Source organism: Dermacentor albipictus, chromosome 8 (genome assembly GCF_038994185.2).
Source record: "Dermacentor albipictus isolate Rhodes 1998 colony chromosome 8, USDA_Dalb.pri_finalv2, whole genome shotgun sequence".
Taxonomy (NCBI): domain Eukaryota; kingdom Metazoa; phylum Arthropoda; class Arachnida; order Ixodida; family Ixodidae; genus Dermacentor; species Dermacentor albipictus.
Window position 1 is genome coordinate 22,779,033 of NC_091828.1, and position 288,358 is coordinate 23,067,390.

Below are 288,358 nucleotides of genomic sequence, written 5' to 3' on the forward strand. Positions count from 1 at the left end.
CGGCCATGTCTGTGCGGATACTGCCCAGTTGTTTTTTGACTCTATCCGTCAAATGACCGCGGAAGCTATCCAAGACGAGCAGCGATCGTTTGGCCAACATCGCGCCTGGGCGATTCTGCCAAACGCTCTTGATCCAATCGAGGACGAGCTCATCATCCATCCAGCCCTTTTCTTGGGCTCGAACTACAATTCCCTTGGGGAAAGCCTCATTCGGAATCCTCTTCCTTTTCAAAATCACATACGGGGGCAGCTTCCGCCCGTCTGCAGTGACGCACAGCATAACTGTGCACCGTTGGCGCTCCGCGCCAGTTGTCCGCACAGAAACGCTCTTCTTTCCTTTAAGCTCAACTGTGCAGTTCTCAGGACAGTCGAACCACACGGGGGTCTGGTCGGCGTTTGCTATTTCCGACAACATGTAGTTGTGCTCATGGCGCATCCCGATCACGTACCTTTGAAAGTTCAGCACCTTGTCGGTGTAGTCGGGGGGCAGCCTCTGGCACAGCGTGGTCCTTCGCCGAAAGGATAGGCCCTTCCTCTTTAAAAATCTCCGCAACCAGCCGACGCTACCTTTGAACTCCTCGCGGGGTATGCTTCTCGCACGCGCCAAAGCTTGCGTCTTCACGCGCAGCATGTCCGTCGTCAGCGCATATCCATTGTTCCGCACTTCCATTGCGTAGCGGAACAGCTCTTCTTCGAGCTCAGGATATTTGCATGGCTTGCCTCGAAAAGCACGCCTTTTGGAGCTGGTGGTCTTCAACGCATCCTTCTGGTTGCACCACCTTCGGACGCACTTCTCGTCCACGTCAAATTTTCTACCCGCCGCACGCTTGCCATGGTCGAGGGCAAACTCCACTACCTTCAATTTAAAGCCTGCCGTGTAGCTATTGATATGTTTGCCCATCGTGCTAGAATGGCAACGCTCGATGGCAATTCGTGAAAAATAAAGCAGAGCACACACGAGAGCCGCAACAACAGCGTGCGCCCACGCCAACAACGCTGCTACAACTCGCGTGCCTTCGACAGTCGCAAAACAAAGCCGGGGTGGCCAGCATGGTGGCCAGGGCTGATGATACCGATGACGATATGGATTGCGGAAGCTCGCGGCAGAAAGAAAATATGATGATGATGATGATGACCCGCGACATCGGCGCCATCCGTGGGCGGCATCTGGAAGCTTCCGTGCGCGCGCATTTTGAAGGCTAATCACACGTGGGTCGTGGAAAGTTCGGGGTGCGGCCCTTACACGGATATTTTTTTTTTAAATATTTGCTTCGGGAAGTTGGGGGTGCGGCCCATACACGGGTGCGGCCCTTACACGCGTTCATACGGTATATCGCAACGCTTTATTTTGAATACTTTATAATCTCTGTGAGAGACCTTTCTGGTGCGGGTTCCACACTATGCCACCATGCTCAAGCATTGGCCTTACTAAAGTTTTATATGCTGTTAGTTTCAAATAGGATGGTTAATTCTCTTCGCAAGAAACCGAGTGTTCGGAAGGCCTTTGCACATGTATTCATACAATACATATGTAAATAGCCTTCCTAAGTACAAACTTCACGGCGCGTGGTTCATATTGGAAAATTGAAAGAAAATCGTCAGGAAAGTATAGTTGAGTGTTTACACTTTTCCAAATTTACAAATAGACTGAGAAAAATAGCGTATAATGATTCCTGCAATTTACATGAATACGTACGTGGTACGGCGAAACGCGGCTCGAGATGAAATTTACTGTGGTGTTGTGGGGCGGCTCATAAAAGTTGTTTCGCCATAGTACTCGATAAAGTGCCCTGTCTCGCCCCTGTTAGTGAGGCGACTGTGCATGCAGTCACAAGTTGCGAGAACCACCAATCGGAATAACCTCGCAGAACTAGAAGTGCGACGGCAACATCGTTTTGCGCCGCACTTCTACGTCGCAGTCGTAGAAGTGTGGCGTGGCCATTTTGAAACGTGGTCATTTCGAAATCTTGAAACACGTATGAAGAGTTCTATGAAGACCATTGCCTCCGACATTCAAATGTAAACATGTGCCGTAAAGTTTGTAACTAAAAAGGCAATTACTGTAATCAGTTTACGTTTATGAATTCATTTGTTTGATTTTTATTGCAAATGATGTTGGCCTGGGCATATTAATCTGTAGTGGCGTAATTCTAGCGTATTTTCGGAACATAAAATAGAAGGTTTGGAAGTAGTAAGAACGCTGTGTACGTTAATCACTACAAATAAATAACTTAAATAACTTGTTTCTAAAATGCGTGTCTGTGTAGTACAGCAAAATGAAACTTCTGAATACTGAATAACATGTAAATGGTGTTTCACTCTTTCAAGCACTCTCTGCGCATAGCCACTCTGTCAGGCGTCCTAGAGATGTATAAAATATTTGTGGCTCCAAGAACGAAGAAGCGCCATGCCGAATGCGCAGCACAAGCGCGCAGGACCAGCGCTCGACCTGTTTGTTTTGTGCAAACTTCCGTCCTGTCTTTTTCAGCGCTGTGACTATGTCTCATAGTACCAGTACCAAACTCGCCCACTTTGCAGGAATATTAGGGACAGCGTGTTTGTGAGCTGCTCTCTATAATGAGATTTCTTACAAGCCACACCAATTGAACCACAGATATCTGGGAAGTAGCGGCGGTGACAGCAAGTTTAGCCGCGAGCCAATAGGTGCTGGGATAGTAAAATCGAACCACGTGATCAAGAGTAGCTGGTAGCTAGACAACCTTAGTTCTTTTACACTTCATACCACACCCCAATAATAGCAGGAGAAAGATTTATTTATATAAAGGCAGAGGGTGGTCGGTCCGAGCTTGTGATTTCTAGCCTGCCACACTGCACATGGGGAAGAGGAAAATGAAAACGAAAGAGGACTGGAACATAATGATGACGAGAACTTCGTTACGATGATGCTGGACGTCAACAGAGCAGCATACTAAATTATGCAGACTTGTGCTGTGACTTGTAGTATTTGCAGCATGGCCTGCGCTGTGCTTGTATACATATCGGGTTGCGCCAAGCATTCAAACAAGCATTCTCCCAGAATGACTGCCTTAGAAAAAAGAATTCAATTTGAGGGGCGTGGTTGCGACGTAGAAGCGACGGTTAACATAATAGATCCCAAAAGAAAAGGAAGCAAATGACTATAACTCGGCCAACTTGCTTTAGCGAGTTATTTCCTGGTTGACTGTTATGCAGTTGAGTCAAGGTCGCATCTTTTATCTAACCTAGCTCACATTTATTCGTTCCGTCGCATGAATAGCTTGGGTGCGGTAATTTAACATTTCAGCAATGAAAGTAAGAAAAGTGAGTCAATAGCTGTCGTGAAACAAATAAAATGATTTCGTCAAATGCTCACCAGCCCATCAACACATCACTTACGAAGTATACGGACATATAACGTCCGCACAACGTTGAAACAACGCTGACAGGCCACATTTTTCTATTAGCATGCTTGTCAATGCTCGTTTTCATACTTACTTTTGTATGTATATTTTTCATTCTTATTTGTGCTTGTTTAGCATGCCTACCCTGACAATTACTATTATTACTGTTTCTTTCTGTACCCTACTCCTGTAATAACCCTGTTCAAAGGGTTGACAGTATGTTGAAATAAATAAAATAAATAAAATAAATAAATAAATAAATATAATGGACGAACGTTCAAAATAGACGTTAAATGCTTACCAGAGTGCCATCGCAGACCTGTAGAGATGTTCCGAGGCACTGTAAGGGAGTAATAAATATTACCCAGGCTTGAACCACAATACAGGGGACACCTGTCATGTTTACATACCGGGTGTCCTAGATAATGTTTGCCAACCTGTTAAGTGACTGTTAGCGTATATCATTATTGTACCCACAATTTTAGATCCCTGGTCATCTTCCGCCATAAGGATAATACCTGTGTGCTAAAGAGGTGCCAAATTAAGCAACACTTTTGTTTTCAATTCATAATCGTGGTTGTCGATAGGAAAGCTATTACCGCACGACACTTCTCGCACTTTTTGTGTGACAGCTAAAGCGCGGCAAAAATAGTTGCGCGGTGCTGAGAGTGGCCAAAAATGACGTAATGACGATAATGACTGCTTCACGGCATGATAAATACTTTGTCATTGAAAGTAAAGGCACTACCTAAAAAAGAGACATTCTTAATTATTATTTTCTAAATACCCAACTAAAGAGTGCACAGAATATTCTGATTCCGGAAGAGGACTTATGGGCGATTACCGTTGCTCTGGAAATTGTGCATTGTACCAGGTTTGTTAGGAGCTTGGCTAGCGTTAACTAAGGCACCCTGTAAAATCACATGTTTATTCTTGTAGGGTAACACGAAGTTGCGCTTTTGTCGATGCATCGCGGATCAGCTTCATTCATTCATTCATTACTATATAAGGTAGAAGCAAATATTACGAAGACTAGGTATTGAAACAAGAAGCGCGAGGGACGATATGGGCAAAGAGCAGTTTAGTCGAAAAGGCGGTTTCCACTTCTGCTGCTGCTTGCGACGGCGAATAGTTGACGCGAAAGAAACGGAGAAGTAAGGAACATATGGTGCCTTTTGAGCATCTCTTCAATGTACCAGGCGTTTAAGAGAATTGATAGAATATATGGGTCTCACGTTGCGGAAGCCATCCTTTTCGACATTAGATTGTGAGTACCGCTTCCAACAGTAAATTCTTTATAATCAATTACTAACATCTAACACTGAGTGGGAAGCTTTTAAGACATTAATTTTGAGGCGAATACTGCAAAATGCGAAAGTGAATGCAGTAAGCACTCAGCGAAAGTTCACACAGCAGGAGTCCTGAGATTAGCATCAGTAACGAAGGAGTCCTGAGATTAGCATCAGTAACGAAATAATTCTAGCCAACTTTGTAAGGAACTATGTAGGTGCTCGATGTGATTTAGTCCTCATTTGCATAGCAGGTTGTGTGGTAAAATGATGTATTGAGTATGAATACATTTCTCTGCAAGAGTGCCAAAGTACATCAAAGGACTGGTCACAGCAACAGTAGTCAAACTACCGCGGTGTAGGACCTTATCCATGATATAAGGGTTTCAAGCTAACGTTCGCCAAACTGTTAAAGATAAAAGCACAATGCAACTTAAGATATTAAAACCTACGGTGTCCGGTTGTCAGACCTCTTGCCACCGTACACCGTAGGCTTGATAATTTACCTTGCACCATGTCTTTTTTAACAGTTTGGCTAATGTTAGCTGGGTCACATGTTATATGATATTAGGTCCTATAAAACAATACATACAATAAATACATAATCAATTATAAACACTAATCTGTGGACGTCTGCCACTGCATTTGTGGGTCTACACCAACACACATACAAAGCACCTTGGTCACACTGTTTTAAGAAAAAAAAAAGGAATCTACTTCAGTGGATGCTCTGAGGTTACGAAGCATAGACACTGGGTACATACCTGTTCGAAGTGGATAAGACTGGGTAAGCTGCCATCAATGCAGTCACCTGTAAAGAAACGAGATATATAGTTTAGTTTTCTTTAATTAGTGGAGCCATGTTAGTTCAAAGCAAAAGGCGAAAACAAAGGACCAGAATAAAGTTTATTTCTGTGTCACGCTTTTCTTTGGACTGTAGTGCTTCAAAGATAATACCGATGCTAAGCTAAATACATCAAATCTAGGTTTTTGGATATTAATCTGCTGCAAATTAAGGCACAATCAAACTCTTAATGCAGCCCCCTCATGACTGGACCACTCGGGCTGGCCCATGCATGATGGCCGCATTACTGTCCGGAGGTGCCAAAAAAGTTGTGTTTATTCTATTCTTGTTTACTGATTTGTTCATAGATAACATAGCATATGCCTTTAGACGTCAAAGCAGGGTTGACAAAAAACTAACGTATGTCCATGGGGCTTCCGTGAAAATTACGTGTAGTGCGTAAGCGTTGTGATGCTTTGCGTGAAATGTAAAGGCCCCACAAGGCCGCAACTAAGGCTTCAGGGGGAGCCACACAGCAATGAAGTAGTAGTGAAGTTTTGATTATGTTCTGCCTTTGCTTTTACATTCTCAGACACCGCATAAGGAGTTTATGTTCCTTTACGCATTAGTGAAAATTAGAAAAAAAAAGAAAAAAAGTTACAGTGACGTTTCACTTCGTCAACGCGGGTGACGGGCAAGCGTATGGGTGCTATGCCCCACATGACTCTATCGGCCCTTTGGGAGAACATGTGATTGATGGCACTGGAGGATCGGGGCCCATATTCAGAAAAAGCGCATAAGCTAGAAGCTGGAATTCTTTCTAAGAAAAAATTCGAGCCAATCCTGATGCTGGACGTATTATTAGAGAAGGCGACTGGCCTGTGGCAAAGAGCACTTGCGAACGAAAGTCTTCTTGAATTCGGCCTCTATTTATTGTCGCACTCATGGTTCGAATGTTCAAAGATCAAAGGTCAAGCCTCGTTAAACGCATTAAAAAAACAATGAATATAAGGAACAGTTTTCAAAAAAGAGCGTACGTACAACAATGCGCAAGGTAAATACAAAAGAAAAAGGAGTAGCGCAGTCGGTAAGGATAATATTACTACTACTATTACTACTACTACTACTACTACTACTACTACTACTACTACTACTACTACTACTACTACTACTACTACTACTACTGCTACTACTACCACCATTAGTAATAATAATCAATTCATCCATCCATTATTTATCGGGTCCAGGACCAACCCTAAGGGCTGAGTGCCGGCGCATGCACACATTCAAATAAAAAATAAACAAAAACTGCGGTGAATAAGATAACGTCAAAACTTGTATACCGAGGCAGGCCTCTTGCTTGTTTGCTTCTTTTTCAGTGGAGGAAGGCGAAATATCGGGGTAAATAGCAGCTCTTTGTTCAGCTGTGCGGAAATACAGGCGCATCAGGCTGCGTTGTAACAGGAGTAGAAGAAGTAGTAATAATTTTACATGACTTCTTGGTTTTCCCAATACCGCCAAATTAGTAGCCTCTTTTTCAAAGTGGCTTTTTGAAGTGATCGTCATCATCGTAAGCCACACAACTACAATGTTCTTTTTCACCAGAGTCATAATCTCCTGTGGGAGATACCTAAATGATGCGTAAGCATTTGCTACTAATCACCTGCTATGTCGTTATCGTATGCCGCTGTGCTTGGTGTAATTGCGAGAAACACCGCGGAAGCATCGTGAAAATAAGAATTGCCGTTGCAACACCACAGCGTAATTGAGACCAGCATGAGACGACGAAGGAGAGGCGAGTAGTAGCAATGTTAATTCATGTTATAGGATGGAAGCGGTTGTGTAATGTGGCTGCTTCGTGGAAGATGAGTAGTGGCGGACGCGTGCTTTATGTAGTACGTGACGTAACTGAACAGTGTCTCGTTTGGCAGACCTCGTAAGTAGACCTTCTGAAAGACCATACTCAGGCACTTAGCCTTCTTTAGAATGAGGAATGAGTTTAGAACCTTGAAAAAAGAAATAGAAGACCATGATATTCCATCTGTGATATTGCTCTACCCACTCTGCCGGTAAAAAGAGGAGGACTTCTCTGGCTCTGGAGGGGAAGCTTTAGCTCGGGGGCTCCTATATAAATATATGGGAAAGGGGAAATCATTTTTCTCGGTGACCATGGCACCAAATTCGATGAGGTTTGTTGCATTTAAAAGAACAAGTTGAAATCTAGTGACTGGAGGATGCCGATTTTCTATTAAGGCGGTTGATGTTTTTATGTAAATTTTCAGACATTGCAAATTTTCAGCAAGCGAACCTATTAAGTCTAGAACGTGGGGACTCGTCCATAATATAACGCTATCGCAATTCAGTAAATTGCATCTAATAGCACATGTAAAAGGGATACATTTGATGCATTATACATGGTTCTCAAGTATACCACTAATATGTGAGTAACATTTTTGCAATACTGTCATTGCAATTTTTGCAATACTGTCACCATGCATAATGTCTCATTCGGTCGCATTTGGTCAGTCATTTATACCTCACACCGCGAAAGAATGGAATAATGTGCCATCGCACATTGTCACCGAAATAAATGCCTTGAAATTTACAGACGCTCTGCGCAGTACCGTGCATACCTAATATATTGCGTTTGACTCTCTGATTTGTAAACATATCTTTTTTTTATTAATGCGCCGTTAACCAAAGCTTCCACGGCAGTGTCATAGTTTATACAACATTTAGAGTTGCTGTATTGATAAATATCAGTATTTTTTGTGTTTGTACGTTGATGCACTGTAATTAACTTTGTCCCAGTTTTGTTTTTCCATTCTCTTTACATTTACGCACTGTTCACATCACCGATGTAACATTTACCCTATGTAATACCCTCCCTAGAGGGCCTTCATGGTTATTGTGAAATAAATAAATAAATAAGCATTCTAACCAATTCACGTAAGGTATAAATTAACATATCATATTTGTCCGCTTTGGGTGTTCTGATAGATGTAATTTACTGAACGGCGACATCTGTTTTTTTTATGCAGAGGTATACATTTGTAAACTTCGGACTTCATTATGTAAAACACACAATTACATTAAAAAATTCGGCGGCGATAAATTGAAATCCCGTTGCAATTGAGGGCCGTAGAAACGTCCGAGACGGCCGTAGTCAGAGAATTCAAGCAACACGCGTAATTTGAAGAATGGCCCCTTACTCTTGCATGCCACGATGCCTGCAGGTATGAGAAGCCCCAGGAGAAGCAGAATGGCGGGCATCACAGATGAGGTCGTCGTTAGGCCGGATAGCCCGTCCGGATATGCAACAATATATGTACGGTGGTGTCAATGGTGGGCCATCGGCCTCTATCTACTCAATTTATACTCCAACTCTGCTTACAATATTCTGAAACCTTACTGAAAAGAAGGCAAACAGTAATAAAAAAACGACATGGAGCTCGGATTTCGCATTGGCGCGCATGCCGTGATATCACGGCTGTTTTGACCCTGACTTTCTATATCACGACACATCGAAGTATTGCTCGCCATGCATATAGATATATTGAACGTCTATATATTTGAATTCAACGCTCAGACTGCTGTCGTTGAAGCAATAACGCCTGTACGAAACGACACCATTCAGGAGAGTTGCAATGAAAACAACAAGATCCTTGATTTCCGAGGGCGCCACGTGCTTATCTATGGCCTTTTTGTTCCTCAATAAGCAGATTCGTGTTTCCAAGCTTTCTGGGGCCGTACATAAGAGCTATTGCCACAGAATAGCTCTATTCATAACACAAAGGAATTATGCTTTTGCTCGTGTGTTTGTGTGTATGAAGGACAAAAACATCCGTTCATCATTTTTTTTTTGCGTTCCCCTTAGCTGAACAGATCCACTGGAAAAGGCCGGAAGTTACAGCCGCGTAAAGCGCTTGATGTATATAAATGCTGAGAGGCGTCCCTGCAGAATCTTTGCATATGCAAGAACGAAAAAAAAAATCGATGTGAAAGCTGTGATGACAACACAAAACATGAGCTATCTGTTTTGTTCATAATGCAGCAGCGTCAGAGATTCAACGGTGACCTCGAGGCGTGTCAAAATGTGTAATGACCATGAATTTCACACGTGGTGCTATGCTTCATCTTGTTTTTCGTGCCTTTTGTAAGAATAACGGCCATATTTTTGATCACAGTTAATGACGCAAAAGCTATTTGCGCGGACTGTAAGAGAGGTGGAAAATCGTTAGTTCAAATGAAATAAAAGCCTGTCGTCTTACGAGCAACTTTTCTTGCCAGAAACTTGCAAATGGAATGGTCGCTTCCTTAGTTTTCTTAAAGGTCGCGGAGCAAGCGGGTATTGCACTCGCCCTGGTTGACAGGCGCAGGCCTTTTATATATAGTGATACAAAGTCGGCCGTTAGGGCCTTTGAGAAGGGTTCGGTGGCTAAGGTTGCTTTTAAAATTATGCATACCTATGAGATCTCTCAACACTACTTACGTTGGTTCCCTGCTCACCTTGGGATAATTGAGGGAGCCCCTCCGAATCTCAATGAATCCGCTCATGAGGCCGCGCGAGATCTTAGCCTCCGCTCTTACCCGAGCCACAGAGTGGCGGTACTCCCCGAGAACAGAGACTCCCCTTCCACATACAATGAGATCACAAGGTATTACCTTCTTAGGGTTTTGAGTTTAGGTTTAGGGTTTAGGGTTTGCCGCATCCTAAACTAAACAGGGCTCAGGCACTTAAATTACGCTTACTGCAGACTGGCACTTATCCTTGCCCACGGAAGCTCAACATGGTTTGTCCTGAGATGTATACAGAGCGTTATTGCCCGGATTGTGGTGCTTTAGCCAAGCTCGAACACATGATCTGGTCTTGCGAAAGAATTGACAACGCGTCCAGGTGGGAGGCTGCACTTCGCAGCCCGGACCTGGATGAACAATTCTAGGCTGTCCAGCAGGCTCACGACGTAGCCGCTTCCGGTCCCGACGTGGGAGCGGCCCGCTTAGTGGTTGATTATCACTACTTGCAGCACCAAATAAAGTTTTCCATCCACCCATCCATTCTTAATCCAGTAACATATAACGTTTAGGCAGACATAATATGCACGAAAGGTTGCGCTCCTTAAGTTAAACTCCAATACCCCGTTAAAAAAAAAAAACACACACACTTTTTTTTTACTGCGACAAATAATTTATTCCGAGAGTTTGTAGGGTCTCTGCATAAAACTTGCGTCCGTCCGCGCTTTAGAGCTGCTTCGCACACACTTGTGACACGACGTATCAACTGTTATTTAGTACCAGATAACGTAGCTCTATGTAAGTTTTTCTGCGAAAAACTTCTTAAAGAGGCCCTGTGCCCCAAATTATGAAATTTTGTTGTTAATCTACGTTAGCTTAGAATACACTGCTGAACATTTGTAGTGAAGAAAATAGAAAAAAAAGTATAGCAAGTCTTTTTACATATACTTTGCTTCTGATTTCTTCCATTAGCTTGATCGTCTGTTGTTTTACCAGGATAATATTTTTTATTGTTTTCCCAGTTTCTCTTTCCGAAAAAAATCCACGCTTTATTTCATTGGGGCAGTAACCTTTACTCCGCTCATGACTGCTGCTTTCATACAGTACGACAGAGTTCAATGCTGGAAGGCGGTTGTAACTAATCATACATGTACAGATATGAGAACATGTAAGATAAGACATCTGGCGCCCGGGACACTTGGCACTACCCGACACATCCAGCTATCCGCTCTGAAAGTTTATACAGCTGTGTTATAAGGACAACCGTCGGGAGGATCGCAGGTGCAAAGGGAATGCGCCCGGTCGCGATCGGCCGAGAGGGAGAGAGAAGCCGTTCCAAGTCGGGAGGAGCTCAGGCGCTCTTAGAAGATGGAACACCCGGTGCCAAGCCGACAGTTGGGACCGCCTGGGCGGATAAAGTCAAAGGTATGGTGAGAATCGTTGGTGGCGCCACTACGCCAGCGGTGACTGAAAGCAATGATGCCAGAATAGAACAGTTGATTAGGGAGGTAAAACTCTTTGCGTAAAGCTAATGCAGAGCTGACCAAACAGGTAGCAGAACTGAAAAAGAAGGCACAGCCGAGCCCTGCCAGCGTAGCAGTAGCCAGACCAGTAGGTCAAAGCAACAAACCAAGCGAGGGAGATAACTCCCCCGCCCCGAAAAAAAAGAGCAGTGAGCCCTGAAACTGACTCGGTTTTCTCAGTCCTCAGCGAGCTGAAAGAGGTAATCAAAGAAATTAGAGAAATGGCGGAAAGGACTAACTTTAAAGTGGATAAACTATGGAAATGGAGGTTAACGGCCGAACAGCGATTCAAGAAACTCGAAACGAAATGCGACGACGACGAATTCTTGCCGTCAGAATCAGAAAGCGTAAAAATCGCTCTCCGGAACGTCAGGGGGGCGCTCCAAAGAGATCGATCGCGGGTAACAGCAAAATTAACCCATTCAATAATTATGGATAGCGCCCACAGTTTTAGTGTGTGGCAGTGGAATTGTCGCGGATTCCACAACAAAAAGGCATCGCTGCGCCAATTAATTAAATCGATGGGGGTCAAACCAAAAGTAATTATGCTGCAGGAAGCTTTAGCGGACGAAGTAAAGCTAACCGGGTACAAATCGGTATGTAGAGAAAAAGATTCCGGAAGGGGATTGGCCACCCTCGTTGACAAAAAGCTACCCTTTATCGAACACGATATCCATCTCGGATTGAGTAAAATCGAGTATATCCTAGTAGAAGTCGTACTCAAAAGGCACAAGGGCAGGGCGCAGAGTATCTTCTGCCTGAACATTTATAGCAGTCTCACCTACAAGAAACAAAGCTTTAGGGCACTTTTCAACAAGGCACTCGCAGTCGCAAAGAGCTCTCCGCTCATCATCGGAGGGGACTTTAATGCCCCCTACCAAGCGTGGGGATACGCTTGGAATATAAAGAAAGGTGAGGGGTTATGGAACCTTGCCATGGACCTGGGACTGTGCCTGATCACAGATCCGACTTTCCCCACCCGCTGTGGAACGTCCACGTGCAGGGACTCTACGCCCGACCTAACTTTTGTCAACAACTCGAAACAAGCTAGTTGGGAAAACTCGGGCACCGATCTAGGCAGCGACCACTATATCATACACATAGGTATAGGTATGCCGAAACAAGAGACTAGAACCTTTCGGTGCACGGACTGGGACCTTTTTAGGAAAGTTAGAGTGAAGAGACTAGAATCGGAACCGATAAAAGCGTGCAGACAGTCCTTCCAGACCTGGATCAACCAGCTCGAAGAGGACCTCAGGGAGGCCACTAAAGAAATTAAGACCGAAGAAAACATAGAGAGCATAGACAGTAGGGTCGCGCATCTGATCGAGGTCAAACAATCCATTCTGCAAAGATAGAAAACGCAAAGACTGAACCGAAAGCTCAGGAAAACGATAGCGTTGCTAAACAGACAGATCGAGGAGCATTCGAGAACGCTCGTGAAACAGCAGTGGGACGAAGTTTGCCACTTGGCAGACGGCAGAATCAAACATGGATGCAGTTGGAACATCCTCAAACATCGAGAGCGAGAACGAGAGCGACACTAAGTCAAACAAGAGAACAGCAATTACAAAACTGGTACATCAAATCAGCCAGTGCACGACTCAGGAGGTAGTCATGAGACAGCTCGCGGACAAATATCTCCCGCTCGAACAACCGGGCGATAGCGACGAACGCGTGGAGTACATGGGAGGACCGTGCGAGGAAACGGACCGCGATTTCACCAAGGGTGAGGTACAGGCCGCCCTCCATGGTCTCTCTAGTAGATCGGCAGCTGGACCCGACGGTATTACCAATAAACTCTTAATGAATCTAGACGATGAGTCGATCACTTTCCTGACGGATCATGTCACCGAGTTGTGGAGAAAGGGAGACTATCCGGAGGAATGGAAGATAGCTAACACCATCCTCATACCAAAACCGGGCAAACCACTCCATCTGGATAACCTACGTCCAATATCGCTTACATCGTCCATAGGTAAAGCTATGGAACACGTTATTCTTAACAGACTCACTAGATACGTCGAGCAAAATGACATACTCCCGTATAACATGATCGGTTTCCGCCCGGGACTATCGACTCAGGACGCCATGCTCCTGATCAAATACCAGCTCATACACGTTAGCCCGGTGCACGCGAGAGCGATTCTGGGACTAGACGTCGAAAAAGCTTTTGATCGCATAGAGCACAAGGCCATCCTCGAGGTCCTGTCCGAGCTGGGGTTGGGCGAGAGGCTATACAGTGTAGTCAAGGCGTTTCTGGGCGGTAGGCAAGCGAGCCTCACGCTAGGTGAACTAAAATCGAGGGTGATGAACCTGGGAAACAGGGGCACCCCGCAAGGGGCCGTACTTTCGCCCATGCTATTTAATCTAGCAATGACCACAGTCGCGAGGAAACTGGAGAGTATAGAAGGTATACACTTTACAATATACGCCGATGATATAACCATATGGAGCGCCAACGGTAACGTAGGCCAAACGGAGACCAGACTGCAAGAGAGCATACACGCCGTGGAAAGCACGCTAGGCGAGATGGGACTCAACTGTTCGGCGGCAAAATCGGAGCTTTTGGTCCTAAAACATCGACGCAGGGGTCGAAGACGCAGGGGCTACGTCCCCGGGGAGGAACCCAAGATTATGTTACGCTGTCACGACGGATCCGCGATCAGGCAGGTGGAAAAAATTAAAGTTTTAAGCTTCCACATAGCAGCGGGAGGTACCAACCTGAATGCCATTCAGCACATTTCAAACAAGACGGACCAAGTCATCAGATTAATAAGGAGAATCAGCAACAGACACAGAGGCCTGGGTGAGGACAGCGGTCTAAGGCTAGTGCACGCCTTCGCTCTATGTCACTTCACCTACGTGGCAGGTCTATTTAAATGGTCGCAGGCCGAGCTGAACAAGCTAAACACTCTGATCAGAAAGTTAGTGAAGGCTACCCTGGGTATACCCATCAGCACCTCGAACGTGAAGCTCATGAACCTAGGCGTGCACAATACGATAGAAGAGATGGCGGAAGCGCAACAGATGGCGCAGCAGGAAAGACTGGCGCAAACGCGAGCGGGCAGGCTTATACTCAAAGCGTTAGGGACAGACCCAAATAGATCAATGAACCCGAAGGAATCCGAGGCAGAATTGAGCGCTAAACTTAGAGACGCGATCAGAACCACCCCCCTCCCGAGAAATATGCACCCGGAACACAATGTTTGCAGGAGAAAAGCTAGAGCGAAAGCTTTGTTGAAAGAAATTGAACAGCTAGGACAACAGGCGGCCCTTGTAGATGCTGCCTGGGTCAAAGGCAAAGAGGCCTACACCGCCGTGGTGGTCGACAGCCGGGGCGAGGTACGGGACGCCATCACCATCTTCACAAAGGATTCCACGGTGGCGGAGCAAGCCGCGATTGCTCTAGCCATCAGGAACCGTAAACGGTCTTTCATCTACAGCGATTCCAAAGCAGCAATTCAGAGCTTTGACAAAGGCTATGTAGCTGGGACTGCGGCTAAAATTATCGACAAGGTCGAAACTATCAAAACTGAAATCCGATGGTTTCCTGCACATATGGGACAAGTGGACGAGACTCGGCCCAACCTCAACGAGGTGACGAACGACCTGGCACGAGGACTTGCTTGCCGTGCCGGTCAGAACCTAGCCGACGCCCACTACCATTCCGGGGAGCATAAAGATCAGTTACTAACTTACAGCGACATCACGAAATATTACTACTTGGGGCGTAGGCAATTCCCTCTGCCACACGTAAAATTTAACAGGGCTCAGGCAGTGACGCTACGTTTACTGCAAACCGGGACGTACCCCACTCCATATTTCATACATAAAATTCACCCAGAAAGTGAAATTAGGAAAGAATGTAACGTGTGCGATGGCATCATTGACATCAGACACATGCTGGCGGGCTTTCCCGCGACTCTCGCCGACCCCGAAGAAAAATGGCTTTACTGGCACAAGTTGATAACAAGCTCCTCATATCAAGATCAGCTAGGGGCTGTCCAGAGGGTCCACGATGACGCCATAAGGCTCGGCCTGGCGGTGCCGACGTGGACGCGGCCCGCCTCGGTCTGAAAAGACCGGGCTTCAGGACACTAATAAAGTTTTGTGAATGAATGAATGAATAAGGAAAACCAGAAACATGCTGGTGCCTTGTGTCCACAAATGATATGTTTAGCCGAGCCCACTCAATCACGCGGAAGCCTGCTTCCATCGATACCACTGCTCGCGCACCGTGAGCGTGCTGGGCGTGTCCTCGTCGTTATTCGTGACCGGACCATTAGGGGAAGCCGTGACCTGGACGAATGGCGAAGAACGGGTGGCGGTGGGGTGAAGCACACGTGGCGAATAGAACTGGCCTGGTCGGGAGGCAATGTGACATCGCAAGTAGCTAAAAGGGTCGGAGTATAAGCAGGCAAGCTTCAGACGGTCGACGGAGAGCGTATGTTCCCGGTCGTTGATGACCAATAGAAAGTGTTTAGGTGCACGTTTGAGTACTTTGAACGGGCCATCATACAAGGGTCGACAGGGAGGACGCACAGTGTTGTGCCGCGTAAGACGTGCGTGCAGTTCTCAAGGCCAGGGTTGTTTACACGCCGGGAGCAATGTCGTTGTTGGAAGGGGGGGGGGGCGACAGTACGCATAGTGCTGCGTAGACAGTTGGCGTGATTGGAAACGTCAGCAGGTAGGGTGGGCGATTCGTCTAAGAATTCGCCAGGGACTCCCGGAGCGGTACCAAACGTAAGCTCGGCGGAGCTGGTGGAAGAGTCACTGTGAAGAGAAGAGTGGTGCGGATGCCAAACATACCGAAAGGAAGGCGCTCGATCCATGATGAAGGGAAAGTCGACGCCATGAGTGAAGCTTTCAGTTGGTGGTGAAAACTTTCTATGATACCATTGGATATCGGGTGGTAAGAGAGTAGTCTTGATGTAATGAAAGCTGAGTACACGAGATAGATTGGCGAATAATATTGAGTGGAATTAGCGACCACGGTCGGTCGTAATGGTTGAAGAGATACAGTAGCGGCTAATCAAGAGTGTTACGAGTGCTCGAGCTATCGAGTCCGCCGCTATGTCCAAGAGGGGCGCCGTTTCAGGCGATCTAGTGAACCTGTCAGTGCAGGTTAACAGGTAGCGATGGTTCCCGCTGTGAGGATGGGGTGAACAATATTGACATGCAGATTACTGAGGCGGGCGTTTGGGGACAGGAATGTGCCAAGAAGAGTCGCACTGTGGCGATGCACTTTAGACTGTTTGCAGTTGAGGCACGCGCTTGACCAACGACGAACGTCTACGTTGATATTGCACTACAGATGACGCGAAGTCCCAAGTCACTGCGTTGCACGAATGTCAGGGTGAGCCAAAGAATGGGGGGCATCAGAGAAGGCCCGGCGGTATGGGAGAGGTAAGAAAGGACGAGAATGTCCGGTGGACTTATCTCACACGAAGGAGACGTTGCAGTGTGGTAGCAAGATATCTTGGAACACCAGAGAGGTACCACTCGTGCGAAGCCGCTGGAGCTCGGCGTCGACACTCTGGGCGGTAGCCATGGCCATGAAGTCGATGACCAGTCGGCCATGGTCCGTTACGTGGATGGTGGCTTGAGAAAGCGCGTCGGCAACGGCGCTGGATTTTGTACTGACGTGACGAATGTCGCTGGTGTATTCAGAAATGTTGGCGAGCTGTCTGATTTCGAGGGCGCGTAGGAGATGCTGCTGGACGCTAGTGTGGAAGTCAGTGGTTTATTGTCGGTGAGGACATGGAAGCAGCGTCCCTCGAGAAAATGTCGAACGTGCTTCACAGCCAAATAGATGGCGGGAAGCTCTCAGCCAAACGTGTTGTAGTGGCGCTCAGGGGGCGCAAGGTTCTTAGAAAAGAAAGCAATGGGCTGGCAAGCACCAGCAACGAAATGCTGCAAGATTGCGCCGACAGCAGTGTCCGATGCGTCAACCATGACAGATGTTGGGGCTTCGCCTTTGGAGTGGAGAAAGCAGCAGCATATTCGCGCAGCGAGGAATGAAGGGGCGGTAATTGTTGTTAAGGCCAAGAAATTCGCTTAGTCGCCTGGTGGTGGATGGCTTAGCAAACTCACGGATGGCTGTGACGGCGGTTGGGAGTGGACGAATGCTATGTGCGTTGACGCGATGACCGAGGGAATGCAACTCCGAAACGCCGAACTCGCTCTTCGGACCGTTAAGGAGAGTACCAAACTTGCTTAGTCTTGCGAACACTTGGCGTATATGGAGTTTATGAGCTTCTGCGGTGGTGTTGTAGACGCGGAGGTCGTCAAGGTAGGCAAAAAAGCACGTCAAGCCACGTAATACCTGGTCAGTGAAACACTGAAAAGCCTGCGCCACATTACGAAGACCGAAAGACATGCGTAGATATTCGAACAGGCCGAAGGGTGTTATAATGGCAGTCTTTGGAATATCTGAGGGTTCCACAGGAATATTGTGGTATGCTTTCGCCAGGTCAACCTTGCTTCAAATGGTGCAGCCGTGCAGGGCCGACGTAAAATCCTTAATGTGGAGTATTAGGTGCTGGTCCGGGATAGTGGCCTTATTGAGAGCATGGTAATCGTCTCAGGGGCACCAGTCATGGGTCTTCTTAGGCACCATATCGAGTGCCGAGGCCCAAGGACTGGAGCAGGGACGAATGAAGAGAAGGTCAAGCATCTGTTCAAACTTCTTTTTTGCTAGAGCTAGATGATCCGGCGCGAGGCGACGAGTCCGAACGAACACGGGAGAGCCATTCGGGACGATGTGCCACGCTGTGAGCGAAGGGGGAGTGAAAGGAGGGAGGTCGGGAGACGTCCGGAAACTCGGCAAGGACGGCAGACCAAGCCTCGGGAACAGCCATGTGAGCCCGGAGAAGGCGGAGCGGTGGAGTGCGACAGGAAATGCCTTGGACGAGTAAGCTCGTCTCGGAACCCAAGCCGCTAGTCAACAACGAGCCTATAGTGCCAAAGAAAGTCACCTGCAAAGATGGGTTGGCGCATGGCCGCGATGACAAAGGTCAAGCCAAGATCCAGTGCTTTAATGCAGGCAGGCCGCCAAATTTACTTAGCCATTCCGCTGGGCACCACGTGTCCACTTCCACCGACGAAATGCTGTTTCAGGCATTTGGATGAGAACAGCATTTAGTCAAAATTCGATTTATCCGAGAAAGAGTTCTCAAACGCGCCCGTGCGAGTTGTGTAAATAAAAACGCGGAAACTAAAACAGATAGGAACATAACTCACCGAGTGAAGGGGAAAAAAAAGAAAGGAATACCATATGATCGATGCTACAGACTTTTGATATGACACCGTGCCTGCAATATCTAAAAGCCCAAAGAGCGGGGTTGGCGCTACAGCTCCAACGATGCGACTAACGGAATGGCGAAGTAAATTCGGAGGCCTGCCGGCATTGAAGCGCTAGGCCGACGCCGCAGACAGCAAGGAGATAAAGCAAGTAGCGGAGCCGGACCGTCAACGACCCCGGTGATGTGACGAAAGGTGGGGGGGGGGCAACATCGACGACAGAGACGCTCTTTTGCTGCCACTTTCGGGTTCAAGGAGGCTGACAACGGGAACTAATTGTTCGCGTAGCTCCTACCTGAGCTCCGCTACTCAAATTTAGATTGTTGGGATAGGTGATGTCGAGGCCGGGCCCAAATGTACTTATTTGTTATAGCCACCTATTGTCGATAATTAGAAAGGTAACTACCCTAACTTTGCTAATTACGCGCGTAAGTACGGAAATCGATCTGTGGCTAGATGCTTCCAATCCGTACACTCGAATGGTATACCTAATGTTACCGTTATTTATATATTTCTCATTTAAAAAATTTGGTGCAACTAAAGAAAGCACCCTTACATGACCGTCCATTCACGTTATCAGCCTTGGTGAACAAGGAAGGCCACTGGAGTTATTGTCTCACATCGGGACTTGTCTTTGCCAGGGACATAGTTTTAACAAGTACCACGATCAAATTGTTGGTTCCAACGACATTCCTTGCTTGACGACTCTAGGTGTCATTAAACCTCAGCCTTGTTGTGACTTTCCACCTTGTTTGTATATTAGTTCAGATTTCACTATTTCCTTGTTCTCTTAATAGGGGGCTAAATAGAATACATTGTATGGATTTGAACAATTTCCTGGACTGTGCTGGGCATATATGCATACAGTGAACATTTATTGGTGCAGTTTCTAGGTAGCGCCTCACAAAATACCTTAACTCACTGGTTAAAATGAGTACTTTTGATAAACACTTTTTGTAATCAGTATACTGGACGGTTGGTATTTCTATATTTGTGGACTTGTGCAAGAGAGCCGCTTATGACGGCGTCAGTGGATTCCATTATAATCTGCCTGAAGTAAAAGAAGACAGACATCTCATGCGGCTGAACTATGGTGTTTTGTACAGCAAATGGGTCTGAAAATGTAATAAGGTGTCCCTTGGGAAAGCGCGATGTTGCAATTGTTCTTGGTCACTGCGGAAAATGTGCGTCCGCTTTTCACCCCAATAATTTTTTACGTATCGAGCTTTTCCGGACATCTGGGTTTACTTGAATTAGGAAGGAACAGCTCAAACTAAGATGATCACGACAGGGAGAACGACACAAGACCAACGCCATAACGATAAGCTGTCACATAAAAAATGGCCCTGTGTTTTCGAAACATGGTTCAGGACAACATTCATTTGGGCTAGATGGTGCGTACTTGAATTAGGAAGGAACAGCACCAACTAAGACGATCACGCGAGGGAGAACGGCACAGGACAAGCGCCAACTAAGACGATCACGAGAGGGAGAACGACACAGGAGAAGCGCCGACTAAGATGGTCCCGAGAGGGAGAAGGACACAGGACAATTAAGCGCCATAAAGATAAGCTGTCACATAAAAAATGGCCCTGTGTTTTCGAAACATGGTTCAGGACAACATTCATTTGGGCTAGATGGTGCGTACTTGAATTAGGAAGGAACAGCGCCAACTAAGACGATCGCGCGAGGGAGAACGGCACAGGAGAAGCGCCAACTAAGATGGTCACGAGAGGGAGAACGACACAGGAGAAGCGCCGACTAAGATGGTCACGAGAGGGAGAAGGACACAGGACAATTAAGCGCCATAAAGATAAGCTGTCACATAAAAAAGGGCCCTGTGTTTTCGAAACATGGTTCAGGACAACATTCATTTGGGCTAGATGGTGCGTACTTGAATTAGGAAGGAACAGCGCCAACTAAGACGATCGCGCGAGGGAGAACGGCACAGGAGAAGCGCCAACTAAGATGGTCACGAGAGGGAGAAGGACACAGGACAATTAAGCGCCATAAAGATAAGTTGTCACATAAAAAAGGGCCCTGTGTTTTCGAAACATGGTTCAGGACAACAGTCATCTGGTGTAGATGGTGCATACTTGAATTAGGAAGGAACAGCGCCAACTAAGACGATCACGAGAGGGAGAACGACACAGGACAAGCGCCATAAAGATAAGCTGTCACATAAAAAAAGGGCCCTGTGTTTTCGAAAGATGGTTCAGGACAACATTCATTTGGTGTAGAGGGTGCATACTTGAATTAGGAAGGAACAGCGCCAACTAAGACGATCACGAGAGGGAGAACGACACAGGACAAGCGCCATAAAGATAAGCTGTTACATAAAAAAGGGCTCTGTGTTTTCGAAAGATGGTTCAGGACAACATTCATTTGGTGTAGATGGTGCATACTTGAATTAGGAAGGAACAGCGCTAACTAAGACGATCACGAGAGGGAGAACGACACAGGACAAGCGCCAACTAAGACGATCACGAGAGGGAGAACGACACAGGACAAGCGCCATAAAGATAAGTTGTCACATAAAAAAGGGCCCTGTGTTTTCGAAAGATGGTTCAGGACAACATTCATTTGGTGTAGATGGTGCATACTTGAATTAGGAAGGAACAGCGCTAACTAAGACGATCACGAGAGGGAGAACGACACAGGACAAGCGCCAACTAAGACGATCACGAGAGGGAGAACGACACAGGACAAGCGCCACAAAGATAAGCTGTCACATGAAAAAGGGCCCTGTGTTTTCGAAAGATGGTTCAGGACAACATTCATTTGGTGTAGATGGTGCATACTTGAATTAGGAAGGAACAGCGCTAACTAAGACGATCACGAGAGGGAGAACGACACAGGACAAGCGCCAACTAAGACGATCACGAGAGGGAGAACGACACAGGACAAGCGCCACAAAGATAAGCTGTCACATTAAAAAGGGCCCTGTGTTTTCGAAAGATGGTTCAGGACAACATTCATTTAGTGTAGATGGTGCATACTTGAATTAGGAAGGAACAGCGCCAACTAAGACGATCGCGAGAGGGAGAGCGACACAGGAGAAGCGCCGACTAAGATGGTCACGAGAGGGAGAAGGACACAGGACAATTAAGCGCCATAAAGATAAGTTGTCACATAAAAAAGGGCCCTGTGTTTTCGAAACATGGTTCAGGACAACATTCATCTGGTGTAGATGGTGCATACTTGAATTAGGAAGGAACAGCGCCAACTAAGACGATCGCGAGAGGGAGAGCGACACAGGAGAAGCGCCGACTAAGATGGTCACGAGAGGGAGAAGGACACAGGACAATTAAGCGCCATAAAGATAAGCTGTCACATAAAAAAGGGCCCTGTGTTTTCGAAACATGGTTCAGGACAACATTCATTTGGGCTAGATGGTGCGTACTTGAATTAGGAAGGAACAGCGCCAACTAAGACGATCGCGCGAGGGAGAACGGCACAGGAGAAGCGCCAACTAAGATGGTCACGAGAGGGAGAAGGACACAGGACAATTAAGCGCCATAAAGATAAGCTGTCACATAAAAAAGGGCCCTGTGTTTTCGAAACATGGTTCAGGACAACATTCATCTGGTGTAGATGGTGCATACTTGAATTAGGAAGGAACAGCGCCAACTAAGACGATCGCGAGAGGGAGAGCGACACAGGAGAAGCGCCGACTAAGATGGTCACGAGAGGGAGAAGGACACAGGACAATTAAGCGCCATAAAGATAAGCTGTCACATAAAAAAGGGCCCTGTGTTTTCGAAACATGGTTCAGGACAACATTCATCTGGTGTAGATGGTGCATACTTGAATTAGGAAGGAACAGCGCCAACTAAGACGATCACGAGAGGGAGAACGACACAGGACAAGCGCCATAAAGATAAGCTGTTACATAAAAAAGGGCTCTGTGTTTTCGAAAGATGGTTCAGGACAACATTCATTTGGTGTAGATGGTGCATACTTGAATTAGGAAGGAACAGCGCTAACTAAGACGATCACGAGAGGGAGAACGACACAGGACAAGCGCCAACTAAGACGATCACGAGAGGGAGAACGACACAGGACAAGCGCCACAAAGATAAGCTGTCACATTAAAAAGGGCCCTGTGTTTTCGAAAGATGGTTCAGGACAACATTCATTTAGTGTAGATGGTGCATACTTGAATTAGGAAGGAACAGCGCCAACTAAGACGATCACGAGAGGGAGAACGACACAGGACAAGCGCCATAAAGATAAGTTGTCACATAAAAAAGGGGCCCTGTGTTTTCGAAAGATGGTTCAGGACAACATTCATTTGGTGTAGATGATGCATACTTGAATTAGGAAGGAACAGCGCCAACTAAGACGATCACGAGAGGGAGAACGACACAGGACAAGCGCCAACTAAGACGATCACGAGAGGGAGAACGACACAGGACAAGCGCCACAAAGATAAGCTGTCACATTAAAAAGGGCCCTGTGTTTTCGAAAGATGGTTCAGGACAACATTCATTTAGTGTAGATGGTGCATACTTGAATTAGGAAGGAACAGCGCCAACTAAGACGATCACGAGAGGGAGAACGACACAGGACAAGCGCCATAAAGATAAGTTGTCACATAAAAAAGGGGCCCTGTGTTTTCGAAAGATGGTTCAGGACAACATTCATTTGGTGTAGATGATGCATACTTGAATTAGGAAGGAACAGCGCCAACTAAGACGATCACGAGAGGGAGAACGACACAGGACAAGCGCCACAAAGATAAGCGGTCACATTAAAAAGGGTCCTGTGTTTTCGAAAGATGGTTCAAGACAACATTCATTTAGTGTAGATGGTGCATACTTGAATTAGGAAGGAACAGCGCCAACTAAGACGATCACGAGAGGGAGAACGACGCAGGAAAAGCGCCCTAAAGATAAGCTGTCACATAAAAAAAGGGCCCTGTGTTTTCGAAAGATGGTTCAGGACAACATTCATTTGGGTTAGAGGGTGCATACTTGAATTAGGAAGGAACAGCGCCAACTAAGACGATTTCGAGAGGGAGAACGACACAGGACAAGCGCCGTAAAGATAAGCTGTCACATAAAAAAGGGCCCTGTGTTTTCGAAACGTGGTTCAGGACAACATTCATTTGGTGTAGATGGTGCATACTTGAATTAGGAAGGAACAGCGCCAACTAAGACGATCATGAGAGGGAGAACGACGCAGGAGAAGCGCCAACTAAGACGATCGCGAGAGGGAGAAGGACACAGGACAAGCGCCATAAAGATAAGCTGTCACATAAAAAAGGGCCCTGTGCTTTCGAAACATGGTTCAGGACAACATTCATGTGGTGTAGATGGTGCATACTTGAATTAGGAAGGAACAGCGCGAACTAAGACGATCACGCGAGGGAGAACGACACAGGACAAGCGCCAACTAAGATGATCACAAGAGGGAGAACGACACAGGACATCGATAGCGCTTGTCCCGCGTCGTTCTACCTCTCGTGATCGTCTTAGGTGGCGCTATTTCTTCCTAGTTATAGTATGCATCATCTAGCCCAAATGAATCTTGTCCTGAATCAGGGTTTAGTTCGCGGGAGTGCCACCACGTGACGTAGTGACATTAAACTTTTCAAATTTCCTGCGGGGACGTGGTGTTGACGTGATCGAAAAGAAAAATGAATCTTATCCCTGCGTGCTGAACTTCACCACAAAGCTCGTCCCTCCGGCGTTAGTGTTCTTGATAAAGCGTAGCCGCTCGTCGTCTGGAAATGACTTATCATCCTAAGATAGTCACGAGCTGCGAAGACTGATTCTGGGCTTTTGATGCGGTTCTTTTCTTTTCCTTTCTTCTTTTTGATGCTACGGATTAAACAAGCAAAGGTAACCGTCAGAAGCACTCCATGGCAGGCTTTCTGCAGTTGGCACACAAACGTCCGAACATCGCACAGCGTCTACGAGAGACCCCGTCGTGGACGGCTTTTGGTTTTGACCTGTCGATTTCGTTAAGGTGGTCCCCAATTACTTCCCTAGCGACTTTGCTATCCGCACTCATGGGCTGCCGTAGCAGGTGCAAATCGAGATGTGCTTAAGTATTAAGACATATACATGGATATGTCGATTTTGCACCTTAACGCAAAAGTCACGCCATGACAATTGAGCATGCTATCTCTGTGTCGTCGTCCATTGCTCTGGCCGAAGCTGCTCGCAATATTACGTCACATTTAGTGGCCACCAGGCCAGGTACACCCTTGGCTGTCCATCGACAAAACAAAGCGTCAAAGAAAAAATATATGCGTAAAACTTTATATGTAAACAGGAATTACTATAAAAACAGGAATGAACTCTAAATATCAGAGGGCCGCAGGGCTTTACCTATCGTTAGTGCGAAGTGCCGTCGCAAAATAAGATGAATGGACGAGGGCTGACCAATTTATCACTGTCGGTGAGAACGCCGTCGTAGCCCATAACATCCAGCAAGGTTAATGGACAAGCATCAATTCAGAAATGTCCGTGACATAATCTCACACGGCAAAGCCTTACAAGGATTGCGTGACGATGCAACACGTGACTTTGAAGAGCACTTGCTTAACGCACCTGCACAACAGCGCCTATCGTCCTATTGAAGGTACCAATAATTGAGTTATTAATTCGACGAAGAAAAACAATGCAAAATACACATTGGCAACTCACAGCTCGCCTCTCTCACTTGAGGCGAAGTGGCAGCGGGCATTCAGAGCACGGCGCAGCACGGAGAGCAGCCGACAATAAAAAGAAATTAAATCTGCGTTAACTTTGTGTTATGAAGCCGAAGAAGCTGCCAGGCGCGTTATGAGGCCAGAAACCTTGAAATATATCTCCCGTTGTATTAGCGTAAATACGGTAACATAATATCGCGATTTAAGCAAGACCCCCAGTTGCGCAAATGCATTTTTGGAAATACGTGCAGCAGATAGGAAATATTCATTGCAGTTTCTCCACATGACCACAACCGCACTTCGTGCTGAACTCCTGAACAACGTGAGTTCGACCGCCTTCGTCCCTCTTCCGCCTGAACCTTTCACTTTCGTCAGTTTGCGATCGTCTTTCCCTGTACCTGATACTGATTATGGCGTCACACCTGTTCCTGATGTGCTTTGTATACCCAATATCACTGTGCCCCACTCCTTGTAAACGTTGGGACTACCGGACATACCTCCCCATCGTCAACTCTGGCCTGGCAAATCAAGTTCTGCCCCAAGACATATCGGTTGTCATGCTTCGTGCTATACCAGGTGATCATGTCACCACTTTTTCAGAAGTCTGCTCTGATTCTTCAGCATGTCCACAGGATGCAATTTGCGTTGACGCCACAGTTAGTCCCATAATTGCTGCGGACCTATTAGCTGAAGCAGCTGCAGTTCTATGCCGCCTTTTTGTTTTGCGACATGTTCGACTTTAATAATTGAAAATTGCGCCAGACTTCACTTGTTAAGCATCACACAAATTCTGCTGATGCTTGTGCCATTCATCACCGGCCACATCGGGTTTATGCATCAGAGCGTAAGTTATTCAAGATCAACTGAAGAAGACGCTAGCTAAAGGCATTGTCAAACTCTCGTTGAGCCGTTGAGCCGTTGTTGTGCTTGTTAAAAAGGAACATGGCACCTGGAAGTTTCGCGCAGGTTATCATCTAGAAAGAATTATCAGAAAGGGCATCTGCCTCTTGTCTCGCATCGATGACACCCTTGATTGTTTCCACGATGCAAACTACTTTACATCAATTGACCTTCGGACTGATCATTCGCGAATTTCTGTCGATAAAAGGGACCCAGAGAAAACCGCGCTTGTCGCCCCTGATAGTCTATATAAATTGGAAGTTATGCCCTTAGGTCTATGCAACGCCCCAGCAACGTTTCAACGCATGATGGACTATCTGCTTCAAGTGTTCAAATTGTCAACATACCTTTGCGACCTAGACGACCAGCGGCCGCATTTCGATGGGGGGCGAAACGCGGAAACACCCGTGTACTTAGATTTAGGTGCACGTTAAAGTACCACAGGAGGCCCAAATTTCCAGAGGCTCACACTAGAGCATGCCTCATAATCAGATCGTGGTTTCGGCACATAAAACCCCATAATTGAATTTGGTTTACCTACACGACGTTCTTTTATTTTACCCTACCTTTGAGATGCACCTTGGACGCTTATCGGCTATTCAAGTATTCCGGACGGCTGGGCACCAACTGAATTAATTGAAGTGTCACTTCGGTCACCGGCAGATTACTGTGCTGGGCCACCTCGTTGTCGCTTCCGGTATGACGCCAGACACGGAGCAAATTTCCTTTATCGGAGTCTGTCAAAGACGCCAGTAGTTTTGTAGGACTATGTTCCTGCTTCCGACAGTTCGTGGAAAATCTCGGAACGATTGCCTCACCACTTACTGATCTGAACGATGGTGTGCCGTTTACGCGGGGTCTCGCTCGAGCTGCCGCTTTTTCCCACCTCACCACCATTGTCACCACGCCACCTATACTTGCCCGCTTTGACCCGTCTTGTTCTACATAGGTCTTTAACGATGCCACTGGTCACGGAATTCGAGTCGTCTTAGCACAACGCCAGCGGTGACAAGAACGTGTTATCACCTACGCTAGCCGCCTCCTCACAGCAGCGGAGCGCAACTATTTGATCACAGAACATGCATGCCTGGTTCTTGTCTGGGCGGTTTCCAAATTCCGTCCGTTTTTGTATGGCACGCACTTCTCTGTAATCACAGACCATCATGCGCTCTGCTGGCTTTCGTCACTCAAGGATCCTACGGGCCGGCTTGGTCGTTGGGCTCTGCGGCTACAAGAATATTCCGATTTAGTAGTGTACAAGTCGGGCCGATTACATCAAGACGCGGACTGTTTACCACACTATCCAGTGGACGAACAACACGCCGTCCCTGAAACGGATGCCGACGCTTGCGTTTTCGCCGTTTGTCAACTACTCCACGTCGCCGACGAGCACCGCCGTGATGCCACCGTGCGCGCCATCATTGATCGCTTTGAATCTTCACCTTCTGATTCGTCCTTTCACTTGTTTGTTCTTCGGGATGGCGCATTATGCCGCTGCAACGTTCGCCCCAGCGGTCCTGCCCTACTCCTCGTCTTTTATAAGCACCTGCGGTCGGCTGTTTTCACGAACTCCACGACTTACAAAACGTCGGTCACTTCGGCATCTCCCGCACTTAGGACCGGGTTGGCCGACTGTTCTTATGGCCAGGCTTTGCTAGCTCCGTCCGTAAATACGTTGCGGCGTGTGAGAAATGCCAGCCCCGCAAAACACCGTGATGCTCGCTGCCGGGTGCTTTCGACCGCTCGACGTCCCCTTGAAGCCGTGCTTTCGCGTTGGCTTGGACTTGCTTGGCCCTTTCCCGCTATCAACGTCTGTCAATATTGCGTCGCTGTGGCCACAGATAACGCCAAGCGCTACGCAATCACCAGAGAGCTTACAACCAGGTACGCCACAGATGTAGCCAATTTTCTTTTACACGACGTGCTTTTACATCATGGGGCTCCACAACAACTCCTCACTGACCGTGACCAGCGATTCCTGTCAAAAGTCATCGTCGACATCCTGTAGTCCTGCTCAGCCATGCACAAGCTGGCTACATATTACCATCGACAAACTAATGTTCTCACGGAGCGTCCGAGTCCAACCCTGAAAGACATGCTTGCAAAGTATGTTTCATCCGACCATACTGTTTGGGACCTTACTGTGCATCTGTAACATTTGCGTATATTTGTTTTCATTTTGCCATGACACGGCCGGTTATTCCCCGTTCTTTCTGTTGTTCGGCCAAGAACCAACAGTACCACTGGACACATCCCTTCCATTCGCCGCAGCAGGGGCCAGCGAATACGCACTTGACGGGATCACCAGGGCAGCCCCATGGAGCATGCGAAATTGCCCGCGCTCGCTTCCTGACCTCCCGAGAGAACCAACGGCGCTTGTACGATCGCCAACACAGAGACGGTAACTTTTCAACGGGATCTCTGGTACTGCTGTGGTCCTCGACTGGTCACGTTGGGCAGTCAGAAAAACTCCTGCGTAGGTACACAGTCCTATACCGAGTGCTCCATGCCGTAACTCCAGTGACGTATGAAATTGGCCCACTCAATGCCAGTGGCTCATGTGCCCCGCATTCCGCTGACGTTGTGCATATCGCACGCCTGAAAATTTATATTCCTTCTGTTAACACCGATACTTAGACGCACTGGGACGGTGCTTCTGCCACCAGGGATAATATTACATGCATACTGCTTGTTTCTTTTGGACAATGCGTGTGGGCGTCTAGACGAAGAAGACGAACTGCTCCTGCATCTCGAGCTATCATCTTAACTGGCCGGCACCGCATTTATTTTGTAAGAATGTATTGTAAATAGCCTTTATCGTTTAATTCCGTTTTGCGTAACAATATAGACCTCGTCATGCCGACACGGTCATTCTGTCATGGTTGCCGAATCATCGATGCCATCGTCATTATTTCAGCGTCGTTATCGCGTTCTTGTCACGCCGTCTTCATAACACTGTCTTCATCATCTAGTCGTTGTCAATACAGCGTCGTTATCCCATTGTCATCATGCCATCATCTTTATGCTGTAGTTGTCATTGCATCATTTTCGTGTAATTGCCACCACGTAGTTTTTGGACGCTCGTCGTCACCACACCGTTGCAGTCGATATAGCGTTGTTAGCCCATCGTTGTTATGCCATCTTCATTGCTTCAGTGTTAGCATGAAATCGTCATTTCATCGTCTTCACATAATCGTCATCATATTGTGTACACGTCGCCAGCGTCATGCTGTCATCGTGCTTCCAAAGGCGCGATTCCTCCTGCTCACATTTCGCGTGCCCCTGAATTGGTGTTTATGTTTCGGCGTAGGTTGTGAGCCCCGGTATAGTAAAAAAAATAAACATTTGTATCACAATAAAGTGGTGACTTTTGTAGTGGATAAACAACGTACGTGATTAAAAGCTGTATATGATTCACAGTATGCGCATCGCCGTTAGCTGCAAAGCTTTTCATTTGACGCATTTTTGACTAAACTGGAAGAATGCAATCATTATACCAATCTAGAAAAAAGAGACGTTATTGATTTCAAAAATTATAGGCCCATTAACTTATTCGCACTATTATATTAAATATTCACCAATATAATCTCCAATAGAATAGGAGCAACACTGGACTTTAGTCAACCAAATGAACAGGCAGGTTTCAGGAAGGGATACTCTACAAATGATCACATCCATGTCATAAATCAGGTACTCGAGAAACACGCAGAGTACAATCGGCCTCTATATATGGCTTTCATATACTACGAAAAGGCATTTGATTTAGTAGAGACACCAGCAGTCGTAGAGGCATTACTTAATCAAGGAGTACAGACCGCTTACGTAAATATCCTGAAAAATTTCTACAGATATTCTTCAGCTACCTTAATTCTCCGCAAGTAGGAAGATACCTATATGAAGAAGAGGGTCAGGCAAGGAGACATAATCTCTCCAATGCTATTCACGGCGGGCTTGGAAGAAGTATTCAAGCTTTTAAACTGGGAAGGCTTTGGAGCAAGGATCGACGGCGAATACCTCAGCAATCTTCGGTTTGCCGATGACATTGTTCTATTCAGCAGCAATGCAGACGAGTTACAACAAGTGATTGTGGACCTTAACAGAGAGAATGCAAAAGTGGGATTGAAGATTAATATGCAGATGACAAAGATAATGATGTATAACTGGGCAAGAGAACAAGGGCTCATCACTTGTCAGCCTCTAGAAGCCCCTAGAGTCTGCGAAAAAGTACGTTTACCTAGTCCATTTATTCACAGAGAACCCTGATCATGAGAAGGAAATTCATAGAAGAATAAAAATGGTTCGATCGCATACGGCAAACATTGTCAGCTCCTGCACTGGAAGCTTACCATTATCATTGAGAAGGAAGGTGTATAATCAGTACATTTTACCGGTTCTGACATATGGGGCAGTGACTTGGAGATTGACACAGAAGCTTGAGAACAAGTTAACGACAGCGCAAAGAGCGATGGAACGAATAATGCTAGGCATAACCTTGAGATACAAAAAGAGAGTGGTTTCGATAAGAGAGAAAACGGGTATAGCCGATATTCTAATTGACAATAAGAGAAAAAACGGGCGCTGGGCACGTCATGTAATGCGCAGGTTACATAACCGTTGGACCATTAGGGTTACAGAATGTATACCAAGATAAGGGAAGCGCAGTAGAGGACTGCAGAAGCCGTCCTCTACTGCGGTGGTGCGATGAACTTAGGAAATTCGCGCGTGCTAGTTGGAATCGGTTGGCGCAGAGAAGGGGCACAGCTACTCTTTAGGACAAGGGTAAATGGAGATAGCAGGGACAGGCCTTTGTTTTGCAGGGGACATAAAATAGGCTGAAGATGATGATAAAAGCTTCCCTTCACATTGATCCTAACATGTACGTCGGATATGCATATGCTTTTGTACTGTCTCGACGTTCGTAACCTTCATTTACCGCAAAAAAATGAGATGTCGAAATGGAGATGTCAGTAATCCTTTGACCCCGACACGTTGTCATTGTTGTCATTGAAACAGTACGGCCGGAACGGAAGGCAACATAGAGGGGAGTTGCGAAATGGACATGAAAATCAATAACTGCCCAAGGTGCCGCACGCTCAATGGTGACTTCTATTCCTCAATAAGTGCACTCGTTTCAGAGTTCCACGTACACTGCGGGAAAGCGCGTGTGAGTTATTGTGATCGCGTTGAAAGCGATCACAGCGTCGAAAGAATATATATATATATATATATATATATATATATATATATATATATATATATATATATATATATATATATATATATATATATATATATATATATATATATATATATATATATATTTATATATATATATATATTATTCGCGTGTTTTTCCACACGAAGTGTAAACTGCGATGCCTTTCTTTTTTTACTTTGCGCACATTTGTTTTTCATTTCTAAATAGGTCAGCCTGAGGGAACCGGAAGTTGCAGCTGCGAGAAGCGCTCACTGAGCCTGAAAGCTGGGACGCGTCCTCGCACAACTGACCTTCATTGATACACTGAGGAAAAAAGACACGCACACACAACAAGGAACGCCAAGGCTTTAATGCCAACGGCGAAAAAAGGCGACCTAGCCCTTGTAATGCCGTTATTACAGCAAGCTTATTGACTTATTGACTACAATGTAGCTTTAAAGTCTCAACACGAGTCTCGCACACAAAACAGCCTGTAATTCTGATGTCGATAGTGTTGCAGATTTTCTGTAGGCTTTTGTGTCATATGTTCTCCAATAATTCACGTAAACAAATTCTGTGGGCTGCAACAATGGCTCGCTTGCGCTTATTGAAGGTTATTCGGTGCTCGGCCGAGCACCTAGTATCGATTTACAAACAACTGTTGTCAGCAAAGCATTTATTCCTCAAAAAAAAAAAATGTAAGAGTTAGCTTTAGCGAAATGTATACGCCGTTCAGGCTCGATTTTAGTTTTTTTTGTATTATAAAACAATTAGGAAGGCCAAAAGGGTTTCAGCAGTCTGTCAGATCTTTCGTTGGCGTAGCGGGGCATGTAAATATTGCGCCATTTATGAACTGTTCTTTTTGTATAAATTATAGATGTGTTAGGCAACATTTACTGCGACATAAGTCGTCCTGACATCGTTTTAGAAGATACACAGTAGTCGTCAGGCTACTGTCATCAGCATCCGTCGTCGTCGTTACTGTCCGTGTTGTTGCAGTGTCGTCGCCATGACACCGTTACCGCCACTGTCATGTTTGCTTCCTTGCATTGAGTTGAGGCAGCTTGCACGAGAACGAATCAGTATTTTTATAAACATTGCGGTGCCCTTAGGTGTCGGCGGAAAAATGCTTTCGCTGTGAGAGTGCTCAGAACAGAAGGAATCGATGAAGCCGGCTCATTAGGACAACTGCAGTAGCTGTGCAACTGGCATGGAAATTATGTTTTTTTTTCACGCAAATATCATTTCACCACGATGATAATGAGGATGGTGTCCCTTCTAAACCGGGTCGCAACAAATAGTCATCTAGCCAGTTTCAGCTAATTAAGTAATCCAGAAATATGTATCAGTCTATCATTTTCTCTGTCTCTTTGATATTTTCCTTCTTCCTTAAATTGTATAATTATCTACCTCCTTCGGAAAGAAACCACGTTTTTTTTGGCAAGGCATTTTGAACCTCAGCTTAGTGCCTTAAAAAATTACCATTTGCTCTTCACTTTCGGGTTAAGCCTGTAAAGCTGCCTTTCATTGTAATGCAGTGCCGCAGATTTCTTTGGTCCGCAAGAAAATGCGTCGGATGTGAAATGTCGAAGCTTCGGTAGCAAAGCTCTTCGACAAAGTTGACAAATAAGCTCCGTGCACGCAGGTAATGAGAAATGTAGCTGCTCTGTTCGCGTTGCATTACCGCCTCTAGTGTGGGAACTCAAAGGATGTAACCCAGGTCGGCTCATGTGTGTCCCCTGAAAACTGAGTGCAAATGTGTCCCGCGAGCCGAATGTAGGGACTTCGCCTCGTGCGCTGCTTCTTGCGTTCGCGGCAGCACCATATACAGTTTTCAGTAAACATCTTCGACAGAAATCTGTCTGGCTGGGTCGGAAACATTAGAAGCAATAACTGCTCCAGCCAAAGTTAATGAGTTGCCGACGTTTCAGAGCCCGCTGGTTCCCTTCTTCAGGGGGTGACTGAAGTGGCCGGAGAAACGGCGTCCTTTAAATTTCTGTCTTCTTTGTTTTGTTGTAGACAGGAATTTAAAGGACACTGTTTCTTCGGTCAGTTCAATCAACCTCCTCCTCCCCCCTTCCCCGAAGAAGGGTCCGAGCCTGTCGCGAAACGTCGGAAACTTCTTAACCTTGGCTGGAGCAGTATTCACTTTCAATATATAGTTGCGTCGCTGCGTTGCTGCGTTGCTTATAGCTCGCATTGCTTTTGTGTTTGCAACTTGATTAGTTCATTGCTTACAGATTACCCGGCTGCAGAGACAGCGCTATATCTTCAGGAACATGGCAAAGGGCGCGGCTTGGTCTTCTAGTGGGGCATTTCAATATGAGACCTGAAAACGAAGAAACAAGATAATTAAACCACCCAATTTGTGGCCGATTCGTAGCCACGTGACGCCACCCAGTAGTGTACGTCGAACATTTGCTTAACCGAGGAAGATGCCATCATGAGCAACGAGAGCTTTTTGTGCTTGCATATTTCGTTAAATTGGTAGAGGATCAAGCTGGTATGCTGAAGTACCCTCGTTCGAACCTCGGTGCCAGACGCGCTTCTTTTTTTCTTCTTTTACTAGTGAAGAAGCGCCTACTCGGTGAGAACATGAGCAGCGACCGACTGACTCTACAGATCCGATGCAATGCAACCACAAGATGTTTATCAAAGGAACGTTCCCTAAAAAAAAGACAAAGAAGGAAGGCAATCATTGCGATTGTAGGCCGAACAGCGATTTCTTCACGACAAATTGTGAAAAACAATTTATATACAGTGTAGACTCTTTATAGTTTAAATCACTCTATCAGCACATAAAGGTCCTTGTCCGTGAATGTGCTATTTGCCGTCAAAAGGTTGTGCATTGGAAACGAAACGAAGTACAAATTCTGAGAACCCGGTGCCTCTCGACAAAATGTCACCATGTGCGGAGTTCCTGGCCATAGAGGCACTGAAGGCGCCATGTTTGCCGACAAACTGGCTACATCTGTAGGATGAAAAGCTAGCAACTTGTCCATCGCTGTCTCTGCCGGCGTAGATCTGAAACCGTTCCTACGCAAAAAAACTGAAGTACTATTAGCAACGCTTGTGAGAAGCGAAATCCTCCAACAAGCTCCACCTAATCAAGTCATAATAAGGAACTTAGCCACTAATATAAAAACACGACGAACTGAGGTAATCTTCTGTCGACTTCAAATAGGTCACACTTATGGAACACACCCTTATCTATTGGCCAGTGGTCATCCTCCTGTCTGCGGGAAATGTGGCGGGACTCTGACCTATCTGTACGTTTCGCTTGAATGTCTCAAAGTAGAAAATTCAAGAAAAAAGTACTTTCCCCAAGCATACAGAGAGTGCATTCCATTACATCTGTCATGGTTTCTCGGCAAAGACCCGCTATTTGAGGTGAGTGAGTGAGTGAGTGAAACAACTTTATTTTGTCCACTAGAGACGTAAGCAAACGCCACGCCACCTGGCTAGGCCCATTCGGGGACCATCAAGTGGAACCTGACGGCCCTGTCGCGAGCCCTCTGGACTGCCAGGGTTTGAGAGGTCTGATCCTGGGCCCTAATCAGCTTCTTCATTTCCTCTTGAGTGAAAGGAGGACCGGCAGAGGCGCAGCCCCACAGGACATGTTCGAAGTCCGCATAGTCACCACACAGAGGGCAATCCGGGCTTGGGAACCGGTCGGGGTACATTGTGTGTAGCGCTGCGGAGCTCGGGTAAGTGCTTGTTTGCAGTAGTCTGAGAGTGACTGCCTGGGCCCTGCACAGCGAGGAGTGCGGCGAAGGTAGGACTCTTCTTGACAGATAATTGTATTTGCAGATTTCGTTGTACGAGCGGAGAGGCTCGGGTCGCCCAGGAGAGGACGCGTTGCCCAGCGCACGGTCAGTCAAACCTCGTGCAACCGAGTGCGCCTCCTCGTTGGGGTTGATCAAGGCACCCTCAATGGTCCCAAGGTGCGCAGGGAACCAGGCCAAAGAGTGATGTTTCATGTCTTTGGCACTTTGGATGATACGTAGGGCCTGGGGAGCCACCATTCCCATCTGAAAGGCCCTGACAGCGGCCTTAGAATCCGAATAAATCGTGTCATGTACACTGTCCGTCAATGCAAGAGCAATAGCAACTTGCTCTGCAACGCTGGAATTAGAAGTGCAGACGGTAGCGCAGCTAAGGATTTTAGCATCACAGTCGATGACCACTGAGGAGAAGGCCTCTTCTTGAACGTAGGAAGCAGCGTCTACGAAGCATGTTCGGTCCTTGTTCAAGCGGGCACTGGCGAGCAGAGCTTTCCCCTGGCTCGCCTTCGTCCTTCGTTGTAGGTGGGATGCATATTTCGTGGCACCCGGTGTATGTAAATTTTGGACCTTACGTCGCTGGGCAGCTTCACAGCGTCGAGACTGACGACCATGGGGTTACGTCCCAGCTTGCCAAGTATGGCTCGGCCCGCTGGGGTACCGGAGAGTCTGACAAACTGGGAAAATTCTTGGGCTTCAACGATTTCTTCGAACGTGTCGTGAATTCCCAAATTGAGGTCTTTTGTGTGCGTTCACATGGGAAGGCCGACGGCAAGCTTGAAGACTCTTCTGATTAAGGCGTTGATCTTGTTGCGCTCCGATACGAGCCAATTGTGCATAGCCCCTGAATAAGCGAGGTGGCAGAGCACGAAGGCGTGGATAATCCGGATCAGATTGTCTTCCTTGATTCCGCAGTACCTATTGGCGATTCTTCGGATCAGGCCGAGGGCGCTTTCGGTCTTGGAACAAATGCGTTTGAGGGCGGCTCCATTGGCCCCGTTTGACTCGATAAACATTCCTAGGACCCTGATAGTGTCTACCCGCGGTACTGGGGAGCCCTTACCGGTGAATAATGTAATGTGGCTCTCTGCTGCTGACTTCCAGGATCGGTGTGAACCGCCTCTGGGCCTCTTCTTGTAGAGCAAGAGCTCGGATTTAGCGGGCGAGCACCTTAGCCCGGTGGGGATTAGATACCGCTCCGTGACATCGATGGCCTCTTGCAAAGCACCCTCGACCTGCCCTTCACATCCACTGGAGCACCAGATGGTGATGTCATCCGCGTAGATCGTGTGGTTAATGTTGGGGATTTTGTTCAAGGCCCTCGACAGGTTGATCAGGGAGATGTTGAACAGCGTCGGGGAGATCACCGCCCCCTGAGGTGTTCCCTTTGGACCAAGCTGGATTTCGTGGGTCAAAAACTCGTCAATCTTCAGTCTAGTGGACCTTGAGAAAAGGAAAGATCGCACGAAATTGTACGCCCGTTTGCCGACGTTACACTCTGTTAGGCTCTTGAGAATAAAGGTGTGCGATATGTTGTCAAAAGCCTTTTCCAGATCCAAGCCGAGAATTGCCTTAGTGTCGGCGGAGGTAGAGTCAATGATTTGGTGCTTGATCAGTCTCATGGCGTCCTGACTCGAAAGCCCCGACCGAAAGCCAATCATGTTGTGTGTATAGCATTCGTTAGACTCGAGATGGTCAGTGAGATGGTCAGTGAGGACAGTCAGTCAGTGATGGCGTGCTCACGACGTCAGGGAGATGGGCCTTAGATTGTCGATGCTCGGCGCTTTACCTGGCTTCGGTATGAGTACTGTGTAGGCTGTTTTCCAGCTCTTGGGAATGAGGCCGCTGCACCAGATATCATACATCTTGCGCGTAAGAAACTCGATTGAGGCGTCGTCGAGATGCTTGAGCATTTTGTTGGTGATCCCGTCGGACCCAGGGGCAGATCTGCCGTTGAGGGATGCGAGAACTCGCTTGACCTCAGCCACGGTGAAATCCTCGTCCATAGATGGTACGTCACGCCCTTCGTACTCGGGAAACTGGGGGGGCACCGGATCGTCCGTGGCCGCCAGGTACTTGTCTATGAGCTGCTCCATGACCGCCTCATCTGGAGTCGAGTCGGTGGCCAAATGGACAGCTTTCGCCAAAGCTCTCTTCTGGTTGGGCTTGGTGTCGCCATCGTGCAGTAGGTGCTTAAGGAGACCCCAGCTTTTACCGTTCTTGAGCTGGCCCTCCACCGAGTCGCACAGCTCGTCCCATTGCTGCTTGCATAGCACCTTGCAATGAGCCTCTATCATCTTGTTTATATCGGAGATTTTCTTGCGTAGTCTTCTGTGATGGCGCTGAGTCTTCCATCTCGCGAGCAGTGCCTGCTTGGCTTCCAAAAGATGCGCCAGCCTACTGTCCATCCTATCCACCTCCAGATCGGTTGTCACCTCCTTGGTGGCTCTAGCCGCATCCTTCTTTATCTCGTCGCACCAAGAGTCTAGGTCCATATCATCGTTAAGGACGCGCTCGGAGCGGTTGGCTCGGAACAAGTCCCAGTCAGTGAACCTAAAGGTCCTCGTTTTGTTGCGGGCAGTCTTGATCACAGCTTCGATGATGCAATGATCGCTACCGAGGTCCATGGCTGTGTTGGTCCACTTGACGTTTTCCAGGTTCTTGACAAAGGTAAGATCCGGAGTCGTATCTCGGCATACCGAGTTCCCTCTCCTGGTTGGAAAGTCTTTATCGGTTATCAGCGTAAGATATTCCTCCGCTGCCGCATCCCATATGTCTCTACCCTTCTTCGTATTGGTACAATAGCCCCACGCCTGATGCTGGGCATTAAAATCCCCCATGACGATTAGAGGCTGACAGCCAGCCAAATGCACGGCCTTCTTGAGAATACCACTAGGCCTGGCTCTGTAAACGCTGGGTCTGCTGTAAACATTCAGTATGAAGATACTGTTTCTTCTTAAGCGCTGCGTAGGGGGGTCGACAAGGAGTTCGGCCATGACGTACTCGATCCCATTGTCCGCGGGACCAAGGTCTCGCTGAAGGCACGTGAACTTTTTACTGACCAGGATAGCGACGCCCCTTCCTCCTTCAGTGGAAGCCACCGTAAGGAAACCGGGGAGCTTGATAGGTGATGATGTGATCGTTTCTTGCAAGGCGATTACTTGGGGTTTGTCCTTTACGCTTTTTAGGTATTGTCGCAGGGTCGCCCGTTTGCTGGCGAACCCTGCGCAATTCCACTGCCACATTGTTATGACGTTAGTTACGTTATCTATGTTTGGGCTTTTGAATGAATTGCGGAAGTGCCGCATTCATAATGGCACCCTCCGTCGGTGAGGCAATGACGCTGGGCAACGTTGGGACTTGTGCTGTAGATGTGCTTGGCAAAGATCCGTGGCTGGTTCCCTCCAGCCTAAGTATTCTAGTGCTGAGGGCGACCAGGCCCAGCTGAGGGTGCGCGATCATTTCTTGTACGTGTGAGAGACCTGTCTGTATGTTGGAGATGGCGTTCTTGAGGTCAGACAGGAGTTCTACCATCTCGTGTCTCCTTGAGTCATCCAGGGCACGCCGCTTCACTGCAACCGTCTTGGGAGGGGCCTCCACTGTGTCCATGGCCGAAGAGCGTGCGGCAGGCTGAGAAGCTGGCTGTGTGAGCGCCAATCTTCGTATTTCCGCCATCTCGGCGGCTAGCCGACTGATTTCCTGCTTGAACAGAGCGTTTTCCTTTCTAAGACTATCATTGGCACGCCTAAGCTCTTCGAGCTCATTCGTGAGACGCAGGTCGTGCGAGTCTTGGGAGTTGGACGCCTGCGTTTGGTTGCCACGGGCCCTATCGGCCCACGTTAGAGAGGACTTGCCTTTACCGCCGTTGGGGGTCTTCGAACGTGAGCTGTTGGAGGAGTCGCTCCCAGTACGGGACTTGGAGCAGCTTCTGGAGCTGGAGCGCGCTGTGGAGCGCGCTGGAGAAGGCGATGTAAGTCGCGATCTCGAGGTAGAGCGACTTCTGGAGCCCCGTCGGCTTGTAGAGCGGCTTCTCGAGCGCAAGCGTCTTCTGCCCCTACGGTTGGTGCTGGATGGTGCAGTTGGTGCTGTTGGTGCTGGCGTGGGGAGCTGCTCTTGCTGCCTGGCACGCTCGAAGCGTCGTCAGCGAACAATGTATGGCGTCATGAATCTGCGCGTGCACTCTTTACCGGCTGTAAGGTGCGGACCACCGCAGATCTTGCATTTTGGGGTGCATTGATGCTGCTCATTGGGATTTGGCAGGCCGCATCCCCGACAGATGACGTCGCTCGGTGTTGGACATACATCGGCGCGATGCCCGAGTCTTCCGCAGGAGTGGCATACGTCCACTTGCTTTCGATATAGGGAACATTTCATCAGGAGCGTTCCGTACCTGACAAAATTCGGTACCCGCTGCCCGTCAAAGGCGATGATGATGGTCCCAGTCTGAGCAATTCTCTTGGCTGCTAGTGCAAGAGGGTTGTTCGGGTTAACAATATTGCCATCCACCGTCGCTGGGTCGTCTTGCAACGGTATGCCACGTATGACCCCCTTGCACGTGAAGTGCGGGGCTGTCTCGTACGCGCAGATTTCGTGAATCTTGCCCGTGATTCGGATTTGCTTGATGCGGGCATATCGATCGGCATTCTCCCGTCTGGGAGTGCTGGCCACCATGATGTTTTGCTGTAAGTTCGGGCACAGAGTGTCTTGTGTGAGCTCGTGCTGGCTGATGCCGGAGGCTGCAAGTATTGCGTCAGCCACCGTGGCCGCTCCAATTTTGGAAATATTCAGCCCACCTCTTGGTCTAATAACGATCTTCGTGTCTTCTTTGGGAAGAATAGGCATTCGGCTCGCCCTAATGATCTTGGTCTTCAGCGCTGTGCCGCTAGACTTGTAGCTATGGGGAGCCAAAGGCGTTGCCATGGCGTTCGGGTTAGCTTCCCGCGATTTGGCGCCAGCTCTTCTAGCACCTGCGGTTTGCCATCCCTGCTCTTGAGTGACTTCCTCCGGAAGAATATTTTCTCCCTGTACTTGGTATTCCATGATGGTAGCGGACGAGTGGCACTGAGCCACCCTGGAGGCCAAGGCGTGGTCTCCGAAGTGCTCGTCAGACGCCGCCGACGGATGCACAGGAATGTCCGTAAAATGGTGAAAAGTCACTCACTGTGGCAAAAAGGGTATCCACGTGGTCCTTACAACTTCACGGAAAAGATGTGCACAAATAAACATTGGCTCGCGACGATTAAATACAAGAAAAGCTGGGAAAATGCGGGAACTGAAGAACGCTTCTTGACTCGCCGCCTTCTTCTTCTTCTTCCTCTCCCGCTATTTGAGGTGAAATAAGTTTGCCGTCATTTAAATAAGGTTCATGTACTATATGTTATACACTTGAGCGATCCGTAGCACGGCGTCCCGATTGAGGCTGATGTCTCAGCAGTAGTATCAATAAACGAGGTTTTGAGAGCGCAGCCCTTCAGCGGCCGTTCCTGCGTTGAGCGTCGGCGAGCCTCGTTGGCGTAAATGAGCGAACAGGCTGCTCAGCGGGGAGTGAAAGAGGACGATAACGAAGACAACGCGACGAGGAAAGTGGAAGAGGAGGCTCTAGTGTAAGCATGAGGCGGAAAGCGCAAGAAATAGTGTTGCGAAAGGGTGAGGAGAAAAGCAGAAGACTGTGATAACTAGCAGAGTGCCAAAAAGAGTGAAGAGGAAGCCACCTTGAAGGACCACCAGATGGCGCTCACGTCCGCGCATCTTCGTTCGAACCTCGGTGCCAGACGCGCTTCTTGTTTTCTTCTTTTACTAGTGAATATGGAAGAAAGTACTAGGAAAATGGAAGGACTTCTTCTTTTACTAGGAATATGGAAGAAAGTATATGGCCTGGGAGAGTGTTCAGGTATCTGTACAGGAAAAACATTGATTCACAGTGGAGGAAAACAACTAGGAAGCTTACCAGCAAGTATGCGGCCTGTAGGTTGGACAACACAACAACAAAGGTCAAGCGCAAAGTCAGAGAAGCTGAATTAATCTCATGAGTGGCGGCAATGGAAAATAAACCTGCCATGAGTAACTACTTAAGAGGAAAAAAACTAATTCGGGAAAGAAACCATTTATGATAACTCAAAGGGAAGCTCATTACTTTTCGAAGCGCGATCAGGATCAGGATGCCTTAGAACACGCACCTATAAAGCGAGATATAAGAAGGAAGAAGAAGCATGTGCTCGCTGTGGCAAAGCTAGGGAAACTACGGAGCATGTTTTAATAGAATGTGAAGACGTCTACCCAGCGGTCGATTTAGGCACCACAGGCCTCCTTGAAGCCCTTGGGTTCAGAGGGAGCAGTGGTAAAGCAAGCACGTCCGCAATTGACATTTGTAAGAGGCGAGTGGAGGATTGGTGGAAGAAAAGTAGGGAAACGACAAAAGACGGAGACGTACAAAAGCACAGTTCGCAATAGGGGATCAGAAAATTTGGGCGTGGTAGTTCATAGTGTTTTTTTTGTGTCTTTTTTCATTGTTTACCCTAGGTAGAATATTAGGCAGTATAGTAGCAAAAGCTTGGTGGCGCAACCCACCGCCCCGTTCCGAAGGGGACGCTCATAACATCCATCCATCCATCCTTCTGAGGTTTGTATTTTGTTGCGAATGGACGTGCTTTTCGCGGCTCCGTGGCGGCGACGAAATCATAAGTTTTTCTGCATGCTTTGAGCTTGCTTCTGTTTTTATTTGCTGATTTTTTGCCTTTAAGTAGTAATTGGGTGGTTTTCTTTTTACTTCCTTTTTGTCTCTCGTATTTCGGGTGCGCGGGTGTGCTTCGTGTACATTTGTTTTGCAGCATGGCTAGAGAGTCCTTTCGTGCCACGTGCTCCCACACGTGCAGCCGGGTGGGACGTTGAGTGCTTTAGTCTTTAAATGGTAGCTTGGAAGTGGCAAGACAAATAGCTATTAGTGGTTTTACTGTGCGTTTTACCTCCCGGGACCCGCTGCGGCACCAATGCCCGCTGCCGACGCTGGTTCCTGCCTACCGACAGTTCCTGCTGCTGCTGGGACCAAAGGGTCTGGCGCGTCTGCACCCAGCGTCGCTGGCACGGTCGTCTTCAAGCCGGCATCCGCGGCAGCTTCGTTTCACCGAACATCTCGCCTCGCCATCGCGCAAGCGCTCTCCGCGTTACCTGGAGTCAAGGAGGTGCGCGTGAATACGAAAAAGAACATTGTGGCGGCTGACGCCGCAACACCCGCGCGGCTACAGTTCCTGCTTGCTACGACCGAGCTGGCCGGGCTCGCTGTCACCGCTCGTCTTCCTGCAGACCGTTCCCAGAGCACGGGCACGGTACATGGCGTCGATGGTGACTTCTCCGACGAGGCACTGTTGGCGGCAGTGACCTCAGTCGTGCCGGTGACTGCGGTCAAGCGGAGCGGTCGCACCCTGACCCTGCGCTTTGCCGCCCCGAGCCCACCGGCCCGCATCCTCCTGTTCCGGTTGCCTTTTGATGTGCGGCCGTCGCGGCCTCGGCCCTTGCAGTGCCGGCGGTGTGGGCGCTACGGCCACGCGACGGCGACGTGCAAATGGCCGGAGCGGTGCCTGCGCTGTGGCGGTCAGCATGCGAGGATTACCAGTGCACAGCCAAGCCAAAGTGCTTCCACTGTGGAGGGGCACACGCTGCCGACGCCCCTACATGCAAGCTGTGGCAGGCTGAGAGGCGCATAGCCACGATAAAGGCTACAGCGCCGACCCACATGCCTCATCGGGAAGCTCGAGCAATGTGTGCCTCCGCCAAGACACAAGCCTCTCCCATCGCTTCGGGAGTCCATGCACTGGAGACGGCGGCGCGCCCCAGCTATGCAGCTGTGGCCACCGGCTCCGCCAAAAGCACCTCGTCGAAAGGAACCCGGCGAGGTCACGAGAAGTTGGGGCGCAAGACGGCCCTGGCAAATGCAGCAGGCGCACCCCCAGCCGCAACTGACATGGTGCCGTCCAGTCACACTTCTGAGCAGCAGTCGGAGGCCACCAGCCTGAGGCTCCTACTGCGGGCCGTTGCTGACCTACTGCCAGCCGACAACAAGTTACGCTCAATCTGCCTCCAGGCAGGTGGGCTGCCTCCTCAGCAGGGCCATCATGGCTAACGCCCCAGCTGGGAACCACCGCCGCAGGCCGAGCGTGCTTCAGTGGAACGCGCACTCGTTGCGGCGGCGACAAGCCGACCTCTCCTTGCACCTCCTGCAGAGCGACTACGACGTACTTGCTTTGCAGGAGGTGTACGCGACTGCAGATGATTTGCGTCTACCTGGCTACGTAGGCTACAGCAGCCGCACTTCGTGCACGCTGCAACCCTGTACGGCGACCCCATGTCTCAACAAAGAACATCCACAGGGACCTCCCCGCTGTGCGGTGTACGTGCGGGCGGGTGTACTGCAAGCTGAGGTCGATGTGGCGGATCTGACTGGAGGACCACTCGAATGCTGTGCTGTTCGTGTGCGTCTTGGAGACGTTGACACCACTGTGGCCAGCGTGTATATCCGACCGTGCCGGCCCTGGGATCCCTCGTGCCTCCTGCAGCTAGCCCGTCGTCTCGGCAGAGAGTTCGTTCTCTGCGGAGACATCAATGCTCACCACACCATCTGGGGCAGTCGCCGCTGCTGCGGGCGAGGTAGCAGAGTTGTGGACGTTGTTAATCAGCTGGGTCTGAAGGTTCTAAACACCGGGGCTCCCACTTTCATCCGGCGCACATCCCGTGCCATCAGCATGGCAATTGACGTGAGCCTGGCCACTGAGGGCTGCCGATACACTTGGACACCGCAACCGGACACCTGGGGCTCCGACCACTTCCCTATCGTGCTGGCCCCGTTCAGGGGCAAGACACCCAGGATGCGCGTGTACGCCACTGTCGATTGGAGTGCTTTCCGTAAGCTGTGCCAGCAGGACACCAGTACCGCGGACTTCCTGCAGCTCGTTGCGGAGAGTGGCCGGGCAGCCACAGTCTGGTCCACTGCGCAGGAGGGCCAACCAGCACCAGACATTCGGCACCTCCAGCTACGAGCTGCCAGGCGCAGGGCTGAACGTAGAGCACTGCGAACCAATCAGGCGGAGCACTGGACGGAACATCGTCGCATCGACGCCGCCTGCAGACGACACTCCCGGCAACGCAGGCGCCAAAGCTGGCAGGGCATCTGTGCCACGATCATCAGGGCGCCGGATGGAGCTCGTGCCTGGCGCCTGCTGAGGGCCTTGCTGATAGGACCTCGTGTACAACGACAGGTGCTGTCAGCAGCCATTTCCCTGGGCATCTCCGCATCTACTCTGGCGGAGTTACTAGCCGACCCGTTTACCGCCCGGCCCCTGGTACAGCGGGTCCTGCCTCCGCCAGAAACTGGGCCTCGGCACCTTCCCCCCACCTGTCACCATCCGGAATGGGTGCTCGAGCAGATTAATGCTCTTTGCTGCGAGCCCATCCGGGTGCACGAGCTGAAGGCTGCCCTAGGGCAAAGCAAGCGACGGAGCGCTCCAGGAGCGGATGGAATCACGTTCCAGATGCTTCGGAACCTGCAAGATGCAGAGCAAGACCGTCTCCTGGAGAACTTCAACACCATTTGGAGCACTGGGGCTCTCCCAGACAGTTGGCTCACCGCGGTGGTGGCACCAGTCCTTAAGCCACGGAAACCTGCGGCGGCACCCTCCTCGTACAGGCCGGTGTCCCTCACCTCTGCCGCCTGTAAGGTGATGGAGAGGATTGTCCTGGCACGCATGGAGTGGATCGCCGCGCAGGTGCACTACTTCCCGGAGCAGCAGACCGGCTTCAGGCGCCACCGCTGCACTGCCGACTCCATCGCCGATGTCGTGGCCACCCTGGAGGATGCAAAGAACAGTGGTGACGTGGCTCTTCTCGTGCTGCTTGACGTGCAGAGCGCCTTTGACAGCCTGCCCCACGAAGTCATCGAGGGCTCTTTAGATAACCTCGGCATCACTGGCAGCCTCAGGCGCTTTGTCTCTGCTTTTCTTGCGGGAAGAACGTTCCGAGTACGAGTGGGCCAGGCGCTCAGCACCCCTCGAGTCATCACCACCGGCGTGCCGCAGGGATCTGTGCATAGCCCGTTTCTGTTCAATGCAGCCCTGGCAGGTCTGCCAGCCGCTCTACCGGCAGACACCCGGCACCACACGCGATGCTCCATCTACGCTGATGATGTGGCGCTCTGGGTCCGGGGACCAAGGCGGTGCCTTCCGGCCGTCCGGAGATCACTGCAGGGGGCCCTGGACGCAGTGACGACATTCCTCGGGAGCATCGGCTTAACCGTCTCTCCTGCAAAGACAGAGGCCCTACTGATACACCCGAGGGCTGCCTCCCGCCTCAGCGTCCACCAGTTGAGAATCGGCACCAACCCCCTTCCGTGGAAGCAGACAGTGACGTACCTTGGCCTCACCATAGACCACCGGCTGACGTGGATCCCGGCAACTAAAGCCCTCAGCGCCAAGGTGCGCCGTGTTCATGCAGCCGTGGGCCGACTCCTTCAACGAGGCCGAGGATGCTCCACGAAGTGGGCCCTGCGCCTGAACAAGGCTGCAGCAACATCGTCCTTGTTGTACGCCCTGCCGCTGGTTTCCCTGACGCATGCCAGGAAAGCACAACTAGAGGTTCTGCACAGGACGGCCATCAGAAATGTCCTGGGGCTTCCAAGGCACTCCAAGATCGCCGCAACACTGGCTGAGGCCGGCGAATGGCCACTGTCATTGCTCATGTTGCAACGGGGACTGGGGCATATTGACAGGCTACATCGCGCACCAGACGGCCAGGCTCTTCTAGACCGGCTCCGGAGCCTGCCGGCTTCACGTATGGGCAACCTGTGTCGCCTCTATGAGGAGACAGTTCCTCAACTACCTGTGGCAGTGGCTCTTCCTCCTCCCCATCACGGACCTCCGGATGTGCACCTCTCCCTCAGGGGGTTAGCCAAGCGGAGAGCACCAGCCGCAGCCCTGCAGCAGGCGGCAGCCTGCAAGCTCCAGGAGGAGTTGGAAGGACACCTGCTGGTGTTCACGGATGGTTCAGTCCTCCCCAGCGGGTCGGCTGCAGCGGCATGCACAGTTCCAACTCTCGCCGGTCACAGGCAGTGTAGGCTCCCGTTTGCAGCAAGCTCTACTGCAGCTGAGCTCGCGGGGCTGCACCTGGCTGCCGACCTCCTTGCTGAGCACCTTCCCCAGCAGCCGGTGGCGGTGGTGTGCGACTCCAAGCCAGCGCTCCAGGCCCTCGTCAACCCTCGGCGGGCAGGACTTACAGTGGTGCTGCTGCTTGCCAAGTTAACGGCTCTAGCCACCGCCGGACTCCCAATATCCTTCCACTGGCTGCCCTCACATGTCGGGGTAGCCGGTAACGAGGAGGCAGATACCTACGCCAAAGCTGCCCATCATGATGTAGTCCCTGTCACCAGAGCGGTAGCGGCTTCGGACTACACAAGACATCGGCTACGGTGCCTGCTCACCTGCATTCACCCGGACCCCCGAGTGGCTAGTGGCAAAGCCCCCAAGCCACTTCCAGAGAACGGCCTCTCCAGAAGAGACCGTTCCACACTCCTGCGCTTGCGGACTGACTGCACCTGGACTGCGGCCCGGCTGTACGCCAAGGGCAGCGCCACGTCGCCTGCCTGCAAGAGGTGCGGGGACCCCGAGACTCTGGAGCACCTTCTCTGTGCTTGCCCATCCTTGGCGCAGGAACGCTCCACAGTGATCAACACCTATAGACGCCACGGCCTTCCAGCGGCCACAGAGACTGACCTGCTGTTCCCAGTGTGTCCACAGCTCCCTGCGCTGCGAAGCCTGCTGGAGTTTATAAGTTCCACGGGAATAGACACCCTATAAGCGCCCGCTACAACGCTGGCAACTTTACTGAGGACTGCCACCTGTCGCGTATAGTGGAGTCTATTAGGCCACATCCTCCCTCTTTCTCTATCCTCTTTCACTACCCATTCCCTCTCCCCTGATGACGCTTCGCCGTGCTCCCTGACGGGTTGCAGAACCAAGCGTCCTTCCTTTCCCTAGTTCACTATCATCGTGTTTTGGTAGGAAAGTTAGAGCGTGGCCGCGTTGCTGAGCGCGTGCAGGAGCGTGTCATACCTTCGGTCTCCGCGGCATTGATTGTTTTGGAAACAGCGGTGAGAGTAGCGTTGCGACATTTCGAGGATTTGAATCCTGTGCGTATCGGTCTTCGCTAAAAGGCACATGCTCTGAATTGATATAGTGTTATAGTATTTGCATAACTAGTAGCATTATTATAGTATTGTAGTATTTGCAAAAAGCCATGCAATACATAGCAAGAAAGACGGGTAAAACAATCAGTGCGCGGGGTGTCCCTCAAGGCAGATGAGGAGACGGATGAAAATGAAGAGGGCATCGAATCAACTGGCACACAATGTGATGTCGATACTACGCTGCAGAAAATGGAGGCTTTCTAGGAAGAGTTTCTCAAACAGGTGCAAAAGCTCAAAAATGAGCTAAACAGGGAGCGTGATGCACGGAAGGTAGTTGAAAAGAGACTTGAATCAGCCGAGGAAAAGCTGAACAGGCCCGCCATTGTGAAGGAGAATGTGCGTGCCAGTAGAACGCAGATCCCCGACGCGACAAGCGAGGGGGGGTCAGCGAAATACGTGGAATGCTTGCAGGGTGATGAAGGGTTCACTGGAAAGAGGGGCACCTACCTTGAGGCCGCCACGCGGAAAAAGCAGGAGCCCAGGGGAGAATGCCCCTTGTCGAGTCCGAATCACGGGAAAAAGGACAAAGGGAAGCAGGGCGAGGTAGGAGAGAGTGAAAGAGTGATTATCGCTGGCGACTCAAACCTGGCTCGGTGCTCAAAAGCAATTCTGGAGAAGGTCAAAGGCGACAAAAGAGTGGCGGTAGAGACATTTCCAGGGCGGACACTGGGCTCTGTCATGGAGCAAACAAAATAAAAGCTGGCGGAAAATGCCCACGTGCGCAACCTGGTCATAGTAGCAGGTGGGCTAAATGACGTCCTAAAGAGGAAAGGGCCAGGACTAGCCCAGCGCTTGGCGAAGGGAGTGGACCACTTGCGCGAGCTATCCCCTCAGGTGCGTGGTGTGCACGGTGCCGGAGGTACCTGCACGTGACAGTCACGTACAAAAAGCCGTAGTGGCGGCTAATGAGGCAATATGGAAAATGAGCCGAGAGAAAGGCTTCGAGGCTGTTGAAGTAAACAGAGAAGTGAGAAGTTGTGGTGTTTTTAAACGAGACGGGGTCCACTTCAATTACAGGCTGGCACGAGAAGTGGGCTGGTGACTTGGTGCTCGCGCTGTTGCTTCTTTAGGGGGCCCGCGGGCGCTCAGGAAGTCAGAGTAGATAGTAATGAAGAAGGTCCCCTAGGGGAACACCAGAAGAGCATCACCGTCGATAACAGAAAAAGGGCTCGCCATGCAATAGGCTACATAAACATGCAGGGCGGCAGAAGAAAGGAAAAGTGGGCAGAGATTGAGGAGAAGTTACATAGAAAAAGAAATAGGGTGTATGCGGTTACAGAAATGAACCTTAGAGACTCAGAAGAGCCGCCAGTTATTGAGAATTATGTTTGGGAAGGGTGCAACAGAACTAAGTCGGAAAGAAAGGGAGGGGGAGTCGGAATACTCATCCATCAGGGAGCCAAATGGAAAACAGTAAATTCAAAATGTCAAGAGCATCTTTGGTTATCAGCTACAATGAGTGTGAAAGAAACCTGGCCGGGCGTTACGTATTGGTTTACCGGAAAAATTTGCACACACAAGAATAAAGAGTTAGTGGAATGCATAAGCGCTGATATTAAGGGTTTCGGGAATGGTGCTGAAATTGTCCTATTAGGTGACATGAATGCCCACATACAGGATTTAGATGGCTATACCAACCACAACGGAAACTCCATGCTAGACCTTTGTGAGCAACATAACCTCGTTATCGTGAATACAGGGCCTAAGTGTGAAGGGCAGATCACGTGGGCAGGGGGAAACCGGCATTCAACCATTGATTACTGTCTGATGACAGAAGGAATTCATGATAAGTTGAAAGAAATGGTTGACGAGGAAGGGCACAGCAGCATAGGGAGTGACCATAAACGCATTATTTTAAAAATGGGATATGTAGTTGGGAAACAGAGCAAGAAGATTAAAATGGCCAGTGCAAATTCGAACGCTGAACAAATAGCAAATATAGTCACTAGAGTTGACGAACAACTTGGCAAATGGCCAAGAGTGGGAATATCGCGAGTTTCTAAGTGTAATAACGATAGAAATACGGAAAGAGAAACATGTTGTTGGAAAGGAAAAAAGAAACCGAAAAGCTGGTGGAACAAGGAGATACGAGAAGCGATCGCCGCACGACAGAAAGCATCTCGAGAGCACAGGCAAGCAAAGAAGGCGCAGCTGCCGCAGGATGAAGTAACAATTAAATGGGAAATATACCGAGAGAAAAAGTTTATGGGCCAAATACTGGTGCAAGCAAAATTAAAACGTGAAAGTGAACGTTGGTTGTCAGAAATACGTGAGAAAAAGAAGGCCGCCCCTAGTATATTTTGGAACCGCATAACATTATTGGGCAGGAAGTGAACAACAATACAACATATCCTAGACGAAGATGAAAACAGAGTGGAAGGAGAAGCGACAATAAATTACATCCGAAAAGTAACAGCCGAATCTTTCCAAGGCAATGACGAGAGTGTATTTGAAGAAAAGAGCATGAAAGAGACCCAAGTGGAAAAGGAGCTGGTGCTGACAAATTCAAACTGGAAGAAAGCAGAAGAAAAAATTCCTAAGCGCATAGCCACATGGGTAGACAAGGTTCCCGTTAGGCTGATAAATGAACTAGGACCAAAAGATAAGGAAGCCCTGGTGAAAGCAGTGGGAAAAAACATTAAAAGATAGATGAATACCAGGCAGTTGGCGAGAAAGTAGAATGAATTTGATTCATAAGGGTAAGGGGGAGAAAGACAGATTTCACTCGTAAAGACCGTTGACCATTACATCGCTAATATACAGGCTAGCAATGCAGGTAATGAAATTAAAGCTTCAAGCATGGGCAGAGAATAAAGGCATTTTGGGAGAGCTTCAGAATGACTTCAGAATAGGTAGGCGTTTGGATGATAACTTGTTTGTTCTTTCTCAGTGTATTGAAATATCAAAAGCAGACCGTTGTATGTGGCCGTTTTAGACATTACCGGAGCCTACGACAACGCAGACCGCAACATTTTGCGGGATATTCTGGAAGGGTAAGGCTTAGGTAACGATTGTCTGCAGCTTTTGAGAGAGATTAGGCAAGAAAATACCGTTTGCGTTGAATGGGAAGGGATGAGAAGCGAGGATAAAGTTCATTTCAAGAAGGGACTGAAGCAGGGGTGCCCTTTATCCCCGCTGCTGTTTATGATGTAGATGGTGAGGATGTAGAGGGGGCTAGAAGGAAGTAATATCGGGTTTTGTCAATCATACAAACAGGCGGGTACAGTAGCAGAGCAGCAACTCCCAGCTTTATTTTATGCGTACGACATTGTGTTGCTAGCTAATAAGCAAAGTGATTTGCAACGTCTGGCTATTTATTATCTGTGGACATTAAGGCAACAATTTAGGTTTGAAATTTAGTGTTAGAAAATCAGGTGAAATCAGGCCTGCATTCATTAGCAAGAAGATTCAAGAGTGGGTAGAGAACCGTGGCATCACACTACGGCATTGTGCGCCCTATCACCCGCAGGGAAATGGTATGGTGGAGAGGGTGATACGCGATTTGAAACAATTCACGTCGATGTATTCAAATTTTACCAGCGGCTGGAAATGTTGCCCAGAATCGGCTGTGGCTCATCATAACAGGACTCAGAAAGCAGTCTTGGGTGCAGTCCGTACTTTGCTACCTATGGTGAGGTTCCAAAGTAAGCCCAGCCAAAGCGCTTGGAATTGCAGACAGGCTAATGATAATTGCCGTTGAAAAACATCTGAGGAGCGATAGAGATATAGAAAAGTCATGAAGTTTCATTTTGAGAAGCGGCGCCAAAGCCATACACCAGATGTTGGAGTACACGACCTTGTGCTTGTTCGAAAAGGACTACCGGCCAGTGAAGCAAAAATTCTTGGACCTTTTCAAGTAGTGACGTTATCGGTGGAACAAGGTGTACTCAGTACTGTGGGGTGCATAAATAATGGACAGGTGGAGTTTGCGGCCATAATGAACATTCTTAGTTATCACCGCAGGAAGAGTGACGCAGAAAAGAGGGGAAATGTAAGCTAGCCGACGAAGAAGCCAGAAAGGTGATTCCGAAGGCGATGAAGTGGGGGGTGGGTTTGAACTGAAATAAACAGTGATGGCTGGCTTGTCGGTCTAGTTATCTGTACTGTTACTATTACTCTATGTTTAGAAAGCACAAGCGTAGGCCTTTCAACGTGAAATTTAGTAAGTGGTTGTATTGCCTGAGTGCAGTATAATTTTTAACTTTAATAATTATTTCAAAACTGAAACATTCCGGATTTCATGTACTGTTTTAAATACAAGGTATCGCTGGACGTTAGGCAGGAAGATTTCATAAAAACGGCTTAAAGGAGTCAGAAGCCATGAAATAAAGAGAATACAAAAGCTACACTTCATTGCATGCAAAAAATGTTCATTCTAATTGCGTATGCAAGCCAGTTTTATCCCTACTAACCTCAGAGTTAGGCGTTTCTCTGTAATAAAATGACACATTGAAACAACTATGGGCGGGCATGACCCATTACATATTCTTTACTTTAGACCGGCACATTATTTGCACATTCACAATCGGTGCAAACCGTATTACGCTCACATGCATTACGTCCGGTAATCTTCAACCAGTGCCTCCATCGAGTGAGGAGGGAAGCGCTGCGGACACCTTTACGAAGATGTGCCAGTTTTCTAATCGGGTAAAGCTTCAAGTTCCGTCACCGTCGGTTGATGAGTCACAAGTGCAAGCAGTGACACTGTATGGCGTTGTATGAGTGCGGAATCACGGGGCATTTTGGACCCTCTTGAGTCACCGGTGCTTGAAGAGGTGCTATAGGTTCAAGGGGCTCCCGAGGCACACAACAGCAGGCCACAGTCACAAGCATCGCGCGCTTCTGCAGGCAATCTTCAGCAGGTAGAGCTAAGAACGTTGGGAAGCCCTGCTTCTGAAGCGACGTAATCATGCAGCGAGGGGGGAGGAAAGAGAAAGGTGAGGGTCAGGTCATATTAGAGGAATTAGGCAATATTTAAAGCGGAGTCGAACGATTAAAACCAGAGGACGACCTCGAGGTTTAGCTGTCCCTCTGCTCAAACACACGAGAGTTCAGTGAGCAATGGCATCTTGATATGAAAATTAAAGTGATGCAAGCAGTGAAAGAATTCAAAGATTAGTGTTTTTTAATGTATGCCCTTTGTTTAATAAAGGCAAGAGAAAATAAAATAAAGAAAATCATTGAGGATGTAGGCTTATGCCTCAAGAGCGAAGGACAAAGACAGCTGAACTGAATCGACGCCGGAATAAAAACGCGTGGCTTCGCGTGCGAAAACCAGGCACCGTCTTTATTTTCTTCTCATGCGGGGCGCGCGCTATCCGAATTCTAGTTGGCATGCAAGGGAGGGCACTACAGGGCCCCCCGCCTAGACTGGAAGTCGAAACTGGACTGAGGGGCGGTTATGGCACTCTAGCACGAGGTCAGGCGGCGAAGCGAGACTTTCAATCGCGGTGTCCACGTAAGCCAGCTTAAAGGGACACTAAAGGTTACCAGAAACTCAAGTTAAAGTGGTAGAGCAATGTTCTAGAACGTCTAAGGCGTCAATTTAATCGCGAACAGAGCTTTAGTAACCGAGAAATTGAGGTAAATGCATGACACGAATTGAGACCACCCAGCGACATTCCGGTACTAGCCCGATGACGAAAGGACTTCTCATAATATGTGTTACTAATATTCAACTACTCGTATTAAAAATATCATTTCATTCGATTATAAGACGGGAAAAAATGCTGCTTGTCTACGTCTATTCGATTCTAAGAAAAAATAACATTTTGACATTACCCTTCAGAATATCGGTGTTCGAAAGGTTTCGTTTTCGCTCGACTCTGCGCGCTCGACTCTGCGCTGCGCACGCTTTAGAGTTTCAGTACTTTCGTTATCGCGTCGTGCTGTGAGGGTTTTGCTGGCTCGCGAAACTTTCATTTGGAACAAGCAGCGAGAATGCCACGTCCATGTGATGTCGTGGGAAGCCCTCGTTGCTTTCCCGCTCCGGAGAGCCGGTGTCGAGGCCGCCGCCGTCGTACGCAACGACGCCGGCAGTGCGAGCCCTCAGCAGCAGGTCGCGCTCGTCGGTGCTCAAATCGCTGAAGTTGAGCCCACCATCGCGAGCCAATCTGTCGGTGTCAGGGTCCATTGCGACGAGCGTCGAAGTTTGCGCCATAGAATGAAGTACCAGCTTATGGGCGTCTTGCGCTGGAGCTTGAGGTATAGTAGCGGCGCCTGGTGGCGGTGCGGGAAACGACATCTGGGTCGGCTGTGGCGAAGCACGTTTCTAGGCAGAGTTTTGCGTCGATTCGCACTTTTTTATGCCCTGCTGCGAGTGCGAAAAGGCTCGTCACTTCTCACAGACCACGCCGACCACGTTGCGAGCTCGCCGCAGCCTATAGTTTAACGAAAACGGACTCTCCGTGTGCCGTGGGACATAATGTGGGACGTGATTCGTTTCTCCTTCCGCTAGCCACCATACTCCCGCTTTCGCTCTGCTGTCGGCTCTGTCTTGGCTCTGTTTCTGGCCGCGCGTTTGCGTTTTGCTCAGAAAAGCCGTAGCGCCGTCTGCGGACGCCGTTCTACTCACCGAGGGTGCAACGTCACTATGAGACCATGATGTCAGTACTCCTCGATCGGAGGGCGGGCGATTTGAACTGCGCTAGAGGTACGCGGACGCTTCAGAACGCATTTTCTCTTAAAATAAGTCTCTCCTTGGCACCAAACAAGCGTTTCGAGGTTTCTGTGATGGTATTTCAACAGTCCGCGTGGACTTAATGGTAACCTTTGGTGTCCCTTTAAGGCAGTCTAAGATGACTGTCTTTTCACAGCCGTTCTGTATCAGAGTGGCGGTTTTCAGAGTGTGCTGGAGGATGCGCAATGGCGCGTCGTAGGCCGGGGTGAGTGGTGGTCAGACAGCGACGCGGCGCACTAAAACGTGTATTGAAGTGGCCAGGTGGGGGGTGCAAGAAAATTGTATTGCGGCGGGCAGGATGGGGGGGGGGGAGGCGAGAGTCTTTATTGCAGTCCAGGAGGCATTGTAGGAATGCTTGTGGCTGTGCTGGTAGCTGTGTTGATGTAAAGGAGTCTCCGGGGAGACGCAGATAACTACCATACACAAGCTGCTCTGCTGCTGAGGGCTTTAGGTTTGCGTGGAGGACGGCCCGTAAACCCAGGATCGAGCACAAGGGGCAAGGCGTCAACCCAGGTGGCATAATTGAGGCGGGTAGCCAGGGCTGCCTTCAGTTGTCGGTGAAAGTTTTCGACTGTGTCATTGGCACACGGGTGGCATGCAGTGGTACGGGAAACGTGTGAAAACGTGTACGTGTGAAACAGTCGACCATGGTGAGTATATAAGCATAACCTCGACACACAGGTAGAGGGCCCACGATGTCTAGATGAACATGGCCGAAACGACGGCCGGGTGAAAGGAAGGCTTGGAGAGCCATCTTGGCCTGACGGGATGCCTTTTATGACTGGCAGGGCCGACCCGTACGCGTCCAAGCACGCACATCATCGTTAATTATGGGTCAGACATAGGGCTGGGTGAGAAGGCGCTGAGTATCTCGAATACCTGTGTGACATATGTCGTGTAGAGAGTGGAAAATGGGGCTATTTAGTGAAGCCAGAACAAAAGAGCGTGGGAGACCTGCTGGGACATCGCACCACAAGGAGTCAGGCGAGCATTAATGGGGCACAAGCCGTAGTCGGAAAGAACGGGGTTCTCCCGAAAAGCGGTGAGCTCTCTGTCATTCTGTTGTGCGGAAGAGAATGCAGATGAGTCGACAGTTGGAAACGGAGAGTCAACCGCAGCTAAACGAGAAAGGGCATCAGCGGCGGAGTTCACGGCACTTTTCACGCGTGGAGGATATCTGTTATAAATACCCAAATGTAACCGAGATGACGGAGTTCGCAGGAGACGTACTTCGATGAATTCGTGCGGACAACTTACGCCAGTGGGTTATGATTGGCCAGCACGTAAAACTGACATGCTTCCAGAAAATGCCAAAAGTGTTGTATCGCACTGTGGATGGCTAGTAGTTCTCGGCCGAAGGCGCTGTAGCGGGTCTCAGCGGGAAGTAGCTTCCGGGAGTAAAAAGACAATGCTCTCCACTCGGAGTTAATGCAATGCTGTAAGACGGCACCGACGGCTACGCTGGCGGCATCCACCATCAACCGAGTTGGAGCGTTGCTGCGCCGACGTATAAGATGCACGTTGTTCGAAACTGCTTGCTTGGCAGAAGTAAAGGTGCCCTTGCTTCTGATGACCAAGAAATGGCGGAGGACGGGCCGGCGGTTGATATAATGAGGTCGATGAGTGGACGAAGCAGCTCTGCTCAGTGCGGTATAACGCGCCTGCAAAGATTAACAAGCCCCAGGAACTGGCGTAGCTGTTGCAATGTTGAAAGCTGCGGGTAATCTTGGATGGTCTTGACGGGGTACGGGAGAGGGCGTATACCCTCGTATGATATGTGATGGCCCAAAAGCTCGGGCTCAGATGCGCCGAAAACACACTTGGAGGTCTTCATAACCAGGCCGTACTGCTGTAGGCGCTAGAAGAAAGCACGTGGATGGTGCTTATGATAATCAAGCACAGTGTTTGCGATGAGGACACCATGAAGGTACGCGAACACATTAGGAAGGCTTCGCGTGACTCCAGCGATGAACAGTTGGAAGGCTTGACCCGAAGTGCGGAATCCAAAAGGCATACTCACGTAGGCAAACAAACCAAAGCGCGTCGTGATGGTGGTCTTGGTTATGTCGGCGGGTTATATGGGAATTTGGTGGTACGCCTTAACAAGGTAGCAAAATGGACCTGGTTAAGCAGGCACATAGAGGCGTTCTTGTTGCAGGGTTTTTCCAAATGTGGAGTTCTTGAAAACACCATAATCGCTATGACGGCCTTCTACTCCATTATCTATCAAGATGTAGTTGTAGCTGCCGTCCACAAATGCCATCAGTACCACTGAAAAAGTGCCCTGAAAATTGGCGTTTAAGAATTACACTGGAGGCACAAGTGTACCTATCGTAATTGAAGGGTGACAGGCAGCTAATATGGAAAGTGAAAGAGCATATGTATAGTTAGGTGTTTTCACTACATTGGTTTATGCACCAACATTACATGGGATAAGAATAACTGAGGGGCAACAGTTGTATTGCAATATTGTGAGCTCTGGCGACATCCATCGTCGGCAGTGAAAGCAAACTGTAGAGTACACAAACACAAAATTGCCTGCATTTGTTTATATAAATATGTAAAACAGCAAAATAATATGTGTAATACCCTTTTGATAAATGCAACTTTTCAATAAATAAAACTAGAAAGAAATAAGTTTGGCATCAAGTATGTGGTAGCAACTGGAAATCCAACCACACTTGCATGTTATTTCAGTGATGTTAGCACACCTTATACATGCACAAATTTACTTTGTAGTTGTAGTGCAAGCTGCCGGAATTCCGAGAAGCATCTATGGCAAAGTGTTTTCTGTAAAATGCTCCCAAACAGTTTGGGAACTGCCACTGTGCGGCGAATCCATCAGCAATCTGCACCCACTCCGACTTATTTCGTATCTGGAAATACCCCAAGCAACAAGTACTGCTCCTGTGATTTCTTAATACAAGTGATCGAAAGGAACAGTGGAAATGCAGTTCTGATTGTGCAAAATCATGCGCATTTTTTAGGTACGCCATTTTTTAAAATAGAGCCATATAATTCACAATGAAGTTATTGCTATCAGGGGAGTGTCCAGACTGGCTGCCTTCAGATAATGAGTAATTTGTAAAGGTTGACGAATATTCGAAGTTTCAAATTCGATACAAATTGCACACCAACCATTCGTGTTTGAAGAGTATTTTGTAAGTGTATTTTGAAATATGAAAACTAAATAAATATTTCGCAAAAACGAAGTCTTACAGTTTCGTTACTATTTTTCATCTGCTGTCATTTAGTCTTTCTTTACAGCCTATTCAAGTATCAGTTTTATCTTTTACACGTGTATAAGTCATGTTTTATAACGGACCCTATTACATATGTCTACAGCACAGAAGTACTTCAGCAACTTCTTTTTTCTACAACTGTTGATATTTTTTAGGCAACCATTTCTTTAGCGTTTATGCAAACCTAGTCACACAGGAGCCATTATTTCTTGGAAGTCTTGTTTCCAATCAAGCCATAAAGACGTTCAGATGCTGTGTACAGTTTTCTTAATGAGAATTGTTTTTGAAATTGATCGTAAGTAACTCTGGCAGTCGTGTTTGTTTGACTAGTCAGTACGAGTGTGGTGCCTAATTATACAAAAATAAATATTATCGTTAGAAATACATGAGTCTGCATTTGACTATTTGATATTCAATTCGCATTCGACAAAGTTCATATTAACCTACTGCTAATAATTTGGGCAAGTAATATGTGTAATTAAGAGTTACGATTATAACTTTTTTGATGTTATGGAAATAAAGTAGAAATTTATGAAAACTGATGAAATAAGCGCCAGGTTTACATGCATAGCAGTACCTTAACATGTGCGTCAGAAATGTCCCGCATAGTTGTGTGACATTACCTTCACATACCTTTCTTTCTTCCTTGCCCAGATGGCTTGAAAGACCACTTGAGTGCAGAGTCTAGCCGTCTCGATCCCCTCACGGTAAGCCAAAGGCAAAGTCTTCTATGTCTTGCCGGGATGCCAAGTAGTTGGAATGCAAGTTAAAAAAGAAGATTGGGAGCGAGTTCTGAATTGTTTGCCCATCATTAAGATGACAGCACTTTCTTGACAATGATTTCCATGCTTATGGGGGCACATTTTGGGTGACATACGATCAAAATTAGATTTGTGTAGGTTAGCTACCACCTTTGTTTAATACTACATGCGCAAGCATTCTTCAGTGCATGTTTTATAAGTTGCGCAAGGTCAAAAAGTGCTGATGTAGCTTTTGTGTGGTGCCACTCGTTGGCAAAGTTTTTCGATTAAGTTAGGCCTAACTCCTACACTGGTGATGCACTAAGTGCAAACTTTCAGTCTCAGGGACATTTTTTTAAAAATATTTTTTCATGCGCATTGTCAGTTCGTTCGTTACTATTTCTCTTGTTTTCTATCAGCATTTTGTAGCACATTCTTTACATTCTTATGGATTTTATTTTATTGTATATTATGAACCAGATTATGTAATTGTATTTTTTTTCACGCGCCTTGTCAGATGGCTCGTTCTTTCTTTTGTTTTGCTTCAGTGTTTCGTGAGCCCCTCCCGGCTCTGGCTGTCAAAAGGAGACTGGAGCTATTATGTGAATAAATAAAGCAAAATAACTTATACCCAAAATGACAAAGAAATGGGGTTTATGCCTCACATTCTGTATTCCTTCAATCGCACATTATTTCTTTACGGGGCAACTAGCCTTTTCAAACGTCAGTGCTATAGCAACTAGTTCTGCAGGCTGCAGGGTTCTGGAATGCGGTGTTGCCATGTGAAGTCCTCTGCTACAAACTCAAGAGCTTGCCAAAGAGCTTCAGCGTCACGTGAAAGAGCTTCTCGAAAAATCCTTGGTCACCCTGCAGACGCATTCGTTGCATCTGTAAAAAATGGTGCATAATTTATACCTGATAGAAGGACCGTGCCCTACCCACATAGACGCGCAGTTATCACGAGCTGTACGCTTTTCACTGACACACACTCATAGCCACTAGCCATGATTCACTTTACTCCCTGCATTAATTCTATGCTTCAGTAGAAACAGTGTGTCGGCAAAACAGGAAACCCAGTGATTCTTAGATAAAAATAAAATCGTACGGCCAAGAAATTTTGTAGGTCACGAAACAGTCGCACGGAATTTTAACCTGCCAGGTGTTAATTTTATTGCGTTAAACTTCATAATCTGAAGTCACACTTCCGAGAAACAGAAAATATAGGGAGTCATATCTCATCAACAAATTTAATATTTGACAACCCATACGTATAACGTTTCAAAAAGTGCTCTTGAATCCATGTGCTATACTAATGGTGCAAATTTAACTAGCACTCCTTAAATTTTTTCTGGGCTGCACAAATACCGAATAGTAGATTTACAATCGAATATCAAATCAAATGAAGAAAAAGAAAAGGTGGATATCGAATAAAATATCGAATAGCAGAAAATTCATTACAAAACGTAATCTTTACAAATTTTGTGCAACGAAAGTGCGCGCAGCACAAGCTCTCTATATACTGTATGGTCTACTCTTTAAGAAGTGAGCTCCAAATTATTATTTCGGCACTGATTACACCTCAGTTCTATATATGAAGGTCTGGAAAATAATCCTTGTATTGATAGATTGTCTGTTGAGTAGAATGGAGTGCGTCTCCTTTGAACCGTAAGAATTAGTGATGATATCTTGTACTGCATACGCCTATACGGATTAGACGGATGGCTGCTGAAACGGCGTGAGGTATCGTCACTGAGTACCTAATATACAATCTGCGTGACTCTGGCGGCCACTAAGCCCGATCTTCGCTCTTGCTTTCGAGCTTTCCGAAATACGTCCCGCTCTTGCCGTTCTCTCTGTTCGCGCACGTCACGCTATCGTTTCGACAGGTGCTGTCAACCTGGACGAACCTTCTACCGATGACGCGGTGCCGTTCTGAAAATTGGGGTGGTCGGGCGATGTGTGTGCGTGCCCCGCATTACTATTTTAACCCTTTCACTTATGTATCCTATGAGCGCACTTAAAAACTCTCATAAGGAAAGTAATTGCTATTCTGACGGAGGCAAGCACCCATGTCAAAATATTGGCTCCTTCTTGTACCACTGTAGATCATCGAAAGGAAAGGAGTTACTCGCAGCCGCATAGTAAAGACGTTCTTCTTTACGTCGCTCAAAGACGGCCCGGACCCACCAACATCACTGCAGAGGCATTCTGCGCTTCCGCCTCCGCCTCCTTTTCAAGAACAGCAGCAGCAAAAGCTTCTGTGCAAAAAGCAAAAGCTTCATTCTCATGTGGTACGTTGCGGGCAGAGAACGCTGAAGCTCGCGAAGCAAGCGGATAAGCAAAATCTCGACAGCAATGTCGTGCCTAGTCGCGCGCAACAGATGTCAACGGCTGTCGTGGGCAAGCAGCCGCTATCGCGCTTGCGGATAGACCAGTGGTGGTGTTGATCGTCGACGTAGGTTTACTTACCGTAACGATGTGTAGATCCGAAGAGCGTGCATTTCTCAACTTAAAAACGATGGCTAGCATTGATAAATTAAATACAAAATGCTGGCCATTATGACATTAAGTATGAACTTTTCACAAGCCCAAACGTTTCCGCCGTCGCTGGTCTGTCCGCCATGTGCTACGCACAGTGAAGCGTGCACGTGTGCGCGAATTGTGTGGCTGGCCACCCTTCATCACCCGCGTAAGCACTCGGGGACGCGTACGCTTACGCGTACGTTGTTACGCGTAGTTTTATTTGGAGTTAATATCTATCTAAAACGTGGAGATTAGCTCCACGACTGTAGTGGGAGTAATCAATATGAATAAATCTGACTGCAAGGTTTTGAATACACTCGATTGAGGAAGACAGGTTAGATAGGTGCGTATTGGTGCGTATTGGTGCGATAGGTGCGTGCGAAGGTGCGTATTCTAGCTTGGGTCATAGTGTTGTTTAGTCTGCTAGTGGTCTTCCAGAAGGAACTGCGAGTCTCAGAGAGTGACGTAAGTAACCCAGAACGCAGTTAGCTTCATTACTTATTTTGTTTATGTGCTCCGACCAACATAGATCATGCAGTAAGGTGGTGCTTACATGTTGAATAGAATAGGCTGGGGAAATGCTGTTATTAACCAGTTGTTAATAAAGTATTTGGAAGGAGGGCAGAACTCGATGAAGAGATGTCGATGAAGAGAGACCACAGATGTTTTGTTAGTAGTAAGAGCGAATCACAACGTAATACACCATTTTTCTATTACGTATAACTCTTGCTAAAAAGTAATAACATCGGAGGTGTTAATATTAGGTCAGTAGATAACGATATCGTTCGCGAACGGACGTATGCAGAAGCAAATCCTGGCCTGGATATCATTTATGCATGTTCAAATTGAAAACATAAGTGGGCCAAGGGCCTGGTAGGAACAGGGTAAGTACGATAGAGTGAGTTGCTTGCTAACACAAATTGCTGGCGGTTATGTTAAGAAGGTGCATATCCAGTAATAAGGGTGTGGATCAGGACTTAAGCACGGAAGCTGTAATAGGAGCCGCTTAAGAAGTATTTTAGCTTAAAGCTTTCATGAAATCTAAAAACAGCGCCTCTGTATAGAGGGCGTTTCACGTAGCCTTGAACCAAGGATTAAAAAAAAAACTGGTTCGCCAGAGCTGAATGAAAGCAACGACATACGGTCTGCCGTCATGCGGCGCTCTTAAGAGCATTTATTTATTCCACCTAATTAACTATTTAAGTAAGACAAACTATGCGAAATTTCTAAAATCCACTTGAGGATCAAGTGCGTTTCTTCGCGTTGTAGAGGGGATTCAGAAACGATCGATCCAATTTGGTGCAACGTGCAGGCTGCGCGACGATCTTTTTCGGCGTTTAAAGAAAGACCGCGAATTATGGGGAGCTGAAAATGAATAGAGAGGGCCGGGATGTTAGGGAAAGAGGGAAGTGGGAGGGGAAGGAAATCCGCATTGAGCTCGCGCACGTACACGGAGGGCCTGAGCGAGTCAGAGACGTTCACATAGACCAGTCGCCCTCAAGACCGACAGAGGTGCCTTCGTAGCTTTGTGGCCCCACGAGCGATGGGGATGTTCTTCAAGTAGCACCTGCACAGACAACGGCCGATCGTCCAGTCGTCGCAGGGTGATGTTTCTCTTTCCGACTGAAATCGATGATTCTGGCACAATCAGTGTTCGGTGTTCTCTTCCACGCCGCAGACGTGGCACGCAGCACTGTCGGTCACTCCAATCAAAGTAGTGCCCGCCTTCGTGAAGCCACTCCCTGCCACAGCCGCGAAATATGAAATAAAACCACGGGACTGCACTCATGCGCTATCGCACTGCAGCGCTCTCGACCACGAAAGAACCGTGCGCGTGCACCGTGGCGAAGTGAGTCAGCATCCTTGGCGGAGGCACACGCAGAGCCACGGCCGCCATTCCTGATGAGCGACAGGCTCGATGCGCGGCTGACAGCGCTGCAATGCGATAGCGCACGAGTGCAGTCACGTGATTTTATTTAATATTTCACGGGCTTTATGCAAACGCCCACGAAAATTGCCACACAGCAGGTACGTTGCCACAAAAACTTGGATCGGTCGTTTCTGAACCCTATCTACGACACAACGAAACGCACTTGGTCCTAAATTGAATATTAAAGAGTTTGCATAATTTATGATATTTCATTGAAGCGAAATATAGAAAAATATATATACTCGCAGGAGCGCCACGTGACGAAAAACCATATGCCGTTGGTATCATTCAGCTTCGGCTAACCAATTTCTTTAAATCCTTGGTTGAAGTTACGTGAAACACGCTCTATAGGTATCGTGGCCCTATTTTCGAAGAGTTGGGGGAACGCTGCGTTCTGTCTTAAGTGTGCGCTTGCGCACTTGTTAGTGGTTGCATGAAATGGTTTGAAATGCTCGTGTACTGCGTACCCAATTCTCGCGCTGAGTGCAGCCAGGTTTACATCAGCAGAACTAGTAACTTTGACAGGCGACATAGCAGAAAGCCTCAACTCGGGGGCTCTTTACAAATACATGAGAAGGAAAAAATCCCTTTTCTTGGTAACAATTGAACTCAAACGGCTGAAGCTCCTTGCAAAATAAAGAAGCTAAAGTATAGTGCGTGCAGCAGTAATTGTCCTCATTTAGGCCATACATTCGTTTACAAAACTGTTGAAAATTTCTAAATTGAAAAAAAAGGAAGCTACAGTCCCCAGGCACTGAGAGAATCCGTATAATCGAAGAACGTTGTTCTTCGTTCACAGCGATATGCAAGCACAAGGCCTAGTCTGACATTTTCAGAAGTAACGCGTGAATCAAGATAAACTTGTGTCGCACATATATGTGCGATCCACGCATGAAGACGAAGGAATGACGATGATGTGATGAAGACACTTGAAAGACGACAGGTGAGTGGCCATGGCTGCATGACGGCGACTGTATGATGACGATGGATTGACGAAGAAAAAAATGAGAGGATTGAATGACGACTACATTTTTTACGAAGAGGTCATCAACGTTTAGTATTTTATTTGGTTGGCGATAGGCGTTTCTGCACAGCTGAACCGCAATTATCCCCGACCAGAGGAGGTATCGTCAATCCATAATTTCCCATAATTGCATTCGCATTCTGATCGACGTTTCACTGTATTCTGTTGTATCTGCGTGATTCGACCCTGCAAGAACCCATACAAGCTTGCAGTATCGTAAATGAATAGAGTCTAAATTAAATGAGACCAACTACATTGGCGACCGTAAAGGCTCTTTCACTGAGCACACGTTCTGCAATTCATAACAGCCGAGCTTTTTGAAAAAAAAAGAAAGAGTGCTTATATCTGGTAAAAGAAAATTTAGATTGATTATTTAGAGATGGAAAACATGGTATGCATAAGAGAAATATAATGAATACAAACAGTCTTATAGTGGTCAACTATGGGGCATTAACGGGGCATAAAATTTACGCAACTATGAGCGAACATTGGAAGTAGGTTTTTCGTGATACTTAGGTTCTCGTACATTTGTTCACTATGGGCGAGTGTGCACTCATAAAATATGATACGCTTAGTAAGTTACTTCTAGGTAAACTTCTCCTAAATAAGCTAAATAAATAAATAAATAAATAAATAAATAAATAAATAAATAAATAAATAAATAAGCTTAGTCTAGTTGCTTCTAAAGGTTGTCACTACTACGTGGCAATATTTTTCGTTTCCGACCATCTGGCCAACGTATAAACAATCGGAAGGTTCCCAGGTGCAACCCTTCATGCCTCTTTTTGGAAAGCTCTTTTTGGCCTGAACAAATGGGACGATTGCAAACTCAATTCAGATGTCTGCAAACGTCGGCCTAACACGACGAAGAACGTTCATCAAGCTCAAGCATAGACATGAATACAATGTGAGAAATTGATGACGCAGGAAAGCATCGAACGTATTTTTTTTGTATTCGTTCCCGATAGCAGTCCTAGGATTTGGCTTTGAGCGTTGCGGTCACGCAAGCCTTCTGATCTCCTACAAAGGTCCCTGAGCAGCTAGCAATCGTACATCGTGGCAGGACTTAGTCGACTTCTCGTACCGCAAGTTTATTTAAAAAAAAATATTTGAGAAAATGGCCATCTACCCGGAGCCACCAATAAGAGATCTAAACTTACTCTATGCGATAGCAGATGCAAGACGACAGAAGGGAGTGCATATTTACTTTGACGTAAGTATTTGTCACTAACCTTTTCCGCTGCCTTCGCAAGTAAGGTTCTTGCCTTTCTGTGAATAATTTTTTCCCTCACTCTTAAGCAAGTAAGTCGACCTCGTAACAGGAAGCTTTACTTAAAATGACATATTGTTTATTATTGAATATAGAACACCGTATAGTACTAAGATATTGAGAAGAGAGATTAAGGTTTCTGGCTAGGCGCTCACTAACTGGCCAACTTGCAGGTACGTGGACTATATTGCCGTCAATGAATGGTAAAAATAAGTAAGGGGTAGGCGATGGCTGGCAGGGTTAGTTGATGTGAAATAAATAAAGGAGATTGGAAGGCATGAAGCAAAACGAGAGCTAGCTCCGGAGACCTTGTGGCCCTGCTTGACCGATGGAGCTCCCCTGCTGTCACACGGTGAGGCACCACAGAAGACGTGAGGGGCCGGGTGATTCCGGCGCCGTCCAAGAATGTCATCTTACCCGCCGTGGTTGCTCAGTGGCTATGGTGTTAGGCTGCTGAGCACGAGGTCGCGGGATCGAATCCCGGCCACGGCGGCCGCATTTCGATGGGGGCGAAATGCGAAAACACCCATGTACTTAGATTTAGGTGCACGTTAAAGAACCCCAGGTGGTCGAAATTTCCGAAGTCCTCCGCTACCGTGTGCCTCATATTCATAAAGCGGTTTTGGCACGTAAGATCCCATAATTTAATTTTAAGAATGTCATCAGACTTTCATGGGCGCAGGCCTGGCATTTGGCTGTGCCTGGTGGAAAGAGGATGGCTGCTGTTGCGCCAGCACCAGACTGCAGAAAGGGTCGTCAGCACCTGCGTGCATCACGCGCTATTGTGTGTGTACCTGAGGAAGAGATGATAACAGTGTGTCCCGCTCCTCGTCGCATTGGGGATGCTCGCCTTTGAAGACAACGTCGTCTTTGCGGCGGCGACGAGTCGTCCTCCACGCGCAAACCGTGCGATGCAATAGTAGCGTGTTGCAGGACGGCCGCACGAGCCGACGAGCGGCGGCGGCGGCGGCGGCGGGAGGCCAGCCGCAATGCGACCGCCTGCGTGTGCTGAGTCAGCCTCTTAGTTGGCCGGGCAGCCACAGGAAACGCACGCTGGCGCAGTCCACTTTGACATAGGACATATTCTAAAGCGAATGCTTTACGGGCCAAGAAGAGCGAGTTGCGCCGTGCGTGACAGTTTGACCTTGAAGTGACCGCAGCCGCCGCTGCATGGACCGCCGCCTCGCCAGCTGTGACCACGTGAGTCACCGATCGCATAAAAGGCAGACGGCGCCGCTCTCTCTGCCGCCTCCCAGTTTCTCGGGATAGCAGTGCTTCAGTTCAGCCGTTGTGCGAAGGAAGGAGGAAGCGAGGACGCTGGTCCATCTGTGTCACAGCTGTTTGCGTGGTCCCAGTGACGAAAGGGGCAAGCTGGTCGGACCATCCTGCAGATGTCGCTCGGCTAGTTAATGAGTTTAAGGGACCCTGAAACGCTTTTGACGATTTTCTACAAACGTACTGAGTCGTTAGAGTAGGTCCTTCTGATCATTAATTGACATATCGAAGTGCTCTGCGTAAAGCGTGTAATTTATTATAAGGTTTTAAAAATGCACATCGCTGCCGATCGCAGCGCACTGCTCGGCGGAATTTTAGGCCGCCCCTACCCATATGACCGAAATCACCCATATGACGTCAGTGGGGCGAGCTATCCGATTGGCTGACCAGGGCGCGTGATCGATAATGTTTCCAACTTTATGGTAAACAAATGATCTTCGTAATAGTTAGAATGCTAGTTAATTTCTTTTTATAAAAAGAAAGTAGCATAAAGAGAATGCACAAGAACAATTTTTCAGTACACTTGGGCACTTCCGGCACACAGCAAGTGTCGTCTACTTGTGTTACAACGTACTCCATTTTGACCAGAGCTCCGCGGTCAGAGTTGGTCTCAGTCTTTTCGCGAGCACTATGATTCGACTTTGTTGCCTTGTGGACTGCAAACGTAGCGACTGGCAATATGTCAAGCTGCGACATCGTGTCCCTCTGCAAGGCAGCGTACGGACTAACTAGCTGCTGCGCATCGGACTGCCGCTATACGATCGGCGCCAGGATTTGCGCGTTTGTGGCCGTCACTTTACACCGGAAGATTACTAACGCAATAGCGTTTCGCGAGTCCCGTATTAGGGCAAACATAAGCGCAAGGGGACAGGGTCTCGCCGCTTGACTGTGCCGTAACGGGATGAGCCGAGATGAAGGGCAAATGTGAATGGTCTGCACGGTGCAGCCACCTGGTGGCATAGAGCTCAACCATACACAGTAGCAGCATCCAAGCGTATTCTTCTTTGCTGCTGCTGCGTATTTTTCGCAGGAGTGTAATCATCAGCACGTTGTTTTTATAAATGTTTAAAATGTTTTAAACTTGGCTAGAGCAATATTAGCGCTTTGTTTGGCTGGTTAAGCGCTGCGCCAACAAGTGTCTGGACCGATCAGGCCGCTCACGTACGTCTACGCCAAAGTTCCTTCATCAGCTTGAGTTTATGCCTCCAGTCATTTGCCGAAACGACCAGCATGCCTGTGGTTAACGGAATACCAGACACGTTCCGCGCTACGACAGAATGCTCGCAACGCACGCTGCCTCGATAGCTCTCGCTTGGGGTCGACAGCCAAGCGGCTAGCGGAGAGGTTTCGCGTGGGCGGGCTCCAAAACAACCGGAAGTGGACGATGTGACGCTGCATCGTGACGCGGGACCAGTGAAGGCGGAGCTTAGCCCCGCTCGCTCGGCGAACGAGTTGAGGAGGAAAAGCGTGGCTGGGGAGGAGGGTAACTTCTAATCGCTTGTACCTCCGTTAATACGTAACGCTTCACTTAAATTGTGGGTCGAATGTTCTACTTAAGCTGTACCCTACGCGTCTACAAAATTTGTCCGAACCGTTTCAGGGGCCCTTTAAAGCGCAAAGCGAGTACGAGCGCGCAAAGCGGCCTCGGCGAGCTAAGCGTCGGGAGAAGGCTGCAGGGAGACGATAGCGACGAGATCATATCGTGAATAAACGACGCAAACAATGCAAAAGTTGTGTTTGTCTATTTGAGCCTCGCCCGGCTTAGCAACACAGCAAAGGCCGATGGCTAAAGGAGAAAAATTTAATTAAACTAATAGAGGCGTACATATTCAGCCGGGTGAGCTATGTAACGCCATATCTCGATTTGAAAGTGGTGGAAAGAGAAAAAATTTATTCTATAATGAGAAAATGCGTAAAACGAGCGCTGGGACTGCCCATGTGTACATCAACAGAGACACTGATGGCTCTAGGAGTGCACAACACATGGGTAGAACAGGCGGAAGCGGTGCGAACCTCTCAAATTGAGAGACTTAGCACCACGAGGATAGGAAGTTGGAATAAATCCGGACAGAGGCCCTACCCAAAAGATGGAAGTAGATTGGGAAGTTAGAAAAAAATCTGACTATCCCCCCCCCCCCACCAAAAACATGCACCCGGAACATAGCAAAGACAGGAGGCATAAACGAGGCATAAACCAAGCACTAAAAATTAGATTCGGTAATATCTCGGAACATGAGGTGGCCTACGTAGACATGGCGGGATGTAGCGGCAGTTTTACGGTTTCAACGGCCGTCAGCGGCCGGGGTATTCCCGTGGCCGCTGTCACTCTGCGCGGACGCAACATAGAAGGTGCCGAGGAAATTGCGATCATATTAGCTTGCGCTGGAACGGACGCAAAATTTGTGATCAGTGACAGCAAAACTGCCAAACAAAATTTTAGCAAGGGATGGATCTCGCCCTTAGCGGCCAGAATCCTAGGCCAGAGAAAGCTAGATAGAACAATTCAAATAATTTGGACTCCGGCGCACGAAGCCGTCCCCTGCAAAGAGGTGGCCCACGAGCTGGCTCGAGATCTCTACCGCCGAGCCGCTACGGGGCCCCTCGATGACCGAGGGAGCGGAGAGCGCATGCTAAAATATGGAGAGATCACGCAGCATTATAGATTGGCTCGTAGACTGGTATCCCCGCTAGACCCAAAATTAAACAACAGACAAGCAGTCGCGTGGAGACGACTACAAACTTATAAATATCCGCACCCTGTTATGGCGAACCACATGTTTCCCGAGGCCAGGAGCGATAGATGTAATCTTTGTGGGGCGAGAGGGACCCTCGAGCACATAATATGGGAATGTCCGTACTCTCCCGGGGGAACGCACAAAATAGGTAGTAGAGACACCTGGGAGACCCTGCTGCGCAGCTCGGACTCTGAGCTCCAGCTCCGGCTCGTCCAACTGGCTGAAGAGGCTGCTGGGACCCAAGACCTCCCAGCCTGTATCTGAGGCGGCGGCACTTGCCCCTGACCTGCGTGTCGGGGGGTGGGTAGATCACCTGATCCGTTGGACATATAAGTTTATTCTATCTATCTGCCTATTCCTTCGACTTTTTCACTGCTGTTGCTGCTGCGGTCGTTGTCTTGTGCACCGGGTCAAAAGGTGGTTGAAAGCACCCAGCAGAAGTGTGGGAGAAGAGATGGGCGATGTAAAAGAGCGGGGTCGACCTCTTGGGAGAAGCGTGGTCAGAATGCCTTCTCCCCGCAAAAGCACTGCAGAAACTGCAGCGTTTGCCTCTGTGTTGGCGCTCAACAGTCCGGAGAGGGAGTAGAGAGAGGAGGCAGGGAATGGGTTAAACCCGATGCCCTGCTCATGCAGTCACAGGCTCAGTCTCAGTCTATGTCACGAAACGAGTGAAGAAGAGCTTCTGTTGCCAGCTCGCCTTCATGGTGGGGGACAGGGGCAATGCGACGTCACAAAGCATGTGTCGTTTGGGGTCCATTCAGAAAAGAACAGGCTACTATTGTATGTGGCAACAGTTGGTGACTAAGTGGCTAATGTAAATTCAAGGTAACGTACAGTATGTTCCCGCAATTTCTGAAAAAAAATAGCAGGCAGTGTTGCCCGAAGTGCGAAGTAGTGATTCGACATTTAGCGTAGCGCTTCAACTTTTCGGACGGTGTTCGTACTACATGCGAGTCCGACGAACGTGGACGCAACATATGCGGGTGCGCCAACATTTCGGGCATCTTTAAAAGCTTTAACAACGGGATGTGGGGTTGGTAGTGTCATCCAACAGGTGCCACTACCCTGCACGTAATAAACCGCGACTGTAATATTACTTTCAGGTGCGGGCGCCTTGATATGAGCCGCCGCTGTTTTGTTACCGGCGTGGTAAGTGACGCGCCAAGTGACGTCAGCAGGGGCTCTACAAAAAGCGAGCACCTGCGTGAGTGCAGCTAGACAGCATTCTATAGCTGCCGCCCAATAAAGTACTACGCAGCCTTCTTATCGATTCTTGCTTTCTTGAACCCGCGAACATCACAACTGACGACGAGGGTGGCGGAAGCAAGGTAATACACAGGAAAAGCGCTGAAGCTGAGCAACCAAGCACCGAGGCAACGCTCTGAGGACTGCTGGACGCATACGCACCTACGACACAAGGCGACACTTCCGAGATGGCAGCCTCCAGTCAGATTGGTAAAGTAGAAGCCTTCGATGAAACTGTGACTGACTGGCTATCTTACGAAGAACGCCTGATTTCCTTTTTTATGGTGAACAAAGTTCCCGAAGACCTCAAGGTGCATGCTTTGCTAAGCATTATCGGGCCGAAGTCGTACAGCCTCTTGAAGTCTCTGGCCGCACGAGATAAGCCGTCGCAAAAGACGTTCAACGAACTAACAGAACTGCTTCGCAATCACTTCACTCCGAGAATGTCTGCGATTTGAGAGCGAGCAAAATTTCACAGAAGATGTCAGCTTCAACATGAAGGGATCGTCAAGTATGTAGTCGAGCTGAGGAAACTCGGCCAAACCTGTGAATTCGGCACCTTTTTGGATGAATCGGTCCGAGACAGGTTTGTGTGGGGTTTATTCCGCACCCACATACAGTGATACTTATTTGCAGAAGATAAAACGCTGACTTTCCAAAAGGCCGTTGAGCGCGCAGTGGCTCTGGAAGAAGCCAAGAAAAACGTTGAGGAAGCAAACGCGAAAGAAGCTGCCGATGAATTGCACAAAATGGGCACCGAAGACGAAAAGGAAGGGACTTTTCGAATGTTATTGCTGTGGCTACGACAAGCTTTCTTCGCGCACTTGTCCGCGTATCGCCGATAACTGCACGAACTACGGCAAAAAGGGACACATTAAGCGTGCCTGTCGTGGTCCAAAACAGAAGCTGGCAAGTTCCGGAAAAAGTGGGCACGCACTCTTCAAAGCGACGACACAGGCAACGTCCAGATGCTATCTCAAAGAACCCGGTGTCCCATCTCCGTCGAAGTCGAAATTCAGGGTGTACACTTGCGCATGGAGTTAGACACAGGGGCTACAGTGTCTGTGATATCGCGGCAACAGTTCAAGAAGCTTAGACCGCCTTCGAAGCTGGAAGCAACATCACTGCGACTGAAAACGTACACAGGAGAAGTTGTCGAACCCTGCGGCCTCTTCAACGCAGCCGGACGATACAAGGAACAAGTCGGTGACCTTCCGTTGTGACTACGGCGGACCATAGAGAGAGAGAATAAACATTTTTATTCGGTGAATTAAGCTTTGGAGAGGCGTCCTCATTCCAGAATGCCTTGAGCTCGGGCCGCGTCCTGGACCCTCGCAATCAGCCGTTGCTGATCCTCGAGGTCGGAGCTGGCCACGGCTCTCTCCCAAAGCTCGTTAGTGGGGTAAGGGTTCGGAGGATTTAATGGTGCCGCTCTGCAACCCCCTACTATGTGCCTGAGGGACCCGGGCTCTGCGCAGAAGCGGCATTGCGGAGAGAATTTTGTAGGGTCTACGAGGTGATTTCTTTTTGGGTGCGGGAATGTATTAACCTGTAGAGCTCGGAGGAATCGCTCCTGCTCTCTAGGCAGTGACTTGTGTGGGGGTGCATATGTTCTGCGGGTTAGCTTGTAGTGTTGTGTGATGTCTTGGTAAGAGACTACAGGGTGCATGCGCTCGGGTTCAGATTCCTCGGCGTCGGATCGGTGGGTCAGATCTCGAGCCACGTGGTTGGTGACCTCGTTGCCAGGAATGCCTTGATGAGCTGGCGCCCAGATGATCATGACTGATCTCGTTGGCGGCTTTTGATTGATGATCCGGAGCGTAGTTGTATGAATTCTGCCGCTAGCAAAGCTGCGGCACGCCTGTTGGGAGTCGGTCACTATGACTTCAACCTCTGTTTGGGAGAGCGCGAGGGCTATGGCCGCTTCCTCGGCTTGGAGGGGATTGTTTCGTGTGAGCGGAATGCTGCTCCGATGTTCTGTGTTGACGACTAAGGTGGCTGTTGTGGCTGCGCGTCTGGAGTAAGAAGCCACGTCCGTGTAGGCTGTAGAGGGTAAAGTCTCGTATCGCTTGTGTATGGCCAGGGCGTGGGCCTCCCTTCGCTCTGCGTGGTGCACTGGGTGCATATTACGAGGTAGAGGACGTACGCTGATGTTTCTCCGGATGACATGGGGTAAGCTCACAGTCTGAGGCGGCGGATGGCTCAGAGGGGCAGAGAGCCGCATGCGTAAGAGAATGGACCTCCCTGCTTCCGTAACCGCCAGCCTTGTTCGCTGACTGGATAAATGTGCCTCGATCAGCTCCTCGGCCGTGTTGTGTACACCTAGTCGTAGTAGGCGTTCTGTGGACGTACTGGTTGGCAGGCCCATCGCCTGCTTACATGCCTTTCTGATCATTGTGTTGATTTTCTTCAGTTCCGTCTCGTTGAGTAGTGCGTATGGAATAGCGTAAGTTATTCGAGACACGACGAAGGCTTGGACAAGCCGAAGCGTGTCCGCCTCCCCCATGCCTCTTGTCTTGGTTGTTATTCGCCGGATCATGTGCGTAACTTGGGCTGTTGTATTCTTAAGCTTTTGAATTAATATTGTGTTGGTGCGATCCGACCGGAAAACCATTCCCAATATCTTTACGCTCTGAGACGGAACGATGGTGTGTCCCTCGAGTTGTATGTTGATAGTGGGCGACTCAGATGTGTGCTTCTTTCGCGGTGAGACCAGGGGTAGCTCCGACTTTTGGGGGGCGCAGCTGAGCCCGCATGACTTAGCATAGTCACTAACCACGTCTGCAGCTTCCTGCAAGCGGTTCTCCATTTCCCCGATGGACCCTGTGGACGACCAGATGGTAATTTCGTCGGCATATAGGCCATGCCGGATCCCTGGGATGTTATCGAGGAGCGGCGGTAAGCGTATTCGGGCGATATTGAAAAGGAGAGGGGATAACACTGCGCCCTGTGGTGTGCCGCGCCCGCCCAGTAGGAAGGGGTTTGTGGCTTTGTCCCAGACCTTTAGGATGGCTTTTCTATCTGAGAGGAAACCTCTGATATAGGAGTACGTCCTGGCTCCACAGCCCAGCGCGTTGAGCCTATGTAAGATTGCTGTGTGCTTGACGTTATCGAACGCCCCTTTAAGATCTAAGGCGAGGATAGCCGTGGGGGAGTTGCGTGTCGCTGGTACAATCATCTCGTCTTTCAGCTGAAGTAGGATGTCTTGAGTTGAGAGGTGTGGACGGAATCCTATCATCGTTGTTGGAAGTTTCCCCGAATCCTCCAGGAATGGTTGTAGCCGGTTGAGAACGATGTGCTCTAGGAGCTTTCCTACACACGAAGTGAGGGAGATCGGTCGTAGGTTCTCAATGGCTGGTGGCTTGCCTGGCTTCGGTATCAGACGAACCTCGGCTATTTTCCAGTCCTCGGGAAGGTTTCCTTTTCTCCATACTTCGTTAAGATGAGCGGTAAGCTCTACTAGCGAGGGGCTGTCAAGATTTACAAGTGCCTTATTGGTAATTTGGTCCATTCCCGGGGCTGTGTGGCGTCTCAAGCCCATTATCGCCGCTGTTACTTCATGTGGATGAATTTCCTCATCTAGGAGCTCGTTAGGGGTGCCGGTGTAGGGTGGCAGAGGCTCTGATGTCTGTGTAGGGAAGTACTGGGCTTTGGGAGTCGAAAGGAGGTCCGCCTCGTTTCCAGGAAATTGGTGAATTACTCGGCCCATATTGTGGTGGGATTCCGTTTTGCTGCTGGCCGGGTTGAGTAAATACCTCAATAACTTCCACGTCTTGGAAGTACTCAGTCTTCCTCTCAAGCTGTCGCAGAGGGATAGCCAATTCTCTCGGCATAGCGTGGTAGCGTATTCCGCAGCCTCTTGTGTGAGTAGTGCTATTCGCCTCTTGAGCTTGCGATTTAATCTTTGCCTTTTCCAACACTTCAGCAGGCTACGCCGGGCTTCCCACATGTGGAGCAAGCGAGCGTCGACGCTTGGAGTGGTGGTGGATGTTTCAAGCATTTTGGTGTGCGCCTTCACATCCTGGTGAAGCTGAGTGATCCAGTCCTTAATTGACTGAAGCTGTTGGCTCTGTTCGTTCGCAGCTCTTTCTTCTCTTATATCGCGCAGCTTGGTCCAATCCGTGAGGCGAGCCGTGCCTATCCTGGCTTTGTATTCGAGCCCATGCAGAGTGGTGGCTAGCAGCGCGTGGTCGCTGCCTACGTACTCCTCCAGATTGGTCCAGCAAGCTTGGGGGATACTTCTGGTGAGGGTCAAGTCGGGGTTCGTGTCTCTTTGAACACTTGTGCCGAGCCTCGTACTATTCCTTGGATCGTTGACGAGCGTGAGATCCATGTCCTCAATAACTTTGTGAAGCATGTTTCCCCTGGGGTTGGTGTACGTATAATCCCAGAGGGGGTGCGCTGCATTAAAGTCGCCCACAATTAGAAGCGGATGGTTGCCTGCTGCGTGCGTGGCTTGCTCCAAAACCAGTTTGAGGACCGATGGCGCGCTTTTCGGCCGGCAGTAGACGTTTAGAACAAACATGGGACCCTTTTTCTTTGTTGCCTGTGGAATAATTTCGAGCAGAATGGCAAGCGGTTCGGATTGCTGGAGATGGTGTTGAACGGCCACTAGCTTTTTACTGACCAGGGTGTGAAGGCTGCTCCCTGTATCGGTGCCATAAGTGACGTATCCGGGTAGGCGGACGTGTGTGTTCGTTTCTTGCAGTGCGATGATTTCAGGTGGTCTTGTTGATGTAGCGATGTATTGTATCAGTGATCCATACTTGTTCTTGTAGCCCCGGCAATTCCACTGCCACACCGTGGTTTCGCCTGGGGAGCCCCCCGCTTACTGCATATATGTTGAAGCGGAGCCATCTTGATATCAAGGGGTGGTGATGCGTGCACAAGATGGGGTTCTGGGGAGCCCAGAGAATCTGGCAATTCTGGTAGGTTCTGATTAGCTGTTTTCTTGGGGCGCCGGCTTTGACGAGCTTCCAGTGCTAGTATGCGTTCCTCTAGTCTCATGATGCGTTCCGCCAACTGAGTGTTAGAGTGTTGTTGTTGAGTTGCAAATTGTTGTTGTTGTGCCGCTGACTTTAGTATAGCTGTGAGTTGTTGCTGCATAGTAGCTTGTAGGGATGTCTGAAGGCTCTGAATAGCTTTTGGTACTACCTCTTCTACCTTCTGGAGAGTGGCATATTGGACGGGTATGACTCCCTGCGGTGCAGTGGGCTGCGCGGTTGCTCGTTGCGGTGTCGGATTTGAAGTGACTGTGTGAGCTGGCTGCTCTTCCCGTTTCCGCTTCTCCGGGGGTGGGGTTGAAGTGTTTTGTGTAGGGGTAGTGCTATTTCTTCCAAGCAATTCATCTTTAAGTGCTACGAATTCTGCGTGTACGCTAGTGATTTCTGATTTCAGTTTTGCGTTTACTTCGGTGAGACGCTTAATCTGGGCATGTGCCTGTGCCAGCTTTGTGTGAACAGGGAGGGGACGAGCTTTGGGCGAAACAACCTGTGCCCAGCTCACCTGCCGCGTGACCTGCGCTGCCCGCTTGCTTCCCCTCCTGCCGCTTGCGGAACGACCACGGCCCGAGGTCCTGCCATGGGATGGCGTCTGTCGTCGCGATGAGGTCCTTCGCCTGGAACCGGAACCGGAACGCGGCCTGGAACTGCTCCTCCCCTGGACAGCTCCGCGTCGTTTCGGGGACCGCGACTTGCGGGATGCTGAGTGCTCGGCACGTGGCCTCGGAGATGAGGAGCCTGCTCTCGGGGTCTCCTGCGGTTTCCGGCGGTTGACGGGCGGCAGAAACCTGTTGGGGAAGGTTTTCGCTGCTGTCTGGTGATTCCCGCCGCACAGAGAGCACCGAGGGTGGCACTCGTGCTGCTCCGTTGCTACCGAAGTGCCGCACTCTCTGCACTTGGGTTTGGGGGAGCCGCAGGCAGACATCCTCTCTGTGGCCTGTCTCGTTGCACGTTCGGCAATGTGGCACGGTTCTCTTGTAGAGGTAGCACCGCAGAAGAAGGCCGCAAAATTCGATGTAATATGGTACTGTTTTTCCCAAGAATGTGATCACCATGGTGGTTGTGTTTCCCAGTCTTCTACATGTCAGCGCCTCGTATCCGGGAGATTCAATGCGTTTAAGTAACATTTCGGGCGTGGTGTCGTGATCGGTGTTGTATATTACCCCTTTGCAAGAGTTATCGGGGGAAATTCCGTATGATGCAATATCATATGTTGTTGCATCAATTGTGATTTTTTGCATCTTGCTTAGTGTTGAGGCCGTAGCTTCTGAGGCAGTGCTCAGAACAAGGATGTTTTGGTCTTCGTCGATGCCTATTTTGAATCCGGTGGAGCCGATATATAGCTTTTCCTCATTTGTGATGGCGTCTACTAACTTCCAAGGGATCACCTTGTTGAGCTGCAAGCCGTTCCGTGGACGAACCGCCAACTTGTAATCATCGGCAGGAAGGGGGGGTTGTCGGGGCTTGCGCATCGCCAGTCGGCTGTGGCGGAGAACGGGCTTCGATGGCGTTCGGGAAAGTTGGGGCGTGGTCGAGCGTGTCTGCAGCCGACGGCGACGGGCACGACTGGTAACATTGATCCAAAGCTCACTGTCTTCTTCGTTCTCCTCAGCAGCCCGAAGAAGTCCTTGGTATTCGCGAATTTCCATGTCCTCGTCCTCCGGGGCCCCGGTAGACGACTGGTGGGCTTTGTCGGCGTCGGCATTGAGCAGCGCGTTCGCCATCTGCAGCGGTGTGGCGGCCGAAGCCTTTGCTAGGCCTCGCCACTAGCTAAGTGGGTTTAGCGGGGCGGCCCCGCTGCGAAACTTGATGTGGTCGTAAAATGCAAAATATAGCACTTACACCATCAAGTTTGGTGTTGACGTGCTCTGGCTGACTTCAAGCACACGATGATTACGTAGAATCTGGATGCGGAGGTGATTTCGCCGAAAATGTAGCTTCTGTGCGGAGCAGATGTAGAGCCCATCCGACCCGTCGCCACACGTCGTCGTCTTCCCCACGGCGGACCAGCTCTACTAGGACGCGAGTGGCTCGAAACTTTTCGCTTGGATGGGGACGAAATATGCAGTTTGCACAAGCTGTGCAACGATTCGCACCCTGACGCAAGCCAAGAGGACCACGGCACATGACTGAGAGCACTCCTCGAGAAATACAGCACCATTTTTGACGACACCCTTGGCAAGATAGAAGGTGAGCAAGCTACCTTGTTAAGGAAAACCATCCGAAGTTCCTCAAAGCTCGAAACTTGCCCTACGTGTTACGTTTAGCAGTGGAGGAAGGGCTACAAAAGCTACAGCAAATGGGCATCATTACGCAAGTTTCCACTAGCGAGTTTGCAACGCCGATTGTACCGGTTCTTAAAAAGGACGGTACAATACGTGTGTGCGGAGATTATAGGACAACGTTGAACCCTGTTCTAGACACAGAGCAGTACCCTCTACCTAGGCTGGATGAGATACTAGCTGCGCTTGCGGGAGGGTGGTACTTTTCGAAGCTGGATTTAAATAGGGCATACGAACAGGCGGAAATTTCGGAAGACTCTGAGGAAGAGATCACCATTCTTAAACAAATGGTGAGAGACAACTCCACCACAAAGAGGCCGCTATGAAAGTGCGGCGAAGGTGACGTCACTGTCGAAGGACTTCACGACTGAAAATATCAACTTTTCAAGAAAAATCACCTCGTCAAGCAGCACCATCAATGGATATTTTCAGCACCCCAAACACCAGTGTTGGAAGGGAGAAAACTGCCAGGTCTCTCTCTAAAAAGGAATGGCCGCCACTTCCACATACTTGACCGGCAGAAGAGCCGCAGAAGAAGCCGCCCCCAGTGCACCAAGATGCTGTACCCGAGGGGTCGCGGAAAACAGGTGAGCAAGTGATGGCTCTTATTAGGCCTTTAATGAATGCCATTCGCGTGTTGCTAAACAACATGCACACACCATCTGCCAGAAGTGCGCTTGAAGTACTTGACGCTGTGAGTCTGGTACTGGCAACCCTTGAGTAGATCATGGCTCCCCAGCCACTGTATATTAGGGATGAGGTCCGACAAGCAGCTACTTTTCAGTAGAGTGCCAGCGGAGTAAGAGCACGTATTCCGCATTCCCGTCGCTTCGTGTATGCCAATATGTTTCCCATTATTGTCATTTGTGAACCGAACTTATCGAACACGATCAGGCTTTCTGGATATCAATCGTTTATGTCGTCAACTGTTGATGAAAACAGTAACGTTTTGGATTTTATTCCCCGTGACCTCACCTACATTAATCAGTCTGTGCCATCTAATGACGATAATCAATATATATGCCTAGAAGTAAGGAAAAAGAATTTTACCTTTACTTTTGTGGGCGCCTACCTATCTCCGTCAAGTCGATTTGGTCACAAAAGACTACAGGACATCCTATCCTCAGCTCCCAATCCCTGGATCATTATTGGAGATTTCAACGCCCATCATACACTCTGGGGAAGTTCTAAAATCAACGCGAGAGGCAGAGCTCTGGTATCTTTCGCCTCCAGTAATGAACTTTGCCTGCTGAATGATGGAAGGCCTACGTTTCTACTTTGCTCCACATACAGCAGCTGTCTTGTCTTGGCTTTAGTCTCATGAAGATTTGTCAGACGCGCTGGCTGGTTTGCGGACATAGAGATGCACGGAAGCGACCATATCCCCCCATATGTCAAGATCAGAGGATTGTCCCCTTCCAAAATACGAGATACGATCCGAAAAGTGGACTGGTCTAAATGTCAGTCTATGATGGAAGAGCACTGCGACGCCAAACCATGTTTCGACTTGGAAGAGGCAATCAAGAGCGCGGTCCAAGACACTATGCGCACTCTCACCTGCTCTTCGAAACTGACGGAATTTGATGTGGAACTAGAACGACTTCGAGCAATCCGACGACGTGCTGAACGAAGATACTGACGTATGAAGACAATGACTGATTTACGGATCGCCCGACGCACGCAAAAGAAGATCCAGCGCCGGATAGACAAGCTTGAATCGCAACGTTGGACTGCCTTCTGTGAGTCGCCAGATCCACGCAAGCCTTTATCGCAACTATAGAGAACGGTGCACGATCTCCGGACACTAGCCGTACAGCGGTTCCCATTCATGGCTCTTGCCCTCTCTCAAAAGAGATCGGATATTGACGTGGCAGAGGATTTCTGCGCCAGATTATTCGGCCAACTCACAGCTCCCAACATTCCAACGCCTTTGTGTAGTTGTCCGCCACCACGTGATCGCCACATAGAGCTACCATTCTCAATCGACAAACTTAACGCAGCATTAGCTTTGTGTGGCCTTATCTCAATGCGAGGACCTGATGGAATTTCCTACCGATCTCTGTGTCACCTGGGTGAGCGAGAGAGAGGTGCTCTCCTTGAGCGGTGCAGTGAATCTTGGAGAGATGGTGCGGTACGGACAAGCTGGAAGACAAGTCACATTATTCCACTGCTGAAGCCTGGCAAGTCGCTGTTGGAACTGTCGTCATATCGCCCGATCGCTTTGGCAAGCTGTCTGGGCAAAGTAATGGAGAGGATGGTCCTAAGACGCCAGGGGGGTACTTGGGGTACCACGACACCTACCCGGATGGCATGCCGGGCTTTCGACGTGGGCAATCATCGATCGATAACGTCGTCGACCTGGGGCGCTATAACGTCAGCCCTCCGCCATTGGTCAAACTTTTTTGGACCACCCCCATTTCACCTGTCTGTTACAGACGTCACTAAAACAGGGATAGCTCCCCATCTGATATAACGCGTGCACACGGATTATGCATGATTTGACCGAACAAAAGAAAAATAGTTACTTCTGATTCGACGCCTCTTCGCCATTAACCCTCGGCTTTTGGTTAAAAGTTTTCGGACTGCGTTCACTTCACCTGCCTCTCAGGCGACGTCACAAAACCGCAAAGACTCATCGCGTCAAAGTGACGTGTACGCGATAAAGGTGCAATAATATGCCGAGCAAAGCTAAATTTTCTTCTAAATAGCCGCAGGTTACCCCGTTCCGAAAGGAATAAAAGGTGGCTGCCGCCGATCGCTCAGACACTGGCTACTCACACCTGCCAAAGACCATGAGTTTATTTGCTTATAACAAAACTTTCAGCGTATACACGTATAACGTAATCGAGCCCTCTCACCACGTATACGACATCACTCTGTCAACTCTTCTTTGCTGGGGATCCGATTTAACGGCATTTATAATGGTACGTTACATACTTCCGCGATTGTCGACGAGCCACCGCAAGCTAAGTAAGGGAAAGCGGACCAATCGCAGATGCCGGCACCACCCTATTCGTTCGGTTATCGATTTTCATTGCAGTGGCTCGGTCCTATCGAATCCCTCTCCAGTTGAGCGTGCTCCTCACCTGTTGTGAGCCAATTAGATAAGACAAACCGCTCAGTGTAAGCAATGCTATTCGTTTTTCAAGCAAACAAGTTACCTCCTATGAACAAGGAGAGCGTTTAATTGGTCTGTTCAGAAGGTGACCGCCCGATGATTGCGTCGGCGGTTACGCAACTTTGACGTCAGGAGGTTGGAATAAAAAAATATTGGAATAGTTTTACATTATAGGGCCCCTGGTCACCTACATTCAGCATGAGAAATGCCGTAAGATTCTCTGCGCCTCCTTGTTCCTAGACGTTAAAGGGGCGTATGACAACGTTACGCATGAAGCCATCCTCTCTGCTCTCGCAAAGAAAGGAGTGGGTAATCGGATGTTTCAATGGATACGGAGCTATCTCTCCACGTGATCCTTTGTTGTAAGAACCGAGCAAGGTCATACTTCTCTACAATATAGCTACCATGGCGTCCCCCAAGGGCGGTGTATTTAATCTAACCCTAATTGCTCTACTTTAGCACATGCCAAGCACAGTCAGGTTATCAATGTACGCGGATGACATCTGCGTATGGAAGTCTGCAGTATCACGCTTACAGTTGCGAGAGAGAATTCAGAGAGCCGCCACCCAAACTGCTATTTACCTCCGTAATCGAGGTCTGGAAATTTCCTCCGAGAAATACGCACTAGTGCCATTTACGCGCCAACCCATGACAAACTACAGCGTAATGATAAATGGCCAAATAATACTACATATTCGATTGTTCAAGTCTCTAGGGGTCATAATCGACAGGGACTTGTCATGGAGCCCTCACGTATCATACGTGAAAAAACGGTTGACAGGAATCTGCCACGTGTTCACGTTTTTCACTGGCAAGACTTGGGGAATGTCGGCAAGTGCCATGTTACAACTGTACAGGGTGCTTTTTCTAAGCTTTCTGCGATACAGCTTGCCAGCAATAACGAACACAGGTAAAACGAATCTACGCACAATACAAAGTGCTCAGGCTCAAGCGCTCCGGATCTGTCTAGGCCTGCCGCGGAGTGTATCAACAGTGACTGTGATAGCAAACGCTAGAGACAACCTTGTCAAGACACACATTGAAATTTAAGTGCTCAGGACACATAAGGCACCTAGCCAGGACTCCTCGTCACCACTTAGCCTCTCTACCAGCGGACAGACCACGCACATCTTTCAGCCGAACGATAACCGCATATGATGAATCATGGCCAGTTTGTTTTACTCTGGCTGCGAGACCTTCGATTCCTCCATGGTGTCTCGCTCAGCCAAAAATGAACCTCACAATACCTGGCATCGCGAAAATGTTCAGAGCAGCATCAGAGCTTAACCCCACCCACTTTGGTGGTACCTAACAGAACACTCGAGCTGTGTTGAGCGTGCGCGAGCGTGTCACAGTTTGAACGAAACCGCAAGCTTAAGAAAATAAGAACATTCAGCCCTGCCAAAGTGGACGACCAGCGGAGCTGTGAACATCGTGGTAAGAAATGTTCGCTATTACCGATGTTTCACCTTAAAAACACAGTCGGTCACACACGCGACAACTGAAGGCGAGCGTTTTGTCCACGAAGTCTCTACGAAATCGCACATCCGTACCTCTGTATTAGCCTCCCGATCGTGATACTTTCGTCATGCGCCGCATTAATGTCTTCGCAATCTGGGGGGCTTTCCGCTCGAAGCCGCCGCTTACGGGCAGCCTCCTCGGTGCGCTCCTTCGTGCCACCCGACGCTCCCGCTCACGTCTGCGGTGCCGCAGTTGGGCCTTGTGAGCAGCTTGTTCTTTAGCAGTACGCATTACACGCGGCCACTCCTATACCAGCGCATGCAACATATTGCTACGGAACAGTTGCCACAGTGTGGCTGCACTGAGGAGCAAGAAGATGACGTGTGTGCCGGCTTGATATAGCGTCGCCATTTTGGCCTCCCTTAGCTTCCTTGTATATAAATTGTAAATAGCATTCAGCTTCAGCTACACGTAGCATTAATTTGGTGGAGGTGGACGTTCCCTGTACCTGTCATGGAGCTTCGCAGTGGTCGCAACGGCGACAGTGCAACTTCGGCTCCTGCTGGCGGCACTTCATCTACGGAAGCGTCTCCGCCTGCAGCCCCGACCTACGTGACCATTCCCCCACCTCGGGATCCTGGTGTTTTCAACGGAGTCGGCAGTCCTGATGTTGACGACTGGCTTCGCTTATACGACCGTGTCAGCACCAGTCACAGGTGGGATCCGACTATTATGTTTGCCAACGTTCTTTTCTACCTCGACGGAGCTCCACTGGCGTGGTTCCAGACTCACGAAGAGGAGATCTCGAGCTGGGATCTCTTCAAAGACAAGCTCCGCGACCTTTTTGGCAATCCGTTTGGTCGACAGGTCAATGCCATTAAAGCCCTTGCCACACGTGTACAGACGTCGACCGAGTCCTACGTGTCGTACATTCTCGACGTCTTGGCCTTTTGTGCCAAGGCTGACCCGAACATGTCTGAGGACGATAAGGTTAACCACGTCCTCAAAGGCATTGCAGACGACGCCTTCAATTTACTGGTGTTTACAAACGTCACCAGCATCGATACCATCCTCAAGGAGTGCCGCCGTCTGGAGCATGCTAAAAGCCGCCGGGTATCCCAGCACATCACGCGACTTCCCAACACAGCCGCTACGTCATCCTGTGATGACCTCTTCCACCAGCCGTCGCGATGTGACAACTTGACCCGCATCATTCGTCGTGAGGTCGAAGCGGCACAACCGGCGGCCCCTTCATTCCCGTTACCCGATCATTCTCCGGTGACAATCTCCTTGATCCAGGCCGTCGTCCGTCAAGAGTTGTCCAACGTCGGCCTGCAATCCATTCGTTCCGTACGCTCGGAACCTTTGCTTCCACGCACGTCCCCACCGCGCTCTTCTTACTCCTCTTATGGACAGCGCAACCCCTCCGAATGGCGAACCGTGGTCGACAAGCCGATCTGTTTTAACTGCCGACGCATTGGACATGTCGCTCGCCACTGCCGCAGCCGCTAGACTTCTCCGACGTGCTATTCTCCTGATCACCACCCTCGTCCCTCTAGCGCGTCCTTTTCCTTCACTCCTGCTATGCCCGCCCAATCTTCTGACCCTGCGGCATCTTGGACACGACCCTGCTACTCCCGCTCGCCTTTTCCCTCCCACCGCCAATCTCGCTCGCCCCCGTCACGCCGTGCTCCTTCTCCGACCTACTCGCCGTACCCCGACCGGAAAACTAGACAGTGCAGCTTCTGGAGGTGAAGCTGCATTGACGACATTGGCACGAAATCCTCGCTTCACCTTACCCACGAACAAGAATCTTTTGGACGTTCTCGTCGACAATGCTCCTGTGTGCGCGTTGATTGACACCGGGGCGCTTGTGTCCATTATGAGTGCTTCCCTTCGCCCTCGGCTCAAGAAAGTCCTGACGCCTGCTCCGATCCGAGTTGTACAAGTCGCCGACGGAGGGACTGTCGCTATTGTTGGAATGTGTTCTGCCCGACTCACCATTGCTGAGAGACACACCGCCATTCTCTTCACCGTCATCGAGCATTGCCCTCACGAAATCATTCTCGGTCTGGATTTTCTTGCCATTCATTCTGCCCTCATTGACTGTTCGGCCGGCTCACTTCGCCTTCACTTGCCTCTTCTTGCCGACCCTGTGGACCCGCCTCCAAGCCATTTGAGCTGCATGGATTTCATTCGCCTACCGCCTCACTCTGTGACACAGGTAACAATATTAACTGCCTATTCCATTCGTTTCGCAGGGCAGAAATGCAGCAGATGGCTTCTTCGGAACCACCTGTCACACCAAATGATCAATGTGCGCTAAGGCCATTAGCGCTCCCTCGGCGCAGCAAATCCGAGCAGCTAGCTTAATCAGGAGCTTGGGTAGCTGTGAAAACCGCATTACGTGCACGCTTCGCGACATCTCAAACGTTACCAATCACCATCAAATCGCTCTCGAACCACAGTCTGTCGCACGCCGCACAAATAAATCAGAAACGCTTGTCCAGAAAGTCCCTCTGAAATTTCGCACACTCACCCATGTGCTCGTCCAATTTACTTGCATGATACCTGCGCCATTTCGCCATATTCGCTGCTTCGTGGCACGAGTCTTTCTGCCAAGCCCGCCGCTTACAGAACCTAGGTGGCGGGCAGGATCCTCGCTGCTACTCACGACCCGTTTTCTAGCTTTCCTCTTGCTCAGCCAAATGTCAGAACATGGCTTACCGGTTTGCTCCGCCTCCTCATTGAGGGCGGCGTTATCTAGTATTGGGAGATTTCACAGCTTTGCACTTCGTACGCCAATCGTTAGCACTTGCCTTACTAATTCGCTTTGCCTCCTCATGGAGGATTCGGGAGTTCTGAGGCACGGACATAGAAAAATGTATGGGAGGGTAGACATAAACAGCTCCGCTGTTAAAAATGAATTTGGTGTTTTATTTGCCATAACCACGATCTGATTATGAGGCATGCCGTAGTGCGCCGAGACTCAGGAAAAACTTTATCCTCCTGGGGTTCCTTAACGTGCGCGGCACACCACCGTTTCGGCATTTCAGCCACACTGAAACGCAGCCGGCGTTTAATCCCGCGATCGCGCGGCTTACAGGGCAACGCCGAACCCGCTAAGCAACCACGGCGGGTACATGGCAAGTTTGAAACATACACGAGGTATAGAAAGCCCACCCTTATGAGTGCGCAATGTCATTCGCCAGGCATGTATGCACAGCTGTGAAGACGTCAGAATCAACACAACCTAAGTATGCCTTCGCATACTTGTAGAGCTGGGCAGGTAGATTCCGACCTCATTTTTATGGAAGGAGAAAATTAGAAACGCAATAATAAATAAACATTTTTTTGCCTTCTCGCTTTATGCAACAAGGGCTTAAGTAATCGTAAATTTTGGTACATTGCTAAATTGTATAAAATAAATTCTGCGTGTTAAAGGCACCATTTCATTATGAGGCACGTAGTAATCAGGGACTCCGGATGAATTTTCACCACGCGGGGTTCTTCAACGGACATGAAATGCACGGTACACGGATATTTTTACATTTCGCCCAATCGTAATGTGGCCATCGTGGCGGGCATTTGATCCTGTGCTCCTGGGCTTACAGCGCAACGCCATAGCCACTACGCCGCCACTGTGGGTGATACTTTGCTTAAAATATGACACGGTGGCGTCGTAGTGAATGCTACGTTTTAGTGGTGCTATACTTGAGATAGAATAATGCGCACATTTATGGTTTTTAAATATTTACGTGATAATAATGCTTGCGTACATTCTTTTGACCAGGAGCCATCATCAAAGAAGCTCTCATTCTCTACTCCAATACAGAAATGCAACTGCGGCCCCTACATGTACATCACGTTTGTTCTTCGAGCTCTTAAAGATAACCCACGGTAAGCTAAAGTATCACCTCAGCAAAAATGAAATAATGCAAAGCAGCTAAAGTATCACCTCAGCAAAAATGAAACAATGCAAAGCAGTAAATACCAAAGGAGTCTAACTGTGATGTTTTTGTTTGACTTATAGGGATTTCGAAACATTGGTAGTATTTGTAAGAGAAATAATGAACGGCCACACTGTGCATCTCACTCGCATATGCTTTGCTCCAAGTTTCTCCAACAATTTCGCTTAGTACATTTGAAGAGTAGGTGCTTTTAACAGTCTCGTTTTTCGCCGCAGTAGCCTGACCAGGTTAAATGGATTGTTGGTTCATTTCTAGAGGGTATACATTACTTTGTCACTTGTGTAAACCACAGGGATAAAAAAACACGAGCAGTTGCAGTTTCAACCGAAAAGTGAACCATCGATTGTCATAGAAAATTAGTGAATATGAATTCGAAGGAAAGATGGTTATTTTATCGGCTGCATCGGCTTGCTAACTAAATTAAGCAACACGTTGCCATGCATGCACAAGCAAACATGCACATATCGTACTCGATGACCGCGCACACTCGCTGTCAAAACGATTGATTAAGAAAGCGTGGCAACAGCAGCGATCGAATCGACCTTCGTACTGCCTCTCGCTTCAACGCGATCTAAGCAGCAAGGACATAGCGCCTACAAACCTATCAGCACTCAAGGCGCTCTGTCCCCATCGCCGATCCCTTTCTAGATAGAGCCCGTGCGGCTGCCACCGGAGTAGAACGCCCCCTTCTCTCTCCTTTCCCCCTAGTACTTGCGGGCGACGGAAGACGGCGCGCTTGCTCCCCGCTTTTACCGCTTTTCTCTCTAGCACGCGGGAGATTGAGCGACCACAGTCTGCTCGCACGATTTGACTCGCCCGCACCGAAAACGGCGATCGTCTTTGGACTTTATATGGAACATCAGGGCGACGCCGATGGCCGCGGCACGACGAAGCAGGAATGCACCTGGAGTATTCATTCAATTGCTATCGCAATGAAAAGGCATTGGTGCATTGCGCAGCGCTTTTCCTTAATTCACGTAACGTCAAACTACCATCGAAGCCTGTAATATCCCCAACTTCGTATCAGAGCCTGATATCAGCACTTTAACAATGCAGATGAGGATCAAACTATGAGTGGGAAACGTTTAGTAACCGCAGCGCCTGCTTAAGAGGCTATTATAAGTTGTGCACTATTAAAGTTTGTTTACAGCCAAGTAAACGTAGTTCCTACAGCAGGAAGAGAAATGTTCCAACGATACCATAATTTAATCTCCCGAGAGGGTCAACAACACACTATGAGATGTCTCACCGCTTATTATAGGAAAGCTAAAGGTGTTTTTTTTTAAATCACCATGAAATAGGTGCTAATCGCGTAACCTTGGAGTTCACCGGACAAAATTTGTGCGCATATAGCAATCAAAGCTGATATCCGACATAAAGGTGTGGCGAACTTCTCTTCTTCTCGTGCTTCGCTGGTTTTGGACATGACCTAATAGTGGGGTACGGCTTAAGAGATGAGGAAAAGGAGTTAGAAACGAGGTAACAGTTCAGAGTCGACCGCTGGGGTCACGCCCCTTACAGTTGATGCCGGAATTACTGGCGCTGTAGCCATAGTGCTGGCCGTTGTAAATTTGCTTGACGCTGCTGCGCCTGTGGTCAGGGTCACTCTAACGGTGATTGTGTGGCCCAAGATGAGAAGTGTTGCCTTTGTGGTGGAGCGCATCCTGCAGTGTATTCAAACTGCCCACCTTGAGTGCAACAAACACAGGTGTTGGAAATAATCGACAAGAGGAGGTGTTCTAGGAGAGAAGGTAATGTCACTCTTAAGGAGAGGGCTCACGGGTACGCTGGCGTAACAGCACGTCAGACTTCTTTCGCAGACGCAGCTATTGCGCAGGCAATTGACGCTGCAGCTGAAGAAGCAACCGCAAACGTAATGGAGCGCTTAGTATTCAGCACATCAGACTGCAAAGCTCGAGTGGTCAGCACGCGGATCGCTAACCTCCTACAACTAACATCTGCAGTGCCACTCAATAGAGAACTGAAAAATAAAAATGCTGCTGGCGCGTTCTCCTAGGAAAACAGCAACGAGACATCCGAGTCTTCGTGGAATCCTGGCCAACAGCATGCACTGGACTTCCACGTCTCCGTAGATGCTTAACTCGACGCGCGGGCTCAGCAACGGAGCAGGTACCCGCTGAACTGAGCATCGTCGATGTCCCCTCACAAAAAGTCCAGAAAGCCGCCCTCCAAAAGGTTCTCAAGGAGAACCCTTGGAGGAGGTAGTCGCTACTGAAATATTATCCTCGAAATAGGATCCTTGAGAGTATTGCCGCGATGGAACGGTCGATATTTGCTGCTTGAACAGATCTACATTGTCTTAACGTCGATTAAACTCTAATGTAATATTATTCCAAGAAACGCGGCTCACCCAAGACAGAAATTTCCTTTTCGAAAATTATCGTTCGTTCCGATTAGATCGACCTTCGGGAGAGGGTGGATTACTCACAGTGATGTCATCCAAAATTTGTCATAAGGCAAAGGCAGCCTTACATCTCCTGTCGCCCGAGTTTGAAATTGTAGGGTTAAATATAAGACTTTCGACCTGTAGGAGATCTTTTTTTATAGCCAATACCCATTAGCCAAAGCCAGTGCCATAAACTGGCGCTCTTTGGCCACACCTGGCCCTTGCGTCATTAAACATCAAACATCAATCATCAATGCCATAATTACTACTTGTGGAAAGGACATTTTGCTAGCGGAAAATCTAACCGCCATCATGTTAGACGGGGCCTAAAAACAGACTAGAGTGGCACTCGGTTGTGGGAATTGTCCCACGGCAACAATCTTAGTTGTGCAAATTCAGGATGAACTACTTTTGCCAGAGGTCGGGCTACTTCTTTCAGAATGTTGATTATGCCGCAAATAGAGACCCCATACCAGTCATTTTTAAAGTTATACTTCCAGTAACCTGCTTAGCTTTTGAAAATTTCTTGCGGTCCTCATTCGCTTCTCTCACTGATACTAGTCTGAAATCGAAAACATTTAGCATTTATTTTGTTTTAAGGGATTCTGAGGAAAAATCTGCTTTTGTGGTACAATCAGCCGCATCGAATTCTTCTTGGTTGAATGATGATTGTTTCAGTGAGTACAGGCGAAGAAAGGCAGTTTGAAGAAAGCGTTGCATAGTCAAAGCCCTCAAAACAAGCGAAACATTCCTCAAAACAGACACATTGGCTAGCATATAAACACGCAGCAATTTCATATATTGAAGCACTAAGGTCAGCCAAATTTTCATTCCTTAATTGTACACTTCCAAATTTATTGAAGACTAATCCAAAGCGCTTCTGGGAAGCCATACGAGGAAACAACCATAAAACATGAATATCATTGCTAACAACTTCTGGGGACCCAGTACCTGACCTATTGTGTTCTACTGTGCTTAACAATACTTTCACTCAGTCATTCTCATCACCTCAGACCCCTGATTCGATGCCCGAGATAAAATCAACTAACTACCATTTCATGGATCCCATCGTTTTCGACTCAACTGGTATCAAAGCCCTAATACAAAACTTAAAACCTAAAGCATCATGTGGGGTAGATTAAATTAACACTATATTCTTACAAAACACAGCGGAATACTGTTCAATCCTACTAGAATGGATTTACTCACAATCTTACAACTCTGGCACCTTACCGTATGATTGGAAAATTGGCAAAGTAATCCCCATTCACAAAACTGGACCAACCCATGATCCACAGAACTATAGACCTATTCCACTTACATCTGTACCATGCAAAGTTATGGAGCATATAATATACACGCATCTGGTTAATTTTCTTGAAAATAGCAACTTGTTCACAGTTATGCAGCATGAATTCCGTAAAAACGTCTCCTGTGACACTCAGCTTATCCTCTTCACTAATGCCCTACATGCCAATTTAGATTCTGGTTTTTTAACAGACTGTATATTTCTCGACTTCTTTAAAGCGTTTGACAAAGTGAACCATGCATTGCTTCTTCATAAATTAGGCATTCTAAACATAGACCCCTCCGTAATTAATTGGATTCGCCCATTTCTGACATCACGTGTTCAATTTGTAAGCACTAATGACGCTAACTCACCTTTAGCCCCAGTTGACTCCGGCGTCCCGCAAGGGTCTGTGCTCGGTCCTTTATTATTCCTAATTTATATTAATGACTTGCCCACTCACGTTTCCTTGAACATTTGTCTATTTGCGGATGACTGCGTCTTGTATCGTAAAATAACTAATTCTTCAGATATTCTACTAATTCAGGAGGATCTCAATAACATAAATGAGTGGTGTCGTACGTGGCGCATGGAATTAAACATTAGAAAGTGTAAGACTATGAGCATTTCTCGTACTAACGTCATCTGCCCCACCTATACGCTAAATAACATCCCACTAGAATGTGTAACGTCATATCGATACTTGGGGCTTCACATTTCCAGCAATCTATCCTGGAAAACTCACATTGATGACATAACATCTAAGGCCACTCGTACACTGGGATACTTTCGTCGAAAATTTTCTCAAGCACCATCATCACAAACTCTTATTGTACACAACTTACATTCGTCCACAACTAGAGTACGCATCATCAGTATGGGACCGTGGTCATGACACCCTCATACAGTCTCTAGAGGCAATACAGAATCGATCAGCCCGTTTCATTCTCACCAACTACCAAAGAACTGCGAGTGTCACTAACATGAAAGCTCTCCTTCACCTCCCGCTGTTATCAAACCATAGAAAACTATCTCGCATATGTCTTTTCTATAAAATATACTACTACAACACATATTTACGTTCTATTTTTGTCCAACCACCATCATACATTTAATCTCCCATAGACCACCGCCAAAAGGTAAACATTGCGCACTGCAACACCGTCGGCTTTTCATATTCATTTCTTCCCCAAACGAGCAAAGATTGGAATAACTTACCCGCATTACTTACAAGCATAATTGACACAAATAACTTTAAAAGCACACTTCAAAGCTTCATGTTATAAATTAATGTTGCGTTTGCTTGTTCTGTATAATAACTGTTTTTATGCCATTGTTGTACATTATGGCTTGTATTTTTATATCGTATGTTCTTTCCTTTCTTTATTTTATTACGCCATGTATTTTTACATGGCGCAACAAGTTTCTTTTTACCATTCTTATTTTGTATACGATGTTTTTTGCCATGTTGTTTGCCTTCCTTCCTTATTTTGTGATTTGCCTCTGTATTTACTTTGCACCTCCCCTCTGCAATGTACAACGGTTCCTTGAGGGTATGATAAATAAATAAATAAATAAATAAATAAATAAATAAATAAATAAATAAATAAATTGTATGTTGATACTTTTAGACGCACTGTGTTGAAGGCAAAGGATGAGTATGAAATTACGCACTTCGAATTTATTTCTATGTCAAATACTAAACACGCACTGTATAGCTCTCTGCGCGCCAACAATGTGATTTCGTGCTTGATAAATGCTGACTCCACGGTTTTGTCTCACGAAGAAATAAATGACTCATTGTAGGTAATTACTAGAGGGTAAGAACGTCGCTTTTCTTCCCAACTTCCATTAGCTGCACTGATATCACCAACTGAGAAAGATTTCACGGAAATCTCGAAGTCTGAATTGCCAGCGCTCGTATTCACAAAAACTCGTTACGCTAACAGCGTCCATGCCAGCCGGTAGTGGTGTAGGACCTATAATTAACGAAGGCAATCAACCAATAAAAATTATTTACGAGTGAAAAGCTTTGTGAAATTGGCCGCAGATGTTTTACTAAGCTTTCCATGAGCGGCTCCTGGCACTGATGGAATCACTTCGTCCATGGTAAATATTTCATATGAATAATCAGAAGATTATTTATTAGACATTATCAATTATTCCGTCAGAAGGGCATGACTTACATCGGAATGAAAAATTACCAAGGCCTGAAAATCTAGGTGACGCATATGTGCTAGGCAATATTAGGCCCATAGCGTTAACTACACATTTCGTAAAATGGTTAGAAAGAGTTATACATATCCGTATGATAAATTTTCTTTATGAGCGATCAATCCTGAGTCCGAAATAAATTGGTTTCAGATCACACTGCTCTACATGGCAGGTTTATATTGACCTTGAACGCCGTATGCAATTGGCACGGCGCCAAAGGGAGTATGCAGCATTACTCACTCTAGATATCTGAAAAGCATTTGATATTGCTGAGCATGTGATATTGCCCGATACAGCATTTTTTTCCTCCCCCGTGAGCCGAACAACTTGCCTACAGCACCATTTGGGCAGGCAATAATCCGCAATGAACTCGCCAATCTTCGAGTTTATTCTCTGTGTGCCGTTACCGCTTCACAGGTCTCATGCTCCAAGTCCATCGACTGGTCCGTGGTATCTTGCATGCGAACGAAATCGAGCCGAGGTCGAACTGCAGACGATCGGCCAGTCTGTTTTGCCTGCCGGCGTATCACTCACGTTGCTCACCGTTCTAAGAATTGTACTGCAACCACCATTCACCAGTAATTATCGCCCCGAACAGAGCGAGCGTCACTACGAGCCTCCATTGGCACCGCAATAGCCAAACATTGGCGCTCGTGCTCCTTGGAACAGTCCCTCGCCGTCATTCTAACGTCACTAGACCCGTTCGTCAGCCAGCTCATCGACCATCGTTCCTATCGCCGCAGGCTCATCGTCCACCGCTCCCAATGCAACCCCAACCACCATCTCCGGAAAACTAGGCGATGCAGCTCCGGGAGGTGAAGCTGCATTGACGACTCGACCGCAAAACCCTCTGATCACTTTGCCGACCAAGCAGAACTTGATGGACCCTTCAGTCGATGGCGTCAGTGTCGCAGCACTCGTTGACACTGGCGCGCGCATATCCGTGATGACTGCCGAATTGCGCCGACGCCTGAACCGAGTTCTTACACCCGGTGCGTCACGCACCCTCCGGGTCGCCGACGGGGGACCGCCTACGATGCTTGGCATGTGCATTGCACGCATTGGCATAGCGGGGCGCCTAACGACTGTTTCATTTGTGTTTTGGAACAATGACCTCACGACGTTATACAAGCCTTAGACTGTTTATCGTCCCATTCAGCCCTCTTTGATTGCGCGTCTAGAGTCACTCAGCTTGAACGGCCCCACGGCTGCTATAGTCCACCAGTCACAAAACCAGGCTTATGCTTTCCCGAAGATATCTGTCTGTCGCCTCAAGCCACTCTACTGTCGTTCCCATATGTTCCTGATGGCGTCTATTTACCTTGTCCCATCGCTGACATGCTGCTTGAAAGAAATTTGGCCGCTCCCCATTCCGGGCTCATTATTACAGGCAATAAGACTTCGCTCCCACTCATTAATTTTAACTGCTCCTCTCAAATCCTTCCCACAGGCATGTCATTGGGTGACATATTGCCTGTGAACAATTTAGAGATATCGGCTCTTGGCGCCAACATTCCAGCGCCCTCTACAGGAACCTCCGATTCACCCACTCTCACAGACGAACTTAGCAATATGATTGCACCTGATCTTCTTCCGGCCCAAGCTGCTCACCGCCGCAATCTCTTGGAAATTGCCGCGACAATTTTTACCTTGACGGCCGCTCTTTAGCTCCGACGTAGGGGGCCACACATCGTATTTAGACCGGAGACGCCAATCCAATACGCCGCCGGTCGTAGCGTGTTTCACATGCCGAACGAAAAGCGATACAAGGAGAAGTCGATAGGATGTTGAATAAAGGCGTCATCGAGCCACCTTGCCCTCTGTGGGCGTCCCCTGTTGTCCTTGTCAAGAAGAAGGACGACAATTGGCGCTTTTGTGTGGGTTACAGACACCTCAACAAGATCACACGCAAGGATGTCTACCCCTTGCCGCGTATTGAAAACGCCTTGGACTGCTTGCACGGAGTGAAGCACTTTTCATCGATAGAACCCCAATAAGGCGATTGCCAAACCTCGGTAAATGGCACTGACCATGAGAAAACTGCCTTCGTAACACCTGACGGCCTCCACCAATTCAAGGTTATGTCGTTCGGCCTTAGCAATGCCCCGGCAACCTTCGAAAGAATGATGAACGCCTTACTTCGCGGCTATAAATAGTCCACACGCCTGTGTTATCTAGACGATGTCTTAGGCCTTTCACAAACTTCCACGAATCATCTAACGCGTCTATTGCCTATTCTTGATGTTTTCTGAAGCGCTGACCTACAGCTGAACTCATCCAAGTGCAATTTTGGCCGTCGTCAAATTACCGTTCTTGACCATGTCGTCAGTACCGCTGGCGTTCTGCCCGACCCTGACAAGATTTGTGCTGTCCAGTACTTTTCTGTTCCGTCTTTTGCCGCAGATGTAAGGATATTTGTTGGGCTATGCTCGTATTTTTTTTCGTTTTATCAAGAATTTCGCCGAAGCCGCTCGCTCACTAACCGATTTACGAAGGAGGTTGCTTTCGCATGGGGCCTTGCTCAAACCAAATCCTTCTCCGCCTTCGTACGCTTCCTCACGGCTCCCCTATTGCTGGCTCATTATGATTTATCTGCCGCCACTGAACTTCACATGGATGCCAGTGGCCATGGAATTGTAGCTGTACTTGTTCAATGGCAGCATAACGCAGAGAGCGTAATTTTATACGGCAGCCGGCTCCTGTCATCCGCTGAGAGGAGAGAGAGAGAGAGAGAGAGAGAGAGAGAGAAAGGAAGCACAGCAAAGGCAGGGAAGTCAACCAGAAGAGCACCCAGTTTGCTACCCTACACTGGGGGTGGGGGAATTGTTCAGTTACCGAACGGGAATGCCTCCGTTAGCTTGAGCAGTTGCCAAATTCCGCCCCTGCTTGTACGGCCGCACGTTTTCAGTCGTAGAAGTCAGGCCGTTTGCACAACGAGGTCGACTGCCTCTCCCTTCATCCTGTCTACCGGCCTGAATACTATGCGAAAGACAATGACTCTTGCCTACTGACCATATTTGATCTTCACAATATCCGCACTGAACAATGGCGTGATGACTGCTTACGTGTTGTCATCGATAGCCTCAATGCTGGACATTTGGGGCCTACACTGTGCATGTTCGTGCTCTGCGACGACGTTCTCTACCGTCGTAGCTTACGCCTTGAAGGACCGCAGTTTTTACTCGTTGTACCACGCCATTTCCGGACATCAGTTGTTGAGCAGTTGCATGACGCCCTTAGGTCAGGCCACCTCGGCGTTTGGCGTACTTACGACCGCGTATGGTGCCGTTTCTACTGGCCAAGCCTATACCGCTCTGTGCATAGCTACCCTACGGCCTGTGTCCTCTGTGAGCGCTGCAAAAATCCTGCTGTGCTGCCCACTGGATGCCTTCACCCGATCGATGTATCCACAGAGCCATGTTTCGGCGTTGGTCTCAATTTTCTCGCCCCTTCTCCGACGTGGAAACCTGGCAATAAATGGGTCGCTGCCACGACTGACTACGCGACACTGTACGCAATCACTTGAGCTTTGCGCACAAGGTGTGAAACTGAGGTGGCCGATTTCCTTTACATGACATCATCCTCCATCCCGGCGCACCCGGAAGCCCCTCACTGATCGCGGCTGCATCTTCTCGTCCCTAGTAGTCGATCTACTTCGCTCCTGTTCTACCGAGCGCAAGCTTTTCATCACCTGCCACCCGCAGACAAGCGGACTGACGGAGCGGCTGAATCACACGTTGACAGAACTGCTGTCTACGTATGCTTCTAACGGCCACAGTGGTTGGGACAGCACGCTAGGCTTCGTGACCTTAGCCTGTAATTCGTCCCGTCACGGGACCACTGGCTTTTCACCCTTTTACCTTCCGTTCGCCTGCCACCCTCTGCCCTTTGACACACTGCTTCGCTCCTCTGGGAACACTCAAATTGAATATGCTCAAGACGTCTTCGCCCGGGCTCGCGCGGCACGCCAGATTGCTGGCTCCTGGCTCACAGTGTCTCAGGCTGCGCAGATCCGGTACGGCCGCCAGCATCGGGGCATTCTAATTTCTCCTGACTCCATTGTCCTCCTATGGACACCATGTCGCCACGTCGGTTTGTCTGAAAAGCTGTTGCCGAGCTACGCAGGGCGCTACACGATATTGCATCAGCTTGGCGATGTGAATCACGAGATCGCTCCACTGTACTCGCGTGTCCCCACGGGTGTTGTAAACGTGTCCCGGATGAAGCCTTACTTTGCCGCGAGTTCAGCCCCCTTACCTTTAGCGCCGAGATGGCGCCTTTAGAGGCCGGGGTTATGTTATGGAGCAACCAAGAGTGGCACCAGCCAGTAGACGATTTGACGTGTAGAGATGTAATCTGCCTCAACAGCTATCTTGTTAACGCATTGTTTTCTCTCTTGTAAATATTGCAAATACATCTTTATTTGTGAGTTCTGCAACGTGACGATAAAATTGCGAAGTTATAAAAAAAGCCAGTTTTCAGGTATCTTACCGAATGACTTTTCAAATTAAAGAAACAGAGCGTCCATGGATGTGTTAGTATCTATGTAAAAACTAATGTTAACGAAAAGGGCAAGTTGTGTATCAGATGAAAGCTACGCTGATTGGGACGAAAAAATTAGGTAAGAGCTTTATGATGTGTCCATAGAGAATGTGTTCAGTAGACGTAGTAGTTCTGCGGAAACCCGCAAGGTGGAGTATCGTTCAGTAGAGTTGGAACAGACACTTATAAGAAAGATAGGCCAATAGTTTTTGGTGAAGACAAATTTATCTGTTTTCATAATTTGAATAACCTTGCCCACTTTCCGGTCACATGGAGCGATGCCAGTAGACAGCGATTGCCGGCAGTTACGTGAAAGAACGGCATTGGTTACATTCTTGATCCTTTTCTAATATTTTAGTGTTGAGGCTACCTATGCGAGTTGGCGACATTACCTTTAGTGTGTCGATTCAACCGGTGGTGCCAACAGACGTTTCTAGGCAACTGATTGGGACCGTCTAGGGCGAATCATTATCATGTTCCTCGGTAAGCACAGAGCAGCAGAGTTCACTACATGCGAAGCGTCCTGTTATAGGATGGGTCGATTATACTCGTCACAGAGTAAGAACCTTGTGGAAGCGTTTGGGTTGACATTTTTCCAAAATTGCTTAGGGTTAGTACTGGCATGTTGGGTGACGCTGAAGTAGAGAAGTGGCACTTGGCTCTTGTAGCAAGCGAATAAAACAGTTTTCGCTGTCATGGTAGATATCCCAAGCAAGTGGTGTATTCGACAATTTCGCATACCGAAAATGTCGTTCGCATTTGATTTTTCAGACGATTTAGTGTTAGCTTTAACCAAAGGCATTGCGATCGCTCTGTTACCGCATAACAGGAGCGTAAGTTTGGATCAAGTTATGCCTTTGGTTTTTAAAGAGGCGCCCTTTAAATTTTAACAATGAATTTTGAATAGTCAAGGCGGAATCAGTCCTGAAAAACCTAAGTTATTCGTTATTATAGGGGCGTAGTTGTCGTTATCGTAAAGAGTAAATTTCTTTGGCCTTTTTCATTTTCGTATGTGAAAAATTAATGTTTTATTTATTAAAATATCAATGCTTAAACGTGTCAGATATGAGATCGATAAGACACTCTGTAATATAGATGTTAGTAAGAGGCTGAGGATATTTAATGAACGATCCGTTATAACAACCCGAATGTTAGACAGGCGAAATCAGTTTCCTTCTCCTATGAGGGTATGGTTAATAGGCAGTCGAACTAAGCTATTCCAGAATGGTTAAAGTGTACGAGGAGCACAATTGGAGCGTTCGGATGCGAGCTGGAGATCGAATTTGAAGTAGCGTGAAATCCAGTGAGAAATGATGAGTCAGCCTCTAGGGAGCGGTAGCCCACACGAACAACAGCAAGGGGTCAAGTGCATTACACGATACAGCTAGTCGTTGCAATGCCGGAGGAATATTTATGATTCTGTATTGTAATTTGGGGTGAGCTCCTCCAAACTAATGGAAACCTTCCTTTCGTAAACAGCGCCACAACATGGGCACTGCGCGAAGAGCAGTTCTAGACACGTAGAAAAAGGCGGTGGGCAAAACACTTCGCCCCCGCCATGGCTACCATGTTATCTGCTGTGATGAACTCGTCCGAGTAAATGAGCATGCTGCCGGAAGCTGCCCGTCAGTGGTACGTCGAAAAGCTTCTCGGCCTGCGTGGAACAGTGCGATGGTCCTTTCTTCATAGATTGCTCGAAAAACAAACAAAAGTGTTGGGTGAACGTGCGATTTGGTGACATGTGTTTACCGCGTGAACACGCCTGGATCATAATCTGCCCTATGTAACAGCGCGAAACATAAGGAAGTGACGATGATAGAGACCGAGTGAAGAGAGCTTCCAGCTAGCCCAGGAAAGAGTCATAATTACTGTAGCAGTGACATTGTAGCACTCACTTAAGCTTACGATGGATCAAACACCGTGGACGAGCGTCACATAGCTTAGTGCAACCCTATCACGGCGCACAGAAGGCGAAGCAGATAGGCTGTTGGTGGCACAATTTGTAGCGGCTAAGCCCCGTCTTGACCATCCAGAGAATTGGGTCCCTCGTTTGAACCCAGATTAACAATGAACGGACATGTGCCGATATTTGTTAGAGCACACCTAACATGAGGGCGAAGCTGATCGACATTTACTATCGCCAACAAGAAGCTCGAACTCAATTGAAAAAAAAAAAACCGGATGGAGGAAAATATCGTTAAGAAATATCTCTGTAGCAGTGCTCTATCTATATATTGCTAAACCTCCTATATGGATACAACAATCAAACACCGGCCCTCAGTCCCCAGCAGCTGCGAAAGAAGTTAGCACGGACAACATGGCCACAATTAGTACATGACCAGAGTAGTTCGAGAAGTATGGGAGAGGCCTTTGCCCTGCAGTGGGCGTAGCCAGGCTGCTGCTGCTGCTGATGATGATGATGAAGCCGATGATGATGATGATGATCGAAAGTACTCGTGTGACAGGAACAACAACCGATCTTGCTGTAGGTTTAAATATCTATTCGGTACCGTAGCAAGCCGTTTTTCTAGTATTAGATGCTAATCTAACAGAACGCGTCAAGCAGAGAGCTGCCTATAGGCTATGGACTGTTTTTATAACGTAAAAGCGACCGCATATGTCCGACGGTTTCTGTTGGAGCGTTGCTCTTAGGCGCCCGTTACTACGGCGAGCGTCGGTGGCGGAAGCGGCGTAAGCGAGCGAACGAGCACAGTGAAAGATGAAAGAGCGAACGTGGAGCGTTAGATAAAGAACGCGAGCTGCGAATGGCGGAGATCAGTAAGAGCGGCCGCGTCAGTGATGTGCACGCGGGAAACTGATGTCATGTGACCCGACCGAAAGCTCGTTTCGTACTATCAACTGTTCGCGTAAAGGAGGCTTAAAAATAAGTGCTGGAGCGCAGGTCCGGCCTCCGAAACTCTGCTGTTTATGTGACACAGGTAATTGGCGCCATCCATCAGGAGGGCGAGAAAGCAACTTCTATTACGACTTCTATTGCACGGCCTCTTAGATAGGTGCGCGCTGCGTACACCGATGCAGCAGGCTGTGCCCTTTCGCGCTTCCTCTGAACTCCTCGCTCCTTGCCCTTCCAGGTAACTCCCTCACTTTCCACTGTCCTCGCGCGCGCCCGCCGGCCCGGCGCCAGTTTGCCCGCTGCATGAAGTTTTATGTTTCGTTATCTACTGTAGGCTGCAGAGGTGGCGTAGAGGTAGAGCATCCACCTCGCGTGCAAGAGGACCGTGGCTCGAATCCGGGTGCCGCGCTATTTTCCACCGGATCAAAAAAAAAAAAATCCGCGTGATGATAAAAATGCACAAACAGGCCTTGAGTGCGGCCAGATCCCGGTGACCAAATGCGGTAACGCACTCCCTCACCAGAGCAGGATTGGCCACCCTGGTGTAGTACTTGGCCACAACAACATCCCATATGAACACAACAATCAAACCCCGGCATCTCAGTCCCCAGCAGCTGCGAAGCAACTGACCACGGCGGCGGTCAGACCTGCAACGCAGCGGAGGATGCTAAGAATCCCTGGATCCGTACAGGCCGTCATTCGAGTATGAACCTGGCAACGTTTAACGCTAGAACGTTATCTAGTGAGGTGAGTCTAGCAGTGCTATTGGAGGAATTACAGGGCAGTAAATGGGATATAATAGGGCTCAGTGAAGTCAGGAGGCCAAAAGAAGCATATACAATAATAAAAAGCTGACACGTCCTGTGCTACCGGGGTTTAGCGGAGAGACGAGAACTAGGAGTCTGGTTAGTAAGAATATATCTGGTAACATACAGGAATTCTATAGCATTACCAAGAGGGTGGCAGGTATTGTGAAACCTAATAAGAGGTAAAAATGAAGGTTGTACAGGTCTACGCCCCTACGTCTAGTCATGATGACGAGGAAGTCGAAAGCTTCTATGAAGACGTGGAATCGGCGATGGGTAAGGTCAAAACGAAATACAGTGTACTGATGGGCGACTTCAATGCCAAGGTAGGCAAGAAGCAGGCTGGAGACTGTGGGGATGCACGACTCCCGCGCGTCCCCTGATGTTTTTCCCGCACGGCGCGTCTCCTGTAATCCGGCTTGGCCACGTGGCCTGGCGGTCGGAGTGGTTGAGGCGCAGTACGAGAGAGGGTGCGAGTGTTGCGCTGCTAACGCCGCCGACAGGTGAGGTTACTTGGGCGCCGAGAGACAAGGCGCTTGCTCTTTCCCGGCGGATCGGCGAACAGCTTGGACGTCCCGCGCGTGCGTCGACCCATGCTTCAGCGAGACCGTCTCGCGTGGCCGCCTTGGAACGCGCCACCGTACGCGTGACAGTACGTGCGAACGACCAGGCGTTGGGATCCAGCATGGGGCGAACATATTCGCTTGCTATGCGGTCGCGGTGAGTCGGACTTCTAGATTTGTCGCGCGCCCATCGGCATGTTTTGTGTATAGCAACTCGGCTAGCAGGCATTGATTTATGAAAGGTGCAAAAAATGCCCTTGTGATTGTTTGCCCTACTGTGTTGTCGTTCCTTTGTACCAAGAGTACTGGAGGGGAACCCCACATCTGGCACCCAACATGGGGCGAACCCCACAAGACAAGGCAGTGGGGGAATATGGCAGAGGCACTAGGATTAACAGGGGAGAGTTGTTAGTAGACTTTGCAGAAGAGAATAAGATACGGATAATGAATACCTTCTTTCGCAAGCGGCATAGCCGAAAGTGGACATGGAGGAGCCCGAATGACGAGACTAGAAATGAAATAGACCTTATACTCTGCGCTAACCCTGGCATCATACAAGATGTGGACGTGCTCGGCAAGGTGCGCTGCAGTGACCATAGGTGGTGGTGGTGGTAAAAACTTTAATTCGTCAACAGAAAATGATTTATGAGATTAGATGTGGGAAGTCATGATGGCTTCGTGAAGTGGCCGTCAGACCGTGTCTTACGGCGACTTCTAAAGCCCAGGTCACGGCCTGCAGTTGAACCGCGGGTTCCGAGCTGGTCACCGCAGCCTCCCACTGCTCTCGGTTGGATAGCTGCCATACGGCTCTAGGTTTGAGCTCAGGGCATCCGTGCAAGATGTGTGCTAAATCGGCCTTGTCGGCCTTGCATAGCGTACATTTGGGGGAGTTTGTCCCTGGGTAGACTATGGATATTTTGTACGGGTTGGGGAAGGTGTGTGTTTGGAGTTTCCTCCGCGTCGCCTGCTGGTTTTTGGTTAAGGAATTGTCAGGGGCTGGGTATTCGAGTCTTTCGTTTTTATAGTATTGCGTAATTTCATGGTAGGTTATCATGCGCTCTTTTGCTCCGCGCAGGATCGGTTGGCTCACTGCCCGGTTGACGAGGCCTCGGGCGAAATTGTGAGCCGCTTTGTTCCCGGGATGGGACGAGTGCGCAGGGATCCAGATGATTTTGATCTGGCGGGGTGTGAAATCTACTTTCTTTAGAATTTGTAGCGCCGGTTCGTGGGTTCTGCCTTTGGCAAAATTACGCACTGCCGTCTTCGAGTCGCAGAAAATTATTTAGGCTGCGGTATTTGTGATAGGATGGTTAGAACTCGAATTAGCCTAGACTTCAGGAGGGAGTGGAAAAAACTGGTACATAAGAAGCCGATCAATGAGTTAGCGGTAAGAGGGAAAATAGAGGAACTCCGGATCAAGCTACAGAACAGGTACTCGGTTTTAACAAAGGAAGAGGACCTTAGTGTTGATGCAATGAACGACAATCTTATGGTCATCAGTAAGGAGTCTGCAATAAAATTGGGTGGCAACTTTGATAGACAGGATACCAGTAAGCTATCGCAGGAGACGAAAGATCTGATCAAGAAAAGCCAATGTATGAAAGCCTCTAACCCTACAGCTAGAAAAGAACTTGCAGAACTTTTCAAGTTAATCAACAAGCGTAGGACAGCTGACATAAGAAAGTATATTATGGATAGAATTGAACATGCTCTCCGGAACCGAGGAAGCCTAAAAGCAGTGAAGAAGAAACTAGGAATTGGCAAGAATCAGATGTATGCGTTAAGAGACAAACCCGGCTATATCATTACTAATATAGATGAGATAGTTCAAGTGGCTGAGGAGTTCTATAGAGATTTATACAGTACCAGTGGCACCCACGACGATAATGGAAGAGAGAATAGTCTAGAGGAATTCGAAATCCCACAGGTAACGCCGGAAGAAGTAAAGAAAGGCTTGGGAGCTATGCAAGAGGGGAAGGCAGCTGGGGAGGATCAGGTAACAGCAGATTTGTTGAAGGATTGTGGGCAGATTATTCTAGAGAAACTGGCCACCCTGTATACGCAATGCCTCATGACCTTGAGCCTACCGGAATCTTGAAAGAACGCTAACATAATCCTAATCCATAGGAAAGGGGATGCCAAAGACTTGAAAAATTATAGACCGATCCGCTTACTAAGGTAATTGCAAATAGAATCAGGAGCACCTTAGACTTCCGTCAACCAAAGGACCAGGCAGGATTCTGTAAAGTCTACTCAACAATAGACCAAATTCACACTGTCAATCAGGTGATAGAGAAATGTGCGGAACATAACGAACCCTTATATATAGCTTTCATTGATTACGAGAAAGCGTTTGATTCAGTCGAAACCTCAGCAGTCATGGAGACATTGCGGAATAAGAATGAATAAATCGAATTTATTGATAGAAAAGACAGAGAGGTCGACCTGAGCTAGTGCGTTCTAGTCTGCTACTCTGCACTGGGGAAGAGGGAAGGGGAGTGAAAGTATTGGGACGGATGATGATGATAAGAGAAGTGGTCAGTGTTTATGTACATGCGACAGTTGTCTCGCTAGAGCCGCTCGTCGAGCTTGGTGTCCTGCAGAAACTTCAACAATACTTTTGTTGCACGCACTGAAATTGCAGTGTCAGACCATGGGCCGAGGATAGCTTCCTCCGACAGTAGTTGTCTGCCAAGGCTGGCTAGGAAACTGTCTAACGTCCCTCGCTTCGTGTTGTACGTGTTGCAGTGTTTCGGGCATCTGGCAGTGTTCACAATCAGGGCTATTCGATTGGCCGATAAGGTGTGCGTAGCGACGGGTGAAAGCAACGCCGAGCCGAATCCTGTGTAGCAATGATGTTTTGCTCCGTGTAAGCTTGGGGGGCAAACAGAATTTACCGTCTGGGTCAATCATATGTAGACGTCTGTGAATATTGTCATTGTGGGCTCTGTAAACCTTTGTAAGGTCCTGCATGAGCGCCTTGATCATGGAGTTGGTGTCAGGTAGCGAGTAGGCAATCCTTACTTCATCAGAGGAAGAGGAGGCCAATTTTACCTCACTGTCAGCGAGTTCATTGCCAAAAACACCGCAATGGCTAGGCACCCATTGAAAGGTGATCACGGAGCCACTTTACTCGGCACTGTGATGAAGTTCGACAATTTTCAGCACGAGCAGATAGTATGGTCCTTTCTTTATAAATTATTTTAGCGCTTGTAGCGCTGATTTGGCATCGCACAATATCGTCCATTTATGAGGTGTCAGCGTTCTCATAAAATAGACAGCCTCCCGTATTCCCGCAAGTTCCGCAGCCGCAGATGTCGATTTGTGGTCTAATCGAAATCGTCGAGTAATTCCAATTTGTGGGATGACAAATGCGGCCGTTGTGGCAGATGGCGGGACTGAACCATAGGTATATACTTGTACAGTCCCACTATATAATGTAAATATATGGGACAGGGTGAGCCTCACAAGTGGTCTTGGCAATGTCCATGGAGGTGTCGCGGGGATGTCAGTGGCCTGGAATCTTACAGGTGTAATGCTTGCGTGACAGGCAATAGCTTTAGAAAAAACAGAGTCAAGGTTGGTGCTTGGAAGTGCTGACAGTCGATGGTGTGGGTGCCTGGTTAGCAGGCGAAAATATGTTCGCACAGGTTCACAAGACCTGTATATGTTGATTGTACAAGCCCATGCTTCCGCTATTGTGCCCTTAGTTGACGCGCAGCGTGGCAAGCCAAGACATATCCGTAGTGCTTGTGCCTGAAGGCTCTCCAGCATGCGTATACAAGATGAGATACAAGATGATACAAGGACTGAGGAGAGGCAACTAGGGAGATCATTAATATAAATTAGGAAAATTAGAGGACCTAATATGGACCTCTGTGGTACATCAATGTTAGTAGTAGCTTCTTTAGAGTAGTAGCCAGAAATGTAAACGACTTGTTTTCTTTCTTGTAAGTAGCTGCTGATTAGAAGTAGAAGTGGACCAGGAATTCCGATGACCTCAAGTTTAGCACAAAGAAATGTATGATTCATTGAAAAAATGGAAGAACACAAATGGGTCTATGATTCTTTGTTAGCGTGCGATCACCTTTTTTTTAAAACGGGAATGACCCGACCGCGCTAAAGTTGACGTGGAAAAACACCGGTTTTAAAAATCAGGTTAATGATAGCTGAGAGGACGTTAGCGATATGTTGCGCGATCATATTAATGTAGCAGGCGTTACTATTATCTAGGCCAGCACTAGTTGCTTTAAAGGTTTCAATTACTAAAATACTTCGTCAAATGTTGTTGGAAAAAGGAAAAATGAATGAGGTAAGCGTTTAGAGGACATGTTACAGCATGATGCGTTATCAGAAGTGTTATTGAAGAAAGCATCACAAAAGGCATTTGCAATATCAAGCGGATTAAGATATACCATGCCATTGTGAATGATTCTCGAAATAACGATCTGAGAGTTATGGTTTAAAAAGGTGTTATTTCCCAGTTTCTTTAGCGTTAGTACCACATTCTATCATTTTTTGTTCTTTATAATTTCTCTTCGCACTTCTCAACTGTGCAGAAAGTGAGTTAGAAAATTTTTTGTAACGGGCGAGTAAATTAGTACTGAAAGGTTGCTTCTTGGTTTTCTTATAAAAATTTTCACGTGACCGCATTGCTTTCAGAAGGCTATCTGTAAGCCACGGATTTTCTATCGATGATGCCTTTTTTTCTGCATTTTATGAGAGTGGCAGCTGAAACGCGATGAAAGCGTCGTTAAAAACTGCGAAAAAGTTTTTGAGGTTCATTAGATGATACAACTTCCGACCAGTCAGTTTTAGTTACGCTAGCAAGAAACATCTCTTTGTCAAGTATAACTCTGTAAAACTACGTGTTAGATAAGGCTGAGTGATTGCACAGGCGTAGAACGATAGGATAGTGATCGGCAATATCGGTGGTAGTAATGCCAGCCTCAGGTGGATCTGTTAAGTTCAATAATGCGTCGTCAATGAAGGTGCCATCGGCAATGTTAGGACAACGAGTAGGGAGAGAAACATTCTTATCCACATAGACATGTGGCTTTCTGGCTGAATGTTGGAAGCTGTGCGGCTGGAAGCCAAAGTTTCACGACACTTAAGTTTCTGAGGAAAGCAAACGACAGGACCAAGCGAGAAATCGTGAAATCTTTTTTTATTAAAGATCGTCAGCAAACCATCCATATTTTTGAATGACGATGAGATTGAGTTTCTTGAATGTTTTGTTTAGGTCTGAAGTGATTCACACCCTTTTAAAGGTGTCTTTTTTTTCAATACAGAAGCCTGCTCAAACCAAATGTATGGACGCCTTGTTCTGGGGGAATTTTCCTTGTTTTCATTATCATGTTTTTCGGCACAGTGACTTTACCTTAGCCCTAAGTATTGAGATAAGTGGCGATAGTTAACTATGTTCGATGAACATATCTTGTTCTTGCTGCTTCTATGGAGTTAGTAATGTGTTTTTGAACGTTTTCGGTATCTTGTTTTTGGTTGATCATGTGAGACCGTATCTGTGCTAACTGCGGTGCTACATGGCAAGCCTTTTGCGAAAAAGTAGGCCGGCTTCAGTGCAAATAAATCCAGTTGTTAGTCAGCGCTTGTGATGTGGTTTGTCGCGCTGCGCCTTTTGAATTATTTTGTTTACAACACTTGACTATGGAATGTAGCGATGAGGGGGTCTCCTGTTGAGAACTGGGTTGCGACGCTCAGGCAGTGAAGACACCTGGCTACCCTGCAGAGCTGGAACCCTGGCCTGACGAATCGGGGGCTGGTTGGCTGGAGGCTGCGGCTAAGGCTCCAGGAAAGGTGCTAGATGCACTGTAGTTAACTTATGGTGGTAAACGCACGATGTAGTTCTAGTGACGAACGCAATGAAACACACCTCGAGGAGTAACGACACTTAGTTTATACGAAACTGGACCCGTCAGCGTGAGTACAGTAGCAGAGAACCATTTGCCAACCGACCTAAAGTTCCGGACCTTAACACAGCGTGCAACACTAAAGTACTTCTGAATTTGTCGTCTCGGGCACCAACGTAGAGTTTGTGTGAATTGCCTCATGGAGACATTTGTTTTAAGTGAGGGCAGCATCAGAACGAGGCGTGTGAGCAAACGTCTTCAGAGGAACATGGCCGCTGGAACTTCGCCTGTAGTTGCGTGCGGAAGATTGCGATAAGCTAACAGCAAGTCTACGAGTGCGGAGGGTAGTGATGGAAAAATTCTCGCGTAACGTTATCTTCACCAACTGCACGAAGAGTTCTGCTCCACTGCTACTGCTAGGATGATATGGTGCGCTGCGCACGTGACGTATATCAATGCTCCACATGTCGCTAGCAAAAGTATTGGACGTACACTGAGGGCCATTATCTGATGTGAGGGTCGCTGGACAACTAAAACGGCAAAACAAACTGTACCAGCAGTCGATTGTTTTCTCAGCTGAAGCGCCTTTCATCACGAAGACCTCCGGTCGCTAGGAGTGCGCGTCTATAATAGCATGACACCCTTTAACGGACCTGCGAAGGCCACGGGAACTAGTTCCCAAGGACGGGCCGACTAAGCCCATGGGCGCAGCGGAGCGGGGCAAGACAAGTTATCGTGCGGCTGACAGGATTGACAGGTGCTTACTTGATGCTGAATGTCGCTGTCTATGGTTGGCCACCACACGTAACTTCTAGCCAACTTCTTGGTCCGCACGATTCCAGGGTGCTCCTGATGCAGCTGCTCTAGGCTGAACGACCGGAAGCGCTCGGGAATGACCACGCGGGTATCGCAAGCACCACGCATCTTTGCTGCCAAGAAAGTTCACAGCGTCTGCTGAAAAACGCTTTTAGTTCACTATTTGGTGCGTGATTAGGCCATCCCATCAGCCCGTAGCACGAGACAGCTTTCAGCAATGGGTCGCGGCTTGCTTCTTTAGCAATTTCTCGGCAATATACAGGCACCGTACTGAAGCATAGAACACAAAATCTGCCTTCCTGCGCTTCACGGAAAGCGGGAAGTGGGAGACGGGAAAGGCAGTCGGACTCTTCATGTTGGGACGACGACTTGAACTTCAGAGTAATATTGTACGCAGACAACAGAACTGCCCAACGCTGCAATCTCGTGGCGGCTGTTGTAGAAATGCATTCTTTTGTCGCAAAATTGTGTGCAGGGCTTTGTGGTCACTTACTAGCACAAAGTTACGCCCATGAAGGTAAAAGTGAAACTTTTCCACTTCAAAAATGAACGCTAGTGCTTCCTTCTCAATTCGGCTGCACCCAACTTCTGCCTTGCATAAAGTTCTGGATGTATACGCAATTGGTGTACTTACATTTAGGTGCTTGCTAAAGAACCCCAGGTGGTCAAAATTTCCCAAGTCCCCCGCTATGGCGTGCCTCCTAATTAGATCGTGGTTTTGGCACGTAAGACCCCATAATTTATTTATGTAATTTTAATAAGCACTTGGGTAGCTCTGACCGTTTGAATTGGTGCGGCTGAGCACCGCACCAATTCCTTTCTCTGAAGCGTCGCAAGACAACTGTAGCGGCAGTCTGTGGTCGTATTGGGTCAATACAAGAGGCGCAGACAGCATGCCTTTCACACGAATGAAGGCACCTTCGCACTCGTTGTTCCCGGACCACTGGACGTCGCAGCGCAAAATCCTATTGAGGGGCGAAACCACACTAGCGAAATTAGGAATGAATTTTCCGTAGTTGTTAGGTAGCGCCAGCAAGGACCTGAGTTGCTGCTTGTCCTTTTGGCCTATGCGCCTTCTGAATCACTTCGACCTTACCCGGGACTGGACGAACGCCATCGGCGCTTCCGATGTGACCCGAGTACTGTAGGCACTCCTTGAAAAATTCGCACTTGGCCTGTTTAATCTCGACGCCTCTTTCTGATAAGCGCTTCAGCACAGCTCCAAGATTGCACACGTCTCCTTGTCGGTCTTTCCTCTTACTATGATGTCATCGATGTAACATGCGACGCCTTCGAGTCCTTTTAGTAAGTTATCCATTATTCTCTGAAACACTGCTGGAGCTTGGCTATGCCAAATGAAAGCTGATTGATGGCGTGTAGCCCTTTGTGAGTGTTCTACGTTAGGTAGCTTTTTGAAGACTCGTCCATCTCTACTTGCTGGTACGCTCGGTTGAGGTCCAACTTCGAGAACCTTTACTCTATTGCTAGGCTAGCGAAAAACTCGTCCGCTCGAAGTAGAGGTTAGTATTCAATCTCTCAAATAATAGTGTTGAAGGTGACATTGTAATCTCCGCACCTGATAAAGCCGTCGCTCTTAATCACTGAAGCAACAGGCGTCGCAAACTTGCTGCTTGTCACAGGGAAAATAATGCCAAGCTTTCTTAACTTAAGAAGTTCGTACTCAACGCGAATGGTACAGGTCTAGCTTCGAAAAATCTAGACTGTTGGTTGCCTTTGAAATAAAGAGTTGCCTGCTCATCATTGATTCGATCTAGCTCGTCACTGAAGAGGCGCACATGCTTCTGCAGCTGTGACGAAAGTTTTGTTGGCACTTCTTCCAATGCAGGCAGCATTGGCCCAAAGGTGTTCAATTCCCGTATGCGGCCTTAGTCCAGCTGGATGTTCTGTAACCATTCTCGTCCTAGGAGTGCATATCCACCTTGTGGAACGATGTAGAGCGCCAGCAACTGCTTCTGAGCGTTGGTCACGGCAGTGACGTGAAGCACGCGTATCGGCTTTGTGGATTCACCGGTGTACTTCCGCAATCGAAGCCTGGTATGTTCCGGCTCTAGGTCCGGAAAAAAGGCGTCAGGAAAGACTCTGAGATAACAGACACTGCGGCCCCAGTGTCCAGTTCCATCGCCAGCAGCACCCTCTCAACAAGAGCAGTCACAATAATGAAGGTTACATTGGAGTCGGACTCAGAAGCACTGAACGGAAAGTCATCCCCAGTTTCGACAGACCTGAACATTAGCTTTTTCGTTTGGTGCCTTGTCTTAACCTTACAAGCGCGCTCAATTTGACCTTTCCGCTGGCATTTGTAACAGGTAGCTTTTGCATGCGGACACTTCGTGGCTCCGTGTTTCAACGACCCGCATCGATAAGATTCGAAGGACTTTGCTTTCGACTTATCTCGACAGCTTTCTGGAAAATTACAGCTTTAGCTTCGGTGAACAAAAGTCGCTAAATATCGACGCGCTGAATGCCAGAAACAAACGGGTCATGCAAAGTTTGATCCAAGAATTCACCGAAGTCGCTTGATCGAGCAAGACATCGTATCTTGGCCACGAACTCTTGTATGGTCTGTTTTTTTTCTGTGACCTGCGATGAAACTTGGCCCTTTCACCGATAACGGACGGTTCTAGAGACAAGTGGTTACGAAGTGGCTAAGGGGTCAGCGTTTCGAACGGCTTGCTTGAAGGCCTTTGGGGAACGGTCAAGGATTTCAGAAGTGCGGAAGTCTTTGGCCCAATTAGGCTTACAAACACATCAACCTTTAGTTCTTTCGCTACCTTATTCGCACGGAAATAAGACAATAATCGCTCTTAGTATGAACGCCAGTCGCTTATAGACTCATAAATATATTCAACTGGCCTAAATGGCTAAGGTGTGATGACGGCATCGGCGCGGTTCTTGCTCTAGGTGCCAAAGGACTTCAGGAGGTCTTATCCCGGGGTACCGTCGGCATCCTTATCGCAATTTATGTCATGTTCACGGCAAGGCAACCGTGCTGACAGAATGTAATCGTTTATTCCATAATTGCGCGAACATAAGTAAGCCCGGTGGCTTGCACGAAGCGCTTTATTCAGAGCCACCTTATCTGCAAGGACAAGCATGACAGGGGAGGGTGCGAGAGCAAGAGCGCGGTTATCGCCGTGCTAGGGCATGATATGCAACACAGTGCCATCAAATGTCAGCGAAACAATCTAAACGCCTATTGACGTTAGCTTTTCAATACACTGTTTGTTTAGCTCGGCTCTCTTCGCTCCAGTCAAGGAATCAATTAAAAAATACCCAACTGACAATTTCAGTGGCAAGTTCAAGTAAACGAGCATATAGACACACGCATTCTTGCTGCCAGGCAGACTGTCATGCTGCATTCCTGTCCCAAAGTCCACATATCCTAACACTTTGTCGCCCACAAGCTCAACATGTTTCCTTATTGGGATGTCATCGACAATCAAAGTACAGTACAGTGTCTTCATGCGGTATTGGACAAGCTTTTTCAAGAAAGACAGTGACCCAACTGTGAAGCCAGGATTCCCGTTGATGTAACTGTACCATTCCGGTATAGTGTGTTCTGCTGGCAGTGCTCCATTAAACTTCGAGCTAACACACTCATCAGCTCACTGACTACATAAGTGCAGCATTACCGCAAAAGCACGCAGCTCGGGTTGGTACGTGCCTCTCTGGTCTTGAGGGGTTGCTTTATATCGGGGCAAATGGCTGCAGTGAACGCCTCTATGTCCTCCTCAGACATCAGACAACCTCCTTTAATCAAGACAACACAGCAACCGATGAAAAATGTCGTCTGTTTAATTTAATCGAATAGCAAACGGTGCGTTCTTTTCCTTTTCACGCTTCGCACCGGCGATATCAACTAGCACAAGAATGTGTGCTCACCCGCTTTTGCAGGTGCTTTGGAAATGCGTTAAACTCGCTCATTCAACTTCTTGGTCGCAGCCGAATCGTCTGCCCGGTCGGGTCGAAACAATCTGGCATGAAGTGCCTCGAACATATGTAATCCCCGTCTTTTGGCTTCCAGCATCCCCGCCGAACAGCCTGCTCCCACGTGCTTCACACATTCGGGCCCTTAGGAAACCTGTATGGAAGCAAACAACGACCGTCAGATATAAATTTCGAGACAGATTGCGTGGCGTCAGCATGCATTGAGACAGATAAAGTTTTCGTGAAGCTTAAAATGTGCTACTTACAAGGGAAACTTAATCCCAGAGTACTATTTCAATTGATTTGTGTAGCCGTACGCCACGCACGAAGTAACCATTGCAACTTCCGGAGCCTACCACGCTGACTGCGCACTTCGGCTGACGTGGAAGAAATCGAACTTTCTCCCTATAGCAAGATGGCGGCGCGCGGCTTCAGCTTATGGGCGTCCCCTCTGCACCAGCAAGTTTTATTTAAACCTCCTTGGCTCCCGTCAACGCTCGCTCGCGATTGTTTGGTTAGCTAGGTTTGGCCTTGTTCGAGCTTGTTTCGATTGTCATGGCTTGCGAGAGTTTTGTAATCTGATTGTAGGCGCGACGGGAATTGTGTAGTACTTTCTGGATGCCACGCGGCACCAGAGATTACACTGGAACCTTCGACGACTCATGTGTAAAGGCCGACGAGCCTTACATGAAGATAACATTTTCTACGATCGCCGACTCCGGTACATGTCTTTCTCAAATGCTTTGTCTCAATAGACCGCGAAATGAAAATACCTAAATAGCTGCGCTAAAATTTCGCATTCAGGATGTATAACTGTTGGTAAATTTTAACAGCGCAGCTGTTCTCAGTTGAGCCTTCGCCGTCCGGCATCCTGTGCCACGCAGGGGGTCAAGTTAAAGGGACACTAAGTCGAAGTAGACTGTTTATATTGTCACGTGGTGGTGACGTTGAAGAACACAGTAGCAATACTGTGAAGGACAAAACTAACTTTTATTTGGCGAACATGTCCCCATGAATGCAGGCTAAACTTATAGCACTACGATAGCGGCGAACGTGGCGATCGTGGAAAATCTCATCAGCAGGTCCAGCGAGTCGGCTTTTATACAGTAGTCATCGAATGTTCCAGACTAATCGTTGGAACCTGCGTGCCTTCCACATATTTCTACACCATTCGCGTCACGCGATGATATCAGGTAACACAAGTTTCGGCGGCAACAGGCTGCGGATAGAAGCATCGATAACTTTCCAGAAACTTCGGATACATGCAGGCGCATCTCGCGCTGTGCGATAACATTTGTTAGGCGGTGAAACGTGGTCGCCCGATCAATGTAAGTACACGTGTCAATACCCCCTCTTAAAAAGCATAGACGCGATGCTGCAAACAGACGAAAGTAATAAAGAAAAGCACTCGTAGCAAAGAAAACAACAAAATAAGGAAGTTCGTCAGCGTCCGTGAAAGGGTTTAAGGCGCACCACGTGGACCACTTCAGATCGTGCGCGGCGCCACTGTGAATGCGAAATGCCGTCTGGCGCGACCTCATAGTCCAGTGCGCCAATACGTCGCATGACCTTGTAGGGTCCGAAATAGCGTCGCAATAGCTTCTCACTCAGTCCTCGATGGCGTATCGGTGTCCATACCCAAACACGGTTGCCGGGCTGGTACTCGACGAAGCGTCGTCGGAGGTTGTAGCGTCGGCTGTCGCTAGGCTGCTTGTTCTTGATCCGTAGGCGGCCGAGTTGTCGGGCTTTTTCGGCGCGCTGGAGAAAGGTCATGACGTCAAGATTCTCTTCGTCGGTGACGAGCGGCAGCATGGCATCGAGCGTCGTCATCGGGTTCCTGCCGTAAACCAGCTTAAACGGCGTGACCTGTGGTATTTCTTACATCGCCGTGTTGTAAGCGAATGTTACGTACGGCAGGACCGCGTCCCACGTCTTGTGCTAGACGTCGACGTATATTGCTAGCATGTCGGCGAGGGCCTTGTTCAGGCGTTCCGTGAGACCATTCGTCTGCGGGTGGTAGGCAGTTGTCCTCCTGTGGCTTGTATGGCTGTACTGCAGAATTGCTTGGGTGAGCTCTGCTGTAAACGCTGTTCCTCTGTCGGCGATGAGGACTTCTGGGGCACCATGTCGCAGCAGAATCAGCAAAATTTCTCGACGAAAAATTTCGCCACTTCGGCTGCGCTGCCTTTCGGTAGAGCTTTAGTTTCAGCGAAGCGGGTGAGATAGTAGGTCGCCACGACGATCCACTTTTTTCCGGATGTTTACGTCGGAAACGGCACCAACAAATCCATTCCAATCTGCTGGAATGGTAGACGAGGAGGTTCGATCGGCTGTAGTACTCCTGCTGGCCTTGTCGGTGGTGTCTTGCGTCGCTGACAGTCTCGGCATGTCTTGACGTAACGGGCGACGTCGGCGGTCAGACGCGGCCAGTAATACCTTTCCTGTATCCTCGACAGCGTCCGGGAGAACCTGAGGTGTTCAGCGGTTGGATCGTCGTGTAGAGTGTGCAGTACTTCTGGACGCAGCGCTGACGGTACAACAAGAAGGTAGCTGGCGCGGACTGGTGAGAAGTTCTTCACGAGCAGGTTGTTTTGTAGCGTTAACGAAGACAACCCGAGCTTAAATGCCCTACGGACAACGTCGGTGTTCCTTTCCAAGTACTCGACGAGGCCTTTTAGCTCCGGGTCTGCTCGCTGCTGTTTAGTGGTCTTCCGCGCTTATTATTCCAAGGAAGGCGTCGTCGTCCTCGACGTCTTGCGGCGAGGATCGATGGGGGCGCGTGATAAGCAGTCAGTGTCAAAGTGTTTTCTTCCGGACTTGTATATTACGGTGACGTCAGATTCTTGCAGTCTGAGGCTCCACCGCACCAGCCGTCCTGAAGGGTGATATAAGTTAGCTAGCCAACACAACGCCTGATGGTCGCTGACGACTTTGAATGACCTGCCATAGAGGTAAGGGCGGAATTTTGCTGTAGCCCAAATGATGGCGAGACATTCCTTTTCAGTCGTAGAATATTTGCCTTCCGCTTTTGACAGCGCCCGGCTAGCATAAGATATCACCCGTTCAAGTCCGTGTTTCCTCTGGACTAGGACGGCACCGAGGCCTAGGCTACTGGCGTCAGTGTCGATTTCAGTATCGGTGTCCTCGTCGAAGTGTGCAAGTACCAGCGATGACTGCATGCGTCGTTTGAGTTCTTGAAATGCGTCGGCCTGCGGCGTTTCCCACTTGAACTCGACATCACATTTCGTTAGATGTGTTAGCGGCTCCGCGATGCGTGAAAAGTCCTTGACGAAGCGCCTATAGTAGGCACACATGCCAAGGAATCTGCGCACTGCCTTCTTGTCGATTGGCTGCGGGAACTTTGCGATGGCAGCTGTCTTCTCGGGGTCGGGGCGTACTCCAGATTTGCTGATGACGTGACCAAGGAAAAGAAGCTCATTGTAAGCGAAGCGACACTTTTCCGGTTTCAGAGTGAGCCCTGATGACTTGATGGCCTCTCATACTGTCGCAAGCCGCTTAAGGTGATCATCGAAATTTCCAGCGAAGACGACGACGTCATCCAAGTAAACAAGACAGGTCTGCCACTTCCATCCTGCTAAAACCGTGTCCTTCACGCGCTGGAACGTCGCAGGCGCCGAGCACAGTCCAAATGGCATAACCTTGTACTCATAGAGGCCGTATGGCGTTATGAAGGCGGTCTTTTCACGATCCCTTTCGTGGACTTCTATTTGCCAGTAGCCAGACTTGAGGTCCACCGAGGAGAAGTATTTACCATTGCAGAGCCGATCCAATGCGTCATCTATCCGTGGGAGGGTGTATACGTTTTTCTTCGTGATTTTGTTCAATCGACGATAATCGACGCAGAAACTAGAATTCCGTCCCTTTTCTTCACTAAAACAACTGGAGACGCCCACGGGCTTTACGACGGCTGGGCCGCTATTTTGAAGCGACGCCTTATGCCTTATTCTATGCTATTCTTATCATCGACCACACACGGCCGCCTGATCCCGTTGATAATGTGGGCAGACCGTCGCTCTGACCACTGGCCAAACACGAAAAGCTTGACAAAGCATCGCTACAAAATACCGGCCCTGGATGATGTCGTCGCGCAGCATTTCGTCGACTTGTATAGCTTCGCATTTTGGCGTCGAAACTCGGTAAGGAGCCTGGCGGAGTGGTAGAGCGCACTCTTCGGTTATTATGCGATTCTTTGCGACTGGTGTTTGTCGAATCCTCGATGACGTCGAAAAGCAGTCTTTGTATCGTCGAAGCAGACTTCTGAGCTGTTGCTGCTTAATCACGGGGAGACTTGGATTTATGTCGAAGTCTGGCTCGGGAACTACGGTCGTCGGGGTAGATGCAACAGAATCCGAGAGGACAAACGCATCGCTGGTTTCCTGAATTTCCTCGATGTATGCGATAATCGTGCTTTTGTTGATGCGCTTGAACTACTGGCTGAAGTTTGTCAGCAACACTTGCGTGTTTCTTCCGTGCAGTCGAGCGATCCCTCTTGCGACGCAAATTTCACGGTCGAGCAGTAGGCGTTGATCGCCTTTGATGACGCCTTCTACGTCAGCGGGTGTTTCGGTGCCGACCGAAATAACAATGTTGGAGCGAGGCGGGATGCTCACTTGATCTTCGAGCACACTCAAGGCGTGGTGACTACGAAGTATCTCCGGCGGTATTGCTTGATCTTCCGACAGCGTTACTGACCAAGTTCAGGTCGATGATTGCGCCGTGTTGGTTCAGGAAGTCCACGCCGAGAATGACGTCTCGTGAACACTGTTGCAGGATAACGAAGGTGGCAGGGTAAGTCCGGTCATGAATGGTAATTCTTGCCGTGCAGGTTCCACCCGGCGTGATGAGGTGTCCTCCTGCGGTCCGAATTAACGGGCCTTCCCATGCAGTCTTAACTTTCTTCAATTGGGCTGCGATGGGTCCGCTCATGACGGAGTAATCGGCTCCTGTGTCGACTAAGGCGGTGACTGCGTGGCCGTTGAGAAGCACGTCGAGGTCGGTGGTTCTTTGTCTGGCGTTGCAGTTAGGTCTCGGCATCGGATCACGGCTGTGTCGCGTTGAGCTGTGGTTGGTATCGGACGTCATCAGGTCGTCTTTAGTCGTCGTATTCTTTGCTTCCAGACATCGTCGGGACGGTGGCGCGTCGTTACGTCGTCGAGGTAGTTTGTTCGGTGTCTTCGTCGGCGGCGGAGGATCTTCGTCAGTTCGACGAGCAGCAACCGCACCTCCATCGGTTGCTGATTTAGTTTTCCGGATGCGGGCTTGCTGACCGGCCACAGGCTGGGCCAGTGTATGGTCGGCACTGCGGTGACAGGTAGCGGCCTGGTGACGGCGAACGGCACGGTTGGCGAGGGCTCCACTGAGTAGCGGCGAGGTAGTCGGCGATGTCACGAGGGCGTTCACCTTGCGTCGGGCGTTGTGCGTTGACGGTGAAGCCTCGCAATCCCAGGTCGCGGTATGGGCATCGGCGGTACAGATGACCGGCTTCGCCGCAGTGGTAGCAGAGCGGGCGGTGGTCAGAGGTGCGCCAAATGTCTGTCATCCTCGGGTAGCTGCGCTTGGCGACGGGTGGGCGTGCTGGCGCGGTCGCGGAGGGCGGCCTTGACGGCGTGCGACGGCGGCGTAAGTCATTGCTTCTGGCTGGGGCTGCGGTAATTGTGGTTGCACCTCAGGAACTCCAAGCGATCGGTGCACCCATTCTTTCACCATGTCGGCGATCGAGGCCACTTGAGGCTGCGACGATGGCAAGACCTTGCGCAGTTCTTCGCCCGCAATGGCCCTGATGGTCTCGCACAGATCCTCCGTGACCAGTGATCGATTTCCGGCGTAGCTTGTTGGCTTGGCGCATTGGTGGAATTCCCGGTTCCGCAATTTCAGTGTCTTCTCGATGCTTGTCGCCTCACGAAGAAACTCGTCGATAGTGTTCGGTGGGCTTCTTACCATTCCAGCGAAAAGGTCCTCCTTTTCACCACGCATCAGTAGACGGACTTACTTCTCCTCGGACATTTCTGGGTCGGCGTGGTGGAACAGACGGCTCATTTCCTCAGTGAAGTTCGCGATCGTCTCATTCGGCAGTTGCGCTCTGGTCTCCAGTAGAGCTTGGGCTCGCTCAATTCGCACTACGCTTGTAAATGTTGGCAGGAAGCCGCTTCGGAAGAGGTCGCACGTCGTAAAGGTGGCTTCTCGGTTCTCGAACCACGTCCTGGCGGCGTCCTCCAATGCGAAATAGACATGTCGTAGTTTGTCGTTGCTTGCCCAGCTGGTAAATGTAGCGAGCGACCCTCTCAGACGTTTCCAGCCAGCTTTCCCGGTCCTCAAATGTGGAACCGCGGAACGTCGGTGGGTCTCTGGGCTGCTGCAGCACGATGGGGGACGCTGGGGCTGCCATTTGGGTTGCCTTGGTCAAAATCTTCTTGGTCTTCTCCGGTAGAAGTCCGTGCTCCGGGGGCAGCTGTTGAAGATGGCGGCTGGCTCGATGGTCCAGGACTACGTTGTTGTTATCTTTGCGATCCGGGCTTGGATCACGACTTGTCGGGGGCGTCCGGTACATGAACAAAAAGCACCTCCACCAGATGCCACGTGGTGGTGACGTTGAAGAACACAGTAGCAATAGTGTGAAGGGCAAAACTAACTTTTATTGTGCGAACGTGTGCCCACAAAAACAGGCTACACTCATAGCACAACGATAGCGGCGAACATGGTCGGCGATCGTCGAAAATGTCATCAGCGGGTCCAGCGAGTCGGCTTTTATACAGTAGTCATCGAATGTTACAGAATAATCGTTGGAAACCGCGTGCCTTCCACAAAGTTCTACACCATTCGCGTCACGCGATGAAATCAGATAACACAAGGTTCGGCGACAACAGACAGCGGATAGAAGCATAGATAACTATCCAGAAACTTCGGATACATGCAGGCGCGTCCCGCGCTGTGCGATAAGATTTGTTAGGCGGCGAAACGTGGTCGTCCGATAAATATAAGTACACGTGTCAATATACCATTCCAGAAACCTCGCAATATTTGCTTCGTGCGAAGAAAACGCTCAGTTTACGAGAGAATTGCATCTGAAGAATCCAAACACTTTTTTGAAAATTTAATGTCCCGCCACCCAACCGGAGGAGTGGTGACGTTGAGTGCGCCATCGCCACGGTTTGCTGCCGTCGGTCAGTAAAATGGCGCCCGATAGACGACGGTACCGATCCAAGACCGATACGGGTACCGATCCAAAGTGGATTCGCCGCTGCAGCTGCATTTTGGTCAAGGGGCGTAGGCCGTTCGGGCATCCCGTGACATCACATGGAAGGTGAATTCTCAGCTACTTGCAATTTGTGATGGTTTCACGATGCAGCAAAACCAGCGCAACACTAAGCGATAACTAAACTACTGAAACGCGAAAGCGTGGGCGGCGCGGAGTAGAGCAATAACGAGACCTGTTGACCGCCCGCAGCGTTGTCAAGGGCTATTTGAGTGAGATCCATTTTTATAAAAATGAAATAGAACTGCACAACTAGCATTTTATTTCGCCTTATAATGCAATACAGGGATGTTTTTTTGCAACGAGTGCTTGAGTACTAGTGACAGAATTTACCTGAGGAGGCCTTTCGTCATCGGGCAAGTACTTGAATGTCGCTGGGGAGTCTCTAATGATTTCCTGTAATTACCCAAATTTCTCGTTTAATAGGGCTCTGTTCGCGATAATATTGACGCCTTAGAGATTACCGAGGAGTAATGTATCAATTTAACTTTAACAACTATTTGCATTTGGCGTGACTTTAATGGCACGAACCCACTATGGTTGAGCGGGAGGGAGAGGGCTATATGGGCAGGTGTTTCGCCGGCGGGCGCACTTTTGCCCCATAGATTGCGTTCGACGCGAGTGGCAGCGGGAGATTGCACCAGAGCGGCAGCGCCGATGTCACGCGAACGCGCAGCTTCGAAAGCGAGAAGCGCAAGCAAAGCGCCAGCGGAGGGAAGCTGCTACCACCGACGATCGAGAACGGGATGCGCAAGCCAAGTGCCGGTGGAGGCAAGCCAGCCCCTACTTTCAAGAGAGGGAAACTCAAGCCAAGCTCCGGCAGAGGCAAGCTAAACCCCAATTTTGAGAGTAGGAGACGGAGCAGAGACGTCCAAGCAGACAGAGTCCTCCCACGGAGGGGGCCTATGGACGGTTCAAGAGAGAATTCCTCGACCGTGAGTGCGGTCACAGCTGCAAGGTAAGTGAGAGACAGTGGTTTGATCGCAACCTCACGCAACTGCAGGGTGTGCTCAACCCGGAACCGGAGCTTGAATCTAACAAAGCGACAACGAGACAAAAGGCTTTCATGAAAATCACGCTCAACACGACTTCACACTTTAGAAAAAGACAACCCCGTTCGCTGTTTTGACAGCTTTCATTGAGTGAACGCTTGTGCTTTTGTCTCCGCTTTTTCGCTTTGTTTCCCTGCGTTTCTGGGAACTGCCGCTCCGTCCTTGCGGCAATGGATGAAGAAATTTCCGAGGACTTTCCTGGCGTGCAGCCGTCAGGTCGGCTAGCGTCCAGGAAACGTGGAAGTACGTCAAGCGACACAGACAGCGAGGCCACTGAGATATTTTCGGACAGCTACGACTCGTCGGACGATGACTCCCAGGTCGTGATGAGTAGATCAGCGAAAAGAAGACTACTGCAGGCATATTCGTCGCCAAGTGCTTATACCGTGAAGAGTGCACCGCTGCGCTGGCCGCACACTGTGCTCTTTATGCCCGTGGACCCGGTGACCAATTTGCGGCTCCTCAACAGGCAGGTCCTCTCTTCCTTACTCGAGAGAATCGCACCAAACGAGATTAAAGACGTGCGAATAAACTCGCGGAAAAATGTCCTGGCAGTTGATGTGCTACATTACAGTGCCCTACAACACCTACGTAATATAACTGATATCAACAAGGTAAAGGTGCGATCAATGATCCCTACAGGCGGCGATGGTACTGCGGGCGTCATTTATGACGTCGACGTTGCCATTCCTAATGACGACTTGCGAACGCTGATAAAGCCAACGACAGAAGGCAATTTCATTACAAGGATTTCCAGATTGGGAAACACACGCTGTGTGAAGATTTTGTTTGAAGGAGATAGCCTTCCTTCCCACGTCAAAGTAGGACATGTCCGCCATCCAGTACGACCATTCGTACCGAAGCCCCTCCAGTGTTTCAAGTGTTGCAAGAATGGCCACGTGAAGGATGTCTGCGTGAACAGCGTAGTGTGCCCGCGGTGCTCCGAGTCCCATTCAGAAGACGCCTGCAGCGCATATGTTCTAAAGTGCCCTAACTGCAGTAGTCCTCACAAGGCCTCATAAAAGGATTGCCCGCGGATGCGGAAGGAATTCACGATTCTAAAACGCATGGTGCGCGACAATTCAACGCACCGAGAGGCTGCTACCGCTGTTCGGCCACGTCGGCATCGACACCGAAAACGTTCAAGAAATTCAGCAACTGCAGATTGGTCCACGCCAGCTACAGTCAGAAGGGCTGCCGCATCTCCACACTGCGCCACCAAGACAGATGCAAGGAAAGCGAACAAAGAGGAGAGGCTCGCCCGTCCTGAAGAATGGCCTGAGCTACCGAGGGCACAACTCCCTGCTAAGTTACCTCAAAACGCACCGACTTCAACGGCTTCTGCAACTGTTGAAGCGACGCTAGCTGATGATCTCCAGGTCATCAACATTCTGCGGTCGCTCATGAGTGCCATTCGCGTTATACTTATCAACATGAAGTCTTCGTCTGCGCAAAGCGCACTACAGGTGCTGGACACTTTGAGTCCAGTACTTGCAGCTCTTGGTTAAAATCATGGCTCTCCAGAACCCGTCGTTTCGTGATGAAGTCCGAAACGCGTCGATATTTCAGTGGAACGCCAGAGGACTGAAGTCACGCATGTCGGACTTTCGACAGTTTGTGTTCACTAATAAGTTCCCAGTCATCGTCATCTGCGAGCCCCTATCAAATAACATCAGACTGTCCGGGTATGAATGTTTCATGTCCGCCACCCATGGAGAATGCAGCAAGGTCATCGTATTCATGCGACGTGATCTTACGTATGTCCATCACCCCGTGTCGCCTGACAAAGAAAACCGATACGTCTGTCTGACAGTGAAGAAAGGCAAGCTCACTTTCACATTAATTGGAGCCTACATATCGCCCTCAAGTCGGTTGGACTGCGAGAGATTACGGCGAATCACCACAGTGACTCCGCAGCCTTTGGTGATTACTGGAGATTTTAATGCCCACCACCATCTCTGGGGAAGTTCTAAGATAAACTCGAGAGGCAGAAGATTAGTGTCATTTGCCTCCTAACAAGAACTGTGCTTGTTAAATGATGGAAGCCCCACCTTTCTACGTGGAACTGCCTACTGTAGCTGCCTGGACCTGACCTTTGTTTCACACTCCTTCACTAGAAAGGTCAGGTGGTTTCCGGATATTGAAACGCGGGGAAGTGACCACCTACCCACTTATCTTAGGGTTGAAGGGTTGACGGACTCCAGGTTAGCCGCTGTCACACAATGTATCGACTGGCCAATGTTCAAGTCAATTGTCGAAGACGGCTGTCGTGATGACTTGTCCACTAGCCTAGAGGACATCATAAAAGGTGCCCTAGAGGCTGCGAAACATTCGATTCTGAGAACGTCTACACGCACCGAATACGACATTGAGTTAGATAAGCTTCGTGCAATTCGTCGTCGTGCAGAGCGAAGATACAGGCGCACGAAGTCTGTACATGATTTGAGGTTGGCCAGAAGAACTCAAAAGAAAATTCAGCGTCGCACGGACAAACTTGCACCACAAAGATGGAAATCATTCTGCGAATCTTTGGATCCACGAAAACCATTGTCTCACATATAGAGAACTGTCCGTGGTCTCCGTGGAACCCCTCAACAGCGCCACCCTTTTAACTCTTTGGTCCTTCACTAACAATGCAGCGAGATTGACGTAGCGGAAGCTTTCTGCAGGAGGATTGCTGGCGAAACTAGTTGCGCTGGAACATCGGCGCTCCGCCACTCACCGATTTCACGCGACTCCCGCATGGATAGTCCTTTCTCCATGGACGAGCTCGAAGCTGCACTGGCCTTGTGCAAGCGTTCATCTTCACCAGGACCCGACGGTATAAACTACCGTGCCCTGTGTAATCTTGGCGATGAGGCTCGAAAAGTGCTCCTGCTCCTGTTCAACAGCTCCTGGCAGACAGGTACGGTTCCCCAAGAATGGAAGACCAGTCGCCTAATTCCACTGCTCAAGCCTGGCAAGTCGCCTGTAGACATTACATCATACCGACCCATTGCGCTTGCCAGTTGCATAGGAAAACTAATGGAGAGGATCGTTCTAGCACGGCTAGAATGGTACCTCGAACTTTACCAGGTATATCCAGATGCAGTGGCCGGTTTCAGGCGTGGCCGTTCTTCCATAGACAACGTTATCGACTTGGTGACGTACGTCGAGCACCAGAAGTCCTGCAAAAAATTATCTGCTTCCCTTTTTCTGGATGTTAAAGGAGCGTACGATAACGTAACGCACGAAGCGATTTTCAACGCGTTAGAGGCAGTAGGACTTGGCGGCAAAGTATATTTTTGGATAAGTAGCTATCTAAATAAGAGATCCTTTCTCGTACTTACCGAGAATGGCCCGACCTCCCAGCATTACAGTAACCGTGGGGTGCCTCTGGGCGGAGTACTCAGCCCAACGCTCTTCAGTCTAACACTCATTGGACTCACCGGCATCCTGCCAGGCACCGTTAGGCTCTCCATCTATGCCGACGACATTTGCATTTGGACGTCGGCTGTGACGTGACTGCAGCTTCGCGCACGGCTTCAAAAGTAAGCTACTTTAACATCATCCTACCTTCGAGAACAAGGACTTCGTATATCATACGAGAAGTGCGCAGCGGTGGCATTTACCAGGAAATCAATGTCTCCATATGTGATATCCGTCGACAGACACACGATCTCGTACAGCACGAGTCATAGATTTTTGGGGGTGGTCCTTGACAAAAATCTCTCCTGGACCCCTCATGTGAATTATGTGAAAAAACGCCTGACAGGAATTTGCCATATGTTTAAGTTCCTTGCAGGAAAGACCTGGGGAGTGCCAATACACTCTATGCTGCAACTGTACAGGGTCCTCTTTATTGAATTACTGTGGTACAGCCTACCTGTCATGTCCAACACCTGCAGAACTAACCTGAACATAATCCAAAGCATCCAAGCCCAAGCACTCAAGATATGTCTCGGTCTACCGCGGAGTGCGTCAACGACTGAAGTTATTGCAGTCGCTCAAGATTTCTCTATTAGAACGCACATTAGCATTGAAACAATGCGTGTGCACATAAGACACTTCGCCCGGACCCCTACCCACCACCTAGCAAGTATCCCAGTAGATAGGGCCAACACGACATTCAGTGCGACTGCCTTGGCGCACCGTGCCTCTTTCAGGTCAGGTTACACACCTGCGGCAAGGCCTTCTATTCCTCCATGGTGTATGCGCCGTACTCAAGTGAACCTTACAGTCCCAGGACTTCAGAAAAAATCAGACTTGCCATCATCAGCGCATAGGCAACTAACTTTACTTCTCTTGTACGAGAAATACAGCGACTGCACACACGTCTACACTGATGGATCAACTACATCAACCAGCTCCGGCGGCGCTGTAGTTACACAAGCAATGAGAATAACCAAGCGGTTCAGGACTTACCATGTCACTACGTCTACAGCTGCAGAGCTCGCGGCTCTCCGCGACGCGCTTCAAGTGATAAATACTGAAAGTCCTAGAAAATGGGCCGTCTTCTGCGATTCAAGGCCGGCCTTGCAATGTGTGCATTCGTTTCTCCGACATAGAACTCACGATCAGATCACGTGCGAAATCGCGGAACTTGTCCATCACTTAAGAAAAAAAGGCCATGATATCTCTTTTCAGTGGATACCAGGTCATTGCGGCATCTTTGGTAATGATGACGCCGATAAGGCAGCTCGGACGTCAAACCAAGAAGACCGCTGCGTCCCCATTCCGCTCTCAAGGACCGACGCCGCGAGACAACTTGGCATTCTGGCAAGCACTATCTCCTTAGCAGAGTGGAATACCGTACCTACAAGGCGCACAAGACTGCACCGACTAAATCCATCACTTCAACTCAGACCTCCAGCCAGTGTGCACCGCCGTGAAGCGTCTCTTCTGTGTCGGTTATGGCTTGGAGTGGCCTTCACGAATGCCTACTCAGCACTAATTGGATGGCTGATAGTCCTGCATGAGATTTTTGCGCATGCGAGGAGAACATTGACCACATATTGTGCCATTGTCCTCAATTTCAAGTACAAAGACAGTATTTGTCCGACACATTGAGGAAACTAGACGATCGTCCTCTGAGTTAACAGACAATATTAGAGCACCGTCCCGACCGATCATCGGCTCAGAAGGCAGTGAAGGCACTTTTGTGTTTTCTCAGAACTTCTGGTTTGCTCGAACGACTTTAACTGAAGTGCTGTCCGTACACGTACCTGAACCTTCTCTCTCCCTTCTTTCTTTTCCCCTTCTCCCTTCCCCCAGTGTAGGGTAGCCAACCAGACTATTGACTGGTTAACATCCCTGCCTTCCTGTATACTTCTTTCTCTCTCTCTTCATTGAGTGAAATATGCTTTACTTTTTGTCCGCGGTATGAATTCACATCGAACACAATATCAGCAGGACACTGCCCAGGAAGCAGCAGCTTAGTTTGAACTTTCATGAAGAGCGCAAGGTAATTGCGCAGATTCTGTCAGCGTCTAACGGTTGTCATTTGTCGCTGCCAGAACCCAACCTCGGCGGCACTTCTCGTCTCGCGAAAAGCCGATGTTACCGCCAATATTCGTGCCATTTATGCATCCGAACACACAGCTCACCTGCATGAGGAATAGGCTCGGCACACGCTAGTAAAACCCACACCAAAAAAAGAAAGAATGCTGGCGATGCTCGAAATGTGAGCGCCTCCCAAGGTGCGTGCAGCGTACTTTTTCCCACTAAATAGTCTTGCGTGACTAATTCGTCGTGACGCAGGCCGGTCACCAGTGACACTTAGCTGCCGCTGCAACTTCACACTAGTTTTTAGCTCCAGTGGCGTCGGCCGTGTAGCTGACCCTTCATTGACCTGGTCGGTGTGCACGCCAGCGTTCCCGCGAAATGTCCGTGACTCTCCGACAGGACGCGAAGGCCAGTTGAATATCCTTGTCAGCGACACAAGGGAGGAGATAGCGCAGCTTCATCCCCAGGCCTGGTTCGTCGCTTCAGTGAGAGAACGGCGGCGGCTTTTTTTCTGGAATTGGCCTATTTCGCCGATCTCCTTTACAGTTACAGCACTCCAAAAACTTATTCCCCACACATAGGAGTATTAGTCACACAACCGCGTCGCAAAAATCTCGAATGCTGTACTTGCGAACTGGGACATCTACGTGCAAAAATACGACGTGTAATTCCAAGCGAGCTGAACGTAGACAGGGAAAAATAACTTGATAGTCACGGCCCTGCGCACGATTTCCTGACTAGAAAAAGCCGCTGGCACTGCACCGCTAGCGCTGTGCATATTCTCAGGCATACCGGTGCTGTTTCAAGAGAGAAAAATACAGCGATTGAAGACCGATGTCGCCTGCCAACCCGCTATTTATAAACCAGCACCATTCTGAAAGAACTATTATTTGGTACTCAGAATAGGAAAGAGGATAAAAAAACAGCTTCTCACAATTTTAGAACTGGCCGTGCCACCTACGCATAAATTGTGTTTTTTGTTCGACCGGAAGGGGAGTGTACCGCACGCAGTTGCAAATGTAAACAGCGAAAAGCTGGACAAAAAATACGTAGACGGAACTCACTTGGCGGAATCCAGGTGGAGCAAAGTTTAGTAACGAGCCTACTAAGGTGCCATAAATTTGCTGATTTCATTCTTAATCTTTGTCGCAGAGTAAACTGGCACATGCATGTGCTCTCGAAATGGTCACCGACAAATAAATTTAGAGACAAGCGTCTAACGAACGTTGGTGTCATGTCTATTGCTCAATTATCAATATTCATCTTTTCCGTCGTGGTGACTCTCAGCGGCTTTGCCGTTTTGCTGCTGTGCTGAAGGTCATGAATTTGATTAGTGAGCCCTACTGGCGCATATCACTGGTGGCCCTATGGAAAAACTCTGGTATACATGGATTTATGCGCATTTTGATGAATCTGAAGAGGTAAAAAGTAGTCCTCAGCTCTGCAGTACCGCTTCCCTCATATTTCATCAATACTTTTGCGATGGCAAGGATCGCAAATCTCTCAGTCATTGCTTTTAAGAAAACAACATATCAGGGTGCAGAGAAAGAATAACTGAGGGTCATGCGGGTGTACTCTCGTCTAATTCGACTAGAAAAATTGGGTACCCAGTAAGTGTGCTAACATACGCATGAATCACTTGTTTTTCGAGCCTTTTATTGCAGCTTTCACAGCACTTTACCATTTATGTTGCAGGTACATCGTTGGAATAAAAGATGATAAGGGCACCAAAGCAATGGAAGCAGGAGTCTCAGGAACGCCCCTCTGTTTCAAGGCACGCACAAAAGACGGTACTTGGAAGGACGATAATTGTTCCCAGCAAACGTTTGTTGCGAAAAAGGACGACTTTCTTACCACCAAATTTCTTATCTTAAGTTACAGAACCTTCGGAAGAAGCATTAATCAAATTGGGGTACGTGAGCCTCCTTATATTTAGCCCTTTCTGAAGGAACTAATATAATCAGTCCCAACTATATCGCGCTTGCTGAGATCATTCGCCTGCATATTTCTTGCCTTGGAGTATGACCGTACAGAAATGTGAGGAAAGGGTAATCACACATAGTAATTCCCCGTCGCATGTTATGCATCTGTGCCACGACGAGAACGTAGTGCTTTTCTATTATTGCTCAACTGCGTAAAATTCCAAGCAACCGCGTGGCGATTCACTTCGCAAAGGGCAAACATAAGCTGCGCACAAGAACTGCTAGAGCGAACTCCTGATCACTCACATAGCGTAGGAATCAAAGAATGGATTTGTCTAGCCTTCGTGCTTCTGGCTTAAAACCTTAGTGTGACTACAATAGGCATGATCTTTACAGATATTCAAGCTAATTAGTTTTTTTCACGCTGGCATCATCCTAAAAATTGTGAAATTCATAACAAAATAAGTCGTTCAAAATTATAAACTTGCCAAGTAACAAAGCACCCAAAGCCAGAAACACGAGGGTTACGCAAATACAGGTGATAACCATCATTCCCATGCTGGATAAATGGCGATGCTTGCAGCTGCCGTAGAAATTATCGCTTCACGGTTCCATCTTTTTTTGTCGCTTTTGCCAGCGTTGTCAGTGCTCGCGAGGCGTTCAGTCACGTGCCAGTTCGGCTCCTTTTGGCCGGGCCTCGCATGCGTCAACGAAGGACGCAGAGTTTCGGTCTTTCGCACCATGACACTTCTGTTGCGGACTCTTCCCGAGTGCGAGTGCCGCTTACCTCGCAGCAGGGCACAATGGCTTCGTGAACCAGCTTTCATGACGAATGAAATATTCTGCTCTGCTAGGGCATATTTACCTTTTATTTAATAAATACTCTCTTAGTTCGCAAAACTTACTGCTGAGTAAAACGCTGAATTTAAAGTCGTGTGCGCTGTGTCCGGAATAATTGAGCTGTTTCGTCAATTCCCTGCACGCTAAGCTTTTGTTGCTCTGTAAGACGGCGTAATGAATGGAAGTGTTACCTTGGCTATCTGCCTGCTCGCACGAAATCTGTTCGGCATGCTAGCGTCGCACGGCAGGGCACTCAAACGCTTATCCCAAGCTTCCTCTGAGTGGGGACCACGATGAAGACTCGCGGTTTTTCAACCGAAGGTTAGCGACATCAGAAAGATAAAAAAATAACGTTGTAAATTTTTGCGGCGTCGTCCCTTTTGTTGTAAGCTCTAACACCTTCGACTGAAAATAGCCAGTCAACAATGTAACTGTCATCTGTACGAGTGCAAACCGATGAGCCTCGCCAGTGAGGCACCCAATCTCAAATCAGACATTGATGGAGGTGCGCTTGCGACCTCGGGTGTAGCGGTCCCTTGTATGCGGGTTAGAATTTCTGCGATGGATAGTGTACCCCCCATCTCTTCGAACTGTAAGCAGGTTTTCACGCCTTTCAGTGAGTGGTTTTCTCAGATGTGGCGAACCCCCTAGCGCCAGTTTTCTTTTTTTCTCGGATATTATGAAACGAACGCTACGGTTTACTTTCGGTTGTGCGGAAATGAAATAAATGACACCGATAATGACAAATGCTCTTCCGGTCTAGTCCTCAGGTTGGTATCGGTCAAAATGAACGTGCAAAGAAATATGGCGGTGCAAAAACGCTTAGCATACTGATAGGTTAGTGACGCTAGAAGCGCCAATGCACTTGTCATTATTTGAAAAGCTCACGCAATTTACGGTATGCTCGTCTGTGTATCTACCCACTTTCACGAGAACTTGGGCCGCTTGGTGATCCGTGGTCCAATGTGCAGAGCGTGGGGCTGCTGTGTTCAGGCAGTTCGAGCCAACCGTTGGAAGGAGTCGGCTTACTGGATATGTGCCGATCCTTAACCTACGCGATCGACGCCCCCTTGGATAACTGGGTATGCGCCACTGGGTATGTTTAGTTCTTCGTTGAACCTCTCTGCCGCCAACTTGGGACATGTGCTAGGTGCATGCCTCGCAGGGGAGCAGCTAGATGATGCACCGTGTCCAGAGCCACAGAGGAGCCCGGCGGCAGTACAGGCCACATTCGTGACGCGTTCCGCTGGTGGCAATGCGGCGTCGCTGCATTGCTTCAATGCTAATCGCCTTATGCCGACGACAGTCATACGGCATCCGCCCTGGTAACTTAGCGGCTACGGCGTGTCATTGCTAAGCACTAGGTGACGGGATCAAATCCGAGCCGCAGAGGCCACATTCCGGTGGGGGCGAAATGCAAGAAAGCCATTGTGCCGTGGATTCAGCGCACGTAAAAGAACCCCAGGTGGTCAAAGTTATTCTGGAGCCCGCCATTGAGTGTGTCTGATCAGTTTGTAGTGGTTTTGGCACGTAAATCCCCAGAACGTACCTTTTTTCTAGCAGGCATGCTGAGGCGGTTCCCGCCGAAATTTCTTTAAGGAATCCCTAGAGCGATATATGAGAGGAACGTACTCTATCCTAGGTTGCGCGTCAGTCTCTTCTGTAGAACGCTGGCAACTGTGCTGTTGTTGGCGCTTCGGTTCTTCATCCGGCTGCTAATTTTGTTTGTTTCTTTGCCGCACCTGGGGTTTCCTTTCTTGGTCGGCACTGTTGCGCTTTCTTGGAGGAGGAAGAGAGACGGCCTTCTGGAGCAGACGAAAACCTGAATATCTACAGATAGCGTAAAATAGTCTACATGTAGCGGTAAGAGCGCACCACGCCGACTGGGCGGAGGGCGGCGAATCTCTCTTGTCACAATGGGCAGGTTGTCCTTTTAATGCCCTTGCCGACTGATCGTTGGGAGGACGAGGCAGGGCATGTGTCGACGTCACCCGCGTCGAATTCCTCTTCGTCACGGGAGGAGTCTGATTGCTCGTGCTGCATGCCATCTTCGCCTGAATGGGTGAACAGTTCAACAGACGGCTCTAACTGTGGCAGAGATGCCATTGATTCCCTCGAGGAGGAAAACCGTCAGGGGAAGTTTGAAGCGCGCCACAAGGGAAACCGGCCCAGAAGAACGTAGGAGAAGCGCCCTCGATGGCAGGCATGCAGTTTGGCACAAGACGTTGTCTGTTACTTTTTACCGCGCTTGGTGCGCCCGTTTGTGCTCTGCGATACGATGCGGAACTCGGTGCCACTATGCAAAGAGGAACTGCGGAAGCCTGTGAGTGAATACACTGCGTTCACTTCATCCGAAGCAACCTGTTTCGAGCAGCGACGGGGACACGCATGTGTTTTTCTAAGTGGCTTTTCCCACTCTGCTCAGGAATAAAAATGTTAAGCCGTTCCAAAACAAGTTGGTTTGTTGGATGCCTTTTAAAAAGGTGCCACGTTATCTGAGATAATGTAAGAGCTGTCGACTTTAACACATTTCTGTATGCTGATTTATTAGGGAATTTCTCTCGCATATCTGTAAACGTCGCAGTGGAACAACTATAGCCACTCAGATGCATTGAAAAAAAAACTATTTCGGCGAGTTTGTGGCATCTATATTTTAGTGCACTCATGTACAAGTACTAGCCATCTATCACTAAGCGTAGACACGTGAGCGATGACATGGCGCGCTTATGAGAAAGCTCGAGCTCGTGCCGCGAAGTACAGAGACGGTGTACAGACCGGGATTGGCTTTGATTTTTACCAGGTTCATCGAGCTTAGCACTTCAGTGGCATTCTATGTGCAATTAGTTGTGCGAACGGGCTTATGCAAAGATACCGCATCCATGTGTTTCCTTTCTTTCTTTTTCTGCTTTTGCTATATTATATATCTTATTGATTCGTGGAGGGTGTTGAACATGTTGATTCATACCGAGAGCAAATGCCAAATTGAACGATTTATAGCGTGTTCAGGAGCCTTTATTTTATTTGATCACCCTTTTGTGTATTTCGTATAATTGTGCGGATGTATAGACGAGCATGACACACATCGTCCAAGGTAGGGTCGTGTCTACTTAATATCAGAATCAGAATCAGAATCTGATACTGATAATGATTCTGATACTTAATATCATCCAAGTATGAATGGCACAAAGCAGTACGTCAGGGAAGGATTAGGTGCAAAACAGCGGATGGTGAACTCGAGATAAGCAAGTAAACGTAGCTTGCAATTAATTCGCAGTAGTGTATCATGCGGTATGTTTCAGCTCAACTCATTCAGATATATGTACGCATTTATGAGCTACAATGAGGCTGGTGACGTTCAAAATTAATTATTTCGTTTTTTGCAAGAAGCAGATAAGCTGCGGCTTTCTTCTATGCTTCAGACAGACATTGTTATAACCTACCTACACGATTTGCGTTTAGATGGACCGGTATGTGTAGCGCATACCTGCATGTCACACTGTGTTGTCCACAAAATGAACTGAACTGGAGATAATCATCATGTATGTGCGCATTAAGACAACTACTCAGGTTGCGACATTGTATATAATCATTCATTTACAGATAGAGCTCGTCATGATCATATTTTAGGCCACACTGTACGTTCAGAAGCTATATGTTCGAGAGGTTTAGGTCTGATAAACGATGCCTCTATGCGGCGTATATTGCAAAATCGCATTTCTGGCATACGGCTAGTAAATGAATAACAGCCGCGTGATTAGTTGTCGTGTTTTTTTTGAATTTGTGGTCAATATGCCATCCGTGTTGGGTGCTGGGAAAGTGTTGGAGGGAAGCGGCATGCCTGCGAGCATATATAAAACGCCGTATAGTCATCGAAACGAGATTGCTATTGAGAAGGCGTACCGATGGGCGCCGTGGCCACTATTTGTCGACAAGGTGCCGATGGTCCCCACGAGAGGTAGTTGGACTTGGCAGCATGCACTTGACGCGCCCGAGCAGCGTGGTTGAAAACATACAGGGTCTAGACCATACTGATATTTAATACGAAGGGTTAATCACAACAGACATTTACTATGAGATGGAAGTATACACAAGTATGAAAACGGGTTGTAGTGCATACGGCACGCGTTACCGAACCGTTATTGGGAGTTTACCACTGTCGTTGGAAAGCAAAGTGCACAATCATTGCATTCTACCGGTGCTAACATATGGGGAAGAAACTTGGAAGTTCACAAGGGCACGCGAGAGCAATTGAGCAGCCGCGAAACTAGTGTTGCAACGAATGATGCTGGACGCAGCGTTATGAGACAGTAAGAGAGCGGTACGCATCGTCGACAAAACGGGGGGTAGCCTATATTTTAGTCAGTGGCGTAGCTAGGTCGTCTCGCACCCGGGGCCCATAGGTCTTCTGTCAGCTCCCCCCCACCCCCCTCCTCTGCTGGATGTAGTCAGGAAGGCAAGGATATGGAAAATTTTCGGGGAGGAGGGGAGGGGTAGTGTTTCAGCACCAGCACAGCCGCGTTGGTTACCGCGCATGTCTTCCGCACGTGCCTACATGTGCGGGAGACATGAGCGCATGTCTTGGATACCGCGCATGTCCCACAGATAGCGAATGTAGCAGGTATACACGTTGTTTTATTTTCTGCACCGAATAGCGCAGGGTGCTGTACTGATAACTTGTGATAAGCGCATTCGCACATCTGCTGTCGGACTGGAAGGCTTGGAAGCCAATACAGATGCGGCATTGTGGAAAATATGGCTCACAAGTTTCAAAAATTTGTTATTAAAGATTTAATTCGTAATCTTAGAGGCAATATTGCATTTGCAATATTGATGCCCGAGAGTCATACGTTGGCCAAAAGAAACTTCGCAGAATTCGTTGTAGGTACTACGGCGTGCAGTGTTTTGGGCTGTGCGCAGTCCCAAACCCAAACGAAAATTAAATAGCGTGTCAGTGACGCTGATCTCACCATTCTATTAGAACAACGGCCCCTGCTTCCCTGTTGTGCGGGCGTCAATGCTATCACAATTACGAGTTATCTTCAGTCTTATCCACAGAGCCTTTTTTATTTGCTATTTTTGTCGAACGTGATTATATGAGCTGCGGTACCACCACAGTGTTGGGAACGGAATAAAGCACGCTACGTGCCGATTCCTGGCATCACCTTGCAGAAAACGAGAAGGCCACCATGAAGGCCGTGCCAGCGAAAGCTTGCGCTATTGTTCGTCTGTACTCGCAAGGGAGAGGATAGAGAGATCGACGTCACTGCCGCACTATTTCATATTTGTTTCGGCAATGCCATACTGGGCCGCCCGCAGTGCCAAAGTACTACAGGCTCTAGCAGCCATGACGATTTTGTTTAAAAAACTTTTTGTTGAGTTACAAATATACGTTTGGGTCCTCAATTCCCAAATTGCAACGTTTCTTCTATAATTGCTATTTAATCAAGGATTTAAGATATCCTATTTTAAGGTAGCGCGGAGTGACTAGAAGAAGGACCGAAGAGCCACATTGCTAGACTGTATATGTTTAGCGAGGCCCGCTCCGAGCACGAGCGCGTCGCACATGAAATGTTCCGCGAAGGCGAGTTGTTTAGCGACCAGTTAGCGAATACATTTTTTTAGCACGCACATTCGTGCAATTATTACGTAAGGTGTTGGTAAAGCTTCAGCTGACAATTCTGCGGCACTAAACACGTCTGGTACATCGGGTATACATGAGCTCGGCCTGCCGGTCACCGAAGCATTCTTTACAATTTACGTCCGGTCAAGTAGGCGGAAAGAGGGGGGGTCTTCAGACATACGTGACATCCCCCCCTCTCCCAACTGGCACCCGGGGCCCATAGCCACTCGCCACCTCCCCCCCCCTTTTACTACGCTACTGATTATAGTTGACGTTAAGTGAAAAGAGTGGAGTTGGGCAGGCAATGCTATGTGTAGGGCACATAACCGGTGGACCATTAGAGTTACAGAATGGGTGCCAATGGACGAGATGCGCAGTCGAAGACGGTGCCAAACTGAGTGGGTGCTAGAATGAGGAAATTTTCAGGCGCAAGTTGGAATCAGCTAGCGCATGACAGGGCTGATTGGAGATAGCCTTTTTTTATTAATTTGAACTGAAAGGCGATGTTGGCAGCCTTATTGACGTCTGCTTACTCCTTAACGCAGGGCAAGCAAAACATAAGCGCAACAAAGTGATACGCATTGGCGGTAGTAAAAATGTATCCAGTTTTGTAAGGTTCTACCCACAGGTGAATGTAAGGACAAAGGGAGACATACACAGTTCCGTAAACGACTGAAGGTGCGCAAACGAGTCTCAAAACACGCGCATAAGGTCAGTTAATATCCACACAAGACAAATAAAATGGATAAAAATGCCAGGCGTGAGCTGCAATGCCAGACATACAGCATAATTTACAATTTCTGGTATTCTGTGAATATTTAATGGTGGGGTCAACCACGACACATCCGGTAAGAACCTAATATATTTGCTCTTTACTGAAATTTTTAGCACGTAGAACTGCTTTTCTCTGTAGCCTTATTGTTCGATATGGTCCAAGTACACATGTATCACTTTTCAGATGGAAAGTTTCGCGGTCAAAAAATAATATGCATTCGGTTGGTATTGGCCTCGCGATAACGTGTTGTGAGCACTGGAGCAGATGGTACTGTACGTCTTCGTCAACATGAAGCAATGCGGACACACAGCGCGTCGAACCCCGTGTAAAAAGCGATGCGTGAACGCAGTCTGGAGTCACAGACGCTGCAATTATTTTACCAAGTTTCTATTGTTGCTTAGCTTTGGCGGGATGGATGATTTAATGCTAGAATCTGTATAGAATAACTCGAAGCACTTTGATTTCTGATCAAACCAGGTGTTTGTGCTGAGTCGACCAGAGGACAATTTAACTATTATTATGAGGGAGATTTATTTATTTATTTATATACTGAACATACCTTACAGGCCCCTTTACAGGGCATTGAGTAAGGGGGGTAATAAAGAAAGTACAAAGTAACTTGTCGGTGTACAACGTACGGCTCAAATTTGCAGGTTAACATAAAGGAGAGAGAGAGAGAGAAACTTTATTGTAATTCTAAAGATTTGAAGGAGGGGTGGTCGGAGCCTCTCAGTCCAGGGCCCCACTGGCCTCTGCCGCCTGCCTGACCTGGCTAATTAAGGACTTTTGTCCTGCCAGATCGGAGCGGGCGAGCTGTGCCTCCCACTGCTCCATTGTCCCACTGGTGTTTGGCCTATGAGGGTGCTTAGTGCACTTCCAGGTTATGTGCATTAGGGTAGGTATGCCACCGCACCAAGGACAGTTGGCCCTATAACGAGTGGGATACATGGCGTTTAGCAATTTTAAATGGGGGAACACCCCGGTCTGTATTTTACGCCAATCGGCGGCCTCTTCCCCGTTAAGTTGTGGGTGAGGCGGCGGGTATAAGAAAAAGCAGAGGAATTGATGATAATGTGGTATGGCGGCAAGTACAAGGTCGGGCGGGAAAAAGGATAACACGAAGAGAGAAAAAAAAATATTGGCTAGCATTATACATATGGAAAAACTGGATACAAGAACTATAAAGTGTACCGATAACAATGACAACAGTAACAAGAAAAGAAACTACAACCAAAGATATACTGACAAATATGCGGAATCTAGGCGCATGAGCAGTTGGCAGGGTTTAAAATACGCACAATGGTAGGGCATGATAAAAACGCAGGAACTAATGGCGTGCACAGTAAAAACATTTATCAATATAAGGAATGCAGTCGGACACAAAGTGGGATACTGAAGAAAAAAAAAACACGTGCAGTGGTACATAAAAATGACGGATGTCTTTGGTCTTAAAGCTGTCAAAATAACAAATAAATAAATACATGGGTAGTATACAGAACATGGCACCGGAAGTAAAATAAAACTGGGAATACTAGTGACAAGTTTTTGTGGCGAAAAGAAAGAGTGCAGGAGTGCATTTTCATTTTCGTAGCGCCTCTTTTGCAACAGTGTTCCGCTGCAGTGCTTCATGGACTATTTCAGTGTGCTTCAATCCACTCATATGTTACAATGTCATTTCCTGCACTTGCGTTTGTGCGTTTCTTGATGTTTTCATATGCTAAATGTGCATTAGCCCCTAACCTCCTGTGGACAAGCATAGTCGCCATGAAATTAGCCCCAACGTAACCAATGACGACCGTAATCGTGATAAACAAACTTTTCTCGTTCAGGGGACCTATGGCGACTATACTCCTCCTATTGCATCTAGTTGCGATTCCTGACACTAGATGGACACATTTGTCCACGATGTGCCATTTGTGTCGCCTTTCAGTACATTGCCTTTTCTGACAACCCCGCATAAAGCATGGCTATGGCTGCCTCCTCGAAGCGAGGCAATGAAACCGCGCGTAAAGAAAGAGTTTTGACGACTCCTCATTAGACCACAGCTTTGCAGAGTTTTGCTCGGAAACGGGAATCATTGTGCTTTTATTTGAGGAGTCTAATGTCGACCATTTTATGGATGGCCCGGATGACCTTGGGACTGCCCGTGAGTCTACCATACGAAGGCGGCCTGCTAACTACGTTAGGTGCTACGTAAAAGCAGCCACTATTCTTGTGTGTGTTGTTGCAACGTTTTTCTTCGTATTCTCTTTTTTCATAGTGTATCGTGCTCTGCGAAATGCTTTTCTGCAAGACACTAGAGTCATGCAGTAAATACATTTTCAACCTATCTTTAATTTGCGAAACAAAGGATTCCCGATGAATTGAAGTAATGGCGCTGTTTTATTCAGAAAGCTCTAAAAACTGAGCGAGGAAACATTCCTGGTGAATTTAGTAGAATCTTCTTCTGTCGCGGCAGAGAAAGGGTTAAATGCATAATGTGCCGCATGCGTAACGGAGGATTAGGAACCGCCAAATATAACCAATTTCTCTGCATATCCACAGACACTATGAAGCGCAAGGCAGAAAGGCTTGCATATAGTTCAGTGACTGCACAATATAAAACACGGGATAATCTAAACTTTTGTTGCAGCTTCAGGTCCCTTAAAATGAATACATATGTCGACGAATTATTTTTACACAAAGCGTCCGTGTACACACGGATATACTGTGAATATAAGTCGTTAATTTGGAATGGTCTAAGTGGTTGTGCAGCTGTCATGAACAAATCTGTCTTGCGTATGATGCCATTGACTGATAATTCTATGTTGGGCGTTGACAGCATCCAAGAGGAATAACCGAGATCCATTCTGCATATTTGACAATTCAGTAATTATGTTTTATCATCTTGAATGATGGATTTCACCTGCGTTCATTTTCTGAAGAGCCCTCTTTAGAATAGAATACGCGTGTCTGCATGTTTCGACCGCTTGCATGACTCAGCGATAATAAGAGGACACGAGCGTGCTGGGTGACACAAAGACGCACTCTAACCCTTCTTGAGAATAAATGTTCCAATCTTTGACCCGAATTTCGCGATAGACCATGGCGAATGAGCCCCGAACAAGCAACTTCTGTTTATGAGTCCATTGTGAAGTTTAGATAGCGATGAGGCTGATACTCCTCATGCTATCCTTTCTAGTCGGCGGAGGGCGTTCATTATATCGCTGCACAATTTACTTCCTTTCAAGCGTGCCGCTATGGCGAGACCTATGACAATGGGTAACGCGAGGAAATGATTCTGCTTCGCAGTCATCGAAGCATTTTCTTCTATACTAAACTGTAAATTATTTAGCTGCTCTCTCGCTAAAGGCAGTACCGCTGTCGTATGGTAAGATAGTCACATGCCCCCTTTTTAAGTAGTTGTGAATAACAATGAGACATTTCTATGACGTCGATTGTAGCGGATGTACACATGAACCAGAAGCCCACATGCGGACGTCATCTGTGTAAAATGAATAATGCACACCAACCGGAAGCTTTTGTGGTGAAGCTGCCATTACACAGTTGAAGAGAAAGGGGGTAAGTATACTGCCCCGCGGAACGCCTTGTGTGGCGGTGCGATATTTAATCGGCCCTTCTTTTGTTCGCCTAAAATTTTGCTGTCTCTTAAGAACTGTGAAATCTATCGCAGAGATTGTGCTGATAGAACAAGCTCTAACATGCTAAAAAGCACATGTATATGACTAATAGTGTGAAATGCTCACTTAATGTCTAGAAAGACCGTGGTTATCATATTTCCACAGGTACATTCATCTTCAATATTTGTGGCAAGGTCCACCACGGCATCAATAGCAGATCTGCGTTTTCTAAAGCTTCATATAACCAGATGGCGCCTTTATGTATTCACACAACCGCCGATGTCGTCAGTCCGCTATCTTCTCCGTTACCTCACAAAAGGAGCTTGTGAGGCTTACGTGCCGGAAGGGGTCGAGACAAAGTTTGGTCTTACAAGGTTTAAGGAAGAGGATTACATGTGCGACTTTCCACGAATCAGGAAGAGTTGTCGTTATCAAGAGGTCGTTAAAAAGTTCTAGGAGTGCTATTCTACAAGCAGGCCCGAGGTTCTTTACCATCATATACGTAACGCCATCTGCTCCGGTAGCTGTCCTTTTACGGCATGATGCATTTGCACATTTCAACTCATATAAGGCAAGCGTACATTCTAGTGGAGGCTGTTCTCACAAAAAAAAAAAAAAACATGCACGAACTTTCCGATTTACGAGGGCTACACTACTAACAAATTTACAACATGTAATTGATAACCAAGGTCCAGTTATTTGCTGACAAAATTCACGAGCGATCATTACTTGCGATACGCTGCGAGCTATAACAAGGACAATAAGAGGATGGCTTCAAGATACTCGGCCACTCGGACGGTGGGCTACCGAACATGTTCGTGGAACTAGTGGGACAGGAGACAACAATGCGCGGAATTCCCGGCAGTATTCCCTAGATAGTTTCTGCAGATGCGAGCTTGAATGCACTGTTGGTGCATTTTCGTGTGCCTCCAGTCCTCTGGATCGGTCGCATGCATGCTCGTCTTCTCATAGCCCTTGGGCATTCACCGTCCGCTACAGAAACATTTTGAACGGGTACCTGCTTTGTGCAAATGTTTGAATTGCCACTCAATATCCCTGCAAAACTATTTCTGCACAACTGTAAGTATACCTATGTCGCCTACCCTGCTAGTTGTGCAGTGACAGAAATCCTGCCACTTGGAATTTTTTTAGTAAAGCCTGTCTCTTGTGCTCTTCAGTGGCTCGGCGCTTTATCAGAACCGAGCGGTGGTCGCAGTCTTGCATTTATATATCTGTTACCCGTGCGCAAGCCCCAAACAGGTGAACAGAGTCGATAGTGATATCCATAAATGTATAACAACGACAACCATGCAGAAATATCTGAGAAATAATTTATAGGTGTCACAGTCAGAATGCATTTCTGAGCAGTAACATGACATCTTCTTGAGCAACGCTATGTTCACAGCCCCAGATGACGTTACGTGTATTGAGATCACCGCAAACCACTGCATTAGAATTCACGATGCCGAATATATTCACTAAACTTTCTGCTATGATTGTACTAGATGTTTTAAAATAAATACTGATTACTGTGAGACAGGTCTGTCCAGATACTTTACAGGCGTCGAACTCTGGGGCGTCCGAGTTGCTTGACCGCATCAAATGCGATGGGATGCTTCTTCTCACACATGACATTGCTCCAATATTTCCAGCCGGGCACGAAAAATTCTACATTCAATAATTAGAAAGACGAAAGTTATCTCGCACTCCGGCTTTTTGTCTAACTTATAAAGGAAAATTTTGTTGCGCAATTATTATGCGAAAATCAGCCGACATATTGCGGATGTTATTATCACTCCACCCGAATATGACTACAAATATGCAGCGCCTATCCTTAGCAAGCATACCGTAAGCCAATTGCATTTTGTTGAAGCGCCAGCGGCTACACACATAGCAGCGCCTTTACCTTTGGAAGGTTGTTTGCCTGTGGAAAAGGAGCCGCAATTGCACCTAGAGCTGTGAAGAGCATCACAAGCTTTCACTCGCCCCCATATCATATCATGAAATCAAAAGGAAATTTTATTACACAGTTATATGAAAAGTGCATACAAAGATTTTTGGTCCCATAGCCTAAAGCGGCTAATGATGGGTACAATACAAAAAAGTGTACTGCAATATTTAGCCGTCCTATACAAACAAAATAGTGAAAGCACCGTACATAAGCGGTAAATACTATATATAATCACAGAACTGCGCTAAAAACGAACAAAAGAAAACAAAGAAAACTCAAGAACGTGCTTGGTGAGATAACAAGTGGCATTTGCAGTAATGTCAAAATTTTTTGCGAGTTTTGTTTCAAGAGGCAAATGATTCTACAGCTTAACAGCAGAGAATTGAATTAATCTTTCGCCGTACACATTCAAACAAAGAGGGAGATTAAGATTACCGTCGTGAGCATGCCATGTGTTTAACGATAGAAACGTGAAAATGGTGCGCGGAAGAGGTGTGTTTGTGTTTATTATTTTATTTACTAAGCAGGAAATCTTGTAGTCCCGTATGTCAGTAAATGGCGGTATACGCAGCCTCTGAAATAGAGGATTAGAAGGATGACGCACCGAGGAGAAAGTAATCGCACGAACAGCTCGTTTTTGTAATCGGAATAACGGAGTAAGGTATGTTATGTACGTTTAGCGCCACGACTAGCAACAATTGCTAAGGTGGCAGTGAAATAGGCTAAAATATAATGTTCGTAGCAATGTCGAATAAAAGTGTTGACGTGCTCGTATCAGAGTGTAACAGTTGAATGACAAATATTTTCAAACGGTAATGATTTGATCTCTCCAGGTAAGTTTACGGACAAATATAATGCCTAGATATTTATTAGTCGGAACACATTCAATGGTTCGATTGTTTAATGATACTCCAATTGAAACGTAGTTCAGAGTTCTCATTCGGGGATGGAAAATAACGTATTTTGTTTTATCGGCATTTAGTTTGAGTTGATTTTCACGAAACCACATTGAAATAGCTTGTAGCTCGTTGGGTACAGTATATTGCAAGGTATCAATTGAACTACCTGTGAATAAAATTACAGTATTGTCCGCATACATTTTTGCTTTAGATAGATAGTAGATAGTACTTTTATTCATATCAATTCTCGTTCACAAAAATCAGGCCTACCAAAGCCTCACCGAGAGCTTGAATGACAGATGATCGATGACAGATGATTGTAGAATCCGCGGGAAATCATTAACGTATAGAGCGAATAAAAGGGGACCCAATACGGATCCTTGCCCCGCAGGGGCGTCTGAGCAAGCAGGCATTTGGTGTGTTGCGACACCACGTACCCGAGCACACGAGGGTTGGACCCTGCCGCGTGTAGCCGTGCGCGGCTCAGCCGTGTCTGGGGAAAAGGGAATCCTGGTGGTTGAGCCGATGCTGCGTGTTTGGACCTTTAAGGCCCCCCGGCGGAGGCAACACACCTCTTCGGCCTCGGCTTCACATAGACGGCACCTCCAGACTGACCCACCTGGAGGAAATCGGCAGTCGCTTTTTCCTGTCCTCCTCTCCAATCCTCGTCTTTCGCTCCCGCTTTTCCATCTTTCCTGTCTTCTTTTCACTTCTAATTACTTCCGTATTTCCTGGCGGCAAGGTTTAACCCTGTGTAATATATCCTGTCTTGGGTATATATATATATTAGGTTATAGCGGCGATGCATGGCTGGCGTCTGCAGGTATTATTCCCAACCTAGTAGCGTCCCCTAGTTGGGCTCGGTGGTGGGTGGCTACCATCGCCGCCGAATTTTCCAGTGTTTACATGCCTACACTGTACAAACAAACCGAACATGATTAAACCGCTTGTCCTGCGATATGAGGAATATGTAAGGGATTATGAAATTCCTTGCGAAGCCCTCCAGGTTGCCAGAAAGCCACAGCGTTTGCCCCCATGGTACGATTTTGAACCGCCATGTGACTGGACATTGAATCATTTAAAGAAGAAAGACACCCCACGCGAACACATTCCACAAGAAGTTCGTGCAGTTCAGGACAAATATCAAAATAACATGCAATATTACACTGATGGCTCTGAAACGAAAGAACACGTGGGTGTGGGGGTCATAACGGAAAATTGGAAAAAAAGTATTCGATTGCCACAACACGCCTCTATTTTCACGGCCGAAGTTTTGGCTATATGGGTTGGTGTTAAAAAGATTATCGCTGATAAACACAAACATGCAGTCATATACACAGATTCTTTAAGCACACTGAAGGCTCTACATCTGAAATCTGAGTGTGAATCCCTGATAGAAGACATTTTAAACATGTTGGTGCTTAACGAATACGGGAGGTCAATTCGTTTCTGCTGGGTCCGAAGCCATGTTGGGATACCAGGTAACGAAGCAGTTGATAGATGTGTATTGATGGCAGCGCACAAAGATATTACAAACACGACACTCCCATATAATGATAGCATCCGTGCAATTAGAAAAGCCTTCATGGTAAAATGGCAACGCGAATGGGACCGTTGTGCCGACAACAAGCTACACCTCGCGAAACCCATAGTTGGCGAGTGGAAGTCATGTTATCATCAGGAGCGGTTCATCGAAGTAGTTTTATGCCGACTACGCATTGGGCACACACACCTCACACATAATTACTTACTTACGAAAGAAGACACACCAACATGCGAGAAATGTCAACAGCCACTAACAGTTATGCACATATTACTCACATGTACGCAGACTCAAACACACAGACGAACATTTTTGCACAAATTATATCAACTACACATACCTTTACACCCTGCTCTAGTTTTAGGTGATGATCCGCTAGTCCCATTGTGTGACGTCCGTAAATTTCTACACGACATTGGATTTTTACATAAAATATACATTACTAACACAGCCTTTTCCTTCACAAAAGGGATTTTAAAACACCTCGTGTTTGCTGCAGCATAGCCTTAGCTGCTTTTGCGCCATTAAACCACATTTAACTAACTAACTGATACGGATCCTTGCGGCACACCGCATGTGACATTCCTAGATTCGGATAGAAAACCATCAATTAGTACTTTCTGCCTTCGCGATGCGAGATAACTGTAAAGGAAGTCATGAGCGCCATCGATAATACCATAGTACTTTAGCTTTTTCAGTAGTCCCGAGTGACAAATGGTATCAAACGCCTTTTTTACGTCAATAGAAATTCCAATAACACTGTTTTTATAGTTGAGGGCAGAGATGAGTATTTGAGATAAAGTAAGCACAGCTGTTGATGTGGATTTCCCTGGGACGAAACCACGCTGTTCCGGGCAAATTATGTTATTCTTGCTAAGGAAGTCCTTCAGCTGTTGAGCGATTAATTTTAGAGCGCAGCTCTTTGGCGTCCGTTCCTGGGTTTCACGTCGTCGTCGGCGTCGGCGTTGTCGTCGGCGTTGTCGTCAGCCTCGTAACCAGCTCGCCGACGAATCTGCTCCGCCACCGCGCATGCGCGCTGTCGGCTCTCCGGGCGAGGGAGGATGATGGAAGGGAGGAGGAGAGATTGTGGAGGAGGGCTGGCTACACAAATGGCTCTTTGGCGTCCGTTCCTGGGTTTCGCGTCGTCGTCGGCGTTGTCGTCGGCCTCGTAACCAGCTCGCCGACGAATCTGCTCCGCCGCCGCGCATGCGCGCTGTCGGCTCTCCGGGCGAGGGAGGATGATGGAAGGGAGGAGGAGAGACTGTGGAGGAGGGCTGGTTACACAAATGGCTCTTTGGCGTCCGTTCCTGGGTTTCGCGTCGGCGCTGTCGTCGGCCTCGTAACCAGCTCCGCCCCCCTTTCATCCCCCCAGCGCTAGCAGCGACCGACTGATACCGCTTTCGTGAGTCCGCTACCGCACTCACGAAAGACGTCGTGCACTTCCTGCAACTCGCATTAACCGTCCATCGATCCACACCGATGTTAGTAGTGGGGGACTTTAATGTTGACATAAAGACAAACAGCAATTTCGTAACACTTATGCGGGAGAATATCCCGTTCCTCTCGCTCGTAACGCGTCCCACGGCTGTGACAACCTCGCGAGGCACTTGTATAGATCTCGTCTTTGAGAATCAAGCATTGGTGTACCAAGTCGAACATATATCAGTCTATTTCTCCGACCACAAAGCTTCCTTCATGACTGTCAAGAACTGTTAGTGGAGTCTTTGTTAAAGGAATACGTGTGAAAAATAAAAAAAATTCTGTGATAGCGCATACATGTGTTGCTCAATTTCTTTGCCTCAATCTATCGAAAAGGTGAAACAGCTTATTTGCTGCGCTCAAATTTCGCATTAGGAAGTAACGTAATCGTCGGTAATTTTTTCTACGATATTGTTCACTATACTCCATATGGATATCGGTCTGTAGCTGCTGGGAATATTATGGTTGCCCGTTTTGTATATCGGTACAATTATGGCCATTTTTAATGCATCTGGATAGGAATTCGCATTTAATGAATGGTTAAATAAATGACAAAGTGGAGCACTTAAAATATCTGGATTGTCTTTCAGTACCCTAGCTTGTATGCCATCAATTCCTGTGGCTTTGTTCAACTGTAGATTTTTTTATAGCAGACGTCACCAGCTCTTCTGTTATGGCCTGAGAGCGAATTCTGTTTGCACTTTTTTCAACATAAGTAGTGGGCCGTGCAGTACTAAATTGTTTCGTGATGTTTTCGCCAACCGTGACTAAGTAATCATTAAAATAATTTGCAAGGCTAGTTCTGACGTTGTCAGGGAGAATTTTCTTTTTGTTATCGAGCCCTGTCACTTCTCTATTTGCCATGCTTGTTTTGTATCGCAACGGGCAACGAGGCGTGCATAATATGCCCTTTTGTATTTACGCATTAGCCCAACTGACCAATTTCTGAAGTACTTAAACTGAGCCTTGTAATGTTCATTTGTTTTGTTTAACTTCAGCTTGAGTAATCTTTTGTCTTCAGTAGAGCTAGAATAGGCTGTGTTATCCAAGGACATATGGCGTGATCATACCTACGTCGTGCGCATGTATACGATGACTGCTTTACTGCATTCGTGATACTGCAAATAATATTATCGCATTCTTCTTGCACATCATCGTTATACAGCATTTCGAGCATTGTGTGTTGCAAGAGGGTGCGTACTTGCGAATAATTAACACGTGTGCGGTCTCTCGGGAGCAACTTTTCCGCTTTACGAGTATGATGTCTGTACGATTGTGACATGAAAATAAAGGTGGGGTGGTCGCAAATAGCGTTTCCGCAGATTGTTGAGTGCTCGAGAAATTATTTAGACGCTGGAAACTGAGCTCGTTCCTGATAAACATGGCTACTCCACCTTCAGGTGTCGCATGCGCTCTCGGCTGTGACAACATCACATATCCAGGTATATTTATGTACTTATCTTCCTTTAGCCAAGTTTCTGTTATTGCGATTATATCTTATCGAAATGAATGTTGTGACAAATAGATTAGTAGCTGGTCGACATTTTTCTTTATGTTGTGGATATTGCAATGGAACATTGATATGTCTTTATGTTTGTGCGACGCCCTTTCAACTTCTGTGTTAATAATAATCTAAATCGGTTACTATACTCTATCGTGGTCCTCTGCGCATGTCACGTGCAGAACTCTCAAATTTTCTGTCTTGCGCATTAACAGTTTGTCGTCTGACATCCAGGCGAACTTCCAAAAGTCTCGAAGGCTGTTCCCACCAAAAAAACGCGCAATTGCGATAGGAGCGGGTACGGCAAAAACTAAAATAAGCCACTGCGTAACAGAATCCGACGGCTCGGACACGGAAACGTCACGGGCTTAAAATAAGAGTGGGCAACATGGCTAATCACGCTAAGAAATCGCAACGAATACAAAATTCAGACCAATTAGAGATATGGCAATGGAACTGCCGCTCCTTCTCCAGGAAAGCGGCAGTGTTCCACCAGTTTATCAAAAACTCCGGAATCGCTCCGGACGTGATATGTCTGCAGGAGGTCGGGGCCAAGCCGGCCAAATTGCAGGGATACTACACTCTGAGCGATCCTCAAAATTCGAAGGTCGCCACGCTGGTGAGCAAGTCGATAAACGCTCAATTATTAACACTTCCGCCAACTGAGGGAGAGACTAATTCCATAGTTATCAGTGTGATGCCAAAGAAACGAAGTAAGGCACACACACTAATCACAAATCTGTACAGTCCTCCCAAAAGAAAAGGGAACGACCTACCCCACATTCTCTCAGCAACAAAAGATTTAGCGGGCACCAGGGATAAGGCGGTGATAGTGGGTGACTTTAATGCACCCCACATACTATGGGGATACGCGAAAACGTCGCCCAAAGGGTTCCTACTCGAACGCACCGCAACGGCCTTGGGCTTACGGGCAATCAATCAGATCGGCAAACCGACGCGCACGGGTAACAGCGTCAGTAGAGACACGGCGCCCGACCGTGCCTTTACAATAAACATCAGAGACGCACAATGGGTTTCCTTTGATGAAAATTTGGGAAGCGATCACGACATAATCCGAGTAGCGCTCTCCACGCCCAACATACGGAGAACAATAGGAAAGACTAAATTAACTGACTGGCCTCGTTATAGAAAACTCCAGAGAGCTCTGGAGGAGTCGGATACAGCCCCGACCAACATGCGAGAATGGACCGAATTCCTTCGACGAGCACACGGGGACACCACTAAAGCCATTGAGCGTACAGCGGAGGTGCCGGTGATAGACTCTCACCTGGTCAGCCTATGGGAAGAGAGGCGGAAACTGGCCAAGAGGTGGAAAAGGCAACGTGTAAACAAACACCTGAGACAACGCATCGCTCTCTTGGCAGAGCAAGCCCAAGGCCATGTCAACGAGCTCGCTAAAAACGAGTGGGCGACGTTCTGTGGAACCCTGTCAGGAACTCTGGGAACGAGCAGTACGTGGCGAATACTACGAAGCATGCTAGACCCGATGAGCACGCGTACTGAGAACAACAAGAAGCTCCAAATTATAGCAGACAACTTCGAGGGTACAGACCAAGATCTCGTTCATGCGCTTCAGAAAAAGTACATAGGACCCTCACCTGCTACGGCATCGTCGTCCGCGAGGAGACAATACGCGGGGGAGGCGAACCCTAAATTAGACGAAGATATAACGTACGCGGAAGTGTATGAGGCGGCACAATCCGCAGTTAAAAACTCGGCACCGGGCCCAGACTCGATCACAAATGCAATGATTCGAAACATGGATTCGGTAGCCCTAGCGAAAATCACAAAGGTATTTAATAGCGAGTGCTGGGCCAAGGGAGACTTGCCCCAAGAGTGGAAATTGGCTAAAATAATCATGATCCCCAAACCAAAAAAGAATCCCTCGATTGATACACTACGGCCGGTGTCGCTCACGTCCTGCCTAGGTAAGCTCTATAAAAGGGTTATCCATAGCAGATTGCAGCGATACCTGGAAGAGTGGAGCTGGTTCCCGGACTCCATGATAGGATTTCGCACGGGTTTATCTTGCCAGGACGCGTTCCTCCTACTTAGAGATGAAATTCTAACTAATATACCGTACGGCGACGAGAGACTAGTCCTAGCATTAGACCTTAAAGGAGCATTTGACAACGTCTCTCACGCCGCAATATTGGAAGAACTCGAACTCGCGGGTGGTGGTGAGCGCACATACAATTACTTAAGAGCGTTTCTTTCCAACCGCGAGGCGAGTATCAGTATTGGCCAAATCACTTCGGATTTATTTAAAATGCCTGACAAAGGAACACCTCAAGGAGCTATATTATCTCCTCTTCTCTTCAACATTGCGATGTGTCGACTCGCGCGCGATCTGGATCGGATACCCGACCTAGGTTACACGCTCTACGCAGACGACATCGCGCTGTGGACGAGCAGAGGTTCACTAGGGGATAAGGAATATACGCTCCAAAGTGCAGTATTAGCGGTGGAGAAATTTTCTAGATGGAATGGCCTGAAGTGCGCACCCGAAAAATCTGAGGTTATCCGGATACACGCGAAAGGCTACAAATCCAGAGGATCGATTAACATCGTGGTTGAGGGCCAATCAGTCCGAGAGGTACCCACGATGCGAGTCCTGGGTTTGTGGCTTCAGAGCGACGGGAGAGCACTACAGACACTCAAGACCCTCAAATCCACAGCCAACAACATAGCCCAAATGATACGTCGCGTGACGTATCGAAAAGCGGGAATGCGAGAAGACGATACCCTAAGGCTCGTACAGGCCTTAGTGGTTAGTCGAATAACCTATGGCTTACCGTACCAAATCCTGAACAGGGAGGAGGAAAAGCAGGCTGACACAATAATTCGAACCGCTTTCAAAGCTGCTCTGGGCCTGCCTAAATGTACTTGAACGGAGCGCATGTTAGCTTTGGCAGTGCACAATACTTTCGACGAACTGAGGCAAGCCACCCTGATGCGACAGAGGGAGCGCCTCAGCTTCACAAAAACTGGTAGGGCAATATTGGCTAGACTCAATATCCCAGCATACCCCATTTATCTCACAGAGCAGGCCGTACCTCTCCCTCCTTCGATGAGATCCAAAATTACAGTAGCCCCAATTCCAAAGAATATGCATCCAGAGTACAACAAAGAAAGGCGCAAAGCACGCGCACAACACATTCAATCAGCCTACTCTAACAACCATAGGTACAACACGTACTACACGGACGCAGCTCTGTATGCAGACACGACCGGGCAGCGCTACCAAAGGAGGTACGCCCTGGCAGTCGGGAACGCTGTCAGCCAACAGCAAATTACCGCGTCGGCCACGGCGGGATCCCCAGCCTCGGCTGAAATATTAGCAGTGGCGATCGCACTCGCTCACGCGGAGCGTTCGCAAAGGGACTCGGTCGTGGTCACGGACTCCCAGGAGACATGTCGCATGTTTCTCAAGGGGCACGTGACTGCGGCTAGCCTCGCGATAATCCCGAAATCCTTCAACAACCATCATCGCCTACTCTGGTGCCCGGGCCACGCGGGGGTACAGGGGAACGAAAAGGCTAACGCGTTAGCTCGAGGGTTCACTAACCGAGCGACGGCGTCCTCTTCTAACCCCAACCACCCGCACTACCCATCACAAAATTCCACCAATTTAAATGCCAAAGACATCCTTGCTCATCAGCGTGGAGTCCGAAGAAAATACCCGCCGCCTCACCCACAACTTAACGGGGAAGAGGCCGCCGATTGGCGTAAAATACAGACCGGGGTGTTCCCCCATTTAAAATTGCTAAACGCCATGTATCCCACTCGTTATAGGGCCAACTGTCCTTGGTGCGGTGGCATACCTACCCTCATGCACATAACCTGGAAGTGCACTAAACACCCTCATAGGCCAAACACCAGTAGGACAATGGAGCAGTGGGAGGTACAGCTCGCCCGCTCCGATCTGGCAGGACAAAAGTCCTTAATTAGCCAGGTCAGGCAGGCGGCAGAGGCCAGTGGGGCCCTGGACTGAGAGGCTCCGACCACCCCTCCTACAAATCTTTAGAATCACATTAAAGTTTCTTTCTCTCTCTCCAATTTTTTTCTCGTTTTGCATGCAATGCTTTTGCCAAAAGCATCTTATTTGCTGGACAAAGGTGTTCATTCACGAGCACTGGCGAACTATCCTTGAATCCGAAGGTGGACGTGTTCAGCCTCTGCTTTTCTGCCGCTCTCAGAACCCGGTCCTTAACTTTGCGAGAGTACAATTTTGATATGATGTTGGGTTTCTCTTTGTCCTTCGACAGGACTTGATGAATTACTTCGATGTCAGACTCGGCAATCTCAGAGCCAATGCAAGTCGAAATTGCTTTCATTGTCGATGTTAGATCCTCCTCTCGGGCTAGAGGTATTTCTTTTATTTCCAAGTTGCTGTTATGACTGTATTGCTGCATGTCAGTTAACTCTTTCTTAATGTCTCCGAGTTACTTTATAAGACGCAAGTTGTTTTTTACTTTCCTATTGTAATCCTTAACTTTGGTTATTTCGCTCTTTAGTGTTTGCATTTCTGATCGAAATGACTCAAAGCTTTCATTGATGATGTTCATTGCTTGTTTTACAGGGTTCTACTCAGTTCCTATCAAGCTCAATAGGTCATGTTTCATTTCATAATATTTCTCATCAAGTCTACTAGTCAAGTTTGCCAAAGGCTCGGTATGTTCGTTAACGGTTGTAGGAGCCTTTTTACTCATATCGCGCACATAGTAGGGAGCAGTCCGGCAGCCTAAGTAATGATTACTTAAGTAACGATATGAATAGAACAGACCTGCACAAAATAAGTATTTCGTTACAGGCCTTTCGTTTGTTGTGGCTGCCTGGACTGCTCATGTGTGATGCCGCTCTCAGTCAAGGAATCATTTAAGTATCCGGCTTGTGACGTCAGAGCTCATGAGGATGCGCAGAAGCATTTATTGGTCCGGTGGGTTCTTTCCAATGGTCAGTTGCATAGTCCCCCTGTCGCTGCGTGACCTGGCAGAGTGACTAGGCGTAGGCGCTCGACGTAAAACGGTGATGGGAGCTCCAGCTGGTGACGTCAGGGTTCATGAGGATGCGCAGAAGCATTTGTTGGTCCGGCGGGTTCTTTCCAATGGAGTTGGATGGTCCCCCTGTCGCTGCGTGACCTGGCAGTGTGACTAGGCGTAGGCGTTCAACGTAAAATGGCGACGGGTGCTCTGCACAAAATAAGTACTTCGTTAAAGGCCGTTCGTTTGTTGTGACTGCCTGGACTGCTCCTGTGTCATACAATCATACAATGAGCTACCTTGTGTCATCGCACTTTGACTGTATGCATAATGTCACGGTGAAATTCGCCTTTAGCGTCTACAAATTTCTATCGCAATAAAATGAAAAATGATCATGCGGCTGTTAATCCTTTACTAGTAGTACCACAGATGTAGAATTTCAATATACTGTACTCAACGATTGAAACGCGATATTCAGACAGCACGGCCGCCGTCGCAGTTTGCGCCACCAGTGATTGCTGGGTGATCGCTGAGGAGGCCGAATGCAGTTACAACGCATCACATCACTGTGAGCAGCACCTACCGCTGGTGCAGGAAAGTACCGGCCACCATGTTGTCCGAGCACGGCGTTTCAATCGCTGAGCACTGTACGTCGCACGAACACGTTTTTTATCAGTGTTAAAACTCCCAAATCGTTGAGATCTTCTGAGCGCACTGTTTGGTCTAAAAGCAATCATGACGAACTAGCTCTGTGTGCGACGGATTATATCTAATATCTGCTATCTACATAAAACCTTCTTTCTATGTTTGTAGAATGGGGGAAGCAAACGCTTCCTACGTTTCTTTCACTACCTGAGTAACATGAGGTTTGTGTCCTTTGCAGTACGAGCAAAATGGCATAGAAATGGAATGGTATTCAACAATTACCAGCACGGGCGCAGAATTCCGCAGTGTGTACTGCAGCAAGGATCTGTTTGAGAACGTCGAGCTCAGAGAGATTCATTTCGCGTATAAAGGAATAACGGAAGCCCTTGACCTGAGTAGTGATTGGGTAAGTGCATTGCATACGCAGATTCACCTTGTAGCTTGTGCGATGAATTGCTGAAAGTTGAACTTACCGCGGGCAACAATTTACGTTCGAGCATTTTACAGTTCCCCTACAAAAAAGGACGACTAAGCGTGTAGAAGAAAACGCATATGGAAGGTCTCATCTCACAGTCACTTGCAGCCGTAATGCGATTAGCGTTAGAGCAATGCAGCGACACAATGTACTTCTGAAGTTATCCTAATTTACATCTTGCAGTGGCGATTCAGAGATTTCCATTGCTTCGGCTCTATGCGACATACTCCGGTCTCGTCCTACTTTGCTATGACACTCACTTGACAAGGTTGCTCATGAGCCTGGAAGCATGACCACGACTGTTTCGCGCTGACGCAGGGATGACAAGGGAATGGCGAAGAAGGAATGACATCAGAGGAACGACAAAGGCTGCATGACGACAATGACACGACGATTCTTACATAATGACAATCGTATGACGTTTGCGGCTTGACGAGGACATAAGAGCAATGAGATGACGTTGACAGTATGACAACCACAGGTTCACGACGCTGGAATGAAGGTGATGGCACGACCACTAAGTATCATCATAACCACCATAATAAGTACGACCATCTTAAGTACGATTGAATGACGACAGCGTGATTACAATAGCATGACGAAGAAGGAATGATTTCGATGGATCGATGGATGTGGTTTGACTACGAAGGCATCAGGACAACGCGATGACGTTAATAAAGTGGCCATGACAACAAAACATCAGTGTGACAATGATGACATGCCGACAATGATATGATGACGACTTTCAGATGACGACGGCGGGACAATGATGGCACGATGAGAGTATGTTGTCGATGTTAAAACGGCGTGAATGAAGTAACCGGGACGCCATGAGGACGACTGTACGACAGCAAATGCATGACGACTGTACGACGACGAGGCAATGACGACAATCGCATGAGACGATACATGGGCCCTCGCAGGAAATAGTGTACGACGAGAGCGGCGTGATGATTACTGTATAACGAAGACTGCATGACGACGATGACCTGGCGACGACCGCATGACGAGATTCGGATATCGAACGCTGCAGTAGCGACAATGACACTACCACGATGGCATGGCGGCGACAGTACAATGGATGCTAATACGAAATGTATGACGACGATGAGCTAACGAGAATGCCGGGACACTGGGATGACGACGAGTGTGGCGGGAATGCACGACGAAGGCTGTATGACAAGGGCTGTATGAAGACGACAGCATGACGAAATCAGAATGGAGCTGGAGTAACGACAATGGTATGACCCTGACGGCCTGACGACGGCCACACCACAACGAACGCCTAATGGGGAATGTACGAGGACGACGCAATGATGATGATGGCCTGAAAACCGTGGCGTGACTACGTTTGAATGAGGACAACCTAATTACGACAGTATGACGACGAAGGATTGATGTCGAAGGGACGATGAAAGTGGTCGGACAAGGATGGCATGGCGACAATAGTGTCACGTGGTCGTGACGTCAAGGAACACAGTAGCAATACTGTGAAGGACAAAACTGACTTTTATTGGGTGAACCTGTGCCCGCAAAACAGGCTACACTTACAGCACAACGATAGCGGCGAACACGCTCGGCGATCGTCGAAAATCTGATCAGCGGGTCAAGCGCGTCGGCTTTTATAGAGCAGTCGTCGAATGTTCCAGACTAATCGTTCGCACCCGCGTGCCTTCCACAAAGTTCTACACCATTCGCGTCAGGTGACGAAATCAGATAACATAAGGTTCGGCGACAACAGACATCGGATAGAAGCATCGATAACTTTCCAGAAACTTCGGATACATGCAGGCGCTTCCCACGCTGTGCGATTAGATTTGTTAGGCGGCGAAACGTGGTTGCCCGATAAAGATAAGTACACGTGTCAATACCCCCCTCTTAAAAAGCATCGACCCGATGCTGCAAACAAACCAACGTAATAAATAAGCACTCGTTGCAAGGAAAAAAAATAAGGAAAGTTCGTTAGCGTCCGTAAAACGGTTTAAGGTGCACTACGTGGACCACTTCAGGTCGTGCGCGACGTCGCTGTGAATGCGAAATGCCGTCTGGCACGACCTCATAGTCCAGTGCGCCAATACGTTGGATGACCTTGTAGCGTCCGAAATAGCGTCGCAATAGTTTCTCACTCACTCCTCGTCGGCGTATCGGGGTCCATACCCAAACACGGTCGCCGGGCTAGTACTCGACGAAGCGTCGTCAGACGTTGTAGTGTCGGCTGTCGGTCCTCTGCTGGTTCTTGATTCGCAGGCGGGCGAGCTGTCGGGCTTCTTCGGCGCGCTGGAGATAGGTAGCGACGTCAAGATTCCCTTCGTCAGTTACATGCGGCAGCATGGCGTCGGGCATCGTCGTCGGGTTCCTGCCGTAAACCAACTTGAATGGCGTGATCTGGGTTGTTTCTTGCACCGCCGTGTTGTAAGCGAATGTTACGTACGGCAGGACGGCATCCCAGGTCTTGTGTTCGACGTCGACGTACATTGCTAGCATGTCGGCGAGGGACTTATCCAGCCGCTCTGTAAGACCGTTCGTCTGTTGGTGGTAGGCAGTTGTCCTCCTGTGCCTTGTGTGACTGTATTGCAGAACGGCCTGGGTGAGCTCCGCTGTAAAGGCCGTTCCTCTGTCGGTGATGAGGACTTCTGGGGCGCCATGTCGCAGTAGGATGTTTTCGACAAAGAATTTCGCTACTTCGGCGGCGCTACCTTTCGGCAGTGTTTTAGTTTCAGCGAAGCGGGTGAGGTAGTCCGTCGCCAAGACGATCCACTTATTTCCGGTTGTTGACGCCGGAAAGGGTTCCAACAAGTCCATCGCGATCTGCTGGAATGGTCGGCAAGGAGGCTCGATTGGGTGTAGTAATCCGGCTGGCCTTGTCTGCGGTGTCTTGCGTCGCTGACAGTCTCGGCATGTTCTGACATAACGGGCGACGTCGGCGGTCAGGCGCGGCCAATAATACCTTTCCTGTATCCTCGACAGCGTCCGGGAGAATCTGAGGTGCCCAGTGGTTGGATCGTCGTGTAGGGCATGCAATACTTCTGGACGCAGTCCTGACGGGGCAAGAAGGTAGTTGGCGCGCACTGGTGACAAGCTCTTCTTTACGAGTAGGTTATTTGGAAGCGAGAACGAAGATAATCCTCGCTTAAATGCTCTAGGGAACACGTCGGTGTGCCCTTCCAAATACTCGATGAGGTTTTTCAACTCCGGGTCTGCTCGGTGCTGTTCAGCGATGTCTTCTGCGCTTAAAATGCATAGGAAGGCGTGGTCATCTTCGTCATCTTGCGGCGGCGAGTCAATGGGGGCGTGTGATAGGCAATGGGCATCAGAGTGTTTTCGTCCGGACATATTCATATCATATTCATATCATATTCTTGATATCATATCATTGATATCATATCATATCATATTCATATCATATTCAAGAATATCATATTCTTGCAGTCTTAGGCTCCACCGCACCAGCGGTCCTGAAGAATCCTTTAAATTCGCTAGCCAACACAAAGCGTGATGGTCGCTGACGACTTTGAATGGCCTGCCATATAGGTACGGGCGATATTTCGCTGTAGCCCAAACGATGGCGAGGCATTCCTTTTCGGCTGTAGAATAATTGCCTTCCGCTTTTGACAAAGACCGGCTAGCGTAAGCTATCACGTGTTCATGACCATCTTTTCTCTGGACTAGCACGGCACCGAGGCCTAGGCTACTGGCGTCAGTGTGGATTTCGGTATCGGCGTGCTCGTCGAAGTGCGCAAGTACGGGCGGCGACTGCATGCGTCGTTTGAGTTCTTGAAATGCGTCGGCCTGCGGCGTTTCCCACTTGAACTCGACAGCACATTTAGTTAGCTGTGTCAGCGGCCCAGCGATACGTGAAAAGTCCTTGACAAATCACCTGTATTAGGCACACATGCCAAGAAATCTACGCACTGCCTTCTTGTCGATGGGCTGCGGGAACTTTGCAATGGCAGCTGTCTTCTGTGGGTCGGGGCGAACTCCAGACTTGAGGATGACGTGGCCTAGGAACAGAAGCTCATCGTAAGCGAAGCGGCACTTTTCTGGCTTCAGAGTGAGCCCTGATGGCATGATGGCCTCTAGTACTGTCGCAAGCCGCCTAAGGTGATCGTCGAAATTTTCGGCGAAGACGACAACGTCATCCAAGTAAACAAGACAGGTCTGCCACTTCAATCCTGCTAACACCGTGTCCATGACGCGCTGGAATGTTGCAGGCGCCGAGCAGAGTCCGAATGGCATGACCTTGACCTCGTAGAGGCCGTCTGGCGTGATGAAGGCGGTCTTTTCGCGATCTCTCTCGTTGACTTCTATTTGCCAGTAGCCAGACTTGAGATCCATCGACGAGGAGTGTTTTGCGTTGCAGAGCCGATCTAATGCGTCGTCTATCCGTGGTAGGGGGTATACATCCTTCTTTGTGATTTTGTTCAGTCGATGATAATCGACGCAGAAACGTAAGGTGCCGTCTTTTTTCTTCACCAAGACAACAAGGGATACCCAAGGGCTTTTCGACGGCTGGATGATGTCGTCGCGCAGCATTTCGTCGACTTGTTGTCTTATAGCTTCACGTTCTTGTGGTGAAACTCGGTAAAGGCTCAACCAGACGTACGCGTTCCAATGCGCCCGCACGCGCTGCACCACGCCTGGGCGCGTACGGCGTCAGGCGCGGAGGCTGTTTCGCGTGTAGGCGCGCGGCGGCGTCGAGACCTACAACCGCTAGGTTTTTCGCGCCCGCGCCGGAAGCTGCCGCTCGCGTCAGTAGCATGACGCACCTCACATGACCACGGCAAGCCAACGTCACTTCTGGAACGACTCATCGCGCGACGTTCAGGCAAGCCCGGGTAGGGTGGCTAGAATGGGAGGTGTCAGCATCGGCTGGGCTGCGCCGCGCATGGCGGTGCGGCATTTTGTCATGACAGCGACAGGTGGCGCGCTCGTCGTCTCCGAGATGCCTAGCGTGATGTGTTTGAGCAATCTCTCCGGCTCCACGCGCGCGTCGTGAAGTCTGTGGTGAAGTTAGCTTCGCCTTCCCCGCTTTTATTGTGTTTTCTTGCAATATGTAACACACATGCTTAACGTGTCCGTTAAGCGAAGGCTAGACTGCCTTGAACATGGCAAGCTAGCAACACTGCGCCGCCGCGGCGAGACGCGCGGCAACTCGTGCATCGTTTGGGTGCGCGCCCTTTTCCTCCGTCGGGCGCGACGCGACGTCGAGTCAGTGCGGCGTGTGCGGACGCATTGGAACGCGTACGTCTGGTTGAGCCTTAACGGCTCTGGCGGAGTGGTCGAGCGCTCTCCTCAGTTATTATGCGATACTTGGCGACTGGTGTTTGTCGAATCCTCGATGACGTCGAAAAGCAGCCTTTGTATCGTTGGAGCAGACTTTTGAGCTGCTGCTGCGTAATCACGGAGAGACTTGGATTAATGTCGTAGTCTGGTTCGGGAACCATGGTCGTCGGGGTAGATACGGCGGAATTCGAGAGGACAAACGCATTACTGGTTTCCAGAATTTCCTCGATGTACGCGATCGTCGTGCCCTTGTTGATGTGCTTTAACTCCTGGCATAAGTTTGTCAGCAACACTTCAGTTTTCCCTCCATGCAGTCGAGCGATCCCTCTTGCGACGCAAATTTCACGGTCTAGAAGTAGACGTTGGTCATCCTCGATGACGCCTTCTACGTCGGCAGGCGTTTTGGTGCCTACGGATATGACAATGCTAGAGCGAGGCGGGATGCTGAATTGACTTTCGAGCACACTTAAGGCATGGTGACTACTAGAGCTCTCCGGCGGTATCGCTCGATCTTCCGACAGCGTTATGGGCTTCGACTTTAGGTCAATGATTGCGCCGTGTTGGTTCAGGAAGTCCATGCCGAGAATGACGTCTCGCGAACACTGTTGGAGGATAACGAAGGTGGCAGGGTAAGTCCGGTCATGAACGGTAATTCTTGCCGTGCAGATTCCAGTTGGCGTAATGAGGTGTCCTCCAGCGGTCCGAATTTGGGGACCCTACCATGCAGTCTTAGCCTTCTTCAACTGGGTGGCGATGTGTCCACTCATTACGGAGTAATCAGCCCCTGTGTCGACTAAGGCAGTGACTGCATGGCCCTCGAGAAGCACGTCGAGGTCGGTGCTTCTTTGTCTGGCGTTGCAGTTCGGTCTTGGCGTCCGATCACGGCTGCGTCGTGTTGAACTGAAGCTGGAACGTCGCGTCGTAAGTCGTCTTTCGTCGGTGTAGTCTTGGCTTCCCGACTTCTTCTGGACGGCGGCGTGTCGGCATTAGGTCGTCGAGGTGGTTTCTTCGTCGTATTCGTCAGCAGCGGAGGATCTTCGTCAGTTCGACGAACAGCAACCGCACCTCCATCGGTTGCTGCTTTTAGTTTTCCGGATATGGGCTCGCAGAGCGGCCCCGGGCTGGGCCGGTGTATGGTCGGCGCTGCGGCGACAGGTAGCGTCCTGGTGACGTCGAACGAGACGGTCGTCGAGGGCTCCATTGAGTAGCGGCGAGGTAGTCGGCGATGTCGCGTGGGCGCTCTCCAAGCTGTGGACGCGGTGCGTTGACGGCGAACCCTCTCAGTCCCTGTCGCGGTATGAGCATCGGCCATACACATGGCCGGCTTCTCCGCAGTGATAGCAGAGCGGGCGGTGGTCGGGAGCTCGCCAAATATCTGTCTTTCTCGGGTAGCTCCGCTTGGCGACGGGTGGGCGTTGTAGGGGTTGGAGGACGGACGTCGGGACGGAAACCCAGACTTGGGAGTATTTATTCTACATTATGTACAGAGAGGTGAGCGACAAGTAGCAGTTGTACAGTCATTACGGGCCGGCAGCAACTCGGATGCTGCGGCCCGCGGCAAGAAGTTCGAGAGAGGTGAATCAGGGAATCAGGGGATGTCCTGGTCTCTCTGGAAGGCTTCTTATAAACCCTTCGAGCACTGTAAGTCACGTCATGTTTGACCAATGGGAGAGTCCGCTCCGATGACGCCACTTTCAGCTAATGGTAGGCGCCCGTGTCGCGGTGTCACACCTGGCGGCTCTCTGCGGTCTTGCCTCGCAGACTGGCAATGCACTTCTAACGAGGAGAAGGGGAGGGCTGCTCATGCTCCATTGTCCGAGGCCCACCTGCTAATCCCGGCGGCGCACGAACTTGTTGGCACGTGAACTTGTTGCCTTAAACTTGTTTGCTCGGCCGCTCCTCTGGAATGTGCTTTCCTGCTTCGGCATTCCTCAATTAGCTGTGCTGCGACTCGAAGTGGTTTGGGGAACTCGAAGTAATCGCAGGAAACAGCTCCATATCTAACAGCTCGTCCTCGCCCCGGTTGTTCTGAATGGCCGGTGAACTCAATTCGATGGCCATGAGGAACGCTGAAAGAAGCTGCAGGGTACTGGGGTCGAGCCTCGTTTGACAACCCTCGGGATCCTGGGCCCTGGAGAACATACGTCAAACAAACCAAACAACACAGCGCTGCACCACGCGTAAGCGCAGGCTCTTCACCCCTGACTCGCCAGGCTATTACTGAGTCAAAATCAACCCTGATCTTTTAGTTCCCCAATTTAGACAAAGCAGTTCCAACCACCCTTCCAAACAGCTATGCATTTCTCCTCGATTGCCGACAAGACCAGAGTACTATTGTTGCAAAACAAAAGGGTCGTTGACGATGCAAACAACAAATGAAAACAGCCGAACATAACTTAAGTGGCCTAACTACACGAACAGCATGTTTCCAATCTATCGCAGTGGCGTACTTATCGCAGGTATTGGTGCCACTGAACAATCTGGTCAACCTCACAAGCACGTAATCACAAGCGCGCTAGTCTTGTGGTCACTAAACAAAACGCGTACTTGCGTTGTAGGCAAACTTTTCATTTACGCTTACTCACGTTTCTTCCCTGAAAGTCCTACAGGACACGTGACATAAACGAACAATTAAACTTGCGGGACTTACACACTCCGCAGAACTCTTAAAATAATGCGTCTTTTAATAATTCGTTCCACGCGTACTTAACAGAGAAGTCAGAATACGGCTGCCCTCCACACACACTAGCAACCCAGTCATAAAGTCTGCTTCCTTCCGTCCACACAGGACACGCGCTAATGGAACTAAGAACGCTTCTCCGTGCAAATCATGCACTCACTGAAAATTTACGCGCTTAACCTTAGAAAATTCAACACTTAAAAAGAAAGAAGGTTAAATAACACACGCGCTTTACCATAGGCCTTTCGACGATAACCTTGACCTTCAGGTTACTCATACACACACACACAAAAAAAAACCTAACTACTTATTAATGAGCATCTCGCGAAACTACATGTTTACTTAAAACGCATATTTCAAATCTCGAGCTTCTCAAACGAAAACACAAACAAAGCTCATACCTTTACATATGGAAAGAAAACCTAGTCTCAAATCGCGAAATTTTCCGATGCTCAATAATAAAACAAAACAACACGTTTTTTTTTTGCTACGGAAGCTCTCTTGGCCTTCCGTTCCAAACGCTTATGTCTGACTCATACTCTGAGCCGTCCTCGGGGTGGGCGCGGCTTGAAAGCTACTCTGGCTGCCGAGAAACAACAAAAGGGCTGATTTACTATCAGCTCCCCCAAGACGTTACGGTCTCCTGCCAATTTGCGTCCTGGCGCCCCGCTTTCAACACAAACTCGATTGACCGCGTCGCTACTCCCCACCTGGTCTCGTCCTGCCACCTTGCGTTTCTTCGAACTGCACGCTGAGCTGTGAAAAGAACTACGGAACGACGAGGAGTCTAACTGCCTCGTGCCCTTTGTCCGCGTCCGTGCAGAACATGCTTCGCGGTCCCCTTTCGACCGGTGGCTCGAACGTTCTGGATGCGTCAACATCGTCCTTGACGACCGCACCTTTTTCCTCGCGCCTCGCCCTTTTGGGTTTCTCGCCATCTTTGGCGGTGCTACATTTGTTACCGTCTTTCGGTCTCTACCGCGCTTCTTTTTACGGCGCTTTCTCTTTGCACTCGCTTTCATGTCGCCCTCTCGTGCCTCGTGCTGGCCGGTACACATTTCGTCGGCCCGGATCGGTCTCTTACCCGCACAGTCTGAGTGATTCTCACTTAAATCAACACTCTCTCTGCCTCGACTGGCGGACAGCTCAACCGACTCTGGAACAATGCAGCAGGCTTTACTCGAGTTAGACAACCCGCACTCTTGCGAACTGCCCTCTACTACATTGCCCAGCTCACTCTGTGCATCGGCACACAGCCCGTCGGTATCGATCGCTGTCTCACGCGCACAGTCCGAATGATTAATAACTGAATCATCCCTATCTAGGCTATCTGGACTCGCGGAGAGCCGCACCGATCCCTGAACAATGCAGTTGTTCTCTCGTGAGCTACGGAGCTCGCCATCCCGAGAACTATTCTCAACTGCATCGTCCAGCTCGCACTTCACTTCTGCACGCACATCTGGCTCTACATGGGTGCTCGCTTCTGTCGGGTCAGAAGTACCCTTTCCTTCGCTAGCAACCTCGCTAACATTAACAGCGACGCACACACGTGGTAACTGTGCCAATTTGTTCGCAGCTGGCCTAGCTGTCTCTACAGTCATCTGTTGGCACAGCACCTCGTCGCTCTCCTTGCGGCCTTTAACGGCCTCTGTTGCCACTAAGGCATCGTTAGCAGCTAGCCTTTTCCCTTCACTTATGAATCGGCAGCCAATCTCACAGGCACTACTCTTCTCGTCGGCTTTTGGCGAAAGTCCGCTAGACACTTCCTCATTCTTTCGCTCTGTACCACCTACAGAATTCTCAGACAGCCGTTGTCTCTGTGCCAATAACTGATCACAATACTGTATCTCTTTGATCAGTGCTGCCTTCTCTCTCTCATACTTTTCCTCTCGCTGAAGCTTACGTTGATTCTCACGTTCGCGTGCCTTCTCACGTTCGTGACGCTGACACCTAAGAGTAAGTTCTTGAAGCTCATGCTTCCGTTCCTTCTCGCGTTGTTCACGCTTACTCTCACTCTTAAGTTCACGACGCTCCCGCAAACGTACACGACGCACACGCTCCCGTGGCTCCTGTATCACCTCCCAAGCAAGCTTAATGCTTTCATCATCATTGCCACTATCGTTAATCGCCTTTATGATAGCTGGCGTTTCCATCCGTTCGTCCGCCTCAACTCCCAAATCGTCGCACACCAACAACAAGTCTAACCTCGTCAACCTTCTAAGATCCATGGCAGCTGCCCCGACAGGTGGTTAAAACTGTTTTCCTTAATTAATTTGTGCAAACACACAATGCAACGAACTCCCGATTCCCAGAACTATCAAAATGAACACACAACAGTTGAGTCTGGCGAATCATAAGGAAAAAACCACGCGCTCACTTACGGTTGCAGCACCCTGCCATCCGGTTCATTTGTCCGCTGTTCCCGGTTCCTCCGGACTCCCTGGGTCGAAGGCTCGCTCCTTCTTCGCTACTCCCAGTTTCTTCGGACGTCTTTCGACGAAGGCTCTCTTCTTCGCTCTTTCCGGTTCCTTATGATCTCTCTCGACGAAGGTTGATCCGTAGCGCTGCCACCAGCTGATGCATTCGGAGGCGATCCTACCGCTGCCAACCAGATGTAGGGGTTGGAGGACGGACGTCGGGACGGAAACCCAGACTTGGGAGTATTTATTCTACATTATGTACAGAGAGGTGAGCGACAAGTAACAGTTGTACAGTCATTACGGGCCGGCAGCAACTCGGACGCTGCGGCCCGCGGCATGAAGTTCGAGAGAGGTGAATCAGGGAATCAGGGGATGTCCTGGTCTCTCTGGAAGGCTTCTTATAAACCCTTCGAGCACTGTAAGTCACGTCATGTTTGACCAATGGGAGAGTCCGCTCCGATGACGCCACTTTCAGCCAATGGAAGGCGCCCGTGTCGCGGTGTCACACCTGGCGGCTCTCTGCGGTCTTGCCTCGCAGACTGGCAATGCACTTCTAACGAGGAGAAGGGGAGGGCTGCTCATGCTCCATTGTCCGAGGCCCACCTGCTAATCCCGGCGGCGCACGAACTTGTTGGCCCGTGAACTTGTTGCCTTAAACTTGTTTGCTCGGCCGCTCCTCTGGAATGTGCTTTCCTGCTTCGGCATTCCTCAATTAGCTGTGCTGCGACTCGAAGTGGTTTGGGGAACTCGAAGTAATCGCAGGAAACAGCTCCATATCTAACAGCGTGCTGGCGGCGGCGGCGGTGGTCGACGGAATTGCGGCGTTGTAGGGCCCTGGCGTGATCGCGGAGGGGGACCTTGACGGCGTACGACAGCGGCGTAGGTCAGCGCTTCGTGCTGGGGTTGCGGTAATTGAGGCTGCACCTCCGGAACTCCAAGCGACGGCTGAACCTCATCTTTGATGTTGTCAGCGATCGAGGCCACTTGAGGCTGCGACGACGGGAACATCTTCCGAAGCTCCTCTCGTACGACTGCCCTGATAGCCTCGGGCAGGTCGTCGGAGGCCAGTGATTGAACTCCGGCATAGTTTTTAGAGTTGGTGCGGCGGTCGAATTGCCGGTTTCGCATCTCGAGTGTCTTCTCGATGCTAGTGGCCTCGCGAAGAAACTTGTGGACGGTCTTCGGTTGGTTTCGTACCATACCGGCGAAAAGTTCCTCCTCTACACCACGCATTAGTAGCCGGACTTTCTTTTCCTCCGACATTTCCGGGCCTGCGTGGCGGAACAGGCGGCTCATTTCTTCTGTAAAAATCGCAGTGGTCTCGTTAGGCAGCTGCACTCGGGTTGCTAGTAGTGCTTGGGCTCGTTCTCAGCGTACGACGCTTGTGAATGTCTGCAGGAAGCCGCTTCGGAAAAGGTCCCAGGTCGTTAAGGTGGTTTCTCTGTTCTCGAACCACGTCCTGGCAGCGTCTTCCAATGCGAAGAAGACATGTCGCAGTTTGTCGTCGCTGTTCCAGCTGTTAAACGCAGCGGCCCTCTCGTACATCTCGAGCCAGGTTTCCGGGTTCTCGAATGTTAACCGCGGAACGTGGGGGGCTCCCTGGGCTGCTGCAGCACGACGGGGGATGCTGGGGCTGCCATTGGGGTGGTCTTGGTGGCAATCTTCCTGCTCGTCTCAGGTCCGTGCTCTGGGGCAGTCCTTGCAGTCGGCGGCTAGCACGCTGGTCTTGGGCGTCGTTGGTTTTGTCCTCGGGAATCGGGCTTGGATCGCGGCTTTGCGGGAGCGTTCGGTACATGAACGCACAAGCACCTCCACCAGATGTCACGTGGTCGTGACGTCAAGGAACACAGTAGCAATACTGTGAACGACAAAACTAACTTTTATTGGGCGAACCTGTGCCCACAAAACAGGCTACACTTATAGCACAAAGATAGCGGCGAACACGCTCGGCGATCGTCGAAAATCTGATCAGCGAGTCAAGCGCGTCGGCTTTTATAGAGCAGTCGTCGAATGTTCCAGACTAATCGTTCGCACCCGCGCGCCTTCCACAAAGTTCTACACCATTCGCGTCAGGTGACGAAATCAGATAACATAAGGTTCGGCGACAACAGACATCGGATAGAAGCATCGATAACTTTCCAGAAACTTCGGATACATGCAGGTGCGTCCCACGCTGTGCGATTACATTTGTTAGGCGGCGAAACGTGGTTGCCAGATAAAGAAAAGTACACGTGTCAATAGTGTGACCTGCGTGACCACAATGGCGTGGCTACGACGGCATGATAAGAGCAGGATGGCGACAGCGTAATAACCATGATAGTGTCATGATGACGGTATGACAACGAATGCCTGACATGAAGACCATGGGGTGACAACGCCATGATGACACTCGGATGAGAGAGTGTACGACCAGAATGGCATGATGATGACTTCACATCCAGGCCCCTTTCCCCCTCTAGTGCTAGCTCCGATCGCGGGGAAAAACATAATTTCACCGATTTTACAGTTGGGGCATCTAAGCTTGCGCGTAAAATTCGAGGACACCTAAGCACTTCTCATGACTTGTGGATGCGAGAGCATTAACGCCCAGTTGAACATCGCTCAGCGGTCCTCCGAGTTATGAACTTCTCGCGGGCAAGAGAGTGCGCTGAGGCGCTTGGCGCATTTTAATATGACCTTTTAGAAAACGCACTTAGAGCTGTGAATGCGAAAGCATTAACGCTCAGTTGAACGCCGCTGAGCTGCCCTCAAATTATGAACTCCTCACGGGGAGGAGAGTGCGTTGAGATGCTTGGCGCGTCTTAATTTGGCCTTTTCGAAGAATGTGACAATGTGAAGAGTGTTAGAACGCATGTGACATGTTGCACAGGCAAGGAACGCGCGAATAACACAGGTTTATAAGAGCAAGCACGAAGGAGACGGGTCGTCGTGGGAATGTCCTCCACCCTCATGCAACACCTGGTCCGCCATAGCAGCAGTAGGTTTCCCTTTCGCACATTCAGCTCCATCGAGGCGCAGCTCGTGGCGTTGCAACTAGTGGAAATGCACGTTTAGGTGCCGATTCGCTGCTACAGGTAACTAACGCCGACTTTTTCGCTCAATGGGCCATTTGACGCTTTTCTATCAATAATCCGTGACATATAACAGGGCATGTTGTGTGCAGTGAAAGATGATATAGTAAAAGAAGCAGAAGAACTCTAGACTTACTTGTGCACTACCTGAGCAGCCACGCAACCTCCATTAAAATAGTCATGATCAGGGTACTGCTTTTATAACCACCCATTAAATTCGAAGGGCCCTGCAAGATATGTGCTGGGGAAAGCGGTAGAAGAAGTTGGAATAGCAATTAATTTATTCATGTGTGGAGGAGATCTTACGCGTCAAAAAGCTTGCGGCCCTTTATACCCAATGTTTCATACCTTCAACTGCTCCAAACAACTAGTACTGTACCAGTATTGTTGCAAAGAGGGAGCGCAGAAGCGTTGCGGAAGAAAGGAGACATGGACAGGAAAGACGCTCACTTGCAATTGTACAGTGCTGTGGAAGAGAACATTATATTAATCTATAAACAGGAAGGCATTAAAGGATCAAATTATAGGCCCATTAGCTTGCTTTCAGCATTGTATCAAATATTCATGAACATGATTTCTACTAGTATAAGGGCAGCACTTCACTTCCATCAATCCAAGAGGAATGACTGGTTTCAGGAAGAGATATTCCGCAATGACATATGTCCACGTCATCAATCATGTAACTGAGAAATCTGCTGAGTATAACGGATTTCTCTATATAGCTTTATAGATTATGAAGAAGCATTTCATTCAGTAGAGATACAAGCAGTCATGGAGGCAGTGCGTATGCAAGGAGTACGGAAGGCATACATGAAGATCTTGCGAAATATTTACAAAGATTGAACAGTCACCTTGTTCCTCCACAGAAAGAAATGTGACAGAATGCTTGTCAATATAGGGGTCAGGGAAGATGACACAATCTCTACAAAGCTATCCTCTGCATGCTTAGAAGGAATATTGAAGCTATTGGATTTGGAAGGCTTAGGAGTGAAGATTAACGGCAGATATCTATACAACGTGCAGTACGGAAGTGGCATTCTTCTTTTCATTAACATATCAATTGAATCGTTTGCAATGGCCATGGCGTCCTGAGAGGAAATGAAACGCAGTCAAACACAGAAGAAATTCACTTCCCTAATCAACGAAACCGAGAAAACGGGAGATTTAAACACACAGTAACCAATTTATCAGCGAGGTAGCTCACGAGCAATGCTGACAAAAGGTCACAAATTCATTGTTGCCACAGTCCCACCCCTCCCCAAAAAGATCGCCGCCCTTGAGAGCGGCATCCAGCAACTAGACCTCAAAGTGCGGGAACAGGTCAGACTGAAAGTAGTCGGCATAATAAGGTTCAGTAACAACCATAGAGGAGAACGCAACTTACCTTCCGACGAAATAAGAGCAGTGAGAACACTGAAAGAAGATACAAGCATTGTAATCCTACCGGAGGACAAGGGGAACTCAGCCATTGTTTTGAACACAAAGGACTATACGAGGAAAAGGCGTCCGTCCTGCTTGACAGCCAAGATTACGAGCAACTAAAGAAGGAGCTCACTACGACAACCCAATCGGTGCTGAATAAGACGCTGATTGAAATATTCCGCAGCCATACAAATTGTTGAAATCTCTACCTAAAATTAATGTGTAGGAACGGATCCGCCCCAGCTTTCTACGGCTTGCCAAAACTCCATATACCCGGAATCCCCTTATGACCAATCGTAGACTTTTCGTGTTCTCCACTACGATCACTATCCACTTATTTGCATCAGATCATATCACCACTCACTGGAAGGACAGCATCCCACGTGCGCGGCTCCGAGAATTTCATCAAACTCACATCAAAAGTACGTATCGAAGATGATGAATGTCTGGTCTCTTTTGATGTAAACTCTCTGTTCATTAGAGTACCCATTAAGTTGGCTATTTCCGCAACTAGGGATGCCCTGGAATGCGACGATATGCTCAGCGAGAGAACCCCTTTCAGTGTAGACGAGATCTGCCGCCTTCTCGGACTGTGCCTGTCCGATACCTATTTCACCTTCCGAAGCAGCTACTACAAACAGGTTAAAGAAACTCCTATGGGGGCCTCAATTTCCGTTGCCATGGCTAACTTGACTATGGAGAGCATCTAGGAGAGAGCTCTAAGTACTTTCTCCCCGAAATCAAAAGTCTTCCTCAGGCACGTGGATGATTCCTTCAGCATCGTGAAGACGGGGCAAGCTGAAAGCCTGCAGAAACAATTAAACTCCATAGACCAGGATACACAGTTCACATATGAGCGCGAACAGAACGGATCGCTTCCATTCTTAGATGTACAAGTTGCACGAACAGACGGCATTCTAAAATTTTCAGTCTACCAAAAACTAACCCACACAGGCCGCTACCTTCATTTCCAATCCGACCATTCGGCAGACTGCAACGCGTCTGTTGTAGATTTTTTATTCAAACGAGCCGAAACTCATTCCTCATCGGGATCGGATCCAAAGAAAGAAAAGAGAACGGTTCTCAATGAACTTAAGAAAAATGGCTACACAGATGACTTCATTCAAAGAACAACCAGACAAAAAAAGAATAAACAAACTGCGGGACCTCCAGCCGTTGACTTCCCCCCAACCCCAGAAGCGAGTGTCCATCCCGTACGTCAGAGGTACCAGCGAAGCGCTCAGCCGAATATTACAAAAAGAAGACCTCAAAGTTGCGCACAAACCGATAAACACTCTCTATATCCTCCCCCCTAAACCAAAAGATCGTTCACAAAAAGAAAAAGCTCGAGGCGTCGTCTACGAAATCAGATGTGCTGACTGTCCAGCGTCGTACATCGGGGAAAACAAATATGTAAAAGAAAGGATCAGGCAACACGAGAACAACATCAGAACTTTCAACCGTATTCGCAGCGCCGTCGCTGAACACTCTGAAGACGCCGACCACTAAATTGCTTTCCAGGTAACTGAAATCCTTCAAACAGAGACGAACTCGCGGAATAGACTACTACTGGAGTCATGGCACATTCAGAACACAAGGTGTAACATAAACCGCGTGAAAGGCAACCTACCCTCGGTGTGCGTCCATGACCTTGACGACATCACGAAAAGAAGAAGAGGACGGACAGCCAGGTAGACAGACTCCCGCTCGGTTCACCGACGCAAAAATGTCAGCGCGAGCCTGTAACCTCCCCACCCCCCGTCTTCCATCAAGGGCACTCTTGCTGGCCAAGCGTCCCCAGCACCAGTCATCACAGCCCAACGGCAGCCATCAATCCCCCTTTCTTGTTTCCCCCCACCTTCCCGTCTGTGAAATGTCTCCCCACCTTCCGTGCTCTCCCTTCCTTTCTTTACAAAAGACCCTTTAAAAGCTGCACACCGCCACTCACCCCCCCCCCCTCCCGAAGAACAACCCCCCGAAGAAGGAGCCGAATGGGCTCCGAAACGTCGGGCTAATAAAATTCAGTTATTTGGCTGGAGTCCGTCTGAAAGTCCTAATCAATTTCACAACCCGACAGGCAATTTTGTCGAAATGTTTAGCTCCAGAGGATAAACTGCAACAAATGACTGGGGACCTTAACAAAGAAAGTCTATGAAAACGGTTGAAGATTATTACGCAGAAGACACAGGTAGTGTTCACTAGCTTGAAAAGAGAACAGGACTTCAGAATCGTCAGTGAGCCTCTGGAAATTGTGCAGGAGCATGCTTATCTAGCTCAATTGCTAACAGGGGACCCTAATTATGGGAAGGTGAATTCACAGAATAATAGGTAAGCAAGGAGTCAGTACGCAAGTCATTACTAAATCCTGGATGGGTGCTTACGACACGCTTTGAAAAAAGAAAATTGTCAAATTATTGTGTACGACCGGTGCTCACATATGGGGCATAAATTTCGACGTTAACTAAGAATCTCGCGAACAAGTTAAGGACCATGCAAAGTGTGATCGGACGAAAAATATAGGAACTTTGCCCCGAAGACGAAGTAAAAAAATTAAATTATGCGGTTTTACCTGCCAAAATCACGATCTGATTATGAAGCACGCCGTAGTGAGGGACTCCGGAAATTTGGACCATTTGGGTTTCTTTAACGTGCATCTAAATCAAACTACACAAGTTTTTTAGCATTTCGCACCCACGCAATTGCGGCCGCCGTGGCCGAGATTCGGTCCCACGACCTCGTGCTTAGCAGCCCAACACCGTAGCTACTAAGCAGCCAAAGCTGGTACAAAAGGCGAAGCACCGATTGTGATAGCAAATTAGTAGAGAGCACACGAAATAAGAACATAATAGAACCTCCTTTTAATGAAAAAGAATATAACCAAATGATACATACAATGGAGATAATAAAATTCCTCTTCAAACTACCGTAGACTTCCATTTATTTAAAACCCCGTTTCAACGATGTGAAATTGTCTTGCCAATATACATAGATAACTAGATTCGTTTCCAAAGCCAAAAATACCTCAGCGTTGCGCGCCAAGCACATCGCTTTTCGAGGCGTTCGGCACTCGTTCGCTGCAGCAGTTCAAAACTCTCGCTTAACCGCGTCGAATGTCCGGTCTAGGTCCTCCCTACCGCAAGGAATCAGCAATAGGTATGACAACATTACAATAACTCAACAAGAGGTATGAGGGTTGTTCAGCAGGTGGCTTATGTCGACGCCGCCGAATACTCGACCGACACGGGCATGGCACTTGCCATGGTCGCGGCCTCGAATCTAGGCACCACAATAACCAGCTCCTTATGCAGCATTCATCATGAAGAAGGCGAAGACACTCCTATGCCTCTCGCCTATGTATAGACTACTGCACAATGCATCGTTAGGTTCCGAGACGGTCCTACGTAACTACACTAGAGGACTCATCTCGTCCCAAGCGCACCACATCCTCATCGGCACACGCCGCTCCTGTCGCCGCAACGTCCAGGTGAACTGGGCCGCGAGCCACGCAGCTCTTACCGGAAAGGAAGCCGCATCCGACGACGCCCGAACAAGCGTCAACTTGTCGCGTCCCCCATCTTCCAGCCAGCCGTCTTTCGGACTTCTCACCATCCGCAAGCCCCCGATAACGAGGCCGTAGCCTCCTGGCGTAAACACGCGCGCGATTGAATTATCACCTATGGCGAGATCCTCACGTACTACCGTAAACCCCATCTCAAGTGCGCCCCCCCGACAAGTCCTTCAATAAGCACGGACCGACCACGTGACGGCTCCTACAGAGGTCCAGCTTTTCTACACCACTTCTTTACCATCACATCTACATCGATGGCATCAGACACCGTAGCCTAAGTCATGCTACGCACCACGAGCAGATCTGGATCACATTTTCTGGGCATGCCCCGCAGCACCACACACCATCAAACACAGTACCAATCCTACATTCAGAATCACCAAGCCCGAGCAGCGCGAGGCCATGGTGCTCATTGAATGTCCAGAGGACCAACCAGTGGTAGTCCGAATGCCCGGCAACGCAGCCAGGAATCAAGATATGGTGGCCGCCTGACGATCGGGGGCTCCACTAGGACTAGTCTCCCGGCGCCCCGCCTCCCTTGACCGCAGTAAGGACTTTCAATAACCTTTTTCTCTCCCCAACGCGGAGAGGTGCGCTCAAGTGGCAGAAGCAGCGGCTTACTATCGTAATGCCGACCTATCATACAACTGACCTCTCTCTTTTAGGCATTCGTGGCTGTGCAAGCCACCTCAAGCTGCGCGGCTACGCGCGGCTGAGTGAGTGATTAGTGCATTCACTTCTACTGCGCGAGCGCCTGCTCGGCGTGCCGCGCAACTGGCGGTGGCCTTCGTTGTCTCCCCGGCGCATTCTGGAGCAACGCCCAAGCCTGCACGAGCCGCGCCATGCTATGCGCGGCGGGGTGAAAGATAGTGCATTTGTTCTTCCCTCCTCCGGCGTTATATTTATTACTGCGAATACGGCAATTATGTCTGTGTGTCTGTCAATTATAGACAGGCGAAATAACGGATATACCGAAGTATTTTCGGCTGTCACTGAAACTTCGTCATAAATAGATTTGTGTGTAGTAGCTTTATCGACCGTATGAACGCCTAAACATTGACTTACTAACTAAACTACGAAGCTTGGTGTGGCGCGCAGACAGGCAAACATATCCGCATCTCACTCGTCGAGTGCGGACGCTTGTTGTCAAAACGCTGGCGGGAGCAAGAACGGCAGCATAAGCGAGCGAATTGACCTGCGAGCTGCCTCTCGCTTCAACGCGAACTAAGTGGCGAGAAGAAAGCGCAGACGAAGCTGTCAGCCCTCGGTGCACCTAGACACTGTACTCATCGCAGATCACTTTCAAGACAGGGGCCGCGGGGCTGACGCTGTGCGCTTCGCATATCACCTTTAAGATAGACCCGGCGCAGCTGGGCTCACTGACGCCATACGCAGCCATATACGCAGCCGCCGGTGTAGAACGGCTCCCGAGCCTCTTCCCCCCCCTCCCCCCCCAGTGCCTTGTGCGCCTCCCTTACGCTCGAGGGATCCAGCCACCATACTCGGGTCAGCCTCATACGCTGTCACGCGCACTTACAGCACGGCCACGGTGTTTTCGCACTCGTACTTTATACAGAACGCCCCACCGACGGCGCCGCCGGAAATGTGCCTGGAGTGTTTGCATAACTATTGCAACGAAATGTTAAGCATTTGGACAGCTGAGGGACTGGTCAATAATGAACCAATTATAAATAAATACAAACAAAACCAAAGCTGTGCTCTTTAGGCCCAAAAATAAGCCAGTGAATTCAAATATTAACATTATGTACGGGGAAAAAACGATACAAATGGTTACTAGTATGAGAACTCTCGGCGTAACGTTTTCGAGTAATATGCTCTGGGACGAACACATTGACGCAGTCACAATCCAGTTATCTAGGGTCATTGGCATGACGTGGAAATGTAAATCACTATTGCCGTTTAAAGTTAAACTTCTCATTTATAACTCGGTTTTTTATTCGTACCTCTATTATTGCTTATTGGTATGGGGTACAACTACCTTTGTTAATTTGCATAAACTACTTTTCTTGCAAAAGAAGTTTGTTCGGCTACTCTTTAATGTCCCCTATAACTCCCATACTATAAACTTATTTCAGGAAGCCAACATAATTTCTGTGTTAAAGTTATACCAGTACAAGTTAACAACTGCATTTAGGCGCGAAGTAAAACTGAACTGCTCCTTTCTACGAGAACTTTCTAACCTTGAACTTAATGACAAATTTTATGTTACCCGTCATAAAGAGATATGGCGGGTGGTTACACCCAGAACAAATTATCTAAGGGAGAAGCTGTCACACACAATGCCAATGCTTCTAAATAAATATAATAATCTAGGCGTTGATATCACCCAAATAACGGCCCATCAACTGAGAGACTTGTATATGCATGATTTTTAAATTACTGGTTGAGTGTACATCCTCTCGGCTAGTATGTATATAAAGTGTGTATATATGCTTCCGTATATGTGTGTGTGTGTGTAGGTATGCATACGAGTGTGTATGCATATACGGGTATATGAATGCATGTATTTGTGTATATATATATGTGTGTATATAATGTTCAGCGGCGTATTCTTGTCTCATTTGTATTCACCACAAGAACCACACAAGCTACCCTAAGTATTTTTGGTTTAGTCACCAGTGGCTCTGTATGGATATAGGTGTGCATGTGTAAATGCGAGTATGTGGGTTGATGAGAGTATATACGAGTATGTGTATATATATGTATGTATACATATGTGTATGTGTTTATATGTATGTATGATGCATATGTGCTTGCATGTATGCTGTTGCCGAATATTCTCTAGAGGGGGCTGCGGGCCTCGTCAAGCTGCCTACTGGAGCAGCTTTTACTTGCAGCCTCCTCCATCAAGTAGATGGAAATAAAGCTATTCTATTCTATTCTATTCTATAACGTTAGGAGATCGGAAAAGTGCAGAGGGGATCAGAAAGCAAACATGGATATTGGTGATTTCAGCGAACATTGAGAAAAAGAAATAGAGTTGGGCAGGCCATGTAATGCGTACGGTAGATAACCAGTGGACTATGAAAGGTAGAAAAAATTGGAGGACGCTTAAGCTTCGCCTTCAAGAGTGGAACGCGACAGCGTTCCCGTCGACCCGCCAGGGGGTGTAAGACAATGCGCTACGGCGCAGAGACTACGCGCCCCGCATCGGACGCGGTGAGCGTCGAGCAACGCAGCGTTCGGCGCGGCAACGAAATGTGCGCCTGAGCAAGCGATGAACACCTGAGCCTTAGAAATAGCTCGTTTCTGAGGCAACAACGCATTCACTAGACGCGCTTTTGTACCGCTTTGAAGCATCGAACTCGTGGCTCAGTGGTAGCGCCTCCGTCTCACACTCCGGAGACCCTGGTTCGATTCCCACCCAGCCGATGTTGTAAGTTGTTTTTTATTCATGAAGTGCCTGCTTGGATTTATCGCTCACGGCCAACGCCGCCGACACCGACGCCGACGACACCGGCTTTTCTGCGACACGAGCTCCTTAACGCTATCGCGTTAAAATGTAAGTCTAGAAAAGGGGAATGCCATCGAGGACGGCAGAAATTTAGGTTGGGTGATGAAATAGGAAAATTTAGTGGCGTAACGGCATCAGCTAGTGCAAGACAAGGGTAATTGGAGATCGCTGGGAAAGGCCTTCGCACTGCAGTGGACATTAATATACGCTCATAATGATGATGATAATTAGTTCGTAAACTTCGCCGTCTGTTGACTAGTTCAATTTTTTTAAAACATATGTGGAGAAGACGAAGCACCACTCTTCATAAAATCCATTGTCCTTGCGAAAAGTTCAAATCGTCATCGGTTACGCACGAAGACACTTAATGTTTAAGTCTGCGAAGTAGAGGTGTGGAACTGTGTCCCACTACACCAACATCTACACGAATGAGGTGGTTGGACGACGCCCACGGTGATATTACTTGCAACAAAACCTAGAATAACTTAGGGAATGTGATTTGTTGCTACATTGCTCAAATATTAACCGCATTACCTTGACAATCGTCACGAGATGAGGTGTGCCGTATTTTTCCTTCCGCCAGGGGGCAGTTTCTTCGGCAGGAAACAATGTACGGCTTGCACAAATAGCGAGTTGCTTTTTGGAGTCAGAGTTTTGCAGAAGAATTACCGCGCCGATTCCAAGCCCATAGCACCAATGTGTAGTATAGTGTAGGTGGTTGGATCACAGTGACGCACACAGGTCCTGATGTGTGACAATCGTTAAGGTCTTCGAATGCGGCTTCACATTTGCCTGACCAGGCAAGAAGCTTACCTGAGGGGAGAAGCTTGGGAACATGAGTGGCTATGGTAACCAAGTTACGGGAAAACCGACAAAGTTAGGACAGTAATGGAAGAAAGCTCTAAAGGTATTTGAGAATGGTAGACTCGAAAAACTGAAGCACAGCAACACCTTTGTCAGGACCCAGCCCACTGCCATTTTTACTGCGATGCTGGCCGAGCATTTTAGCGGTTTTCCTGGCAAATTAGCGCTTCGTAATATTAAACTAGTGGCCAGTGTTACAATGGAAGCTGGGAACCTCGTCTAAACGCTCAGGGTGTGCAGAAAAAACTTGGACGAGGCTTAATCTTGGCCCTTCAGAGTGGAGCGCGATAGCTTTCAAAGATCCCTGACTGCTTCTCACGCTTTCCGGCAACTTCAGCTTATGTAACGGTAATGTTCACTGAGAAGCGCTGGCGGCGAACGCTATTTATTCATAAGAACCATACAGGCCCTATGGCTGGGCATAAAGCAAGGGGGGCATTTCAAACGGTAAAGGCATAGAAGGTACAGGTTCCCAACAGGAACAGTGCTATAAAAAGATTGTCGTATTATGCAATATTCAAGGCACAGGGAATACAAAGCAAAATCTGCAGGCACAAGAGCACTTGTTCCCATTACCAGAGCAAAAGGAATAGTGTTAATGAAAAGAATGTACAACACGGCAAAAATGCGCAATAATTTACGCTAGACTGGGGATTCGTGAACTGTATTAAATGGGTAAAGCGTGAGTAACTGATAGCGGAACGGGTCGGAGCTAGACATGTAGGTTATCTTATCATTCCTGAGACAAATGGCATGAAGTAGTGCAGATGAATGAAATGTTTTTGTTTTACCGTATCTGTGCATGAAACCGAACTGATTATGTAGTCGGGGTCAAAAAGAGTGGTGTACTTGTAGTTGCAACCGGGTTCATTTATTATCGTAAATATATTTGTGGAATAAACATAGAAGATCGATGTTGCGGCGACTGTCTAATGATGGCAGTTGAAGGTCTACTTTAATTTGTGTAATGCTTGATCGGGCAGCTCTGTTTTTTTTTTTTTTGAAAGCATACTTAGCGCCAGCGAACAAGGACAGAAGGGAGACGACACTACAATGCGCTAACTTCAACAACTTGATATTCAGGAAACACTCCGCTATTTATTCCAGTGGCGCTATTTACAGTGGCGCCACCTCATTCAAATATTAACCCTCCAAAAAAGCCGTCTCCTTATCTAACAAGTGAACGAAGGGGCGCTAACACACGCGTCACTATTCCGACAGATAGCCTAAGCCTCAATGATATTTCGCACATCTTTATCGTTGTGCTTCGCAAGAACCCGGCAGTATCCATACACCGGCGCACAGCCGCATTCCTGACAGTGAGTTGACAGATGACCGTATTGCTTATTTCTTACGTTTAGACTATGTTCTGGCAACCGGTCTTTAAGACACCTTCCTGTTTGTGCAATGTATTTTTACCCACATGACAGCGGGAGCTCATAAACAACAGCTTCTACGCAACCTACTGGTGCTTTACTGTGTTTAGTAGAGCATCCGACAGCTGCCCTACGGTACGGGTCCGTTAATCGACATATTTTCGCGAGTTTTTCTAGCGCTGACAAGACTACTTTTGTGTCCACCCGGCCAGCCATGTTCTGAAGACCATGTGCCGTTCCATGCAGGTAGGGCACTACCGCTACCTTCCGTCTGCTTTCCGTCCGTTAGTTTGCAGCGTGCCGAGTTGTGCTGTTGGATCCGCACCTTTTGAGCAGCCCCTCTGCGACCGAAACCTATACTGACTCCGGAAAAACTGCTGCTGCTGCTGGTCCATAAGACTCGTATTGATATTATGGTGGCAAAATGTTTTAATGCATTTCCAAATCACAAGTTGGCAACGCTCCTCTTGACGAGCTTCGAGTGGGCGGACCGATACGACAACAGTTGCTTATTATCTATACGCTTATACTCTTAACAAGTGCGCCATTCCATGAACTCCAGCTGAATATCTAAGAAACGCAGTACGTTATCAGTCGGCTTTGCAAGCGTGACAGTAAGTGAACTAAGGCCTGCGTAAAAAAACTTCGTAAAGCCTGCCTATTGTAGAACGTGCGTCTGGTTCGAAGAAGACTGGATTGTCATCAACGTAACTGACAACTTTAACCACACTGTGCTACGACAAGCTACGCTACAGGTTTTTGTTATGGTGAGCTATAAAAATCTCGCGTAGTGTATGCGCAAAACGTGAATCAATGCAGACTCCCTGCTTTTGAATGAATGTATCATCATTCCATGCTGCGTACGTCGAGTGAAGGTAGCCACTAAGCATATCTAAAAAGCCCTAAACATATAAACCGGCTGAATTTTGAAATGAAACCACGCCGTACTCGTCTATGCACTCTTCTATGCATGGTATTAGTCTATTTTGAGGCAAGGAGTAGTACAAGTCCTTTATGTCAAAGGAGAAAGCTGATAAGCTTTTGTCAGAACTTTCTTTCAGGAGATCCATGATTTCTGCAGAGCTTATAACAAAAAATGTGTCGTCAATATTAACAATTCAGAGTTTTTCTTGCAAAAAAAGAGCAAGCTTTTTTTTGCCATGACACAGTTTCTGAAACTATTACCCTTAATGGGCAATCGGGCTTGTGCGTCTTCGCACTAAACATGATTCGAAGGTAACCAGACTTCGCGCTGTCAATTTTACGAAGCGATTGAATACGGTCTGCCTTCTTGCGAATACGCTTTGTTTCTAGCTTGATCTTTCTAATAGATACATTACAACACTGGTCGAACACAGAGGCAATCGCAGTGCAGGCTTTTCTATTTTCCGAGTTTCGGGCGGACACAAAAGTGGTCGTTTCAGTGCCAGAAAAACTATCGAAAATATGTCGATTAACGGACCCGTCCCGTAAGCCAACTGTCAGATGCGCTACGAATCATCGCAAAAAACCAGTGGGTTCCATAGAAGCTGTTGTTTATAAACTCCCGCTGTCCTGTGTAAAAAAATGCACCGGACAGACAGCAAGGTGTCTTAATGACCAGTTACGACAACATCGTCTAAACTTAAGAAATAAGCAACATGGTCATCTGTCAACTCATTGTCAGTAATGCAGCTGTACTGGTGTATGGATCCTGCCAGATTCTTGCGAAGCACGAAGACAAAGATGTGCGAGAGTTTACTGAGGCGCAAGCTATCTGTCGGAATAGTGATACGTGTGTTAGTGCCTCTTCGGTCGACTTGTTAGATAACAAGACGGCTTTTTCGGGTGATTAAGATTTGGATGAGGTGGCACCACTGTGCATGGGTTAAATAAGTTGGCATTTCCTGAAAATCAAGTTGAAGTTAGCGCATTGCGGTGTCGTCTCTGTTCTGTCCTTGTTCGTTGGCGCTAAATATGCTTTCGAACTCAGTTTACCAACATGCCCAACAAATGACAATAGCTGCCCCTCTTTTTCGGACAGACACTAGTTTGTTGATATGGAAGAATATATGTCCTGATGATATCATCTCTTACTTGACATAGCGGTGGCTATAAATGAACACGTGTTCTTTCTGCAACGCCGGAAATGCTCCTCGTCGTTATTGCGCATCAAGAGAAAGGAAACGCGCCGCCCTGAATGGCTAAGTTCAAGGGGACAGCTTGTTTTAATACTTTTAACGATCCTCTACAACCAGCTAATTGACATCTTGACAATGAGAGGAATAATTATGGATAGTTACTTGTATTTGAACAATTAACTCTGAGGGACTAAACATTACTAGCGGTTGCTCCAATACACATTAAACAACATGCACTTGCCCTTTTTCAAGTGGACTGGTACATGTTGATTTTCTTGTGGAAAATTTGGTGCATGATTGCTGGGGAAACCTGTATATGGCGTTTTTCAGCTTTAATAGGAGAATATGTCTGTGACAAGACAAAAATATTACAGCTGTAGTGAATTTAGGTGTGACATAATTTACCTGATACAAAAGTAAATTGCGTGCAAATGTGGAGTATGCAACTGTCACGAGGCTATGCGGTATGGCGCCGTAGTTACAGGAGTATTGAATATGACTAAATGTCTGCATGTAGTGGTTGATCCCAAACACAGTTGTGCTTGACCTCGCGGGGCCAAGCTATAAAGTATACCGTTGTTGAGTGCTTGAGTCACCCTTGTCGTGCTGACCAGGTTCCATCGTGACGAGACAAAGAAAGCTTTGCATGTAGGTTTCACTAGGCTTTTGAACAAATGTGGTCAATATGTCAAAAAAGTCGCGCGCGATGTTCTGAAACTGCCTTGTAAATCATTGTTAGCAAATAAAACTGCTAATATAAGATTGCACTACTCTTCAATATCAGACTGGGCATGGTAGCGCTGCTGGCACGATGAGCTCAAACCCGTTTGTTTTTGCCATACAGATCGCCGCCCTACTGCTCACACCAGCCGGGTACGAAGGAAAAGGCCGGGGTGTGAAAACAAACTCGACCTATCTTCCAGGGTATCTTGGATCCCAAGTGCCTACCGCGCCATTCTATTGGGATAAGCCCGATCTACAGCACCATTACAGTGCAACAACAACGCTGGATGACGTCACGGACTTCAGCGCCACCACAGCGAGGCTATGGGCACCATCGACCATAAAAGGAGGCGACAGACTGCGACGGACCACTGGGCATGGTAGCGCTGCTGGCACGATGAGCTCAAACCCGTTTGTTTTTGCCATACAGATCGCCGCCCTACTGCTCACGCCAGCCGGGTACGAAGGAAAAGGCCGGGATGTGAAAAGAAACTCGACCTATCTTCCAGGGTATCTTGGATCCCAAGTGCCTACCGCGCCATTCTCTTGGGATAAGCCCGATCTACAGCACCATTACAGTGCAACAACAACGCTGGATGACGTCACGGACTTCAGCGCCACCACATCGAGGCTATGGGCACCACCGACCATAAAAGGAGGCGACAGACTGCGACGGACCACTGGGCATGGTAGCGCTGCTGGCACGATGAGCTCAAACCTGTTTGTTTTTGCCATACAGGTGAGCAAACGTTTTGGGAAATGCCTAAAATCCAATGAATTGTGCCTAATTGTGCTGCCATGCCCAAGGCTGCTTTCAAATTTATGTGACTTTTGCGTGCATGTTTCTAAATTACTGCTTATAGCAGGGGATGTGGAAAGTAACCCTGGGCCTGATTATGATCAATTTTCCAAGCAGATAAAACAAATTTCAGACGACATTCGTGTTATTAAGGAAGAACGTCTAACATCCATCGACTTAAAACATGACAGCCTAAGCAATCTCGATAGCAAGGTTTCTACATGCATTGAACAAATTAATAGCCTCCAGAAAGCACTAATATCGCTTGAACTAAAAGTGGACGATCTTGAAAATCGCTCAAGAAGATCAAATCTAATTGTTTACGGTCTTCCCGAGGAAGCTAAGGAAAACGAAGGCTCACTTGAACACAAAGTGCACGAAAAAATTCTTAAAAGTGTCCTCGAAGTCGAGAATGTAACGATTGAAAGGATTCACAGATTGGGCAGCCAGCAGCTAAAAAAACCAGACCGGTTATCTTGAAGCTCCTGGACTACCGCGACAAAACACAAATCCTAAGCAACTGTTATAGGCTCAAGGGGAGCAGTTTTTCAATCTGCGAAGATTTTTCGTGGCGTGTAAGAAACATCCGGAAGAAACTGTGGAACTACGCGAAAGCTAGAAAAGAATCTGGGGACAAGGTATCGCTGTCCTACAACAAACTGCGTATCAATGATGTCCTCTACCGATGGGATGACGAAACAAATGATGTGGCCCTAATCCAAACGCATTCAGCTATCTCGAGCAAAAAAAAAAAAAAACAGGAAGCAGAAAGGCAAACAACGCGCACTCGGCGCAACGCGCCACGTCAGAAATAACTTTCTGCAATATTAATGCGCGTAGCATACTAAAGAAAACTGACTTCCTTGAGGCATTACTTCTTGGTATCGAACCAGATTTTGTTGCTCTAACTGAGACTTGGCTAACAATCGATATCAGGGATGCTGAAATCACACCACCAAACTACGTAATCGTACGGAAAGACCGATTAACACGTGGTGGCGGCGTCGCCTTATTGATTAAAAAGGACATCCCTTATATCGTATTACCTGATGTCACAGGAGTGGAAGGAATTTTTTGTAAACTAATATTTTCTACATGCAATATTGTCGTCGGCTGTATTTATCGTAGTCCCTCATGTGAGGTTGAAGTGATGGAAAGACTGTGTTTGTATGCGCAAAATAACGCTTTGGGGGCCAGACTAATACTTCTAGGGGATTTTAACTTGCCTGATGTGAACTGGCAAACATTTGAACACCACTCACCAAGTGCTGATATGCTTTTCGAACTTATGCTTTCGCTGAATCTGAACCAAATCGTAACAGAGCCCACACGTGTTCAAGGAACCACTTCCAACACACTTGATTTAGTTTTTTTGAGCCATCATTTTCCTTTAGAGCAAACGCACCTTGAACTCATTAATGGCATGTCTGATCATAAGATTACTTTATGTGCTGTACCAGCTCATAATACATTTTCTTCCCAACCACGCACCACTTACCCGGACTTCAGTAGAGCAGACGATACGAGTATTATTGACTACTTATCTAGCGAATTTACCGCCTTTGAAGAACTTTCAATACGTTCCACTACAAACATCGAAACATTGTGGCATGGTTTCAAAAAAATTATGTTTCATTGTATTTCTAAGTATGTACCTTCTAAAGTTAAAAAAACGAGAAAGCACAATCCCTGGATCTCACGTGACATCATTCATGCCAAACGTAAAGTCAAACGTCTGAAAAAATCAATGAAAGTAGCACCTAAACCTTCATCTCGAAGTAATCTTACTCTGGCTATCCAAGACATGAAATCTAAAATAAAGACAGCGAAGTCAAACTTTACACAAACACACTTCAAGGATTTCTAAGAAATTCACCAAGCAAATTCTGGAACTACCTTAATCCTAAGGCATCAAGTGATCCCCAAGTGTCGTCCGAAACTAGCAAACAAAGCGCTAATTCACTAAATAACTACTTTTCTTCTATCTTCACATCTGACGATGGGAAACTACCCCAAATTGACATCACCGGTAAGAGCACACTAAGCCCCCTCACCGTCACGGAGGCCGGAGTACTGAACCTTCTCCTAAACCTGGACACAAAAAAAGGGCCAGGCCCGGATAAAATACCCAACGCTTTCTTGAAAAGGTACGCAGAATGGATGACGAAGTACCTTTGTATAATATTTAACAAATCATTATCATCATCTGTTCTTCCACAGGATTGGAAATCCGCAAAAGTTGTCCCAATACATAAGTCAGGCTGCAAAGACGACCCGTCCAACTTTCGGACGATTTCGCTTACGAGTACCGTGTGCAAACTTCTAGAACACATCATACTAAAACATATAACCATTTTCTTAGACAAGGAGAGTATAATATCACCATATCAACATGGCTTTCGCAGAGGCCTTTCTACAATCACTCAACTACTGGAACTAACCCACGACATATCATTTAATATCGACCAACACAAACAAACAGACCCCATCCTACTCGATTTCTCGAAAGCGTTTGATCGGGTATCACACAAAAAGCTCATAAGGAAACTTCAGGCTACATTAGGTACAGGCCCCATAACTGACTGGATTTGCGACTATCTTACTAACCGTACCCAGTTTGTGGAAGTGAATGGACAGATTTCCCAGACAGCCCGGGTAACATCGGGAGTCCCCCAAGGAAGCGTTCTGGCTCCCGTTTTATTTCTAATTTTATGCGAAGCATATTACGAGAGCTCAACCCAGCTCCTCAGGCGCGGCGGTGTCGCCTTCAATACCACTTGACACCCTGACGTCACGACAGAGGAGAAGTGGCTTTGGCTCAACTCTTGCAAGATGGGCTGGGTGGGAATCAAACCAGGGTCTCCGGAGTGTGAGACGGAGACGCTACCACTGAGCCACGAGTACGATGCTTGAAAGCGGTACAAAAGCGCCTCTAATGAATGCGGTGTTGCCTTAGAAGATACCAAGCTGCGGTGGTGACGCCGCACCCTGCCGCGCTCAACGCCGCATGGAAGATGCCTTACACCGTAGAAGGCTCCGATATCACCGCCGCGGAGTTATCCGACGGCACATGGACGGCGTTCGAGATGCAACGCCGCTACCGACGCCCATCTCCGCCTGAACAACAACCTGCCGGAGCCCAGACGCAGGCCACGACGCTGTCTGCCCCGAATGCGCGGCAACGCGGCCGCCCTCCACCGCCGACCAGAAAGCGCCCGCTTCCCCGCCTGCCCTCGGACGACCTCAAGATAGTCCTTCGCCCGCAGGGCACACTCAACCTCCACACCGTTGGCCCCGCCCGGCTGGCTGTTGCCATTTACGCAGCAGCCAACGTCGACCAGCGCCTGGCAGTTACTGCCGACCAGGTTAGAATGCACCCCACTAACAACACAGTGACAGTGAGCACGCCTGACAGTGCTCGTGCAGTGTCTTACGCCAAGGTCCGCGCCATCACCATCGACACCACAGAAGTCCCTGTTGCCGCCTACGCCCCAGCCCCAGACAACTCCGTGCGAGGGATTCTGTACCGGGCTTACAGCTATGAAAGCGACGCCGAAATCTTCGCCGAGCTTCGGGCTCGCAATCCCGACATCCCTATCGTTGCTGCGCGGCGTATGGGCCAGACACGACACTTTGTCGTCACGTTTGCCAACACCAAGCTGCCCCGATACATGCAGTATTTGGGCTTCACTTTCGAGGTCTTCCCTTACAAGGGGCGCCCGGAGGCTTGTTTCAACTGTCGCAAGCTAGGTCACAGAACAGATGTGTGCCCACAACCGTGCCAACCCATTTGCCGCCGCTGCGGTGTGGCCCACGAACCTCAACCAGTCGGCCAACCACCCACTTGTCAAGCCACGTGCATCGTATGCAAAGGCCCACATCCCACCGGCAGTAGAAGCTGTAAATACCGTTTCGTGCCAACCAGCCGAGCTAAATCTTCCAAATCCTCCACGGACACTGAAACTGACCCCGGCACCTTGTCACGTGGCCATCAGTCTCGCTCTCGGAGCCGCGACCGCCAACAACGACCCCCAGGAAATGACGCTTTCCCACCACTGCGAAGCAGCGGCTCCAGTCACAACAGCCCTAGCCGCTCCCCATCGCGCTCTCGGGACTCCCGGGCAACCTCCCAGGTCGGGCCGGATACCAAGTCCACCAAACAGGTCGCGTGGAAGAGCCCTCCACCAGCCACAAGCCAACTGCCCGACCCCCAGGTAAGGGAACTGGCAGAAATGGTTAAGCAACTACAGCTACAGTTAGCACAGGCAAATGCTAAAATTCATAGCCTTGAGTCTGCACAGGCGCACCCACAACCGCGGCCGCAGCAGGTGGCTCGCGCTCCCACCTCCGACTCCACCAATGACCCCAACATGGACACCGACCAGCCCAAGTGCAATAAGCGCAAGGCACCTCCCCCCTCCTCTACCTCTGACCTTGACGCAAAATTCGAAACTTTTGACGCCCGCTTATCTAAAATAGAGGACGTCCTAAAACGGCTGACCCCCACTATCGACCAGCTCATTGAAGGCTGCACTAAAATGGCAACCAATATTCACACCCTAACCGCACGCCTCGACCACCTCGCGGGCCCTCCGCAAACTGACGCCCTCACGACATCAAAGCCCACTCAGTGGCCTGGTGCGCTTCCCTCTACCGAGAGTGCAGCCGCGCGTGCGTCTGCTGGCGGTATTATCAAAACCGACGTAGCGTATCCGCAGCGTCCCGAACCCTACAGGAAACGCGATGGCTAGCGCGTCCATCACAGTATGGCAGTGGAACTGCAGGGGCTTCAAGGAAAAGCGGAGAGCCTTGGAGTATACCCTGCAGGCCCAGCCATTTACACCCCACATTATAGCCCTCCAGGAAACATACACCGACACAAAACTCGCCAGCTATACTGCTTACAACCAATCGGTGGCGCCGGATCTCCGCCCGAGCACCGCCATCCTTGTACACCGCAACCTCACCGCCAATCAACTCGATCTTGACTACCCCGAAGTCCCACACACTTTCGTGCAGGTCCTTCCAAACAGCCGAACCGAATCCCCACTCAACATCTTAAACGTGTACAGCCCCCCAAGTGACAAGAGCACTAATGTAGCCACTCTCCTCCGCAAGGCGTGTGCGATCGCGCGGAACGAGATGCTACTTATAGTGGGTGACTTTAACGCACCACACGCCGAGTGGGGCTACCCCAGCAGAGCCTGCGGTCGTAAAGGAGCCAAGGTTTGGGACACTGCCCAGACACTGGCTCTGACGCTCCTCCTCGACCCCGAACGGCCCACCCGTTTCGGTAACAGCATCACAAAAGACAGCTGCCCCGACCTCACTTTCGCCCGCAACATCCCAGATGCGCGCTGGGACAATCTCGGTATGAACATAGGTAGCGATCACTATGTTCTCAGCACTACGTTCACAGCCACACACAGCAAGCGCCCTCGCCGCACATTCAAACACACCAACTGGGACGCTTTCCGGTACGTACGAACTCAGCGTCCGCAAAGCCCCATAGACGACCTCAACACATGGACAGATACTATGCTCCGCGACGCAGCCAACGCCACCTCCACAGTCACCCAGGAGGAGGGTGGCCCCACCCCAGATGCTAAACTCATGCATATGTGGGAAGCCCAGCGCAGCCTCCACGCTCGCTGGCTCCGACGCAAACACAACCGCCCTCTCAAGCTTCGCCTCGCTCGCCTAGAACGAGAGATCGAAGCCTACTCCACCAAACTTAGTCAGGAACAGTGGTATCAGACTTGCGACCGACTCGATGGGCAGTTGGGATGCAAGAACACATGGTTTCTGCTCAAGCACTTGCTTGATCCGACCCACACCAAGTCAGCATCACAAAAGAATCTCAACCGCGTCGTACACGCGTTTCCAGGCACGAACCAGGAACTCCTCGCTACCTTGAAAGACAAATACATAAACACCTCCGCCGACATTCCCACCCCCTTAAATTACAAAGGCTCCCAGAACCCAGACATGGACAGAGACATCATGGCGTCGGAAGTCCGCGCCGCTCTCAACCGCATCAAGACCACCGCGGCCGCCGGCGATGACCATATTACCAACAAAATGCTCCGCAACCTGGACGACCAGTCGGTCGCAGCACTTGCGGACCTTTTCAACCACCACTGGCATGAAGGTCGCCTTCCAGACTCCTGGAAGCATGCCAAGGTAATCTTCATACCCAAACCAGGCAAACCACTCGATATGGGCAACCTGCGGCCCATCTCGCTCACGTCTTGCCTGGGGAAGGTTATGGAGCACGTAGTTCTGAACAGACTCCACACTCACGCAGACAAGGAGAATCTCCTCCCCCCCCCACGATGTTTGGGTTCCGGGCTGGACTCTCTGCCCAAGACATCATGTGGCAGATACAACACGACATACTCGACCCGGGTCCCATCCGGGCGACACGCACCATTCTCGGCCTCGACGTCAGTAAAGCGTTCGACAACGTGTCGCACGCTTCTATACTGACCAACCTCTCACAGATGAATGTAGGCACTCGCACCTACAACTACATTGCCAACTTTCTTTACAACCGCACTGCTGAACTCCACATTGGAGACCTCTGCAGTGACAAAGTCACCATGGGCACCCGGGGAACACCACAGGGAGCTGTTTTGTCCCCGTTCCTATTGAACATTACTATGCGGGGCCTTCCTACACTTCTCGACACCATACCCCACATTAAGCACTCAATATACGCCGACGATATTACCCTCTGGACAAACACTGGCTCGGACGGGGAGATACAAGATTCACTTCAACAGGCAATCGACACCGTCCACACTTACGTACAGGCAAACGGTCTCGTTTGTTCGCCCACCAAGTCTGAACTGTTAGTTATACGAGACAGACGTGTTCGCCGACCCGTCCCCGACCCTCAAGAGCCAATCACGCTTCACATTGCCACCCACCCCATAGACCCCGTACAGACCATCCGCGTGTTAGGCATGCTGGTTCAGAACAACACGCAGAACTCGGAAGCCATCCAACGCCTCCGAACCACAGCCCACCAAATCAACGGCCTAATCCGCCGCATTGCCACTCGCCGCAGGGGAATGCGGGAGACCGACCTCTGCCGCCTTACACAAGCCTACCTCATTAGTAGGATTGTTTACACATACCCTTATTACCACCTCCGCCGCAAAGACGAAGAGGCAGTAAATAGCATCATCCGCTCGGCGTACAAGGCGGCAATGGGACTGCCCCAGTCCGCCAGCACACAGCGTCTCCTTCAGCTTGGAGTATACAACACCCTCACAGAGCTGATAGAGGCACACAAGACTGCACAGGTACACCGTCTTTCTCGCGCCGAACACGGTCGTTACATTCTTAATCGTCTCAATATCAACCCTACAGGTGACATCCACCCCACTGCTCCTCTCCCGACTGGAGTCTTCAGTCGGCTAGTCATCAGACCCATGGCCAAGAACATGCTACCCGGCCGTCACGATAGGCGCCGCCAACTGAAGGCACAAGCCTTAGACGTCACCTACTCCGCCGACGAACATGCCATGTACGTGGACGCGGCGAAATGCGACTGTAAGACATACGTAGCCTGCGTAGCGACGCCAACCACCACTCTCATCAGTGCCGCTACAGTGCGCACACACTCCTCCACCGCTGCCCAAGAGGTTGCGATCGCGCTAGCCATCGCGGATCCCCGCACAAGCACGCTTCTCAGTGACTCTAAACAAGCCATCCAAAATTTCTCAAAAAACTCACTCTGTCTCCCCGCCGCACACATCCTCCGCGGTTGCACTCTCGACAGAACTATAAGCTTGGTATGGGTACCTGCTCACGCGGGGAACTCTGGGAACGAAGGGGTCGACCGTTTAGCCCGAGGCCTAACTAACCGGGAGGCCGGCCCCTCGAACCCAGATGCGCTCGCAGAGGCCCCCAAATCCTACGCTGAAATTACAAACTTCTATAAGGAGACGAGACGCGTGTACCCGCCTCCCCACCCCGACCTCGAACGAGCGCAAGCCACCATGCTTCGCAGACTGCAGACCGATTCAATACTGAGTCATTCTAGACTATTAACGCGATAGCGTTAAGGAGCTCGTGTCGCAGAAAAGCCGGTGTCGTCGGCGTCGGTGTCGGTGTCGGGTGTCGGCGTCGGTGTCGGCGTCGGCGTTTGCGCCCAGCGTTGACCGTGAGCGATAAATCACGGCAGGCACTCCATAAATAAAAAGCAACTTCCAAGATGGGCTGGGTGGGAATCGAACCAGGGTCTCCGGAGTGTGAGACGGAGGCGCTACCACTGAGCCACGGGTTCCATGCTTCAAAGCGGTACAAACGCGCCTCTAGTGAATGCGGTGTTGCCTTGGAGGCGTGCGTCGCTTGCTCAGGCGCACATTTCAATGCCGCGCCGAACGCTGCGTTGCTCGACGCTCACCGCGTCCGACGCGGGGCGCGTAGTCGCTGCGCCGAAGCCCACTGTCTTACATCCCTTGGCGGGTCGACGGGAACGCTGTCGCGTTCCACTCTTGAAGGCGAAACTTAAGCGTCCTCCAGTTTTTTTAATCACTTGAGGGGATTATGACCCCGTCTGCACTAAGTGCGACCATGGAGTGTTCGCCACTCGGGCACACATTCTCTGGGGATGCGAGGGTAACCCTCCCCCACGATCATTACTGCCAGCTCCCTCCGAGGAGTGTTGGAACCAGCTGCTGACAAGGCAAGACAAGAAAACGCAACTCGCACTCGTTTCGTGGGCCCAAGACGTCGCCCCCATCTGGGAGCCACACTAGGCCTACCTGCCCTAACTTCCTACCCTGCAGTGGCAAAATAAAGTTGTTTCTCTCTCTCTTGCCTTAGAAACGAGCTGTTTCTAAGGCTCAGGCGTGCGTCGCTTGCTCAGGCGCACATTTCGTTGCCGCGCCGAACGCTGCGTTGCTCGACGCTCACCGCGTCCAATGCGGGGCGCGTAGTCGCTGCGCCGTAGCCCATTGTCTTAAGGCCCAACCACACGCGGTGAATCGTGCGCGCCTGGCTGCGCGTCACGCGTCTGCGAGGCCGTACGCGCCTGTCCTACGCGTCTAGAGAGGGCAGACGCGCAGGAAACGCGCGCGTCAAGGAGGTCTTGATCTTGGGCGTCATTTTGAGCGTACTTTGAGCGTACGCGACGGAAGTGGTAGCTTGTGCACCGACGTCACGTCGGCCGCATGTACACTTCCGGCGGTTCGGAAAGGTTGTTGAAGTTTCAGAATCGTGCGGAGACGCCGGGGGTCGCCACTGGTTTTGTGTCGATAGATCACAGAGGCTATGGAGGCGATCAACAACGAAGCGCTGATCGCCTGCGTTGAGGCTCGACCTGCGCTTTGGTAGCAGGCGAAACACAAGCACCACTAGAACAAGCACTTGACGAGGTGGTCGTGGATCGTCATGCCCAACGCTGCCGAACAGGTGAGTGCTCGGAATTTTATACGGGCGTCATAGCGGAGCAGTTTCACTCGCGATCGAGCCCGATCGGGGTCGGATTTGATGATCACGATTGCCTGTACCGCGCAATATGCGTAGAACCGATCGTGATCGAGAAATTTGATCGCGCTCGATCGCCATCGAAAGCCTAGCTGTGTGGCACTGGTATAAGCTGCCTCTCTCATCAGCAGACTCGCAGATGTCGAAAACGCGTTTCATATGTGCAGATGACGTTATCACAGCGCTGCAGAAGTGATGGAAGTCCCTGGGGAATAAATTTCGGCGCCTGGGAAGACGTTGTCAGAAAGGAAAGAGCCGCGCCGTGCCAGTCGACGTTCACAGCGACGTCATCTAGCTGTTTTTCGACCAGATGAGGTTTCTGCGCTACACAATTGAGTGTAGACCGTAAGTGATATTGAAATTTCCATCTTTGCCGGCGTGTTAAAAATGAAACACGGGATTTTAGTGCTTTCCCTTTACCACGTTGACCGGCGATGCCGTATGTTTGTATTATAGCTGGCAATGCACCGCACTTATGGGAATCGACTCAAAATAGTGCTTACACAAGCAAGTCGACGCACAGTATGCATTATATTCAGCTTTGTCTAATTGGCGATAAAATATTTGTGCTGCATCGCCGCTCCGATTATCGCATATTTCGTTAAGTGTGATCCGGTAAGGGGACATAGAAGCAGTACAAGAATAGCTTTGTATATTTATTTATTTAGGTACCCACAAAGCCAGCTTGGCTTTGCAGTGGGGAGCAGAGAAAGCAGAAAAACAGGTACAAAATAACAAGTGAAATAGCACTTAAAAACCTAACAATAAAGCATAAGACAGAAGTACAGAGAATATCACATACAAATTAGCAGGATGAATAAAAAGAAAAGGGCTTGCATGATGTACACACAAAAACAAAACACAAAACATGCAAGTAGTTTTTTTTTATTCTGTGCACTGATCCTAGAAGGCAGCGTGCAAGTCAATGGTCAGTGTTTAACTGAGTATTAAATGTTGCTATATTCACGTGTACCTTGGGCACTTCAGTGCACAGTTTTAATTTTGCATTTTGCTGCTTGCCAGCAGTGTGCAAATCGGTGCATCATCACAGACCCTCAAATATTACCTAGCTTGCTTAGGGATTCATTCAGTGTCATCATGCTGTAGGAATAAATGCGCCGTAGTACTGACAACATTGTCAGCTGTGTAATTGATAACTCTTTTTGTGTCTGCTCAGCAGTGTCCTTGCTTATTATCAGCCTGTGGTTATTCTGCAGATCTCAGGTGCTGTGGTTATTGGTTTAAGCGAAGCTTTCACGATGTTTGTGGAGAACGCTGTTCCTGCTTAGCAAAATTTCCGAGGAAGGACTAGATGATCCAGTTTAACACATTCGCACTGTGCAAAAAATGATTATTGAAATTTTACATGCCAAAACCACGATCTAGTTACAATATTTTAATTGGCATTTGCATTACGTCCAGTACTGGTCACTCGTGCAACACAGTAGCCAGTAGTCAGCTGGGATGACAATGGTTCAATGTCTACATTAATATCAGTATGAGGCGAGCTATTTGGCAAGACAGTAGGAGCAGCGGTAGGAAAGTCCAGAGAAGAGGCAAAAAAAGCTTGGCTGTAAGAAACCTTCTGGAAGGGTTTGCTCGCTAAGGTCAGCTTTGCTGGGCCAAAACACCCTTTACAAGGCAGATGGCAAGAAGACAAACATTATTAGATGTAACTTCCTAAATACAAACAACAAATGCACTGACTACTACGTACACAGCTTCACACTGTTTAGACGTACATTCAGTTAAGAAAAACAGTTTAGGATGAGATGAAGTTTACAAACAAGTGAAAGGAAAACAAAGTTACAAGCCAAGAACGTTTCTAGTAGAAAAACTAGAACAGGAGAGAGCCTTATGCTAAAGCAAGACCTAACAATACTACTACTCTATGTTTAGAAAGTGCAAGCATAGGTCTTTCAACATGAAATTTATTAAGTGGTTTTACTGAGTAAATGTAGTGGAATGCTTCCTGCTAATTATTTCAAAACTGAAACATTCCAAATATCATGCACTGTTTTGAGTAGAAGTAATCACCAGGCTTTAGGCATGTAGATCTCGTAAGAACTGCTTAAATGCATCACAAGCAAAAACAGAAAAAGATACAAAAGCTACGCTTACGCGCATGCGGAAACTGTTCATTCTGGTTGTGTAGGCAAGCCACTTTTGTCCCTACAAAACTGATTCAGAGCTTCAGTGTACTCTAATAAAATCACACACTAAAACAAATGTGGACGGATTTGAGCCTTCATATATTTTTGCATCCAGACTGGCACATTATTTACACATTGACAGTATGTGCAAACCTTATTACGCTCACATGCAGGATGTCCGCCAACCTTCCACCAGTGCCCCCATCGAGTGAGGAGGGAAGTGCTGCAGACATCTTAACAAAAAATGTGCCAGTTTTCCGATCTGGCAACACTTGAAGTGCCATCACCGTCAAGTGAAGAGTCACAAGCGCCAGCATTGGCTCTGTCTTCGGCGTCGCATGAGTCTGTGGAGTCTCAGGACATTTTCGAATCTCTTAAATCACCGATGTTTCAAGAAGTTCTAGTTCCTGAGGATTCTGAGGCACACCACAGCAGTCCGCAGTCAGAAGCATCGCTGGCTTCAGCAGGCAGTCGTAGGCTGGATACGTTAGGAAGCATTGCTTCTGAAGCAAAGTCAAGGGGGAGGAAAAGGAAAAAGAAAGATTAGAGTCAGTGAATATTGGAGGAATTAGGCAATGTTTCAAGTGCAATCAAAAGATGCAAACCACAGGACGACCTTGAACTTTTGCCCTCTCTCTGCTCAAACACATTAGAGAGGTCAGTGAGGATACGCATCTCGACTTGAAAATTAAATTGATGCAAGTAGGAGAATAATTCAAAGATTAATGTTTTTTAATGTATACTTTTTGTGTAATAAAGCCAAGAGACAACGAAACAAAAGGAAATCATTGATGAATTTAATTGCTTTATATCGAAATGGAAAAATAAGGAGGAAAATGAAAGTATATGAAAAGGTAGCTTCCCACTAATGGGAGACGAACCCACAGCCTTTGAATTATGCTTGCATTGCTTTACCAGTAGAGCTGCAGCAATGGCTATCCCTCTGCAAACTTTCTTGGGCCTGTATGTGCATGTACTAGATCTCACCCTGGTAGTGTTAGCCAGTGCTACTCGTGCAAGAACACTCCAAGAGCCTAATCTAGTACACATAAACATTCTATGAAATTGATGGTGGAATAGCCTCCAGCTCAATTGATTTTCGTTTTAGCTTCCACCAGTGGCAAGTTATATTTTCTCCACTTTCATTTCCCTTCTCCTTGTGATGTTGACATTACAAATAAGATGACAGTTATTTTCCTTTATGCTTTATATACGTTTCCTTGTCTGTTGTCATGTCAAAGCCCCTCAGCTCTTCTTTTTTGTTCATTTTGCATTGTGTTGTATCCATATTTTTGTGCAGTATTCAAGAATTTCATAAAGTTGATATCTGTGGGCCTGGTTGGCTGGCCATTGCTGCTGTAGAGATGTGTGAACATGTTTTAGCAACACACCTATGATAAAAAAGCACTGACTTGCAACTAAAGGTTTGTTGTTGCAAGACAGACGTTTATCGCTTTCATCTGTGTTTACTCATTCAGCCTGTCTTGCAGCAATGAACCTTTTTGAGTTCACCACCTGTGCATGTAGAGTTTATTCATGCATGTAGAAATGCCTGTACATGCCTGTAAATAAAAAGAAATGTAATGAACCTTCAACCAGACCCCATTGAAAATTTCGGTTATATACTGCAAGTTGTAAAACCTGTCCGGGCGTTCTAGCAGCGCAAGCATTTTTCAAATTGTTTTATTATTATTAGAAGAGGTAGCAGAAAGGGAAAAGTCTTGCCACCACATAGCCAGGAGGCGAGGTTCACTGCCAACATAGACTTCCTCTACCTCTCCCACAACTATCATCCACAAGCCACATTCCTTGCATTTTTTTCTTTGTGTTCTGTGGCTCAGTTCCAGAGTTGGTTTTGCATGTTCTGCATTGGATGTTTGGCCAAAGTCTTTGTACGTAATCAGTGACATTGAAGGCAGTGCGTAAATGAGACACTTATACATGTGAACCTGCTTCTCTGGCAGGAAGCAGGGCTACCTGACGGGAACCGTGAACAACGTGTGAGCTTTAAAAAATTTCTTAAGCTGAAAAAAATGTGAGAGATTTATGCGGCTGTCATGCTGTTCTGCAGTTAATACTTTGCAGGAACGATTGCCACTATATGACTTACACACCACTGCAGAGTCTAGCTGCCTCAATCCCCACACAGTAAGTCAAGGCAACATCTTTTATGTCTTACCGGGATGCCAAGTAGGTTGAATGCAAGTTGAAAAACAAATTAGTACGCATGTCTTGATTGTTTGAATACTAATTATGATGACATGATTTTTCTTGACAATGATCTACATGGCTGTAGGGGCCCTTTTCGGGTGACATACGATCAAAATTCCTTTGTGTAGGTTAGCTACCACCTTTGTTTGATACTAAATGTGCAAACATATCTCAGTGCATGTTTTACAGGTTACGCAAGGTCAAAAGCACTGAGGTAGCTTTTGTGCGATGCCAGTCGATGGCAGTTTTTTTTAGAGTTAGCCGTAACTGTTACACTGGTGATTCAGTAAGTGGAAACTTTCAGTCTCTGTGATCATGCGATCATTTTTTTCTTGTATTTCTTTTCACGCGCATTGTCAGTAACATCATTACTATTTCTGGTTTTGTATCAGCATTTCATGTCCCATTTTTTTATTTGTTTATGAGTTAATAAATGGTTAGTTGTGTATAATTCTGTATTCTGTGGAAAGAGAGAAATAAAGATGATTATTAATATATTATTATTATTATTATGTATTAGTATTTTTTATGCATGCTCATTGTCAGTCGTTTCCTTCTTTCTTTTGTTTTGCTTCAATGTTTTGTGACTCCTTCCTGATTTGGCTTCCAAAAGGCATGCTAGTAATATGTAAATAAAATAAAATAAACGATACGTTAAATGACAAAGAAACGGTGTTCTGTATTCCTCCAATCGCACATTATTACTCTAGGGGCAACTGTCCGTTACCAACCTCAATTCTACAGCAAGTCATCCTCCAGGCTCCAGGGGTTTCTCGAATGTGGTGCTGCCGTGTGAGGTCCTCTGCTAAAAAGCTCAATAGCTTGTCCAAGAGCTGCGGCGCCTTGCGAAAGAATTTGTAGAAAAATCCGTGGTCATCCTGACGTATCCGTTGCATCTGTAAAAAATGGTGCATTATTGCCTGGCAGCAAGACCATGCCCTGCCCACATACACGCGCAGGTATCAGGAGCTGTACACTTTTCACTGACACACACGTATAGCCACTAGCCATCATTAATTTTACCCTCTGCTTTGTTTACGTGCTTCAATACAAACAGTGGTTCGGCAAAACAGGAGAGCCAGTCAACGGTATATTAAAATGGTGCGGCCACTGCCAAGAAACTTCGAAATTAGTCGCACAGAATTTTAACCTGCCCCTCAGGTCACAATTTAATTACATAACACTTCATATTCTACAGTCATACTTCTGAGAGACAGGAAATATAGGTAATCGCATCTCGTCCACAAGCTTCATAAAAGACAACCAACACGTGTAAAAAGGTGTTCTTTAATCTATGTGCTATACTAATGGCACAAATATACCTAGCAGTCCTAAGCTTTTTGTAGGGGTGTGCTAATACCGAAAAGTAGATTTAGAATCGAATCAAGTGAAGAAGAAATAATCTGGATATCAAATAAAATATCGAATAGCAGAACATGTGTTACAAAACTTTATCCTTACAAATTTTGTGCAAGAAAAGAGGGTGCTACACAAGCTCTGTGTAAACAGTATGGTCTACTGTTAATAATGAAGGGAGCTCCTAATTAGTATTACTGATTGTCTGTTAAATAGAATCAAGCGCTTCTTCCCCTGTGAAGCTGAACAGTTAATGACCGTATGTCGTAAGGCATACACGGGTTAGACAGACGGCGGTTGAAACGTCGTGAGGTGTCGTCACCACGTATCCAATATACAATCTGTATGCTTCCGGCGGCTAATCAGCCCGATCTTTGCCTATGCTTTCGCGCTTTCCGAACTACACCCTGCTCTTGTCGTTCCCCCTGTTCGCGTACGTCACGTTATCGTTTCGATCGGTGCTGTCAACCTGGACGAACCTTGCACCGACGACGCGATGCTGTTCTGCGAATCGGGCGTTCGCGCGCTGCGAGTACGATCCCCGCAGTACTACTGTAACCCTTTCATTTATGCGCGCACTTAAAAACGCTGATAAGTAATTGCTGTCCTAACGAAGATAAGTCCCCATGTCCAAACACTGGCTCCTAGTTCTACCACTGTAGATCATCGAAAGGAAAGAAGTTACTCACAGCCGTAAAGTCCTTCTTCTTTACGCAGTTGAAAGACTGGCCGGACCCACCAACGTCGGCGCAGAGGCCGCAGGCGCTTTCTGCGCTCCCGCCGCCGTTGCAAGAGCAGCAGCAGCAAAAGCTTCTTTCTCATGTGGTGTACATTGCGGGGAGAGAACGCTGATGCGGCGAAGCAAGCGGCTAAGCAAGAGCTCGGCAGCAACGTCGGGCGTGGTCGCGCGCAGATGTCAGCTGCAGTTGTGAGCAAGCAGACGCTATCGCGCGTGATGTTGATAATTGACGTAACTTTTCTTGACATAAGGATGTATATATAGGAACAGCGTGATTTATCAACTTAAAAACAATGTACTAGCTCTAACATTGATAAATTAAATGAAAATGGCTAGCCATAATGAAATTAAAGATAAACTTTTCTCAAAGCCAAAGACGACCGTTTCCGCCATCGCTGGGCCGCTGGTCTGTCAGCCCTGTGCTGCGCTCAGCGAAGCGCGCACGTGTGCGCGTATCGTGTGGCTGGACGCCCTTCCCTTCATCACCCGCGTACGCGCACGCAGACGCGTACGCTTACGTGTACGCGTAGCGAGACGCGTATCCCGGGCTGCGTGTGGTTGGGCCTTTACACCCCTTGGCGGGTGGACGGGAACGCTGTCGCGTTCCACTCTTGAAGGCGAAGCAGAGTAACGCATGAGTTGTTTCTTCGTCTAGCCGAACCAAATATAGCCAAGCAACAGCAGTTCACCAGGCTAAACAGTGGTTCAACAACTAAAATAAAGGCTAGTATGCTTCGCATCCTGGGCTTAACCTTACCTAAGCCACAGCCATTTTTATTAATGACCTACCCGCAAAAATCACAGGAAACATTAGGCTGTTTGCAGATGACTGCATCCATTATCGAAATATTAACTCGTATGATGACCATATAACATTAAACAACGACTTGAAAGCTGTGTCTAACTGGTGTGCCCACTGGCAGATGACCATCAATACTAAGAAATCTGCTGTTCTTTCAATCACCAGAAAAAAAATAACTCGAGCTTTACGTATACCGTTAACGACGTGCCACTAATAAGAGTTCATGAACACAAGTACCTCGCATTAACGTTAACACATGACTTCAGATGGAACTCACATATAAATAATGTCACAGCAACTGCAATGAAACGCCTTTTCTTTCTTGGAAGGCACCTCAGACTAGCACCACCCGATACAAAACTTCTGGCTTACAAAACTTTCGTCAGGTCAGTCCTTGAGTACGCAAATGTTATCTGGTTTCCACACACTAAACAACTAATTAAAAAACTAGAAGGTGTACAAAGGAAAGATTTACGGTATATATACAATAAACATAAATTAACAGACTCGCCCACCGAACTACTTAACAAAGCCGGAATCCTAACAGTACAAAACCGAGTTGTACTAGCCCGTTCTAAACTTATGTACCAGCTTTTACATAAGAAGCTTAATATTGATACCTCTAGATATATCTCCAGAAATGAAACACGGCCGACGCGGCATAAAAACACACAAACACTCAATGAGCATTCTTTTCATACCGATTGCTTTAAGAATTCCTTCTTTCCTTTAGCGATAAGAGAGTGGAATAAACTTAGTGAATCCATTAGTAACAGCTCCTCACTTGATACATTTGCTAATTCAGTGGAAGAACACCTCCTTGCCTTACAGCTCTGACACATAGCCAGGTTTGTTGCCAATCTTCATAGCCTAACACTTTAATCTATGAGTGTGCCTTTTGTATGATGCATCATACGCATGACTGCATCCTGTTTGTCATGTTCATTAGGTATTGTATATCACATGTGCTTTCAGGTGTTTTTTTTTTCTCTTGTTTGGTTTCTTGTTTTCTCAGATTCTTCCTTGTTATAGTATATTGTGCCCAAATATTGCATTTGTGATGAACTACTTATTTCTTTTCTTTAGTGAAACCAAAACCTTTGCAATAACACACTTATGATTATATAATCTATTTATATTCTTTGTTCGCAAACACTACCCTATGTACTTGCCCTTCCTGTTATAATCCCATGAGGGATTGACAGTATGTGAAAATAAATAAATAAATAAATATTAGTGCTGCTGTATGTGGGTTACTGCTTCAGTGGTAGAGGCTCCTTGTGCCTTCTGTAAGTATACTTATACGTAATTTATGACATCTTATTTTTCAATGCAGCATTTACTGCGAAAGCAAAGCGTATGTTTCATATCGTCTGGCGGCTACGCTGTCATAAAAGGCCGCTTCAAGACAGAGAACACCAAAATTAAAGGGTAAGCGAATGTCAGCAATATGTGAAAGGAGCCTTATTCAGAGTGTCAACGGGATGTTATGTGCAGAAAGCGCGACCTTAACCGAGTGACCTGCTCTGCTTCAGTTGCTATACCACACTGTATTTTCTCGGCTGTGTAACGTCGCGTTTAAATTCTTTTATTGATCATATGCAGACAATTACTTGGAGTATGGACTAAAGATGGGGCCCCCTAATTCTCGTAGTAGTTGTGAAGGGTGTGCATATATATATATATATATATATATATATATATATATATATATATATATATATATATATGTATTTATATATGTATATGCATAAAATGCATAAACAGGGTATAACCCTGTGTCATATGCTGTTATATAAACACTAGAGCGCGTGCTAAAACAGAACAGTGTGTGCTTACAAATAGCGTACATTTTCATTGAGGAAGTGACACGAGCATAACAGAGCGAAGGTTAGTTTTCTAGCTGATAAATGACTTTTGAACTGTTAGATCCGTTGGTATCTTATTCCAGAGCTGCGGTGCGGCATGCGAGAATGTAATTGTTCCATAATCTGTGTGGGATTTAGGAACGGTTAGCGTTTTCCAGGTGAATGATCGTAAAAGGTATGCGGTATTCAGATAATTATTTTTTACAGGACTATCGCGTAACTATATGCATGATTTCGTAAAGAAAAACGACAATGGAATAATCACTGCAATGTTTCGCGGGTAGTATATTCATTAATGGGTACGCGAATGTGACTGGGTCCAATCTTTTTAGGAAGAGAATAGCTGGAAGCACTTATTTATGGCTGCAATAACTGGCAATAAAGTGGTGGGGTACGTGAGTCCATATATGGTAATAGCTTACGTAATATGCCAGTTTAAGAAAGTGACATAAAGAAGACAGAGCGTGTTGGAAGGAAAAACGTTACGTAGTTTGCACAGTATTGCGTTTTTCTTATAGACGGTTTGTGTAGAGTCCTGGATATGCTTATGTCATTTTGGTTGACTGTCGTGGTGGTCGCCTAAAAATTTCGTCTAGTTAGCGCTTTGTAAAGGAGTGTTGTTGAAGTTTAATTATTTATAGTTTATTAGTCGGATGTTTCTTGCAGCGAGAACTATACAGTTACGTTTCCGTGTGGTCGCCGGAAGACAGATTGAAGCCAGTCAGGTAGTTTTAGCAGGACATCATTGCCTTTTTTGTAAGGATCTGTGTCCGTAGCAGCTGTCAGCAAAATATTGGTATCGTCTGCGCATAAAATGCAGTCTTATGAGAGGTAGTTGTTTAAATTGTTGATGTGTGCTAGAAACAGAAAAGGACCTATTATGAAGCCCTGTGGAATGCGGGTGTTACTTATCCTTTGGGATGAAGACATATAGTTAAACACTGCGTGCTGCTTCCAGTTCTTCAAATACGTGCTAATCAGGCTTAAAGGGAAGCTGAAAGGTTTTCCAGAAAAAATGAGTGAACATCTGTACATAATGGTTTTCAACCCTCCGAATTCGAATATCGTATCGAAATTGAGCGAAAGAAAGCGCAAATATATTTTATTTTGACGAAAAGTGCAGCAGCGTAACACGCCCAGCTCGCGCGTCTCGTTTCCGCCTGTGATTGGTCGGGCGCCTCGTGACGTCAACTCTAGTAAGCGACCGCTGCCGCTACACATGAAGCGCGGTGCCAGGTAGTTTGGTGCTGTTTTTCTGAGACAGTAATGGAAAATTTAGAGAGACTGCATTTTTCTGAAGAGTTCGGCGTTACTCCCTACGTGTACGAGCAGATTGCGAAGAGCCGGCCTCTCGAAGAAGCAAACGATGCTGGTGCGAGCAGTGCTTTCGACGCGAACGAAAGCGAAGTCTTGTGATCTCCTCGTGTTGGAAATGCTCTTTGGTGAGTATGTTTTTTGCAAAGCAATCTAGTGATCTCGCCGATCTTTCGCCGATCTAGTGAGCTCGTTTCCGGTCAAACAACTGTAGTGTTGTGTTCTTGCATGTCTCCTCATGGAACGTAAGCGGGGATGCGATCGTCGGCATTTGTGCGCTGTCCAAAGCTGTCGGCAATCTACAAAGACGGTTTAAACGCGTGAAAAGCTTCCCGGTTCATGCAGTACGTGTAGTGACGTTCATCTGTGTGCCATCCGCACACTACTCGTAACCGAAGTCGTAAAGGCGGCGAATTCCGTCGGCTACGTGAAACGGTCGGTTTCTCGCTGTGCGCGACAGAAGGGGGCAGCATAGCGTCCTGGCGTGCGCCGGCTTTCCAACACATACAAACTCTACATTTGCACTGCGTTATTATGGTAGCTGCTAGCAGGCTGTTTTAAAACACTCGTGCAAATATAAAATTCGCGGCGCTTTGCGACGAAACCTGTGTCAAGGGCGGGAGATAAACATGCACCTTCCCTTCAGCGTGCTAACACGAAGGAGCTCGCAGTAAATCGAAATCCAGGTTTGGTCGAGTTCGTGTATTCATAAGGCCTTCCAACACGAGTTATCATCAGTCAGTCCGCACTCGTGCCGTCTTTGTTTTCGTTGCTCCGATCTTTTCGCGATGCGTTTAGAAAGCCTGCTAGTGGCGAGTAGTCCTCTCTCATTCTGTGGCCATACACAGCAACTGTGCAGGCCGAATTGCAGGGCTAACCTTGAAACGCTTTTTTAGTACGGTGCCATTTGCTACCGTTCTCGTACAAGCGCCGTTTAATTCAGGCTTAACGCCTCACTGTTACCAAAAACCGGTACACCAACGCAAACTCCATTTATCTGAAAAAAGCATTGTAGCAATCACTAGCTTGATGCTGCGCACGTTGACTACCACTCTACATACACGCAGAGGCACCAACAAAGGAATGCAGGGTCGATCCAAGCAGATTACGATGGCACGCACGCAGAAACAAGCACGGTCAGGACCAGTCGGGGACGCTGCGAAGGAACGAAACACTAGAGTTGACGCCACAACACCGCGGTTTCCGGTCTCCGCTCGCATCGTCAGCGTCAGCAGCAGCGTGCGGCATTCGACGGGGGGCGGAGCTACTGCGCAATTTTAACCGACGATTACGTCGCTCCTAATTGAAAAAAAAAAACCCCAAATTTTACCTACATGGTTTATAAGGTTCCCGCATGCGTATATGAGCGTCTTATTGAATTCGACAGACTCTTCAGCTTCCCTTTAAGGGTGCTCCACAAATACCATACTTTTCACGTTTTTTTTAGTAATATGTCGTGATTCAAAAGATAAAAAGACTTGACAGTCCATGAAATTGTTCATGGTTAATAATTTTCTTTCTAAGTTTATTTAGTTTTTTTTCAACAATGTTAACGCTATCTCAGCAGACTTTTTTATATATCCGTATTAGGCTTTAGCATAAGCACTTTGCGCTGTGAAAAGTTATCTAGTCCGGCTAGCAGTACTTTTCATCAGAACCTTAAGAAATGGGGACAATGCGAATATTGGTCGGTAATTGGACATATTCATCTTATTCCCTTTCTTAAACACTGCCACAAACTTGGAAATTTTTACACCGTCCGGAACGACCCTGAAATGAACATTTCATTAATGACATGTGAAATGGGTTTGCATGTAATAACCGAACAGTGTTTTAGTAGTGGTACAGATACCAAGTCTAGTCTGGTTGATGCATTATCTCTTAAACGGAGGATTAAGTTGTTGACTTCATGAGGGTCAGTAGGCTTAAGAAAGAACTAGAAGGGTTACTTGTTACTGTGTCTGATTGTAATGTATGCGAGTTATTTACAATTAAATTATTGGTCATTCTAATAAAGTAGCTGTTGAAGCTTTCCACAATAATCGAAGGATCGCTAACTATCGTGTCATTTACCAAGATTCCACGTATATTGTTGCAGTTGCACGTGCTTAGGGCGGCATTTATCACTTCCCATGTAGCTTTGGACTCACCGCGTGGTTGTTTAATTTTAGCTTCAAATTAACTTCGCTTAGAAACAGTGACTAGGCTTTCAAGTTTTTTCTTTTATGTCCTATACTTGTTTTCTAAAGTGACGGTGTGCTGTTTTTGCTTTATTTTTCTATACATATTATCTTTGTGATGTATTGATTTTAGAATACCGGCTATTAGCCATGATTTTCGCTTTGCGTTTCTCCTGAATACCATTGAAACACATTCACCTAGTTTTTACATCTAATAAATGTCTTGATTAACTGTTCATATTTGTTGTCAGTTGTGTCTGCCGAATATACAGAGTACCAAATTTTTAATAAGGGCGTCAAAAATGGTGTTATATTTGTCCGTTATACGCCTTTGCTGAGTACATAACTGGCTGCTGAATGTGATGGTTGCACAATAGGAAGATGATCAGTAATGTCAGGTTCTAATGTCTCACTTGAGAATTTGGTGTCCCGTATGTTTGTGCTTATGTGATTCGAAGTGCTCTGTCTCAAGTTAGTAATGCTTGTCGGTAATGTGGTAACTGTTCTATTCCTTAGCTTGTTATCAGGTCTGTATAATGATAAATTTCGGTCAATAATGTCAAAGTTAATATCACCCATAGGACAGAGCATTGCATTTATTTACGCAGCATGGAGAGTCGTTTAGGAGGTAGGAGGAACACAATTTCCTCAAAGTGACTTAACCAATTCGCCGAACTAATCCGTCACGTTGAAATGTTTCTGGCGAGACAAATTTTTTACAAAATGCAGAAGCAATTAAAGATGGTTTTAGTGGTCGTTACAAATGATCGAAGCTGCATGGAACAATATGCGAAAAATATCTCTTGGTCTAGTTTATATCTAAAATACAGGAATTATAAGATTACCGTATGGGTCGCAGAAAAATAGCACTTCCATGGTGACATCATCAGTTGCGCTTTGCTTGGACGCCAACAGCATGCCGTGTGTCGAAAGAGTGAAGAGCAGAGAATGTCTGCAATTTTATTGTGCGAGGAATGATTACGCGCGTAACGCTTTTTTCAATATGGCGATCTTTTTCAACTGTTGCCACTCCAAATAATAACGTTGATGCAAGTTTCTCATTCCAATGTTTCAATTTTCGCAGAATAGCAATGGGCATTGGTAAGGGGCACCAGTATAAGCATAATACATACACCTACAACAACAGTGGGCCTGCTACTTTCGTGATACATGTAAGTGATCTAAACATCATAGTCTCTGACACCAGGACGACACGGACAATCACCACCATAACGCCAGGTGATGATTTCGTGTATCTCGCGTTCATCAATATGGAAATAGAAGACATGGAGATCGTAAGTAACGAGCACTAAATCTGTATGCTATGGGAGTGGCGTTTTCTGCATGAAGTGCGTACTACTCTTGTTCTTGCTTCACTCATTCCCGCCAAGGTGCCGTTTTTGCATGTTGTTTTCAGTGATTGAAACAAAACAAAAAAAATGATTGAATTTCATGAAGGCACTATGTAAGTGTTAGGCAGTTAATGGTTGGTTCGAAAGCGACTCACCTCCTATAAATAAAGAAGCAAATACGGCCGTTGGGAAGGACATTAATATAGACCGGCCAACGCTGCCGATTTGTCTGCAGAACTTGGATCGCTTCGCTCAATTAGCGATTTTACGAGTGCTACGTGAAGCTTTAGCAAAAATTACGCCATAACTCATGTCGCGATCACTGTCAATGGTAGTGAGATTAGCATTTGAGAAATGCAGTGACACACAGTATTTGTGAAGAGATGTTTATTAAACCTCTGTAGTGGTCATTTTTTATGCCTACTTTGGTTCAAATATGTGCGACCTACTTCGGTATCGTTCGAATTTGCTATGGCACTTGCTTGCCAAGGTCACCTAAGAGCATTCCGGGAAGACGATGACTTTATGACATGGACGCAGTTACAACGATGTAGTAACACGGATAATCACCTGCTTAACTCCACAGAGGGCACGGCGAAAGGTCTACAGACAACATGCCTAAACCGGTAATACTCTTTTTGCAGATCTTGCTGTGGATTTTCGGCGCGTGAACATCGATAAGCAGTGCCGATGCTTTGTTTCCCATCGTGGATCAGGGCATAGGTGGCGTGCGCACAACGCAAGTGGTTCGCCTTTCAACTGGAGTGACGTCATCGGTGGATCAGCTACAAATGGTTTAACGAAACGGAGGCATCTTCAGAGGGCACGGCGAAAGGCCTACAGACAACATGTCTAAACCGGCAATACTGTTTTTGCAGATGTTGCCGTGGATTTTCGGTGCGTCAACATCGATAAGCAGTACCGATGCGTTGCTTCCCTTGGTGGGTCAGGGCATAGGTGCCGGGCGCACAACGTCGGTGGATGGTTTTTCAACTGGAGTTAGGCCATCGGTGTGTAAGCTACAAAAGGACGAACCAAATCGAGGCATCTTCAGAGGGCATGGCGAAAGGCCTATAGACAACATGCCTAAACCGGCAATAGTGTTTTCGCAGGTTCGTTGTTATTACAAAACTGCATGCTTATGAACTTATAATAGATTTTTGCTAGTATTGCTGTGGCCGGCGTCTTGTATTGTTTGTGTGATCGATTGTTGGTCGGCGGTCTTGATGCTTTTGAAGTCAGGGGATGTCGAGGAAAATCCCGGACCAACTACTGCGCTGATGCTAGAGAAAATCTTAAAAAACCAGACGACATCAGATGCTAAGATAGATGCTATGAGGCAGGAGATTTCAGACCTGACCGTTGAAAACGACAAGCTTACAGGATAGTTAGACGTTGTTGAAGGAATGAACAAACTTATCAGTAGTCTGGAACATATTGTTCGTCGGCAGGCAGATAAATTGACTCAGTACGAGAACAAGAGTAGGCGCAATAAATGCTAGTTTTTGGCCTTCCTGAAGTGCCTTGCGAGTCTGTAACGGACTTGGCAAAGGCCGTTTTTGATAAAATATTTCACGATACTCGGGGTATCAAGGTAAAGTCGGTTCATCGAATACACGGATTGGGTAGACAAAAAGCAAGCAGCGCGAGATCTGTAATCAAGACGTTTTGGATTATCGCGAAAAGGAAATTGTATTAAGGAACGCTAGAAAACTGAAGGGCAGTTCTATTCGAATTGGTCATGATTATGCTAAACAAAGTCATGCGCAGAAAGGTGTTGTGGAAAAGTAGCGTACCTGAAAGAGCAAACGGAGCGAAAGTGAAGCTGGTATATGATAAGCTTATGGTAAACGATGATTTAAATGAATGGAATGACGAAAGGAACATCCGCTGTCGATGTAAAGGAAGTCAAGGTATGGCAAAACGCAATGATGATCCCGACAGTTCTGCCCTACGCAGTTCATCATCAGTTGATGCGGCAGTCAGAATGGTTGGGAAGGGAGGGGAACCATCGGAATCGTAGCTCACACTGCACTAAACGGAAAGAGCGTAGTTAACAAAGTCACGGAACTGGAATATTTATTGCTTTCATACAGCCCGCATGGCCGCATGTTGTGGTGTTAACAGAGACATGAGTAAAAAATGCTGCTGAAGACAGTTGCACTGTTCCTATGGGTCACAAGATCTTCAGATGGGATCAGGATTGCCCAGGTGGTGGTGTTGCACTGCTAATCTAAAGCACAATAATCGCAACGAAAATAGATTGCACCTTACTTGAAACAGTTTGGTGTAAGGTCGCTTATGCTAATACATTATACCTTATTGGAGCCGTGTACAGACCACCTCATACTCCACCTGAATTTTTGAAAGGCTTTAACATGTTTTTGTGTTCCAATGTAAATGAAAATACAAGACTAAAGGCCCGTTTATAGTCCGAAGTTATCGGCGCGCGGGCGAGCGTCGTTCGCGGTCAGTCACGCTACGTCGGTTGCGCTGCGCCAGCCGAGATGCCATCCCCTCTATACTTCAACGCGCGCGCCGTAGGCTGCTATCTTCGGAGCATGCGCAGAACTTTCGCCAAGTCGCGCGCCGTCCGCAAAAGCCGTCTGCGGAGTTGTGTTGGCGCCTTTTCTTCGCGCGCAATGCATTATGGGTCGACGCAGTCGGCGGGGCCGGCGTGCGAATGGAGCAGGAGCCAAATTTGCGCCGGGGCGGTCGGGGCGCGCTGGCAGCCGCCGGTTGCGTTGGCGCTGCAGTGCGTCGGACTATAGAAGGAGTTGTTTTCGCCAACGTAACGTAGCGTGCGCGAGCGCGCGCGCGCGCGTTACGTCGGACTATAAACGGCCCTGAATAATGGCCGGCGTCTTCAACTTACCTCATATCAACTGGGAAATTTTTTACAGCGGGCATGTAGAGGCTGCAAGTGCCGACTTGTTACTTCAAGTAATGCTTTCTCTTAACCTGAGACGAATTGTAAGAGATCATACAAGGTTTACTCTTAGGTCGCAGTCATTGTTGGACTGGGTTTTCATCTCTATTAAAGTGTTTTAATGTGATACATCAGTAGAATGTGGTATATCTGAACAAAAACTGATCTCTGTGAATGTGATCTGTATCAACTGTGTCAGAACAAAATCATATATGTATTCTTATGTTAAAGATTATTGATATGCAGATGACACATGTTATTCTTGATTAGTTAAAAATATCACTTGATGATCTTCAAAGTGCGTTAGAAACAGAACCTATTGAAGAGCTGTGGAGGCGTTTTAAGGAAACAGTACAGCACTGTATAGATATATTTGTATTATGTATATTTGTCATTGCATATTTGTATATATGTGTTATATTTTATACCCACACGGGCATAAAGAACGAAACCACCCGATCCGTGGATAAATAGAAGCATTATTTATATGAAATGCAAGATAAAGAGACTGCGCAAAGGGAAAGCTACGATAGCGGAAGTTTCAGCTGCTAAAAGAAACCTAAAAACAGAACTGAGGCAGTGTAAACAAAGTTTGTTTGACAATACGCTTGCTAACTTTCTAAGATTCCCCAAGAAAAAGTTTGGCATTTTTTCAAAGATAATGGTGAAAGTATTGAACAGATATCAGAAGGAATGGAAATTATAGAAGAAGAGAAGGAAATTTGTGATAAGTTCAGTCGTTACTTCCACTCAGTCTTCGTCAAAAGTCAAGATGCCGCTGAAGAATATCAGTTGCCTTCTTCTTTTCCACTGCATTACACAAGGAGGAATACTTAATCAGTTATTGATGTTAGACACAAAAATATCTGCCGGGCCTGATGGCATACCAACTGTACTTTTACGATGACATGGAGAGTGGTTATCTTTTTACCTTACTATCATGTTGCAAAAATCCTTGAAGTGTTGTTTGTTACCCCAAGACTGGCGCGATGCAATAGTCGCTGCAATATTGAAAAGTGGTAATCGATCGTTAGTAAATAACTAGACCTGTATCTCTGACATCTACGTGCTGTAAACTGATTGAACACGTAGTAGCAAAACATATCTGACAGTTTCTAGACAGTGTAGGAATCGATACGCAATAGCTTGATTGAATTGGTGCATATCTGTCACATCGTCAACAAGCGGTTAAAGTAAAAAAACAGTGCGTTGAGTAAATTAGAGATCTATTCAGGAACACTGCAGGACTGTGTAGTAGGGCCTTTCTTATTGCTGTTATATATTAAAGACATTGCTTCAGTTATCGAATTACCTTTCAAAATAAAGCTTTTAGCCGACAATTGTTTAATTTACTATCCAGTTGCATGCAGAGATGACCGGCTTAAAATTAACCACTGTCTTCAATCATTGGGTACGTGGTGCAGAAAAAGGGGGATGGAAATCAATTATAAGAAATCCACATACACATAACAAAAGTAAATCTCCGCTTTTGTTCAAGTACAACATTAAAGAAAGAACTTTGAGCAACGTCACCAGCTTCAAGTACGTGGGCGTAACTATTACCGACAAAATAAACTGGACTCGTCATGTAGAAAATGTCTGTTTATCAGCATATCAAACATTATGCTTCTTGAAAAAAAAATGCCGAAAGCGACGAGAGACGTGAAATTATTGGCATATAGAGCTTATATCCGTCCGATCTCAGAATATGCTAGTATAGTTTGGAGTCCGCATCAAAAGGTTCTTAAGAATAAATTGGACCGTATTCAGCGTCTCTCTCTAAGTTTTATATGCTCGAAATATAGGCGCACAGACTCGGTTACTGCTATGTTAAGAGTATGTGAGGTCGCGGGATCGAATCCCGGCCACGGCGGCCGCATTTCGATGGGGGCGAAATGCGAAAACACCCGTGTACTTAGATTTAGGTGCACGTTAAAGAACGCCAGGTGGTAGAAATTTCCGGAGTCCTTCACTACGGCGTGCCTCATAATCAGAAAGTGGTTTTGGCACGTAAAACCCCATAATTTAATTTTTTTAAGAGTATGTGATTTGGAATCATTAGAATTAAGAAGGCAGAAGTGTCGATTGAAATTGTTTTTTTAGATAATGCGTGAGAAAGTAAAAATAACGAACGAAACAGACATACAGCCCTATTCTAATAAAGGATTCCTAAGGACAACTAACTCCCTCTTGGTGCAACTAATGCAACCCGTACTGATTTGTTTCGTTTTTTATTTTTTTCCTGATGCCACAAGCTTATCGAACTTACCAGAAGAAGGCTTGCCAAAAGATGATATATGTGATTTTCAAGCTTTCATTGATAGGCATTTCAATTAATACGCTGTCATTTGTTAGTTGACGAGTGTATAATGTGTGATTGTGTTGAGAACCTTATTCATATACCCTCCCTGTAACGACCCTCAACAGAGGGCCAATAGTATAAATAAATAAATAAATGTCGATGGGATGACAAAAGCAGTATGACGCTGATTGTATGATGACAATGAGATGGCGATGCTTAAATTATCACAACGGTGTGAAGACGACGGCGTGGCGGCGGCGACTTGAAGACACTGGGATGACGACGACTGTATAACGAGATAGCACGACGACGATATGGCGAAAACCGAATGACGAAGCTTGAATGACGAAGATGGCACGAGCGCATTGACATGAGAGCCGATCTATAGATATGCATCGACGATAGCGACTGTCCGGCGACGAGGCAATGACTATATTAACGTGACAACGACGTCCTAATCACGATTGAATGACGATAGCATCACTGCAATAGAATGAAGCAAAAGAAATGACATGTATGAGTCGACGAAAGCTGTATGATGGGGACGGCATGTCGACAATGCGATGAGGTTACTGGGGGCACGGCGATGGTAAAGCAGCAGCGTGACGACGGCATTGCGACGATATTATGAAGACTACTCCACGACGAGAATTAAATGGCGACGAAGTTAGGATGACGACGATGGAAGGACCGCGGTGACATCGTCGGCGGTATGACAGCAAACGCATGTCGATGACGCATTGACAAGGGTGGTACAACAATTGTAGTGTGACAATGAAATGACGAGTTTAGGATGACTATATTGTCACATAGTGGTGACGGTGAAAAAGCAGCAAAACTGTACATGACGGAACTGTGCCCTCAAAACAGGCTTCACTGAAAGAACAACGATAGCGAAGAACACAGTCGGCGATCGTGAAAAAGTTCCACAATAATCGCTGGGGACCGCATTTTCCCCAGAAAGTACCACACAATTTGCATCGCCCGTATATGCGGTCACATTACACAAGGTTCAGTGACAAGAGAGAGCGGATAAAAGCATGGATAACATTCGGGAAACGCGAGAAAACGTGAACAAGGTGAATGCAGGAGCCAACGTTTCGACAAGTGGACTTGTCTTCTTCAAGCGACGTACGCTTTCTTCGCCACAATATATACGTGGGGTTCTTCTAAAGGAGTAAAAATTTGTTGGCGCGTCGAATTGAGAGTAAAGGAACGCTGTGCACAAGATCAAAGCCAGCCCCCCCTCCCCCCCCCCCCTTTCTGTCAACGCACGCGCGTTAGCCGGCGTGTCAAGGGCGCCTCACACGCCGGCTGAAAAAAAAAAAGGAAAGCAAAGGAGAGCAAGAAAGAAAGGGGGGGGGGTGGATACGCCAATAAATCACACTAAGTGTTGTTGCCTATAGCTTGAAGTTTAGCATAGCGAATAGATTGTAAAACCCCTTTGAAACGTTTATGCCTATTGGTTGCAATGTCTTGAACTTATGGATAAGGTATGATTCTGTGTATTTTATTTCTCGCTCAGAACGGAAATTTGACTGTAAGATGTAGAGTTTAAGTTCATCAAAGTTATGACCTGGTTGGTTGAAATGCTCGGCGAAGGCTTTGGGAAGCTTTTTAGCTGTGTCCGCGCGATGTCCGTTTAATCTGACCAGAACCCCAGAACCCCACCTATATATACTGTGGCGAGGAAAGCGTACGTCGCCTTGAAGAAGACAACTCCACTTGTCGAAACATTGGCTCTTGCATTCACCTTGTTCACGTTTTGCTCATTGTCTTGAATTTCCATCTCCCACATTCCCCGTCTTTTATTCGGGAAACTTGCGATACACGCAGGCGCGCCCTCCTCTGAGCGATAAAATTTGGTAGCTGTTGAAACGCGGTCACTTGATAACCAAGTACACGTGGCAATAACTCCCCCCGCCCCTCCCCGTTAAAATGCGTCGATTCGATGCTTTAAATAACGAAAAAGCGAAAAAGAAAAACAGCCGCAACGAGGCAACAAAAGAACGCAGTTCATAAGCGTGCGTGAAAGGGCTTACGAAGCACCACGTGAGCCACTTCAGATCGTGCGCCGCACCGCTGTGATTGCGAAATGCCGTCTGGGACGACCTCCAGTGCGCGAATACGTCGGATCCACTTGCTGGGTCCGCAATAGCGTCGCAATAGTTTCTCGGCGAGTCCTCGTCGGCATATCGCGGTCAAAACCCAAACCTGATCGCCAGGGTGGCATTCGATGTCGCGTCGTCGAAGATTGTAGTACCCGCTGTCAGTCCTCTTCTGGTTCTTGATGCGCAGGTGGCCGAGCTGTCGGGCTTCTTCTCTGTGCTGGAGATAGGGGGCGACATCGATATTCTCTTCGTCGGTGACGTGTGGCAGCATGGCGTCTAGAGTAGTCATCGGGTTCCTGCCGTAAGCCAGCTTGATTGGCCTGGTCTGCTTTGTTTCTTGCACCGCCGCGTTACAAGCGAAGGTTGCCGACGGCAGGCCGGCATCCCACGTCTTGCGTTCGACGTCGACATACAATGCAAGAATGTCGGCGAGGGTTTTGTTCAGTCGTCTCTATTCCATTCAGCGGCGGGTGGTAGGCAGTTCTCCTGCCGTGGCTATATTGGCTTATATTGCAAAATGGTCTCGCTGAGCTCGGCAGTGAAGGCCGTTCTTCGGTCTTTGATGAAGGCTTATGAGGCACCATGTTGCAGCACGATGTTCTCGACGAAGAATTTGGCGGCTTCAGCTGCGCTACTTTTAGGCAGAGCTTTTGTTCCGGCATAGCAGGTCAGGTAGCCGGTAGCCACGACAATTTACTTGTTTCCAGGTGCTGTCACCAGAAATGGCCCCAAAATGTGCGTCCTGATCTGGTGAAAGGGCGGGCAAGGAGGCTCGATCCACTTTAGTAAACTCGCCAGCCTTGTCGGTGGTGTCTTGCGTCTCTGCCAGTGTCAACATGCCTCGACATAACGCGCGACGTCGACGGACAGGCGCGGCCAATACTATTTCTCTTGTATTTTTGAGAGCACACGGGGAAAACCTAAGGTTCCCGGCTGTGTTATCATCGTGCAGGGCGTGCACTACTTCTCACCGGAGTGCCGCGGGCACAACGAGAGGATAATTCCCGCAGGCTGGCGAAACGTCCCTCACCGGGATATGGCTCCCTAAGAAAAGCGCAGACAATCCGCACTACGTGTCTAAAACCGAAAAAAAGCACAGCAGCCATCTCGATTCTGCCACCGCCCGTCTTTGCTACAAAACCAACCATTTCGAACAGGTACCAATGCTTCTGCGTGTCGAACCATGCGTATTCTGCTTGCTAACGTTCGCACTTTTATCCCCAAGAAGGAATCTGTGGAAGACATTTTACAAAATAGTAAGACTGATATCACAGTCTTCACAGAGTCATGGTGGTCCGCAGATATTTGAGACGAATAAATGCTAGATTATATCACTGCATTTGCCCTTCACAAGGACGACAGCGTGGGTCGCAGGGGCGGTGATGTACTCGCCTCTATAAAACCGGATGCGCCTTCCTTCACTATCGATATAAATTGCGGACACCAAATCCTCTGTGTTAACTTTTCGCTTCCTGGAATAACAAACAAACTGATTGCTTGTTATTGAGCGCGGGATATTGACATTTATTTTACAAATAAGCTGCACTCGATCCTCGAATTGAATTATCGCTTTGCTCGCGTAAACTACATACTCTGCGGCGACTTAAATTTTCTCGATATTGACTGAACCACCTTCGCTGGATCCTCCCACTTGTCCAAAGCATTTACAAATAGGCTGCACTCGATCCTCGAATTGAATTATCGCTTTGCTCGCGTAAACTACATACTCTGCGGCGACTTAAATTTTCTCGATATTGACTGAACCACCTTCGCTGGATCCTCCCACTTGTCCAAAGCATTTGTTGACCTCGTTCTTAGTATTAATTTCGCACAACCACTCAGCAAGCCGACTCGCAGTAACAATGCACTCGATCTAGTTTCTGTCGTTGATGCAGAGTTAATACAGTCAATGTCATGTGTAGATTGCCATAGCGATCATAAAATGTTATTATTTGAGCTATCCATCCCAACCACAATTCGACAACCATCAATGAAACACTTACATTACTACAACAGGGCTGATTTCACTCGCATCAACGAAGATGAAGAAATAGTCTTCCATTCTTTCCGCGAATGCGCCAACCGGTCAAGAAAAACTGCTTGTCATTCAAACATAAACTTTCTGCACTTATTTACAACTACATTCCTTTCGTCTCCATTCGTGGCGATGCCGGCAAACCCTGGTACTCTAACGCTTTCAGAAAACTAACTTAAAAGAAAAGAAAACGCCTTTTTCGTGCAGCCAAAGCATCGAGTTCTGCTCGTAAATGGGATATATACTTTTTCGCTCTCAGGGATTACACAAATCACTTAAGAATTTCAAAGAAAAATTTCCACAATCAGGACCTACTTAGCATCCTTCGTTAAAATCCTAAAAAAATGCTTAAACGTGCTCCTACGCGTAGAAAAATGCCAAATATTTTCTTGATTACACCAGATGGATCTATGGCACCGGTAGACCAACGCTACAATGTAATGAATTAGTACTTCTCATCTATTTTCACTCGCTAACGCGCTCAAAACATTCCTCTGTCATTTCGTTCTAACTTTAACGAGATGCTCCCCATTCACATTACTACAGAAGGCATTGCAAAACTCATCGACAATTTCAAGCTGTAAAGCATCCCCTGCTCTGGCGATACCTCTGCAAAGATACACAAGTCCGCTAAACAAATGTCTACCCTTATCTTGCAAATCATGTTACCGTGCCTGTACTCCGATGAAGACGAGGACAACGCAGGTGTGCATGAGCGTTTTTGTCTAGGAGCAGTGAAGAAGTCGTGGTTGCGCTCAGTATTAAACAGAAGACCTGCTGCCGTGCCTCCTGAATAGGGCTCTAGGAGCCCTGTTACGACGTTGCGACAATATTCCCCCAGTCTCTGGCTGATAGCTCGCTCCCAGATGATTGGAAACTAAGCAGGGTGATCCCAGCATTGAAGACAGGAAATCGTTCGGATTCATTCAACTACCACCCCATTTCATTACCTTATATTGCTTGTAAGCTGATCAAAGACATTATATACTCAAGTAGCGAACCACCTTGAAAATTACTTTTTTCTTTCAAAAGCAGCATGATTTCCGCCCTGGTCTTTCATGTGAGACGCAACTTTTTGAATTCACAAATGATCTTCATTTCAATTTGCAATCACTATTTCAAACCGATCTTATATGTTTAGATTTTTCCGAAGCCTTCGACTGCGCCCCACACCGACGCCTTGTGTTGGACATTTTATACATACTTCAATATTAATTCCCTTGCAGTACCCTGGATTCTCTGTTTTGTCACGAACCGTTGTCAGCCCACCGTCATCAGGGGGTGTCATTCAGCCACTCTCTAAGTAATCAGAGGCATGCCTCAAGGTTCTGTACTTGGGCCGTTGCTTGTCCTCATCTATATCAATGAACTCCCCTCTGGGATTCCATCAACCTTACGTCTCTTTGCTGACGACTGTTTGTTGTACCGTCACGTTTCCTCACCCGGTGATGAGGGAACCCTACAAAAGGACTTACAAATAATCGAAGACTGGTATTGATTGGTTGGTGGAGCTTAACATCACCAAGTGCAAGTTTATGAATATCTCACGTAATTGTTCCAATATTATCTGTCCTTATACACTAAAGCCCACCATATGATCCAAGGTTGAATCATATAGGTACTTAGGAGTCCTAATCAGCAGCAAACTAACGTGGGGTAAGCGTATCACTCAAGTCGCCGTGGACGCATCAAAAACTCTGGGTTTGATTAGAAGATCGCTTTCTTTGTCTCCATCATCGATCCGTAAACTAGCATGTTGTGGGCATGTTGCGCACTTACTTGCTCGTGCAAGTGTTCTTTTCTCCTATTGTTCTAAAAAAATGCACAATTTCTGCCGTGGTATCTACAGAATGGTATCCACAACCTGCAGCAGCAGCTGAGGTGCGGTTATCCGAGAGAACTCCCTCCACAATGTTCGTATAGGCGTCCGCACAAGCCACTCTATCAACAGTCAGTTCTTCGACCTAGCTCTCGAAAATCTGCAGGAGACTGAGCAGTCCGCATGACGTCACCTGTAGGAAACATCTTGACTTGGTAAGCATTAGGTCACTTGCACGCCGAGACGAGCCATTCAGAGTTCTAACACAGTTAAGGCAGCCCATGGTCAGGAACGTTTTGGTTAGATGTCCTGCCAGGTAGCCCAGTATGCACTCTTTCGGAGACACCACTTGGCTTGAAGCAGAGGTACCTTGAACGCTGCCTGGTGGCTGCAATAAAACGTCGTCGAAGAGTACTGCCAGAGCCATCAACCTGAAACACACATTTCATGTTGTTATGCTTCAGTATTGTTTTTGAGAGCGCGAGGGCACGTATACGCCAGAGGCGTTCGGGATTAACGTGTTAAAAGTTTGAGCTAACTGGTTGTTTATGAATCATATTTTGAAAGCAAAATACTCAACACACGAGAAAGCATGAAACGCCAAGTGTTTGCTGCCTCCTTGCTTTCTTCTATCCCGAAATGCTAAAAAATGGTGTGCTATCTGACTGTTGGAAGCTTTTTCCATTTCGAAGAGGCCCTGCAGCTCGAGGAGAAGATGGGGCGCATCACCATCAACAGAAGCAAGTTTGGTTGGTCGCACCAAGTTTTTACAGATAGTATACGATAGATGAATGAGAAGTGCCGGACGTTAGGCTGCCCTCCATCGCCAGCAACGTGCCTCACAATCCCAAATAAGCGTTGGAAGAAGAAACCAATTTATAGCAAACACATTAGCTTGCAATGTAAATACAGTTGCCTCCAAGGGATCTTCCTTCGAAGTTCCCTACGAGCACAAAGCGGAACCCAGAGCTCAGGACGCTCTCGATTAGTCCTACTGTACTGCGCAGCGTTATTCTATGCGCTAAACACGTTGACTTGGTTAGAAAACATGCTCGACTCTGCACAGGCAACGACTCGATGTACTTCTGTACTCCAGGCAAGCTATATGCTCCTTCAATATCTGAAATTCAATAATATTTTCAGCATAAGCAAAAGGACTGTTATTATTACAGCAGAAATATCAGCTACATAGAGCAGTGTGTTCGGTTTCATTGCATTTTACATGCTCTGGCCTGCGAGAATAAAGGCTGTCAAACTGCTTGCTCATGTGTCTTGTGAAGTCGGACGTTAATGTTGAGGGATGTAGCTACGCACATGCCTCTGGTTTGCTGTAGAATTCCATGGCTGCAGTAGAGCTTTCACTAAACAACTGTAAAATGCACAGAATTATTTTTAGGCCACCATGCTTCCCTGGTTTCAAGAACACAAACTAACCAAGGTTTTGGTAACCTGTTTCGTTTACGACATAAAGATTAGCGTAAATTATTTCTTACCGGGACAGCAAACCGCATGCTCAATTTTTGAAATGAATTAGGGGCAATGTTCGCTTTAGTCAGCTTGCGCACTACGCGAAGCCCGGCTTGCTCTCCTTCATACTCTAGTAGGCCAGAATAGTGGCAGTGAAAAACCTCTAGGCCTTGGGGCAGCTGCAACAAGAACAAAAATAAATTTTATGAGAAAAATAATTAATTTCCAGCACTAGCGGTGCTGATGCGAGCACCTAATGCTTACCAGAAACTGCCCAACATTCTGCATATTGTTCCGAACACGCTTGAATACATGTGGAGGGTCTACAACCATGTAAATAAATTTTTATGGATCACACGGGTGTTGGAACGTGTTCTTGGTGTTCTTTATGTCACCGCTAATACCTCAAGAGAAATTATGCTTGTTAGCCCAATTGTTTCCCTATACAAGTTGGAACTGCACGTATAATACTTATACATTTAACCAGAGACATCAGAGCTGATTGAGTTGACGTATAATTGTCACATGTGATGGCGTCCACCACAACATAAGCATTTGCGAAGTGCACAATGCACTGAAGCAGTAATTTTGCCACTATTGAGCCTGGTGTAGGACCAGACGCACAGAAAATGCCTACTGTCTGGGACCAGCCTCCAAGAAAGAGCCGGAATACACAACAGGAGCACGAGTTCAGCATCCTTTTCCCGCTCTGCTGGTCTCGTGTGCTCAGAAAAAACGACCTTCCCCAAAAGGGACATGTCAGATTCTCTGATGTGAACACTTCCTCACACTCATTTCATCGAACATGAGCACACCTGCAAAAATGTTTTCTTTAGTTATGCCGCTTATTCAAAAACAGAACAATCGTAATTAATTTCAGGCGGTCAATAACCACGGCGTTCTCTTCCAAAAACTCCTTGCAGTTTTTCTCGCAAAATTTCAAATAAGCTTGCATCGAAGCCGAAATCGGCCTTGAGGCTTCCCAGGTAGCCGTACAGAGTGCGAGGGTTGGGAAGGAGAAGGAAGCCGTTTTCTTGTGGAAAAGTGTAAACAGCTGTCGGGGGGGGGGGGGGGGGGGCTTTACTTTCACTAGGAAGCAATCATATAGCCACTCCTTTTTTACCTAGGGAAGAAGTAGCACCTGTGTTTTGCACTCATAACCATGCTGATAAATGTGCAAGTACACTGCAATTCACGTAAATGCCTAGCTTCGTCACCAAATATATATGTGGATGTGAAACAACGCGTTGCATCACGTATGCTGCATACACCGATATTTAAAAAGTTAGGCATAAAATGAAGTACAAAAGGGATTGCTGACTTCTGCTGGCTTAAAAAAATGCCACCACTATTCAGTTTTAACGCGACAGCGTTAAGGAGCTCATGTCGCAGAAAAGAGAAAAGCCGGTGTCATCGGCGTCGGTGGCGTTGGCCGTGAGCGCAAAATTCCAGAAGGCAATTCATAAATAAAACAACTTGCAAGATGGGCTGGGTGGGAATCGAACCAGGGTCTCCGGAGTGCGAGACGGAGACGCTACCATTCAGCCATGAGTTTTTTTATACTTAATGCCTGTTTTGTAATACTATATCTAAAAACAAATGACATTTCAGAAAACAAGATAAATTAGCGAGTTTTCAGCATCAAGTGTCAGCCTTACAGAGCTGGCTATTTTAGAATTCTTTGAGCGCGGTCAAGGGTTCCACCCTTGGCAGCCACGTAAATACACGATCTTGTGCTTTCTGAATTTCTACAAATGTCGATATGCATTGTCGAAAAAGCATTCGTGCCGGCCGGTCATCTGGATCACAGTGATACCCCGCCATAAGTGCGCGCCATAGAAAGTGCATCATCGTTCTCTCTGGAGGAATATCTAATACCCTCCCGATCTAAAGGAAAGTCTTTTTTGATAGTCCTCTGAAGTACATTCCAAAAGAAGACACCCGGCCAGCAATCTAGAAATACATGATGTATAGTTTCTGGTTTCTCACAGATCAAGCCATGCGAGCCCCAGGGTGAGAAAAAACCACGATCTTCTAAAAAAGGTTTTTACAGTCAACGTACCCGTGTGAAGCTTAAAAAGAGCACTTGGCCCCTGGCGTTAGTTGTATTCTTTTCACCCGCTTAAGCACGTCTTGCCCCTGGCCACCACTGTATATGGCCCTGTACAGTGGCACAGGGAGAACTACATCGCATACATCTTTGTACAGAGTTTTACGCTTCACTGAAAAAATGTACTCATTTGAAAATCTAACGAACAAGAACCGTGCACTTATAATAACTTTTTCAGATATCGACAAATAGGACCGCTCATGTTCTGTGTACACACTACATAGCCAGGTAACGCACTCCTTAGCCTCACTTGGCACACCGTGTGCAAAAAAGGATCGCTTAAGTCGCGGAAAAATAAAAACCGGTTTATGACCTGTCGTATAAGAAGGTGCGTCATTCCGGAACCTCCGTCTTTACCTCGCCTGATGAAACTCGTTCGACTGCATCGTTCCCAGTTCGAAGCCCACATAAAAACTGCGAAGACTTGGCGCAACTTCTGTATATTTACCCTTGAACAATGCAATACCTGCATCAGACACCAGAGTTCACCGACAAAAAATAGATTGCAAACTGTAGCTCTTGCAAACCTTGACAGACATCCACCTTTCCACTTGTTCGCTTTTATCTGTTTTTCTCGTTTCATCTTGGCAATACTCATCGTTATTTTTGTAATATTCCAGTGGTACGCCTAGGTATTTAACGGGTGTCGTCGGCCACTTGACGTTGGTGAAAGTGACTGGGGTGGAAGGCCATTCTCCGTGCCAGAAGCCAAGGCATTTTCCCCAGTTTACCGTGCTTCCAGTTACCTTGCCGAAACCCTTCACTACAGCGATAGCTGCAGCTACACTCTCTTTATCTGTAAAACATACTGCGACGTCATCCGCATACACCACAATTTTAACTTCCGATGCATTTAATCTGAAGCAGTGAATACTGCTGTTTTCAATTATCGCTAGGCACGTTGTTTCTATATATACACAGAACAGAAGGGGACTCAGTAAACAGCCTTGGCGTACACAACGCTTTAGTTTAGTTGGTGCACTCACTGACTTGTTAACAATTAAACGCGTAGTGCAGTTTCGGTACGACAAAGCTGCCCCATATCTAATGATGGATCCGACATTAATGTGATCTAGGATGGTAAGCAAAATACCATGAGGCACACAATCAAACGCTTTCTCAAGATCGAGCTGTAGAATTGCTACCCCTACTTGCATAATGTCGCAGCACTCCAACACGCACCGTGTCTTATGTATATTAGTCACAATCGACTGCCCCATAATGCCGCATGTTTGTGAGGACCAACTAATTTCTTGATTACTTTCTGTAGCCGCCTTGATAGCACTTTCGTCAAAATTTTATAATCACAATTACTTAGTGATAGAGGCCTGTATGAGGAAACCAATTTTAACTTCTCTCTCTCTTCTGTCTTTGGCATTAATACATTATGTGCTTCCCGAAATGACCGGGGCCGGACATCTAGTTCGTAAGCCTCATTAAAAAGAACTGCAAGCAGATCAGACAATTCTTTTTTAAACGGCTTGTAAAACGAAGCGCTCAGACCGTCAAGCCCTGGCGACTTGCCGAGATTCAGGTTATCTATAGCCTTTTCTAGTTCCGTTTGTGATATGGGTGATTCCAACTCTGTTCTGGTGTCACGTTGGAGCCGTTGCATTCTCTCAAGGAAATTCTTCTTTAAACCTCTCTGCATTCACAGGTCTAGAAGCAAAGAGCGTTTCGTAATGTCGAGCAAACGCACGTCCTATGCTGTTATTATCTGTCGTTAAAATCCCATTACCTTCAATAACATATATATGGTTCCGCCGGGCGTGACTTTTTTCGAGTCAAAGTGCGCGTTTTGTTGGACATTCATCTATAGCCATCGCGTCTACCCTTGCTCTCACTTGCGCTCCGCGATAACGGTTCTCATCATAAAGCTCCAGTTTCTGTTTGATACCAAGCAGATCTTCGGCATACACACCTGGCGTTTCGCATTCAAGCGCTGTTAACTTTTCAAAAATCATCTTGAGCCCTTTCTCTTTCTTTTTGGTTTCAAGCAATAAAATGCTGGATGTTTCAATTGCTTTAATTTTTATCTGTTGCGTAAAGATTTCCCATTGTTCGGCTATTTTGTCCCCACTATCTTCGTGGATATTCTTAATTGCATGCATCACAGCTTCATTGAAAGATTCATCCCTAATTAATTGGAATTCAATTTCTATTGCTCCCATGAAAAACTATTGCTCTCTTTCCTTGATCCTATTTGACATTTTACAAGGCAGTGATCAGTAAAAGAAATTGGCAAAACACCATAACTGCGACACATTGGGACCGTATCCACTGAAAGGTAGAGTTGGTCTAAGCGGGCAAGGCTGTTGCCCTGAATATGCGTGTACTTCTCAGCTCGGGAGCCCTCCAGGCACTCTGCAATATCCTCTAGCTCATGCTCTGCTATAATTTGTGACAACACATCACTGCTTTTGTCTTTAAACATTCTTCCACTTGACCTATCACTTGAGTTCAATACGCAATTAAATTCCACAGCCAAAATAAGATGCTTATCAATGCACAAATACTGTCTAAGGTTAGAAAAGTAATTTACGCGTTCCTGCGCCACATTTGGAGCATAAACACACCAAACACCCCATACAATATCACTATATGTGAGATCACACAGCACAAATCTACCGGAAGAAAAAGAAGAAACATTTTGCATTGACAGTCCTGGATTCATTCGAACAAGGAGCACGCACCCTCCGGACCTGCCGATAGCGTGGGTCACAACGGCGTGGTACCGTGCAGTGAACCTCCGCAGCATGTTCGCCGTCTCCTCTTTTCCTTCCACTTTCGTCTTCTGCACAGCCAAAACGTCAAGATCTTCCTTTAACAACCGGTACAGTTGACTTCGTTTTTTCCTAGAGGCCAGACCTCGAACGTTTAAAGTGGCGAGTGTAAGCGACGTTTGAGAAGTCATCGTTGATTTCTGGAAAAGGTAGGCCCGGAGCATGGCGCTTACATTGCGCATCTAGCTCAATGCTAGACGTCTCCGGGACCACCCGGTGAGACGGTCTCACCGCTTTGCAAAAGTGGCTTGTCGTCAACTTTCCTCTGCGCCGTGCCCCCAGGCCTTGCCCTGGGGTTCGTGCGCCTACTCGTTGGTGTCTTCGCAGGCGGCTCCTCGATGCTGCGCGCGCAGACCTTGTCTCCTTGGCTTGTGGCGTCTTCCAGGGGTCTTTTAACTGCCGAGCTGACGCCAGTACTCCCCGCGACGACGCTGTTGAGAGCGCGGCTCTGAGCCCCGCACTCACATTTTTTCCCCCTTGCCACGTTAGTCCTGTCTTTCTCTCCTTCATCTCTTTCTTCCCATTCCCCCTTCCCCGTGCAGTGCTGTTGAGGTGTCCTCCTGTGAGAGACAGTTACCGCGCTGCCCTCATCTCTTCCGTTTCCTTTCCAAAAATCACTTCACACACACACACACACACACACTGGCGATCAATGAAGCGCCAGCAGCGTCCAAGTCAGCACTTGAACTACGAGGGACGCTTTTCGCGGCCCCCCGTTCAGACACTTCGTGTGTGGGAGTTTCGGCTACTTGAGGACTTGCATCTTTTGCAGAGTCGTCTGTTCCTTTAGCTGTTTTTGCCGCAGAGTCCGGCGGGCTGTGTACTGTCTCTGATCGATCTTCACTTGCTGGAGTTGATGCATCGCAATGTGGCCCAGTTGATCACATCTCCACTACCTTTCGCTGCGTCCTCCGCCTCAGTCACGCCCATAACGTGCACCGTTGAATCCCCATCACCGGCTGTTAGGGTCACTGCGGCGTAGGAACGAACGCAGATGGCGTCGACGTGACCGAAGCGCCGGCAGTGTGAGCAACGTGGCACCTCGCACTCGCGACGCACATGTCCCGACCCATGACAGCGCAAGCACTGCATAGGCCGATCTGGTGCAACCTACAGCGCTAGTTCACCGGCCACGCGAATCTGGTGTGGCAGGTCATCAACCTTGAGACCACTCTTGAGCTTCAGACACAGTCCGTGTAGTAGAACCTTTCTCGTTCGCTCCCTCCACATGCCAGCGTTCCCGAGGAAACTCAGTCAATTTGCCTAGCGCCGCCAACAGCGTACGCACGTCGTCGTCCGCCACGCCGTGTAGCAACCAATGAAGCCGAAGCCTCACCTGCTGCTCCTTCGGGTCGATGACGAAACAGCGCTGCCACTTGACCTGAAGTTTTTTCTATCCAGCCAATCGCTTCGTCGCCTCTGGGCTGTTTAATTTCACGGCCCACACATGGTTGATCTAGTAGGCACCCAAAGCCACAACGTCAGGGAGCAGCCGTTTCTTGTGCAAAGCGTCTCCGAAATCTTCGACCCGGAAGGGCCGTGCTCGAACATCTCCGTGCAAGAACAATGTGTTCAAAACGACGCGTCCTGTTGACAAGTGCGGCAAAATAATCTCAAAATCCTTGTCGACTTCAACTACCATCCTGTTACCGCGTCCCCGGTGGGCCGCTGAGATCACTCGTGAAGAGCCTGACATTCCGCGTCCGCTCACCCATAGAGAAAGGAATACAACAAGAGCGGACACTCCCTTAGAGCCCAGCGGCCGAATTGACTGCAGCGCACCAAACCGTCGATGTTAAAACCTGAAGCACACTTCCGGTTTCGGTTTTGTGCGCGCGCGTTTTGAATTCTAGCTGGTGCGTGTCACGCCGGCTCCGTTTTTTTTTTTTTTGCTTTTGCAGGAAATATTTACATGTTTATTTCTTATTAAATATTTATTTGCAAATTATTTTGTTAAGTAAAATTGATTGCGAACGATCTTCACAAGCCTCTATTGAATATGTGCCACGTGCAATTTCATAAAGACGCAAAACACCTTGTGAAATGTAGAAAAATAAACGTTTATTTTATTCTTTGTAAATGCTCGTCGCGGGCTTTTGTGAATTCATCCAGCGTTGTGGCACCAGGTAAGCAGCAGTAGTTTCCGCAGGAAGCTCCACCAGACGACAGGAGCTGAAAAAATTACAAGCGTTATTTTGGTATTAACATCTAAGAATAATGCCTGTAGAGGCGAAGCGTGCGAAAGTGGTGAGTGGGCGGCATTACAAACAAAAGCAGTTCGTATTTACACACACGGCGTAGGAAAAAACCGACTCGTCCCAAGCAATACCGTACATACCAAAAACACATTCTAATTCCAAGCATTCCCCTCTTCCCAATACTTATTCCCTGCACTTTAATAGCACGAATGCGCGGGCAAAGGCGCGTTTCGCGAACTTGGCTACAACCGACGCGGTAGTACGCTACGAGTACACAGAGGTGGCCACAACACAGGCTCTCAACCAGAGTATGCTGGACGCTCGCAGAATTCCTTCTACTCGCACTCAAGAGAACATGCGTGGGTGCCGTTCAGAAGACAGAATTTTCGAGTTACTAGTTCCTGGCGTTTGAACTCCTTGGCTTATCACTTGTACGTTCTGCAGGCGCAAGCAACGCACTCCCGTGTTATCACTCTTGACGATTGCTCGTCGCGTTTTTGACAAGCGTGGGTACCGAAAGAAGGCTTAAATTGTTGCGGGGACAAAAACTGCGACAAATTTGTCGCAGTAAGATTCAGTACGCGCCAAACTAACTCACCGCGGCCGAGCTGCTTTTCGCTGCGTCACAACAGGCGCGGCGAGCGGGCCTCATAACATAAAAGTATCGAAAATAATTTTCAACACTATCGGGCGTCAGAGAAAGAAAAGCGCTATGAACTTGTCAGTGCATTAAAGCGAGGAACCGCGCACCACGGCCGAGCTGATTTTCGCTAACCAAGTCACAGTGCCAGGCGCGCCCACTGCGCTCGAAAGGTAGCCCAAAAAGTAATTAAATTAGTTTCAATAATGTTGGAAGTCAGAGAAAGCGCCAAAACTTGTCGCAGTAAAATTCCGTAAACGCGGAACTGCCTCACAGCACCCTGTGCGACTATATATAGCGTGCCCAAAAACTACCGAAATTAGTTAAAACAATATTTGGGGCTTATAGGAAGCGTCGCGAACATCTCCCAGTACGATTTAATTCAAATGAACTGCTCCACGACGGCCACGCTGTTTTTCGTTAACTGCGTCACAAGTCTAGCCTAGTGGCCGGGCAGTAAGCCTAATTGCTTGAAGTGCGTCGCACAGACTGTCGAACAATGTTTCTCACCTTGCCGTAGTCCAATAGTGCAGTGCTGCCATGTCGAAGTTCCGAATGAATGCAATAATTCGCCGGGAGGCCACCAAGCCAGGCTAAATCCCAAAATAGAAAAACAGGCAGACGGGTGCCCGAACAGTCCAACGCTCAGACACGCGGCCGGTCCCTCCCGCTTCGGCGGTGTGTCTGCCGAATGACGCAAACATCTGGCTCATGTCTGGCTCGTCATTCGCCGGTTCGCCTGTCGCTAGGCAACGGAAGTGCGCCACAAAGTTTAATTTAATTTATACGCAGATATATTTAATTTTTCCGGGAAAGAATAAAAAAAATAAAACAATTTCTGTTACTCTCATTTCACATTCTTCTTTTTTTCGATGCTCGCGACCCCAATTCGTCGATGTTAAAAGTATAGCGTGACGTATTTCCTGTTTCCAATTTTCGCCGAGTGTCTGCTCTTGTTCAATCCCTTTCTCTATGGCTCACCTTGGTGGCTGAAGAGGAAGTGACTCCGCCATGAGTTCGATGGTTATAAGCGCCACAAAAGCCCCTCTAGTGAATGTGGTATTGCCTTAGAAACGTGCCGTAAAAAGTTATACTGCGGTGTATATAGGTGATTATGAGCACGTAAATTACTGAAGTCACAGTTAAACGAGTAGCGAAGTACGTTTCCTCTACATTCCTTCTCCGCTTGGCGCACACGCAGAGCCATCTTGCGGCAAACACAGAAGACCATCTCCTCACAATGTACGGTGGCGCTGCCCCGACAGGTGGCGCGCCACTCACCCGCTTCACTCCTTCGTCTCGTTTGAGCGCTTTAGGTACGTGCGGGACCGGTGCGAGGATGCCCCAATACCCTTGCGTTTAATAAGTTTTCTCGCTCTCTCCCCTTCCAACTTCCAGCGTGTGTCACTCGAACCCTCGTGTTTAGGCGACGCGGCTCCTCTTTCCGCTCACAGCGCGATTCCTAGGTGGAGCGTCCGATGCGGGACGCCTCTGACGTTATCGCTGCGTCGTAGCGCGTCTAGTGGGAAAGCGTCCCCTGCGATGTGTGCCGTGCTGCTGGCGAGGAGTCATGCATCTGCGTGGTGCTCCTGGAACAAATAGCTAGAAAAAGTTGTGCTGTGGACTTTTTCATTCCCCTTTATTGCAGATGTGCATGCGCAGTGGAAATATACTGAGGTATCTGATGACAGTACGCACCAAGTGCATCTGCCAGTGTGAGCTACGTGCACGTACCACAGTATATGACAGAGGCCACCAACAACCAAAGAATTACATTCAAAGCAGTGCAGTGCTAACGCCACAAGCAACAACTACAAGGTTTGTCTACCGTATAATAGAATACTACTGAGCATCCTACACCATAGAAAAGTTACTGGTTTCTTTTACGTTTATCAGGATGCTCATATGCGTACAAGCACAATGCAAAAAGAAAATGCCATGCTGAAATAAATGCAAAACAATTAGCACAATCCATATAAACTGATGCGTGGTGACATGCGAATCACACGTAATTACAACTTGGGGCTTTAAATAAGCATTCACATTCTTCAGAGAGGTGAGACGGCAATGTATTGAAAGAAGACGTGGAACATTGCTCTAAAGGAATATGCCCATTAGAGGTAGTATCCCAAGCTGACAAAGCCAATGCACTAGATACCCTTTCTTGTGAGCTTCGGTCACGTCCGAATCCCTTAAAATGACGGAGAACACAAGATGAGGTCATTATAAATACAGCATTTCAACGCGTCACCAGTAGCTTACCTCACAGCTGTTGGAAACTTCGCGTTTGCTTGCATGAGGCACTAATCAAACATCAGCTTTTCGCGAGAAGACAGCTTCTGAATGTCCTGAGCCATTCTTCCAAAAAACGATACCTTTTTCCTCGTACCTCTGAAGCCGGAGTGACAAAGTGGTACACAGCAAGTATTACGCATCGTCGCTCGCGTACACTTTCCCTCCTCGTACACAATGCTCAAAGCCATCAGATCAGCAAATCTGTTAAAATGATGGAAATGGACAGCCGATGCCGCCGTATGCCTTGGGGCCCAGCTCTCCTGACGCAGCGCGCAGCTTTAGTCTAGCCACCACCGTGCTCCCAGCTCCTCCGCGCGGCAGCTGCGGCACTATAGCAAGCTATAACAGTGGAGTTTCGTGACCAGAAAAGCACGCAAGGACTTTGGTAATATTAAGTCATCTCTCAGCATCAGTCCACCGGCCCTTAGACGTAAACTCTCTCGGTTATGCCTATTCCACAAATTATTCTACAAATTTCTTTATCTACCCGATTAACTACTGGTTCCATCGTTTCGCACGTCATCCCATCTATTAAACCCCATGAGGATCCTACGTTTACTAACGCACTTGACCAATCTTTCCTGCCTCCTGCAATTCACGAATAGAATCAGCTTCCCAATTCTATTGGCATTGAGCGTGATTCTGCATATTTAAAGAAAACATCATGCTCTATCTTAATGTTCAAATTCCTGCATTATGATATACACTTCCTTTTATTTTTTCTATAGTTGCCTGTGTGCTATTATTTGTTTCATTTTGCCACTTATATTGGTTATATTTTGTGTTCACCTTGCGCCCTTCCTTTATGTGATGCTTTACAGGGATCTTTAAAAGCCAATAAAGGGTGATGATGATCATGGGATAAAGTCGGTCTAGCGTTGCAAGTACTAAGCAACGTTTCTGAGCTCCGGGTCTGCTCGCTGCTGTTCGGCAAAGTGGTCTGCACTTATTGTATTTAAAAAAGCGTCCTCGTCTTCGTCATCTTGGGGTGGTGGCTCCAGGGGAGCGCGAGACAGGCTGTCGATATCACTGTTTTCGTCCGGACTTGTAGGTGACAGGGATGTCACATTTGTGCAGCCTGAGACTCCACCACTCCAAGCGACCTGAAGGGTCCTTTAAGTTCGCTAGCCAACACAGCGCGTGATGGTCTCTTGCGACGTTGAACGGCCTGTCATATAGGTAAAGTAGGAATTTCGCTGTAGCCCAAAGAATGGCGAGGCATTCCTTTTCGGCCGTAGAATGATTGCCTTACATTTCTGACAGCAACCGACTAGCGTAAGCTATCACGTGTTTAGGTCCGTCTTTCGTCTCGACTAGGATGGCATGGGTGCCTAGGCTACTGGCGTCAGTGTGGATTTCTGTATCGGCGTCCTCATCGAAGTGCGCAACTACCGGTGGCCACTGCATGCATCGTTTGAGTTCTTGAAATGCATCAGCCTGCGGCGTTTCCCACTTGAACTGCACATTTAGCTGGAGGTGTCAGGGGCTCAGCGATGCGTGAAAAGTCCTTGACAAAGCGCATGTGTGATGCGCATATGCCAAGGAATTTACACGCTGCCTTCTTGTCGATGGGTTGCTGGAACTTTGCGATCGCAGCTGTCTTCTGCCGGTCAGGGCTGACTCTAGATTTCCCGATGACGTAGCCTAGGAACAGAAGCTCATCGAAACCAAATGACATTTTCCGGCCTCAAAGTGAGTCCTAATGTCTTGATGGCTTCTAGGGCTGTCGCAAGCCGCCTAAGGTGATCGTAGAGATTTCTGGCGAAGACGACGAGGTGATCCAAGTAAACAAGACAGGTCTGCTGCTTTAATCCTGCTATCACCCTGTCCACCACGCGCTTGAATGTCCAAGGCGCCGAGCACAGTCCGAATAGCATGACCTTGATCTCATAGATACCGTCTGTGGTTATGAAGGCGGTCTTTCTCGATCCCTCTCGTCGACTGCTATTTGCCAGTAGCCAGTCCTGAGATACATCGATGAGAAGTATTTTGTGTTGCAGAGCCAATCGTGTATTTGTGGCAGGGAGTATATGTAGTTCTTTGTGACCTTGTTCAGTCGGCAATAGTGAACGCAGAAACGTAAGGTTCCGTCCTTTTTCTTCACCGATCCTACAGGAGATGCGCACGGGCTTTTCTACGGCTGTATGATGTCGTCGCGCAGCATTTCATCGACTTGCTGCCTTATAGCTTAACGTTCTCCCGTCGAAACTCGATAACGGCTCTGGCGGAGTGGTCGAGCGCACTCTTGTGTTATTATGCGATGCTTTGCGACTGGTGTTTGTCGAATCCTCGATGAATCCTTACCACTTCCAGTGCCTCGCCACCAATCGTAAACTGCTGTTCTCTTCCGAGACTGTTAAACATTAGTTTTCTGCAGAAAAACTTTTAGGCCTACCCTTCTGCTTGCCTCTCCAGGTCAGTGAACATACATTGCAATTGGTCCCCTGAGTTACTAAGCAAGGCAATATCATCAGCAAATCGCAAGTTACTAAGGTATTCGCCATTAACTCTTATCCCCAATTCTCCCAAATCCAGGTCTCTGAATACCTCCTGTAAACACGCTGTGAATTGCATTGGAGAGATCGTATGTCCCTGCCTGACGTCTTTCTTTATTGGGATTTTGTTGCTTTCTTTATGGAGGACTACGGTGGATGTGGAGCCGTTATAGATATCTTTCAGTATTTTTACATACGACCCCTCTACACCATGACTCCGTAACGCCTCCATGATTGCTGAGGTTTCGACAGAATCAAACGCTGTCTCGCAATCAATGAAAGTTATATATAAGGATTGGTTATATTCCACACATTTCTCCATAACCTGATTGATAGTGCGAGTATGGTCTATCGTTTAGTAGCCTTTACGGAATCGTGCCTGGTCCTTTGCTTGACAGATGTTTAAGGTGTTCCTGATTCTATTTGCGATTACCTTAGTAAATAGTTTTAGGCAACGGACAGTAAGCTGATCGGTGTATAATTTTTTAAGTCTTTGGCGTCCCCTGTCTTATGGATTAGGATTATGTAAGCATTCTTCAAAGATTCTGGTACGCTCGGGGTCATGTGGCATTGCGTATACAGGGTGGCCAGTTTTTTTAGAACAATCTGCCCAGCACCCTTCAACAAATCTGCTGTTATCTGATCCTCCCCAGCTCCCTTCCCCCTTTGCATACCTTCCAAGGCTTTCTTTACGTCTTCCGGCATTACTTGTGGGATTTCAAATTACTCAAGACTATTCTCTCTTCCATTATTGTCGTGGGTGGCACTGGTACTGTATAAATCTCTATAGAACTCCTGAGCCACTTGAACTATCTCATCCACATTAGTAATGATATTGCCGGCTTTGTCTCGTAACGCATACATCTGATTCTTGCCAATTCCTAGTTTTTTCTTCACTGCTTTTAGGCTTCCTCTGTTCCTGGGATCATGTTCAAGCCTATCCGCATTACATTTCCTTATGTCAGCTGTCTTACGCTTGTTGATTACCTTGGAAAGTTCTGCCAGTTTTATTTTAGCTGTGGGTTTAGAGGCTTCCATACATTGGCGTTTCTTGATCAGATCTTTCTTCTCATGCGATAGCTTACTGGTATCATGTATAACGGAATTGCCACCGACTTCTATTGTAGACTCCTTAATGATGTCCATAAGATTGTCGTTCATCGCATCAACAATAAGATCCTCTTCCGGCGTTAAAGTCGAATACCTGTTCTGTAGCTTGATCTGGAATTCCTCTAATTTCCCTCTTACCGCTAACTCATTGATCGGCTTCTTATGTACCAGTTTCTTCCGTTCCCTCCGTAAGTCTAGGCTAATTCGAGTTCTAACCATCCTATGGTCACTGCAGCGCACCCTGCCGAGCACGTCCACATCTTGTATGATGCCAGGGTGGGCGCAGAGTATAAAGTCTATCTCATTTCTAGTCTCGTCATTCGGGCTCCTCCATGTCCACTTTCGGCTATTCCGCTTGCGGAAGAAGGTAGTCATTAACCGCATATTATTCTGTTCTGCAAACTCTACTAATAACTCTCCCCTGCTATTCCTAGAGCCTATGCCATATTCCCCCTCTGACTTGTCACCAGCCTTTCTCTTGCTTTCCTTGGCATTGAAGGCGCCCGTCAGTATAGTGTATTTTGTTTTAACTTTATCAGTCGCCAATTCCACGTCTTCATAGAAGCTTTCGACTTCCTGGTCATCATGACTGGATGTATAGAGCGTAGACCTGTACGACCTTCAATATGTACCTCTTATTGATTTTCACAACAAGACCCGCCACCCTCTCGTTGATGCTGTAGAATTCCTGTATGTTACCAGCTAAATTCGTATTAATCAGGAATCCGACTCCTAGTTCTCGTCTCTCCGCTAAGTCCCGGTAGCACAGGACATGCCCGCTTTTTAGCACTGTATATGCTCCTTTTGTCCTCCTAAATTCACTGAGCCCTATTATATCCCACTTACTGCCTTCTAATTCTTCCAATAGCCTTTCTAGACTCACCTCACTAGATAACGTTCTAGCGTTAAACGTTGCCAGGTTCAGATTGCAATGGCAGCCTGTCCAGCTTTTTCAGCTTGGCGGTGAATAATCCACTGCTGACGGAGTAGCCGGCTCAAGCGTGTAGAAGCGCGGCGACTTTGTGGTCGTCGAGAAGAACGTCGAGGTTAGTGGTTCTTTGTCGTCCGTTCCAGTTAGGTCTTGGCGTCGGATCACGGCGAGTACGTGGCGTCGTTAGGTCGGCTTTCGTCAACGTATTCTTGTCTCCCAGTCTTGGTCGGGATGACAGCATGTCGTTGTGTCGGCATTGGTGAAATAAATCTTGAAGGGCCATCGTCGGCAGCTGACGGTCTTCGCGAGTTTGAACGTACGAAAACCGTACCTCCATCGGTTGCCGCATTTATTTATTCATGTAGGGTCTTACGAACCGGCACCGGGGTGGGTCGGTGTTGGGTGGGCGCTGCGGCAACAGGTAGCATCCTGGCGACGATGAACACGAAGGTTGTGGGGGTCTCCACTGCATTGCGGCGATGGATATGGTGATGTCACGTGGCTGCTCAACAAGCTGGGGACGGGAATCATAGATGACGTACCCTCGTAATCCCATATCGTGATATGGGTACTGTCGGTAGAGGTGGTCCGCTTCTCCGCAATGATAGTAAAGCGGATGGTAGTCGGAGTCGCGCCAAACGTCGGTCTTCTTTGGAATGCAGCGCTGAGCGACGGTCGGGCGTGCTGACAGCGGCGGCGGCGGACGACGGAATTGCAGCGCTGCGGGACCCTGGCGCGAGCACGGAGGGGGAGAGGGCCGGTGGGCGGCGGCGGCGTAGGTCATTGCTTCAGGCTGAGGCTATGGTAATTCCGTTGTACTTCCGGAACTCCCAATAACCGCGGTATTTCTTCCCGAAGTACGTCAGCAATCAAATTAATTTGAGGCTGTGGCAGTGGGAATATCTTCCGTAGTTCCCGCGCAACTTGTCTGATTGTGTATCGCCAGTCGTCAGAGCAGAGGGCTTGAACTTGTGTAGAGTCTAGCATTGAGCGGTGAATTAAGCGCCTGATGCGCCATTCTAACAGCTCCATCGTCGTTGCTTCTGGTAGAAATTCTGCCACGGTCGTGGGCGGGTTGCACAGAAGTCCTCCGAAGAATTCTTGTTTTGCACCGCGCATGAGAAGACGTGCTTTCTTCTCCTCAGACCTTTGTGGGTCAACGTGATGGAAAAGACTAGTAATTTCTTCTGTGAATACGGCGACGTTCCCATAGGCTTTGACGCTTGTGAAAGCCTTCAGTAACTGGCTGCAAACAGGTGCCGTGTCATTAAAGGGGACTCCCGATTTTCGAACCAAGTCCTGGCGGAGTCTTCTAATGAGAAATAGATGTGACGCAACTTGTCTTCAGGGTTTCATTTGTTGTGGACTGACACCCTCTCTAATGTCTCGAGCCAGGTCTGCGGGTCGCATTTCTACAATTGCTAGTAGGTACAGCGAGGGGTGGCGCTTCTCGCGGCTTTCGACGTTTCTGCGCAGGCGCGCGAAAGAGCGGGTGCGAGAGAGAAAATCTGGGTCCTTTGCTCCTTGAATATGTGACTCTGTCTAGGCACTACGGAGGAGGTGTCTTAGCGCGTGTTTTATGCCTTTGTGCATTAGACTTGATGGCATTGGGGAGTGCAGACAAATTTGTTTACGCTCCGCCGCTGGTTGCCCGCGTGGTGTGGGCACGGACGCCCCACCTGGTGATCGCTGTGTCTGAAGGGGCAAGGCTCTGACTAGTGTTGCATAATTCGCGGGTTGTTTTTTTTCGTCGTGAAGATAGAGTGAATATTTCACAAGCACCGCTCCAGGAGGGCACATGTAAGCGGCAAATGGAGGCTCCAGGAGAGCACCTGAGGTTATAATAAAGCAGGTGGTTTAGGACTCCAGAGCACCGAAGGGGTAGCGGGAGGACCATATCTGGAAGTAGGATTACCCGTGGGTTGGGGTCGCATGCCGAAGCATGTCAGGGGGTGTTCGCATAAAAATTTGGCTCTCCGCTATAGCACACAGCCGATCTTATACACTCCTGGCACGCAAATGTCTCGGCGAGTCCTAACCCACGGACTAGTCCTGGGGTGCTATGCAGGATGCGCCGAGTTTCTTGTTCACCCGAGTTTTACCCGAGTTTGCTCGACGGCGGTCAGTGAACGGAGATAGCGCGGAACGCGCCGAAGGTGCAGGCAAAAAATATGTAGACAAAAAGCCGCGTATGACAACATGAGCGCACCCTGCGCGGCACGCTGCTTCCACGTTTCAAGCGCAGAAGGCTGCACAACGAAACGCGCCAGCGCCGCGTATTGTTATCAACGGATTATCGCAACTTAGCGATACCGTGACTGTCCCGCTGTTTGTCTGCACACTTGCCGTGAGCCGCTTGCCACGCCTTTCCCGGGCGCGTCAAGGGCGTGCCTCTCCTTTCGGGCACTATCTTTTTTTCCTCCATCGAATGCGAACAGGGTACATGCGGCGCGTTCTTGCACCTACACTTTCACTCAAACGAATACGTTAAAATACAACAAATAACATAACGAACATTTTTATTTCTTTAGGTATCTGTTATTCGTTTTCAACGCTAGAAATTTGTGATGACAAACGGAGATCGAGCAAATTATTAAATTTTGCACTTCTTGCCGCGAGTGGCGACAGTGAGGCGAAAGCTTAGAAGCGGTACACTGAAGCGGGTCGCACGCACGAGGGCGTTCATACGGTGATAAGTCGCCTAAGGGCGCTGCAGTGCTATTCTCAATAAAGTCGGTCATGATCCATCGAGGGTCATGGCCACTCTTTCTCTATTAGGAGAATAGAAACGCAGCGCCGCGGTACGGCTGTTCATCACAGGCACTTCACTAGGCTATTAAGGCCCCCGCTTTACCAACTAAAAACGACACAACGGCTGTCGCTGCGAAATGGCGGTATGTTATTTAGAGTGCATTTGTAATGTGATGTTATGATGGTGTTTTTCACTGTATTGTGCCAAGTTGGCAATAAAGAAAAAAAAAACAAAAAAATAGAGTGCGTAGTGACGCAGTTCAGTGAAAACGTACCAGTTTATCTGTGTGCGCGAAGCCCCTGCGATACATTACGAAAAGTGCGTGCTTCCCCAGTGACACAATTCATCGTTTGTCATCGCTTGCCCAGTGAAGGTGCCTCTGAGCGCATGTACCCAGTATATGAGCGTGTTGTGCAGTCGAAGGTGCTTGCGGATTACCTCTGCTGGAGCCAGCAGCGATCGCAGATGGATATCGTAACGACACCGCAGCACTCGCATTTTGGCAGGTGAGGGCTCTTGTGTGCACTTATGAAATCAGATTTCGAACGGAGAGAGGTGTTGGAACTTATGAGTGCGCAGTGCTTGTGATGAAGAAATGCCATTGCACTGGGTCTAGAAGAGCGAGCGACTCTAGGACGCTGATCGTGTTTACAACGCTGTGGCTCCGTTTCATCACCGATGACAGAGCAGCCATCTCAAACGACTGCTGCAATATGCACTCCTCAGCATCATCGTCCCCCTCGGCGCATCGACACCTTGCAAGCAGCTACAGTGACGTGCCGATAATTATTTACTGTGCGCTACGCGCCACAATGCAGGCAATGAAACCGTGTTGGGCGGCCATCTCAGCCCGAGAAAATGTATGCATAAGCCAGCGACAGTCAACGCTTTGTTTCTGATAGTGGTGCTCAGTACATCAGCGATGACAGGGCGTTGTGCGTGTTTTATGTCGGCGGTCAAGATTGTTGATGCCTCTCAGCTCGACACCGCGTCGCATGTTGCCGGGAGATAAGTTGGGCGTGGCCCAACTGTAGTGGGTGCGCGCGCAATAGTTACATGCCTCGCGTGGGGCGTGACCTCTGGTTTTGATCGACAGGCGAACTCGGGCTAAACTCGTACATCGCGAAACCCCCTCCGAGTTCAACTCGGGAACATGGCGGCTGCAGCAGCAGCCTGCTTCATTGCATCCATAGCAACAAGCGTCAGTATGACCGTCCGGACCCGTTCACCTACATGACCGACGGGGAGTTTCAGCGTCATTTTCGCCCTTCGAAGACATCAGTGCGCTGGCTGTGTGACGAGCTAGGCGAAGACTCGTATGCGGAGACAGCGTGGCGGGCTTCATTCGCTCACCATCGTCGAGCAAGTCCTCTGCGCCCTCCGTTTCAACGGGACTGGGAGTTTTCAGGGAAGCGTCGGCGCCGAGCGTTACATTGGACGCCATCAAACTACTGTTAGCCACTGTGTCAGAGATGTGTCTGACGCGCTGATCGATGCGGCAGTGCGTAAGGGGTGGCTAGCTTTCCAGAATAGTGCGGCTGAGCTGGCATATATAAAAGAATGCTTCTTACTTCGTGGGAACATTTCGAACGTAGTCGGGTGTGTCGACGGAACGTACGTAGTAATTAAGGCGCCTTCAATGTCAGCGTTACTGTGATTAACATTGAAGCAATGTTTAGACACACCATATTGCCAAATTTGTCACTTCTGTGTAGCCGACTTAAATTTTGTGCTAGCGACATCTCACATGCGGCTGCTTACGATACTGACTTTTTCGCTGGTTGATGACATTTTGCCGATAGTTCTACTTGTCTGTCAGGGTGCCTTCCAAACGGCTCACTTTCTTGGGAAAGAGGTTAATTAAGTATAAATAGATAAATGGTTATCACAAATTGTGTGATGTAACCGATGAATCCTAATCTCATAAAGAACTTGGGGTTCTTCATTGGTGAAGTTACTTAGTATGCACATTGCTGAATTTTTGTCATGCGTAATCTATCGGCCGCAAAATGAAACCGCGAGGCATCGCACAATTTGTTGCAGCGCGAGATGTGGATGATGCGCCAAGCCGGTGGTGCCTATGCATTTGTGGCGAAATGAAAATGCATTGAGAATCTTAGTGTGTTGGCTTGCATGATGAAAACACTTCAGATTTCTTGCTCTGTTCACTTTCGATGCATGTGCCAGAGGTTCAGTGTATCTTCTTTTTTTCGGGGGGCGCCGTTATTCTGCATGGATAAATTGTATGTTTTCGTCTCATGATGAGGCTCTAATTCTTAAGCAGTAGAACAATGCACATCCAATGCTCTGCAGAACTCTCTGTACGTGAACATGTCATGAACCACCAAGGCGAAATTACATATCGGGAGAAATGTGGGCCTTTAGCCCACCATGATAAAAATAAAAATTGCAGATCAAATAGACCATTTGTACAGCTTTAGAGCAGTGATTACTGAAAACGTGATATAATCAAACGAGTAAACGCTTGCCGCAATGCCAAAGTAGTCTGAGCGACATGCAGCATATATTGTCATTGAACATGTCTCGTAACCGTTATTTTTATTGTAAGCCCTCGCTGTCACACCTTTCCCTCCGGCACTCCCTTTACTGAAACGTTGCAGTCTTTCCATTGGTGTCATGATAATAATGGTAACGGCAGCAGCAAGGCTGGTTATTGCTTGCCCCTTTGATTCCAGTGAGTTTAGTGGTAAAGAATATGCAACATGCATACATACACCTGTGCTGCAAAATTTAATATTTGTGATTTTTTGGACAGCTAGTTTTTGTTGAGAAATTTCCAAGATGTGCACCATTGTGGCCTAATAACTAAAGCATTGGTGAGGTTGAAGACGGTGTATTGGTATAGAAGCTTGAAGTTTAATTGCACAACAATTCGACAAGACACAAAGAAGAGAAATACACGCAGCAGAATGCTTTGCTGTTTCTTCAAAACACCCTAATGTAACTACGGAGCGTGTATGGGATTCTCAGCAAAGAGACATCCTGCCTAACTGTATCACTACGTTATACTGCACAAGATCATTTAAATGTGCTTTGAGCCGGTCACGATTTTGTATTTCTCTTCGTTTACAGCACTCTGGTCGCCGCCCTCATGATTGACTTAATAGCACCAATTCAATGTTTTCGCATTACGATTTATAAACGATTAAATAAAGTGGAATCACCAGCTCGTTTTTGTTTTTGCGTTAATTGTTCTGTTGCTACTGCGGTTAAAGTTTTCAGTTTAAACAATTTGCTTGGCAATGAAAGCCACTCAATTCTAATTTTGCCCAATCACAGTGTAAATTCAGACACACTGCAAACGTTCTTGCCTATTTACCAGCTTGCCCAGGTGGTAATTGTCCTCTTACAGTGAAAATTTTTCAGGATACTGAAAAGAATCATGTGTGACTAAACATTATATAAAAAGAAATGCAGTTTGCACATTCTAGGCTTCTTGTAAAACACACGAAAATCATTTTGTATTGCTTCCAATTAAAATTTGTATGAAGAACATTTGTGATATATCCGGTTGATCACCATAACAATATGAATGATTCATCAGGAGCAAGCACTTCCGCAAAGGCACATCCCGCGAAGCTTCAAAGTACAATCATTACCATCATGTTTACGAACAAGTAAACAGTGGTTCATGTTACATTCATACCTTGGCGCCATGACACGTGCTAGGTGGAATTTTGCGCAAACAGGGAAAATATATCTGGAATAGCTCACTTCGATGACAATCTGTGCAAGCGTGGCTGGGGGTTCGATTTTGTAACGAAGATGAGCTCAGAAGTTTTTCTAGTAAGAAGTACGCTATAGGTAAACTATAACATTATAATCTAGGTAATCAGCAGAAGAAGAGGCCTGTGTCAATGCCGTAATCAACAGAATTTGTACGATGGGAGCCTCAACAGTTTGGAGTTAGTGGTTACTATTCAAAGCAGAGAAGTAACTTTGCGTTGCTTGCTACAATGTGTTTCCCACTGCTAGCGTTCTATGCTGCGAAGGAATCTAATTTTTTAAATGATGGGTGTGCATCAAAATGTCGCTGCCTTCAAATTTGCTATTTAGTCAACGGGCCCCATGGTGCTAAGAATATGGCGATTAAATAAGTTGTCTTAATTATACGTATGACGCTCATGGTAATAGCAACAAAGTATATCCGCCTTGCCTAGGAACTTCCACGAAAAAAATTACCGGCTAGTACGATACTCCCTAATTCAAAATTTTAGCGCAGCTGTATACACGTTTTCATTTCGCCATATATTAGCTGGCCCGGACAACCTGTCCCGTGCATCACGTTGCAAATGGGGCGAAGTGTGGTGCGACTGCCTCGCTTATCGTGAGACCGCCAGAGACAGCGCGTGTGTTTAGCGTGGGCGCGATTCACAGGAGCCCACAGACAGACCTCCGCTCATGCAGCACTTAGTTTCCATGTACGGTATCGGTGGCATCATTGCTAGTGACGACGCATGCAACTCCGGTGCCTTCTCGTAGCCGTCATAACCGCAGAGCCCGTCTTGGGCGGTATTATTCTTACGCTTTCGCCATCCCCTTATCTTACCCTTCCTCCTCGCGCTCTCTTCCCCATCGCCGTCTTTCATCCGCCGCTGCGCTCCGCGTTCGTTCTTTAGTCCTTCACTCTGTTAGTGCGCTTGGTTACGCCGAGGGAGGACGCCAAGGGGCCGCGCCAACGCGAAACGCAGGAACGGGCGCCTAGGAACTGCGCTCTAAACCACCAGCTTCGCTGCTCTCATTACTTTATAAAACTATAAAAAAATACCTTGCATACACAGCGCAATGCATGCTAGCACTTCGCTCCTCGAAGTGTGCTCCAGAACAACACTTTGCACTGTGGTGAGTGTGGTTTAAATCATGAATTCGGGACCTGTAAGGTGCGATCTAATGCCTAGCATATTTTTTCCTCGCATTGATGATTTACTAGGCAATTATGTTTTATTCCGCAATTTTATTCTGTTGAATATTTTCCCCGCAGCAATCATCACGATGTCGTGTAAAAGTACATTGGTGGGGGAAAGAAGCAGAGGAGGGCGGGCGGGTCGTTCGGTACTTTTGCAGGCAAGTGGCGTTCCCCAAGGTGAGAATATTTGGGTACGGCTGCCATACAGTAACAATCGCCGATTGAACTAGAACCCTACGAGTGGGAGAACTTGTAGGTACTTTTCTACTTGTACTAATACCCACTTAGTGGAAACTGGTGAGATTTGTGCCACGTAATTCCGGCGTTTCCGAAGGCCACGCTTTGTGTACGACATGCACATTTTACTCAGTACTTTTGTATGTAACCTTAAAAGGTTCTTCTAAATGTTTGTAGGCTGAAAAGCCGAACTTGATTCCCACTGGCACTCATAGCCGTCGAAGTCGGCTACTCCATATAGGTGCTACTTTATGCTTGTGAGGAACCTCGCCAACAACATTCAGTACTTTAAGTAGGCAAAACAACATTAAGGTGTTATAGGGACATGGCCGAGCATGCTTTCCGAATTATGCAGAAGCACGACATTTTCTGTGACACCATTCGGGCGACCGATTTTTACTCCTGCTTTGCACAGTCGTGTAACTAAGACCGTTGCTGAAGGTAAGACCATCGTCTCTCTTCAATTTTTTTTCCGGCACTTTAGATGAATATGGCAGTGTTTTAATGCCGAGCATTCTTTGGATAGTTGCCTGGGGTCAATTTTTGCCCTGTTCCGTTCGTCCTCAAACAATCCATAGCGCCATGTAAGCTTAAATAGGTGAATTTCGGGGATACAAAGGTTTCTGTACGCTGTCACCTGCTTGTGGGTACACAAACCTCGAACGCGGTATTTTGTCTGAGAACAAGCACCGACCGGGATGTTCACAAAGGCCAGACTATAAGAATTTTCTCTATACCCGACCGGTGCACTGAACCATGAGGGACATGTGTCGCATCATAGGCGGGGAAATAACAATTTATGGCGAGTTCATTCCTTTTATTACTTTGAATATTAAAGTTACATGACTATGTCGTGCTCCGTCAAACAGCTCAGTGACAAGGAACGCATACGGGAGAATGAAGTGAGAAAACGTATAGAAACAGCAGCCCTTACGGAGGCGCTGTTTCACACACGCGAGAGCTTGCTTGGTTAAGGTACGTGCTTGGTTAAGGTACGTGAGCAAAACTTAAGTGGTGGGTGCGTTGCCACAGCGACAACAGATAGAAGTTTCTGGAAAACACGCGTTCGAAAGCAGGCCAGGACATACAAGGAAGGAGTGTAAGGTGCGATATTTCTCGAGAAATCGCCAAAGAATAATTTACCAAACACAATATTGGTGGTAAATGGCGGTGAAAACTAGTTTTCTGTGTAGATTCTCATAGTCTGCGTGGTAAGACTAGAGTTGCGCAACTCTTGAAATACGGCATTCTTGCTTGCAAGGCTGGAATATAAGCCTCATAAGTAATGATCCCGAAGACTGCTACACCCTATGTGACAATTAACTATGGGGAGTTCCTGTCCCAAATTTTAGGAAAGTACGTCCTACGATTTCGTATGTTACTGCACGCTTCAGGTTAAGATATGTGAGGCATAAGCGCGCTGAACCACTAACAACATTATTCTCTCACGTAAGCGGTCGTTCTATGTGTTGCCGTGCTGTTGCAGTCCTCGCAGATGGGCGTGCTCATCACGGCTGCAACAAATGCCTTGTTTGCTTCCATAGCGTTGATGTCCACCATCATAGTAAGGAAAAATAGCAGAAACCGTTGGCGATGATTATCAATCGAGCAAATAGCGAAAAGGCAGGAACGAACGAATGGATAAACGAGTGAGACTGAGGTAAATTGTGTGCGGTAGAGCGACTTCTGTGGATCCGGGATCAGCAGAGCTGCTCGTCGTGTCTTAGAGAGACAAAAAAATGGCTGTGGCTTAGGTAAGGTTAAGCCCAGGATGCGAAGCATACTAGCCTTTATTTTAGTTGTTGAACCACTGTTTAGCCTGGTGAACTGCTGTTGCTTGGCTATATTTGGTTCGGCTAGACGAAGAAACAACTCATGCATTACTGCTTCGCCTTCAAGAGTGGAACGCGACACCGTTCCCGTCGACCCGCCAAGGGGTGTAAGACAATGGACTACAGGGCAGCGACTACGCGCCCCGCATTGGACGCGGTGAGCGTCGAGCAAAGCAGCGTTCGGCGCGGCAACGAAATGTGCGCCTGAGCAAGAGACGCACGCCTTAGAAACAGCTCGTTCCTAAGGCAACACCGCATTCAAGAGGCGCTTTTGTACCGCTTTGAAGCATCGTACTCGTGGCTCAGTGGTAGCGTCTCCGTCCCACACTCCGGAGACCCTGGTTCGATTCCCACCCAGCCCGTCTTGCAAGAGTTGAGCCAAAGCCACTTCTCCTCTGTCGTGACGTCACGGTGTCACGTGGTTTCAAGGCGACACCGCCGCGCCTGAGGAGCTGGGTTGAGCTCTGGTGATATGCTTCGCATAAAATATTGCAGTAACAGCGTGCGCTCTTGAAACTCCAGGAAACTTGAAAGAAGAGCTGCAGAAATCAGTTTCATGATCCGAGATCGGAGGGCATGGGAACGTGGGTCCGGTAACAGGACCTTTGCAAGCTCGAGGTTGGGTGAGTGCTATAGCGACTACGTTATGCCGGACGGTCAGGACAGGGTTCTGTGGGGCAATTAGCTGGCCTTCATCGCCACCGCGTGTGTGGTCAGTACAGGGGAAGTTGTAGTCGGCTCTCGGAAAAGCATGGATGTCACAGTGTCAAAAAAAAAGAAGAAGAGCTGCGGCTGTCGCCAGCAGAGCTCGCTCTGGATATTACTCATAAGAGGGAGCCCAAAATTCGTACTGCGATTCCCGAAGTGGAGTTCGATGAGGACAAGCTCATGGATGCCTGGGAAAAGATATGTCGCGAGAGAAAAGAAAGGGAGGAAGATTCGCGGAGCCTTATCCGGAATGGGCGGATAGTTAGAGGAAAGCCTTGTCATTACGACCTGTGCTTGTCTCGCTATAAATTTGCAGACAATCTATTCTCTAGTGTAGCGCCTTCAACCGTGGTATAGGTGTCGTGCTTGCCCAACCTAACCGTGCTCTACCTCAGTCGAAAACTCGCATCGTGAAAAGAGGCGTTTCAAACCTCGGAGAAATAGTGTTTGCGCATAGAATTGGGGATTCAAAAGCTAGGATGCTATATTGAAGCCACGAAATTCACGACTTAGAGCGATCACTGCCCTCTTGCATGGCAGAAACAAATGCCGAAAAAATAACGGGAGACTGCTGACAGGGAGTTTCATTTTGCAGGAACAGAACTTCAAGACAAAGTACCAGAAAGGCAGCCAGAATAGGAACTCAGACCTACTGGGCCGGGGGTTATAAGCAATGAACTCAGGGTGTTTCCTTAACGTTTTCTGTACGTATCACCGTCAACGCTAATGAGGCGGGCAACTAATTCCTGCCTTGCTGAGGGCTGACCCCGACAAAAAAAAACAACAACAAAACAGAGGGACAGAGAGAAGGGTAGAACTTTGTAAAGCGGCGCAGGCATCATGCCGTCCGCTAGGCATGTCGCTCGGGCGCGCCGAGCAGAGTGTGTGTGTGTGCTTGTGTTTTCTTGGGAAAAACGCCGCAGTGACGTGAGTAATGAGACTCCAAGCTGCAGAGGGCGTTCAGTCATAACTTCGGAAGGGAACCTTGACGCTTCGGGCAACCTGACAGATGGTCACCCTGAGGTCGAATTTCCTGGAGGCGGAGGGTTCTATTACATCTCAACAAGGTCAAGGGCATTATTTCATGTTTACCATGAGGGAACCCTCCCCCCCCCCCTTTTATCAACGCCTATCCAGAAGTCAACGCAGCATTCACGCCGACTGTTGGTGGGTGAACGAAAAAACCCCTCTACCTGAACCTGAAAACCTGAACTAATTGATGAAAAGGGCCAACGTTGAATGCTGCCATGGGAAGGGCTTCGACCTCGAATTCCCAGGATGCTAAATGTTCAAAGCGAAGGTGCAACGTCGGAGGTGGCGTACGGCGGAATGGTGCGATATGATTGGATATTGCAACAGGATTCGATGATTGTGATTGGCCGCGGTTCAGTAATCAGGTTGGCTAGTCCTAGGAGAGACGACGATATTAAAAGCAGAGGCTTTTGGCGCAGTGGGAATGTGGTGGCCTCCCCTGATGTGAACTCAAACGTTTTATGAGCTTCGGCGTGAAGTGGGCTTCAATGTGGGGAGTCAGTGTAAATAATGTAAAATGAACCGTATTTCCTTCATTCCTACTACCACACGTACTCGTCGATGGGCTTGGTGGTTTCGCGGCCTATACGCTACCTAGAGCTCCGACACCCATCAGAGCCTGAGAAATCACGGATTTTCTCCGGGGCATCGTCCACAATGGGATGGCCACATCCGTGCGGCCAGCAAGACGTGCGACGAACGAGGTGAGTGACAGTCCTCCCGTCCTCTCTCCATCATCTCTCCACTAATCTAAATACGAGAGCCCGCGCTGTCTTCCCTTCTCGCAGCGAACGAGCTCCTCCTTCAGCCAGCGACAGCCCCTCCTTCCCCTCTTCTTCCCGCCCTTCCTGGACTCTCGGTTTCGCTTGAGCTCACGCTCGTATCTTTTGAAGACAGACCAGATTGTTCGCGTGTACATCTGACGTAGCGTCAGGCACTTCGCAAGAATAAATCACAGTCACTCGAAGAAGCGTCAAAAAGAAAGTGCTTCGAGAAAGTGCAACAAAGCTGACGGTACAATGAGTGCCACCTGCGCCTGGTCGCGAAGAGCGTTCAGTAGCACTGTGTAGTGTGCAGTTGCGCTGTGTTCCATTGGGTTAATAATAGGGCTGTGAATTTCCTTCAAACGCAACATTTTCCTCTCATAATTACAAAAAATACGAGCAGCTGCAACACGGACGCAATTGGAGCATTCACTCAGACGGATTTGTAGTGTGCGTTGGTCAATTTGAGAAAAGCATACATTGTTATAGTATCGCGCCAAGAGGCAACGAATGGACCTCGTTTTTTGTTTCTATGAGATTGCGCACCAGTCCTGCAGAAACAGATGCGGTAGTCATTGCAGAGAGGGTTGAGCACGTGGATCTGTGGTGGTTGCGCTCACTCCGGTATGCTTCCGCGTGCTCCACACGGCTCCACACGCCGTACCGTAGCGTGAAACATGCCACAATGACCGATATACATTTTATGTACTTACACTCAGCAATTGTTACGCAAAATATTTTGCAGGTACCTCGCTGTCCAGCATTGCTTGGAGTTCCGTAAAGCGATGACAAGTGGACCAATGTGTTCCTATAAAGTGAGTACTTGTGTGTGTTGGTTGCTAGCGTACGTGTGAATGACGATACCAGCACAGTGATGATGATGCGGTGTTAGTGGCGCAAGGAGAAGCAACACCAAGAACCACGTTGTAGACGATCGCCTGACGTCAATGGCATAATTCCTACTCCGGCCCTTGGACTTGAACCTAGAACACGGTAAGTGTGGGATTTTAAATCGGTAGTGAAGGAGGGTAAGCGAGGGAAACATGCATTGTGACGTCATCAGCGACTCCGTGGTATACAATCCGTGTACATGCGGCTGTTTCACGGGGTGAATTTTGAAAGGATGACGGCATTTGTAGTTCGGCGAAGAAATGTTGGAATTTAATTAGCTTGCGCGATCACGAAGTCCGTGCAGCATCGCACAGTTTCTAGATAGCGTAAGCTGCTAGGAGGGAAATAGTGAGCCAAGTGGTCTCGTGCCGGAGATAGTGACTGGAGATATGCAGTCAGGAGACAGAAAGTTCGTATGGCTCCCATTGGGCCTCTAAAATCACGTCGCGATTACGTCTGGCTTGCAGTGAGCCCAACTTGCCCCCTGCTATGGACAGCCTAAAGTGTAAATCACAAACAACACACCAAAAGTGGTGGTGATTGCGCCTTCCGCCCTCCTATCCCCCGAGGGGACTCCGTGGCTTCCTCTTCTCTTTCCCGGCCGCTCATCGGTGGGCCAGCGAGACTGCTCTGCCTCGCTGCACTAGTTTCGCAACGTGGAACACTGGCTTGTATAGGCTATACAGTGTGTCACAGCTAACTTTAATTAGACATTGTAGAAGTGCAAATGCACGTAGCTGGACAGAACCAAGGTAATGTTTGCCGTCGCTTGGAGATAATCAAGCTATTTCTTTTTACTCCGCCTAAGTAGTTAACTTGTCTTAATCAATCAACTTGTCCAATGTTAAAATAAGATTCAAAGTATCAATAAGAAAATTGTACAGCGACATGAAAAACTCCAGATACAGCTCCATTTTTTCTCTTAATGTGAACTAGAATATCGGGTACCCCAGTTTGCTCTCTGATACAAACCGTACTTTTCCTGTCTCTCAATGTTACGCCTAACATTTTTCGTTCATTTCTCCTTGCGCTGTCCTCAACTTGCTCTGAACCTTCCTTGTTAACCTCCACGTTTCTGCCCATTATGTTACCACTGGTACAATGCAGTGATGGCATGGCATGGCAGGAACTTTATTTTGGTCTAGAGAAACTAGGGCCCGAGGGCAGAAGCCCCCAGGCTAAGTCGGTGGCTCCGCCCACGTAGGCACCGGTAGGCCAAAGGCTTTGCCGATGTCGTGAGCTCTCCGGACGGCCAGGAGTTGATCTTGGAGGACCTCGCTGGATAAGCGCCGACTCCAGTTCTCCTCACTGTTGAGATCCGAAGACCTTTGGTTGGGTCACAGCCAGAACGTATGATCAAATAGACATGGAGTGTGTCCACAACTTTTACATTCCGCGGGAAAATCCTGGTCAATTTTGTTAAGCACAGAAGGTGTGGGATAAGATTTAGTTTGAACCATTCCTAATGTGACTGCCTGAGTTCGGTTGAGCTTCTGATGGGGGGAGGAAAAAACCTCCTGTTGTCCCTGTAGTGTGAGGTGATCTCGTGAAAAGTACTAAGTAGGTCTTTGTAGGAGCCCCAGTCATCATGAATCAGTTCCTGATCTCATGCTCGGCATGTGAGATCTCGCACAGCAGAGTGAGCTTGATCGTTAGAATCGTAGCCATTGGAGCTGACCGAGTGGCCCTGATGAGCCGGAAACCAGACTAGGTGTGAGCTATCCAGCTGCTCGTAATTATGACTATTAAGACTGTGTATAAGTAACTTGTGCGCTTCCATTGAGACGAAGCTGGCTGAGTGGTTCCTAATAGCTGTACGGGAATCGGAGATCAATCGTGAAGCTTCTCATTGTAATTGCAATTGCTATGCTTGCTTCTTCGGCGGCATGAATTGAGCTCGTTCATAGTGACGCCACGCCACGGACAGAGCTACCGCTGGCGGTGGCTCTGTCCTCGCAACTTCCGTGATTCTAAAGGAAGGCAAGGCTGTGGCAAGAACTATACCAAGCCGTATGGAAAATGCGATGTAGGAGTTGTGTACGAAGTTACTCTAGCGTGTGGCAAGTCCTACATAGGGCAGACAGGCCGGCACCTAAATGATCGAGCCAGAGAACATGAACAAAAGTTAACGAAAGATGAATTGGCGCACTTGCCTGGGCACACCGTAATGCCAACCCCTGTGCACCACTTTTTAAGGAGATAAAGATTCTGGGGAGAAGCCAGGACCTGAGTGCACTCGAACTGGTGGAGGCATATCACATAAAAAATAAAAGCAAAGTCTGTGCTAGTGACACTTATATTAGGTTGTTTCAAACGAAATAGATTTTTCGATAATTGGTTGCCCCGCTAGACTGATAAGTGTTTTTGTTTGATACGTTCTGCGCATGATATATTTGCCTATGTATGCCCACGGGTTGCCGTGAATAAACCGGTTGAAAGTTACCACCCGTGTCGTTTTTGTGTACTCTTCCGCTGTCGCCGTTTTTATTTACGGTCAATATGGCATGCAGTAAAGACCAACTAGGCCAAACTGAAGTTCTTCTGATGCCATTTCTAATAAAGCTCAGGTGATAGGTAGTCCAGTCACTGTGGTGTGAACATTTCTTCCGTGTCCGCGTCTTGCCAGTGTCTCTAGTCCCTTTTCGTGCGCTAAAAAACCTCTTCTTGTCCGTTGTCTTTTGTGAATGGCTTTTTCCTTCATCCTTATAAAGGCCAAGGGTGATAAAATTGCCGTCGCGCGCGGTGTAATACATGTGCGAGTGGAAGCTTGCGAGGGTGAGCCGGCGTTCACGGCTCAATCTCGCGCACGCAACGGCGGAAAGCGGGAAGGAAGCGCGTCGCGTTCCGTCGCGCGCAAGGCTTCGAGGGGAGAATACATGACGAGGGGGCGGGGGGGGGGGGGGGGGGTATGTTCTCCAGGCACCAGCGCGGCCGCTCGTGCCGGGCGTGTACGAAAAACATATCGGACGCAGCTGAGGGGTGCAGAGGTGCACGCCTACTGGTTCTCGCCACAGGCCACTTCCGCTACCATGGCGGCACTCGGGGCCGCGGCCTGCGACGTTGCCTCCGAGCTTTGAGTTCGTTTACGTTGTGACGCTGGCTGCCGCTGCAGAGCCGCGCTGAACGCAATGCAGCAGCGGGCACTGACCCCCTTTTGGTGATAGGAACACGCTTACCTTGCCTTGTGGCGCATCCGAGGCACGTGAAGCAACATCAAATGCTTCAAGGAAGGCTGTGCGACGCAGCGCAACAGTGGTTCGCATACCACTGACAACGCTGCGCCTCGCTGCCGAAAGCCGCGTCACTCCGCTTTCAACGACGCTGAAAGCATTCATGAGGAAAGTGGACACTGCCACAGCGAAAAGGAAGAAGACTGTAGAATGATGGAGCCATGTGTTAAGGCCATAGCAATAACGATGACAGAGTAAGTTTTTGTTGCAGTTCAAAGTGCACATTTCCGAGAACCCTAGTACAACCAGGTATGACCTACGCCGCAAGCGTTACGCGGAGCGTGGAATTGTCTAAAATAATTCGGTGACACACACAGAGTTATTGAGATCATGCCATGTGGAATGAAAAGCGCGCATATATTTGCAGATGTGCGTCAAATAATCCTTCAAAGTGTGCTTCTCACCATAAGCACTTTCCTGCTGCCGTGCGAGTGGCTTAGCTCTGAACACAATCCCGCGTGGGAGATCACTCCCTTATACTCCGTGAGCAATGAGACGATACGTTATCAATAAAGATAAATTCGTGGCCAACCCGTATTTGTCCCTTCTCTTATTGGAATAAATGTGCGCTGCTGTGATTCTAAAGCTAAGAAAAAGGAAGACAACACTAATTTCTTCTGGCTTTAACGGAATGCATCAGTGTGATGCGACGAAGTATACAGCATATTACAGTGAAGCGAAGTGAGAACTTGCGCTCGTACACAGGCGCTGTAAAAGCTGTTAACCGCACTGGACCACGGATCTCGGCTTTATTATTAGCTCATTTCCTCACGTGAGGACTTCACAATGAAGCATAGTCTATTGCAGTGAAGCGAAGTGAGAATTTACGCGCTTAGTATGTGTAAGCAAAATGTTCTAAATACTGGAGACAACACTGGGCCACGGTTCTCGCCTTTAATATTGCCTCAGATGCTCACCTGAGGCCTCCGTGCGCCGGTATGATTTCGATCTTCGTTTGGTATACAATCTCACTGCAATACAGATAAGTATTGGGGAGAAGCTTTTTAAACACATTCACCATAATGAAATGCATATAACTCCCCCCGCCCCCCTTGAAAAAAAGAACAAGAATACCTACGAGATCGCAAATGATTCAAGGCGTCCATGAAATGGAAGCAGCAACACGGGAATTGTCTTCATAAATCATTTCTTATTTCCTAAATATACCAGCATGTCTTGCTTTCACTGATATTGTTTAGACACATAAAAACAAGACGTGATATGAAAAAGCGTGGGGAGGACCCTATGATGCCTTGCAGTTACGACCACAAGTGGATATACTTGATCTGCATCCGGCATGCTAACAAGAGATCTCAGAGAAACTTTGTGACAAAACAAAGCAAGTGGAGAGGTTGTACAATTGATAGTAGCATAAAGTTTCTAGACTTAGCCTTATAACTCCGAGATCACTCCAATGGCCTAGAAGAAACTGTGTACCGACAGGGAAGCAGTCCTTAATTCGCTCTTAAATCTCAAGACATGGTGAAATAAGCTTGAGTTCATTGTATGTGCAAGCAGAAGTGCAGTCAATAAAAATGCTTTCATCCAAAAGTGTGTTGCACAGTGTTGTCATCACGAGGAGCAGTGGACTTGCATGTTGTTTTGCCATCAACTCTCCATGACGATTTAGAGCGTAAAAATAACTATTAAATAAAAGCCAGGGGTCACACGAGCACATTTTTGCACTGTAAAAAATGTATCCGTTCGAAACGGCACACAAGTCCATTGTCGGCACTACTGTACTGTACGGGGGTATTGAGAAATGTTTATTAGCAGAGAGAAACATGCACTGAAAAAAGACTAGCCATCCCAAAAGATTGTGCAAAAGAGTTAATTGACTGGTAATATAGCTTCAGGTTCTTGAATTATTGCTGATATATACATGATCCACATAAATGAGAGCTGCCTCATCTTAGTGCAGATATTTTTCCAAGTACCCCCCCCCCAAAAAAAAAAGAAACGATGAAAAAGGGTCAAGTAACCAACAGGTTGGCTTCTTGTCACTGAAGCACTCGGTCAGATGCAACGCCAGAAATCATTTCTTTATAGCGATACAAATAAGCTTTTTGGCAAAAGCCCCGTCACATTGTACAAGCCTTTTTTGTGAATAATTGCCATGTTTCGTTTTGAAGCAGTTGCTTCTCAATTCTTTTCAAGGAATTGTTTTGACATTGTGAGACTGTCAAATGCAGTGCACGACTGTTGTCTAGAAGGCAGCCGGCCCGGACCGCATCACGAACAAGGCATTCAATAGCCTCGACGACGGCTCCATTGAGCACCTCAATAAATACTTCAACAAGTGCTGGAGAGCAGGCGCGCTGCCAAAGCAGTGGAAGACAGCCAAGACCATCCTGATCGCCAAGCTGGGGAAGCCGCCGGATACGGACAACCTCCGGCCCATCTCGCTCACGTCCTGTGTGGGCCAGGTGCTAGAGCACGTTCTGCTCAACACGTGGCAAACCTAGCACTAGAACGGCTGTACCCTGACACGGTGATCGGCTTCAGACAGCGCCTAAGCACGCAGGACGCAATGCTGCAGCTCAACTACTAAATCATCCACGATGGCGGCAACGCCCGCGACAACCAGGCAGTCCTGGGGCTTGACATGCAGCGCGCCTTCTATAAGGTGAACACTCGGCGATTCTGTCCCAATACTCCAAGCTCAGCATGAGCGAAAGATCCTACAACTACATCAAGGCCTTCGTCACGGACAGGACCGCCGAGGACCTACAGACGCAAGAGAAGCTCGGAAGCACCGGCACACCATATAAATCGGTCATTTCGCCGATGCTGTTCAACATGGCCATAATCGGAGTAGCCGAGAAGCTGGCGGACATCGAAGACGGAAGGCACACCGTCTACGAGGGCAATATCACGGTGTGGGTGACGGGCGGCAGTGACGCCCACATCGAGGGCGCGCTGCAAACCGCCGTGGACGCGATAAAAGATCAACTACAAGGCACTAGACTGAGATGCTCGCTGAGCAAATTGGAGGTTCTCATACTCCCACCTACCAACAACGGCGGAGGTAAGACCAGACAACGCGAATACGAAAAATTCAGAATCGTAGCCAATTCCGGCAACGTGATCCCCTAGGTCGGAAAAATGAGGATACTAGGCATGATCATCGAAAAGCACGGAAGAAACGCTGAAACCATCGCCCGTCTCACGACAAATGCGTCCAACGTGATTTGACTCCTAGAACGAGTCACTTCCCGGAAGGCTGGCATGAGAGTGTAGAGTCTAACTAGACTCGTCCATTCCTTCATGATCACCCACGTCGCGTACGACGCAGCGTACCACAGATGGCTGCAATACTGTTATGGAGATGCAATACTGTTACGATTGCAAGAAAGTCAACGTAATCATCAGAAAAGCATACAAGATGGGGCCTGTTCGAGTCCACGAGTACGACCCGCTGCTTACAACTCGGTATATACAACACGCTCGAAGAAATGGCCGAAACGCAACGGATCTCTCAACTGGAGCGGCTGTTTACGACAAAAGCCGGGAGGAAGATACTGGATGACTTGGGAATAGGACGCTCGAACGAGGTGAAGATAAAGCTCCCCGTCCCCGAAGAGGTCCGACGCTAGACCAGAGTCGACTCCATACCCAAGAACATGAATGTCGAGTTCAACAAGGGAAGAGAGCGGCGAGCGCCCAGGCTCTCATCGACTTGCACGCCAACAACGAGCACGCGCGGTACATGGACGCGGCCGAATACCAAAGGAACGCCTTCACAACGGCTGTCATAGAGGCGTCAACCGGCGCCGTGAGGACGGCTGCGAGCCGGAGAAGCGCCGGAGTGGAACAAGCGGAAGAGGTGGCCATCGCCCTGGCCATTGCCGACGCAGACTGCCACACGATGCTGAGTGACTCGAGACAGCCGGTGCGAAAATTCGCCAAAGGCCAAATCTCGCAGGGAGGCCGAGCGCGTACTGCGAGCGTCCAAACTGCAAGGCAAGAAAGTAAGAATCAAGTGGTTCCCGGCGCGCGCGGGCGACGCGTCGGAACGCAATGAGAGCCAGAATGAGATGAACATGCAGCGGCGCGAGCGCTAACCAACCGTGCCCCGGGGACAAACCGTCCGACGTGGTTCAGAGCCATGGACCGCATGACGGACTACGACGACATCATGAAGGCCTACCGCCTGGTTCGCGGGACTCTCCCACCCCCGCAACCAAGGCTGAGCCGAGTGGAAGCGGAACTACTGAGACAACTTCGGATCGGATCGATACCGAGCCCGGGACTGATGCATCGCATGCGCCCCGAGACATGCCCGACCGATAAGTGCAGGGTATGCCGGAGGGAGACATCAGATTCCACGCATATCTTGTGAGACTGCCTCAAAAATCCAGAAGAAGCAAGATCAAGAACGATCGCGCCGCGGCTCGAGGCAGCCGCGAAGAGCTACGACAAGACGAACAGCTAGGCACCGTCCAGCTGGTCTTAGGAGCGCTCAAAGGGCAGGTACCCAGCGAAGCGGCAACGGCGAGCGGAGTCCCGCGCCGAGTAACGGCAACCTAGTAGATGACGTAGGCCCTCGTCGGGGTGCGCGAGCGCCCATCTTCAGGTACAAATATAGTTTGCTCCAATCCAATCCAATGGCAGCCTCAATTACACCTAGTCAAGCTTACCGCCGCATAGTACCTGTGATGCTCTGGCATTTGTAGAATCATCATCATCATCATCATCATCATAATCAGCCTGATACGCCCACTGCAGTACAAAGGCATCTCCCATACTTCTCCACTACCCCGGTCATGTACTAATTGTGGCCATGTTGTCCCTGCAAACTTCTTAACCTCATCCGCCCACCTAACTTTCTGCCGCCCTCTGCTATGCTTCCCTTCCCTTGGAAGCCATTCCGTAACTCTTAATGACCATCGGTTATCTTCCCTCCTCACTACGTGTCCTGCCCATGCCCATTTATTATTCTTGATTTCAACTAAGATATCATTACCTAGCGTTTGTTCCCTCACCCAATCTGCTCTTTTCTTATCCCTTAACGTTACACCTATCATTCTTCTTTCCATAGCTCGTTGCGTCGTCCTCAATTTAAGTAGAACCCTTTTCGTAAGCCTCCAGGGGTGCGTCACGCCAACAGCTCGCTTTTCCGTTCTCTCGCTTGCCCTATCGTGATTCGTTGGCGCCCGCACGTTTGGCCACGGCCGCCATTGCTCCGGGGCGGGACCACAATATGCGCTTACGTCACAATCCTGTCAATCATTCCAAGACCGAGTGGAATCGGCCGCTATCGTGGAACGGCCGACAAGGGCATTCATTTCGAAGAATGAATGGCCGTTGCCATAGCAGCGCTAGTAGCAGACGATGCGCCTGTCGTCTGCTCATAATGTCTGCGCTCGCCGAACATGGCTGGCCCTGGCGGGGGTCCAGTTTTTCGAGATGAAAACGCGATCCGCCATCGCAGAACGTTGGCGATGTTAATTATTGAAAACAACTGTGATCACAGTGAAATTAAATGTTGTGCCTGCGCTGTGATAAATATAGTGTTATTTCTTTTAAAATTTTGATTTATGTGAGCGCATTTGTCGAGAATGCTCACGGTTTCAGGTTGTGCTCAGAGAATCGCGTTTATTGTTCGGCGGTTTGGCGCTCACTAGTAACGATGGCCGCTCCTATTGTCGCGCTTTTGGAGTCTCTCGGGCAGCCTCGGCGACGCATCTTTCTTGACGCATTTGACGAGCTTACAGAGGAAGAGTTCCGCGAGCATTTCAGGTTCTCGAAGAGCACTGTGCGGTGGCTCTGCGAGCAATCAGAAGATGCCATCGGTGGCATCGCGACGGTGGCATCGCGACGCAAGACAAGGTGCTTTGTGCTCTCCGTTTCTTCGCGACGGGGAGCTTCCAAAATCCATCAGCAGCGAAAAATTTGTATCCATCGGGCAGGCTTCCGTGAGCGAGAGCATTCACGCAGTTGCGGAAGCAATAACCGTGGTGGGCCGGCAACAGGGTTGGGTGAGCTTCCCGTTGCCAACGGCCGGCAAGGTTAGTGCAAAGGTGGCCTTTGCGGATCGCGGCCGCATTCCCGGTGTAGTAGCCTGTGTCGACGGGACGCTCATAGAGATCAAACAGCCTGAAGGACTCAGTCCGGGCGAGACTGCTGGCTTCATGTCAAGAAAAGGTTTCTACGCATTAAATACCATGATCGAAAGTACTCATGATCTGCGATTTTTTGCACGCTTTCATCTTTTATAGTAGGCTCGCACACTCCCGTCACCGTGGAGGTGCCAACCAAATTGAGGACACGGCCAGGAAGGCCGGGCAGGCGGCCTCCACCCGTGCCGCTGCAATTACGGACAGCATTGTAAATATCGCGAGCAACAGAACCACTCCTCGCAGTCACCTTTGACTTGCGGAAGCTGCGGCGACAAAACACCTGCCATTGTTCCGCTGTCTTCGTGGCCGGGCCTTCTGCGTTCAGCAGGGCGGCAAGCTCGCTCCAGAGCTGCCGCCTACGCTCGACCGTGCACTCTTGGGTCAGCGCGCTCGATGTCCGCACAAGGTACGGGTGGCCCTCCATGAACGCGACCAACAGTTCGCGTTGATTCGGCGACACGTGCGGGCCAAGTCTTACAATTTTGTGCGACGACATAACGATTCGCAGTCGATATACAGTGATCGCCAATTGAACTGCGCGCTCCCGCCAATTTGTTTTGGCGTGTGCAATACCACCTAGCGGACTAAACCAAAATATATGCCGCCTAAATTAGTTTTCTTCTATCGCATGAAATTTCCGAGGCAGATTATATGTTGCAACAGTAAGAATTTTTTTCTTATATTACGTGTTTAATTATTAAAGCATCACAAACATTCTGCACTTAATATATTGTCCCCGATCGAAGCCAAACGGGTGACGCAAACTTCCGGGGCTGGGCTCGCTCGTTTATTGGCTGTGCTCTACCTCCCGTTCTCAAAAATCTTGCGCACGGCCCACTTTGTGACGTCGCAGCCAGACCGAGCGAACGGAAAAGCGAGCTGTTTGCGCGATCGCACCCCAGGTTTCTGCCCCGTACGTGAGTACTGGTAAGACACAGCTGTTATAAACTTTTCTCTTGAGGGATAATGGCAACCTAGTGTTCATGATCTGAGAATGCCTGCTAAACGCACCCCAGCCCATTCTTATTCTTCTGATTATTTCAGTCTCATGACCCGAATCCGCAGTCACTACCTGTCCTAAGTAGATGTATTCCTTTACCACTTCCAGAGCCTCACTACCTGTCGTAAACTGCTGTTCTCTTCCGAGACTGGTAAACATTACTTTACTTTCCTGCAAATTAATCTTTAGACCCACCCTCCGGCTTTGCCTCTCCAGGTCAGTGAACATGCATTGCAGTTGGTCACCTGAGTTACTACGCAAGGCAATATCATCAGCGAATCGCAAGTTACTAAGATATTCTCCATTAACTCTTATCCCCAATTCTTCCCAATCCAGGTCTCTGAATACCTCCTGTAAACACGTAGTGAATAGCATTGGAGCGATCGTATCTCCCTGCCTGACGCCTTTCTTTATTGGGATTTTGTTGCTTTCTTTACGGAGGACAACGGTGGCTGTGGGGCCGCTATAGATACTTTTCAGTATATTTACATACAGCTCGTCTACACCCTGATTCCGCAATGCCTCCATGACTGCTTAGGTTTCGACCGAATCAAACGCTTTTTCGTAATCAATGAAAGCTATATATAAAGGTTGGTTATATTCCTCACATTTTTCTATCACCTGATTGATAGTGCGAATATGGTCTATTGTTGAGTAGCCTTTATGGAATCCTGACTGTTCCATTGCTTGACAGAAGTCTAAGGTGTTCCTGATTCTATTTACAACTACCTTAGTAAATACTTTGTAGGCAATGGACAGTAGGCTGATCGGTCTATCATTTTTCAAGTCTTTGGTGTCCCCTTTCTTATGGATTAGGATTATGTTAGCGTTTTTCCAAGATTCCGGCACGCTCGAAGACATGAGGCATTGCGTATACAGGGTGGCCAGTTTCTCCAGAAGAATCTGCCCACCATCCTTCAACAAATCTTCTGTTACCTGATCTTCCTCGGATGCCTTCCCGCTTTGCGTAGCTCCCAAGGCTTTCTTTACTTCTTCCGGCGTTAACTGAGGGATCTCGAATTCCTCTAGACTGTCCTCTCTTCCATTATCACTGTGGGTGCCACTGGTACTGTATAAATCTATATAGAACTCCTCAGCCACTTGAACTATCTCATCCATATTAGTAATGATATTGCCGGCTTTGTAGAATCACCAATAGGAATTGCCATACAACAGAGATGGGCTCGTCTACTGTCAATTTATAGTGCAGGAACATAGTCCTAATTCAGGCAATTTGAGAGCAGGCCAGCACAAAGAAAGCAGTCGGTACTCTCTCACAGATGACTCCCTATGGATCTTAACACATGTAAACAAATAACAAATATGTTTCAATAGCATTTCATCACAGTGTACACACACACAATTTCCAAAGGAAAATGCATAAGAGGCGGAATGCACGCAAAAGTCCTGGGCAGTGACTTCAGATTCACTTCACACATCACTGGTGTTGTCTGACACACGATTACAACAAATTTGTAATGCACAGCAGCAGGATAGCACTCTGCAATATTGACTTCCTCGATGTCATCATACAGTTGGCTGTGCTGCTCTGAAAGCGGGCTCTTCATCCTTTCTAACGGTGTCAGGTGGTTTTTTGTAAGTGATAATGCAAGTGATTCTAGCTTTTCGTCATAGGCTAACCAGCTTCATTGTTTTTCTCCCAGTACATAGATCTGGGAGGTCAGCTTCGGTCAACTTGCTAGGTCTGCTGCCATGTTTGAGAATTATCGAAGGACGCAGCCTTGCTTAAAAGGCAAAAAAAAAGCATTTCCCCCGTCTTCGCTCTTCAACACAGTTTGGTTAAGGGTTGGCGTCCTCTAACTTGGGCCAATTCAGTCCTTGCCGTTTGCCTAGTATTTTACAAATTATTTTGTTTTCGTCACTGCGAGTTGTTTCTCCTGTACATGCACTTACCGTGGTCAGCTTTATAATTTTTTATATTCCTGATTTGTTTGTCGAAATATTTTGCTCAGAGTACCTATACTTGAATGTATTGATTGGCGTATCTCCCGGTAGTATTTGTAATTTTCCTGTGCGCACATTATGCTAATTTTACATCAGCTGTGTGATTATTCACCAGTCCTAGTTGCACTTTCAGTATAAAACCATTTGCTATGATAAATGTTCTTCATTCCTTACACTACATCGCATCTATATACAGTAAACCTATGTTACGGTATGATTGTGCTTCACTTACCTTTTAATTAAATTACATGTCTATGTCGTCCAAATACCAATTGCTATGTTTATATCTTTCTTTTCTATGTCAGCGCTAGTCCCGTCTGTTCCTATTTTTCTGTGTCATACAGTTTACGCCTCTTTTTGTAAGATGTACACCGTATAACAGCCCAGCTTTTGTATCTACTGTCATTTCCCGGTGTAGTGACCGCCAGATCACTGGTATCAATAGGCACTAAGAAGCCGACTTTCTTTTATCCAAAATCATAGAGCTCCAAACAAGGCTTATCTTAAGCTATGTTCACAATTACTAGAGCAAAGGCATTTAAAGAATGTCAGATGGAACAACACCATAGCACACTTGTCCCAGCAAGAATCATTGCACTTTGCAAGAGCGTTTGCTTATTCTGTGACAATCAGCATTGAGCATGACCTGCTCAAATGTTTGTGGATCTAGCTATGTGAAAAATTCTCAAATTGGTTCTTTTCACTAAGTTCCGCAAGGGAGCTATTTCAGTTTTTTGCTCATGTCCTCAGCTTTATGCTCATTTTAATGCACTAGGGCTGCATATGAAGTTGCAATGCAAAGGAAGTATTTTGTCTGCGTAAGCAGAGCACTGTGATATAACCTTGCTTCATTGCTGACTCTGAGCGTAGTTGACGTAGGCAGACAGGTACTGATACTGTTCTGAGGTCCATCATAGAACCCGCCAGGCTGGAGGCTGAGACCTTTCAGTGCATCCTTGCATTAGGCACATTCGGAGTGATGTTGTGCTGGAGGCAGTGGGGGCCCTTCCTTGGTTCTTGGCAGATGGCTCAGCTGATGGACACCCTGTAGGGACGCGTGGAGCCTCTTGTGAGTTCTGGTCGACGTCTCGCAATGTTTGTCAGTTGCGCACGTATTTACCATACGTTGCGCCTCCCAGCAGCAGCAGTGGCTGTGAAGGCCAGCATAAGCCCAGCTGCATCACCTCCGTTCTGCGCACGGTTCAGCTAATCCCCAAAACAGCGGATGATATCAAGATAAGCAAGATTGTGTTCGTTCATGGTGTGCACGCACCGTGAACACACCTCCAGGCTCTGGTAGGTATCTTCTCAAGCCTACACAAAAGGTGTTCAAATAAAACAGATTAAAACCAGTATACTTCATAACAACAGATACTGTGAATTTGTTTTGTTGTCACTTGTGTCCAGGCAACGGTTCAGAAGTGGGGATGAGCGGAAGCGAATGAGGAGTTTCTTTTGTCTTTTCTGCATGGTTATGGGTCATATACAGTCAATATTGCAGCAACTATGACACCCATGACTCCATTTACTAATGCTGTCAATTTCGTGAAGTCTAAAAGAAAATAACTCTTCTGAAATCAGAAACCCATCAGGCAGCCATAGTAACATGTTAAGTAGCGTTCACCTGGACAGTTTTTACTCTACCTGTAATGCTCAGGCAGTAACATATAAGTGAGTACAGCAGAGTGTCATTAATATAACACATGCACCATGCCACATTTATATATCATTTTGTTTGCAAATTAAAAAAATGTACTGTACTGATTTGGTGTAGAAGGCTTTATTATCTTTGGAGTGGATTTTATTTGGAAGTATTGTGCCCATACAACTACCAAAAAGTATGCAGGCTGAGTAGTGTAGATGCAGGCACGCGCGCAGCTGCGTGTTCGATTTTCTCCCTTGGTATTGCATGCTCCTGTCTGGACCAGTTGGTATAGTTATCGCAGAGTGTGCCACATTTTGCAAAATGACAATGTGCCCTGTTCAGGATGTCATGACCTTCACGGATTCGAAATGAGCAAGTCAGCAGCGACATCGTAGGATGCTTTCAAACAAGTTTTGTGTTCAGCCACTAGCTTTAGTTAAGGAACTCGGAGAAAGTTGGTTCATCGTCAGATTTCAGAAATACCCTCTCACATAGGCATTTATTGTAACAAAAGCGGATACACTAGCAAACCAAGTGCTGCCAAGGACCCCCAGAATCATTGTACCTAAGAGAACGTAATAATTGTCTCAAGTGAGACCATCTGCTCCCACTTTCAATGCACCTGGACACAGCTTCACGCGCCACGTGTACTCAAAGGTCTAACGTGTACAGAAGCCATGCTGTTGTAGAAACTTCGGACAAGGTTGGTACACTGCAGATTAAGAAGTCAGTCAAGAAAGCGTGTTTTTGACCTCGCTGCTGTTGGCGCGAAGTTTTCTAGGCTCTGCTCTATATGCATTGTGGTCGGCCAAACAGAACACTAATCTGGTTCTGCTGGTGCTTCAATGTGCAGAGAGAGAGAGAGAGAGAGAGAGAGAAAACATTTATTTATTATGAGTTCGGGCGACTTCCTCGCAGAGTGGAGCTCTTAGTTCAGGGCCCCATTGGCTCGTGCAACTCCGCGGGCCCTCCGGATCAGCCGTCGCTGCTCTTGCGGGTCTGAGCTGGTCAGCGTAGTCTCCCAGAAGAAAGGGGAAGGTGAAGGAATAGGGGAGTAGCCCGGAGGGTGTGGGCAGGTGCAATGATATACTGTGGGCTTTGCTCCACAATAGGGACAATATGAGGGATAGTGTGTGGGGTGGAAGAGGTGAAGATAAAAGAGGCAGGGAAATGAATTAGTTTGAAGCTGTCGCCACGCGACGGCGTCTTCTCGATTAAGGGAATTATAGGGTGGAGGTAAGTGTGTCCTGGTATCTCTGTATTATTGTAGAGTTTCAGTGTAGTTCAGTGGTTCTGTCGGTGCGTCGTCTGGGTTGGAGAGCTCTTCCAATGGCGCCCGGTTAGCGAGCTCCGGGCTACCGCATTAGCGCGTTCATTACCATGGAGAGAGGCGTGTCCAGGTGTCCAGATGATACGCACCCTGTGTAACACTGTGGAGTGTAATGATGTAAGGATGCGGTGTGTGTAGGGTGTCACCCTCCCTTGTGCCAAAGTCCTGCAGGTGGACTGAGAATCAGTGACCACTGTGATAGGTCCATCCGGCGCCGGCATGGTTGAAGCGTGTACGATGGCTAGAGCAATAGCAGCCTCTTCCGCCGTGCCACTGTCTACAGTGTTGAGCGTGGCCGAAGCTCTCAGAATGTATGCACTATCTAGTACGACTAGACATAGGGCACGCTTCTGTGGGTAGCGGGCCACGTTGGTGTATAGGACTGGAGTGTTTGATTTGTCATCGCCAAATAGGCGAGCCAGCGCTTGTGCTCTTGCCTTTCGTCGACCTTTATGACGGTCAGAGTGCATATTCCGGGGAATTGGGGCCACGTGAATTTTGTTGCGAATACTAAGCGGAAGAAGTGTGCGGTTTTCCTGTTGTGGTTTTCTTGGTATTTGGTATCCTAGCCGGGATAGAATGTGGCACCCTTGCATTGTCCGTTGCAGACGTTGGAAATGCGCAGAGAAAGCGGTTATTTGAAGGATTGTGCTGGATTCACTCATTCGTGTGTGCATCCACTGCTGTTCCACGGATGAGAGCGAACACTGCAAAATGAAGTCTCATGCCTTTCCGTCCTCGCATTTATTGTGTGGCTGTGGACTTATGGAGAAGTGGTAGCCCATTTATAGTTTTCTAAAGTAACACTTGGGTGTACTGTGAACCCATGCACGAATATAAAATTTGGTATTCCAGAAAGTAAAGCAATTGAAACAGGTGACGCTATTGTCATCGTGGGCTGTCAGGCTAACACCACATGTGCCACGTAACTGATAGAGTCCACTGACGGCATGTGGCTCTAAAGTAACTCTAAAGTGACAGTCACTTTAGAGTCACTTTAGTCAAGTGACGGCAAGTGGCTCTAAAGTGAGATGAAGGCGGAGGCAGCTGCCCGCCCCCGGAAATATTTCATCCTGCCCGTCTCCTGTCACCGAGTGATGGAATGACCTCCTGCAGCCTGTTCTTTTATAGGCGAAAGGGGTAGTAAATAATGTACTGCAGGCAACGTAACTGTCTTGCTTTTCAGTGGACACCTGAAACATCCTGCAAGGTACAGGCTAAGAGAAAAGATAGGGTAAAGGAAAGTCAATGGAACGCAGTCACACAAAAGGAGATATTTGAAAAGGGGACGGATTAAATACACGCCTATAAACATACTTAACAAAAAGAAAGCCAGAGATTTAATCAGCTTGCATGTCCCCCATATGTGTGACATTGCAGCGTGGTGTTGGGGGCTGAATTATTCGGCCACGCAGTGATGTTATGTAGAACACCAGGCCCGTCTCCTCCAGGAATTTCGCAAGGCTTGTGCAGGCCCTTTCATGAGATCGCTCTGTGCTCTCGGTAAAGAGTGGTGCCATATTGGAATGTGTTGCATGCTCCAAGTTGCTAAAGATAAAGAGGAGATGGCGGGGCATAAGGTTGCAAAGCAGATGTTCTAGATTTCCGTGCGCTCAGCAATCAGTTCTAGCTCGCCCTAGCTGATGCCAGTAGGTGTCGTTTCACAAAAAGCCTATGCAGAGGCGATGACCGCTGATTGCTGCCATATAAGCCCTGGGCTGCAGATAAGCTTCAGTGGGTTCCCCCTTAGCAGCGCAGTTGTCTGAATGCTGCGCTACCCTTGTATCGCCTCATGCACATCATCTGTGGGAACGACACAAGTGCTCAGTGGGGAGCGCGTGTGCAGCAGCCGCAAAGTGATCAGCCTCCTCAGTTATGCTCTGCTCCCCAACAGAGAAATTTGAGCAGCACACTCGCAAAGAATTAGTGTGGTCGTGGAGCCAGGGAATCCTAGTATGGGTGCGGGTACAGCCACTAATTCCAGAGACCCTTCACTCGCTCTAAACTAGTCTAGGCGGTGACCCGCATTATGGTGCTGATGATAATTGACCATTGCTCTGCTCACATGTCCACGTACCCCATCTTCCGAAGAAGAGTCTTCACGAGTTCAGGCATTGCAGCAGCCTCTAAGTTAAGTGCTGTGAGTGGAGTACCCAGCCTTTCCAGTAAAATTCTAATCTGACAAGGGCAGTGACACGTGCTGAGACTTGAAGGCGTTTGTTTGCCTATTGGATATTGACTTTAGATGTGTGCACAAGATAGGATATTGGTGCAGCTGCAAGCGGCATACCTATGCCGTGCTGCTCCCTTTACTGTCTTACACCGGATATTATAGTTCTTTGCTTCTCAGTCTGTTACTCAAGCAACCATGGGTATCAATGAGACGTCCGCAGCGAGTCAAAATGTGCAGCCATCTAAATATAGATTCCGGACTTCGATAGGACATAGGAGAATTGTCTATATTCCGTTCTAATGACCAGCGGATATCCGATCAGGATTTCAGGGAGACATCATGTTTAGAACGCCCCCTGGCTGTACATGAACGGGTTCTGATGACCAGAGGATATCCGATCAGGATTTTAGGGAGACATCCTGTTTAGAACGCCCCCTGGCTGTACATAAATGGGCATGCTTTGGACATAAGTTAGAACATGGATCACCGTCCAAATATGAAAAAAATATAGTTACAAATTGAAAGGTATCCAATTAATTATACATATTCATGTTTCTGCACTCCTAGAAAACACATTCTGAGTTACTTTTGCAGGACGAAACGAGTGGTTCACACATCCTTCCAACACAAGACTACTGTTACGCAGATTTTATTATTTGGGCGATGCTACTGTAGCAGAAAGCGTAACAGATCCCAAAGGCTATGCTTTCACTGGCCACACAAACGATTACAGCAGCGAAAATTACATCATGAGTGCTATGTAGCGGTAGACAGTTTGTAAGGCTATTCTTTTGCTGTGATTTTGCTATCTGAATTCAGCGGAAGCGATTTCGGGAGCCGGAAACACGCGACATTTGTTTGTTGAACGCCACTCATTCTCAAAACAAGCAGTTGTTTCACTGCCTAATTTTAAATGTAATAAATTTTTGTCAACAATACTATTTATACTTGCAGTGATGTGCAAGGAAGCCTTGACAACGCTTGCTGTTCTATAACAGTCCTGTAGTGATTCAATCTAATCCAAGTTATCGTTCGATAATTGGCTGTGCAGTGTCCGTTCATTTGCTATATTCAAAACCTGCCCGAAATTACTTCCTCAGCTATTGAGTTATGACTGCTACATCTCTATCTGAGACATTTGATTATCGGAGCCTGTTTTGTTCACAGGTGACAACTAGCGCTAAGTGAGGTGAAAGTCGTGAACAGGAAAGGAAGCATCACTGCAAACTACACTCTAAAAACAGTTCCACCATTTGGCATGTATATTTGCTACACAAAAGTAATCGTCATCTGTCTTGCTTCCATTTCCTTTTTTGAAAACACTGCTCTCGTTACTTTCCTGTCTAGCACACACTGCCATGCTGATAACGCGCATGCCGTTAGCGACTTGGCCAGGTTCCCAGCGTTAAAGAAAGGAAATGCGGGCAAGACAGATGATTATTATTGCTGTGCAACAAATATACCCCCCCGCCCCCCCCCCCCCTCCCCCGAAGGCTGCAACTGTTTTCAGAATGTGGGGTCTTATTTGAGGATTTCTGATCTCGCGCCTACAGCTAGCAGTCAATGGCCGGAAAAATCACAGATCCAGAATGGTGCAGCAGTGCATGCACGCCGGACACATGCATCAACATGTGTTATCGTCCTATCCTTGCGAATGTTTGTGCACCAGGTGATGTTTGCCGCTGCACAGAGGCAACGTGAGAAGTTAATGCTGTTGCTTGTCGCACGTTACATCATGCTCAGCAGGAAGATGCTGTCGCCTCTCATTTGCGCAGCGGGTATTGAAGATCCTTATAGCATTTGATCGAATTCATTTTTTGAAAGATGTAAAAATCATGCAGTATTGTGCGGTGGCTAAGAGCAAGTATCGGCTATACTGTTTTCAAATTACATTTGTGGTGGAAATTTCTACATGCAATTGTGAATTTGCTCCTTGTGTGCATGCTCCTTATGTGCATAACAATATGCTCCTAAAATATGATCCTTGTGTGCATAATAATGAACTTTAATGATTTTTAAGGAATACATAAATACCTCGAGCAATCAGAAATGGGAGTGCCGTCTGTGTTAAAACTTCCGGCCGTAATGAGATTGCACGTGCGTCACATTTCATGTTTTTCATATCTTTGAAAATGCATTCTATGCCTGACATGGACATAATTGTGTTTGAATGATATTGTGCATTATTTTGTGTAGGCTGTTGCTTATGTCTTTATTATGTAATCTTGTTTAACCAGGACAAAGCGAGACAAACCACGGCAAAGAAGTTGGGACGAAGACAGTGTTTGTCCCGCCTTTTGCCGTCCTTCGTCTAGCCCGTTTCGTACCTTACTGTATTAGGTAATATACCTGTCTCACGGGCACCCACAAACTCCCGTTAACTCCATCATCTTTATCTTGAAGCAGATGCACTCGGCGTCACATGGTCAACCTTCCGCTAAGGGAGTTTAAAGGAGCTTTTGGTCAAGAGAGATTGGCGATCTCCATCAGTGGCTGAAGGGAGTAAACTCGTGCCCATACTGGTTGTTGTGAAAGTGAAAATTTATTGATTATTTGCGGTAAAATAATTGTCGCGTATGGTTAGAATATTTCGCTTGATTTGAATAAAATTTCAAGCACAACTCAGCAACAGTTATGCTTGCTGGTGCACAATACCTCGACTTTGGACGCTTGGCGCCAAGTTTTTGTTGTATTTCAGAGTGTTTACACGAACCCGACAGAATCGAGTCAAATGAGCTTGTCGGGCTGGAATATGCCTGTCACGTTCATGTAAACGCTAGCAGTCGGACTGAACAAGCGTCAAGTCTAGCTGGGTTAGCCCGACTGCACGGGGCACAGGTTGACCGCGAATACATGCGAAGTGGCTCCAGCGACGAGAAGCGCGGTAATTTTGCGTGAATTCGTGGGATTCTTTCACACTCGGAAAAACATTTTTTGTAGCACGTATTGAGCAACAGAAAGCTGTATCGGGAATTTTTCATGTTGCTCTACAATATTTCTTCGACACTTTTATTCTAATTATAATGTTTCAGAAGTTGAATAATTAATTAAGTCATATTGTCATTAGGCAGAATGTCAAAATAACTTGAGTATCTCCAAGCGACGGCAAGAGAACATTACTTTTGTTCTGTCCAGCTACGTGGCATTGACATATTAAATTTTGGTGCATGATAGTTGGGACACCCTGTATATATACATGACCCACATAACGCTAGAGATACGTCCGCCGCAGGATCCCATTTCGGATGTCTGCTGGACGTCTGCTGGAGATGTATGGACGCCCATCACATGTCTGGTATGTCCGAAACGGATATCCATAGCACGTCCAACGAATATCCGTGGTTGCTTGGGTAGTTTCTACCGTTGCCGACGTTCAGATGTGTCGCTGTAATGGGGTTTCAATAACATTGTAATCATAGAAAAGCTTTCACTCTGCTACTCATTAGAAGCTAAACCAGAGGGTATCCTTCAGGCCCCAGATTTGCTGCCTGTGTCAAGAAGGCCTGCGTAGTAATATGTGACACCCTTAGCTTCTTTACCATTTGAGTAGCTCTCTCAGCCTCACCGTATCTCTGGGATTAGTTTGGTTTCACTCCCCATATCCTCAAGAATTGTTTGAATTCAGTAGTGCTAATCTGAGGTTGGCTGTCTGGCTGAAGCACATTTGGGGCGCCATAAACTGGCTCTTTTAACTACTACACGCAGAGACAAAGCAACAGCGCGCACATTAGATCCTATAGATGAGATGAATAATTACAATTATTGTTATAATTATTACAATTAATAATTATATTCGAATGCTGATTGCTGTGCTATCGTTTGTTAACGAAGATTTCCCTCAAGTCTAACTATATTGAGCCAGTTTTTCGTGTGCGTATCATAGCCACGCACGCTTATATCGCCTTCCGTTCCTCTACCACGGGTGCGCTTTAAAACAACGGCGCTGCAATTTTGCTTCCCCTTCCTTGATTCTTAGAGACAAAGCAACAACGCGCGCATGCGATCCCATAGATGAGATGAATACATATATATTGACACGTGTACTTATCTTTATCGGGCGACCATGTTTCGCCGCTTAAACAACTGTAATCGCACAGCGAGGGACGCGCCTGAATGTATCCGATGTTTCTGGAAAGTTATCGATGCTTCTACCTGGCTGTCCGTTGTCGCCGAACCTTGTGTTATCTGATTTCATCGCGTAACGCGAATGGTGTAGAACTTTGTGGAAGGTACACGGGTCCGAACGATTAGTCTGGAACATTCGACGACTGCTCTATAAAAGCCGACGCACTTGACCCACTGATCAGATTTTCGACGATCGCTGACTGTGTTCGCCGCTATCGTTCTGCTTTAAGTGTAGCCTGTTTTGTGGGCACAGGTTCGCCAAATAAAAGCTAGTTTTGTCTTTCACAGTACTGCTACTGTGTTCTTTCTTCACCGTCACTACCACGTGACATCTGGTGGTGGTGCTAGTGCGTTCATGTACCGAACGCCCCCGCAAAGCCGCGATCCAAGCCCGAAGCCCGAGGACAAAACCGACACCGCCCAAGACCAGCGTGCTAGCCGCAGACTGCAAGGACTGCCCCCAGAGCACGGACTTCTACCTGAGGCGACAAAGAAGATCGTGGTCAAGACAACCTCAATGGCTGCCCCAGCGTCCCCCGTTATCTTACAACAACCCCGGGACCCACCGACCTTCCATGGAGCAGCGACTGAAGACCCGGAAGCCTGGCTGGAGACCTACGGGCGAATCGCGACATTCAACAACTGGGACTCCGACGACAAGCTGCGGCATGTCTACTTCGCCTTAGAAGACGCCGCCAGAACGTGGTTTGAGAACAGGGAGTCGACCTTAACGACATGGGACTTCTTCCGTAGCGGCTTCCTGCGCACCTTTACGAGCGTCGTGCGCAAGGAAAGGGCCGAAGCCATGCTAGACGCCCGAGTGCAGCTACCGAACGAGAACGTTGCTATCTTCACGGCAGAAATGAAACGTCTCTTCCGCCACGCCGACCCGGATATGCCCGAAGAGAAGAAAGTCCGGCTTCTCATGCGTGGTGTGAAGGAAGAACTTTTCGGCGCAATGGTACGAAGCCCACCGAAGACCGTAGAAGAGTTCCTTCGCGAGGCAACCAGCATTGAGAAGACACTCGAAATGCGCAACCGGCAATTCAACCGCCGTACGAGCTCTACCCACTGCGCAGGAATTCAATAACTGGCCGCAGACGATCTGCGCGAGACCATCAGGGCCATTGTGCGCGAAGAACTGCGCAAGGTCTTGCCTTCGTCGCAGCCTCAAGTGGCCTCGATCGCCGACATCGTGAAAGAAGAGGTGCATCGATCCCTTGGAGTTCCTGAGGTGGAACCAGAATCACCGCAGCCGGAGGCAATGACCTACGCCGCCGCCGTCGCCCGCCGTCAAGGCCCCCCTGCGCGACCGCGCCAGGGTCCTGCAACGCCGCAATTGCGTCATCCGCCGCCGCCGCCGCAGCCAGCACGCCAATACGTCGCCCAGCGCACCTACGCGAGGAAGACGGACATTTGGCGAGCCCCCGACCACCGCCCGCTCTGCTATCACTGCGGAGAAGCCGGCCATGTGTACCGCCGATGCCCATACCGCGATCTGGGACTGAGAGGGTTCGCCGTCAACGCGCCGCGTCCACAGCTTGGCGAGCGCCCACGTGAAATCGCCGATTACCTAGCCGCCACTCAGCGGAACTCTCGACGACCATCCCGTTCACCGTCACCAGGCCGCTACCTGTCACCGCAGCGCCGACAGTACACTGGTCCAGCTCGGGGCCGCTCTGCGAGCCCATATCCGGAAAACTAAAAGCAGCAACCGATGGAGGTGCGGTTGCTGTTCGTCGAACTGACGAAGATCCTCCGCCGCCGACGAAGTCGATGAAAAAACCATCTCGAAGACCTAATGACGACACGCCGCCGTCCCGACGAAGTCAGCAAGCCAAGACTACACCGACGAAAGACGACTTTACGACGCGACGTTCCAGTTTCAGTTCAACACGACGCAGCCGTGATCCGACGCCAAGACCTAACTGCAACGCCAGACAAAGAACCACCGACCTCGACGTGCTTCTCGACGGCCACGCAGTTACCGCCTTAGTGGACACCGGTGCTGATTACTCCGTCATGAGTGGACACATCGTCGCCCAGTTGAAGAAGGTTAAGACTGCATGGGAAGGCCCTCAAATTCGCACCGCTGGAGGACACCTGATTACGCCGACTGGAATCTGCACGGCAAGGATAACCATTCATGACCGGACTTACCCTGCCACCTTCGTTATCCTCCAACAGTGTTCTCGAGACGTCATTCTCGGTATGAACTTCCTGAACCAACACGGCGCAGTCATCGACCTGAAGTCGAACTCAATAACGCTGTCGGAAGATAAAGCGATACCGCCGGAGAGCCCTCGTAGTCACCACGCCTTGAGTGTGCTCGAATACCAAGTGAGCATCCCGCCCCGCTCCAGCATTGTTATTTCGGTTGGCACCGAAATACCCGCTGACGTAGAAGGTGTCATCGAAGGCGACCAACGCCTCCTGCTAGACCGTGAAATTTGCGTCGCAAGAGGGATCGCTCGACTGCATGGAGGGAAAACTGAAGTGTTGCTGACAAACTTCAGCCCGGAGTTCAAGCACATCAACAAGGGCACGACGATCGCGTACATCGAGGAAATTGTGGAAACCAGTAATGCGTTTCTCCTCTCGGATTCCGCCACATCTACCCCGACGACCACGGTTCCAGAACCAGACTACGACATTAATCCAAGTCTCCCAGTGATTAAGCAACAGCAGCTCAGAAGTCTGCTCCGACGATACAAAGACTGCTTTTCGACGACATCGAGGATTCGACAAACACCAGTCGCCAAGCATCGCATAATCACCGAGGAGTACGCTCGACCACTCCGCCAAACCCCTTACCGAGTTTCGCCGCGAGAACGCGAAGCTATAAGAAAACAAGTCGACGAAATGCTGCGCGACGACATCATCCAGCCGTCGAAAAGCCCGTGGGCATCCCCTGTTGTCCTGGTGAAGAAAAAGGACGGAACCCTACGTTTCTGCGTCGATTATCGTCGTCTGAACAAGATCACGACGAAGGACGTATACCCCCTTCCACGGATAGACGACGCATTGGATCGGCTCTGCAACGCTAAGTACTTCTCCTCGATGGACCTCAAGTCTGGCTATTGGCAAATGGAAGTCGACGAAAGAGATCGCGAAAAGACCGCCTTCATCACCCCAGACGGCCTCTACGAGTTCAAGGTTATGCCATTTGGACTGTGCTCGGCGCCTGCAACGTTCCAGCGCGTGATGGACACGGTTTTAGCGGGATTGAAATGGCAGACCTGTCTCGTTTACTTGGATGACGCCGTTGTATTCGCCGAAAATTTCGACGATCACCTTAGGCGGCTTGCCACAGTACTAGAGGCCATCAAGTCATCAGGGCTCACTCTGAAGCCAGAAAAATGCCGCTTCGCTTACGACGAGCTTGTGTTCCTAGGCCACGTCATCAGTAAATCCGGAGTACGCCCCGACCCGCAGAAAACAGCTGCCATCGCAAAGTTCCCGCAGCCCACCGACAAGAAGGCAGTGCGTAGATTCCTTGGCATGTGTGCCTACTACAGGCGCTTTGTCAAGGACTTTTCACGCATCGCCGAGCCGTTGACACGTCTAACTAAATGTTCTGTTGAGTTCAAGTGGGAAACGCCGCAGGCCGACGCAGTTGAAGAACTCCAACGACGCATGCAGTCGCCGCCGGTACTTGCGCACTTCGACGAGTACGCCGATACAGAAATCCATACTGACGCCAGTAGCCTAGGCCTCGGTGCCGTTCTAGTCCAGAGGAAAAACGGAGTCGAACAGGTGATATCTTACGCTAGCCGGTCGCTGTCAAAAGCGGAAGGCAACTATTCTACGACCGAAAAGGAATGCCTCGCCATCGTTTGGGCTACAGCTAAATTTCGCCCTTATCTTTATGGCAGACCATTCAAAGTCGTCAGTGACCATCCCGCTTTGTGTTGGCTAGCGAGTATAAAGGATCCTTCAGGACGACTGGCGCGGTGGAGCCTCAGACTACAGGAATACGACATCACTGTAACCTACAAGTCCGGACGAAAACACTCCGATGCCGATTGCCTATCACGTGCCCCCATTGACCCGCCGCCGCAAGATGACGAAGATGACGACGCCTTCCTTGGCATGATAAGCGCAGAAGACTTCGCTGAGCAGCAACGGGCAGACCCGGAGCTAAAAGGCCTGGTGGAATATTTGGAAGGGCACACCGACGTTGTCCCCAGGGCATTTATGCGCGGACTATCTTCCTTCACGCTTCAAAACAATCTCCTCGTGAAGAAGAACTTTTCACCAGTCCGCGCCAACTACCTTCTTTTTGTCCCGTCAGGACTTCGTCCAGAAGTATTGCACGCCCTACATGACGATCCGACCGCTGGACACCTCGGTTTTTCCCGGACACTCTCGAGGATACAACAAAAGTATTATTGCCGCGCCTGACCGCCGCCGTCGCCCGTTATGTCAGAACATGCCGAGACTGTCAGCGACGTCTATATATATATATATATATATATATATAGATATATATATAGATATAGTCATATAATGAGACGCCAACAAACACTGACACCAAGTACAACATAGGGGAAATGGCATGTGCTTAATAAATGAAATCAAGTAATGATAAATTAATGGAAATTGAAGTGGATGAAAAAACAACTTGCCGCAGGTGGGAACCGAACCCACAACCTTCGCATGTCGCGTGCGATGCTCTACCAATTGAGCTACCGCGGCGGCGTTTCCCCATCCACTTTTCTTGTGTATTTATGTGTACTAGTAGAACCCTGGGAGTATTAGCCAGCGCCCCCACTCACAGACCTTGGCGGCGGACGTGAACGTCTTTTATATATATATATATATATATATATATATATATATATATATATATATATATATATATATATATATATATATATATCCTCAATTAGGTATGACGACACATGTGCAAGTCATAAATACCAGGTTCTCTAGTCGAGTGCCATCCGTGCGGTATAACCGATCTCAGATTGGTCATCCTTGACTGATCAAATAGGGCACCACTGTAGGTTAAATGAGGCGTACTACTCCTGCGGGAGCCGCCGTGGTTGCTCAGTGGCTATGGTGTTAGACTGCTGAGCACGAGGGCACGGGATCGGATCCCGGCCACGGCGGCCGCATTTCAATGGGGGCGAAATGCGAAAACACCTGTGTACTTAGAATTCGGTGCACGTTAAAGAACCCCAGGTGGTCGAAATTTCCGGAGTCCCCCACTACGGCGTGCCGTATAATCAGAAAGTGGTTTTGTCGCGTAAAACCCCATAATTTAATTTTCTTTTTAATTGAACTACTGCGGGGACGGTAGAGTATCTGTCTCCCGTCCAGGAGGACCGTGGATCAAATCCAGGTGCCGCGCTATTCTCCACCGGAAAATAAAAAAAAAACCGTGTGTTGAGAAAATTGCACAAACAGGCCTGGAGTGCGGCCTGATCCCGGCGACCAGAACCGGTAACGCACTCTCTCACCAGAGCAGGATTGGCCACCCTGGTGCAGTACTTGGCCACAACCTCCCATATGAATACAACAATCAAACCCCGGCCCTCAGTCCCCAGCAGCCGCGAAGCAACTGACCACGGCGGCGGTCAGATCTGTGACACTGCAGAGGGTGCTAAGAATACCTGGCTCCGGACAGGCCGCCATTGGAATCTGAACCTGGCAACGTTTAACGTTAGAACGTTATCTAGTGAGGCGAGTCTAGCAGTGTTATTGGAGGAATTAGAGGGTAGTAAATGGGATATAATAGGGCTCAGTGAGGTTAGGAGGACAAAAGAAGCATATACAGTGCTAAAAAGCGGGCACGTACTGTGCTACCAGGGCTTAGCTGAGAGACGAGAACTAGGAGTCGGATTCCTGATTAATAAGGAAATAGCTGGTAACATACAGGAATTCTATAGCATTAACGAGAGGGTAGCAGGTCTTGTTGTGAACCTAATAACAGATACAAATTGAAGGTGGTACAAGTCTATGCCCCTACATGCAGTCATGATGACCAGGAAGTCGAAAGCTTTTATGAAGACGTGGAATTGGCGATGGGTAAAGTCAAAACAAAATACACTATACTGATGGGCGACTTCAATGCCAGGGTAGGCAAGAAGCAGGCTGGAGACAAGTCAGTGGGGGAATATGGCATAGGCTCTAGGAATAGCAGAGGAGAGTTATTAGTAGAGTTTGCAGAACAGAATAGTATGCGGATAATGAATACCTTTTTCCGCAAGCGGGTTAGCCGAAAGTGGACGTGGAGGAGCCCGAATGGTGAGACTAGAAATGAAATCGACTTCATACTCTGCGCGAACCCTGTCATCATACAAGATGTAGACGTGCTCGGCAAGGTACGCTGCAGTGACCATAGGATGGTAAGAACTCGAATTAGCCTAGACTTGAGGAGGCAACGGAAGAAACTGGTACACAAGAAGCCAATCAATGAGTTAGCGGTAAGAGGAAAACTAGAGGAATTCCGCATCAAGCTACAGAACAGGTATTCGGCTTTAACTCAGGAAGAGGACCTTAGTGTTGAAGCAATGAACGACAATCTCATGGGCATCATTAAGGAGTGCGCAATAGAAGTCGGTGGTAACGCCGTTAGACAGGAAACCAGTAAGCTATCGCAGGAGACAAAAGATCTGATCAAGAAGCACCAATGTATGAAAGCCTCTAACCCTACAGCTAGAATAGAACTGGCAGAACTTTCTAAGTTAATCAACAAGCGTAAGACAGCGGACATCAGGAACTATAATATGGATAGTATTGAGCAGGCTCTCAGGAACGGAGGAAGCCTAAAAACCGTGAAGAAGAAACTAGGAATAGGCAACAATCAGATGTGTGCGTTGAGAGACAAAGCCGGCAATATCGTTACTAATATGGATGAGATAGTTCAAGTTGCTGAGGAGTTCTACAGAGATTTATATAGTACCAGTGGCACCCACGACGATCGTGGAAGCGAAAATAGCCTAGAGGAATTCGAAATCCCGCAGGTAATGCCAGAAGAAGTAAAGAAAGCCTTAGGAGCTATGCAGAGGGGGAAGGCAGCTGGGGAGGATCAGGTAACAGCAGATTTGTTGAAGGATGGTGGTCAGGTTGTTCTAGAGAAACTGGCCACCCTGTATACGCAATGCCTCATAACCTCGAGCGTACCGGAATCTTGGAAGAACGCTAACATAATCCTAATCCATAAGAAAGGGGACACCAAAGACTTGAAAAATGATAGACCGATCAGCTTACTGTCCGTCGCCTACAAAGTATTTACTAAGGTAATCGCAAATAGAATCAGGAACACCTTAGACTTCTGTCAACCAAAGGACCAGGCAGGATTCCGTAAAGGCTACTCAATAATAGGCCATATTCACACTATCAATCAGGTGATAGAAAAATGTGCAGAATATAACCAACCCTTATATATAGCTTTCATTGATTACGAGAAAGCGTTTGATTCAGTCGAAACCTCAGCAGTCATGGAGGCATTACGGAATCAGGGTGTAGATGAGCCATATGTAAAAATACTGGAAGATATCTATAGCGGCTCGACAGGCACCGTAGTCCTCCACAAAGAAAGCAACAAAATCGCAATAAAGAAAGGCGTCAGACAGGGAGATACGATCTCTCCAATGCTACTCACCGCATGTTTACAGGAGGTATTCAGAGACCTGGAGTGGGAAGAATGGGGGATAAAAGTTGATGGAGAATACCTTAGCAACTTGCGATTCGCTGATGATATTGCCTTGCTTAGTAACTCAGGAGACCAATTGCAATGCATGCTCACTGACCTGGAGAGGCAAAGCAGAAGGGTGGGTCTGAAAATGAATCTGCAGAAAACTAAAGTAATGTTTAACAGTCTCGGAAAAGAACAGCAGTTTACGATAGGTAGCGAGGCACTGGAAGTGGTAAGGGAATACATCTACTTAGGGCAGGTACTGACCACGGATCCGGATCATGAGATTGAAATAACCAGAATAATAAGAATGGGCTGGGGTGCGTTTGGCAGGCATTCTCAAATCATGAACAGCAGGTTGCCACTGTCCCTCAAAAGGAAAGTGTATAACAGCTGTGTGTTACCAGTACTCACATATGGGGCAGAAACCTGGAGGCTTACGAAAAGGGTTCTGCTGAAATTGAGGACGACGCAACGTGCTATGGAAAGAAGAATGATCGGTGTAACGTTAAGGGATAAGAAAAGAGCAGATTGGGTGAGGGAACAAACGCTAGGTAATGATATCTTAGTTGAAATCAAGAATAATAAATGGGCATGGGCAGAACACGTAGTGAGGAGGGAAGATAACCGATGGTCATTAAGGGTTACGGACTGGATTCCAAGGGAAGGGAAGCGTAGCAGGAGGCGGCAGAAAGTTAGGTGGGTGGATGACATTAAGACGTTTGCAGGGACAACATGGCCACAATTAGTACATGACCGGGGCAGTTGGAGAAGTATGGGAGAGGCCTTTGCCCTGCAGTGGGCGTAACTAGGCTGATGATGATGATGATGATGATGATGAACCAGCAAACAGCGAGAAAATTTGCGCCTATTATTGTATGTGTTGTTTGGAGCTCGTGCAGCTCAATAACACTTGTAATAGACATCAGAAATAACGCAGCGTCCATGCCGTACCAACAAGTCCCTCTAGCTATCGTCATCGACTCCATAATCTTGCTGGTCACCAGTGTTTATTTTTTTACTTTCGAATGTGCCTGGTGTCATGCAGTGAGACCAGAAGTACACTCGCATCTCCTCCTGTATTAACCTTGAGCCAGATTGGGCAGCTGTATACCAATGCTACAACATACCAGGGATACCTTGCTTTGAAAAATATTCTGCATGGGCTGTTCAGTGCTTAGTGATTTCATGTGCAATCTGCATCATGCTGTGACGTTCTGACTTGCTGTGTTGTAGCGCCCTAATTTGCCACAATTGTTGTACTGTTTACCCTAAGCTAGATGCTGATTTTCTAATTGCACTGGGCTACAGCTTCACCACATGTACACATGTACGATTGATGATGTTAGAATACTACGTGCTGACTCTTCCGAGTTCCATGATATGTTTCGATGTGCTTGGTGCCCTCTCGAGCATAGGTGACTAATTATTATTTATGAGCAAGAGCAAATAAATCCGAGGGGCCTGATATTTATTAATCTCATTATAAGCCAACAAAAGCACCCATGATAACATAGAGAAAATTACGTAAGCTTACTAACTTCAATAAAGAAATGATAAATTATAGGAAATGAAAGTGGATGATGATTCATAAAGATCGCGCCCCTCAAATCCCTTCGATTAATAAAATTTGGGCCCCTCTATTCCCTTTCTCTTTTTCATTACATTACCATGGCCTCAGATCTGGTAACAATAATATCACCAGGTAGCATGTATGGGCTTATTGGCCAGTTGCCCAGTTGCCGTCAACGAAATAAGATCACGCAATCGTGACGCCTGCGGCAGAAAGGATATTCAACATCAGCCGCCAAAATTTGTGAGTGGTGGGACTGGTTAATTTTCCGAGTGTTAGCTGTAGTAGTAAAAAATATAAATACCCCAGAAAGTTGATGGCAAAACGGCGCCAGGCTAGCTCGATTGGTAAGAGCTTTGAACGTGTAATGCGGAGATATATCACACCTGCGGCCAGTTGGTTCCTCATCCGCTTTTATTTCCATTATATTTTTTCCAATTAAAAAGTAGAAATATTTTACCATATGCTGTCTTTGGTGTCTCTGTTGGTTTCTCATAGTTATATAGTACCTAACATAGCCAGCCATGGCTCGTTCCGTATCTTCAAATTTCCAAGTTTCTGAAAATATTCACGACAGGCTGCAGTATATCAGTTTGCAATCTGCAGTTTTTTCGCTCAACACACATTCTAGAAGCGCAAATAGTAAGCGATTAGGAATGAGGCAATGTTTTAGAGAACCACTATCACGTGTTTTCGCAAGCACCTCTTTCCCTTGTGCAGGTTCGTAATAAGTGACTATGCTTTCTTTTTGTGCGTTGACTGACGGGTAAACACGACACTTTGAAATATTGCAATAGTAGCGTTGTGGCCACGAGTTTCAAGGATTTGAGAACATTTGCCTTTTTTCTGTATGTCACGCAGTAGACAAAAGTGCGACTTATTTTCCCTTATTGTGTAGGTAAAGACCAGTTGGCCGCAACACTGTCACGTAGTGACGGCGAAAAAGGCCGCAAAACTGTGGCTAACGAAACTAGCGTTTTATTGGGCGAAGTTGTACCCGCAAAAGCAGGCTACACTCGAAGAACAACGATAGCGGCGAACACACTCGGCGATTGGCGAAAATCGAATCAGCGGGTGAAGCGCATCGGCTTTAATACATCAGCCGTCGAACGTTCGAGAGTAATCGTTGGGACCCGCGTGTCTCTCACAAAGTTCTAGATTATTCGCGTCGCGCACACGTGCCATCAGATTACGCAAGTTTCCGTCAAAGACAGCGGTTGGAAGCTTCTATAACATTCCAGAAACTTCCGATACATGCAGGCGCGTCCTGCGCTGTGCGAAAACATTTGTTAGGCGGTGAAACGTGTCGCCCGATAAAGAGAAACACGTACAGGTGGCAACACCCCCTATTAAAAAGCATCGACCGGAGGCTGCAAATGAAAGTAATAAAGAAAAACAGGTGTAGCAAAGAAACAACAAAATAAGGGAGTTCGTCAACGTGCGTAAAAAGGTTTAAGATGTGCCATGTGGACCACTTCAGATCGTGCGCGGCGCCGCTGTGAATGCTAAATGCCGTCTAGCACGACATCATAGTCTAGTGTGCCAATACGCAAGATGACCTTGTAAGGTCCGAAATAGCGTCGCAATAGTTTCTCACTGAGTCCTCGTTTGGCGTATCGGGGTCAAAACCCAAACACCGTCGCCGGGCTGGCACTCGACAAAGCTTCGTCGGATGTTGTAGTGTCGGCTGCCGGTGCGCTGCTGGTTCTTGATCCGTAGCCGAGCTAGATGTCGGGCTTCCTCGGCGCTCTGGAGATAGGTAGCGACGTCAAGATTCTCTTCGTCAGTGACCTGCGGCAGCACGTCATCGAGGGTCGTCGTTGTGTTGCTGCCATGGCTTGGTTGAACTCTACTGAAAAGGCCATTCCTCTGAAGGTGATGAGGACTTCTGCGCCAGCATGTCGTAACAGGATGTTTTCGAAGAAAAATTTTGCCACTTCAGCTGCGCTGCCTTACGGTAGAGCTTTAGTTTCAGCGAAGCGAGTGAGATAGTCCGTCGCCACGACGATCCGCTTATTTACGAATGTTTACGTCGGAAATGGTCCCAACAAATCCATTCCGATTTGCTGAAATGGGCTGGAAGGAGGCTCGATCGGCTGTAGTAATCCTGCTGGCCTGGTCGGTGGTGTCTCGCCTCGCTGACAGTCTCGGCATGTCTTAACGTAACGGGCGACGTGGGCGGCCAGACGCGGCGAGTAATATCTTTCCTGCATCCTCGACAGTGTCCGGGAGAGTCCGAGGTGCCCTGTGGTTGGATCGTCATATAGCGCGTGCAGTACTTCTGGACGCAGCGCTGACGGTACTACAAGAGGGCAGTTGGCACGTAGTGGTGAGAAGTTCTTCGCGAGCAGGTCATTTCGCAGCGTGAACGAAGAGAATCCGCGCCTAAATTCCCCTAGACACAACGTCAGTGTTCCTTTCCAAATACTCGACGAGGCCTTTTAGCTGCGGGTATGCTCGTTGCTATTGAGTGAAATCTTCAGCGCCTATTATCCCAAGGAAGGCATAGTCGCCCTTGTCTTGCGGCGGGCGATGGATGTGGGCGCGTGATAGGCAGTCGGCGTCAGCGTGTTTTCATCCGGCCTTGAAGACTACGTTGACCCATGACGTCATATCCTTGCAGTCTGAGGCTCCACCGCGCCAGCCGTCCTGAAGGGTCTGTGATGGTCGCTGACGACTTTGAATGGCCTCTCATATAGGTAGGGGCGGAATTTTGCTGCAACCCAAATGATGGTGAAGCATTCCTTTTCAGTTGTAGAATAATTGCCTTCCGATTTTGACAGCGACCGGCTAACATAAGATATCACCCGTTCAATTGTGCCTTCCTTTTGATATAGGACGGCACCGAGGCCTAGGCTACTGGCGTCAGTGTGGATTTCGGTATCGGCGTCCTCGTCGAGGTGTGGAAGTACCGGCGGCGACTGCATGCGTCATTCAAGTTCTTTTAATGCGTCAGCCTGCAGCATTTCCCACTTGAACTCAACGTCAGATTTGGTTTGATGGGTTAGCGGCTCCGCGATACGTGAAATGTCCTTGACAAATCGCGCATAGTGCGTAGATTCCTTGGCACACCTGCCAAGGAATCTACGCACTGCCTTCTTGTCGACGGGCTGCGGGAAATGGGCGATGGCAGCTGTCTTCTGCAAGTCGGGGTGGACTCCAGATTTGCTGATGACGTGGCCTAGGAACAGAAGCTCATCGTGAGCGAAGCGGCACTTTTCCGGCTTCAGAGTGAGCCCTGATGATTTGATGGCCTCTAATACCGTCGCAAGCCGCCTAAAGTGACTGTCGAAATTTCCGGTGAAGGCAACGACGTCATCCAAGTAAACAAGACATGTCTGCCACTTCAATTTTGCTAACCCCGTGTCCATGACGCTGTGAAACGTTGCAGGCGCCGAGCACAGTCCTAATGGCATGACCTTGAACTTGTAGAGGTCGTCTGTTGTGATGAAGGCGGTCTTTTCGCGATCTCTTTCGTGGGTTTCTATTTGCCAGTAGCCAGATTTGAGGCCCGTCGATCAGAATTGTTCAGCATTGCACAGCCGATCCAATGCTTCGTCTATCCGTGGGAGGGTGTATACGTTCTTCTATGTGATCTTGTTTAGCCGACAATATTCGATGCAGAAACGTAAGGTTCTGTCCTTTTTTTTTCACCACGACTGCAGGAGATGTCCATGGTCTTTTCGAAGGCTGGATGATGTCATCGGGCAGCATTTCACTGACTTGTTACCAAATAGCGTCACGTTCTCGCGTCGAAACACGGTAAGGGCTCTGGCGGATTGGTCGAGCGCACTTTTCAGTTATTGTGCGATGCTTTGCGACTGGTGTTTGTCGAATCCGCGATGGCGTCAAAAAACACTCTTTGAATCGTCGGAGAAGACTTCTGATTTGTTGCTGCTTACACATGGGGAGATTTGGATTTATGTCGAAGTCTGGTTCGGGAACAATGGTCGTCAGCGTAGATGCGGCAGAATCCGAGAGGGTAAACACATAGCTGGTTTCGACAATTTCCTCGATGTACGCGAATGTCGTGCCTTTGTTGACGTGCTTGAACTCCTGGCTGCAGTTTGTCAGCAACACCTTCATTTTTCCTCCGTGCAGTCCAGCGATCCCTTTCGCGACACAAATTTCACGGTCGAGTAGTAGACGCTGGTCACCTTCGATGACGCCTTCTACGTCAGCGGTTGTTTGGGTGCCGACGGAAATAATAATGCTGGAGCGCGTTGGGATGCTAACTTGATCTTCGAGCACATTCAAGGCGCGGTGCCTACGAGAGCTCTGCGGCGGTAACGCTTTCTCTTCCTACAGCGATATCGAATTCGACTTCAGGTCGATGACTGCACCGTGTTGGTTCAGGAAGTCCATGCCGAGAATGAAGTCTCGTGAACACTGTTGGAGGATAAAGAAGGTGGCAGGGTAAGTCCGGTAATGAACGGTGATTCTTATTGTGCAGATTCCAGTCGGCATTTAAGGTGTCCTTCAGCTGTCCAAATTTGCGGTCCTTCTCATGCAGTCTTAACTTTCTTCAACTGGGTGGCGATGGATCCACTCATGATAGAGTAATCGGCTCCTGTGTCCACTAAGGCGGCGACTGCGTGGCCGTCTAGGAGCACGTCGAGGTCGGTGGTTCTTTGTATTGCGTTACAGTTATGTCTTGGTGTCGAATCACGGCTGCATCGCGTCGACCTGCGGCTAGAATGTCGCGTTGTCAGGTCGTCTTTCATCGGTGTATTCTTTGCTTCTAGGCTTCGTCGGGACGGAGGTGTGTCGTCGTTGTTATGTCCTCGAGATAGTCTCTTCGGTTTCTTCGTTGGTGGCGGAGGATCTTCGTCAGTTTGATGAACAGCAGCCGCACCTCCATCGGTTGCTGCTTTTAGTTTTCCGGATATGGGCTCGCAGAACGGCCCCAGGCAGACCCAGTGTATAGTCGCTCCTGCGGCGACAGGTAGCGGCCTTTGGCGGCGAACTGGATGGTCGTCGAGAGCTCCACTGAGTGGCGGCTAGGCAATCGTCGATGTCACGCGTGCGCTCCCCAAGCTGTTGGCGCTGCGGCTTGACGGCGAACCCTCTCAGTCCCATGTCGCGGTATGGGCATCGTCGATACCCATAGTCGGCTTCTCCGCACTGATAGCAGGACGGGCGGTGGTCAGTGGCTCTCCAAATGTCCGTCTTCCTCGCGTAGGCGCGCTGGGCGACGGGTGGGCGGGGTGGCGGCGCTGGCGTCGAACGACGGAAATTCGGCGTTACAGGGCCCTGGCGCGGTCACGGAGGGGGACTTTGAGGGCGTGCGATGGCGGTGCAGGTCATGGCTTCTGGCTTGGGCTGCGATATTTGAGGTTGCATGCCAGGAACTCCAAGCGATCGCTGAACATCGTCTTTCACAATGTGGGTGATTTAGGCCACTTGAAGCTGCGACGAAGGCAAGACCTTGCGCAGTTCTTCGCGCAAGGTCTTGCATTCGCGAAGAACTGATAGTTTCTTGAAGGTCGTCGCAACGCAGTCCTTGGATGGCTTAGAAGGCGCTCAGAAGGCGCACTGCGGCGTGAGCACCTGGTGGTTGCATTGCCTGGTGCGCATTTCCAGAGTTTTCTCGATCGTCCATGCCTCTGCAGAAAACTCAGTTACGGTCATTTGCGGGTTGCGAATCAGTCCGGCGAAAAGTTCTTGCTTGTCGACCCGCATCAGGAAGCGGACTTTTCTCCTGCGACATTTACAGGTGGGCGTGCCGGAAAAGACAGGCCATCTCCTCCGTGAAGATCGCTATGACCTCTTTGGGAAGCTGTACTCGGGGTTTCCAGTAGCGCTTGGGTGCGCTCTTTACGCACGACGTCTGTGAATGTTTGCAGGAACCCGGTTCTGAACAGGTCAGGCGTCATTAAGGTGGCTTCTTGATTCTGGAACCACGTCCTGATCGCATATTCCATTGCGAAATAGACATGTCGCAGCTTGTCGTCGCTGTTCCAGCTGTGAAACGTAGCGACCATATCATACGTCTCTAGCCTGCTTTCCGGGTTCTCAAATGTGGAACCGCGGGACGTCAGCGGCTCCCTGGGGTGCTGCTGAACTATTGGGGCCGCTTCGGCGGTCATTAGGGCTCTCTTCATGGTCGGCTCTGGATGATCTTCTTGAACAATCTTCTTGGTCGTCTTATGTAGAAGTCCGTGTTCCGGGGGCAGGTTGCCGGCGGCCTGCTTCATGTTCAGGGATGACGTTGGTGGTGTCTGCGCTCCAGGCTTGGATTGCGGCTTGTCGGAGGCATCCGGTACATGAATGTAAAGTACCTTCACCATGTGTCACGTAGTGATGGTGAAGGCACAAAAACTGTGAATAATGAAACTAGTGTTGTATTGGGCGTACTTGTGCCCTCAAAAGCAGGCTACACTCAAAGAACAACGATAGCGGCGAACACAGTCGGCGATCGTTGAAAATCTTATCAGCGGGTCAAGTGCGTCGGCTTTTATACATAAGTCGTCGAACGTTCCAGAGTAATCGCTGGGACCCTCGTGTCTTCAACAAATTTCCACATTATTCGCGTCGCCCATATATGCAATCAGATAAAAGAAGGTTCGGTCACAGACAGGGGATGGAGCCATCGATAACACTCCAGGAACTTCCGATACATGCAGGCGCTTCGTGCGCTGTGCGATATTTGTTAGACGGTGAAACGTGGTCGCCCGATGAAGATTAGCAAGTACACGCGTCAATAGACTGTTCTGTACTGGTGTCGTTCTAGTTGTTACTGTTGCGAAAGCGAAGCTTCTCCAGCAACTCGATGGCAGATATCTTATATTCCATTAGTTTTTGTTTAGCTGCTTCTTGAGTTATGTCCTACACAACGGTAAAATACATGGTGATATTTGCGGGCGCTTTCTTGTGTATTAAATTTTCACAAAAAGCAGTTGCTGCAGCTAACTTAGCTCCCTGTAGACTGCAAGGTGCCGATATCTATTGAAGCAGCATGTAAAGTTATTAAAAGTATGCAAGATTAGTAGGCAGGCAGGCAGGCAGGCCTGCCTGCCTACTAATCTTGCATACTTCTAATAACTTTACAACCAATACTTCAATAATTTTTTCTCAAAATAGCATGAGGATAACTTTGTGCACTTATAATTGTCCTATACAAATGAAATTTGGCATACATACTGTTCGAGATATGCAGAATACTGATATCTAATTGAAATTGTAGTCTGTAAAAATTATTTAAAGTGCCCTAATATCTTTTGCATAGTTCCAGTAATTGTACAAGCTGTTTGGATAGGTATCGCCACTTTACGGTATACAACTAGCTAAATAAGATGTATTATGAAACCATATGCGAAACTTTTATACAGAAGAAAGTGCCCATAAAAATATTTTGCCACTATGTAGGACGTCACTAAAAAACATTAACTGCACAAAAACCAATGACAATTCCAATATACATAAAACTCCCTATGAATGGCAGTATATTCAAATATCTAGTACAAATAATTAAAAAAAAGTTGTTTCGAGGAGCATTCCCCCTTAATAATTGGGTGTCAGTGTTTTTTCAAAAAGGTTAGAAAATGCCTTCAGGCATACCATAGTGAGTTTTATAAATAGCACATACACGCATCTGCCTAAAAAGCCCCACGCCGTGCTTGTATTCCTTCGTCATTTTTCTGCATTCTGTTGTATGTCACTGCTTGAATCCCGTAACGCTGAGTGCGCAAAACAAAAAAGCCTATTAATACACTGAATTTTTAGCCTGTAAAGGGGTTGTATGCCAATGGGGGCAGCCAACTCTAGTGTGGGAATAAAGAAATATTTGTTCTCGCATTAGTGAAACCAGTCAACATATAATCTCATAAATTTGTAAATGAATGCACAAAGAACCTTGCTGATTGTAACATTAGTGTCCCGAACAAGATCGGTTATATTTATAATTCCTAGTTTAATTCCCTTTCTTCTAGCAAATGGGCATTGGCCTAGAATACTCAGTATAGGAGACTAACGCAGACCTGGAAGCTAATAGTTAAATCTGAAATAAAGACATTCATCGCCTTACCACATGGCACTGCTACGTCATCAGAAGAAGCATGCATCCATGGACATATAGTCTGTAAAATTATTTTTACATGATCTGTAGCGTTAATCTTGCATTAACAAATTCTGAAAGTTAAGAAATACATCTTCTATTTAAAGCACTGCTGTAAATTTTTGTTTGAGAAATACAATACTCAAAAGGTGCAATACAACCAATGTGTGCATGAAACTTATGCAGCTTTTGACATTCGTCAGTGTGGCAAATAAACACTGAGAAATGCCAAGGGTATCATAGCTTTCATGTCTCAAACCTTGTATGTGAGTACCACTGGTATCTTTGCAGTGAAAGGAAGTCACATTACTACCATACTTATGAGGGGAACCCATGCTTCTCTAGAATATTTTTTTTCTTGTGCTCCTGTATCCTTGAGTTTTACAAAAATAACGGGTGCTTGAAATAAGTACTGTATATTGCTCTTAAATTTATCCTGCACCAGAGCCGTTGTTATGTTACATTTCTTGAACACATTGCAGTGCTGTAGGTTATCAAAGGAAGAAAAAATACCGTAAGCTTGCATTTTAGCCTTCTGTACCACAAGAATTCAGAACCTATCAATTACATCCACAAGTAAAAAAGAAATATGAGGAACGGGGAATAAAGAGAGATGTGCATTAAAATAGCAGGAGTTGGTGGTGAATACTCTAAGACAAATGAACTATTAAAAACTATGTACTAAGGAAACATACGAATTTTAATAACAGAAGTATTTGCAAAGAATTTGAAGAGACAAATAGAATGTCTGTTCAAATCACTCCACCCCAACATTCATCCATGGTTCGATAAGTGACCACAGCTGGTGATGCTGTTTGGATAGATGGAAGATGTACTACAGCTTTGAAATAGGTGGAACACATAAAGGGGTCACCAAGTGTTGCGCGCTGGCTGCACAGTAGGTTTCCTTCATCTCCGGATTCACTCGACACTGATGCGTTGAGCCTGGTTATACGTTGTTCGCAAGAGGCCTGGTCCGAGTGTGTGGCATGGCTTGGGTAAAATTTCGAGGCAACCTGAAAAACACAGATCCAAATATATAAGCACAAAAATATTCTGCACCATAGGGCAAATCTGAAGTTTACCGTCTGCACATTGCAGATGATGAAAATAGACACAAGTTACCAGACTCAAGGTATATATATGGGCAAAAGTGTAAATGAATGTGAAGAGCTGCTTATAGGATGCAATCCTTCATTTTGTGTTTTGTGGATCAATAATAGCATTTTAACATAAAGTCAAGTGTACATGACCCTCTCTATTTGTGTAAGTAGGCTATTCCATGCCAGCTGTGCCAACCTGGCACATGACCACTTGGAATTTCATTTTGAAAACTGGGGGCCCTTCTATATAGAACAAATCTCAATTTCACACAATACTTAAAGCAAACAACAATTCTGCTGGCGTAAGCACTATGTCAAATTTTGCGTAACGCACCAAACTATGCATCATAAAATGGCATAGCCAAAAAATTGGTTCCTTCTTAAGAGGGCCAAATTTTTAATGACAATCAAGAGAGGCCTTAGACCAAAAATTTAACTGCTTATTAGCCACTGCTCAGTTTATTAGGGCTGAATAAGAATTGACAAAATGGCTCATTAACTTATTTTCCCAGAAGTGACCTACAGCAAAAGCTGAAAATTTATGTAATCCATGTGTTTAGGACTAGTGCTGTGTGCAAGAACTGGTTTCAGAAAGATAAATTATGCAGCAGTGCAGAGAGAGGAAGATGAACTTTGAAAAGAAGTCCGTTTTGGTGTACGTTTATCGGCCTACTTACCATTGAAGCAGCCCTAGTAAATTTATGCCAAATACCATGTATGAGAGTACATTGTATTGTTTTTAAATTGGTAAAGCTTTAGCAAAGTAATTTTTGTGTTAAGCAAGAAAAAAAATTGTACAAGTGGTCTCTTGTAGTTTCAAAATTTTCATCGCGCTTCGTCTAACACACATATCCTCTTGGCAGCTAAGACAAAATGCATGGACTTGAGCATCCCTGCACAGATAGCAGGGAGTCTAAACTACTTCGAAGTTACTTCTTTCATTGCTGAGTGACTACAAGCCACTTCACTCAAAAAGACGCCGCTTAATACAGGTATTTACCTGAATCTTTCTGTCGGCTGTCAGCCTGCTTGGCATCATCACTAAGGCTGCCAAGTCCCCAGTGGACGCGGTTGGGACATGGTGGTGGCAGGATGCAGTGGCAGAACCCGCCAAAGGCGCCCTACTCCCTAGTGGTCGTAGTCAGGACAGGGTGGTGGTAGCACGCAGGGGTAGAAGCCGCCAGAGTGTACCTGCAACAAATTTGCACAAATGGTCTTAGTCCTACCATTCACTATTTAAAATAAAAATTTAGCTGTCTGTGTAACATGGCTCCCAATACAAATAAAGGCAAACAGTTAGGTCCTACGACACAACTATAACCCCGACAAAAAAGAAACGGTACTTAAATGGACGCTAAAGCGAAACAATAAATCAGTTTAGACTAATGAAGCGTTGTTTGAGAACCCTGCAGGCACTCATTTCAAAAAAAATAGTTTGATTATTAGATCAGAAAATGAAGGTTCAAGTATCAGTATTTCAATTTCGCGCCGAAACCCCAGCGCCGGTACGTCAGTGTTTAAATTATGGGGTTTTACGTGCCAAAACCACTTTCTGATTATGAGGCACGCCGTAGTGGAGGACTCCGGAAATTTCGACCACCTGGGGTTCTTTAACGTGCACCTAAAGCTAAGTACACGGGTGTTTTCGCATTTCGCCCCCATCGAAATGCGGCCGCCGCGGCCGGGATTCGATCCCGCGACCTCGTGCTCAGCAGCCTAACACCATAGCCACTGAGCAACCGCGGCGGGTGGTACGTCAGTGTGACATCAGGGATTCCAAAGTATGTTTTCGCATTTCGCTCGCGTTGGCTCAATAAAGGTTCCCGAAACTTGGCATGTTTATTATTTGGTTCCTTTAGAATACAATGTAGTCGCTCTGTACCGCTATATATAATTAATAGGCCCTAGAAGATGCCGTCAAAATCCAAGACGTCACAGCCGCCCGGTGCGGGAACTTAAGTAGGCGTTGCCACCCGTATTTCGTTCTTGCGCTTTTGCTGGCTTACCAAAGGTCTTATCGTTGTAAGCGTGGTGTTTTTGGTGTTTTAGAACGGTAATTTACTGATGCAGAAGTATTCATTTTTCACTTTAATGTCCCTTTTGGTAAATAAAATCCAAACAATTAAAAAATGTGCAAACGATTTGTGCATGGAAGCTCGGTTGATACCTGAGCTCATACCATCATGTGATCTGCTAGTCAACTGCAAGCCTGCCCCCTTAAAATGTATTGTAAATGTCTTTAGATGCATTATTTAAGCTGAATTAATACAAGTTCAAAATCTCTTAACATAAGTAAATCACCAAGCTAATTCAATTAACGAATTCCGGTGGTCGTTATTGCAACAAAGTGATAGCTCGGAATGAAGCTGGCCAAACTGGGCAGTGAAAAATAACAATGTGGTTCTCTGCATCTTGTTTTTCTGGCTTTCGCTCTAGCGTAGGAATATACAAGCATTTTGACATTCCTGATAGTTCACCCTGCTAATTTTTATTCCATAACGCATATTACTTGAGCAAGAGCAATACTGCTTTCTTTTAACCGTAAATAGTGACAGAACAAGAAAATTCACTGGGGCCAACGTTTTGAGGAAAATCTTCTCTTTGTCGAAACATTGGCTCCAGCGATGCTCCTTGTTCTACGGCTCTTCATCATGTCCAGTCTCTGTCTTCCTGTGTACCTGTGTACTTTCAATGTTATGTCAACGAAATTGTAATAACGGATCATTAGTAAATGTAGCTGATGAGGAACTTGGGCTTGTTGGTAGATAACGACAGAGTAACTGCGCAGCATAGAGATACGGGCAAAGGAGGCTTGTGTGTTTTGTCTCCTCCAGCCATATCTCCCCTTTGGGCTATTACTCTGTCTCAATGTAAAACTATTACCCTTTGCACAATAATACTAAAATGCATAGACAGGAAAGTGGACACAAAAATTACAACAGATAACATCATATGCTAATGAGATATGCAAAAGTGCCTGCTACAATTTGTCTCGCCCATAATGTGCTGGATAAGATGGCGACTTCTGGCTGTTGCCATTTCTTGAATACATAAAATAAGGCACATTTCAAAATTATAAAAATACACAGGACAGCAGCAGTAGCCGAGGACATAACGCATTGTTTAGTACAAGAAGGTAAACAAATCGCTGATACAGGGCGGACGAAATTTCCTTTATTAAGTTAGTAGAAAAATACACCAGACTTCATTTCATTCAATACTGTCAGCGTTTCTTGGTACAAGAAAAAAGGTATTTCTGCATGGAAGCAGCAAAATAATAAATAGCCTTCTACTTCTGCAAAATACGCTGCAGCGACTAAGCCAACTATAGCTGTATGTACTTAATATGGTTGTATGCGCATTACAATAGCCAAGAGAGGATAAACTTGGGTTCATATGCAGCTCACTGGGAAGTACAACTTTGCAATCAACTCATTTCTGCTTGGCAAATATACGCACTGACATAAAACTACAAATAAAATGACCCTTTTTTTCATAAAACACCGGACTCAATATAAAAACTCCAGTAGCAATATTACAATTTCATCACATAAAACACCCAGGTTTTGTAAGCATAGTACGATTTACTCTATAAATGTTGCAGCAAATTCATGCTTTTAAATATTGACAACCGTGTAAATAAAGATCACGTAAAAAATAATACATTATATGTAGACTTAGCTTGTGAGCTAATGTGTTTTCTACTTACAGCCAAATGCACATAAAATTTGTTCTGTTTCAGCGCTTTTAAAGCGCTGTGTCTGTTCACTTGTGCGTGCAGCCGCATTACCGCTATTAAAATATCTGTGCTGCCTTATCGCCTGACACTGCCATACAGCGTTGTAGCGCTATTATTATTCACGGTAATATACCTAAAGCGCTAGTAAATCTTCAGAATACACAAGCTGTCTTTTCGACTATCTGTCTTCGCCAGCGAAAGTCACACTGGTGCTAGTATTGTATCTACACTTCAACTTACGCAGCACTTGGTATTCTACGGATTATTCGGTGCGACAGGCCACTCGTCACTAGAGTCGTTAAGAACGGTGTTTGTCCGGCAGCACAGCTTAGCACTAATTTCAGATGCTCTCCTGAGTCTTCCGTCTGCAAGTAGTATTTTTGATTACATGCGCGCACGCTTGCCTAAGAAACGTCTCTGAACTGCCGAGAGAAACGTGGCGCAAAATGTAGCCATACCGGAAGGGCCGAGTACGCGCCGTTTGTAAACGAGGAACAAAAGCTGTTATGCTTACCTGAGACGTTAAGGGAAATATGGCACAGGTCACCCCCCGCTGGTAGTTATTCGTATGCATCTGGTCGTCTCTGTGCGTTGTGATTTCCCATATCACAATGAAAGATGCAGTGCAAACCGCTTCACTTCGGGTGCTTGTGACGGTCCGGTGAGCTGCACTTGCTCGATGTCGGCAAAGACGAAATCGGTGACATGCTGCTGCTGGCGGCGTCCTCCTCGTCGCAATCACACAGCACGGACAGAAGTTCCCACCGTAACTTGCCGCAATGCCTGATTGCAGTCTCCCTTAACGCAGTGATTTCAGAGCCACTCAACGACAACGTACTCGCGCGTGATGCAGCGCAACTGCAAAATGGCGTCATGCTATTGACGGCTTCGCCTTTGGATCATTTTGTAACTGCACAACTGAGCAAAACAATTGCGCTAGTTTCGGTTTTGTTTCCTCGCGTTGAAATAAAAACTGTTTTGTTCACTGATAATTTTACGTCACTTAAGTGATGTTCACGAATGAAACAGCCACGAATTTAACACGCGTCTTCAAATACCCGCTACGTTCACTTGGCAGAAGCAAAATGTGCTCGTCCGAGTGTGGTTGCGTTTGAAATATGTATCGTTGGGCTGTCGGAGCGTGCTCGAAGTGTGAAGACGCGGCGTAATTGTCCTTAATTCGCTTAGCTATAATGGTGCGGCTGCCCTTGATTTCTGTCGAGTGCAGTTTGCTCTGATGTAAAGTAGAACTACAAAGCCGCCCATGTTACTGAAAGATCTAGTGCTCCTGACGCTGCCAGAACTCCGGTATATCCTTCACAAGGTCTTGCGACTGTGTGACGCTGTCACCAAATGCGGGCATAGTCATTTGGCGAAGATTTAGCAACACATTTTCTAGAACTGCCGTTCACCGTTCAATCACGACATGGAGAAGCAGCGTGGTTGGTCCTTAGTAAAATTTTCTATTTATTGCGAATTTAGCGATCGCAATTATATGGACACATCCGCCGAAATATATATGTCGGTGTTGCCGTGAGCTTACGTATGAAGTCAAGTGCG

General features: G+C 47.8%; 1 protein-coding gene and 1 pseudogene across 1 annotated transcript; both read left to right on the forward strand.

Moving 5' to 3' along the window:
* Positions 1 to 64,684: 64,684 nt before the first annotated feature.
* Positions 64,685 to 235,891, forward strand: LOC135912157 (uncharacterized). Its single transcript, XM_065444542.1, has 7 exons — positions 64,685 to 64,913; positions 85,880 to 85,986; positions 126,870 to 127,086; positions 151,211 to 151,378; positions 197,347 to 197,441; positions 202,457 to 202,667; positions 235,795 to 235,891. Exons 1-7 carry the CDS (start codon positions 64,818 to 64,820, stop codon positions 235,819 to 235,821), a joined length of 921 nt encoding a protein of 306 aa, XP_065300614.1. The 5' UTR covers positions 64,685 to 64,817; the 3' UTR covers positions 235,822 to 235,891.
* Positions 70,219 to 84,412, forward strand: LOC135912164 (uncharacterized; annotated as a pseudogene).
* Positions 235,892 to 288,358: the final 52,467 nt, after the last annotated feature.

Excerpts from the sequence above, each read along its gene's own strand:
- LOC135912157 (XM_065444542.1), top strand. The coding sequence starts at position 64,818 with ATGGCCATCTACCCGGAGCCACCAATAAGAGATCTAAACTTACTCTAT. Across the intron at positions 197,442-202,456 it reads GAGAACACCAAAATTAAAGG|AATAGCAATGGGCATTGGTA; the intron begins GTAAGCGAATGT and ends CAATTTTCGCAG. Across the intron at positions 202,668-235,794 it reads AAATAGAAGACATGGAGATC|CACTCTGGTCGCCGCCCTCA; the intron begins GTAAGTAACGAG and ends CTTCGTTTACAG.